The sequence below is a fragment of the Hyaena hyaena genome, unplaced genomic scaffold (genome assembly GCF_003009895.1).
Source record: "Hyaena hyaena isolate Hyena2069 unplaced genomic scaffold, ASM300989v1 scaffold_67, whole genome shotgun sequence".
In the NCBI taxonomy this organism is placed as follows: Eukaryota; Metazoa; Chordata; class Mammalia; order Carnivora; family Hyaenidae; genus Hyaena; species Hyaena hyaena.
The window spans coordinates 2,618,709-2,846,083 of NW_024080699.1; the positions used below are offsets into that span (position 1 = coordinate 2,618,709).

At 41.2% G+C, this 227,375-nt stretch overlaps 1 protein-coding gene across 2 annotated transcripts; it reads right to left on the reverse strand.

Annotated features, from left to right (window-relative positions):
• Window positions 1-2,697: 2,697 nt before the first annotated feature.
• On the reverse strand, window positions 2,698-182,311 carry RPS6KA5 (ribosomal protein S6 kinase A5). Of its 2 annotated transcripts, XM_039232507.1 has the most exons (17): window positions 181,945-182,311; window positions 131,972-132,043; window positions 109,282-109,500; window positions 78,752-78,867; window positions 75,768-75,875; window positions 52,284-52,367; window positions 49,809-49,912; window positions 31,098-31,248; window positions 27,866-28,027; window positions 26,481-26,606; window positions 25,514-25,647; window positions 24,723-24,816; window positions 20,698-20,868; window positions 16,798-16,989; window positions 7,730-7,889; window positions 6,238-6,401; window positions 2,698-4,721 (listed from the first exon to the last, which is right to left on the reverse strand). In XM_039232507.1, the coding sequence occupies exons 1-17, from the start codon at window positions 182,042-182,044 to the stop codon at window positions 4,482-4,484; spliced, it is 2,397 nt and encodes a 798-aa protein (XP_039088438.1). In that variant the 5' UTR covers window positions 182,045-182,311; the 3' UTR covers window positions 2,698-4,481. The 2 variants fall into 2 exon arrangements, with proteins under 2 accessions (XP_039088438.1, XP_039088439.1); XM_039232508.1 differs by lacking the exons at window positions 49,809-49,912; window positions 52,284-52,367; window positions 75,768-75,875; ... (2 more) ...; window positions 131,972-132,043; window positions 181,945-182,311 and adding an exon at window positions 48,880-49,803.
• Between the last annotated feature and the right edge of the window lie 45,064 nt (window positions 182,312-227,375).

Below are 227,375 nucleotides of genomic sequence, written 5' to 3' on the forward strand. Positions count from 1 at the left end.
TTCCCAAATTCATGAACTAAAAGGTGGACAACCTTGGGGAAGAGAGGCATCAATGACTAAGTTACGTGACAGAGAGCTGAGCAGCCAAAAAAACCAACCAACCAACCAACCAAACAAACAAACAAAAAGCCCCCAAAAACCCAAAAGACTCAGAAGCAATAACTCGGAAGATCAAAAGTAAGACACACCACAGATGGGAAGTGAAATGAGGCTAACCAAATGTTCCGGGGATGAAAAATACTGCCCCCTTGAAAATGCACTTTGCCCCCATAAAAACAAAATTCAAATAAATACTCTCAAGAAAAAGATTCTACCCAAAGAATATCACATTTTGGAGTGAAATTACTTAACCACACAGAGAATAAAACCTTTATGTTGCCATAGCAGCCATTTTCTTTGGGTAGATCATACTTAAAATATTATTTTATACATACTTTTCTGTTATCTTCTGATTACTTTTCCTTTCTTTGAGTTTTACAGTAACTCACACTTAAATTCAAACTTTCATTCGAGTCTGATACATTCTTTTCAGTGCCAGATAATGATATCAAATGAAGCTGGACACTCGCATAGGGGATATAATTAATTAAAGGACACAAATTGCGGTGTCATGGTGTGAAGACATTTGAGGGGCCAAAAGTCATATGCTCTTAAGATATTTCATTATGTTACAATAATTCATTTGTAAGATAATTATTTTGATACAGCGTTAGTGGTGTATCAGAATTTGACTTATTTATTTAGATCTTAAAGAATATTATGAGTGTGATAACATGAATACCCAAATCATGTTATTATTGGCCACTGGGCAAATAGTCAAAGTAATCAGGTGGTCAAAGACACATATAGGGCCAGGACTTTAGAAATTCTCACCATTCTGAGGTACCCTGATCTCAATAAATATGACAATGATAGTGTTGGAAAAGGTGGCAAGGAGCCTGATGCAGGGCTCGAACCCATGAACCTGAGATCATGGCCTGAGCCGAAGTCAGATGCTCAACCAACTGAGCCACCCACACATCCCAAACTTACCTTACATTTTCAATGTAGGCCTGTACATCGTTTTTTAAAAAAGAAATCGGTAGCAATGTAAAAAAATAAAAAAGCAGCTTTCACGGGTAGATGAATCTGCAACTCTAACACAAACAAGCATGTATGAAATTAAGTCAGGAGGCTTGATTTTTGTTCCAGTGATTGATTATTATTTTATAGAGGTTTGGAAGAATTAATGAATTTCAAAATAGCTAATTTAACTCAGTCAGCCATAGGATCTGACATAGTTATGAGAAGAAATGGGTCTCTTTTTTTTTTTTTAACTTTTAAAAAAAATTTTTTTAACGTTTTTTATTTATTTCTAGGAGAGAGAGAGAGAGAGACAACATGAGCAGGGGAGGGTCAGAGAGAGAGGGAGTCACAGACTCTGAAACAGGCTCCAGGCTCTGAGCAGGCAGTCAGCACAGAACCCGACGCGGGGCTCGAACCCACGAACCGTGAGATCACAACCTGAACGAAAGTCGGACGCTTAACCGACTAAGCCACCCGGGCGCCCCAGAAATGGGTCTTTTAAGATTTATTTCCTCTAATACCTTCCTTTTCTTATTCTTGACTCTCAATTAGCCATTTATAGTTAGAAAATATTTTTTTTTTAAAGTTTTTTAGTTTATTTTTGACACAGAGAGAGAGAGACAGTGTGAGCAGAGGAGGGTCAGAGAGAGAGGGAAATGCTCTGAAGCAGCTCCAGGCTCCGAGCGGTCAGCACAGAGCCCGACGCGGGGGCTTGAACCCACAAACCGTGAGATCATGACCTGAGCCGAAGTCGGACGCTTAACCGACTGAGCCACCCAGGTGCCCTATAGTTAGAAAATATTTGAATCAGGATCTATGATGGTATGAAAACTACGCGCAATAAAATCAATAAGGGAAAAAGGAAGGGGTGATTTGGCCTTATCTCCAAAGTTAATATTATAAAGAGAAGTTAATGTATATATTTGGGTTTTTTTCTTGGATCTACTTCTATTTTACTCCTAATAGTAAAATTGAGTTCATATGAAGTATTTTCATATGAAGTATTTCTGAGTTTACTTCTGATGTGACTAAGTAAAAGCCTGGTGAGTTTTAGAATACAGGTCATTGGACGGTAACAACTTGCACGCAGTGTAACCACTGCACACTTAGCATCAGATGCTGTCTTTCTGGAATTCATAAGCAGGGTGGGGATGAAGATATTTGACAAAGAGGCACAAATCTGAGTGTTCCTAGGTCTTTTCAAAAGCCCATTCTAGATTATTCCGAGAGCCTCACTGCGATAGATTAACCTCTCCTTCCTTCCACCTCTTACTCTGCCTGCCTTTTTACCCCTTTCGTTTTCTGTCAAGTCCCACAGAAGAGGCAATGAAAATGAACCCCCTCAACGGCAACATCCAGGAGTTAATTACATCTTCAATCATTAGGACATACTGACCATTTTTCTGGATCATTTTCCATTAGCAACAAAGTCCCTTTAGTTTATACATTGCAGCAGGATTTTCTACTAGGATGCACAGTTTAAAAAATGACCTGAAGAGCTCACTGAGACATTTGCAAATCTATTTAATATAACTATAGATATAAGCGGACATTTTCTTGGTTATTATAACTCTGTGCCTGATGAAATCACATTTTGTGAATTAGCTATATGTGGTAACAATTCACGTAAGATTTCCCGTCATTACCAGGAAGGACTGAAAGCTAAGGGCATAAAACTTTCATCATGAGAATTATATAGCCATCGGGGCCACTGAAAAGTATAAAAAGTCATTTCCAATAACCATTGTGGACAAAAATGTGAGCAGAATAATACAGTATTTTGAAAATATTTTAATATTTGTCATTTTTTTGCCTGTGCTATTAATATATACATTGATTTAGTAATAAATATACTACTATTACATAGAGTGCAATATTTTAGTATTCATAACTGTTTGAAATTAATGCTGCTATTATCTGAAGAAAGGAATAAATAAATATCATGCCCAAATTCCAAACCAATGCTCAAGAGATTATCATTAACAAAAATTATAAAATAAACATGTTGGGCATTATTTTTTAAGCATGATTCTTGTAAACACGGCCAAGATCACTTTTCTCAGTCCTGACATTTCCCGTGATGGCTTTCAAAGAAAATACAACACACAAATCCTATCACTTTTTTTTTTTTTTTTTTTTTGCATAGGGAATGCATTCATTGTATTTGAAAATGAAGCAATCCTTCGATGAAATGTCTTCATCACATAGCACTTGTTTTCTGTAGGAATTCAGAACTTTGGAGCAATAAAAGTGCTCTGCATACGTTTATAAAATATGCTCTCTGGATTTAAAATTTAACAGAAAAATTTCAAGACAAGTCATAGTCCTGATTCGAAAATAGTATGTACATGATATCCGCCCCCAGGAGGCCATACCTCGCTGTAGCACAACACAGTGTACAGATGTGAAGCACAGTGTTTCATAGAAGTTTCCCTCAGATTTTCTTCGCGTCGGTAGCTAAGTGGTTAATGATTATGCACATTCCGCTGGTTGGAGACAAGGTAGAAGGGGGAGGGAGAGTGTGTGGGGACAAATGTCAAGCGGATCATGGAAAAATTGGCAAAAATGCAGTACGTATGCTTTCAATGGTGCACTTTATAAAACAGTTTGCTTTATTCATATTCTTTTATAAAGTGCAATATTTCTTAAAACAGCGACATGTACCTTAATATTCTGCAATAACCATTAAAACAGGTTGCCAGGAAAGAGCAGTGCAAAATGAAAACATACGTCGCTTAGCATGCGTGTCAGATGGGTCCCATATACAGAGCATGGGACCATACGTTACTGTTTTTTGTTTTGTTTTTTTTTTTTACTTTTTAGAAAAAGATTAATAACAACAAGTTACCATCGTAGGTAACCATACAATAAAGACAATAAGTTAAAATCCTCTCTCAAGAAATTAAGTGTATGCCACACATAAGATTCGCTACACGATCTTCTTTGAAAACCGTCAGCCCTCTCTCTCTGATAAATCATCGTTCAAAGGGTGCCCAGCTCTTAAGGACCCACAATGTCCACGAGGCAAAGCAAAAGGCGTCATCATCACCGAACGAGTGACTCCTGCGGGCGCACATCTGGGACACCCGAGACTCGTTTTGCGAGCAGCTCAAACCTGACCCGCCCCTAAGGAGGTGTACGGTCGCCCCTGCTCTTTCAAGAAAAGTCCTGTCGGCCTCGCGCCAGGTTCCCCAAACAGTAAAACGTGTGCTCGATTCACAGTAACATTCTCTGTGCGGTGCTTTTGGACACGGACAGCCGATCGGGTTTTCCCGAACAGAATTCCCTAAGAGGCAGGTTCCACGAAGGCCAACGGGGCACATGTGGGAAAGTGCGCGACGTCACCCCAGGCCCGGGCCGAGGGCACGAAGGTGCGGTGGGTCGTCCTCGGGACCGGCCCGCCCTCCGCCTGCGCTTCAGTCCGAGAACTGGGAGAGGGTCTCGGGGTTACTGCCGTCGGCGGGGTGGCCGGGCTGCAGGGTCTTCGTCGGGGTGGTCTTCCCGTGCGACTGGGAGGAGGAGGAGTGGGAGCTTTCGCTCGAGCTGCTGCGCGTCTCTGTGCTGGTGCTGGTCTTCTTCATTTTCCTCCTCTTGGCCAGAGGGGCCTTGTCGACATTCTGAAGGCAAAAGCCCTCTCGCTTGTATTTGTTAAAGGCCTAGGGGAGAAAGAGAGGGAGCCTCTGTGAAGGCAAAGGGACTGACGCCTTCTTGGCAGGTCCGACTTCTAGAAGACAACTTTCGGTCGGCAACCACGGCTCCAAGTTGTTTTGGGAACAGAGTCCTTTCTTTTAGTATATGTGCTGCTGAAGCGAGCACTGGGAACAGAGTCCTTAAAACCATTCCTTGCAAACCTCCTGGTGGGACAGGGAAGCTCAGGGGAAGAGTCTCAAGGGCTCCGTGTGAACCAAACCGGCCAGGTTGCTCAGGAGTCCCGATTCTCCTCAACCTTTTGACGAAGTTAGTGCTACCTCTCAGTAAAAGTGCTAGCCACCCCCCTGCCCAGCCCCCATTACTTTGTGTCTGAAATTTAAATGCGACCACAGGGGCACCTGGGTGGCTCAGTTGGTTAAGCATCGGCTCAGGTCATGATCTCACGGTTAGTGGGTTCGAGCCCCGCAATGGGCTCTGTGCTGATAGAGCAGAGCCTGCTTGGGATTCTCTCTCTCTCTATCTCTCTCTCTCTCTCTTCCCCACTCCCCTCATGTCTTTCTGTCCCCCCCCCATTTCTCTCTCTCTTTCAAAATAAATAAATAAACTTATAAAATAAAATTCCGACCATAAAATCCCAATACAGAGCAGATCTGATCTGTTACAGCCCCTGCTCTCCACTTCCAGGTCGGGGTGATCTGGGTGGACGTTGGACACTTTATCTACACAGAGAGGCTTAGCTCCACACATCTCAGCCTGGTTTCTCACAGCAGCCTGTCCCTGCTTCTCTTAGTCTCCAGCTTGGGTGTCACTGGGGTTACTACTGACAGCTTTGCGTCAAATATCACTGGGAAGGTGGGGATCATCTGCTACAAACTCTTCCAGTTAATCTCTTCACACCTCAATGGTACCCTAGTTCATTAATTTTCATCCATTTCTGCAGCTGAAGGAGAAACTATCCTTTTTCCTCTCTCAAGATAATCCCTTCAGAGGTAATTTTATTTCTCCGGAACGGAACTCACCTATTCCTTATGCAATTATCTTAAAGTATTAGCATCTGCTTGGCACAAATGCGCACACTCTTACTCCACATCCCGCACGGCTCGAGGGTACGTTATGCATAAGTGGTTGTTAGGTGAACAGACTTTCACATGTGCCTTAGCTCCTAATGTTTACTTACAGCTTTTAAAGAAAAGGATTTAGCTTATTTGAGAGAGAAAAGTTCCAGTATATTGCCTATTGTTTTCATTATCTCCCGAAATTCTCCAACTATTCAAATATCACACTACTGCCTCAGCTCACAAACTCATTCTAAGTGTCTTATGAGTATTGGTGGGTCAGCAGGGACTCTGGTCCCCCCCGCCCCCCAATTCCTGCTAATCCGTGTGTTTATATCCTGAAGGGATTAATAAAAACATACCTAAAATTAAAAGAACATTGTTTTAAATGTACCACTCAGAGTGTGTCTTTGAGGTCATGATTCCTTTCAAACCCGCCCTATGTGTGTGGAGCCCAGGGCCTTACGTGGAAGGTGGCTTTCACGCAGGTTTGCACAGCAGCCCCCGAAGATCCTAGAATGTCTGGAGTCATCAGAGGATTTGAGGACAGCTGACTGCCATCTTGAAGCCACTCATTGTATCTCAAGCCTGACATTTTAAGCCTTTTATTTGGATCGACTGTGAGAAGTCCTATGGGAATAATGAAGATATTTTTATTTTATGATGCTTAACTGGCCAAGCCACCCAGACACCCCCTGTGTACAAACATCTTGTACAAGTCAGTAAGTGCGGGACGGCAGTAGAGATGTGGAGATGGAGACCCAAAGAGGAGATATGAGGGGACACACAGACAAAAACCAACTAGGACAGCATCAGGGGACAAGCACAACAGCATAATCCCCATGCACAGTGCGTGAGCGGCCCAGGAGAAGGGCTCTGGACAGACCGCGCGGGCACCCTGGCAGGCTTCCAGAAGAGGAGTCCTGGGAGGTGGGTGCAAGTGGGCTCGATGAAGAGGGGGGTGCCCCAGGGATTACAAAGCACCAGCGTAGTCACGCAGGAACCTGAGAGCTGGCACATTTGAAGAAGTCAAAGGCAGAGTAAGGGTAGCAGGAGGCACAGGCAGGCAGGGTGAGGTCATGAAGGGCTTTGAATTTCAAATGTCCCCATATAGGAGTCTGACCGGAAGCTAACAGGGACTCTGCAGAATTTTTAACAGAAGAGAGGCATGAGCACATCCGGATATGAAGAAGGTCGCCCTGCGGATGGCTCACGGACAGGTGAAGTCCGAGGAAGTGCGACAGGCTGAAGGGATGCTGTGGGATCTCAGGGGAGGGTGGAGGGCAGGAAGCGAGGGTGACTGTGTGAACAGGGAGAAGGAAGTGGTGAGGAGGGGCGCCGAACCCGCGGCACCGAATGGCTGCAGGAGGTAAGGAAGGTACGAGACATATGGTGACACCCAGGTTTCTGTCTTGGTGTTCCAGCTGCTTGGCAGTGCAAAAAGGGGATGGAAGAGGCATATTTTGGGGGAAAGGATAGTAATATAGTGTCAGTTCATTTAGGAGGTGTTAGACGGAGACACTATGGACCCAGTGTATGTGGATAAGACTATTAAAGGACACAGTTCTGGTAAGAAAAATAAATAAGGTCAGGGAGCCTGGGGGGCTCAGTCAGTTAACTGCTTGACTTCAGCTCAGGTCATGATCTCATGGTTCGTGAGTTCCAGCCCCGTGTCTGACTTTGTGCTGACAGCTCAGAGCCTGGAGCCTGCTTCAGATTCTGTGTCTCCCTCTCTCTGCCCCTCCCCTGCTCACGCTCTGTCTCTCTCTCAAAAATAAACATTTAAATAAAAAAAATTCAAAAAAAGAAAAAATAAGGTTCAGATGAGTAACCTGGAAACCTTTTAGAACACACATAAGCTCCATGACTAATTAACAAATAAATATATGCACAATGAGTATGATTCCATTTTACTCACTATGCATCATACAAAATGTAAAATCTCATCAGATTCTTACCTTGGATCAAATCTTTAGCTTCTTGGGATACATTCTTCCAGGCTTCTCCTTCAAAGGAGAAATCTCCCTTTTTAATCTTCTTCATGATTTCCACTGCACTGGTACATGTCAAACTTTTGTCATGAGACTGGAATGGAACTTGCCCTGACAACATTGTATACTATCAAGAAAAAAAGGGAACAAAACAGAATGTCTGCCAAAGTCATTGTCAAAGCTCCTCCAGTAATCTTATTACTAGCTTCATCAGCATAATTTACCAAATACCCTAACTACCATTACTAGGTTTAAAAGATTATGTAGACTTCTATTGCTGAAGCAACAAACACATTCAAAGCCTGGTAAATAAAGTGAGATAACTTATGATATCGAAATTTAAATACCAAGAAAAACAAAACAAGAATAATCCGGCTGCTTCTGAAAAGACAGAATTCATGTTAACAGAAAATTGAGAGGTAGCAGAATGCCTCCGTAACTATTTTTTGATGCAATTGTTTTTAGTTTATGCATTTATTTTGAGAGAGACAGAGAAGAAGAGAGAATGAGCGGGGGGGGGGGGGAGGTTAGAGAGAGAGAGGGAGAGAGAAAATCACAAGCAGGGTCCATGCTCAGTGCTGAGCCCAACGCAGGGCTTGATCTTGTGACTATGAGATCATGACTTCAGCCGAAATCAATCAAGAGTCGGGACCCTTAACCCACTGAGCCATGCAGGTGCCCCAACAGCTATTTTTTTTTCTATTTAATTCCACACATCCTTTCCCTAGGACATTACAGTTAAGAACTTTACACATTTTTAATTCAGGCCTTCCTATTTTGGTTGTAATTACCATCTTAATTTTATTTGTCTCATTGTTGGGCTAAATATAATGAGTTCTCTACAGCCACCTGTTTTCACTGTAGCCATGTGTTTGAAAATTTATGTTTAAGGTTTCTGCCCTTTAAAAAGCCAACAGAAAAACTGGAAAGCTAAGTAAGGCTGGCCTTTGCAGCACAGACTGGATTTCAACCTTAAACTTCTCGGACGGTTTTCTCTCTGCTCACGGAAAGACTTAAGGGCCTGCAGAGGTGGAAAGTGAGCCAACATGGTGGGGGGCTAGCGGGCATTAACGAACCCACAGTGTCTCAGCGCAGACCACAGAGAAGCACCCCCCAGCGAGGAGAGGGTGCTGGTTTCAGCAACAGCCGGCTCACCACGGCACTCAGTGAGGAAGGGACACGAAGAAGAGAGTCTCTGCTTCACCCCCAGCCCTAAGTAGGAGGTGTGGACCCGTCGAGAAGTTTCCAGAAGGACTATGCCATGTTTCTCTTCTGCCTATGTGTCTGATAAGCTGGCTCACCCTCAGGATGGCAAGATGGTGAAGCAGCTCTCAGGAAAGACGGAAGTTCTCAGACAGGATAATACAAATAACACTCAAAGGGGAAACCGGAAGATCTAACCAGGTGGGCAGCGCACAGACCCCGGGGTCGGAAGGATGGAGGATGGGGAGAAACGAGACGCAGACAGACAGGGCAAGAAACCTGACATCTCTGAGGTGACCAGAGACCATGAGGCTCCGGGCAAATTCGGACCTTCTGAAAAAGAAAATTGTGCCTGACAGAATAAAATCTCTACTTGTGAGGATGGAGAGTTTGAAAACAGAAGATGCTGAGGAGTAGAAACCTTGGTTACTAATCTGTAGCAGCTTGATGCCGAAGATCTTTGTTCTAAGAAGGGAAATGCTAGAACATCTATAGAACAATGCCAGAAGAGTCTAAGAAAACCAGAAGCCTCCCTAAGTCTTCTCTCCTTCATCCTTCATGCAGACACAGTAACATTCACACAGCCGACACCTTTTCCCGAAGTTTCCCTCTTCAGACTCCGGCACTGGCTTCCCGACACTCCTCCAGCACCTTTCAAGCTCCGGCCTCTCCTTCCCTCCCGGGCTCAGCCTCTGCGGCGCCATATTCCCACCCCCCATCCCAACCCACTTCCCGGCCTGTGCACAAACTACTTGGTCTCCTTAGAAGGGCCATTTTCTCTCCTGAGCCGGCAGAGGCCCACCCACCCTGTGGTGGAACTTTCCAGGATGTGTAACGAGGGCCTCCGCCATCTGCCATCGTTACTCCAGAGAGAAGATACACAGCAGGAAGGGAAAATGAGCTTCAGCATCAGACAGACCTGGTTTCCAACAATGGTTTTTTTACTTACGACCTTCTATTTTCTAGCTTTTTAGTTTACTAGCTTGGGTAAGTCAGTTAACCTCTCTTAGACCACGTCTTCATCTATACAATGAATGTAACAGGATCACGCAACCCACTGCACTTGGTAACAGCAGCAGCCTGCTCAGTAATATACCCAGCTTCACTCCGTTCTTCCTTTCTTCTCTTTCTCTGGTTGGAAGGAAGCAGGGCCCCCATTTTCCCGATGGAAAGTGGGGAATCAGAACAGTGAGTCAGGCAACTTTAAAGCCCCTTCCCAAAGGTCTGCTTTCTAGATCACTGGGAGCTCCAACTCTCTCAGCCTGAGTTCCCCGGAGAGCAGAGACTAATGCAAATTCCTGAGGCGGAAGACTTGAGAACAGGGAACAGTGTACACACCCAGGGAACTAGAGGCCCTGGTTAAGATGTACCAGCAGGATCAGCTGCGGTGCTGAATGTGGTACAAGTGAATATGGTGCTGCCATTGATAAGCACCTACTGATCTGGTCGATAGATTCTTCTTGATCTCTATCAATAGGAAGGATCAAAGCAGAAAGTCTTTACATACCAAGGATAGCATTCACTGTCTTGCCCAAGTGCTGTGCCAACTCTCCGGCTCTGTTATAATATAGTCTGTTAGGACCTTGATCATCTTGACATTCTCAAGAATCCCATGCTGACTCTCTGTCCTGATGTCTTCATTAAATGAGACCTGCTGAGCAGGAGCCAGCAGGTATCCTAAACGCCTTATAAGCACATGAATGTCAGAGGGAGGGTAATGAACTCTACAGACATGCAGGGGACTGTCGCTTTGGTAAAGACGTTAGAGCTCCAATGGTTAGGGGCGAAGAGACATTCCCCCTGAAAGACAAATTGCTGTACCTTGTCCCACTAAGAAAGAGGCACAGGACTTCGTGGGCTTCTTTGGACTTTGGTGACAGCATACACTGCACTTGAGAATCTTGCTCCAATCCGTTTATCAAGTGACTTGGAAGGCTACCAGTTCCAAGCGGGGCCCAGAGTCAAGAGGGCTCGGCAGCAAGTCCTAGCCATAACACAAGCCGTCCCGTTACCCTAGGCCATAGGATTTGGTTGACTCGACTGTGCTAGATGTATCTTTGAAAGGTAAGAATGCTGTGTGGAGGGTCTGGTAACTGCGAGGGAAGAGTTGCAGAGCAGAACTGCAGGATTCTGCGTGGGGTCATGCCTTCCGTGGCAGAGAACTGCTCTCTGAAGAACAGCTCCTGGATGCAACTGGTTCCTCGTAGGCTGTGAATGCCTCATATACGATGACCAGAACTGATTCATAAAGTCACAGCAGCGATCCAAAGTACTATGGACACAGCACACTTAGAACCAATCCTAGGAAGTCCAGAAGGCACGAGTAGGTTACATTCACAGGTGCGTGGCACCTATCTCCACTGCACCAACACTTCTTCAAGTCAAGCCAATGGCCTCCTTGTGGAGGGGTTCTCTATGACTTCCTTCCTCTCTGGAAGAAGAAAGGAAATTGAGACTGCTTGATAGATGGCCCGCTAGAGCATGAGAACCTCAGGGAAGGTGCCGGCTCAGGACAATACACCATGGGGTCGGGGCTCTGTCCTTGAGGACTGTGTTGAGCCACTGGCTGAACCACTGGTGCTGGGTCCCCCATATTTAGATTCTGTGGGTGCAGGGCCCACATAGAAAATCCATGTTTCTGTCCATGAAAACTTAGAGTTTGTGTAGTTCGAGTTCTTGTTCACGAACTCAAGCGACCAGTTGCACTTGGTAAGAGGTGGCAACTTAGGTGTGCACCCTCCTTCTTTCTCTGCTTCTCTCCTCATCCCTGGGATTATGCTCCTTAGGAACAGGATGAAACAAACTGTAGCTTCAGTTTCTGCCTTTTTGGGGAACCCAGGCTAGAATATCTGTCTACTGTGGATGAACATTTGATTTGTTTCCAGTTTGGGACATTTTTGAAACACGCTGCTATGTATTTTCGTATATACATCTTTTGGAACATAAAAATACAATTGCTGTTGGGTTTATTCCTGAGAATGAGCTGCTGGGTCATTCGGTCTGTGTGCGTTCAGTAGATCCTGCCAAATAGTTTTCCAAAATATGTTTCACTTCTTAATCCTACCCTACTTCCTAACAGATATATGAGTGCAGCTGACTATAAGAAAGTAACCTTTATAAATACAGTTTTCTTGCTTTCTGATGTGTAATAATGCAACAAGTTTTTGGGTAGAGAAATTAATTCTCCACCTTTAGGAGTGTTTCAAGGAGATTGGTGATCAGGGAGCTTGTAGAAAAGACCCCTGGCTCTGGAAGAGGTAGAAATAAACAAACGCTAGGCTCGTTTTAACGTCAAGATCTTACAATTGTGGTTGATTATCCAGGAATAGACTTGTGTTAAAAATAGTTTTGTGCTTGCAAATTGTTTGCAAATGGTGTGGCAAACAAGTATTTATATACATAAAGATATATATCTATATGTGCGTGTTCATAGATATGCATTACGTATATGCTTACGTATGCATGTATGTATACATACACACACACATATGGAGAATGTGCACACAAGAGGGAATTAAAGAGAAAGAAAAAAAAGGAATGTGGCAAAATGTTAGATGTTCACAGTATTATTCTCAGATTTTATTCTAGGTCTGAAGTGTCCAAAATATTTTTTAATGTTTTATTTATTTCTGAGAGAGAGAGAGAGACAGCGTGAGCAGGGGAAGGTCAGAGAGAGAGGGAGATACAGAATCTGAAGCAGGCTCCAGGCTCTGAGCTGGCAGTCAGCACAGAGCCCGACGTGGGGCTCGAACCCACGACCTGTGAGATCATGACCTGAGCTGAAGCCGGATGCTTAACTGACTGAGCCACCCAGGCACCCCCAAAATAAAATTTTAAGAGTAAAAAAATAAAGTCTCCTAAATGAAACACTTGGAAGAATCACATTTTCAATGGAATTAGATACCACCCCACAGGCATGTCATATGCTCCCGTGGGGCAGCATATGATCCTTTCCTATGTAAATACTTTGTGTCATGGACTGAATGTTTGTATGCTTGCAAAATTAATACGTTGAAGACCCACCCCCAACATGCCTATCTTTAGAGACAGGGCCTTTATGGAGGTAATGAAAGTTAAATGAAGTCATAGGGGTGGGGCCTTGATCCAACAGGATTAGTGTCCTTAGAAAAAGAAACACCAGGGAGCCTACTCCCGTTCTCTCTCCAAGCACACACGCCATGGAGAGGCAAAGTGAAGATACAGAAAGCAGGTGGCTGTTTAAGCTCAAGGGGAAACCCCTCACCAGACAACAGCACTGCTCACATCTTGGTATTGGACTTCCCAGCATCCAGTCTGTGAGAAAACATATTTCTGTTGTTTAAGCCACCTCACCCATGGTATCTGGTTATGGCAGCACCGAGCTAAGACACTGTGTAAGCTCTATTCTAATTAAAGTGCTGTATGTTTCTTTAAAAATTTTTTTAATATTTATTTTTGAGAGAGAGGAGAGAGAGAGAGAGAGAGGGAAAGAGAAAGAGAGAGCCGGGGAGGGGCAGAGAGAGAAGGAGACACAGAATCTGAAGCAGGCTCCAGGCTCTGAGCTGTCAGCACAGAGCCCAACGCGGGGCTCGAGCCCACAAAACCTGAGATTGTGACCTAAGTTGAAGTAGGACGCTTAACTGACTGAGCCAGCCAGGCATCCCAAGGGCCATCGATTTCTAAGGCAAATTGGGAGACTCCAGATAAGCTTTATGCTTGCAGTGGAATAACTGAGACTTTGTATCTAGAGCCTATGAAGATACGTATTTGTTCATGTAGAAGAGTTCACAAAGCACTCTGGGTTCTTTTTGAGAGTTTAACGCATGCGCTAACACTGTTCTGCATCTGTATTTCCTTGTTTCTAAAAGACAAAAGTCCTTTAAAAGCACAATAACACCATTTTCGCATCTAAAAAAATTAGTAGTAATTCCTTTACATCGTTCACTCTCCAATTAATATCCAGATTTCTCCAACTGTGTTATTGACATGTATATATCGATTATAATTACATCTGGATGACTTAGAGTTTGAACCTAATAAATAGCACTGAAATTAGAATTGGCTTGAATCAGAAATGAAGTTAAGTGTAAATGTTGTTTCCTAAGTGTCTTTTAATCTGTAGGGTTCTCGGGCTCTTTTCTTTCTTCTAGGAGAAACTGGGTTATTAGTCGTGTAGAACTGCCCATAGTCAGGATATTGTGACTATACGCCTGTAGTACTGTGTAAGGTGTTCTTCATCCTCTGCTTGTCTTAGAAACTTGAAGTAGATCTAGAGAGACACATGGCCTCCGTCTGTGCCACTACACACAGCGATTTCCATACATGTGGCATTCGGAAGCTCTAAAACACTCGTCTGCATTCATCTCTAAGACTTTTTTGTAAAACCTTAAGAAGCATGATGATTATAACTGACCTATATTTAAAGTAAAGGCTCTTTCACAAGGAGTACTTTTATATTATTACTAAAACTGGGGCGCTCTCTTTTAATGAGACTAAATTTTTGGGGGGAATGTTAATGAAAATGTAACCAGTTTAAGCTCTTAAAACTCTCAAATCTATAGTAGTCATTGTTTATTTTTATGAAAAGAATCTTATGCATAAATATTTTTGTTTGAAAATTATAACTTATGACTTAAAGTTGCTGAAATAAAAGCCATATAAAGCTTAAAAATAAAAGAGGAGCCATCCTGCATGGACGACTGGTTAGCCACTACAGGAGAATAAAATAAAATCCCAGATGGAGTGCAGATTTAAATGTAAAAATAAAATATAAATCCTGAGGAAAATTTAGGAGAATATTTTTATAATCTTGGGTTGGGGTAGGGGTGGTGTGACAATCTGACATCAAAATCACATGTCATAGGGGTGCCTGGGGGGCGCTCAGTCCGTTAAGTGTCTGACTTCCGCTTAGGTCATGATCTCAAGGTCTGTGAGCTCAAGCCCCGTGTCGGGCTCTGTGCTGACAGCTCGGAGCCTGGAGTCTGCTTTAGATCCTGTGTCTCTCTCTCTCTCTCTCTCTGACCCTTCCCCGCTCGTGCTATCTCTGTCTGTCTCTCTCTCGACAATAAACATTTAAAAAAAATTAAAAGAAACATATTATAAAGGAAAAGACTGACATCTTACTACATAGAAATAAAAAAAATTCTCCATTTACACCCTGAAACACAAATGAAAATCTCATGATACTATAAACAAAGTTTTCAAACAAATGACAAAATCAGAAAAAAAAACAACAACCCATCTCCACTATCAATGGCAAAGGATTAAAATCCTTCACAGAGCTTTAAAATAAGAAAAATTTCCCCACAGAAAATGGGCAAAGCTCATGAACAGCAATTCACAAAAAAGAAAATACAAGTGTCCAAATACATGAAAAGATGCTCAAAACTGAATATTCATCAAAGAAACGTATGCAAATCACAACAGCGGAAAATAATTTCAGATTGAAATTGATAGTATTTGATGTATTCACATACAGTTGATGAGAACATGATCTGGTAAACCTTCTAGAAGGTATTCAAGGGATAGGTGTCAAAATAAAGATGTGCATGCCCTTCTCATAGGCGTCTGTTCCAGGGAAATAATGAGACAAATGCAGACATGTCTATTAAAAAAATATTCAGTTGTGTAGTTTGTAATCAGTGAAAAACTGGAAAATGCTAACTGTTCATTAGTAAAGAAAAGGTTAACTGAAGTTTGGAGGCTCACACTACATGTGTAATATAAGCTCATTTGCTAAAAAACCCAAACAGCTGTACACGTACATAGAAGCAGCTGAAAGCCAGGAAGCACACAGAACATGGCGGCGGCAAGCTAGAATAGGGGGCGCTCGCGCACATCACCTCCACACAATGAATCATGAGTCAGTCCACTGGCTCCTCAACTCTTCCTGGATTGTCTGAAAATTTCTCCCTAAGATTACGCATTCCAAGTTACATGCAGAAAAAGTAAAGCTATTTTGAGAAGACACATGCCAAGGTTCTTCTGGTTTAATGTTCTGTTTCTGATCAGAGCAGCCCAGGACATTTCGTGAAAAGCATGCTTACCACGATTCCTCTAAGTTACTACAAATATTTCCCACTTTGTCTATTAATTTGTTAATTTATCCTAAATCATCTTATTTCATTACATTTTTAGTCTGAAAATCTCACAGTATATATATATGTGTATGTATATACATATATATACATACACATATATATGTATGTGTATGTGTGTATATCTATATTTAAGCTTATTTATTTATTTTGGAGGGGGAGCAAGCACGTGTGCAGGTGAGAGAGTGGGGAAGGGCAGAGAGGGAGAGAGAGAGAACCCTAAGCAGGTTCTGTGTCACCAGAGCAGAGCCAGATGGGGGGCTCGAACCCACAAACAATGAGCTCATGACCTGAGTCAAAACCAGGAATCAGACACTTAACCAACTGAGCCACCCAGGCATCCCTCAGAGAATATATGCTTTAATGTTTTTCTACAAATAAGTCACTTTGCCATTTTCACATTATATCTAATAAGCATTATCTTTTGAAAATATACTATTGCATCTCTAAAAAAAATCTATATAAACTATATAAATTCTTATGCATATAAAACACAGTACCTTAAATATTTCAAAATAAACCAAAATAAAAACTCCTACATTGTCTCCAATGTAAATTTCAAAAAAGGGAAATAGCCTTTGGTCAGACCTTTAATTGGTTGTAGAGAAAAGACACCAATTTGCCAATTTTCCCCACAACTTTAAGAAAAACATCAGAGAGAGAGAAAGAGAGAGAAAGAGAGAGAGACAGCGAGAGAGAGGTAAGAGGCCATCCAGGGACTGACTAGGTTTAACATCTTTAGTGAAATGAACTCACCAAAATGACACCCAGACTCCAGAGGTCACAGGACTCGTCATAGCCGTTATGATTCAAGAGCTCGGGGGCAGCATAGTGCAGGGTGAAGCAGGGGGTCTTCAGAGGCTGGTTATCAGGCGGCTTTAAGCGTGCAAACCCAAAATCGATCACTTTGATTTCCAAATTGTCATTTTCATCAGTAAACAATAAATTCTGCAAGATACAAGCACGTAAATGAGTCTCTTATGAGATTGTCCTGGGACTTGGTGATACCATTTATGTAACTTCGTCTGTGTCTGTGCTGATACCAGATTCAGACACGGAGAGAGGTCTGATGGGGAGGGTCCGGGGGCTGGATGCCAGTGTACTATTGTTCTGTCTTAGGCTTTTTTGTTTTATTTCAGTTTTCCAAAGTCTTGTCAAACATTTTCCGACTGCACCACACCACTTCGCATGTCAGAGCCTTGGTCTACATTTTTCTGATAGCGTTTGCCATCTACCTCCTCTGCCAGCCTTGCCAGTGACCGGACTCACGTGCACTTCCTGCTTGTTTAGAGATTTCCCCCCTAATGTGCCACCAAACCGAAGTTAGGGCTTTTTCTATTTTCTCCTAACGTATTTGCTTTTCCTTCCTGGCACTTATCATGTTGGCATTATTAATCCAACGTCTTCTTCCTCATCAGTCCCTGAGTTCCTAAGGGTAGGGACTGTGCGTCTACCTTATTTATAACTCTATTCCTCAAGCCTGGTGCACTCGTATAGTAGGCGCTTTCGTAAATATCTGTCCACTGAATAAAGTCATAAATAAAATAGCTGTATCCAGTACAGCTTATTCAAGAAGACATGAGATATTCTGGCTTCCAACTGGCTGGCTCAGTTGGAAGAGTGTGCGACTCTTGACCTTGGGGTTGCGAGTCCAAGCCCCACATTGCATGCAGAGATTACTTAAATAAATTTAAAAAAATTTAAGAGAAGACATGGTAAAGACATACATTTCAGAATCTTTTCTCCCAAACAGCTAATCCTTAAACATTTTTTGGATGCTTATGGATATTATTGCTCAGTTATCCAGACCACACTGTTCTCCCGAATCCCTCATCTGCCAAGCCTTCTCAGTCCCGAAGGTTTTACTGTAGCATTTTCGTGTTTCTCACATGTTTAATAAATGCTAGCTGTGCTGAGGCATGATCATCACTTTTATTAGTCTATCAAGCTAGTAGCCACGGGAAGTCAGTCTGATTATACTGTCTTCAGACATGCTGACGAAACCTATTATGTCTTTAAGTTCATTAAATTATTCCTCAGATCTGGAACATCATTTGCTTTGTTAACATTATTCCAGCTAAAATCAGAGACATCGCAGAAGTCTTCGTTCATACAAAGAAGAAAACATCTTCCACACCCTCCACTCAAAAGCTAAAAATGGATAAAGTGGGGGGGGGGGGGGAAGAAAAGCAAAACGATTAAAAAAACTTTTTTTTTTAAATTTTTTTTTTTATGTTTTATTTATTTCTAGGAGAGAGAGACAGCGTGAGCAGGGGAGGGTCAGAGAGAGAGGGAGTCACAGACCGAAAGAGGCTCCAGGCTCTGAGCTGGCAGTCAGCACAGAGCCCGACGTGGGGCTCGAACCCACGAACCGCGAGATCATGACCTGAGCGAAAGTCGGACGCTTAACCGACTAAGCCACCCAGGCGCCCCTAAAAAAACTTTTCTTAAGTTTTCTATCCTACAGTGCTTGATTCTGAATGCGTGGTGGAATTAAAATGTGGATAAAATTAAACGTAAGGCTTCACCACCACTGGAGCCCCAGCTGGGGTTCATGCGCTGGCCCCCGGGAGAAGTCTTTCAGCGAATGACTGGCGAGATCCTCTGTAGCGCAAGCACTGTCCTCTGTACAGAGGACTGTGGGGCACAGCTGGCCCCCCTCCGCAGGAGGCTGCTATGTCTTTGGAAATGGCTTCAGTTTATTCTCTGAGAAGAGGGGCGGAGGACTTCCCTGACTGCAGTTCTTGAAATGAAGGAGAGGCGGCGCTCTCCGCTCCGGCTCTCCGGGTGGGGCTGGGTGCGCATGGGCAGGAGCCGCAGGAAGAAGTGGCCTTTCAGCCTCCTCTCAAGCTCCACCTGAAACTAATCTGATGTCACTCGTCTTCATCTCTCAAGAAGATGTACAGTTTGAAAAGTACAGAGCAGCCCACTGAGAATGTCAGCCAGCTTCTAAGTTTATCTGCTTCTCACCTAGAATTCAGGATTCTGCCCACGCCGAAAGCAAATGCCACATTAATATTGACCAAAAGATATATAATCAGGCCTTAAAATATGACATCAGTGGGAAAGGGATTACACTTTTGGCCTGGGAATAATATACTCTGTCATCTAAAAGTCAAAGTGAAAGTTATTTTATTACAGAGATATTTTCATTTCTCCAGAATCTATGTTGATTTAGGACTATAATTGTAGTAGAATGTCCCAATTAATCGGACAATTCTTCATTTCAAATGGCTATTTGAAAGAAAAGGTTGGTAACAAGTGGAATGAAGCTACAGAAGTATCTTCGTATCGGTAAGATGGGAAGGCAAATTTAAATCTTGTTGGAAAGGACAGTTACATCATTTGAGACTCATTGGATGACAGATGGCCGGTTATCAAAGAATAAAACATGTGAAAATGAATTCTATACAGTCATGGAACAGATCTCTTCAATTAAAAAAATTACATGCTTGTTCCTTGTCTATCAAGAAAACATTTAAGTGGTGTGCTTTCGCATTTAAAAATAGATTGCTAATCTCCAATGTACAGAGCACCATATTGCCAGTGGGCGTGCTGCAGGAAAGTGAGAACGCGGATGAAGGAAAGGGGGGGGGGGGAAGCTACCAAAATTGCCAGTCCATAAAACACAATTCACTTTTGATTAATTACTAGTAATATGAATAACAATAAGAGGAAGTCCATAGACAGAAGTTCATGTGCTTTAGAATCAGTTGATTATATTTGGATGCACGGAATTCCATTTTTAAAACATCCTCTTCCTATCAATGATCCAAGATACTTAAAAGGGCAAAAAAATGGTGCTTTTAGAGACATAGTCTTTTGATAGGCTGCAAATAAATTATTATTTTAAAAATATTTGAACACGCTTTATTGTCACAGGGTAATTACACATGAAGTTCTATTTTAAAGAGGACATGTGTATAATTTTGCATACAGTAAAGGGTGAGTCACTGTTGTCCTTTTATAAATCATTGGGTTTTGTTTTTCAATTTTCATTATTATGTTGATGATTTCCTAAAAGGGGGATTTTCATATTTTTGATACTGAAAAGGGTCATTCTAGAGTTAGAACCTTCTTCATTAACCTTTTCAAAGAAGAAATACATAAAAAGCTACTTCTGCATTGCTACACAATTCTATAAATATAGTCCATGAGCAAAGACACACATATAAGGATGGTACAGCTAATTAGATCAAGACAATTCTTGATGCTAAATATTTAGAACAGAATTATATACATTCTGATTCATGAGCTAATCAATTTGATTACAAAAATGAAAAACAAGCTTTCAGAATACATCATTAAAGAAAAATAAACCTGTAAAAATCCATACACATATAGAAGGGATATTATTTTCTGCTACAAAAATTTCCATAGCTATTTTTAGCCCACAACTGTTGCATAAAGTATTTCTTCCATAAAAGGCTCTCACACTTACAAATATAACCTCGAAATGATCTGCTGGCAAAAAAAAAAAGAAAAAGAAAAAGAAAGAAATTTATTTTAGACTCAAATAGAAAAGAAAAAACAATCCAGGAAACAGGATATCTGCAAGTATCTATTTAGCAGGAAGCCCTAAAAAACAAAACAAGAAAAGCCCACACATACTCGGGGGCTAGGCTGAGTTACACGAGAGAGCACGTCACTGTGTACCTCGGGCTTCAGGTCTCTGTGCACCACGCCGACATCGTGCATGTGGCTTACGGCTGAAACGAGCTTCCGCATGATGTAGCTCGCTTCGGTCTCGCTGAAGTGCTTCTTTTTCTTAATGCGTTCAAACAGCTCTCCCCCGTTCAGAAGCTCCATCACCAGAAATGTGTGAAGCTAGATAAGAAAAAAGATTAACATGGAAGGCTATGTTCATGAAGGGGAGCGCATTTATGTGTCAAACATTCCTTGACTATTAACTATCGGCAATACATGTAGAGAATCCCTTGGAAAAATAATCAAGAGCAACCGTTAATATTTTAGAGGAAAGAACTGAAGGATAATGCGGCTTTTTTAGAATTCTATTTTGGTAATGGAAAATTTCAAGTACTGCAGTGAAATCTTTATATATCCTTTCCTTGACGAATTCTTTCATTTGAATTCCCTTCCAACCCTCTCGATCAAGTTTACGTAGCTATCTTTCTTGTTAAAGTGTGACCTGGTGCTGATAATAATGTGAAATTGTCTGCTTTAAATAAGACAGACGATTAACGACAGAGTATGGGCAACTGCCCATGGGAGGCCTGACATACCCAATGAATGGCAAATTTATCTTTTTAAAAAGGTGTTGTTTCATGATGTCACTTTGAACCTCCTGTTAGGGCTCCACAGATTAGTTTCAGGGTTCCTTGTTAATACCCATAACTCACTGTTTTGTTTTTTTTTAATAATTACTTTGGATACCAATGGCATTATCTTAATTAAATACATTAAAAAGTTATTTATTTACTATGCTTTGCATACATGTCCATAACGAAAATAACACAGGAGCAACTGAAAAGGAAAGGAACTGTATCAGCTCTCAAACGGACACAAATATGTCATTTAAAGAAAGACAGCCAATCACCAGATTCACGTGCTAAGTATTACAGAATCACCATCACTCAACAAATATGTTTCCTTTTGAATTAGCAAAATCCTCCCTGAAAGAAAAAGCTTCATAATTATCCTGTACAAACTGGGCAAATTTTAAAAGGTGCACCTTTTTAATAAGAGAATTGCTTCCAGGCTATCAGAGATCAAGCTAATGTGAGTTTCAACATATGACAAACAAGGTCAAAGTTGAAGGTCTGTTGCAAGCATATGCCAGTGACCAAAAAAAAAAAAAAAAAAAAAAAAGGGTAATACCTATAAATGGTTTAAAAGATAGGTTTTAGGGGCGCCTGGGTGGCTCAGTTAGTTAAGTGTCTGACTCTTGATTTCGGCTCAGGTCATGATCTCATGGTTCATGGGGTTGAGCCCCATGTGGGGCTCCGCACTGATGCTGTGGAGCCTGCTTCGGATTCTGCCTCCCTCTTTCTCTGCCCCTTCCCTGCTCTCTGTCTCTTCCTTTCAAAATAAATGAATAAACGTTAAGAAAATTTTTTTAAAGATAGGTTTTAGAATCAACCCTGGATCTGAATGCCACTTCTGCTACTTACTTATGACCTCGGGGATGCTACTTAACCTCTATAACTTTAGGACCCTTACCAATAAAATGTAGATAACAGTGAGAAAACATACGTGAGACAGTTCAATAATGGCCCTCAGAGATGTCCATGTCCTAGTCCCCAGAACCCGCGGATGTTAACTGACATGGTAAAGGGACTTTGCGGATGTGATTAAGGATCTTGAGATGGGAAGACTGTCTAAATTATCCATCAGAGCCAACAGTATGGGGTGGGTCTACAGAAATAGGAGATTGGAGAGATATACAGAGGGTCAGGGGCCAAGGAATGTGGACAGTCTCCAGAAGCTAAAAAAGGCAAGCAAATGGATTGTCTCTTGGAGCATCCAGAAAGGACTGGGCTGCCAACCCCCAGACGTGACACCAGTGAGACTGACTTTGAACTTCTGATCTCCAGACTGTGAGGTTATAAACTGGTGGCACGTAGGTTTGTGGTAATTCGGTACAGCAGTTATAGGAAACGAATACAGATCATCGTACACGAAGTGGACCATATGCTGCACAGGCAGAGGCTGAAGACCCTCACTAATCAATTTCGCCTGTTCGTTGAAGAGAAGACTGTGTGCACTTGGGGATGATCTTGGCAACCGTGTCACCAACACGGGAAAAAAATCATCCCAGGTGTCAACAAATGGACAGCAGAACGATTATGTATTTGTACGAGTATATACAGCATTACATCATGAGACAACTTACATTCGGCAACTCTTCAATATAAAAATGGCAAATGATCAAGTAATTAAAAAAAAAAAAAAGGGGGGCGCCTGGGTGGCTTAGTCGGTTAAGCGTCCGACTTTCGCTTAGGTCATGATCTCGCGGTTCGTGGGTTCGAGCCCCGCGTCGGGCTCTGTGCTGACTGCCAGCTCAGAGCCTGGAGCCTGTTTCAGAGTCTGTGACTCCCTCTCTCTCTGACCCTCCCCTGCTCACGCTGTCTCTCTCTCTCTCTCTCTCTCTCTCTCTCTCCTAGAAATAAATAAAACATTAAAAAAAAAAATTAAAAAAAAAAATGGCAAATGATCAATTTAACCTGTGGCATAAAAAAACGGGAGGGATGCAGTTCCTGAGCTCTGACACCCGCCTGAACATAAGAGCTGGGACGGGGCTGCAAACCCCAGAGCGGGGTGTCGAAGGTCAGCCACCAATCCCTCGACTGATTATGTGAATCACCTTCAGGAAGAGACTATCCAGGCTCCCTCTAAGCACCTCCACCTCCAGTGGACTGGAGACTCACTACCTCAACTGCAGTCAGGTAGCCCCGGGAGGTGGATGCAGTGGGAGCACAAAGAGCGGCTCTGCCAACTCCTCCCCTCAAAGACCTGACTTTTCTGACCATGAGAGCCAAAGGCCAAGTAGACGACAGTGTTAGTTTTGGGTGCTTGCTCCCCTGCTGTGCGAGCCGGGCCATGCTGCTGCCTCCCTTGAGGCAGCAGAGCAGAGCGATCAAAAGCTTGCTCTGCAGTCGGACTGCTGGGGTTCAGGGCCCAGCGTTACCACTTACAGGCTGTGAGATCCTGTTACTTAACTTCGGTGAGTTTCAGTTTTCCCATCTCGGGGAGTTACCTTATATAAGGCCTGAATCACGCACGCGGGGTCTGGTGCGGTACCTGGGCCGAGTGAGGTACGCAGCGCTAACGTGTGGCAGTCACTGTGGTTAAGCTGTCTCATTCCAGCGCTCTGGGAATGCTCGGTGCGGCGGAGCAGCGGGCCCCGGCCTAGCCAGGACACGCTGGTGTGGCAGCACCGTGGAGGAGGCCCAGGCTTTCCCCACTGGGTGCTCATGGCCCTGCCGTGTGACCACGGACAGGGCTCATGACCCTTCTGAGCCTGCTTCTACTTTGGTAAAGTTAGGGGCAGCCGCCTCCAGGACTGGCTTGGGCTTTTGTGCTTAGCACGTTGCCTCAAGTAGGACCGCGTCGTCCCACCCAGTCTCAGGGCGAGAGGTGTCAGTAACGGAACAGCTGTGGTCCCGGAGGGCGGCAGTGGCGGGGCTGAGGAGACACGGACTTGACGCGACGGCATTCCTCCCACATCCAGAGCTACGTGCTTCTGCAAAGCAGCGCCCGGCTGTGGTCTGAGTGGACTGCCATCCGGAGTGAGGGGAAACGGGGTGCCCTTGCCCGTTTGCTTCGTCTTTGCTCTGGAGCTTGCGTTAACTACGCCCAAGACTCTCTAAATCCTAATTCTAGGAGCGAAAAGAAAGTCGAAGGCTGACCGTTAACGGACTCCTGAGAAGCCCAGGGATTAAGGTGCGGTGGACAGTGGCAGAGCCGGTGGGGGGCCCAGCAGCTGTGACCCACCCAGCCCTCGGCCCTACGTCCTTGTCACATATGCCCATGACTGAGTGAGAAGAGCAGAAGTGAAAGGGAGCAGTGGTTTTGGGTGTGGGCGAGAAGTTTCTCTGCCCTCTCCGGTGGCCAGGTCGTATCCCGCATCTCTGACTCTGACCCCGGCGGTGCCAGCTAAACTGGTAAAGAGTAGAACCCTCTGTGTGAGTCAGTACGGACAGAAAAACAGCGTGACGTACCTGGTCATGGAAGACTTCGTGCAGTTTCACGATGTTGGGGTGCCCTTCACAGAGCTTCAGAGCTGTTATTTCTTTCTGAGTATTAGCTTCCAGCCTACAAGGATGAAAGTGGTCAGCCTCCACGTACATACCTGCTTCACCAAGTTTTCATGCCCATATTATCCCAAGCCTGGTCCCGTGTTTATTTACAGCGTATTCAGAATGTAAGTGTTCAGGTATCACAATGAGGTTTCCATGACACTAATGAGTCACACTGCCCACCAGAACAAGCAATGCGTTTTTCCTGAGAAAATGATTACTTCTGAGTCAGAAAAGAGCCCATCGTGAAGAAATGGGTGTCTTCCTTGCCTGACATTTTGGTAGTAAGAATGCATAATCATAGAGGTAATAATGAGTTCCCAAAACAACTAGCTGGCTCCCAAAAGCTGCCAGCAAATTGCTAAGTAATTTCAGAAAAAAACAAGTATTTCAGATACACAACTATTAGGAACGGCAACAGCTGCCGAAATGAATGGGCAAGTCTGATTATGACTGCCACAGAAACGCTCTCACGGTAGACTTGAAAGCCTGTCACGCCATGATTTATGTCTCCAATGGATTACTTTACCAGCAAACATCTATTAGAGTCAGAAGGATAATGGATCAGCTAATGAGCTGAATGGCTACACCCAGGGGTAAAAAGCCTTACAAGAAACCATTGATTTCAAAATAAAAATCTTAATTTACAGAATTCATTGACCAGGATGAATCCATACAAAAGAATGCCAAAGGATGCCAGAAACGGTCCCTACCTTTTGCTGATTATTTTGACTGCGAACGGTTGGTTACTTTTTTTGTGTACGCACTTTCGACATATTGAGAAACTTCCCTCTCCCAGCGGCTTGTCCTTCAGGTCTAGGTCATAGTGCTGATAGAATGGGGAGTCCTGATAAGAAACCAACATCATTTACCTAAAGAGAATACTAGGAACTGGGGCATCCGGGTGGCTCAGTCAGTTGGGCATCTGACTCTCGAAATGCGCGCAGGTCATGGTTTCACAGTTTGGGGGTTCAAGCCCCGCATCGAGCTCTGTGCTGACAGCATGGAGCCTGCTTGGGATTCCCTCTCTCTCGCCCTCTCTCTGCCCCCTCACCTGACTGTGAGCTCTCTCTCTCTCTCAAAATAAATAAATAAACTTAAAAAGAAAAAGGAAATACTAGGAACACAGAGGGATAAATAACATAGAGTAAAAGAACATTATTATTTTTTAAAATATTTATTTATTTTTGAGAGAGAGCGAGAGCACGCACATGAGTTGTGGAGGTGCAGGCAGGGGGACAGAGGATCTAAAGCGGTCGCAGTGCTGACAGCAGCGAGCCCAATGCAGGGCTCAAGAGCAAGAACCATGAGATCATGACCTGAGCGGAAGTCGGATGCTCCACCAACTGAGCCACCTGGGCGCCCCCTAAAGAACATTATTAATGTTAATAGATACGCGTGGAATATATTTATAAGCTTCTAAGGTCCGGCTTGCTTTAGATCATTTCTACTTTCATCTGTATCATTTTTTAAGATATGTAATTTGCTATACAGTAAAAAGGAGTTCACTGAAATGGATATGACCAATTCTCTAGGGCAAATATTCCTATTTTCATTTATTTGTTTCTTAAAATCGCACCTTAATCAAATGGTAAGCCTATTAAATTCATTGGCCTTACAATGTTAACTAGCGTTGGTATTTAAATCATAACCGTGTCATTTAATTAAGCACATCTATACCTTCATCATCGCGCTCCTGGCGACACTCGTCACTCCAGGGCGATCGACTCCTGAGTGGAACTGGAGAGGATCGATGACGGCCGCGTTCCGCGTGAACAGAATAGAAGGAGCAACAAAGGAATAGCCCTAACGAAGAAAAGGAAGAGTAAGGAACGAGGGTTTGCAATTTTCCAGTTTAGCAGAGGCCAGACTGTAATAATTTCTTTTTCTTAAATGAAGAAAAAATGAGTGAAAAACATTCAAATAGGTGTGGAGATGAAATCTAATTTTGTTTTCTTTGCAATCTAAACCACAAGGTTATTTCAAAGCAATGGAAACAGGCTTTTCCGAAGGAGATAATGCCATCTTCTGGTAGAATTAAACCAATTCAAAATTAGAGGCGGAAAAACCTTCCTTCCAATTCCACCCCCAATGGCTGACTCAGAGCCGGAGTTCTTTTGCCCTGCTGACAATGTTCGCTCAGGAACACAGGTAGCTTCTCAAAAAAGGTAGAGTTAAGGTATTTAAACAAAGTGGTCTAAGGGCTATTGTTTTCCAAGCTCGAAAAATAGCAAGTTTAACCACGGTGACTTTCTAATTTAGCAATTAATTTGACTCTCATTACATTTCCTTAGACTAAGAATTTCAAATGGAGTTTTAGAAAAGAGATGAAAATCAAATGGCAGAATGATACACCAGAATGAACCAAAAGTGGCATAATGACGGATGATAAATCTGTTCAAGCTAGAACACTGACTACTTTGAGAGCATTTTTTAAGCACCTACTATGTGCTCAGCCATGTGTGCTAGACGTTAGTGTCATTAAGGTCCAGAGACACAGCCCAGGTGACCAGATGACGTGACACTAGTGGTATACTTACGGGGGTCCAGAAGTGAAGCTCTGATAGCTCTCAATAGTTTTTAGTGGTTTTAATATTTTAATAGCTTTCTGATACCATTTAATAGTATTGTAAGTCTTAGAAAGACCCTTTTCTCAGTATAAAATCTTTCCTAAATCTTTTTTAGGAGTTGGGAAGCAATTAAGATTACTCACTGAAGATAAAGAATCAGATAATACTTTTTATGAACTGAAGACAGTTTTATTTGGATAGAGGTAAAATGAAGTAGTCTTGTATTCTTCTACAAAAGAGTCTGAAGAGGAATAAAACTTCAAGTAAAGAAAATCAACACTTCTTTACATAAAGAACAAACACTTAAGTGATAGCTACTATCAACAGACCATAAGCTTCAGTTAATAATTGGCAACATCTCCATATGTAATCATTTTGACGGGATTGGAGAGTCTTGTTTTTAAGATGCCAAGAATGCTTTTATGTGGGAAAACGAATCTTTTCTTTCACAGCCCGTGGGGCTGCCGCACAGGAGCGCCCCCTCTTGGAGATTACCTGAAACAGCCTCTCGGAGCTCTGGGGCAGCGCCGCAGGGGAGTAAGTGGGATCCATCTCCGTGAACTCTTCTGCAAAGTTACTCACATCTAATTCATCTCGGATGACTGGCTTAAATGGGGCGGGCACTTTTTTGGCGGCTAAATCGTCCCAATTAATTTTCTAAAACAGACAAAGAAAGTGGGTACAAAGTACAGACCAACGAAGTTGAAATATTTTCTGAGAATTTTTCTGAGACTAACACAGATGGACTTGGATTTTCTTTGGTTAATAGGGAAAGAGCACATATTTGAAACCAATGATTAAAAACATGTTTTTTTTTCCCCCAAGCATGAGCATATTTTCTGACTGCAGTTTATCACTCCATTCAACGCCATGCCTGAATGAGGAGACTGCCTTCCGTCACTGTGGGGTCTGCTGTGTCCTCTGGGAGACACCAGGATATCCTAATTCACCCAGAGGGATAAGACAAAACCTGAATTATAAGTAAGGGCTTTTCAATGCTCTGTGAATATGAACGCGGACTCTGAGGAATATTCCTATTTTCCAGAGGCAGTGTTAGGTAGTTCTCTTCCTATATCTGCTTTCCCTCCTGGTCATCTGGACAGACTAGAAAATAAACTCACTGTAAGTCACACACTTGTTTATGTCTGTAAGTTTAAGTGATCTTTATCATACTGATGTAATCACCCTTTTCTCATTTAACTCTGTATTCTAGCTTTTTAAATACTGCTTCTTCTCTCCCCCATGGGATAATCCGAGCCCCCGTTCCTTCCATGCCAGTCACTTACTGTCTGTAAACTGCTAAAATAGAGCAACTCTGTGCTCTATTTTCTTTGTGCTCCTTCTGTCTCTTAAAACAACCTCAGATAATCCTTATGGAATCAAATCCCACAGCTATTCTATTAACGTATTTCTTCAAATCTGATTTCAGAGAGTGTTGATGACTTTCGGGAATTTAATCAACTAACACAAAAATGTTTTTATTACGCCCTCTTGTGGAGGCAGTGGAGAAGAAACCATCGGATTACAGATCCTCCAGTTTTCCAGCTCCAGTGGGCTTTAGAGATCATTTAGCTCACATCTCTTTCAGATCCAGATGGAAAGTGAAGCCGGAAGTAAGAACTAACCTCTTCGCTTAAACATTAACTCATGGAAGGGTCAGTCTCTTGATTTTCTAGTTAGTGCTCTGTCCTCTGTGTGGCTGTAATGTTTTCCATTACAAGCATATGATTTGTGCTTGGCTATTTATACATACATTAAGAGAAACTTCTAGAGTAAAGGGGTAATTTAAAGAAATATATTGTTAGCAGGAGAACATTTAGTATGTAGAAAACTGCCGTTATGCTCCTCTCCACTGCCTCTCCATTTAGGTCTTTATAAGTTGGATTCTGGTCTTTCCTAAAGAGTCCTTGTCATTTAAAAAGCAAGGCCACTAAATAACCTAAAGTTACTATTTCAAGCTAATTTCTGTAATATGAAAGACATATTGTAATAGTCACAAATATAGTGGACCATGGTAAAAATAGATCCTATGTAAAAAAGAAAATATGATGGGGGTATTTTGCTTGAGCACGTTCTTGAATTTTGCCTTCTTGTTACATTTTAAGCAGAATTTCTCAACAAGGTATTTGAAATAGTTTGTTCAACTATTAATCTTTGTAAGCCAAGCTAATTTATGAAATGTACCTACTGAGAAGTTAATTTTATTCTAAATATATTTCTGTTACTGAACTTCTCTGTAAAGTGTGCAGTAGCATTTTTTAATGGGTTACAATGGAGACACTGGTGCTCTTTTTTTGAGTATAGAAATAAAGAGCGGATGGCTCAGTTGGGTAAGCATCTGACTCTTGATTTCGGCTCAGGTCATGATCCCAGGGTTGTGGGATTGAGCCCCATATCGGGTTCTGTGCTGAGCATGGAGCCTCTGAGATTTTCTCTCTCTCTCTCTGCCCCTCTCCCTCTTCCTCTGGCCCTCTCCCCCTCTCCCCCACTAGTGCTATGTCTTTCTTTCTAAAGTAAAATTTAAAAAATACTTCACACACAAAAAAGAAAAGAAACAAAAGAAGGTAATTCTTATTCTCAACCATTATTTGTTTTTCTGGATTTAAAAAAACAATAGACAACATAGAGGTTACAGTAGCAGAGATTTCCTCTGTGTTGTTGTGCTGTTTTTATTTGTCCTGGTGATGATACTGTAAAAGCTCAGTTTGCAGAATAAAAATAAAACTCAGATGGTCCCTTTAGACCGTAAATATTTAAGTCATGCTTACTGAGGTGATGAAATTATTTAAAAGTCATAAGCTCAGGGTTTTAAAATCCAAGGTCATGGTATCCCAGGCTGACCACTTAGACGTAACTAGCTAGCCAAGTCAACCATCATAATTCTTTTTCTCCAGTTAAAATTTTGGGGTTTTTTGGGTTCATTTTTCTAAATTGAGCAAACTAAGTTAAGCAGACGTATTGGTGCTTTCTAGAATGGTCTCATTAGGTCTCCTCAGAATAAGCAATAAATAAATAAATCTGTTACAGATATATAACTGAGAAATAGGTAGATTTTTAATTTTCTGAGATTGCTCCTGACAAAAGGAAAAAGCATAAAATCACTGTCTAAAGGGCAAAACACACTGGTGGGAACGGCTCATGAACTGGGGGAAAAGTAAAAAATAAAAGCTTCTTCAGCCCATATGCCTAAATTTCAAGATCACAAATAGAAACCAATATTCAAAACTCTAACCAATAACCATATGGAAGACTGAACGTCATTATAGTCCTCCCCACTCTCACTTCATTTAGGGAGAAAAAGACCTTTTAGGTGTCTCTAAGTAGAATTCTTTTTGTTTTTTTTAATGTTAATTTATTTTGAGAGAGCGAAAGTGAACGCGGGGGAGGAGCAGAGAGAGAAGGAGACAGAAGACCCCAAGCAGGTTCTGTGCTGACAGCAGAGAGCCTGATGTGGGGCTCAAACTCACAAAATATGAGATCATGTCCTGAGCCAAAGTCAAACGCTTAACTGACTGATCCACCCAGGCGCCCCTCCAAGGAGAATTCTGATCCTTGGATTCCTACAGGATCCCTGTCAAAAAAAAAAAAAAAAAAAAAAAAGGTGCAATGTATGTGAAAGTAGGGAGCAAATATCTCCAAAAGGGACCATGTTCACTCATTTCACCAAGAATGCCAAGCACCCTGTAAACGGCAGGCCATATAAAACCATTGGTTCAATAAATTTCACCTGAAAAAAGAGATGTTCTTTGATTTCATCCGCATCCCGTGGACCACATCCCAATCTTTTCTTGGGATCTTTCATCAAAAGTCGCTGAATCAGGTCTTTAGCTAAAGCGCTCATTTCTTGAGGATATGGAGGCTCACTTTTTAATATTCTCCTGTTGACAGATAAAACTTGCTATTAAAACAACCAGAGGATGAAGTTATAGTGACGATATTCTTAGCAAGACAAGTATCGTGCACCACACTTCGAAACTGAACTCTGTGTGAACAACGGAGCAAGAGTATTTAAAACGAGATACCATGGGATCGAATTTCTGAAACCAAATAAGCAGAAACAAAAAGTGTTGGATCATTTTTCAGTGTAAGTCACTCCTAATGGGAAACCGCCACCCCAAATATTTAATTGGGGAAAAAAATGAAGGCTTGGGACAGGTTAGGCCTCGACTGGACTCTCTGATGAAAGATTTTCCAGTAGAAACAACTCCTCATAAACTCAGAGAAGTCAGTCTGGCACTCAGATTTGAAAGGACAAAATCAGCTTCAACCATACCCTCCTCTCTTCTCCCTCCCTGTGTGCCAGGGAACAGTGGGGCCGGGCGGAAATGGGGAGGGAAGGGAGGCCAAGGCAGGTAGGGTCAGAGCCATTTGGACATGGCTCCACTCCTAATATCTGGAAATGAGCACCAGACCTGGGGCTTTTCATGGAATGAAAGCACCTGCTTCATTATCTGCTACCATCAAATAGTCAGGTAAGCCCTATAAGGAACTCAAAGGTAAAGTCTACTGTTTATTATGGAAGGTGAAGCATTAAGACCATCAAGTTTCTTGATGAAATATTTGAATTTATTCTAAGGTCACAGAAGAAATCAATACAAGCCAGATGTACCTTTGCCCCTGTGAAAAGGCAGATGAATAATGAGAAAGAATAATGAAAGGGACTGATTGAAATTAAGAAGCTTAACACAGTATACATGGAGATAGTTCCTCCTTTATTTGGGTTTGCAAAAAGATTCCCTGTTGTGCATCAAAATATTAGTGACCGTTATGCAACAAAACCAGGTAACATGTTTGTAAGAGACAGCGCAGGGTGGTAAGCACATGGCCTCTGGAGCCAGACCGAATTCAAACTCTGGCTTGTTGCTAACTGGCTGGGTGACTCTTGAGAGTTAATGAACCTCTTTATACCACGGATTCCTTAACCTAAAATGGGTATCATGACGCTTAAGTGAGCAAAGACATGACCTACAGTGGTTAGCGCTGTACGTAGCAAGCCCTTGACCCGTGTGCCCTGCTCCCTGTTACACTCCCTCTGGCTACATGAACCACAGAGAAAACCACAGCCAGAAGCCACTGAGAAACAGTGAAGTGATAGTGGAACTCTAAGTTTTCACTAAAAAATTCTAGCCGTGCTATTCTTTTCAAAGCTAACCCCGCTCTGGCACTCCATGCTGGGAGTGTAAGAAAATCTGGGCAGAACAAGGAAAAAATAAGCAGGACACTTTTTTCTTTAGGATTCTTTCGTGTTCACCCAGGGCTCACAGCGGGTCAGGGTTTTCTGCGTTAGAGAACATCTCCTGGGATCACCCTGTTTCTGAGGAAAAGCTCAACAGAAACTTTTCCATGTTCTCCACCTTTCGTGTGCTTTTTGCAGGCAGAGACTCTCTGTGTAAAAACGTCAGGCAATAGATAGCCTGTTGCTGACATTCACGTCCGCTGGGTCAGGGTGTAGAAATCAGCGTGTTGGCCGACACCATCGGGAGGCACTGATTCCGTAGGTCCATTACTTCTTACACCGGAGCCATCGGCAGTTGCTGGAAGTCTCCTCCGTACCAGGCACTTTGGCAGAGCGACGGTCACGTCAACCCTGGCGGTTCATCCACAAAAGGAGGGGCATCAAGAGAGCAGGGAGCACCCAAAAACGGGGATGGACCCACTGAGATGCCGAGCCGGGAAGAGGGGCAGAAGGAGACCCCGTGTACAACTTGGCGGGGGGGAGGCCTGGGCACGCAGACAGCACTGGTGGGCGACCGAGGGCAGCAGCAGGTGCCACACGCAGGGAACTTGTGTTTGAGGTTGGGAAGAGGCAGGGAGCACGTCAGGAAGGCACGGAGTGGAAACCTGGAGGGGTTCCTCGCAGCAGCGCTGTCGAGGGGACAAGAAGGGCCACCAGCGGTGGCCCCAAAGCTCCCCTTTCCTGGGCGAAGGACCACGGCCAGAAGCAGCCGTGGGAGGCCGGGCGGGCGATGGGGAGCAGCCACTCCGGCTTGCAGGCCTGAACGCAGGGGCCACGCAGGACAGGCCACAGCAGCAACGCTTCTTAGGCTCCTTGTTGTCCCGGTGAACGGAGTGGCACGGGTTTCCTCGTGCGTGGAGAGGTTCCGAAGCCGAATCCCGCGGAGAAGCGGAGGGCCAGGAAGAGGACCAGAAGTGGAGGTGGGCTGGTCAGGAGACAGAGCCGCCAGCAGGCTTAAACCTCTTCTCCAGGGGAAGATGATCGTGGATTTACCTTCCTCGTCTGCTTCCTCGAAACGCCCTGGGCCAGGCGCATGTGAAACGCCTGCTGTGCCTGGTTATTGTGAAGTCACCCCTGAGAGGTGTGAGCAGACGGGACTATTTAAAACTCAGAGAACACAAGCTTCTGGGTGTTGTCTCTTACCCCAAGGGTGTCCTTGCGGCGAGGGAGGGGGCGGTGGAAGCTGTGCACAGGGGAGTAAGAAGATGCGTCAGTGCTGACCATCCTATGCGGTGGTTCACACCCAGCCACCTGCTCTCGTCACTAATGGTCGGGTGCGCCCTCTGTGGGCTGGCCAGCCAGGCCAGGTGACTGCAAGGACCGCTGGTGAAGGGGTATTTGATGCTGTCAAGCTGATTCCCTGCGTTTCCTGACCTGTATCTTAGAAAGCTAAGAGAGCTGGTGCCAGATTCAGCCTATAGTGACCTGTGAGTATCAATGTCAGTCTGAAGCCCAGACCAGTGCTGTTACCCAGAATGCTCACTGCAGAAAGGGGATGCAGGTGGAGGATGCTCATGGACGTCTAGCCGCGACAGTACTAGAGCATCCTGCAACAAGGGCCGGGAACCATTTCTCAGGTGGTGTTGCCTCTTCACTGCTTCGAATGTGCTAGATTTCTGAATTGGTAATAAACCAGAGATCTTTCTTTCTAGCTTCAAAGGAAATCTGGGAGACTCCAGAAATAAACTGTAATGGGATGGGGCCCAAATAAATATATTTTTTAAATTAATCAATTAATCTATTTTAATAAATTTTTATTATTTATTTATTTATTTTGACACACACGCACACACACACACACACACAGCAGGGGAGGGGCAGAGAGAGAGAGAGAGAGAGAGAGAGAGAATCCCAAGCAGGCTCTGCACTGCCAACTCGGAGCCCTGTGCAGGACTTGAACTCACGAACTGCAAGATCATGACCTAAGCCAAAACTAAGAGTCAGAAGCTTAACTGACTGAGCAACCCAGGGGCCCCGGGCCCAAATAAAACTTAAAGCTTTCTGTAAAATCAGAACAGGCTCTGAGTTGATATATCACATTAAACACTTGTGTTTGTTATCATTTAATCCATACAACAGTCCTATCAATAGGCAGCCATTATTATCCCTGTTTTAAAGGTAAGGAAAAACTCCTTGCAAATCAAGAAATATACACACAAATTAAAATTTTAACTTGATATTCTAGAACATAGATGATTTTAATATTTTTTTGCAAGAATAAGCAAATGACAGAGCAAGGAAAATTTTGGAACATAAAATAATTGGGAAGGATTTGCCTAACTACATGTTAAAATGTATTACGAAACAAGATTGTAAAAGTGAGGTGCTAGCAAAGCAAATTAACAGAGAAATCACATGAACAGAAGAGACAAATTGAGAAACACCCAGGTGTATACACAAACCTACGTTGTTTTTGAAAAGGGACCAGCCAACATGGGTATTGCCACACTGTTTGACAAATATGTTGGGGAAACCAGCTATTTGGGAAATAAAGACACAAAGCAAGACCCTTGCCTTATACCACAACCTGAAATAAATTCCAGATGGATTAGGAATTACATGGAAAAAAGTCAAATAAAATTAAAATCTATAACATAAAATGAATATACAATTTCCTTCTCTTCATGAATATTGTTTCTGAAAACCTCTGTGGTCAAAGAAATTCACATCTGATTAGCTTCAGAATGTATGGATTGGGGTGCTTTGGTGGCTCAGTCAGTTGAGCATCCAACTGTCTATTTTAGCTAAGGATCCTAGAATTGTGGGATCAAGCCCCACATCATGCTCTGTGTTGAGTGTGAAGCCTGCTTAAGATTCTTCCTCTCTCTCTCTCTCTCTCTCTCTTCTGCCCCTCTACCCACCTCCTCACATACTCTCTTTCTAAAATGAAAACAATAACAACAAATGTATGGATTAAAGAGTACTAACACGAAGATTAAAATTAAAACTATGATGGGGGAGGGGCGCCTGGGTAGCTCAGTCAGTTAAGTGTCCAACTTTGGCTCAGGTCATGATCTCACAGTCCATGGGTTTGAGCCCCGTGTCAGGCTCTGTGCTGACAGCTCAGAGCCTGGAGCCTGCTTCAGATTCTGTGTCTCCCTCTCTCTCTGCCTTACTCACTCTCTGCCTCGGTCTCTCAAAATAAAATAAAGACATAAAAAAAAATTTTTTTTAAACTATGATGGGGAGCAAAATGGGCAGATGGGTAGATATAGAGCAAGCAAGAAGGGTAAAATAGTCACGGCAGAATCATGGCAGGGCATAGCCAGGTGTCCACTGTGACAGGTATTTGAACATTTTCATATAAAATGTGGTGGAAAAAGCAAGCTTATGAAAGTGTGCATGTGTTTCTTATGTTCACTAAAATAGAACAAATTGGAAGTATCTCAACAATGGTGTCAGTACAGTGGGCAAAGCTCACCTGTCACCCCACTTAGGTCTTTGCTCAAGTGTCCCCTTATCAGAGCAGCCTTCTCGAACCATCCTAAAAATACCTGTGTCCCCTCCTTCTCCATCCGTCTCCTTTCTTTTCTTTTTCTTCATGGCATTTGAAGACTATTTCTATATATTGGTTGATTACTCTTATCTCTCCCAGCTAAAATGGAAGCTCTAAGGAAGTAGAGATTCCTTTTTTTTTTTTAAAGACAATTTTGTTCTGTGCTTTTTTCCCTGGGGCCTAGACCATTGCTTAGCATACAACATGCCCTCAACATACATTTACTGAATAAACAAGCATCTGATTGTTTTCCATTGATGATACTTTGCTCACTCAAGATCTTTCTTCCTCAGTTGCAACAGATGCCTGTAGATAACATTTTTTCACCAATGGCATGCCTTAACTTGGGGTGTTCCTTTCTATTTGTCTTCCATTTCAAAGTTCACAATCTTTCCTATTTCATGACTTAACATTGTTGATTCTCCTTTCCTGGTTCCCATGTGGTCCCAGAATTACAGGATTACTTATATGCCTACCTGAGCTAGGTAAAGTTTCAGTAAATTTCACTTACTCTAACTAGATAAGAATATTATGGGGGCATCTGGGGGGATCCGTCTGTTAAGTATCAGACTTTGGCTCAGGGCATGATCTCACAATCAGTGTGTTCGAGCCCCACGTCGGGCTCTGTGCTGACAGCTCAGAGCCTGGAGTTTGCTTTGGATTCTGTGCCTGCTTCTCTCTCTGCCCCTCCCCCACTTGCATTCTGTCTCTCTCTCTAAAATAAATAATAAACATTAATAAAAAAAATTTTTAAGGATATTATGATGCATCTACTCAGTGGTATATTAAACAGTTGCCGCAAAATTATGTTTATAGAGTCTGTATACATGAGAGTGCATATAACTTCAAGTCAAAACTGGAAAATATAAAGTTATATTTCTACTATAAGTACAGCATTATACAGGTGTAAAAGACTAAAAGGAAATACATCAAGATATTGGCAGTGCTGGTCTCTGGGTGTTATTACTGGTTTCCCTTACGCACGTTTTAAACTATAATGAACATTACTTTTAGAACAGGAATGAGAATGAACTTGACTTACAAGATCACAGACCCACAGAGAACAGCACACATACATGGCAAAGGGGTCAGGAAGTCTTGACCCCTCTGTGGGTATTTCCCACTGCCTAAAAGGCCTTCTTTTCTACCTTCAGCCTCTGTGAACCTTGTGGGTCCTCCCAGCCCAGCCCATGCTGTCTCTCCATCATGAATGCTTCCCTGACGCTCTCAGCCCCCAGGGTCCCCGCTGCCTTTGTATTTTCATGGCAGTCATCTCACCACTCAAGTACTTCTCAAAACTCCCTGGTATTGGGAACTGTCGTCTATTTATTCACATCTTCCTAAATAGGAAGCAAGGTTTCTAAGGACAAGAACTCTGTCTCTATCTTTCTCTTCTGCCTTAGGAGGTAAAAATTACTCAGCAAATATTCCAGAGATTAATGAAATCAATCACCCCGCTGTCTGGGGCCAGTACTTCCCAATCCCTTGCCTGAAATAAGCATCCACCTCACTAGGAAAGAAACAAGCAGCACAGAACCAAGTGTGAGCCATGGGACAGCATGAAGAAACTTTCCAGGAATCACTCTGGACCTGACTCCAGTCTCAGTGCCCAGTAGCTCTGAGTTCTTAGGCAAGAGAAGCCTCAGTTTCCTTGTCTGTAAAACAGCACATACGGCTACCTGTTTCCCAGGGTTATAAGGATGCCAGGAAATGATATGTGGGACTGTTCCTGCTCTCAGACACTGGCTGCCCGGAGGGGACACTTCCATTTGGCTGTTACTGAATCCTTCCTTGATCCACCTACCCTGTGTTTCCTTAGACTTTGCCAGTAAGAATAATAAAATGAGATTCTTTACCTACTCCTGCAAAATCTGGGACTCTACTCAAAACCTCAGCCAGTAATTCCTGGGAGCCCCCAGGGCATGTCTTAAGTGAGCTATAAATACCCTTCTTCACTCTCACAAAAAGCATCTCCTTTCCTCCTCTTGCCTCACAAGCCACCTGGGAGGTGCTCAGTCTTGCCACGGCTTCTGGTGCAGAAGAGAGAACATTTCTGTTCCTTGTGAGGCTTAAGGAAGTAAAGATGTATGCACGATCTTGTAAAGATTTTGGCAAAAGGGCTTTCTTTTCAACATATAGCATCTTTTCCCTAAAAGTGATGGATACGACCTAGACTTGACCCCTCTCACCTCCCATGGCCAAGGCCTCTGAGGGCCGAGCTGATCTGCCTGGGTTCCTCCCCTTTGCACTCTTGTGTGCTTAGTGGGTCTACCAGATGGCTTTATCAGACATGCCTGAATGTGTCTTTTTTTTTTTTAATTTTAAGTTTTTAATTTTTATTTTTCTGAATGTGTCTTAATGTGGGTGCAGTTCAGGCTACAGCTGGACCCCACTACACTGACTACGGTTTTTGTTGGCAGACCTCATCCCTGTCCTTCTTCCTTTTCCACTCTTTTCTGTGACCCTGACGATGCTCACGAAGCTTTTACTTCACCCACTCTGTAATCCTGCTGGAGCGCCTTTCCTTAATGGGCAAGATGAAAGGGATGCGAGATGGGGGGAACTAGTCAAAACCACCTCAAGAAACACAGATGCTGCTACTGGGTACAAAAATACAGAAAATGAGGAAGAAAAGAAAAAAGTGAACGGTGCATTGAGAATCAAGAAGCCTTTATAAAATACGCTGATAAAGGATTTTATCATGAAAATGTAAGAAAGATACGAAAGCCAAGGGGGAAAATGATCTCTTAAAACAGGGCAAGAAATAATGATGCTTGTTCAAGTTATTCCATGCGTAACTCTAAAACTGAGACATCTGTAAACAGAACATTTTAAAAAATGCAAATGAGCTAATCTGAGGTCTTACTGACTAATCAGCAGGCATAAAAGAATACAAGAAAATTACTATCTTAATTTTGTTTTAGAAGACCATAAAGTCACACAAAATCAACGTAATTCCCTAAAGACAGACACTCTTTGGGAGGACAAATAAGAAATTAATCACCTAAGCCAGAGGTCGGCAAACACTTTGGACAGACCCATGGCAGGCGGATTTCTAAGATGATCTCCAAGGATCTCGGTCTCCTTATATTCAGTTATCACCCCCTGTAATCCCCTCCCTTCAGATGTGCACGGGACCTGAGGACTTGCTTTTAAACAATACTACCAGTAAAGGTGACAGGGGTTAGGTTACAAAACGGTCCAGTCCCTCGGAGACGGTTTCCATTCCTTCCCAGCTTACATGCTTTGAGGAAGCAAATGGTCAAGTTAGGCCCATGTGGTGAGGGACTGAGGGTGGTCTTTGGCCCACAGCCAGCCAGGAACGGAGGCCCTCGATCCAACAGCCGCGACGAACAGAGTCCTGCTGACAAACACACATGCTTGGAGCAGATCGTCTGTCTCCCAGGTGAGCTTGGGGACCACGACAGACCGCAGGTGACCTGGAAATGGAGGGTTCAGCTAAGCTGTGCCCAGATTCCTCTTTCCCCAGGAACTCTGAGAGAGTTAATGTATGTTGTTTTAAGCCACCGAGTTTTGAGGCAGTTTCTTACTGGACAATGGATAATGGATAACCAATGAAAGGCCAGACAATAAATACTTCAGGCTTTGTAAGCTGTGTAGTCTCTGGGCCAAACTATTCATCTCTGCTCCAATGGCCCCCAAAAAAGCCACGGGTAAGGCCCCAATGAAGAAGCCCAGCTGGGTTCCCATAAAATCTTACTGATGGACAGTGAACCTCAAATTTCATAGAATATTCACATGGTGCAAAATATAGTTCATCTTTTGACTTTTTCAAGCATTTAAGAAGGCAAAGCCAGCCCCCAGGCCACACAAGAAGGGGCAGCAGGGTGGACTTGGCCGGTGGGTTGTAGTTTGCTAACCCCTTGACCTAAAAAGTGCAGCAAGAGCTCTGTTTAGTATTACTTTGATAACACCTAGACCTGAATTTACAGAACACTATGCTTATGTACAATGAAACACACTAATAAAGCCTATTTTACTGACGGATAATGAAAGGCCAAATAAACATCTCATGGCAAATATTTTCTACATTTCAGAGTCAGAGAAAATGAGGCAAAGAAACACCCGTCAGAGATGATGGAAGAATGGCAAACAGAACCTGTATGTTCTGATTCTCAGGTGAGGACACAGGATTCAACTCTCATGGATTACAAAGCCCCAGGCAAGTAAAGGGGGGGCAGGCAGAAGAACTGGTGGGGAAGCTATGATCAGGTAGACCCGTCTCCACAGAGCCTAGGAGAAGTTCTACATGGAAAGGGAATAAAGGCTAGTGGGAGACACACAAGAAAAAGCACCCACCACATACATGAACTAAAAGTAAGACATGGACTCAGAAAAGCTAATGAAAGCTTTATCCTAGATAAAACTATCTTCAACTCCCTAAAGCGATGTCTGGAAGAAACAACAGAACAACTCTAGGTTCTTTACATGTTTTTAAAGCTTATTTATAAAGGACAATCCTTGGGACAAGGATTGATGGGCAGAGGTTAGAGGAAGCTGATTGCAACTTATGTTAAGGGGGCAGGATTTTATATAACTGAAGTTGTTCAGTGATGGAAGGGGATTCCTTGAAAATACCTTACATAACTGTGCCTAGCACACATTGATGGTAGTCAGACAGAAGACAGACGACTATCAGGACTCTGTTAAAGGGATTCTTACATCAGGGAGAAACTTTTCCTAACCTTCTTTTTTTTTTTAAGTTTATTTATTTTGAGAGAGAGAGAGAGAGAGAGAGAGAGCGAGCATACATGCATGTGCAAATGCATGCAGGGGAGGGGCAGAAAGTGAGGGAGAGAGAGAATCCCAAGCATGCTGTACATTGTCAGTGCAGAGCCAAACACAGGGCTCCATCCCACAAACCATGAGATGATGACCTTGAGCCAGTATCAAGAGTTGGACACTTAACCAACTTAAACCACCCAGGGGACCCTTCTCATTCTTATTACATTTTGAAATCTGATATACCAGGAAAACATTCTTGCTCTCATTTTAGGCTAGTCTAGACAACACAAGGTAGACAACTTTTGAAGCACCTCAAGTCAAAGCTCTAGAAAGCATGCAGCGTTCAAAGAAGATCAAAAAATTAAGGAAGGGAAGAATTCAATGATGAAAAAAGTCCTTGGCTAATGAAGACAGGCGACACGATAATGATATATTTATCTGAATGGTACATATTCCCCTCACTTTTTAAAATTATGGGTTTTTTCTAATTGAAATAGAGTTGACACCCAATGTTATGTTATTTCAGGGGTAAAGCATAGTGACGTAGCAAGTCTGTACTGTTATTCTCTGCTCACAAGTGTAGCTACCATCTGTCAGCATATGACACTATTACACTACCATTTACCTATTCCTTATGCTGTGCTTTTCATCCCCAGGATTTATTCATTCCATACTGGAAGTCTGTATCTCCTCCCCCTTTACCCATTTTGCCCCCCACTCCTCCAATCTCCTCCCTTCTGGCAACCATCAGTTTGTTTTCTGTATTTATGGGTCTGTTTCTGCATTTTTTGTTTGCTTGCTTGTTTAGCTTTTTAGATTCTACATATAAATGAAATAATATGGTAGTTGTCTTTCTTTCTTTGACTTATTTCACATAATACTCTCTAGGTCCATCCATGATGTTGCAAATGGCAAAAATCTCAATCTCTTTTATGGCTAAGTAATATCCCATTGTACGTATGTTGAATGGTGCATATTTTTAAAAGAACAGACTATGAAAGACTTTACACTGGGAAGACAATCCGAACGATTACTTTGAAAGGAAAAGGTAGTTTAGGATAACTGAATGATTACACGGTTTATAAATTTCAGTAAAAACAACAAAAACCCCCAAACCATGAAATCACAGGTCAACACTAAGCTTTAAACAAAATTATTAACATGACAAAATGGATAATTAATTGATTAAAGGAAACGAATCTTATTTAAGCTCTTGAAAAATAAGTTCTAATTTTAAGATTTTAGACACTTGGATTCAGGCTCTCTTTTTCTTTCTAAAACCAGAATGTCAAATGATTGACCTAAAGGCAATAAAAGCAATTTAAATTTGAACATCACATGGCTCAGAATATTCCTGCTATCCTAAGCAGCAATATATTACCTCTCTGCAGGCAGACCAGTAGAGGACAGGGAAACTATAAAAAGGTGACTTCTTGCAGATAAGGAATCAGAAAGTGGGGAATCAGTCAGAGGAAGCACTATTTAACATTGTCAGGTGAAGGCTAACCTTGTACCTGTCACCGTGACAGGTATGACCATGCAAAGAAATTCTCAAGCCCATGACCACGGTTTCCTATAATTCTGAAGCATTTTCAGACTGGCAAAAGGCTCATTTAAAATAAGCAAAGTCATAATTAAAAATTTTAATAACAGGCATGACTTTATAATTTTAATAAGAAATATTACTGATCACTTCACTTTGGTATTAAATAAACTGAAACAGTGAGAAATTATTTCCTTCCTAATCTGTACTATAATAGGCATGTTTAGAAAAATTTAAGTTAAGTTGTTTTAAACTAACAGTGATGTACAATAAGCTTCCAACATACAAAGTGTACCCTTTGGTAAGTTCTGACATCTGTATGCACCTGTGAAATCATAGCCATAAAGTAAGAAACATCGATACCCAACCACCCTCCAAAGTTTCCTAGTGTCCCTTTGTTGTCTCTACTGTCCTTCCCCAGTCAACTACCCCTGAATGAATTCCCACATTTGAGGCAGTTTGTATACCACAGAACTTCTTGAATAAAGGGGAAGATGAGTCACCCTGAAAATAAAACTGTTAATCTTTCTCTTGGCCTTCCCCAAAGGAGCCCAGAGCTTTTTAATGGAGGAACCATTCTCATTGGTGAGAAGGAAATAACCAGACTTCTGAGGCCTACTACTGGACTCTGGCTCTAATTCCAGGAGACCCCAAAAATCACTGTGGCCCACCAGTCAGAGTAGGGGCTTATGTGGTTGTGAGTTCAAGCCCTTATCAGGCTCTATAGTGGCATGAAGCCTACTTGGGGGAAAAAAAAGTTCCAGCAAAGCAAACTAAAACAAACAAACAACTTATGGGGTGCCTGGGTACCTCAGTCATTCTGGGTGTCTGACTCTTGATTCTTGCTCAGGTCATTACCCAAGGACCGTGGGATTGAGTCCCAATCGTGGGACTATGGGCTCAGCATAATGCTTGAGACTCTCTCTCCCTTTGCCCCTCCCCACCCTTCACACGTGTGTGTGCACTCTGTCTCTAAAATAAAACAAGATATTAATCTCTACCCAATGTACCATCCTAGTTTAAGTTGTTATCATTTCTTGCCTGAACAACATTGATAGCCGCTTTACTGATTAATATCTGTTATATAGATGAAGTCTAGGGATACTTTGGAGGTAAAATTCATTGTATTTGGTAATTAATTGGATGTTATATATTTCTGTATTAGAATTTTTTGGTGAGCATATAGTACTTTTGCAGACCAAAATAAAGTTACTAAGTGAATAAAAGAGGCCTATAACAAGAAAAAAAAATAAAATAAAACAAGAAAAATAAAAGAATAGGGACTTATGGAGATCAGGTGACCAATGGAGTTTCAGCTCCATCTCATGATGGCCTTAGTGGGTCCCTGACACCACCCTGTGGTTATTTCCCCAGTTCCAGAATGCATACCAGGAAGAGACATATTTAGCAGCCGGCACAATCCCATATTAGTTCCCTGACCTGTGGAGTGAAGGCAATTATAGTGGAAAAGGCAAAATGGGAGCCATCAGAACTGCCTCTACCTAGGAAAATAGTAAAACCAAAAGCAGTATCACATTCCTAGGGGATTGTAGAGATTAGAGCCAACATCAAAGACTTGAAAGATGTCGGAATGGTGATTCCCACATCTCCTCGCCTATTTGGCCTGTACAGAAGACAGATGGATCCTGGAGGTGACACTGGAGCACTGTAAATTGACTTCAACTGCGGTGCTGTGCCAGATGTGGTTCCGTTGCTTGAGCAAATTAACACACAGCCTGGTACACAGCTACGGATCTGGCATATGTCTTTTTCCCTACCACTGTCCATAAGGCCCAACAAAAGGCATTGCTTTCAGCTGGCAAGACCAGCAATGTACCCTCACTATCCTACCTCAGGTATATCAACTCTCCAGCCTGATGTCGTAACTTGGTTTGCAAGGCTCTTGATTGCCTTTCTCTTCTGGAAGACACATACTGATCTGTTACATTGATGACCTTATGCTGACTGAAGCTGTTGAGCAAGAAGTAGCCACTACTCTAGACTGATTGGGAAGATACTAGTATGTCAGAGGGCAAAAATAAATCTCACTAACATTCAGAGGCCTTCCACTTTCATGATTTCTAGGGGTCTAGTGGTGTGGGGCATGTCAGATACCATTTCAAAGGTGAAGGAGAAATTGTTGCATCTAACCCTTCCTACAACCAAAAAAGATGCACAATGCCTAGTGGGTCTCTTTAGATTTTGGAGGTAATGTATTCTTCATTTGGGAGTATGGCTCCAGCCTGTTTACCAAGTGACCTGAAAAGCTGCTGTTGAGGGGGGCCCAGAACAAAAGAAAGCTCTGCAACAGGTTCAAGCTGCTCTGCCACTTGGGCCACATGTTCCAGCAGATTCAGTAGTGCTTTGGTGTGTCAGTGGTAGATAGGGATGTGTTCGGAGTCCCTTGGCAGGCCCTGATAAGTGAACTGTAGCACAAAGTCTTAGATTTTGGAGCAAAACCCTGCCCTCTTCTGCAGATAACTACTCCCCTTTTGAGAAACAGCTCTTGGTCTGCTACTGGGCCTTAACAGAGACTGAACACTTAACTATGGGCTTCTAAGTTCCATTGCGACCTGAGATGGCCATCATAGATCAGGTGTTATTTGATCTGTCAAGCCATAGAGTTGGGTGTGCACTGCAGCACTCCATCATCAAATGGAAGTAGTATACACCAGATGGGGCCTAAGCAGGCCCCGAAGGCACAGGAAGTTTCATGAAAAAGTGGCCCAAATGCCCACAGTCCCCACTCCTGCTATAATGCTGAGCCTGCATCTCGGGCCTCATGGGTTGCTCCCAATGACAGCTGACAGAGGAAGAGAAGACTCAGACCTTGTTTACAGATAGTTCTGCATGATATGAAGACACCACCTGAGAGGGGACAGCTGTTTGACTACATGCCCCTGAAGGACGTGCTGAAGGGAAATCTTCCCAGTAGGAAGAGCGTGGGCAGTGTACCTGATGTTCATTGTGTGTGGGAGGAGAAATGGCCAGACATCCAATTTTATATTGATTGATGGGCAGTGGCCAATGGTTTGCCTGGATGGTCACGGACTTGGAAGAAACAAGATCTGAATACTGAAAACAAGGAAGTCTGGTTGACCAAGATATCTGCAGAAGAGGTATGTGGATAGACCTCTCTGAATGGGGAGAAAAATGTGATGATATCTGTGTCCCACGGAAGTGCTCACCAAAGGGTAGCCTCAGCAGGGAGGATTTTAATAATGAAGTGGATAGGATGATCTGTTCTGTAGACAGCAGTCAAGTCTCTTTCTCCAGTCAACCCCGTCAACATGCGGTGGGCCATGAACAAAGTGGCCATGGTGGTAGGGAAGGTTACGTGTGGGCCCAGCCACATGGACTTCTAGTCACCAAGGCTGACCTGGCTATGCTTACTAAGTGCCCAATCTGCACCAACACTCTGTGTCCAATATGGCAACAATCCCCAGGGTGATCAGCCAGTTACATGGTGGTAGGTTGATTACATGGGACTACTTCCATTACGGAAGGGGCAATGTTTCATTCTAACTAGAATAGACACTACGGATATGGATTTGCTTTCCCCGCACGAGCTGCTTCTGCCAAAACTACCATCTGTGGACTTACAAAATGCTTTATGCGCTGTCATGGCATTCTGCACAGCGTTGCTTCTAATCAAGTAACTCACTTCACAGCAAAAGAAGTACAGCAGTAGGCCCGTGCCCATGGAATTCACTGGTCTTACCAAGTCCTCCACTATCTTGGAGCAGCTGGCTTGACAGGACACTGGAAATGGCCTTTTGAAGACACAGTTACAGTGTGAGCTAGGCGGCAATATGTTGCAGGGCTCTAGCAAGGTTCTCCAGAAGATTGTCAGTGCTCGGAATCAACATCCAATATATGGTGCTTTTTGTCCCACACGAGGATTCATGGGTCCATAAATCATGGGGGTAGAGCTGGGAATGGCACCCCTCACTCTTACCCCCAAGTGACTCACTAGCAAAGTGTGTGCTTCCTGTTCCCATGACTTTATGCTCTTCTAGCCGAGAGGTCTTAGTTCTAGGAAAAGGAATGCTTCCGCCAAGAGACACACAATGATTCGATGGAGCTGGAAATTCAGACAGCCACCCAGCTACTTTGGGCCCCAAAAGCCTCGGAATCAATAGGCAAAAGAAGGGAGTTCTGTGCTGGCTTGGTGAATGATCCTTGCTACCAAGGAGGAAACTGTGGAGTCAACTCCATAGTGAAAGTAAGGAAGAGTGTCTGAAATACAGGCAATCCCTAAAGGCATCTGTTAGTATTACCATGCTTTGTGATGAAGGTCAACTGAAAACTACAATAACCCAACCTAGCTAGAACTACTAAAAGCCCAGGTTCTCCAGGAAAGACTGGGTCACCCACAAGGTGCTGAAGGCCAAGGGAATACAGAGCACGTAGTAGAAGCAGGTAGTTATAAATACCAGCTATGACCCCATAACCAGTTACAGGAATGAGGACTGTATTCGTTGCATTTCCTCATTTTGTTATGAATATAGCTGTGTGGCTGTATGTGTGCATAAATAACTTTAATATATATATTTGTTACAGATATGTCTTTGTTTTCTTCCCTTTCTTATTCCTTTATCATGTAAGATAAGATGCACTGACTTAATATCATGATATTTAAGTATTGCTAATTTTTTTTCATAGTATCTAAGTTTTGGGATTTCAAGGGTGAGTATTACTTAAGGATTTTATGTAAGGGGTGAGTGGGTTTTGGTTGTATACAGGATAGCTGTATCATGTTAGGTGGAATTAGAGCTGTTATTGTCTTTATGGAGATGAAGTTTGAGGAGATGTGCGTGGCTCCCAAACTGATGAGAGGTGGACATGTGATGGTTAATCTGAAGTGTCATTTGACTGGGCTACAGGTGGCCCAAATTAAACACTGTTTCTGGGTGTGTCTGTGAGGGTGTTTCTCAATGAGATCGTCAGCATCTGAACTGGGGAACTCAGGTAAAGCAGAATCCTTTCCCCAGTGTGGGTGGGCAGCAACGAATCCCTTGAGGCTCTGAGAAGAAACAAAAAGCAGAGGAAGGAAGGATTCAGTCCCTTACTGCCTGCCTGCTTGACACAGGACACTGATCTTCTGCCATTGGACTGGGTTTTACACCATGGGCTCTCTCGTTCTCAGGCCTGGCTCTCCTGGGTCCCGGCGCAGATGGCAGATTGTGAGACTTCTTAGCCTCCATAATCTTGTGAGCCGATTCCACAGAATACGTCTCCTTTTATACACATGTGTGCGTGTGCGTGTGTGTGCATGTGTGCGCGTGCGCGCGCGCACACACACAGCACACACACACTATTGGTTTTGTTCCTCTGGAGAACCCCGATACACTCTGGCTCTTTATTTGTAGCCATTCCAGTGACCACACAGAGGTATCTCACTGTGGTTTAGTTTGCATTTCCCTAAAGACTAATCATGTTGATCATCTTTCCACTTGTTCAGTCAACACTCATAGATCTTCTCTGGTGAACTGTTAAGGTCTTTTCCCCATTTTTCAAAACAGAAGCGCCTCCCCCCTACCTCTCCCCCTCCCACCCCCCCACCCCGCCTTGAGTTTTGAGAGTTCTTTATGCATTCTGGAAGCCAGTCCTTTATCAGATCCAGGATTTGTAATTTTCTCCCAGTCTGGGGGTTGTCTTTCTATTCTCTTAGTTTCTTTTGAAAAGTGCATGTATTTAATTTTGAGGAAGCCCAATTTATCAGTGTTTTCTTTGATTGATTGCAGTTTTTGTGTCCTAAGAAATCTTTGCCTAACCCAAAGTTACAAAGATTTTCCTTTAAGTTTTCTTCCAGAAATTTTACATTTAGGTCTGTGATCTACTTTTAATGAATTCTTCTATACAGTACAAAGTACTTAAGGAAGTTCATTTTTTCCCATATGATAGTCAATGGCTCTAGCATTTGTTGAAGAGACTATCTTTTCTCCACTAAACTGACATTGCACCTTTGTTAAAAAAAAAAAAAAATCAGTTGCCTGATTCCATTTCTGGACTTTCTATTTCCCTGATGATTTGTCTATATTGATATGAACACCACAGTCTCTTAATTACCGTAGCTTAAAAGCCTTGAAATCAACTTCGGTCTACTGTTTCAAAGGCGATGTGGCTATTCTAGGTCCTCTGCATATCTGTATGCATTTTAGGTTGTCAATTTCTATGAGAAAAAAAAAAGTCTGCTGGGATTGGGACTGTATTGAATCTATCGATCAGTTTAGAGAGAAATCACATCTGAACTACATGCTGAGTAGCTCCGCACACCTGTGTGCTTATCCATACTTCGCTGAATACTTGAGGGGTAGCTTCTGCAAACCTCAGGACTTCTCTCTGGACTCTGCCCTGCAAACTCTAGCTGCCTGGTCTCCCTGGACTCTCACTTCCGTCTCCTCTACTCTGCCTGGGTTTCCCCTCCCTGTGCGGCAGCCTGGACACTCTCTCAAGGCAGCAAACTGGGCAATCATAGAGCTCACCTCGTTTATTTTCCGTCTCTGTTCACTGTCCTTCACTGCTAGACGCTCAGTGTCTTCAATATTGCTGTTTCATACATTCTGCCCATTTTAAAAACTGTTTCAGGCAGGAAAGTAAATCCGGGTCCCTGTTATTCCATCTTGGTAAGGAGTGGAAGTCTCAATTTTTAATATTTAATGTCAAATCTGTTCTCAAAGTTATAAAATTCAAGTAAAAACAGGACAAAAACATAACTAGTAATTAGTATGAAGTTTTATCACTGTTCGTTTATTTGTTCATTAACTCATTTCATACCAAAAATATTTATTAAATTCTGCATAGTAAGCACTGTGCTGGCATGTGAGCATACAACGCTGAAGATCAAAGCCACGCATGCCCCTTGCTCTCACAGAGCTTACAATCTAGTGGCACGGACAGATGTTAATCAAGTAACTATGAACAAAAATGTAACACTCCAATTGTGATAACTGCTATGAAGGAAAAGAATAAAATAATGCTAGGATAACCCATAAGATGGTGGTTTTATGGTATTTGTTTCTATTGAGAGTACATAGCCAGGAGCTGAAGAGATCTCTGCTGTTTATTTGCAAAGACATTACATTCAGTATACAGTGGGAAAAAAGTATCCAACAAACACAGTTCTCAATATATGAGGTACTAGTTAAGACAATACGCTAAGTGCTTTGGAGCACGCAAAAATTTTGACACTGTCCTTATGAGACTTAAGATCTAATTGGACACATAAAATATAGAGAAATCTAAAGGTTATATATCTCCATTCTATGTGACTATAAATGGAAAATTACCACTTGAACATTATTTTTTTCTATCCTCATTAAAAAAATTATCTTTTCTGTCAGGCTATAATTGTGAAAGTTTGGTAAGTTCCTTTGAGAAAACAATACGTTTATTTTATTTTGTTAAGTCTTACCTAGATATCTCAGCTTGGGAATTCTTCTCTCCATCGACAGTGAAAGGAGATGCTCCAGTTAGTAATTCATACATTAGAACACCTAAACTCCACCAGTCAACTGCCTATAAAACAACAATGTCATTTTCTAGAATATGAATATATATTTTATCAGAAAAAAATGAACAAAATAAAGCTATATATTTGGAAAATATTTTAACACAAAGGTTTTGTATATATCTTTCTGTGTAAGGAGTATGAAATTATGCACATGCAAGAAAGGCATTTAGAGGACAAAAATCGAGGTATCGTCACAAAAGAACGTAAATATAGTAAAGTTAATCAAGGGGCTAAAAGTGTTTTCATTATTTCCTAAATCATTAAGTAATGGCTTTGTTTGGGTTAATTTTTAAAATTTTTATTTTTCATTTTTTTAGAAGTTTATTTATTTTGAGAGAGAGAGAGTGAGCGGAATGGAGCAGAGAGAGAGAGATGGAGAAAGAGAATCCCAAGCAGGCTCCGCACTGTCAGTACAGACCTCAAGGTAGGTCTTGAACTCATGAACTGTGAGATCATGACCTGAGCTGATGTCGGACACATTAAGTGAGCTACCCAGGCACCCTAACTTTAAAAAATTTTTAAATTTAAAATAAATTAAAAAAAATTTTAAGTAAAATCTTCAGACTTCAATGATGGAGGGGGAAGGGAGCATTCAGCATTATTTATTTGTTTGTTTTTGAGAGAGAGAGTATGCGAGTGAGAGAGGGGCAGAGAAAGAGACACAGAATCCCAAGAGGTAAAGAGAGAGAGGGAGACAGAGAGTGGAGCCCGGAGTGGGGCTCAGGCTCACCCGATACGGGGCTCGATCTCAGGAACCAAACCATGAGATCATGACCTGAGCCAAAGTCAGATGCTTAACCGACTGAGCCACCCAGGCGTCCTATTTAGCATTTTTATTGATCAGTCAGCTCCAATAAATATGAAATTCCTTGAATTTAAAGGGCAAAAATGAGAACAGCTGTTTTCATTAACCACATAAATCAATTCCTCTTATAGAACCTTTCACACACATCTTAATTTGTGTGAGCCATCCTTTTTTGGGAAGCATGAAGACAATTAATATAAAATAAAAGGAGATCTAAAAAATGAAAAAGCTATCTAAACTGGAAACCAATTTATAAATGTAGTTACCTGAACTGAAAGCATAGCAAATTATATATAATTTAAAGAATTCTGATATATTGCAAATTAGTTCTTTCATAATTAGGCAAATCAAGGTTTCAGTAACTCTTAAATACACAAGCTTCTACCGATGAGACATTAACTGGATGCTAAAATTTTAAACTCTGCTTCTCAACCTCAGGGCAAAGGTTTCAGAGACATGATGTGAAATTTAGGAACCTTAGAGCTATTTTAAAGAAAACGCATAACCATGCCATATAGAACATGCTCAGGCAGACTGCAATCATAAAAAGAACAGTGTGGAGCCAGTATGTTGATAAGCCCTTTGCGCATATTGTCACACTTAATTTAACTCAAAGTCATCAAGTTGTTCCATGCATGCGAAAGAGTATTTATTGACTAGCTCTATTCTGGACCTCAGTGATGCAGGAATTCTAGGAGATTCTAAAAGGTTTTCTTCCCTAAAAACTGGTTACATCAGGTCTTAGAAGGTAATTTTCAAATTTGAACAGTTATAAATTCCTATCAAATTTCCCAACAATTTCAAAGAATACCATAAAGCAAACGAAACCAGCAATTCAATGTTTGATTTATATAAGCAGTTTTCCTGCCACCTGAATCAGGACCCTCGGAATGTTTTGTTGTTGGGTTTGAAACCAGCTCTTAAAATGACAGAGATCAACAATCAGATTCCTAATCATATGGCCTGAAATCAATACCACACCAACTTGAAGAACAGGCTTTAAGTGCATGATTAGTCATTATAAGGAGACCAAGGGGATTCTCCACACTTCAGATATTTGGGCTGTATAGGTGGGAATTTGAAAGGGGATGAGGGAGAGGGGAAGATGAGGAAGGAAAAATAGTCAAAATTCCTTATTTGGAGAAAGCTATTAATAATGCAAAAGCATTAAAGTGGAATGAAACAAATCTGTACTCTTTAATACAGGAAGAAATCAATTTTATAACAAAATAACCCAGAATGTTTCTTCACAATCTTCCGTTTGCACATACAAAGGCGAGTGAGGTTTTTAGAGGGCTTAGGAAAACAGACTATCTTGAGTGCAGGGTTTTTTTCTTTCTCCAAAGATTGTTACTATGCTTATTTCTATTGAAGAGATAATCAACAAAGTCTACCTTTTTCCTCTAAAACACTAGATACCATAATGTGTTCACGTATACAAGACAAAGGAGAGAAAACAATGAAGGGAAGACAACACCAGAAAGATGGGCTCCGTTGAAGAGACTGTACTCAAGTTATTAACCAGGATTCTTACTATACATTTTATAGAGATATAAAAGTACAGAACATACCTTGTCATGTCCCGAATCTCCCCCTCTGACAATATCTGGTGCCATGTATTCAATAGTTCCACAAAAGGAATATGCTCTTTCAGCCTTAAATAATCAAACAAAAAGGCATTTGATTTCCAACTGGTCTGATAAGTGGCAAAAAAAGAAAGTTAATACTACAGGCTAGTGGTTGAGATAAACCACAGTAGCAAAGTAGTGGTAGAATCTACTTGACAGACTCCCCTTTTCTCACCAGGACAGATCATCACCTATATAGTGAGTCCTGGGTGAATGTCCTGTTGAAAGACTTTGATGCCTGAAACTGTACCATCATCCATCCATCCATCCATCCATCCGTCCGTCCGTCCGTCCATCCTTCCATCCACACACCCACCCACCCATCCATCCATCCCTACATCTATCCATCCATCCACCCACCCACCCATCCATCCATCCATCTATCTGTTCTTCTTCTTTGCTGTATGTGCATATATTTCAATTAGTGGTTTCTTGGACCATTTTTTAAATCAAGTTTTTGTAAAACTTCAAATAGTTCTGGTAGGGTAACAAGAACTGTCTGATACTTTAGTACTTTATTTCCAGATCAGCAACATTGAGAAAACACTAGGAAACCTTAAAGGAAAAAAAAAAGACCAAACGCTAAGATGGGTAAGCCCATCTCTGGGAGCCCAGAGATGAAAAATGATGAAAAAAATTTTTCCTACCTTATTTTGTCTAGATTTGGCACTGCCAATCCTATGTTTAAGAAGGATCAGCAGAGTGTTTTTATAAAAAGACTGTCCTTAAAGACAGTTATTTCTCTTTTGTAGAGCTTTAAAACGGTCTAGACTTGAAAACTAAATTTTTTAATGGATCAACTGTGTCATATGACTCATCCCAATGAAACAGAAGAGTAAATGTCTAAATTATTATACAGATATATAAAATAAAAAAATCCTCTTTAATAAGATCCATTCACACAGCTCTATCTGAAACTTGTAAAGGTACTTGGTACCATTAAAATATTTTACAAAACTAAAGGAAGCTTTTCAATTTGTGTTTTATTTTTTCTCCATCAGTAAGATTTTGAGATACAGGTATTCTTATTTACCAATTTCAAATGTAAAGAACATTACTCTAGCAGTGTTACAGAATCAGCACAAGTCCTCTATTTTATTTGTGGAAAGTTAAGTCCAAAGACAATAAATGTAATGAATTTATATAAACACTTTGATAACAAATATATTAAAACTACTTAATTGTAATTGTAAAACTACTATATATGTGTGTATATATATATATGTACATCATGTACACATATACATGCACATATGTGCCTACATATATATATGTATGTATATTAGATGGTTTAAGATTCACTTCTTTCTTTTTTATGTACTACATATGCTGAAAGATTACTATTCCCTATACAAAAAGAAATCATTTACTTATGCTTAGATCAGCAGAAAATTTTCTTTTTTGTTACCTGGCAGAATAATGTCATTGGGTAGCTAATACAGACCATATGTCAAATGCCATTATATCTCTGCTTCATCATTTCAGTACCAAATGCAAATTTTCTAAAAGCTTTTGTAAAAAAATAAAAATTAAAGCTAAATAAAATTGATTTCACTTAATTTATGTATAAAAAGTAATGGAATAATTTTTAACTTTGTTAGACATGCTTAGAAAAAATGTGTATATTAGGAAGCATTCATCTGTTCACTGAACTACTTAAAAAGAAACACTACAAAATTACTTTAAAAAAATCTAAACTTCATAAAACCTGTGTTTTTAGTTAATATGCTATTTATTATACAATAGTCTCTTTTTGGGTAAGCAAAAATCACTGTGTGACTTAAAGACAAAGAAACACAAAAATTACTGAGTCCTTGTATTTATCATTTGATCTCATCTAAATGATACTTTTAAAACCTAGCCTAAATTAAGTTTAGATATACTGAAGAAAATAAAAATAATACTCCAGGGGCGCCTGGGTGGCTTAGTCAGTTAAGCGTACGACTTTCGCTTAGGTCATGATCTCGCGGTTCGTGGGTTCGAGCCCCGCGTCGGCCTCTGTGCTGACTGCCAGCTCAGAGACTGGAGCCTGTTTCAGAGTCTGTGACTCCCTCTCTCTCTGACCCTCCCCTGCTCACGCTGTCTCTTTCTCTCTCCTAGAAATAAATAAAACATTAAAAAAAAATTTTTTTTTAAATAATACTCCAAACTGGTTTATGAGTAACAAGAATGGGTTTTGATTTATTGCTTCTCTAGATTTTATTTATTTAGAAAACTAGTCTTTTTAGCAAATATAAACTTTCACTTCCATTAATAGGCACCTCCACATCACACACCATTTTGAAATCATGCACATTTTCTTCTAAGTATGAGACAATGATTAAACTTTACAGGGTCGTGAAAATATACACTTTCTTCTTCAAAATACTAGATATTCATAAGTTTAGTGTAAAAAGGGCATGAGGCACATAGATCTTATTGATGAGTGCCAGAAAGGTCTGACATTCGCCCCTACATCTCATGTTTTACTTTCTCTGGCAATGAGAACTACGCAGCTCAGCTCTTGATTGTCTCAACAGAGAGGAAGCTCAAAACCACATTAAGTGCTCAAAGATATATCCTCCACCTTCACCATGTGATTTTTGAGCTCCTTTAGTCCACTTTAGTTTCTCTGTTTTGTGTTTATTTGCTTAGGGTGGGGTATTGGAGGGAGCAGACAGTATCTACATTAATAAATAATAATTACCTATTTGCTTGAAATTCCAGGAGACAGAAAATTTAAAGCTTAAGTTTTGGGAAGTTCTGGTTACTGAGAAATAATAGTGAACAAAGCAATTCTTAAGTTTCTCTGTTATTTTAAAACACTTCCATTTTAGCCTCCTGCAGCTCTGTATCTGCTTCCTCTTCCTCTGCCACAGTGGTAAGTGTTACTCCCTCTGGGATTTAAGTTTTAGTGTGCCAGCCTTGATTTCCTGAGAGTTTATCTGCTATTTGTAAAAATATCCCCACCTTACTTTTGAATTTGTGCTTATCTGCCTGGGAAGATGCATGTTATCTGGAATGTATACACAATGCCTTTCAAACAATTCTACCAAGGAGATAAACTGATGAGGTATGACAGAGGAAGGTCTGTTGTGGGGGCAGGAAAGATTCCTAGGTAGTATTTTATGCACTATGGCTTTATAAGGCTAGGATAACATAGCTAAAGTCTATTCTTTATTATTTGTTCAAAACATCTTTATAGTACTATTTTAACACTTTTAAAAATATCTTTACAAGGCAATCAACCTATTTAGTATTTAGGTCCACGCTATTTTATAAGTACTATTATTGGTTAAAGGTGACACAGAGTTAAAAGATTGTGAATGAGAATGTACTTAAATGTAAAAATGGTAAAAGCAGTGTGTGCACACCGTTCTGGCAGATAAGACAGAATGTTCTTGTGCACAAGTGACCAGCTGATCAAGGAGGTTTCACTGTCCCTTGGAGAAAAAGATCAGATAGCACTGGACAAAAAAAACCAGGTTTCCTAAGGAAGAATCCAAGTATAAACTTAAGTGCCCAATTCTTAGGCATTTCTCAATAAATACTAGATTAATTCATTCTTAGCTTTTATTTGCCAATGTTTTATCCTGATCTTCTTTGCTTATGATAAATTTATAAGTTAAATGTAAAATTACCAATGAAAGCTTTCCTCCCCATCTTGTATTTTTCCCATCCTATTTTTGACAAATCAGACAACAAAAATCTAGAAATATTTGATTTTTAAAAAGAAGTAAATATTGCATTGCTAATCATCTAAGGCTGACTGTGCTCATGAGAAAGAAAGGAGAATCCCTGGATGCCTGGATGAAGAGGGTGCAAAATCCAGTGAGGTGGACACATGACCTATGCTACAGCTGCAAAGGGAGGGCCTTTAGCTCATAAAACAAACAAATATTCCCCTTTTGAAATCAAATCCCAAGGCTTCTGCCTCTTGAAGACTTGCGGCCTGAATCTACTCTCTCCTCCTTGGTACGAGGAAGTGAGAAAATATGGTCCAACATGGTAATACTCTGGGACACAGGACAGACTCAGAAAATTCCCACAGATTAAGCCCTGGAGTCTCAAAATTATGAAATAAGTGAACTAGACTCCCCAAACCAAACAGAAGGATTACTTGAAATACTAGAACAACATTCTATAAAAGACTAGTACATTGTAAAAGATGAAAGACATAGAGGAAGGAAAATACCTATACAATGATGTAGCAGCATAGAAAAGATTAGAAAGATATGAAAAGGAAGCAAACTATATAAATGAAAAAATGTACTAATGAAGACAGGTTGATTAAACAAAGTAGACACAAATAAAGAGAGAATCTGAAAACTAGAAGATACACTTGAGAAAATATTGCAAAAGTCCCAAGCAGACTAAATAAAAATATATCCATGGTGGCAAATTCTTAACTTGAGTGATGGTTGTAAGTGTTTGCCTTATAAAACACTTCTTAACTTGAGTGATGGTTATAAGTGTTTGCCTTATAAAAATTTCTTAACCCATACATTTATTTTGCTTTTGTTTTTGCATATGTTTTATTTTAAAATAAAAAGATAAACTAGTCCATGAGTAGATATATCTATGACAGCTAAATTAACAACGAATATGCAGTGCAAAATAAAGGCATTTTATTTGTCTGGAAAACTCTTTTTCTCTTCAGTTCTGAATGACAGCCTTGCTGGATAAAGAATTCTTGGCTGCATGTTTCTCCCGTTTAGCACATTGACTATATCTTGCTACTCCTTGCCTGCCAAGTTTCTGGGGACAGATCTGCTGTAAACCTGATCTGTCTTTCCTTGTAGGTTAAGGACTTTTTTGCCCTTGCTGCTTTCAGTATTCTTTCTTTGTCTTTGTATTTTGTGAATTTGACTATGATATGCCTTGACCATGGTCAGCTTTGGTTGAATTTTAAGGGAGCTCTCTGTGCTTCTTGGATTTTGATGTCTGTGTCCTTCCCCAGATTAGGGAAGGTTTCAGCTATAACTTGTTTGAATAAATCTTCTGCTTCCCTTTCTCTCTCTTCATTTTCTGGGATTCCTATAATATGAATGTCATTCTGTCTTAGTAAGTCACTGAGTTCCCTAATACCTTCATGATCTATTACCTTTCTTTCCCTTTTATTTTCAGCTTCATTCTTTTCCATAATTTTTATCTTCTGTATCACTCACTTGCTCCTCTACTTTGTCCATCCTTGTTTTTATGGACTCCATTTGGGTTTGCATCTCACAGCATTTTTAATTTTGGCATAACTAGATTTTAGTTCTTTTATCTCTGCAGAAAAGGATTCTCTAGTCTTTTCTATGCTTTTTTTTTTAAGCCCAGCTAGTATGCTTATAATTGTTGTTTTAAATTCTAGTTCAGACATATTGTATCTATAGTGATTAAACCTCTAGTTGTGAGATCAACTTCCTCTTCTTTCTTTTTGAGTAAATTTCTCCATCTTGTCATTTTGTCCAGAAAAGAAAAGAAGAAAACATACACACATACACACAAAACAAAGAAAAAAACAAAAACAAAAAATTTAGGTACTGGGTGAGTTTTGGTTTGCTCGTTAAAAGAATCTAGATCCAAAAATAAATAAAATGAAATAAAGTTAAAAATGTATAAAAATATTTTTAAAATAATAACAAATTTAGAAAGGAATTGTAAAAAAGAAATAAAAAAAAGAATAAAAGTAAAAGGGAAACTAGATTCGATTTTGCCTAGAGCTGAAGCTTTGCACCATTCTACAATCAGAAGACTTGGTGCAAGCTAGTTGTTCGTGCTGGTCTTCTGGAGGAGGCAAGGCGCCTGTTGCACTCATTCCCAGGTGAACTTGCCCTAGTGGAGATGCACCTGCAAAGTGCAGGGGGGCGAGACTTGGTAGGAGTGGCTCTGGCTTCCACTGTGTGACACTGTTTTGCTGCCTGAAGGCTTTCAGTGCTGATGGGTGGGATGAATGTGGCAGCACCCTGGTCTCTAGCCTTGGAGCTGAAAGTTCACACTCCCGACTCCTCAGGTAACCATCACAGAAGAGGCAATCAATCACCGCTCTCCCATCCCCAATATCCATCAGAACCCTCGGTTCACCCGCCTGTGTCTGAGCTTTGTTGTCTCTGGTGCGCAACTGAGTTTCAAAACTCTAAACTTGGGGGATTTCCGAAGCACAGACCCACACTATTCCTCTGGGGGTTCCTCTTGCTGTGCTTTTCCCATTTGCTGGCTGTGCAAGGAAAGTGGCTGCACAACCGCAAAGGGCTTCAGAGTTTATGGCAAAACAGAGCAAAAACCAGCACCCCAGCTCCCTGCCCTCAACAGGAGCCCCGTGTTCCTGTGCCTGGGAACAGTGCAGCATGTTGGTGCCACCCTTTCTTCTTGAGACCCAGGGGATCCTTAGGACATGCTGTCACTCCTGGGACTCCACCCCAGTTTGCCACCTGAGCACCTTTAAGCCAGGCATGTCCCCCACAGTAGTAGAAGGTTCAGATTTTCCACTCCCTTGCTTATAATACTTTGTGGCAGCCTCCGTAAGCAGGCTCCTTCCCCACGGCCTTACCCATAGTTATATCTCCCCCAAGTCAACTCTCTGCACCTCCTACCTTCTAAAATGTGGTTGTTTCTCTACTTGTGGACTTGCAGTTTTTGTTCTCTCAGATCTCCAATTGACTTCTTGGATGTTTTAGAATGATTTGATAACTATCTAGTTGTGTTTGAGGGATGAGACAAGCTTAAGGTCCCCTTACTCCTCTACCATCTTAATTCTTCTCCATAAAGGCATTTTAAAACAGAGAATTTACTATTCATTAATCCTTGTTAAAAAAGACATCTAAAAGATGCTGTTCAGCAATAAACTGAACTCACAAGAAAAGAGTTAAGTTATAAGAAGCAATAATGAACAAAGAAAACAGGTAAACATGTGAGAAAATCTAAACAAGTAGTGAATTTATAAAATGAAAATTACACAATAATGATTAATTTGGGGAATATAATACAAGATGGGGCCAAATAATAAGTAACAATAATACAGAAAATGAGATGGATAATTAAAGTTAAAACATTCCATGTTCTTGTTGTGGTTATGACAATTATAGACATAACTGTTAAGTCAGTATATAAATTAAAAGAAATAGACTATATATAACTTCTAGACTGTTAGGGAGAAATGAAACAAAGAAATCCTAATAATCTAAATAGGAAAGGAAGGGGAGAGAGCAGAGAGAAATTGTGATAAAGAGAAACACATAGCAAGATAAGAGAAATAAGTAAAAATATATCAGTAATCATAATATACAGATTTAACTCACCAGTTAAAAGATAGAAACTCTCTGGATCAAAAACAAAATCCAGCTATATGTTATTTACAAAAGGCACACCTAAAACATAATGACAAAGAAATATTGAAAGTAAAGAGATGGAAAAAGATATATCAGACCAGCACTAACCAATAGAAAGCTGGAGTATTTTTATTAATAGCAAGAAAATAAATTTTAAGGCCAAAAGGATTATTAAAATTAGGTAGAATTATTACATAATAATAAAAGGAACATTTCACTAGGGAAATAATACTATTCCAAATCCGAATATACTCAATATTTGTTGAAACGCCTTAAAAAAGCAAAAATGGAGAGATGTTTAAGAAGAAGTGGACAAACCCACAACCATAGTAGGCATTTTAACATATCTCTTTTTATAACTGACTGATCAGGCAAGAAAGTAATTAGTGAAGCTATAGAAGATTTGGATGATGATCCTGAGAATACCCCAAAATTTATATATAATAGTTAGAGAATACACATTCTTTTCAGGCATATATGTCATATTTATAGAAAATAACCATGTAATAGAGCACAAAGAAAATCTCTAATTCTACAGAAATAAAATCATATATATTTTGTTGTCCAACCAGAAAGCAATAAAATTAGAAGTCACTTACAAAAAGATAACCAAAAATTCCTATATATTTGAAAACCTAAAAACCCATTTCAAAATAATTCATAGCCCAAAGGGGGAAAAAACCCACAATGAGTATTTGAATAACTATTTGAATAATAGATATATACAAATTGTTTCACTACAAAATGAAAATATTAAATGTTACTGAGCTGGAGGTCTGACTCAAAAGTTTTGAAAAAGAATATGAAAGAAAAACTTGAAAAGTAAAAGGAACAAAGGAACAAAGGAACATCATCAAAGAAACAGAAAAAAATGAGAAGCTTGATAGAAGCTGTTTTTTGGGAAAAGATTATAATGGACAAATTTCTAGCAAACTGATCAAGAAAAAAGAGGAAAGTTATAGATCAATAATATTATTATTTAAAAGGAAACTTTACTACCCTCATAACAGAGATTAAAAAATAAGTGAATCCTACAAACAACATGATGCCAAGGAATTTAAAAAGAAAAAAAAGTAACATTTTTCTATAAAAATATAACATACCAGAATTGACTGAAGAAGAAATTGAAAACCTAAATATAATTATAAATATATATATATATATATAAATATATTTTAAAAATAAGTATTTGAAAAGCTACTCACACTCACTTAGGAGGGGGGAAAGAAAAGAAAAAAATATACTCTGATAGCTATAGATGTGTATTAAGAGGAAATATTAAGAGGAATAGGATTTCTATCTATATACCTGATTCTAAGTTCATTTCATGATGTTAGTATAATCTTGATACCAAAATCAGACAAATATTAGAAAAGAAAATTATAGATCAACTGGACAATAAAGTCCTAAATAAAATATTAGCAAACAAGATCCAGCGAAGTATAAAAAAAAATAAGAAAATATAGAAAGTAAAGTTTGTTCCAAGAATTGAAAAATGGCTTAATGCTCAACAAAAAAATTATTACTATAACTCACAACACTAGGTGAGTAAAGAGAAAAACTATAAACATTTCTTTATATCAATAAACAATTAGAAACTAAGAATCCATCTATCAAAAAGCTAGAGTAAATACCATACTAAATTGTAAAACCCAAGACATATAGCCTTAAAAGTAAACAAGCAAGAGTACACATGAATAAAGTAGAGCAATAAAACCAAACTAACCCATCCATTCACAAGCATACAAAATAAAAATAATGAGAATCACAAAGATATAAAACCATCATTACTGACAAATAGTGGTTCTGATTTTTCTCTTAACATAGCCATCTACATAAAAAAAAATCCAAGTGAATCTTTAAATTACTGGAATATAAATTCAGGAACATTGCTATATGCAAGATCAACATTCCTGTGTTACCAGAAGCCCCATACTCTTATTTTTGTAAATAGGAATAAAAATTATAAAGTTAATACAAATGAATCTAATGATATAATGCATTACATAGAAAGTTATAAAGTATTATTAAAAGAAATAAAAGATATTAACTGGGAAGGTATGACTATTCATTTATGCTAATTAATTAATCAGAAGATTCACCATCCAAAGATCACAGTATTTCCAAATTAATTTATAAATTTAATTCCATTATTCACATGGAGGAACAAAAGAACAAGAAAAGAGAATCCAGGGAAGAGAATGGAGGAAGGTCAGAGAAAAGGAGGAGAGATCAGTAGGATAAAAGTGAAGAAGAGAAAGATCTCACTTTTCCAGATTGAAGACTTACTATAAAATCATGGTCTTTAAGATTTTTTATTTTGACTCAGAGAGAGAGGCAACCAGACAAATGAAACTGCATATAAAGAAAAACAGGACCAGAAACAGACTCACAGGCATGCATAGGAATTTGGCATATGGTAGAAGGTAACTTTCAAATCAGTAGGGAAAAGATTAACAGACTATTCAGTGATAGTTCAGTCAATTGGGTTATCTATAAAAAAAGAAAATAAGATCCCAACTTTGTTTTATATTTAAAAAGTAATTACTATTAAATTAAAAAAAATTTAATGTGCTCATTTTTAAAAGAAAATAAAAGCAAGTATCTTCATGCACTGAAATAAGAAGAGATTATGTTTTTAAAAATTCAAAGAAGGGCACCTGGGTGGCTCAGTCGGTTAAGCAGCTGACTTTGGCTCAGGTCATGATCCCAAGGTTTGTGAGTTTGAGCCCCGCATCATGCTCTGTGCTGACAGCTCAGAGCCTGAAGCCTGTTTCCAATTCGTGTCTCCCTCTCTCTCTGCCCCTTCCTCACTCATGCTGTTTCTCTCTCTGTTGCTCAAAAAATGAACAAATGTTAAAAAATTTAAAAAAATAAAAATAAAAATTCAAAGAAACCAACAACCCAATTTACACCTCAAGGAACTAAAAAAGAAGAACAAACTAACCTAAAAGTTAGCTGGAGAAAAGAAATAAGTAGAGCAGAAAGAAATGAAACTAAGAATAGAAAAACAACAGAAAAAAATTAACAAAACCAAGCATTGGTTTTTTGAAAATATCAACAAAACTGACAAACTCTTAGCTACATTTAAAAAAAGAGAGAAAATTCAAATACATAAAATTAGAAATGAGAGAGAAGACCTAAGAAAGTGAAAGAGAAGACATAAGAAGCTACTATTGGGGTGCCTAGGTGTCTCAGTCAGTTAAATATCTGACTCTTTAGTGTGGCTCATGGTTGTGGGATTGAGCCCCGAGTTGGACTCCATGTGAGGCATGGGGCCTGCTTGGGGTTCTCTCTCTCTTTCTCTCTCTCTCTCTCTCTCTCTCTGCGCCTCTCCCCAGCTCATGCTCTTTCTGTCTCTAAAATAAAAAAGGTAAAAATTAAAAAAAGAAACAACTATGAACAATTATACACCAACAAACTGGATACTCTAGAATGGATAAATTCCTAGAAACATATAGTTTTTCAAGACTGAATCATAAAGAAATAGAAAATTCTGAACAGAATCATGATCAGTAAGAGGATTAAATTAGCAATCAAACCCCCTCCCTCCATCTCCATCCCCGAATAAGCTCAGGACCAGATGACTTAAAGGAAAATTCTAAAAAACATTTAAAGAAGTAGTAGGACCAATACTCTTCACTTTTCCAGAAAACTGAAGAACACTTTTAAACTCATGAGATGAGGCGAGCATTACTCTAATACCAAAGCCAGCAAAAGATACTGCAAGAAAAGAAAACTACAGCCTTCTATTTCTGATGAAAAACCATACAAAAATCCCAACAAAATACCAGCAAACCAAATTCAACAGCACGCTATAAGGCTTACATAACATGATCAAGTGAGGTTTATTCCTGGAATGCAAGGATGGTTTAAGATTTGAAAGTCAATGGATGTAATACACCACATTAACAGAATGAAGAAGAAAAATTCAATTGATGCAGAAATAGCATTTGGTGGCTCAGTCAGTAGAGCATCCAACTCTTGACTTCAGCTCAGGTCATGATCTCATGGTTTCATGGTTTAAGCCTGTGTCAAGACTGTCAGCACAGAGTCTGCTTGAGATTTTCTCTCTCTCTCTGCGCCCCCCCAACTCTCTCTCAGAATAAATAAATAAATAAACTTAGAAAAATCACTCAGCCACAAAGTAGGAAGAGAAAGAAATTACCTTAACATAGTAAAGACCATATATGAAAAGCTCACAGCAAATATCCATACTCAATGGTGAGAAATGTTAATTTCTTCTAAGATCAGTAACAAAGTAAGGATGTTCCCTCTTACCACTTCTATTCCATATAGCACTGGAAGTCCTATCCAGAGCAATTAGGCAAAAAAAGAAATAAAAGACATCCAAATTGGAAAGGAGGAAGTAAAATTACTTCCGTTTGTAGATGATGTAATCTTATATGTAGACAACTCTAAAGATTACACACACACACACACACACACACACACAATTAGAATAAGTACACAGAGCAAAGTTAAAGGACAGAAGATCGACATACTAAAATCAGTTACATTTCTTCACACTAACAATGAACAATTCAGAAAAAAAATCCCATTTAAAATAGCATCAAAAATAACAAAATGCTTAGGAATTAATTTAACCAATAAGTCAAAAGACCTGACAATGAATATTACAAAATATTGTGAAAGGAATTAAAGAAGATAGAAATAAAAAGAAAGTCATCCCCTGCTTGTGGTTTGGAAGACATTCTACTGTGAAAATGTCCATACTACCCAGAGAAATCTAAGGATTCAATGTAACTCCTATCAAAATCCCAATGGTAGTTTTTTTGTTTGCAAAAGTTACAAAAAATCTTAACATTCATTTCAAGGAACCCTGAATAGCCAAAATAATCAAGAATAAGAAGAAAAGTTGGCAGTCTCACACTTCCTGATTTCAAAACATATTTCAAAGCTACAGTAAACAATACATCCTTGTAGTGGAATTAAGACAAACATATAGAGCAAAGGAACAAAATACAGAGCCCAGAAATAAGCCTTCCAGTGCATACAGTCAAAGGGTCTTCACCAAGGATGTCAAGACCACACATGTACAAAGGGCGGTCTCGTCAGCAAATGAGGCTGAGAAGGCCACATGGAAAAGGATGAAGTTGGGCCCTTGCTTTGCACCGAATACAAAAGTTAACTCAAAGAAGACTAAAGACCTAAATGTAAAATCTAAAACTATAAAACTCCTAGAAGAAAAAACATAGGGGGGAAGCTTCATGACATTGGACTTGGCCATGATTTCTTGGATATGATACCAAAAGGACAAGCACAAAAGCTGACATTTGGGACAATATCAAAACTAAAAACTTCCTTGCATCAAAGAAAACAAAGTGAAAAGACAACCTACGGAATGGAGAGAAAATCTGCAACTCACACTAGTAAGTGGTTAATACCCAGAATATATAAAGAACTACAACTCAACAACAACAAAAAGTGAGTAATCAGATTTTAAAAAGCAAAGAAGGGGGCCTGGGTGGCTCAGCCAGTTAACTGTCTAACTCTTGACTTTGGCTCAGGTCATGATCTTGTGGTTCAGGAGTTGAAGCCCCACATTAGGCTCTGTCTGCACTGACAGTGTGGAGCCTGCTTGGGATTCTCTCTCTCTTCTCTTTCTTTGCCCCTCCTCACTCCCCGCTCTCTCAAAAAAAAATAAACTTAAAAAAAAAAACAGGCAAAGAATTTCAGCAGACATTCTTCCCAAGATGATATACAAATGGCCGAAAAGCATATGAAAAGATGCTCAACATCACTCATCTTAGAGAAATGCAAATAAAAACTACAATGAACTATCACCTCATGCTCATTAGGAGGGCTGCTATCAAAAAAGCAGAAATAATAAATACAGGTGAGAATGTGGAGAAACTGGAACACTTGCACATAGTTATTAGGAATGTAAAATGGTGCAGCTGCATTGGGGCACATTATGGACATTCCTCAAAAAACATAATAATAAAATGTTATAATCATATGATCCAGCAATCCTACTTGTGGATATATATCTAAAAGAACTGGAAGCATGATCTCAAAGAGATATTTGTATACCTATGTTCACTGCAGCATTATTTACAATAGCCAGTAAGTGGAAACAACCCAAATGTCCATTAGTGGATGAATAGATTAAAAAAGGATGATATATATACATATATTATAATATTATTTAGCCTTAAAAAAGAAGGAAATTCCAGGGCACCTAGGTGGCTCAGTTGGTTAAACGTCTGACTTCGGCTCAGGTCATGATCTCATGGTCTGGAGTTTGAGCCCCATATCAGGCTCTGTGATGACACCTCAGAGCCTGGAGTCTGCTTCAGATTCTGTGTCTCCCTCTCTCTTTGCCCCTCCCCCACTTATGCTCTGTCTGCAAAATAAACATTAAAAAAAAAAGAAGGAAATCCTGTCACTTGCTACATGAACGAGCCTTGAGGACATTATGTTAACTGAAGTAAACAAGTCACAAAACAGATAAACACTGTATGATTCTACTTATATTAGGTCTCTAAAGTAGTCAAACTCATAGATATAGAGTGTACAATGGTGGTTTTCAGGGGCTAGGAGGGGGGAAATGGGGAGTAGCTGTTCAATGGGTACAGAGTTTAGTTTTGCAAGATAAAAAAAAAAAATTCTAGAGACCTGTTACCCAACAATGTGAATATAGTTAGTACTAATGAGCTACACTTAAAAATAGTTAAGATGATGGGGCTCCTGGATGGCTCAGCCGGTTAAGCATCTGACTCTTGATTTCAGCTCAGGTCATGATCTCACAGTTCATGGGATCGAGCCCTGCATCAGGCTTTGTGTTCACAGCACGGAACCAGCTTGGGATTCCCTCTCTCTCCCCACCTTGCTCTGCCCCTCCCCGACTTGTGCTCATTCTCTGTCTCATGAACATTTAAAAAATAGTGAAGATGTTAATTTTTTGTGTATTTTACTAAAATTAAAAATTTTAAGTCATCGAATATAAATATTAAAAGATTATAGTAAGTTTGATTTTATTAAAATGTTGAGTTTGATGATGGTAAAAATTTCATTAAAAACAAGTGAAAGACTTGGAAAAGAAACAAAATACATAATTACAAATGATAGGTATCTAGAATATTTAAAGAACTGCAGCAAACCAATAATATCAGAAAAAAACTTCAATACTGTGATAGAGAAAACACAGAAAGCTAAATGAATCTCAGTAGGAGAATGGATAAGTAAACTGGATAATTCACATAAAAGAACATTATACGGAGGGTAAACTGAATGAAACAGATCCATACTTACTAACTTGGATACATTTCAAAAATAAGTTAAATAAAACAATTTGCATATGGTATGCCATTTACGTCCATTTTAAGAACACAAGCAAATAGTATATATAGTCTATGGATATACACATGGAGAGGTACTAAAACAGCATTAAATTCAATCCACCATCTTCTCTTTGCCTGTGCTTGCCCTTGTTAAGCAAAATGTGGTTGGAGTAAAACAGAATGAGGTTGGCCAATTTCACTTTAAATTCATGACTGTGAACCTCGAGCAGGCCTTTGATGCTACCCAGCAAACACTCTTACTTCCTAATCCGTTCACTCTCCCATGGACATGGCTGCTTATTTTATATCTTCTCCTCTCTCCTCAAACTCCAGTGTCTCCATCTTTTCCCTCCTCACTTTTTTTTTTTTAATATTTTTATTTATTTCTAGGAGAGAGAGAGACAGCGTGAGCAGGGGAGGGTCAGAGAGAGAGGGAGACACAGACTGAAACAGGCTCCAGGCTCCGAGCTGGCAGTCAGCAGAGAGCCCGACGTGGGGCTCGAACCCACGAACCGCGAGATCATGACCTAAGCGAAAGTCGGACGCCTAACCGACTAAGCCACCCAGGCGCCCCTCAATCCCCACTTCCTTTACAGGAATGTGTCAACCAGCATATGACATCTGTCATTTCTCCCACCTTAAAATAAAAAGACCTCTTTTGACCCCACTTCATCCTCTGCTGCCCTCTCCACACAATTTCACTATTCCTTTTTATAGAAAACCCCACGAGTTGCCTTTATTGATAGAGGACAATATGTCTATTCCCATTCTCTCTCTCTTGAGGTTTAAAATGAGCCAATGATCAATCTCCTGTCCTCCCCTTACTTGACCTACCAACAGTATTTGACATACTTGATCTTGTTCATTCTTGAAACATTTCTTCACTTGGTTTCGAAGATAACGCGCTCGCCTATTTTCTTCCCAGCTTTCCCAGGCTCCTTTGCTGGCGCCTCCTACTCTCTTTACTCTCCGTGTTGGAGTAGCCAGGGTTCCGAGTTCTGTCCCTTTTTCTTTTCTATCTGTACTTACCCTGTTGATAATTTTTGTGATTTTAAATATACTGGCAAATTCCAAATCTGTATCTCTGGATGAGGCTTCTCCCCTAAACTCCAGACTCCTATCTCCTACTGCCTACTGGACACTTTTGTAAGTCTAACAGTCATCTCAAAACTCAAGCTGCTCAGATGAACTCCCCCACCTACCCCAACACTTCTTTCCATCTGAAGTCCACTAGTCAATGGCAACCTCATCCTTCCAGACTCTCTAACCAAAAGCTTAGGACTCCCCTGATTCCTCTTGGTCTCTCACACCCGACACCCAACCCATCAAGAAATTTCATTATCCTTAATGTCAAAATATATCTAAAATCTGACTACTTATACGACCTATTCTGCTAGGCCATGATCTGGACTTACTAACTGGTCTCCATGTTTCTAGACTTGTCTCACTATTAGAACAGCATGCTTGGGGGGAGGGAGGGAGGCAAACCATGAGAGGCTCTTGAATGCTGAGAATTGAGGGCTGATGGGAGGTGGGGGAGGGGGGAAGGGGGTGATGGGCACGGAGGAGGGCACTTGTTGGGATGAGCATTGGGTGTTGTATGTAAACCAACTTGACAATAAACTATATATATATATATATATATATATATATATATATATATATAAAGAATAGCATGCTTGGCAAACCAAATTCCTCTTCTAAAATGAGTCAGGTCATCTCTCTCCCGTATTCGAATCTCTCCAATGGCCCCCGCTTCACTTAAAAAAGCCACAGTCCTTACAACAATCTTCAGCACCCTACAGGATCTGTACAGTCCCTCCTCTGTAGGACTGAATGCACACCCCGACTTTCTGCTGCCCTAACCCTCAGTCATTTTATACACTTACATCGCAGTCCTCATTGTTCCGCAAACAGCCTAGACACAGTCCCACCTGGGATTTTCACACTGGCTGATCCCTCTACCTAAAAACCTCTTTCCCAAGATACGGACATGGCTCACACTCTCACTTCCTCCCTGTCTCTACTCAACTGTCACTTTCTCAGCCGAAACATTCCTGATTATCTGATCTAAAAGTGCAACCTTCCTCACCCTGATACCCCCATCCCGCTTTCCTAGTGTACGTGTCTTCTTGTAACTTACCATTGTCTATCACATTCCATACATATTTTACTTATTTTCTCATTACTGCTGCCCTCCCACCCCCCGGTTCCAGAGGAAAGATTTTTGTCCATTTTGCTCATTGCTAGCTTTCAATACTCTATAGAACTCTGCCTGGATAACAATACACATTCCACTGATATTTGCTGAGTGAATGGAAAGAAATACAAAATGTTTATAACTACATATGTGAACAGTGGACGCACAAATTCTGTCATGTCATTTTTTATATCGTTAGTATTTAAATATTGCACAATGTGAACATGTAAAAAGGAAACTTAGAAGAAATAAACATTTATTCATCACATTTATTCAGTGTTGGTTAGTATTTCGGAATATTTTTTGCTAAATTCCCCTTAAGGGCTTGAAAATCCCCGACACTCAGCATGGTTTTAAATAATTTTCCCTTTATTATCTACTTTCGGATGAATACATCCTATGTTAATACAGAATAATGTGACTGCTAAATATAATTTTCAAGTAAATAAAAAATTATATATATTTAACCTGATTTGAACAAATGGAATACATAATAGAAGTTTCTGTGAAAAGAATCTCCACTCAAAAGTTGTCCCTGTTTGCTCTGTGATGTCATTTACATTAAACTTGCCCACTGAACTTGTACATTGAACCTGCCTTATTATTTTTTTTTAATAAAAAAATTTTTTTAAGAGAGAGAGAGACAGAGCGTGAGCAGGGGAGGGGCAGAGAGAGACACAGAATCTGAAGAAGCAGAGCCAGTAATTTCTACTCTAAGAAAAGTTATAAAGGAGTCTGTGAGGCAGATGTCTGAGGGCAAAGCCTAATCTGTCTCCCTCCTCCTCCTCCTGTCCCAACACAGGGGATCAGCTCTGATATCCGGCAGAAACACATGGCAAACAATGGCTGAAACAAACGTGTTGGCTTCCGTATATTGTGTAATACTGTTTGAGTAGAAGAAAAATTGGGGCAACAGAAAAACGGGGAAATGCTCTTCCTGTTTTCCCAACACTTCCATCTCAGTATTGATCCTAAAATAACTAAAATTATCCTAAATTTTGGCGAGTGACTGGCAAGACTTGCTTACAGAGACTTAATGTGTTCTTCGGGAGCTCGTGCCAACGGGAAGAATCGTGAACATATGTCACTACAAATTAGGCAGGAAGGGGACAGAAGTAACTAGAAAGCTGCCTTAGAGAGGAAGGGTAACGGATTCCTAATGCAAACACGCTCTTTATGGATCCTGAACCTCACCCAGGCATCTTGAGATATATATGTCACAGTAGCAGAATGCTGCAAATGACATCATTAACTAGGCGTTCATTAAAGACATACTTTAAGACTTACAAATCAGAAAAGAGAGAACAATTTAAGATTCTCATTTGTCTATTTTAATTTTGCTCACAGTAATCTAAAATTTGAACAGTATGTCCTACAAGTAGAAACTGATATTTATTTACTGCTTCACACATTAGAACGTCCTTTCATAAGCACTAACTCACTTTGTCCATCTGATGATCCTATAATTTAGATATGACAGCTATTATTTTACAGATGAAGAAACTAAGACTCAGAGGGGCTACTGACTAAGTGGCTTGTCCAAGGTCACACAGTCACAAAGTGAGAACTGAGAATTCAATACATGTTCCATCCAGTATATACAAAGGCCTTTATATGTTCAAAAAAAATAATGAATAACATCATCTTATAAGCAAAGGTATATTTTTCTATTTTCTGGAAAGAGAAAATAGTCATTAATCCATAGGCTTGTCCCTTTAGAGGGTAAAGCTACCCTGGCAGTATAAGTTAGCTACTTCTATTTTAAGTGTTGGGGACATTATTTTTCTGTTAGTTTTATTTAGCTACCTGTAGGTTCATGTTAATAATCTGTTGTGATATTTATAAATGTTCAATGTGAAATGATAAAAACATAAAATGCAGACACCATATTTAAGTACAGGGTAACTAGGGCCTCCTGGGTGGCTCAGTCTGTTAAGTGTCCAACTTTGGCTCAGGTCATGATCTCATGGTTTGTGCATTTGAGCCCTGCATCAAGGCTCTGTGCTGACAGCTCAGAGCATGAAGCCTGCTTCAGATTCTGTGTCCCTCTCTCTCTCTACCTCTCCACCACTTGCGTGCGTATGCACTCTCTCTCTCAAAAATAAATAAACATCAAAAAAACATTTGGGGTGCCTGGGTGGCTTAGTCGGTTAAGCGTCCGACTTTCGCTTAGGTCATGATCTTGCGGTTCGTGGGTTCGGGCCCCGCGTCGGGCTCTGTGCTGACTGCCAGCTCAGAGCCTGGAGCCTGTTTCAGTCTGTGACTCCCTCTCTCTCTGACCCTCCCCTGATCATGCTGTCTCTCTCTCTCTCTCTCTCTCCTAGAAATAAATAAAAAAAAAAACATTAAAAAAATTTTAAGTATAGGGTAATTAATAATACATTAATGTATCATCTTGACATTGTTTATGAAGAGGTAAAAATAAACTCCCTTTAAAAATAAATATTTACAAAAAATGTTTATTTTTGAAAGAGAGAGAGAGAGAGAGACAGAGTGTGAGTGGGGGAGGAGCAAAGAGAGACAGAGACACAGAATTTGAAGCAAGGATCCAGGCTCTGAGCTGTCAGCACAGAGCCTGATGTGGGGCTTGAACCCACAGTGGTGAGATCATGGCCTGAGCCGAAGTTGGACACTCAACCTACTGAGCCACCTATGCAGCCCCCAAAATAAATGTTTTTGAAGTCTTCAATGTTAGAATCACATATCCAATACCTAGCAAATGTCTGACTTATAGGAAGAATTCAAGAAATGTTTGCTGAATTATACTCTCAAGAAATCCTCTGAAGGACATAGACTACTATGCAGATATTTAGAAATGTCTTCTTTTATCCTCAGAATCTCAAGGGATTTATCAAATTCTATGATCAAGAAAAGAACATACAAAAAATGTCAAATTTGTAAAGTAGCCATTATCATAAAAAAGATTTTAAAGGTTTCTAAAATGAATCAATTTTATCCTGTTTACAATCCAGTTTAGCAAACTATAATCTAGAAATAATTAATTACATGAATATTTGACAAATACCTCTGAAAATTGGCTCATTAGGGCAAAGAATGTGTTATGTTCACCACTATATTTCTAGGGTCTAGTACAATACCTGACACACACTACTCAATTAATATTTGCTCAATTGTTAAATTAACAAATACACAGAGATATGAATGTTACACCATGAACAGAAACTTTAAATGTTATTTTAAAAGTATATATTTTTAATACTAAGTAAATTCCTGAAAACTAAAAAAGAAATACATTTCCCAGACCAAGTGAGGACAGAATTTATTACGCAAAATTGCAACACGCTGAAAGAGAAGCAGATTTGGGTGGGGGGAAGACAAGCTCAGTTTCGGAAATGTTGAGCTTGAGCTTACGAGAGTGTCAAGTGGAAATACGGTAGAAGCATGTTTGGGTCTGGAGCCCAGAAGAGAGGTCAGGGTTGCCATACATATTTAAGAATCACCAGGATAAAAGGAGAGCATAAAGGCATAAAGAGAGAAGAGTACGTAGTATTTAACTGTGAGGAACACTTGGGTAGAAGAGGAAAAGCCTGCAAAAGATAGTGACAGAGAGAAGGGAAGCCAGGGAACCGTGGTGTCACAGGAGCCAAAGTAAGAGGCAAATTCCAGTTCAACATTACTAGGTAGTCAAGTAAGAAGAGGACTAAAAAGTATCTAAACCTGAGGTCAATAGTGACCTTGACAAGAAGACTTACAGTCAGCTGGTAGGTGTGCAAGCCAAAGCGGAGTAGACTAAGGAGTGACACGTGGTTAAGGAAAGAGAGTGTGTAGACAAATACTGACAGAGGAGAACAAGAACACAAGAGATGGCAGGAAATATCTAATTCTGAGATGGATTCATTTTATCTACTAGTCTATCCATCTGTCCATCCGTCCATCCATCCATCCACTCTCCATCTTTAAAATTTTAAGACAGGACAGACTAAGCATGGTTAAATGGTAACAAAAGAGTCCAAGAGGTAGAAGAGGAGAGAGATTAGTTGGAGCTACAGCCATAAAATCTCTCTATAGGCACTGGGAGCCCGCAAAGAGAGTCCTTAAACTAGAGTTTAAACTAAAAACCAATGAGGTAGACTAGGGATGGACAAAAAAGAAACTCACTGCAAAGAAAGATACTTCAATATAAGTGACCTAGGGTGACACGTGAAACCAAAGGGGAATGCTAGCTAATCAAAACAGAGATTGTTTGGTGGGAGTATTTTTAAGGAGGAAGGGGTCCAGGCAGGGAAATTGGCTGACTAGGTGCTAAGTGGAATTAGGGGAGCAAAGGACCACTAGATCCTGCTGTAGGGGGCTCAGAGAAGGGTCGTTCCCACCCCAGTCATTAGAGTTAATTCTGAAGCCTAGCGGGATGGTGTGTCCTCTAAAGAAAGAGGAAGAAAGAGCTGGTAGTCTGACAAGAAGAGATGGAACTAGAAAGCTTAATTATATAGACACTATCATGTAACTATATTAAATGCAGCTGGGTTATATTCAGTGAATAAGAAAATCTGTACATTATTTCTCCACTTCAGATAGAATCCCAGTATTTCATCTATGCACCTAAACAACTAAAGTGCCCCAAACTACAGCAGCCAACGAGAGCTCCCTTGTTGAGGAGCGGCTGACATGATTCACAGGACACACAAGTCTCCCTTGTGAGGAGGGACCTGACTGGTTCAGTCACATAGCCTTTCTGATTAATTTGTATGTCTATATTAGAACTCAACAACTCTGATCCATTTTTAGTTTTCATTTATTTTGGTTTAGTTTCTACCATGTTGCGGTTGCCCAGGGGCAAAGTCTGCCAAATGATCAGCCACATGTACCTGTAAATATGGGAGTCACTAAGTGATTCTTTTCCCTGGTGCCTTACCTAGTCCCATGTCTCCATGGAGAAGGCCCTCAACAAATACTGATAGAGGAAAGAAGCAAATGCATGAATGGTTCCATGGAGAGAGGAGATGACAGTCACCAAATCTCCCTCTGCAGGGGTCATTTATAAGCCAAGGGCCCTTTGGCTGTCTACTGAAGCCCACAGACCACTTCTCAGAATAATGTTTTTAAGTGCACAGTATGACACAGGAAGCCAATCATACTGAAATACAGACAAAAGGAATGGATTACGGTGAAATATACTGAAATCAAAATAGAAAAAGAAATAGTGACATAATCACAACTACAGTTCTGGGGCATGTGCAGGGTTCGTCAAGTCCCAGGCATCTCTGTAGAAAGATCTGGCTGGGCTACGTCACTGGCCACCAACTGACAGCATCTGCAGGTTTTGTTCTCAGTTTCTCAGAGAGGAATCCTCCAAACTCCTGTCTAGGAAGGTGTGTTCTCAGGATGAAGTGGCAGAACGAGGCCGTGGGAGCTCCATGGTTCCCTGTGTCATTTTTCACCCCACCCACTAGTTTTCTTGTTGTGTCCTCACTGTCAGCCCCTTGTCCCTGAATCCAGTCTTTCTATTTAACCCTTTCAGTCTTCCTTGAAGGTAAGGGAAACATGGCTGCCTGGGCGACCAGGGTAGACAGGAGACCTGGGGGCTATGTGCTTCTTCCAACCAACCCTCCTGTGTCCCATAGCACCTGCGCCCCTACTCTGAGGGAATCCTGAACCTTTCTGGGGGCCAGAAGTACAAATTAGTTTGCTCTGGGGCTTCTCACGTTGCTAGCTTAGGATTCAACTGTGACCAGGGATGCTAAGTTGGCCACAAGTAGTATTCCTGCTGTCCATCTTCCAAAATTCAGTTGCTATATTCTTTCCTCCTTTTTGAGTACATATCTATTTTACTCCTTTACTTTTGCTTTATGGGGTTTAACGAGAAAGCAATGGTAAATGTATTTAATCTGTCACATTTTACTGACATTGCCATTGAAAGTTTTACAAAGGAGAAAAAAATCTTAAAAATCAAACTTTGAAGTAAATGCCTCAAAAATTCATCTATTTTATAACTGATTTTTCTATCAAAGATAATCAATATAATCATAACCATAACTTCATCTCATTCACCACTGTATTATCCAGTACTTAGTATAGTAGAGGTGGTCAATACTTACTGAATACGTGAACTGAATGAATGAATGAATGAATGAATACGTGAACTGAATGAATACGTGAACTGATAAAAAAATGAGATCTTACTTTTTATGATTTCAGTGCTTATCAAATTCACCTAGGGCTACATGGGCAATATTCCAAAAAGCAAACATTCAGAAATAGATACACTTAATTTGGAATTCAAGACTGATGTATTTTACAAACACAAAGTCCTTCACTACAAAAAATTTCACTATGATTCTGTATTCTAATAATTTCTTAGATAAAATTATTCAAAATTTTCAGTTATATTTTATAGGGAAAGTTAAGTGCATAGTTTTGATTTGTTTTAAACTGGGGAATTCTGATATATTCATTAAAGATTTAATGCCATTCTAGCAAGATGGCTCCATGGAAATTTTAAGCTAAACATCTTTATAGTCATTCATGTCAAGATGTTCCTCTAGGCAAACCTGCCCCCAAATCCATAACCTGTATGGTACTATCCTGATAAATGTTTATTCTCCAGCTAATTTCTTATCATTGTGTGCATTCCATTGTTACTAACTTCAAATTAAAATATAATACTCACTTCTTCAGCCACAAACTCCTTACTCAGACCAAAATCTGTCAGCACCACGTGGCCATTAGAATCAAGTAGAATGTTCTCGAGCTTAATGTCACGGTATATAATCCCCAACTGTAAAAACAAACAAATATGCATTTTAAAATAACAGTTTCCAAAAAATAAATTAGGAAAGGCTTTGTCTACCTTAAAAACAAACCAAAAAAAAAAAAAAAAAAAGGATTCTCCTGCTCAGGATGCTATAATGGCTCTTAGTGGCTGGCCAGGGCAAATGTGAATTCTTCCATCTCAGGGCTCGTCTGCTGGGCTCCCTGGGCCTCTTCTACCATGTCTTCCTTCTCTGTGTAATGTTGCTAGACCAGCTTCTGTGGGATCTCTCTGTTGACTAGTGCTTCTTCCTGCTCTATCTTCTTCATGTATCTAACCCTCCCTGCACATGATCTTCTTCAGGTGCTTTTAGCCATTTCAAGTCCATCACTGCCTAATAGATTTGGAGGCTTTTCTGACTAACCAGATCCCACACTGGTCATGTCTTTTTTTTTTCTTCCTACAGCACCAACATTTACATTGTACTTATCTATGAATAACTGATATTTTCTAAGTAGTTCCTGCTTGTCTTGATATAACCATGCCCTACCTCTGTTTTTCACACTTATCTAGTATCTTGCAATGCATCAGATAGATAATTAGTAAAGGCCTGTTGAATAACAGGCTTCTAAACATAAAGCCTGAAGATCATAGGTTGCGTTTAGTTGATCACTAGTCCTAAATAAGCAAAATAAGTCAATTAGATAACATTTCTATATCCTTCTGTTTTGTTTTGCATCTAAGTTTTACAGTAAAACACTTCAGCTATTTCTTCAGCTAAATAAATCTACACAAGTCATGTAAGAAGTTCTTGATATATGTGCATTGCACATTTCATGTTATGTCAGCCTAAATTAAATGTTTTTAAACTTAGAAACCCTGCTTCTCCACAATGTTAAGTATATGAAAAAGCAGATTCATAATATTTCTTAAAATTGAAACAAAAAATTATAGAAGGAAAAACACTGAACTTCTAATAGCCAGTTTAATTTTTTTTAAATAAACTCTTTGGGAACAATTTTAGAAAGAAATCATTCACTATCGGCCTTACCCCATCATTTCCGAGGAAACTCTCATTTTTTCTTTTCTCGAGAAATTCAATGTTAAGCAGCTGTATCAAGGTTAATATTACTGGCTTCGTGTTGCATCTCTTTGTAATGCTCTTTTTAGGGTAGTAAGATTAAGAGAAACCTAGCTGAGATCTGATTTGCTATATTACGTTCACTCTGCATCAATTACATGTATATCCAGTATTCATTAGGTTCTCTACTTCTGGTTACCCTGTTTTAATAATAACAGATGTTCATGGATTTTTCTTTAGTAAACAGAATTAACAGAATTAAAGACTTCACACAAATTAAAAGCTGATTTACTAGCTTACCCATCAGAGCTTTGTATTTGTTTTGCTTGATTTTATTCTGGTTATTTATAGTGATTTCCACCATCGTTATTATATTATAAAAACTTACATCTAATATCCCTAAGCATAAAACTCCAAGATCTTTTCAACCCGTTCCTGGGCCCAATTTGGTTCATGGATGAAGATGTCCTAACTGCTTTATATCCCACAGAGATACTCAACTGGCAAAAGCTGGCCACCCCAGGACAAGTCCACCCAAAGGAATGTGGTGACTGTCCCCGCAGAGCCTCTCTGCTCCCTTCCTGCTCCTCTGTCCATCTTGTCTGCACACTGCAGCCCCACCCCCACCCATCTTTCCTTCCTGTTCTTATACATTTTCATCCATTTCCCTTAAGACTCCTGTTGTGACCCTCCCCCCACCCCACCCCCACCAAGTGCTGCACTAGCTCTCCCCTTTCCTTGACCCTCTCCTTCTGTGCTTGTGTCTTCTCACCATCTTTTCACACACTCTCTCCCATCCATCGCCTCCAGCTTGCAATTCTCCAGGGTCCCTGTACCTTTAACACTGTCCTTGCCTTTTTCCTTCATCTGTCTCCACTCCTGTCCATGCTCCATAGTCCCCACTTTAATCTCTGTTCATCTCTGATCCAGTGCAGGATCTGAATTCACAATAAGGAAGAGTAGCTTTATGACGTCCCTGTCTCATCCTAATGTAGGAACTCAAGTCCCGATGGTCTCATGATCTCACACACTTTGAGGAAAATGACTCGAGAACTTTCTATTTCTGAGGAGATACACATGCCTGGTCCACACAATTAACTGCTTCTGTAATAATGCTTCCTCATTAGGTAAAAAAATTTTGGTCAAAAATTTTTGGATCAAGATGAATAGTATCTGAAATAATGTATTTCTTTAAAAGTTCAAATGGATTTTATAAAGTTCAAACAGCAGCACAGGGATGAATTTCACTTAAAGTTTTTAGCAACCGAGCTGGGGCTATGGGGAGGCAAGGGAAGAGAGGGAACAAGTTGGGGGGGGGGCCCCAGGGGTAAAACAAACACAAAGGCAGATGGGAGTGGGACAGCGGAGGTAGCTGGCTAGCGTGGCAGGCGCTTCTTTCAAAAAACTCATATTCCCCAACTTAATCAGTAAATATACCCTGCAGACCTACAGGCAGAGTCTGCAACGGAGTAAGTCACAATTATGCAAATATAGGTGAGGACTTGTGGTTCCATTTTAAAGGCAATTTTAAGAATGAAAAGCTTTTATTCTAATGGCAGTTTGTAATAAGCATTAGGAGTTTTCATAAACAAAAACCAAAGAACTGCTCACATTCTACCTTTTTAATCCGTATCACAGGAATGACAAAAAAAGGTCGATTTTTGAAAAAAGGAACTGCAGAACTGAGAATATTGGCAAAGTGTGCTTTCACAATCTCCACGGAGATAATGACGTTAAAAACATTAGCTCTTTAGCTCCAGCATCACCTCAGTTACGACAGATTTTTTTCAAAAAAAGAACTCTCAAAGACTTAGCATCTTACCTTGTGGAGATGTTCGAGGGCAAGCACGATCTCTCCAACATAGATCCGCACCTCGTGCTCTGTGAAACGCTCTCTTTGAGAAAGATGAGTAAAAAGTTCTCCACCATTTATATAATCTAAAAATGAAATATATTTTTTTCTTTCTTGTATTCATAAATTTAAGGAAGTATTCCCTTTTAATCATTTTGGATTAATCACAAGGCACTGACTTTAATATATTATTTTTGTACAATTCTTTGTCTATAGTATATCGTTTCATCTAGAACATATTACTAAATCCATAAAGTAATACAGTTTCGTAAGATAACGACTACTCTAAGCCACAATCAAATGACTTTGGATAGACTATTGCCATTAAAACTATTACATGACATCTGCATATATTTAAATACGTCTTCCCAAATGTAGAAACCTTTTGGGAAGAAACCTCTGCCATCACCGCATAATACTTAATTCGCTGGGGAGTTCCAAAACATCAGCCATTGCAATAACTAAGATAAAAAATGAAGAGAACAAAACAGAACACTGACAAAAATCCCAGTCTTTCCTTTGTAATAGCTGGCTGCCAGTCACTATCTGAGCAGATTCCCTATTTTCTAGAATTTTCTATGTACTCTTTCAAAAATGTGTTTTAGGTAGCAGGTGGCCTTATTGCTCCACACAGCCCGAAAGTAAAAGTGGCACAATGTGGCCAAGTCAAACACCTGACACCGAAAGATTTCCATTTCCCTCTTAATTTGCCCCATTCATCCCAAGAATATTGAAATGAGAAACAAAAAAGCTACAGTGAGAGATTTAAGAGAGCTGAATAATAATTGTTATTATATAACATAATCGATATTACAATGCATTAATAATACATTATTATATGAATGCTATATTATAAATATTATGATAAATATTATAAATACAATTATATTTAATAATTATTAGTAGTAGTAAAACTATTTGTTTGTAATTAGCTCTAGTAAGACATTTCATCAGAAACTAACCACTGCTACCTTACCACACAATATTTATGTGTGAGAAACAATATATACCTAGAAAATAATCACAGATATAAAGTTTTCCTCTTAAAAATTTGAGAAGCATGCAACCCAAGTATATTCATTTGTCAAGTTCAGCACAATTTGAAAAAGGAACAAAGCAAAATCTTCATGAACTCGCAAATTTTTGTTTCATCTTGCCCAGTTAGCTTCATATTCCAAAAAGCAGATGCAACAGAATGAAAGCACTCGAATAGCTGGTTGTTTTGCAGTGTGTTTTACTAAGTGCATGCCAATAGAAAGCATTGCCCTTCTAAGGCTTCTGTATTTTGCTCAGAGGCTTTAATTATATCTTAACACAAAGCTAATTATTAAAAAGGTGTAAAGGAACACAGCATTCCTGCCAATTAACAATGAATTTTTTCTATCTTAAATAGTTATTTACTTAAATCGAATACTGATGTTTATGCATAAATGGTTTCCACACTTAGTCATGACACAGAAATAGACACCCACAGGTCAGCTGACCAACTGACAAACTCCTACCCATCCTTGTACGTCCTATGCAACTTTCTCATCTTCAATAACCACTCCAGCCGAGTTGATCACTTCCTTTTTTGTTAGCCACTGTAGTTACGAAAGACTTCTACCATTGCAGTTATCTTACTGTATTGAAATTGTTTATTTGCACACTTGCCTTCTCTGCTAAACTCTGAGCTTTCTAAAAGTCTGGACCAATGTTTTTATCTCTACAAACACAGTATCCACATACAGTAAGCACTCCATAGATGTATTAATTAAACACGGATTCTTTACAGTGGAATAAATATTAAATATACTCTGAAAAAAATCACTCTGAAACTCAAAGGCAAATGTGTTGTAAGAAGAATCCAATATATTATCTTTAAGGGACCTTGAGATAGTCCAAGGGACCTGGGCTCTGTAACTTTCAGACTGGGATCAAACAATGGTTTCACTGTGTCCCGCCTGCCTTGAGCAAATCAAGTTCTCTTTCTGCAGTTTATATCCATACAATGGGAATGGTAACTACTGTGGATTATTGTTGCTTGAAACAGAAAGTGGTTTACTTTCCATTTACTGGGGAGACTGAGAAAAAGTAACAATAAATCTGAGAAAATAAACCTAAAACAACATCAAGCAATCTACTCTCTACTTTTGGAAGAGACCAAAAGCCAAACGTGAAGACTTGATTTTCATAAAATCAACATGTTTTATTTGTAGGTATGTAGTTGCATACTTTACAAAGTGATCAGCCAGCTCTATGCAGTGGTCCAGGATTAACAGCACTGAAGTAGATACAAAAGCTGCCAAAGGGCTATAATAGCAGGGTCTGTGGTACAACTGAAGTGTCCTTATGGGGTAAGTACTCTTACTAATCAGTGGCTGGGATATGAGGTCAGTAGGAATTTCTATAAGGTAAGCACTTGGTACTCTCAGTCATTATTATTTTACTTTTCTGTTTAGTGTGTAGTGGTATCTTCATTATGGTTTTAATTTGCATTTTCCTAAATAATAATGATATTTAGCATCTTTCCATGGCTTATTGGACATTAAAAATAATTTATTTATTTCTGGGAGAGCACAAGTAGAGGAGGGGCAGAAAGCAGAAGACAGAGAATCTGAAGCCAGCTCTGTACTGATAGGCTGAAAACAAAGGGCCTAATGTGGGGCTGACTTACAAACCAGAAGATCATGACCTGAGCCAAAGTCAGACACTCAACCCCCTAAGCCACCCAGGTGCCCTGGTTTATTGGACATTTTTATATCTTCTTTGGTAATGTGTATTAAAGTGGGGATTTTTTTGCCTCTTGATTTTTAAAAATTATTTTAAGTTTATTTTTGAGAGAGAGCGAGTGAGCAGGGGAGGGTCAGAGAGAGAGAATTCCAAGCAGGCTCTACATTCTTAGCACAAAGCCCAACATGGGGCTCAATCCTGCAAACTGTGAGATCACGACCAGAGCTGAAATCAAGAGTCAGAACATAACTGACTGAGCTACCCAGGTGCCCCGATTTTTCTTCTTTATTTGAAATATATTTCACATTAAAAACATTTTTAACAACTGAAATATAATTCACATACCATGAAATTTGGTGGCTTTTAGTATATTCAGTTATGTAACCATCAACACCATTCCATTTTGAAACATTTTCATCACTCCATCTCAGAAATTCCAATTTATCTGTTTTTTTCTTTAGTGGCTTGTGCTTTTGATACCATATTTAAGAAACCATTGCCAAAACCAAGGTTGCAAAGATTCACCCATCTTCCACTAAGAAATTGATAGTTTTAGCTCTTAATTTTAATCTTTGATACATTTTGAGTTAATTCATTCATGTTGAATGAAGCCGTGAAAGGGGATATTCTTGCCTTGCTCCTGATTTTAGGGGGAAAGAATGGCTCTTGATTTTGAGGAAGTTCACTATTCCTACAAAAAAGTAGGAGCAGGAGTGTTTTTATCAGGAGGGAGGGCTGAATTTTGTCAAATGCTTTTTCTATGTCTACCATGATAATAACAGGGTTTCTGTCTTTTATTCGACTAATAAGGCATATATTAATTGATTTTCACTTGCCCTTGCATTCCTGGGATAAGTCCTACTTGGTCACAGTATACCTTCCTTTTAATTTGTTGCTGGATTCAGTTTGATAGTATTTTGTTGAGGATTTTTGTGTCTTTATTCATAAGAGATATTGGTCTATAGTTTTCTTGATTTATCTTGGTATTTTTGTCTGGTTTTGGTATTGAGGGAATCCTGGCCTCATAGAATTAGTTGAAGAGTGTTTCTTCCTCTTCTATATTTTGGACATGTGTGAAGACTGGCATTAATTCCTCTTTAAACGTTTGTCAGCATTCACTACGGAAGCTATCTGGGTCTGGGCTTTTCATTGTGGTTAGTTTATTACTTCTTCTCCTTCTTCAATTCCCTGACTTGTTACAGGTCTATTCAGATGTTATAGTTCCTCTAGTCAACTCTAATCATTTGTGCCTTTCTAGGAATTTCTTTATTTCCCCTAAGTTGTCTAATTGTTGGCAGACGGTTGTTCATAGTTTTCCCTTATGAACCTTTTTAATTCTGTAGTCAGCAGCCCCTTTTGCGTTCCTTATTTTGCTGATTTGAGTCTTCTTCCTTTTTTACTTGGCCAATCTCACTGCAGGTTTCTCAATGAATCATCTTTTGGTTTCACTCATTTGCTTTATTGCTTGCACATTCTCTATTGGATTGATTTCTGCTCTAATCTTTATTATTTCCCTGGTATCTACTTGCTTTTGGGGTGAGTTTGCTCTTCTTTTCCCAGCACCTTAAGGTGGAACATTAAGTTACTGATTTGAGATCTTCTTTTTAAAAATCTTTTCTTCTTTTTCAATTCAGGCAATTACAGCTATGAATTTCCCACTAAGTACTACTTTAACTCCATATCTTAAGATGCAGTATGTAGTGTCTTCATTTTCTCTCATCTCAAAGTATTTTCTGATTCTCTTTAGAGTTGTTCTTTGACACACTGGTTACATTAAGAGTATGTTGTTAAATTTCACAGTTGTAGATATCCCAAATTTCTTTTTGTTATTGATTTCTAATTTCATTCCATTGTGGTCAGAGAACATACGTTTTATAATTTTAATCTTTTTTAAATTTATTGAAGTGTTCTTAAAAAAAGTTTATTTAAGTCAAATCTACACCCAATGTGGGGCTCAATCTCACAACCCCAAGATCAAGAATCAATGCTGTTTCAACTGAGCCAGCCAAGCACCCAGAAGTGTATTTACTTTTTTAATGGCCTACCATATCACCTATCTTAAAGAATGTTCCTTGTGCACTTGAGAAAAATATGTACTCAGCTGCGCTGTTTAGAGAGCTCTACAAATGTCTGTTATATCTAGGTAGTTTATCTTCTATTTCCTTGCTGTTCTTTTGCTTAGTTAACCTAATGCATTATTGAAAGTGGAGTATTGTTGTTGAGTTGTTTATTTCTCTCTTCATTTCTATCAGTTTTACTCCAGGTATGTTGGGTCTACGTTGTTAGGCGCATATTTGTTTATAATTGTTATGTCTTCCTGATGATTTGGCCCTTTTATCATTATAAAGTGTCCCTTTTTAATCTCAAGTAACATTTTTTTGTTTTTGAGTCTATTTTGTTTGATATTAGTAAGCCACTCCTGCTTTCTTGTAGTTGCTGTTTTTCCATCTTTCTTCTTTAATCTATTTGTATCTTTGAATCTACACTGTATCTCCTATAAACAGCATAATGTTGGATCTTTTCTCCCCCTGACTGACAACTTCTGCCTTTTGATTACACAGCCTACTCCATTTACATTTAATGTTATTATTGATGTTGTTGATGTCTGCCTGCTGTCCTACTTTTTTTCTATATATTTTTTCTCTATTCCTCTTTTACTCCTTTCTGTTTCACTAAGTGAATATTTTCTAGTGTAACATTTTAATTCATTTAATGAATTTCACTTTTTATTACTGGCTATGCTATTGGCCTATTATATGTACATTAATATCAGAAAAGCTTCAAATTTATACCAACTTAATTTTAGTGACACAGAAAACAATACTCCTGCAGAGCTCACTACCTCCTCCTTTTAATGCTATATTGTTTATACACAGTACAACTACAAGTTACAAACGAACAGAATATAAAAATTAGTACTTTATACAATTTTATGTCTTTTAGAGAAACTGAGAGCAAGTATATATTTATAATTTAGCATGTTAGCCTTATTTTACATTTTTAGTTCTCTTCACTTTTTTTTCTTGTGGATTCAAGTTATGATCTGATTCCAACTCCTTACCCCCCACCAGAGGCTTGCTTTTATTTACTTTTTCTTTCTTTCTTTAATAACTCAGTATTCTAGTGAGGTCTGTTTTATCTGCAAGAAGTCTCTGCTCCTGGACCTTTGCGAACACAACCTTGGGCATTCACAGGATGGTTTAGCAGGGCTTTTTTTTTTTCTTTTTACTTTCTTTAAGAACCTGATCTGTTCAGCTGTCTGCCTCTGTTCATATTATACCCAGTTGTTGGGCTCCACTAATTGCTGGATGACTGATCTATTATTTTCAATTTATGCCCTGGGGTATAAATTACTCCACAGTCTGATCTAATAAATTCAGGCTCCTTTGTAGGGTTAATTTCTGAGGCCAGTGTTTGAGATTTGTTCTGGCTCCAAAAGTGCTCTTCATCCTTGACTATTTCCCTGGTAGTCTCATTCCAACAGTTTAGTTTGCTGCTCTAATGGAGCTACAAAGCCTCCTCTTAATTGCTTACCAACAAAGTCCCCATTTTCCCACCTCATACTTAGGTTTGATCTTTCACATACTCTGCTTCAAATAAGGTCTTTTGTGAAGAACTTCAGAGCTCAGTGCTTATGAACTACTTCTCCCTTTGGGGAAATATCTGATCCACTCCTCTGGGGCTGGGGGTGAGGACAGTGGCCCACTTCTCTCAGAGGGCCACCCCTGCTTTATTAATAAGGTGCTGCATGTAGGCACTAGCCTCTGGCCTTCTCGGCTTGCCTCTACCAGCACACAGCCATCACCCTACAAATGAAGTGGCACAAGGGCATCAGAGCTCCATATTCTCAACTTTCCAAGCTTGGAATAAAGCTGCTGCCCTATGAGTGGGGGCTGGGTGGAGGAAGGGCACTCCCAAACTCTCAGCCACATTTGCCAAGGACTTAGCGTCTGTAAGAAGGAGCTGGGCAAATGAGAAATGCTTGGTATCCTGCAACCTCCTGATGAGATACAGTATCGCTTAACTGGGAGCTGAGGGGAGGGGAACCCTGACTTCTTGGCGACACCCACCCAAATGGAGTTTCTGTCACGCAGTGTGAGAGAGAGCAGAGGGTCATGGCTCAAGTACCACCCACTTTTGATGTTCTGACATTTAGATTTCCTTGAATAAATGTTTCTTCAAAGCCCACCCACAAGCCAACCTCCAGAGATTTTAAATGATAACTTTTACTAGTCACAGGAAAGCAGGTCCACGTAACCCCTCATGTGGCCATTCTAGGCGCAAGCTCTCTTGTCTACTTTTTAAAATCATTTAAAATCTGGTAGATTTTAGGTACAAGTTCTTTGTCAAGTACATGTATGGCAAACATGATCTCTAAGTGAGTGGTCTGCCTTTAATTTTCTTAAAAGTGTCCCTTGAAGAGCAGAAAATGTTTAACTTTTATTAGTTCAGTTTTCTCCTCCTCCTCCTCCTCCTTCCTCCCCTTCTTCTCATACTGCTTCCGTCCTCCTTTGGTTACTGTTTTGAGGAGTCTTTGCCTACACTAGTTATAAAGATGTTCTCCTATGATTTCTTATAAATGCCTTACATACTTAACTTTTATGTTTAGGGTTTATCTGTTTCAAACTAATACTTCTGTATGGAGCAAAGTAAGGGTTGAGACTCACTTTTCTTCCATACAGATACCCAGTTGTTCTAGCACCATCTACTTTCCCCATTGAATTGCTTTGTCACATTTGTCAAAAATCAAAGGGCTGTTGAAATGTGGGTCTATTTCTGGAGTCCTGCTCTAGTCCACTGATCTATGTGTTTCATGCCACACTGCCTTAATTACTGTAACTTTATAGTCAGTTTCAAATCAGATCATTTAAGCCTTCCATATTTGTTCTTCCTTAAGACTGAATAAGCCATTCTAGTTCCTTTGTTTTTGCAGAGGAATTTGAGTCAGTTTGTCAGTCTCCAAGGAAAAAGCCTGCCTGGATTGTGACTTTGACAGTTTTGCCTCTATAGTTCAATTTAGGGAGAACTGGCATGTGAACAACTTTGAGTGTTCCTAACTCATAAACATGGTACATCTCACTATTAATCAGGTTTTCTTTAATGTCTCTCAGCAATGTAGAATTTACAGAGTAAATTTATTCCCGAGTATTTTATGTTTTAAAAAATTCCATTTTCCAGTGTTTGATCCTAGTATATAGAAATACACTTTTTTTCATTTGATTTTGAAACAATTATAAACTTACAGACAAGTTTTAAATATAGTACCTAAAACTTTTTTCATGAACCATCTAAGTGATTTGTCAACTTGACAACCCATCACCCAAGCACATTTTCATTTGTATGCCATACCACGACAGATCATTCACAAAATCAGGACATTAACACAAATACATTGTTACCATCTAATACTCAATCCTAATGTCAAGTTTCCTTAGTTGTTCTCAAAATATTATAGCAAAAGGTTCCAGTTTAGAATCAAATGTTCACTTTAGTCATCCAATTTCTTCAGTTCAGAATAGTTCCTGTCCTCCCTTGACTTTCATAACCTTGACACTTGATACGAAGATTACAGTCTTCGTATTTTGCACACTGTCCCACAATCTGAGTTCGTCTGATGTACGTGCATGATCATACTCAGGTGAGCATCACTGGAGGAAATCATGGAAGTCACACTGTTCTTGGTGCATCATCTCAGATGGGGCCTGCTTTCAATTCATCCTAATATCAATGACTGTCACTTTGATCTCTTGATTTAGGCAGTGTCTCCTTGGCTTCTCTACCATAAAGTTACCTGTTTCACTTTTGTAATTAGTAAGTAGTTTTGGAGAGGTACTTTGAAACCATGTAATTATCCCAACTCCCCTCTTTCAATTTATTTATTTACATCTGAAGGGATTCACAGGTTTATTTTATTCAATGAGTTAAAATTCACCACGACCACTTATTTTTGATTCTGCAAGTGTGGTTCTTACTCTTATGGCCTGGCTCTTCTTGAATTTTGATTAAAGTCTTATGGAGTTTACCAAGTCCCTATACCTTGGGAGGAATTTAACTCCTTGAAGGTAGGGAGCTGCTGAAATCTTTATTCAGCTCTTCCAACCTTTCCAGCTTTTTTTTTTTTTAACGTTTGTTTATTTTTGAAACAGAGGGAGACAGAGCTTGAGCAGGGCTGGGGCAGAGAGAGAAGGAGACACAGAATCCGAAGCAGGCTCCGGGCTCTGAGCTGTCAGCACAGAGCCCGATGCAGGGCTCAAACTCAACGACTGCGAGATCACGACATGAGCCAAAGTCGGAGGCTTAACTGACTGAGCCACCAAGGCGCCCCAAACTTTCCAGCTTTTGTCTGGGCCACTTAGACACTCTTCCCATGCACTCCTTGCTGAGAAGTCGGTCCACAGACAGAAATTTCTGAACCACCTCACCTGTGGTTCCCTTCTTGGCAGGGTCCTTCTCACAATTTGCTGCCACTGTGTTGGCCCCAAACTCCAACTTCTGACTCCTCAGCCTTGTAAGACTGCCACTTCTGGACTACATTTTGACCTCTTATTTTATATACCTTTGGAAAGAAGTATTTTTGGTATTTAAGAACATAGGTCTTTAGTGTCAGAAAATCCAAAAATCCCAGCGATACCATTCATTAGCTGTGTGACTTTCAGCAAGTTGCTTAATCTCTTTGAATCGAAAACCATATTTATAAAAGGAGAGCAATATATTTCCCTTGCACACGTTTTGAGCCCTTATTATATATCAGTTACTTTTCTAGGTACAGTACCCATGTACTGAACTAAACACACAATAATTTTCCATCCTAGTGAAGCCTGCATTCCAGTGGAAAGAGAGAAACATACGTAAACTAGATACTATAACTATGTTGGAAGATGATGGTTGCTATGGAAAAATTAGCACAGATAAAGGCAGATAGGGAATGTCAGGATAGAGCCGAAGACTGCATTTTAGTAAGGGTGGTTGGTGTATGCCTCACCAAGGTGACTCTTGAGCAAAGAATTTAAGAAAGTGAAGACATGAGCTAAACAGATGCTGAGGGGCCACTGCTCCTGGCAGACATAACAATGAGTGCAAAGCCTTCGCGCTGGTGAGCCTGGTGTACCCAATGATTAGGAAGGAAGCTAACATGGCTAGAACACAGTGAACGAAGGAAACATAGTAGGAGAGAGATGGTCACAGAAGTCACTGAGTTACGGGGGTGAGAGAGCTTGTGCAAAGTCTTACAGACCATCAGTGGGGCTCTCTGTATGCCTTGCATGGCACAATGTATTGTTATCCTCTGGATCTGAGATCACCACTGGAAGGATCTCCTCCTTGACTCTGAAAGAGATGCGAAGCCTGTAAAGGATTCTGAGTAGAACCGTGTAAGATAAGATTGTGCTTTACTAGGATCAATGATTCTGGCTGTGTTGAGAAGGTCAAGGGTAGAAACAAGGGGATCACTAGCAATAAAGCAGGGTGAGAGAATGGTGGCTAGGAGGAAGATGATAGCAGGGGTGGGGGCTACAGATCCAGCCTCACTGGAGCACCTGAAGCCATGGAGTTGGTGTTATCCGAGCTGAGGAAGGCTACTGAAAAACAGGTTTGGAAAGGATGACCCAGAGGTCACCTTTGGAGATAAGGAATACACAGTGTTTAACAAATACGAAAAGCTGAATAAATGGTAGTTACCATTATCCTCATCATCACCCTCAATTACATATTCTAAAACTGTTAAAGAGGTACACAAGAGCCCTTCTGGAATGCTCTGAGGGAGAGAAAGACATTTTTTATGACTGGTTTTGGCGCATGAAGAGGAGGTTCCATGAACCATCCTGAAAGTGCTTCATGTAAATTCCTTGAAATTATATGCAATTGTTTTCAAGCATATGTGAGCATCTGTGCATTCTTCTGAGAAGACAGGGACTACAGCTTTTATCAGATTCTCCAGGGAGTTGGAAGCCAAAAATAGTTTAAGGAACATGGCCCCTAAAAACAACACTGTAAATTTGAATGGAGAAGTTCCCATCAAGTTTTGGTTACAAACAAACCAATGAATGCTGGCTGCCAGCACATGAAAACATCTGAAAATAGTGTCCTACAGCTTGCCAGCACCGTAAACTTTATCATCAAGGCACACACACCCTGTTCTGGCTTCTCCAGGGCACTGAGCTCACTTCTCACTGACTTCTACCCTTGCTTGGCATAGCTGTCCTGGGGCTTATTTGTATTTAGAATTGGACCGGTGAGGTTCACAGCTTTGCAAAGTGAAATGGAGCAAGGGGTTTTCATTTCCAACAAGATCTCTGATTATTGAGGATGTGCTGGGACCGCATTCTGGTGTCTTTACAGCGGCGTGTTTATCAAGAGATCTAGCAAATCCATTAGGGTAAAGTTGGGGCTTGCTTGTCCTGAGTAAAAACAACTTAGCCAGGCAGTGGGACAATGATAACACAAAATTTAGAAAAGACCGTAGGGATAGTGTTAAATATGGGCTGAATTATAAGAACTTTACTCTCTTGAAAGAGAATACTGGAATTAGGAACACGCAGATTCTGGGACAGGGTTAGCAATGGCACAGATATGGTCAGTGACATCGTGAAAACCCAGATCCTTCTGGACATCTGGGAGGAAGATTCTTCTTAGCTTTATAACTCAAGAAGCCCACCCTCCACCCCATCCCTTTCCAAGTGAGCATAAATTACATTTCCTCACATCAAAGACTTACTAAAAAGCTCAGGTTGAATAAAGTCCCTGAGTGGAAACTGTCTATGACTAGAATTACTTCAGGTCCACTCTGCCTGGTTGGCTTTTGGTCCATGCAACGTTGTCTGCCCTGGGTAACAACTTTCCTGCACAAAATTATGGACTCATTAGATCTCTAGAAATTCGATTTCTCAGGCATCTGCCAATTTCTCTCACAACAAATTGCAAGCGTGAAGTTTGGGGTTGTTTTTGTTTGTTTGTAGCCAATGCTGACTGTCTTTATTCTGTTTATGATAAGGAAACTGTCAGAAACAGCATGAGAATGCTCCATTTTTACTAATATTCTTGAGTCTTCTTGCCTCTCTGGACATAGTAGAGCGAGTGGTATGGACTCAGTGAATTGTCCTGGCTACTCCTCTTTGTATGGAAGCCACATCACAATAGCCTGTAAGTCAGGGAAGCAGGAAAGAGCTGCTGACAGGTAGGAATTTGGGGACATAAAACAGGGTTTTCACTGTTCTCCTTTAAAATGGATTATCTCAACACAGCTCGCTGCATTTGAGACCAGACAAAGAAGTAGTAACAAGACACCTTCTATGTGCCTGTTCCACTTAGCTATGACAAAGAATCTGACCTTCATCAACAGTGCTCTTAGGTACTATTCTAATAGAATAATCCCCGGAGAAAAGAGGTACGCTCAAGAGAATAGTGAGGCTACACAAATTATACAAAGTTGTATATCCTGTGAGTGGGAGAATAGGGATTATGAATATGGGTAGTCTAACTTCAAAGAGTGATTTTTTATGCCATGTTAGAAATGCTCTTCACTTCCTCCTTCACTTACTGTTCTTACTAAGAGCAGCCTTGTCATGCAGCTGGTCTGGTTAATTACTGTCCAAAACACTGCCTTGAGATCAACTGTTTAAAAAAAACAAAACTGTCCTTCAAACATGTAAATGGCTTAGAGCCAAAAATTCTATAGATTTGGTCATAAAATTTTGCTACATTATATGCTTTTCACAATTAAGTCTGAAAAGTTTGAAGGGCTCATCTGAATGAATGTTACAGTGCTCAAAAGTAGACATTCTTGGGGAAGGGAGGGCTACACAGAGGGGTTTTTTTTAACGGCCACAGTAAACAATGAGTTTCAATCGTTTCTGAGAATGTGCCCAAGCTAAAATTATCACTGACCCATTTATAGCACATAATTTAAAAGAATCAATTTATATCTTGCAGGAATGGACCAGGCTGTTTTCTTAAAAAAAAAAAAAAAAAAAGTACTTGGCCTTGCCTTCAGGAACACTACCATCCTTGTGGAAGGCTCCTTAATTTTTCCTAAGAGGTGAACACCTTAGCTCACCTGCCTGTTAAAGCAGATAAATCTGAATTTGGCAACATAGAAGAGCTACAGTCTAGGAGTTCAGGTTTTTTTTTTTTTTTTTTTTTTTTTAAGGTAGGCTTTATACCCAACATGGGGCTTGAATTAACAACCCTGAGATCAAGAGTCAGATGCTCTACCCACAGAGCCAGCCAGGCGCCCCTATAGTCTAGGTCCTTGTCAGAGATTAGAACCTCAAATTGTCTGCAGTCCAAATCTCATCAAATATTTGCTTGTGAGAAATAATACATACAAAGGACAATACACGTTATCTATGCCTCTTTAGGGATATGCCATAATGGTCTGGCCAAAGTCAGAACAGAAGAGAGATATAAACTTGAATAACACCGTTTTGGACCAATTATAATCTGAACTTGTTCCACAGGCTTACATTATATGGAACAGCGACACAAAATGTGGCATTATCTTTAGTCAAGAAAGACTGCTGAAAATTGTCATTACATCTGGGCTCTGTTGGAAAAGTTTTTCTTAGGTCATAATGCCTTACCTGTGGGTTGTATTTATTTATGTTTAAACTTATCTTGCTATAATTTCAAACTTAACAAAAAAATATTTGCCGCAACAGTACAAGGAATCCCCACATAACCATGATGCAGATTCACCAATTACTTATATTTTGCTTCATTTGCTTTAGGATTCTCTCGTGTTTTTATATATGTGCCTAGTCTTCCTGAGAATCAGCCGGAGACCTCATGCTTCTACCCCTAAATCCTTTAGGGCACACCTGCTAAGGGGAATACCCACCCTTCTCTATAATCACAGTACAGTCATCAAGATCAGAAAGTTTATGATCAAAACACTATTATCTAACCTGTACTTTATTCAACTCTTGTCATCTGTCCCCCTAATATGCTCTCTAGCTACCTTTGTTTCCAGCCTAGGACCTAGTTTATTGTCACACAATGCTTTGGAGATCCTAGGTCTTTAGTCTGGACCCTCTGTCTTTTTTTCTTTCTTGATCTTGACATCTATGAAGAGGATAGTTGGGTTATCTCGTGGACTAACCCCAATTTCATTTTTTATTTTTTTCCGGGTGTTTTCTCATGATGAAATGCAGGTTATGCATTCTTGGAAGGAATAGCAATGAGATGACGTGACCTGTCTTAGAAAATCTCAGGAAGTACGTGATGCTAGTTCTCCCAACGTTGGTGTTAACTTTGATCACATCACTGTGGTGTTTGCCAGGTTTCTTCACAGTAGAGTTTTGTTTTCCAAGTTTCCTTTTGCAATCAACTGGTAAATTATGGGGAGATGAATTGGGACTATGTATAAATATCCTATTTCTCATCAAACCACTGCCTACCCACTTCGAATCCAATGATGATTTTCTAATTCCACTGCTCCTTCTCTATGTTGGTTGCACATATGCTTTGTCTGGCTGGGCAGGTATAGATTAGTAGGATTGATTCATAGAATTAGACTGCTGAGCTATAACATACTTACATCTTAAATTTTGATTGCTGACAATATTTTTTAAGCACTTTCCTCAGAAAGGCTTGGAGTCACTCATATTCCCCACCAACAGTGAATAAATGCCTTAAAAAACAAAGTTCTCACCAACTCTTGATATTATTCTTATGTTTACATTTTTACCGATCTGATAGGCATTTCCAAAAATTTCCAAGAAAGTATTAAGGTGCAAAAGAAAGAAGAGGGGAAGAGAATCTGAGAGTGCAGCAGCTGACCTATTTTATAGTCCACACAATGGAATACCTTAAATGATGCTTGCACAGGCTGCTGGTTCCTTGAGTAAACTGAAACAAACTTCCTATAGGCAAATGATGATATCTGAAGGGGTTAGTCTAAAAAATATATAAAGAACTTATATGACTCAACACCAAAAAAACCCTATCTGATTAAAAAATGGACAAAAGTCCAGATAAACGTTTTCCCAAAGACCTCCAGATGGCCAACAGACACATGAAAAGATGCTCAACATCACTGATCATCAGGGAAATGCAAATCAACACCATAGGTGAGATATCACCTCACATCTGTCAGAATGGCTAGAATCAGAAAGACAAGAAACAACAAGTGTTGGCAAGGAGGTGGAGGGAAAAATCCTCACGCACTGCTGGCAGGAACGCAAACTGGTGCAGCCACTCGGGAAAACAGCATGGAGCTTCCTCAAAGAACTAAAAAGAGAGGGTACTTGGTGGCTCAGTCAGTTAAGCATCTGATTCTTGATTTCTGCTTAGGTCATGATCATGAGATCAAGCCCCACATCAGGCTCCGCTCTGACAGTGCAGAACTTGCTTGGGATTCTCTCTCTACCTCCTCTGCACTCTTGCTCTCTCTCTTTCTCTCTCTCTCTTTCTCTCAATATAGATAAACATTAAAAAACATTAAAAACAGAAATACCAAGTGATCATGTAATTCTACTACTGGGTATTTACCCAAAGAAAATGAAAACACTAATTTGAAAAGATATATGTACCCCTATGTTTTTTTTTTTTAATGTTTCTTTATTTTTGAGAGAGAGAGACAGAATGTGAGAGGAGCTGAGAGAGAGAGGGAGACACAGAATCCGAAGTAGGCTCCAGGCTCTGAGCTGTCAGCACAGAGCCAAATGCTGGGCTCGAACCCACAAACAGCAAGATCATGACCTGAGCTGACATCAGACACTTAACCAAGCTGCCCAGGTGCCTCATGTAGCCCTATGTTTACTGGAACATTAATCACAATAGCCAAGATATGGAAGCAAGCAAACTAAATGTTCACTGATAGACAAATGAATAAGGAAGATGCACACACACGTACACACACACACACACACACACACACACACACACACAGGAATATAACACAGACATAAAAAGGAATGAGATTTTGCCATTTGCAACAAGAATGGACCGTGAGGGTATTATGGTAAGTGAAGGAAGTCGGAATGGGAAAAATACCACAAGATTTCACTCATATGTGGAACCTAAAAAAAACCAAAACAAATGAGCAAGCAAACAAAAGCAGAATCGGACTTACAAACACAGAGAACAAACTAATGGTTGCCAGTGGGAAGGGGGTGGGGAGATGGGCAAAATGGGTCAACAAGCTTCCAGTTATGGAATGAGTAAGTCACAGGAATAAAAAGCACTGCAGAGGGAAGAGAGTCCATGGTACTTTAATAGAGTTGCATGGGGACAGATGGTAGCTACACTTGGGGTGAAGTAGCATAAAATACAGAGAAGATGAAACACTGTCGTACACCTGAACCAATATAATACTGTGTGTCAATCACACACAAATTTAAAAAAAATATTTTAAAAATTAGAGATTTGTGGCAAAAAAATCAAAATAAAGCCAACTTAAAATGAAAAAGTAATTATATCTTAGGACCTTCTGTTAGGGTGGCTCAGCTGGTTAAGCGTCCAACTCTTGCTTTCTGCTCAGGTCATGATCTCCTGGTTTTGTCAGTTAGAGTCTCACATCCGGCTCTGCACTGACAGTTTGGAGTCTGCTTGGGATTCTCTCTCTCCTTCTCTTTCTGCCCCCCAACCCCACTTGTGCTGTCTCTGTCTCTCTCAAAATAAATAAATAAAAATTAAAAAAAAAATCGTATCTCAATTCTTCTGTATTTGCTAAATGGATCTTTTTATGTTTAGTGGCTCATATTCTCTATCTGAAAATGTGAATACAAATAATTCCAATTCCCACATAAGATTGTTATGAGGGTTCAATAAGCCACTGAGAGTTAAATGTGGGCCGGATACAATAAGAATGTATTACACAGTGGTTATTAACTACTGTTATTATTTATAAAGATTAATTACAATTTATAGGATTGAAAAATAATGCCAAGTTTACTTGTAATGATTTAGAAATAAAATTCAAATTCCTGGTGTCCTGGCATCTACTTTCTCAATGTAAGCATAATTTCAAGGCTTATAAATGTTTAACATATATTACCATAAAGTACTACTAGGGTGTAATTAGTTTTAGTCAGTATTAAGCTAAAGAGAAGTGTTCTTTTAGAATTGGTATTTTAGTACAATCAATAAGTTCTGAAGTTGCAGAGATATCTGATTTGTATTCAAGGGCAATGAACTTGCTTTTAAAGAGTTTTATGTAGTAATGGTAGGGAAGGTCAGATGAGCACTCTGATTGATGCTGTGTCTCTAAGAAGCATAAAAATAACCCAGGAATCACACAAATAATGTAAAAATTCAAAAACACAGAATCTCTCTCATTTTAAAACACACTACACGTCCTCCCTAAATCCTTCATGTCCCGTCTTCTCTTTCTTCTTCCTTTCACGGCAAACTTCTTTCTAGTATCCAGGTGGATATCTGACCCTCCTGACTCACCCTCTGTTCACTTCCTATTGTTGGTAATCAAATTACTACAAGACTTGGTGGCTTAAAACAAAACAAATTTATTGCTTTATGTTGTAGATTGTACGTCTGACATGCATGTCATTGGGCTAAAATCAAGGTGTCAGCAGAGCTGCATTTATTCTGGTGGTTCTAGGGGAAAGTCTTGTTTCCTGGTCTTCAAGAGGCTACCCACAGTGGGGTTCATGGGCCGTTCCATCTTCAAAGCCAGCAGTGACCGTCAAGTCAACTGCCCACACCACGTTACTCTAACTTCTTCTGTAGTCACATCTCCATTGGACTCTCCTCTTTTGCTTTCCTCTTCCACTTTTAAGCCTCCCACCCCCGTGATCACACTGGGCCCACCCAGATAATCTGGGAAAATCCCCTTATTTTAAGGTTAGCTAACAATTTTAATTCCATCTGCAACCTTAATTCTCATCTGTCATATAACCCAACATATTCACGGGTTCCGAGGATTAGGCTGTGAGCATTTCTGCGCTGGCCATCATTCAGCCCACCACAGCCTCTATTTACTGCTTAACGTGCTACAGAACAATGTCCACCTTCATAACAGCACCACAGACTAGGGTTAAAAACAACCTCGGGTTACTAGACAATGGATGCTTTTCAGACCTCACATTACTTGACTTTTCAGCTGTACACTGCAAACCAAGAGAAAGATTTCAAGGAAAGCAAAGTAAGACTAGAGAACCACTTCTGTCCAGCCCAAACTGCCTTGCCCCCAAATGGGATTTAAAGCCACTTCATTTGGGGTAGTCTGTTATGCAAAAAGGCTAATGAAGATATTGGTAAGTTGTAGATCATGCTTATAACCAAGGGAACTGCTCAAGGTGACACAAATCCATCCAACCCCAACATCTAAAAGCCCTGCCTGATCGGACTTCACAACCACACGATGCAGAACTGTTTCCATTGGGTTCACATTGACATTTTGGTAGCTTCCTACTGCTCCTGTCTTCAGGCTGTCACACACGCTGGGTAGAGCCCTGTGCCTGGAACATTCTTCCGTATCCCTTCCGGTTGCTCATCTAACTTCTATTCTTCCTCTTAAATTACTTTAAATGTCACTTCTCTAGGGAGGTCTTGCCTGACAACACAGACCAGACTTAGGTGTTTTCATTACATACTTTCATGAGTGCCCTCTGCATTCCCTTCCCACTCGTGCTTCAACTAATTACTCAACTGTGTGCTAATTTATTTAATGTCTGTCCCCATTTTAGATTACAAGGCCCTGAGGGTAGAGAATCTTGTCTAGGTTGTTTGCCACTATTTCCAAGCATTTGGCATGTGGTAAGCAGGCAACTATTTGTAGCATGCATGAAGAGTTTTACAATTGACAATATCTTGATGCAGTTCACCTCTTGTACCAAAGGGGTCAGTATCCCAAAGAGTCTCCAGGAAACCTACACGATGAACTTGAATTTGAAGCCACATACCATCTCTCCTATGACCTATCATTTATTCTTCTACTTTTGAGACCAGCAAGGGTCCCTATATTTCTAAACTGACTCAGTATCAGGCCCATGGACTGAGGAGGAAGTCTTCACCCAAAAGTCTAGGTGAAGTTTATGTCTAGAGAAGTTACAAGTTACAGTGTGCAAGACTTCTGCCAATGTACAATTCTAGTACTGTGGCACATTAATATGTCCTTGTAGAAAATAATTAAAAATAATTTTAAAATGCCAGTTCCTTTACAGTTTCTTTTAAAAGAATCTTTTCCTCTATTATACTAGAATGATATTCCTTTAATTTAGGTCAAAAATTTTTTTTCATACAAGGGATGCAATTTAGGCCTTATTTCAATGACACTTAATTGACACAGATATTTAACAATAGAAATTACATTTCATTTAGTTGTAGTAGGGTTACCCCATCCTCAATCATATTTCCTTCTTGGATTTAGGACGGGACACTCTGTGGGTCTGCCTCTATGTGTATAGGAAGGGGGGTGGAGATTGGAAGAGAGAGAAGTAGCCTTTAAGCTAGTACATTTCTTTTTGAAAAACAATGAACTAATCTTCAGAACTCGAACCGAAGATCCCCACAAAGTTCCCGGGATTCCAGCAACTTCCTATGACAAAATTATTCATATTTTCACACATTTTATGGGGTTCTCATTAACGATATTGTACTGTATATTTGAAAGTTGCTAAAAGAGTAGATCTTAAAAGTTCTCATCCGAAGAAAAGAGATTTATAACTATCTGAGGTGATGGATGTTAACTAACAGTGTGGGAATCATTTCACAACATATAAACATATCATTATGTTGTATATCTTTAATATAATGTTATATGTCAATTATATCTCAATAAGGCTGGGTAAATATGTTATGAGATTAACATTAAAGTAAATAGCATCTGCTCTTAATCACAATTATTACTTCCTACACATTAATTATTTTCATTTCAAGACAAAAAAAAAAGGTACTCAAAATCACTTCTAAGTATTTCCAACAACTTTTCCTAGTCACACTTTGCGCATCACCGTTGAGAAGTCATGTGACAAGAGCATTAAGAACATGGAACAAACTCACTTTGTTGAGAAGGAACGTACATTGCTAGTTGGTAGAAGACAGTTTCAGCTGCTCAAGACCTGTGCACATCTGATGGGACTTACTGTTGAACCCAGAAAAGTCTCCTATGTTCTTAGTTTATGTGCTTCTATTAATAGGTGGAAAAACTGAAATCCACTTGAGATACTAAGTTTGATGAGCCTTCAGATGTTATGGAAGGCTACAGAAATGCCCTACACAGCATTATTTTCCACTGAGGATGCACAAGGACAACACATGTGAAGAGTTGGGTCAACTTCTCAAGGCTCTGTTTGGTTTATGTAATCTCATGGAAATCAGCTGCCAGGAGGGGAAGCAGAGCTAACAGACAAGACAAAGGGTGAAACCCTACATCTCCTGCTTTCAAAGAGAGAGCCACTGATTATGCTTTTGCTCTCCAAAGACCTACTTATGTCTGGAAATACTCTGACCTCTAGTCATTTAACCTTTTTCATCTTGAATCCCTTTAATTAGCACTTCTCTCTCATGTTTCCTCTTACGGTGACACCTTCCAAAGAGCTATCTGCTTTTAGTCCCATGTTCTACCCTCCTCACTACTCCCACTGTGCACTATTGCTTGGCCTTTTATTTTTTTTCTCCTACAAATTTTTATCTTCCTTCGGATCGGCCTCAAATACAGTAACTCCTACACATTCTGGATCTCATTTCCACCTACTCTTCCTCCTCCAGACCACCCAGATCTTTCCTGATCACACCTCTTCTTGTCTTGCATTTCAAGTACAGTCTTAATATGAAACACCCCACATACCTGAAAATAATTTCCTTTTAGTGTCATGCCAAAGTCATCTTACTTTTTTTCTCTTTTGGTTTTAGCTCAACATTCTAAATAGCACTTCTTCGCAAATGCGTCCCAGCTGATCAAAATCATTCTAAAGTTCTGACTAAGACATCCCTATCAGTGTTGGAAATTAGTCATATTTACTTCAAAGCAAGGAAAAGGAAGTTCCTTCCATTACTGCCTGTTTTGCCAAGTACTACAGACTGCAATGTATCATGATCCACTGCAACTGTTACCACCTCAGCAATGTCCTCGCCCTGCAAAGTGTGAGATGATATTAATACTCAAAAGTGAAACTTTAATGCTTTAAATAACTTCAATTCATATTGAAAGGATGAGTCATGATACTGTCTACAAGGCCAGGGTGGCGTTCATTATTAACACGGCTCCTTGGCATCACCTTTATAAACCCCTTTGTGATTTGCTTCTTCACTCTCTTTAGTGTCTTAATTCTACTGATAAATCTGATAGTTTATATAGTAATAAATCAGCTGGTATTTGGATATAATTACCACTAACAGATCAGAGAATACTAAAAGAAAAATTGTTTCTATAGATTATTTTCCACATAGAATGCCCTCCCACTGTTAGTTCAAATGAACACAGTTTTATGAGACAAAGAGAAGGGCGCCTGGGTGGCTCAGTTGGTTGAGCGTCCGACTTCGGCTCAGGTCATGATCTCATCGTTCATGAGTTCGAGCCCCGTGTCAGGCTCGGATTCTGCATCTCTCTCTCTCTCTCTCTGCTCCTCCCCTGCTTATGCTCTGTGTCTCTCTCAAAAATAAGTAAACATTAAAAACTTTTTTAAAAAACAGAGACAGAGAGAGAGAAGGAGAATAAATTAAAATATTTATACATTTCTTGTTGTAACCATACAAAGAGAGGTAGTATGTATGGTTGGCATGTTATAAGATTTGGAAAGGCCAAATAATTACATACAGGAGAAAAACCCATTAAATCCATTGTGAATTACAACAGAGCCTAACAGGATATTCATGATGTAGAATTGTAAAAAAAACCCACAGAAATGTGACTTGTAACAGACGAGTTTACAGGAGTAGTCAACAGATTACAGCCCGGGAGACAAGTCTAGTCACTGCCACTGAGCCCTAAGGTAGAAGACAAGCAGAAACAACAGAAACGAATGGAAGACAATTACAACTAAACCAGGTGTATAGTAGGGAACAACTGCGCCTACACAGTTCTGCCAGAAACACTATGTCCCATATCTGGCAAGTGTCAAGGTTAAGCATCTGTCGAGGTGATACTAATGTTATACTAATCTTATTGTTTGGAGAAGCTTGTGCCAATCAGGCAAACTTTATCCCAAGGGAAGAAGACTGGTCAAGAAATCCCCAGGGAGCCATGAATCTGAGGAGGACTTGGCAGCAACCTAGTTATAAATATCCACGTCTGCTCTGTTCCCAACACGTTGTTGGGAGCTTGTTTGGTTGGAGGCTCTAAAAGGGGAGCGCAGTTACTCATGTACCCTTGACCGAAGAAGGGTCTTCCTCTATCGGGGAAGGTCGTCTTCTTCAACCAAGCGTCCAGCTTCGGGAGGGACGCACATGGAGCAGTGAGGGAGGAAGTGCACACCCGCCTAGCCAGCCAGGTCAGCCGAATCAACTCTGGCGATCAGTAAAGTGACAGGTGTCGCAGCCAGATCGCCCTCACATCCTGCTTCCAACACATCCTGAGGAACAGCAAGAATGCTAATAAACCTCATAACCTGTCCCTTCCGCAAAACTTAGAGACAAACCAAACTGCGCGATGGGCAAGCTGAGAAAGACCCGGACAGGACACAAGCACCGTGGAGAGGGTAAGAAAATGCAGTCAGACAGCAGGGTATAAAATTAATGTACAAAGACTGTCAGCTCTCAGCCAGAAGATACAGTAGAAGAAAAGACCCCATTTACAGCAGTGATACATGACAGATTATCCAAGATTAACTTAAGAATGTGAGCAGAAGGAAAATGAGAAACACGCCTTTAGGTCTCAGATTTCACCACATGAGAAAAGACATACCGTGTTCCTAACCAGGAACAATCATATCATAAAAATGCCAATTCTCCCCTAAATTTTTTTAATTAAAACAATCCCAATAAAAACACCCTGACAAGCTCGACACCCACACAGAACTCGACAATTTGATTCTAAAGTTCATGTTGAAAAATAAACATGATGGCCACCTCAAAAGGTCCTGAAAAAGAAGACCCATAAAAGATGAAGTGGACCAGCCTTGCCAGGTGCTAACGCACACTGTAGAGCTCTAATAAACTAAAATAGCATGATTATGGCAGGTGATTCAACAAACCAAACACAGCAGAGAATCAAGAAACAGACCCTGATGTATATGAGAATTTAAAATATGGAAAGGCATAGCCTCAAGTCAGTGGAAACTTGGACTTTCTTTACTAAATGGTATTGGAAAAACCAGTAGCCATATGAAAAAGATTAGGTTAGATGCTTATTTTATGTTACACCTAAAGAAAAATGCTCTGTGTATATTAAGTACTCAATCCAAAAATAAAACTATGCAAGCCCTGGAAAGAAACACTGGTGAGTTCCTTTAAAACCCTCAAATTTGAGGAGAACTTTTATGAGGATTTTATGACTGGAAAGCAGGGAAATTTTTACAATGCATCCTGCAAATGGTTCCTCTCTCTAAGAGCTCCTTGAAAATGAAGAAAAAAAATGAGGAAAGGGTACAAATAATTTTCAGAAGACAACCCAAATGACCTTTAAAACATAAGCAAAGACGTTCACTGTGACTAAGAAGAATGTATGTTATCTCTATACTGAGATGCCACTCCTCGCCTGTGAGACTGGGAAATACCCACAAGTACACACATGCTCCGTGGACAAGCAGGCACTCGAGCATAAGGGATGCGAGGATAAAACAGTGCAACTGCTATGGAAGGGTATATCCAAGATACAGAAGGGTATATGCAAGATATAGAAATCCTATAGTTTTTTCCTATGCAAGGGGGAAATTACATGTGCAAAGTTATATCTGAAGCATCAAAATAAGATTAGAACCAGCCCAAAGATCCAGTCATACAGAACTGGTTATATACACTATAGAACAGATCACTATGAAGGAAATGATAAAGAATGAGAAGATCTTCTTTTTTTTTTAAGATTTTCTTTTCCAGTAATCTCTACACCCAACGTGGGGCTCGAACCTCCAACCCCAAGATCAGGAGTCACATGCTCTACCAACTAAGCCAGCCAGGTGCCCTAAGAATGAGAAGAACTTATGTAGGGTGAGCTACAGGACACACTTTTAAGTGAAAAAAAGAATGGTCAGAACACTACCCAGAGCAAGCTACCTCTGGTTATGACCGTTGGTAGTTCATATCAGGGACCCTGAAATACAGCCCCACCAGAGTTCACTTTTTAACATCTTGCTTTGAATACAGACAGTTAAAGGAAATGATTCTTGCCTTTCCATTAGAAACTGTATCTCAGGTAACCAAAGAATTACAGTGGATGACAGAAAGCCCCACCTATTGAAAAAATGCCAGCCAATATATATAGAAGAAATTATGGATATAGAAAATCACCATTTTGCAACTCATAATTCACTGAATTAAGCAAGTAATTATCAAGTATTAATTGTTAAAACCATAAAGTGCCAAAAACTCACACAAATTATTTTCACTTTTTTTTTTTAATTATTTTCACTTATAAGGAAAAAACATAACTCTGTTATAAATGGAGCAGACTGTCATCTCTCTAATTTAGTCTTCGCATTACTAACAACCAGATAATGGGTTTCTCCCGATGTGATACAACAGGGAACATGCAACACCACCTACGATTTATTCCAGCTAAAATACTGAATGTCCATCTATCAATTCCAGATCTAACTTCCCAACTACTGAAATTCAGTAGAGAGATGGATAAGCTAAAAGATAGACTACAAGATAATTTCTCAGACCGATAAGCTGTGGATATATTAAAAAAAAGAAAAAAAAAAAAAAGGGCAGGTTCCAGATTAAGAGACTTCAAGGCCATAACAACCAAGTACATGTTCCCAGACTGGATCCTGGTTTGGATGAATCAGCTGAAAAGGATCTACGTGACAAGCAGTGAAATGTGAATATGGCCTCGTGTGGTAGATGGCCACCAATTATTTGTAGTCCCCTCATCAGGAAGTGAGGTCTTCGGCGAGCATGTGAACAGGGACCCTCGTACACTCTGGGTAGGAAGGCACCCTGATGCAATCCCTCTGGAAGACAGTATGGAGACTCCTCAAAAAATAAAAATAGAACTATCATATGATACAGCAACTCCACTTCTGGGTATTTTTCTGAAGAAAATGAAAATACTAACTTCAAAAGATATATGCCCCCTCCTCCCCAAGTTCACTGCAGCATTATAGTTATGAGAGCCAAGATACAGAAACAACTTAAGTGTCCATCAATGAATGAATAAAGAACATATGGTATGTATACACAGTGGAATATTATTCAGTCATAAGAAAGAATAAAATCATGTCATTTGTGACAACACAGATGGACCTTGAGGTCATTATGCAAAGTGAAATAAGTCAGAAAGACAAATATCATATGATCTAACTTATATGTGGAACTTCAAAAAAGAAACAAGACAAAAAATAAGCTTATAAACAGAACACTTAGGTGGCTGCCAGAGGCAGGGGTGGGGGGAGATAGGTGACATAAGTGATGAGAGTCAAAAGGTTCAAACTTTTGGGGGCACCTGGGTGGCTCAGTTGGTTAAGCGACCAACTCTTGATTTCAGCTCAGGTCATGATCTCACAGTTCGTGAGTTCGAGCCCCACATCAGACTCTGTGCTGATGGTGCAGAGGCTGCTTGGGAATCTCTCTCTCTCCCTCTCTTTCTGCCCCTTCAGAGCTCTCTCTCTCTCTCTCTCTCCCTCTTTCAAATTAAATAAATAAACATTTTTTAAAAAGGTACAAACTTTCAGTTATAAAACAGGTCATGGTGGGGCACCTAGGTGGCTCAGTCGGTTAAGCGTCTGACTTCGGCTCAGGTCATGATCTCATAGTTCGAGGGTTCAAGCCCCGCGTCAGGCCCTGTGCTGACAGCTAGCTCAGAACCTGGAGCCTGCTGCAGATTCTGTGTCTCCCTCTCTCTCTGACCCTCCCCTGCTCACGCTCTCTCTCTCTGTCAGAAATAAATAAAACATTAAAAAAAAAAAGGTCATGGAGAGGTCACGTACAGCAGGGCAACCATAGTTGATAATATTGTGCTGCATATCTGAGACATCTTGAGTTCTCATCACAACCAAATTCTGTCACTACGTGTGGTGAGGGACAGTAACTAGATTTACCGCGGTGACCATTATGCAATATACACCAATACCAAATCATTATGCTGTACACTTAAGAATAATATAATGCTGTCTATTAGATCTTAATTTAAAAAAACAAAAAAAAACAAAAACAAAAAACTGGGGCGCCTGGGTGGCTTAGTCGGTTGGGTGTCCGACTTTGGCTCAGGTCCTTATCTCACGGCTCGTGGGTTCAAGCCCCACCTCGGGCTCTGTGCTGACAGCCAGCTCAAAGCCTGCAGACTATTTTCAGATTCTGTGTCTCCCTCGCTCCCTGACCCTCCCCTGCTCACGCGTCTCTCTCTGTCTTTCAGATATAAATAAAACATTAAAAATAAAGTAAAATTAAAAAACTAAAAAAAAAGGGGGGAGGGGGGAGTCTATTTCTCCACCCATTGAACCCAGGCTGGTCTCATGTTAGAGGAGGCTGTGTGAGTCCCAGAGCCTGGCCTTGGGAGGCCTGGCAGCCTCTACCTCTGCCCTCTCCGCCGCCTTCCCAAGCAGCCCTGAAGCTGCCATGCTAGGGAGAAGCTAATCCACCACCCTGGAGGATGACAGGCCACGCAGAGAAGAGCGGTGCCTGAGACAATAGGTGGAACCCGCTTTCAGATATGAGAGTGTGAGGCCAGCCAATCCTGCAGCTCGCGGAGCACCCCATGAGCAGGCCTGGGCTACACCGGGGAACTCCGCCCACCGACCCACAAAAATATGAGAAAATAAGTCATTGTTGAAGCAACTAAATTGTAGAGTGGTCTCTTACGTGCACGATAAATCACAGGCACTGCTGGGTATTAAATAAAATGAGCTTATTCACCAGGAGAAGCAGACATCATCAGTTGAAAAACAGATGCCGGGGGGCGCCTGGGTGGCTTAGTCGGTTAAGCGTCCGACTTTCGCTTAGGTCATGATCTCGCGGTTCGTGGGTTCGAGCCCCACGTCGGGCTCTGTGCTGACTGCCAGCTCAGAGCCTGGAGCCTGTTTCAGTCTGTGACTCCCTCTCTCTCTGACCCTACCCTGCTCACGCTGTCTCTCTCTCTTTCTCTCCTAGAAATAAAATTTAAAAAAAAAAAAAAAAAAAGAAAAACAGATGCCGGTTACAAATTGTAGGTAGTACAGGACAGCCTCCTCTGATAGCACGTGCCTGCGTGCGGACACAGACAAAAAGATCTAGGACATACGTACGAAGTAATAACCAAGCCATCTATGAGGTAAACTCTCAGTAGTGAGAGTGTTTTCTCATTTTTGCTTTCTGACATCTTTTATTTTTCTTATTTTTGCTTTTCCATATTTTCATAAGCATATATGTGCTTTTATAGTAATAAATTGTTTAAAAATGTATTATGTTTTTAAAAAAGGTTTATAGTGTTTACCTATTCTTCAGACAAAAAGGTCACCTGGGTGGGCGCTTGGGTGGCTCAGTTCGTTAAGTGTCCAGCTTCGGCCCAGTCATGATCTCATGGTTCATGAGTTCGAGCCCTGCGTCAGGCTCTCTGATGTCAGCACAGAGCCCACTTTGGATCCTCTATCCGCCATCTCCACCCTCTCTGTCCCTTCCCTGCTCACGTGCTTTTTCTCTTTCTCAAAAATAATAAATTAAGAAAAAAAAAGGTCAGCTGGGTCCCTGAAGAGTTCAACATGAAAAGTCTTGCTATTAACCTCTAATCAATAGACTAAAGAGATAATTATGGGCTGAACTGGGTCCTCCTGGCCTGCCTCAAATTAATACAGTGAAGCCCTAACTCCCAGTGTCTCATAACATGCCTGTATTTGGAGACCATGTCTTCAAAGGCAATTAAGTCACTAAAAGGAGGCCATTGGGGGCGGGCCCTAACCAATCATGCTGGTATCTTTATTAGAGGCTACGGAACACATAAAGCTCCACCGGGTGTGAGGCAGAGGGAGCACTGTTGGAAGAGGCAGCAGGAGTGCGGCCACCTGCCAGCCACGGAGCGAGGCCTGGAGCAGACTTTCCTTGTGGCCCTCAGAGGAAACCAAGCCTACCGGCACCTTGACCTGAGACGTCCGGCCCCCAGAACAGTGAGGAAGCAGACTCCTGTTGTTTCAGCCCCTCTGTCTGTGGTATTTTGTTCTGGCAGCTCAAACGGGCTAAGACGAGGAATAAGTGTATAGCACAACATTTGGAAAGCTGACCCAGTGCGCGTTCTAAGCACTGCAAACAGAACCATAAAAACAGTTGATAATGAAGTCTTGCTCGAAGATGCTGAGAAGTTGTGACTTTAAAGTCCAAGAACAACTATTCACATCCATAACGAGAAATTATGTTAAATACATGTACGCAGAAAGGAAGTAGAGGGCATGCTTTCCAAAGGCACTGCGTCACTCGTGATGGAGCCAGCGTGCTATTCTAGTCCACATTCTAGTCCAAGTTCTAGTCCACGTTCTAGTCCACGTTCTAGTCCATGTCCTAGTCCACATTCTGGTCCACATTCTACGTGAGATGGCATGAGAAACGGGTTTTCTTGTTTCCTTCTGTATTTATTTATGGGCAACTAACAAAGAGCAAAATTAATGGAGAACCAACAACTAAAAAGCAACACTATTAAAGACTATTATTTTTGTCTTGTTTTGTTTTCAAACGTTTATTTATTTTTGAGGGAGAGAGTGAGAGTAGAGGAGAGGCGGAGACAGCAGGAGACACAGAATCCGAAGTAGCCTCCAGGCTCTGAGCTGTCAGCACAGAGCCTGACGCAGGGCTCAAACTCACGAACTGTGAGATCGTGACCTGAGTCGAAGTCAGACACTTAACCGAATGAGCCACCCAGGCACCCCAAGACTATTGTTTTCTAATCAAATACAAAATAGTTCATTCATCGACTTCTAAATTAAAAACATGATCTACAAAACTACATTATTTATGATAAGCAGCAAAAAGAAAAGACCAAGTCCAGTTAATGTGTGAGAACAGGAAGAAGAGGAGTGGGAGAGAAAAGCTGCCGTGCCTGCCACTTCCGGCTCACACCACTTGTAAATCTTAGGCACATTATTTCACTTTCATGAGCCAGTTCTTTGTACAGGGGGAAGCTTAAACAAGATCATTACTTCTCAAGCAGGGTTCAGGGACTTCCTAAGGCTTCCCTGGAGATTCTTGTAGGGTGGGTATAGAAATAAACTGGCAGGACTTAGTGCCCTTGGGCTCAGATTCAAGCAGGGGTACTCATTTCTATTTGTTTTCCATTTGAATGTTTGTGTTGTCACTCCAGGGAAGAGTTCTCCTTCCGGAAACGTTCAAAATCATTGAATTAAAGTGCTCTGTGCCGTACAACTGGGATACTCCAGGAATACCTACTTAAGAATCAGTAAATAACACAGCCAAGCAGATACATACAGGAGGCGGAAAGAAGAGCCAAATGATACTGACTTACAGGAACATGGGGTAGATGATGATGTTAATGGGGGACCCTGACAGGGCAGGGCAGAGTGTGACCTCCATGCTTAAGAGATTTAGGACTGTGAGTTGATCGTAAGCATTCCAAACTGAGCCTGAAGTGTAAGTTCATGACTCAAAACGTGAATGCAATTTTAGGCATCGTTAACAGAAGTATAATTTCCAAAACAAAGGCATTCAATAAAATTGCCAAATATATATTTAAGAATCTGTTTGTACTACCAATAATCAAAAAGTATAGGCAGCACTGTTTGAGGACTTTGAAATGAGTCAGACCTGAGTTCCAACCTTCATTCTCAAGTTTACACAAGACATGTAACTTCAGGAAATACAGCTTCTAGAATCTTCAACATCGCTAATGAGGGGACTCTGGCAGCACTGTTATGAGTGTTAGCGATCACTACGGATAATACTTAGCACGCAGCGTAGCGCGGGCACACCATACACACTCATAAAATAAGTGATGCTTACCGAGCACGATGCGAACTTCTAGCTCATCTAACCCTCAGAACAGTTCGATAACTAGGGGATCATAATACATAAATGCAAATTATCACAAGGGTGGTGCTAAAAGTGTACCACGTGATGTAGTCCCTGAGGACAGAGGGCAATCCTAGCAGTACCACCATTTACCATTAGGAGGAACACAAAACTGCGCAACTTTCCTGCAAGGCAACCTGGCAACATGTAACAGCGGCCATTTCCAAAGTTCATACGCGACGGTCCAACTCTGTCTGGGAGGGGAAAGGATTCAGAAAGTGTCTGTGGGTAGAAAGGGAAGTGCTCCACTGACTGGCTCCCTTTACATGCAGATTTTTTTTTTTACCAAAAAAGCAAAGCATATCCAAGAATAGAAGTCTCCCTTTTTTTCTTTTTCCCCAGTTACTGATTTCCACAAATAGTCCTTCGTCAGCCCGAACCTCGACGCTTCCGAGAACTCCTGAGGCAGACACTGTGGCCCGTGTCACCGTTTGGCTCCTCACATTTGAGTGGAAGTGCAATGCCCAGGGAAGCAGACCGCCCCTCCCCAATGATTCAAGGGTTCCTTAAGGTCAATAAAGGAATGCGGAATAGAAGTATATATATCCCTGCAGGGAAGGAGGTCCCAAATCCAGAACAATCAATGGTGTTCAAGGAACTGCCATCACAGAAAGAATGAAAGGCAAAACATTTCATTTCTTCTAAGTCTAAAGTATGCTTCCCTTTGAGTTCATTGCAACACAGGACCCAAGGGAAAAAGTGTTCCCGTGAAAAGAACAACTGACAACCAAGGGCCAACGGACACTTACCTAAAATGAGATGAAGTTTGGTTTCCGTCTGGAAAGCATAGTGCAATGTCACCAAAAACGCGGACTGCCTAATGTGCTCCAGGACTTGCCGCTCCGTCCTCGTGTGCTCTGTGGTTTTGGCCTTTTGAACTATTGTTGCCTTTTTCAATACTTTCATGGCATACAGCTTTCCCATATCGTGACCGCTGATTTTACGAACTAGAAATACTTTTCCATAAGCTGAAAATGAAAAAGCAAAAAGAAAAAGAATGAAAATACTACACAGAACGGTAACCTTATTGGCGGTTGAAAGTTAACAATGCGTGACAAACATTCCTTAATGAAAAAGTATCTTTATTGCCGTTTCAAATAAAATAGCTTTGAGAGATTTTCTTCAACTTTAGGCCAGATATATTTCTAGGTCTAAACCTTGGTATTTACATCTCTCACCACTGCTGACAGAGTTATGCTTTCACTCTTTTACTGGTATTCTCTCAATATTTTCAGCTGTAGGAAACTAGCTGCCATTATGGACAATTAACCACAGTCCGATTCTGGAACAACCTGCACATTTTAGACATCAGATAAAATCTTCAGGTTTTGCTGTTGTTGTAAACAAATGAAAATAGTTCTTAAGAATCTCATACACCTATAAATCCAGCACCTTGACTATCCCTCTATCCTTAATAAAAAAATCTAAAGGAACGTAAGCTGACATCATATAAACAAAAGAGATCTTGCAACTTAGAAAATATTAAGATACCCTAAATTTATCAGCAGTCCTGACAGAGAAGCCCCTTTACTCTCTGGGCAATAATTCGTGGCTCAGTAGGTCAACCTGGAAAAGTTTTCCCTAAGGACTCAGTTGGGCAAATACTGTGTGTGGTGTCCCTCACCCAGGTGCAGGGACTGGGGTCTTATGGGCAGGGCAGGTATCTGCATTTATTTACCTAGAGAAAGTTGGAGAGGGGAGGAGGAGGAGGAGGGTCGAGGAACTGTAGGCAAAGACACCAGTGAGAGGGAAGGGGTAGGTCCCCAATGCATCTCTACAAGTAGTATTAAAATTCTCTCCCTTTGAAAGACCTCCTGGGGTGGTAAGCCCAGGCCTGCTTTTGAAGTTCAACACTTTATTTATTTTGAGAGAGGAAGAGAGCACAAGTGGGGGAAGAGGGAGAGAGGGAGAAAGGGAGAGGGGGAGAGGGAGAGAGGGAGAGAAAGAATCCTAAGTAGGCTCCCACCATCATCGCAGAGCCCGATGTGGTGCTTGAACTCACTAACCATGAGATCATGACCTGAGCTGAGGTAAAGAGTCGGACACTTAACCCACAACACCACCCTGGCGCCCCAAGTTCCATACTTTCATTTGACCATTCTGGAGTTAGTCTGAGTTCTGGCCCAGACCTGGGCTTCCCTGCAACCTGTCCACACCTCTACGGTATTCAGCACATAATTCTGTTCTGATCCGCTCACTAGTGTGAGAGAGCTTTAAGGGAGGGGCTCTTGTATACTCTATGTTATTCAGGTCAGTCACTCAAGAAAGAACTTAGTACCAACACATGACAGACATACACATACAGATCGGGGAAAGGCTGGAATACTCCTGAGGAGGACACTTTCTAAGGAACTTGTCTCTGCCGGGCTCTGTGCTGAACATATTCCTCACACTGGTTCACTTAATCCTCAGAACAGCCAATGAAGGTGGTACTTTTAGTAATTCCATTTTACAGCGAAGAAAAGGGTTCAAGGACTGTAGGGAACTGGCCAAAAAGACGTGGGTAAGCAGTGGCAGAGCCGATGCAAACTTCAGGGACCACACTTTTGACTGAAAATGAACTTAAAAAATGACTCCACAAATACCAGAAATCGGATGCTCTGGTTTTAGTAAAATTGCTACCATACACATACTGAATACTTTCTGGAATACAGAGAAAGTTCATAAAGGGTTTGCCTTACTCCATTGTAAATAAAATAATTACAGACTGGGATTTTAGTGAGGTAGAAGTGAACCAAAAAAAAGAAAATGACAACTTTCAGAAGCTAACAAATTACCTAAAGTATAAAAATGAAAAAAGCTCATCTATTCCAGAAGCCCTGACATGAAGCTGGAAAATCTTGAGGAGGCGAGCTGTACCTCCACGGACTTGGCCATGATAGAAACTCGGGAGGAAGTCAAGTCCTCTGCAAGCACGAGGCCTTTGTGTTCCCTACACACATAGCACCTGCCCTGACTTCCTGTCCCCCAAGACTCCCATCTCCAGAGTGCTCCCGGCCTTAGAAGGGATGTGAGCCGTGTATGCTGCCCAACAAAGAAAATCTTCCCATGACATCACTGAAAGATGGCTTTCAGCTTATTGCCAGCTGGTCTCTCAGCCTAAGTGTTGACCATGCGGCAGACAGAGCGCAGGGTGTTAGCACTTAACATCTGAGTACTTGTCAGGCACTGCAGAGGTGTGTTAACTCATTCAATTCTTACAGCATCCCTGTAAGTAGGTGAGGAGGGTTGCCTCCCTTTCACAGACGGAGAAACTGAAGCCTAGAACACCATGCTTGCCCACCTGGCCCTGCGCCCCACATTCTTGGCTCTGCTGCATCTGCCTCCCTTCAGTGGATGACCTCACAGGCAAATGAATAAGGAGTGAGACATTAAACGGAAATCACAATAGAAGTAAGAGGTTTTCTCGGTGAGATGGACACAGTGCTGTTAGCTTTTATAAGGAGAAAGTGTTGCAAAGCAGCCCATGTTGTTGATGGTGAGAAGGGGTGGAAATATTAGAAAATGTTCCTTTTATCGAGTGGAAACAGGTCTTTTTATAATATTTATCTGCTGCTCCCTCTACACCCTCTGGACTTACAAAAAGAGTATTACCCTTCTGTTAAGATAACTTTTAAAATACTTAAAAACACTATCATGCCGTCTCACCTATGCACGATGTCCTTATTCCTTAAACCAATCTTAAAGTAAATGATTTTGAGACTTCTCACCACTAGGAGGTTCCACTGACGTACTCTGTGAATTACAAATATTTTTTCTTTGATTTCTTTCCTATTACTTTAACTGCTTAAAAAAATTTTTTTTAATGTTTATTTGTTTTAGAGAGAGAGAGAGAGAGCACAGGGAGGGGCAGAGAGAGAGGGAGACACAGAGCCTGAGGCAGGCTCCAGGCTCCAAGCTGTCAATGCAGAGCCCAACACAGAGTTCAAACTCATGAACTGTGAGATCACAACCTGAGCTGAAGTCGGATGCTTAACCGACTAAGTCACCCAGGTGCCCATCTTTCCTATTACTTTAAGAATACGTCCTATTATATTGGGGCGCCTGGGTGGCTCAGACAGTTGAGCGTCTGACTTCGGCTCAGGTCACAATCTCATGGTCTATGAATTTGAGCCCCGCATTTGGGCTCTGTGCTGACAGCACAGAGTCTGGAGTCTTCTTCAGATTCTCTGTCTCCCTCTCTCTCTGTCCCTCCCTCACTCCTGCTCTGTCTCTCTCTGTGCCTAAAAAAACGAATAGATGTTAAACAAATTTTAAAAATGTCCTGTTATGCTAAATATGAGGTAGCACAGAATGCTAATGTTTGTCAAACAATATAAAATCATCCTGCTGCTGCATTATATACTACTTGTCAAATAATAAACAGTCATCCACCTTGCTGTGCGATAAGATCCAGAAGCTCACCAATAACATAACATATAAAGACTACATATATCCTGCCAATACAATTATTTTCATCTATCAGAAAATGTCAGGGGAAAAAAAAAAGTAGGATAAAGCTTCCAATCTTCTGTGTTTACTTTTATAGTTGCCATGATTAACTCAAGCTACAGTACTCTTACCACATAGTAATTCAAGAAGTGCCTTTCGACATTCCAAATAACAAATATTTCAGACAAGCAGGATCCTAGGAGCACGATGCCCAACCAGAACATAGTTGCCTCCACACAGCCTATTTTCTTTCTTTCTTTTTTTTAATAGTTTATTGTCAAGTTGGTTTCCATATAAGACCCAGTGCTCATCCCCACAAGTGCCCTTCTCCATGCCCATCTCCCCCCTTCCCCTCTCCCCCCCTCCATCAGCCCTCAGTTTGTTCTCAGCATTCAAGCAGCCTTGTTTCTGAAGCACTTACCACACTGCAGAGGGGGAGAAAACCCAGTCACTACTGGAGAGACTTCAAGGAGCCGCCCTCCCTGGGTAAACCGGTTTGCAGATGAGTACGGAGGGAGAAAGTACAGCAGTCCTTCTGGAGAGCAATACCATCCACTCCACAAGCACCTACATGCAGTCCAGTATTTGAGGAGGGGACACTAAAACTGGAATTGATGGCAGTTATTAGATCCTTCCAGTTTGTAACCAGATGAATGGTTGCTTTGCCTTCTGGTGCAGCCAGCGCCTGGCTTTCTCATTGGTTAAGTGGCGTGCTGACCTCCTCAAAGAATTCCTATTTTGACAGCGTCGTTTGGAAACTGCAGAGGCCGATGCTGAAAACTCCTCTGGCCATAAAAACATAAACAGCAGTACTTCCTGCTCAGATGGAGCCCCTAAGTGGATGTTAGGCCACACATCTGGGTTTGCTGCTTAGGTGGAGACAAAGCTTCCTGCTTTAGCATGATTCTAATTTCCTCACCAACACGCAAAGGTTTCAAACGCTTTATGCACAACCCTCACTGGAGTCTTGTGTGCTGCTGTGAATCTTATCGATTTCATTAGCACCAGGGCCTTATCAAGATACTCTGTCAAGAAATGTTAGCAAAAGAGGGCATGGAATTCACTGGTTTTCCAGAGGACCAGGCTTGCAGCGCTTGACGGAGAGGTAGAAGCTCTACTTCTTTAGAGACTGAAGGAAAATCAACTCTATGAATACATGACACGAAGGATTAGCCCCGGACTTAGCTTGATAGACATCTGTGACCAAATGGAGGAAGTAAATCCTTCCATTCTAGGCCTTACAGGCGCCATTTTGGGTTCAGCGTAAGACCAGCGCGCTCTTCAAGCAGCCATTTCAGAGGTGGGAACTGGATCGAGACATGTAAGTAAACTCCAAAGCTGGAGAAAGACTCCAGAGCTCGGAGGAGACCAACAGCTATCTTATGAAGGTTACTTCTTTTCCAAGTGAAATGTGGATTCAGAAATCGATCCTAGCTGACACAGACAGCACAGTGTTGGCAAACCTTGTTGCGATGATCTCAATAGCTTGAGGATAAAGCAAATAATATAAAATGAACTAAACCCAAGGATCATGGGGAAATGTCTAGTTCCTTGGTGTACAACTCAGTTTGCTTTTCCAAGTGCGGGAATCTCATTCCACTTGCCACAATTACCATTATGAATCAGGCGTTCGGTGCTTGTTGTCGTAATAAAGCAAAGTTAAAACTGATAGTTTTAAAGCAAGAGGACATTGACGCTGCCATCTCAAATGACACCACACAATTGCAACAACATTTTCGAGCTAAATAAAAGCAGCCTTCTCGCTGAAGTTTATTTTGAGCATAACTGAACGGATCTTTTTGCTTTATTTGTAAGATGTGAATTCATTAAAAAGTTTTAGGAAGTAGCATCTAATCTTTGCATTAAAGTGATAATGAGATCACAATTAAAAAAATAATTTTACAGTTTGTAAGCGCAATCACTTTACAATGCCATACACTTAAACAGCGAGCAACATTTGCATATGTTTACATGCATTATTCTGGAGGAAGAGTTAGTGAAGAACCATTGTTCTAGAAGGTCTCTGGTTTATTTCCTTGATTACAGTCCTCACCCTAGGACATGCCGCTCTCCCTGGGATCCAAGTGGCTCAACCACTGTGAGACCACTGTTTCCCATCACTCACATTTTTTACTAATGCTATTTAAAACGGTGTACCTTGTACATGCTGCTTATCATCTAGAGCTACACTTTGGGTTCAGACCAAACTTCCAGCAGAAACTACTGTACTTGAACCATGGCTTTTAAAAATAATGCATGGCAGAAATTCTTAGTGACTTCCACTCCAACCGCAGACACTCCCCGCTTTCCCTCTGTACAGCACATTGCTCCACTCTGACGGCCCAGGACAGGGTCACACATGCGTTTCTGTGCCCATGTACTTGGCCGTCTGCTTCACACCACTAGTGGATACTCACTCGTGGCCTCACCCATTTACTCCTGTTATTGTGATTATATAATTTAACTATATGTTACATAAACCGCTGACATGTAAATGTGAAAGAAAAATGAGGTTGAATACTTTGGAAGAACTAGATAAAAGCAAGACACTTAAAAAAAAAAAAAGAACTGCTGAAAAGCTAGGTGTGGGTGGAGCACTATAAAAGGCTTGGGGGAAAACTGTGGAAATCTAGAAGGATTCTGTACTCAGAGTACTTCAAATGCTTCTGGTTCCCACTCTGCTTTAAAGAATCCGAAACTTAATTTTAGATGATGCACAAAATTTTGATTTCAGTGTGATTTATATGATATAAACTATTGTTTAAGAAATGATTCTCGGGGCGCCTGGGTGCCTTGGTCGGTTAAGCGTCTGACTCTTGGTTTCGGGTCAGGTCAGGATCTCACAGTTCCTGAGTTCAAGTCCCACACTGGACTCTGTGCTGACAGCACGGAGCCTGCTTGGGATTCTCTCTCTCCCTCTCCGCCCCGTCCCCGCTCGTGCTCTCTTTCTCTCTCTCAAAATAAAGAAATAAACTTTAGAAAAAAATTAAAAACAAAAAAGAAATTATTCCCAAAGAAAAGATCCCATGCCTACATCCAAAGACTAGCAAGTAGGGGTGCCTGCCTGGCTCAATCTGTAGAGCATCTGACTCTTGATCTCAGGGTGGTGAGTTCAAGCCCCACACTGGGTGCAGAGCCTACTTAAAAAACAACAACAAAGACTGGCAGATGAATATATATTTATCTGTTGTAAGTGAAGTTAATATGTTCAGAGTACATATTTATATATATCCTCTTAGAGAGATTTTCTTCTTTAACCAACTTTTTTTTTGATTAACCACAAGTACCAGTCATGTCATCTCGTTCCTCACTGCTGGGACCCATGCGTGTCTCCTCCTTCCAGCTACTGGAATCTTGTTAAAGGGGGACCTGGCCATCAATCACACTAACCATGGCCCCAGCGTGCTTTCACCCTCCACTGGCAAACCCAGCTTTTGTGCTGTCATCTAAAAATGATAAAAATACAACCCTTCTGGCTCAAATCAGTTGATGTCCAACTGCCCTTAAGATAAGGGGAATCCTTAATATAATTACATTATCTGGCCTCCAGCTCCCTCTTTCCCCCTTCTCACTGTCTCACTTAGCGGAGTCTTTCAGACCACCGGCCATTTCTGACTTCTACCACTACCACAGTGCCTCAAATTTTATGCTCTCATAACACCATGCATTCTTTGTCACAGAAATGATCAGAAACACGACTTTTCATTGGTCTGTGTGACCACTTCATTGTCTAACTTCCACAGGACTGGAAATTCCACAAAATCATAATCATACACTGTCTGCCTTAACTCCCTTTGTATCATTAGCAAGTAATTGGAGCCGGCACATCAGGGAGACTCAAACAATGCTGAGTACATGAAAAAAATGAACAAATAAGCTAGCAAACAGGAGCAGGCCAAAGAAAGCTCTGCAGTGTATAGCCAAATACCCTCTTCTCAGCAGATAATTTTGCTCTAAAATTGAAGCTGAGTCTCTAACAAAAGAAACCCGTAATGTAGACCCGTGGTATCGAGCTACACCCGGCCAACTCTTTTCCTTGGAGGAAGGAACAATCAGCTTCGTGAAGCCATCCCTTTTAATTTGGGTATTAAATTTGATTCCTGGCAACATTCTCCAGTGAAAATGAACTCAGGAAACTTAGATGCCACCATTCTAGAGCAGGAAAATGTCTTAACATGACATCCATATATAGGCCACGGCATTATAATCTGCCACAACCACTGAAGAGTGAATTACAATGCCTGGCCACATCTCTTTTTTGGATGTATTTAACCTGGGAAAATTTCTGTCTTTCCACATGTGATATGTCCTGGCACTGACCAGCAGGCCACCTGCCTCCCCCTCCTCCTTCCCCTGTACAGCTTCACTGACCCCAAGACCACATTGTCAGAAATGGAACCAAAGAAGAAATACACTCATGGAATTCTGAATTTCATTTGTCTTGCTCTTGGAAACTAGATCCTTGTCAACAGGCGAGCCGAACATACATGGTGAGTAATGCCAGAGTGTTGTGTATGCAGCCCCAGAGAAACCACCATCATCCATCTCAGAGAAATAGCTCCACTTCAGTATTCTTGTAGTACAATCAGCCACAAAAACACACACTCACGAGTCCAATGGTGAAACTGACTAACCGTAATTTGGTACTTCTTTTTTTTTTAATTTTTTTTTTAATGTTTTATTTATTTCTAGGAGAGAGAGAGACAGCGTGAGCAGGGGAGGGTCAGAGAGAGAGGGATTCACAGACTGAAACAGGCTCCAGGCTCTGAGCTGGCTGTCAGCACAGAGCCCGACGCGGGGCTCGAACCCACTAACCGTGAGACCATGACCTAAGCAAAAGTCGGACGCTTAACCGACTAAGCCACCCAGGCGCCCCATGCCTCCCTAACTTTTCTGATTCCATTTACTCATCTTGGTGTTATAGTAAGGATTAAATGAGATGATGCATTTAAAGCATTTTCTGTATTGCCTGGCACCTTGTAAACTTTCTTTTTTTAAGTTTATTTATTTTGAGAGAGAAAGAGGGAGAGAGAGCATGCCTGCAGAANGAGAGAGACAGCGTGAGCAGGGGAGGGTCAGAGAGAGAGGGATTCACAGACTGAAACAGGCTCCAGGCTCTGAGCTGGCAGTCAGCACAGAGCCCAACGCGGGGCTCGAAACCACGAACCGTGAGATCATGACCTAAGCGAAAGTCGGACGCTTAACCGACTAAGCCACCCAGGCGCCCCTTTAATTTGGTACTTCTAAAGATCCATCTGGGGACATCTGGGTGGCTCAGTCAGTTAAGCATCTGACTTCGGCTCAGGTCATGATCTCACGGTTCATGGGTTCAAACCCTGCATTGGGCTCTGTGCTGACAGCTGGAGCCTGTTTTCAGGTTTTGTGGCTCCATCTCTCTCTGCCCCTCCCCTGCTCATGCTGTCTCTATTTCTCTCTCAAAAATGAATAAAACATTAAAATAATTAAAAATAAAATATAAATAAAATAAAATAAAGATACATCTGAAATAGCTGACTAATTAGACCTTAGAATCAAAAAGAAACATTATTGTCCAAAAAGACAATAATGTCTTTTATGGGAGACTAATAAAATAATGTTTTTCCAATAATACCATCACATCTTTTGTCAAAGATGCTATTCTCATGATATTATTTAATGTTCATTACATAGGAACCATTTGATAACTTCAGCACTTGTTAAAAGTCTCTGTAGACTGGTTTTTGGGGGCACCTCATGGCTCAGTTGGTTAAGCATCCAACTCTTGATCTCACAGTTCATGGGATCAAGCCCTACAACGGGCTCTGCACTGACAGCATGGAACTTGCTTGGGATTCTCTCTCTCCCTCTCTGACCTTCCCCTGCTTGCTTGCTTGCTCTCCTTCTCTCTCAAAATAAATAAATAAACTTCCAAACAAAAAGTCTCTTTAGACTGTTTTTTTTCCCAAACAGTGGGCGATGGTATCAATTTAGTGAGTCTAAACAGCATTTTAAAAAATTAAGAGAACCAAATATACTAAAAGTGTCTCGTGAAACCTGTGCTTCCTCTTTATAAATGCATGCCCATGTGGAGGTGTACAGGAATGTAAACAAATCTGAACACATGGGAGGGGAAAAGAGTGGGGAGTACACAGCAGCCATTAACACAAAGACTGCCAGACTGCCTGAGGCTGAACCCTAGACATGTTATTTAGTAACTGTATGGCCTTGGGTAGAACAGTGAACAGTGTCTCAATTTCTGCATTAGGGATACTAACAGTTTATACATCTTACTTTCTGTTCCAGAGGTTAAATAAATTAATGCAAGCATCCTGGCAGATAACAAATGCTATAGAAGTGTTAGTGGAAGAAAAGTGTGTGTGTGTGTGTGTGTGTGTATGTGTATGTGTACACATAACATAAATACACACACTGAGTTGCAATATAAAAATATGCTTATTTCATCCTATGGGCAATAGTCAAAACAGCTTGAAAGCCACTGTTGTAAATGGATTTATATGCTTTCTTTTCCTTTAAAAAAAATTACATAAGCCACAGAATTTTCCCTTTTATTCCTACCCCTTAATAACCTCAGAGTTAAATTTAAGACTCAATTACAATGCCTACCTCACCCCAGATGTCTGTAACATCTATTTCACTTTCCTTGTATCTGGCTTTCACTATGTTTTCTTTTTTTTTTTTTTAAGGTTCTCTCTTTTTTATCTTGAAAATGCCTTTTATCTCTTTTTGAAAGTAGGCAAATTTTAAAACACAATTAAAATAAATGCACTTGACTTTATATAGTTATCAAACAAGCAGTGATTCCTAAATTCCTTTATATAACAGATAACTGTACACTAAATTCCAAATATTGAAAAAATACATACCTATAAAATGAAATATTTCAAAATTTAAAAGAAAAAGTGTCTGAAGAAAAAAAATTAAAGAAATAAAATTTTTAAAGAAAAAAGAAGAATCTGAGCCATTTAATAGAACTATTTTGTAAAAATTGTCCACTGTAAAATCAAAAACATCCCGATTTTCTAAAATTAATGAAGGCAGACTAAAATATTCTTCTAAGATATATAAGGAAAAGCTATGAACCCCAAACATGATTAAAGAAATAGATGTTGTAAGTAAACAAAAGAGATACGGTAAATGCATATGAAATTACAAGCAGTGATTTTTATAAAAGACACTGAGGTAAGCCATTTGCTTGGGCCATAAACACTTACATCGTCTAGAAGATATGTAATACAGAGGATCTGGATGAGACATAATAAACATGCCAGCATTCTAGATTTAATCCAACTTTAGGTTTGAAATTAAAAACACGGCCATTTGACCCATTTGCTTAACTACTTCAATAGTCAGAAACAGTTGTACATACAGCTGAATCAGGAACACAAGTCGGTACATTTTCTTATGGATGGCGACAGCGTCTAAAAAAGACTTAACATGTACAAAGGCTGAAAATAAAAACAGTCACAGGATTAACTATCTATGGGTATCATTTATGCATACTGCATTAGCTTGAGTATCTAGAGACTAATTGTATAATAATTTTCTAGATCAGCATTTTTTAAGTTTCAGAGAAAGTACCAAGACAATACATGCGTGAAGCCGGCTCATAACTGCATGTATGTAAGTGGCTGTGGCCAACTCTCGCCTGTCTCCATATGGGTGACCCATTACATCACAGCTCCTATCTTATTCCTCATGCCAAATGACTTGAGAACCAGAGATTCTGGTCCAGCAGGGAAGAAGAAAAAGCTACAAAGGAAATCATGTCCAACTGTGAGGTCTAGACTTAGAAATGATTACCCATGGATGCAATAATCAGCGAATCTTACTAAAAGACATATACACAAGAAATATACACAAGAACCAAGAAGCACATTCATAAACCATTCTCTTTATACCTCAGCAAACAAGCTGTCTGCCTAGCTACCCAGTCATGTCTTATTGGCCAGTGTTAATGACCATCTGTAGTAGAAGGGAATGGTGCTCTCCCAGATCTCACCTGTCCAGACTGGTGGACACACACCCCAGCTGCTGATAGCCCACAGCTGCCTCCTCAGGAGAAAGGCCTCAAGTAGACAGACCATTCTCTAACCTGTCCCAACCCAAGCAGCCTACAGGCTCAAAAGGCCTGCCTCCCTACTTTTGCTCCAAAACTTCTCATGAGTTCAGGCTGAATCTGGACTCGAGGTTAGACCACATGCTGCTTAGACTCTTCCCCTGCTCCTTCTGCTTCCCTCACTCTCTCCTGAGAGCATTTTTGCAATAAATTACATGCACCTAACTCCCTGCCCTGGGCTCTGCTTCTGGCAAACATGACCTACGACAGCATCAGTAATAAATTCAATTGTTTTTACATTAGGGAGACAAAGTCAACCAACATCTTCCTATAGGGTCATTTTATGATCATGGCATAAAACATTACAAACACCTAATCTCTAAGGCTTCCATAAACACTGTAGGTTTACATGGAAACTAAAGGTACAGTGGGTATATACAGATGCAGAATTATAAACTTTTTTGAATAACAATTTTGACAACTTCATGAATACATACTTGGAAAAGTACTATTTTAATAGGGATATTTTCCAAACACTTAAGAGAATAAAATGACAAATGATGACTAAGCCATCATACCTTATAAAACAGTCTTTTACATGATTCAACCCAAAGTTTTTTCCCCTTTATCATATCACCAAAAAGTAGATGCATTTTTAAGTCGCCTAGTGCAATTTCTAGCACCCTCTAGTGGCAAATTACCCAAGAGAAATAGAAATGTCTCATTTAATAAAGAAAATGGGTTTCTGAAAACTCTGCAGTATTAAAAAAAAAAAAAAAAGGCTGTCCCATCAGGGATGATTTTCAGAGAGTCTGGGAAAATGAGTAAAGAACTACCAGAGTCACCATTTCAAGGATGGCACTTAAGATTGGGGTAAGCAACCAAAAGCAGTCTCTCGACTGGATAAATAAGTATTTGCATGGAGCAGCTTACAAGATCTGCTGTTGATTAGATGCCCCCCCTCCTCCCCCAAAAACCCACATGACAAGGAAAAAGTGAGGGCACCAGAGACTGAGGTAGGCACAAATGATTGCTGCTCATTAGACATTCCTAAAGGTAAGGCAATTTGAATTTCTATACTCTGCCAGTACTCATTCTAAGGTTTCATAAACTCAGGAATAATTCTGTATTAAATGAAGACGAGATCCTTATGATTCAATTTGCAGGTATGTATGTAATCCATTTTTTTAATGCTCCCAACTCTGTCCCCAGGACCCAAAATAGTACCTGCTACTTGATAAATACATGTGAATGAGTGAATCCCAAAAGCAATGGGAATGAACTGAAAGTTTATTTTTAATATTTATTTTGAGAAAGAGGGAGATTGTGAGCACGAGCTGGGGAGGCGCAAAGAGAGCGAGAGAGAGAATCCCCAAGCAGGCCCCACACCATCAGCACAGAGCCCAATGCAGGGCTCTATTCCACAAACCGTGATATCATGACCTGAGTCAAAATCGAGTCAAACACTTATTAATCAACTGAGCTACCTAGGAGCCCCTGAACTGAACGTTTCAAATAGAGAAGTGACATGTCCAATTTTGCACTTAAGAAGGATCACTCAGGCTATAGTGTGGAGAATGGACCAGGAAGAACCAGACTGAAGCCTGGAAGATCTTTAGTGATTCTATTTCCCTCTTACTGGATATATTTTAGGCTGTGCCAGAAAATATTTTTTAAGAAATGACACATAGCAAGCTAATGTGAGACCTCGCTAATGCATTACATTAGCTCTTTTAGGAGCTGGGCTTCTTTCCCTTTTAATTACATAAATAGCTGAAGTTTATACAGCATTTACTATGTGTCAGGCAATCTAAATGTTTTATTATTCATTTTCTGTATATTTAAGCGTAAGATTGCCAACATAAAATACAAAAAGGGTGTTCAGAACCTAAGATGTTTGTATCGTTAAAAGAAGAAAACAAAGAATAAGAAAGACAATCCTTTCATTTGTCATGTTATTTTTAAGATAATAGACAAATCAACTTCTTAGAACTGTTCATCAAATTTCAACTACCGACATGTCAGCAGTTTTTCATTTGTTAGACTTTTCTTATTAGAAATATAACTTCAGTTGAATTACTCCCAGATACGCTAACAGTGAGTGGCTATATGAAAAAACTAATTATCCTTATGAAGAAGTCCTAAGTAATTTTGCTTTTTGAACTTAGGATATAGCTTTAGAGTAGAGTTTCCTACTCAATAAATAACCACAACTGATGGTTATCTAGCTACTGGCACTTTGTATCCATTATCTCATTAATCTTATAACAATACTGTGAGATCAGTAGTACTGACTTATGCCAATAGGGACTGAGGCTCTCAGAGTTCAAGTCATTTACCAAGGAACACAAGTAGGTAATGATAACATCAAGATTCAAGCCTGAATTTGCTACATCCCATCTTGGATACCCAAGTACTTCACAGTTGTGAATGCACCAAAACCGGAAGAGGAAATAAACTTGGGGGCACCCTTTGTGGTCATATGGCAAACTTTATTTATTATTATTTTTTGGCATAATAACAAAAGATCTTCAAAGTACAGGATCATGTATGATGAATAAAGAAAATTCAAGGAAAATACTAAAGTTTTTTTTTTTTTAAGCTAAAACCATCATGCTCCACTCCACTAAGTATTAGAAGTACGAAGAATGCATACAACAGATATGCGAAAGACTTTCTTCACATCTAGCTGGACACATGTCTCAGAGAAAGCAAATAGTTAAAAGTAAAGCATCACAAAAAGTAAGCAGAGAAATGAAAACAGAATCAGTATTCCCATGATCTAAAATTTCATCATGAAACAAAATACAGTTGATCCTTGAACATGGGTTTGAACTACACAGATCCACCTACACATGATTTTTTAAAAAATAAATACAGTATAGAGTGGCTAAAATGAACAAATCAGGAGACTATAGATGTTGGTGAGGATGTGGAGAAACGGGAGCCCTTCTATACTGTTGGTGGGAATGTAAACTGGTGCAGCCCCTCTGGAAAACAGTGTGGAGGTTCCTCAAAAAATTAAGAATAGAGCTTCCCTATGACCCAGCAACAGCACTGCTAGGAATTTACCCAAGGGACACAGGAGTGCTGAAGCATAGGGGCACATGGACCCCAATGTTCATAGCAGCACTCTCCACAATAGCCAAAACATGGAAAGAGCCTAAGTGTCCATTAACTGACAAATGGATAAGGAAGATGTGGTTTATATACACAATGGAATACTACTGGGCAATGAGAAAGAATGAAATCCTGCCATTTGCAGCAATGTGGATGGAACTGGATGGTATTATGCTAAATGAAATAAGTCAGTCAAAGAAAGATAGATACCATATGTTTTCACTCATATGTGGATCTTGAGAAACTTAACAGAAGACAATGGGGGAGGAGAAGGGGGGAAAAAAGTTACAGAGAGGGAGGGTGGCAAACCATAAGAAACTCTTAAATACTGAGAACAAACAGAGGGCTGATGGGGGGTGGGGAGAGGGGAAAGTGCATGATGGGCATTGAGGAGGACACTTCTTGGGATGAGCACGGGGTGTTGTATAGAAAACAATTTGACAATAAATTATATTTAAAAAAATTTTTCAGTAAAATAAAATAAATATAGTACAATACTGTAAAAGCATCTTCTCTTCCTTATGGTTTTCTTAATATTTTCTCTGGCTTTATTGTTAAATACACAGTATATAATACATATAACACACAAAATATGTGTTAATTGATTATTTATGTTATCAGTAAGGTTCCCAGTCAACAGGATGGTATTAGTAGTTAAATTTTTGGTGGGTCAAAAGTTGTGGATGGATTTTCAACTAGGCAGAGGGTTGATGCCCCTAACTCCCAAATTGGTCAAGAGTCAAGTGTAATTCTAAAAGATGAGCAAAAGCTATTTTCTGGACTGGAAGTATCAATCCGAAAAATCATGCTGGAGACAAGATCATGAATTATAAACTTGTTAGATCATTATCATCTCACACTGTTATGAGCTATAGAGATGGGACAGGGCTACAGAGTTGGACAAATCTGTAAGGATGATCTTAAGAGCTTACAATCTAGAAGAGAAATAGCAGATATGAAGGAAAATTCAGAAAACCACTCAGAACTATGTTCTCTGCAAAGGACTTTCAGTGCCCCAATTCAGAGAATGAAGCGATCTGGGCAGAATCTGGACAGGCAGAAGAGAAGAGGGGCACTAAGATTATGGGACTAAGACAAGACAGAGCATTAGAATATGGGAAAGGATGCCCAGATGGAGGGGGTAAAAGAAAACTAACCAGACTAGAAAAGTAGGTGGAATATCAGGGTTACTGGACAAAAAAGACAGGAGAAAACAAAGCTAAGTCTGAAAGCGAGGCAAAAGGATTTGTATTTGAAGTAATTAACTGGGGGGACGGGGCGGGGGGGAAGGCAGTATAAATTCTGAAATAGGAGAACAGCGAAGTAATGTTGAATTTTAATGAGGATGCATACCATTTATAACAGAATACAGGTAAAATGCATAACACAGAATAGAGAACTTGCAGAAAAGCAGACCAGTTAAGAAATAACTTCAAGATATTTTATATAGTTCAAAATACATAAAAATTAATTCATCAGAAGAATTTTCAGTTTCACTTCCAAAGAAAACCTGGCTTGACACATAAAGACATCTGATGAGGCTTTTCTATTATTCTAAGTAGTGCTGGAAAAACTTATCTTAAAAAGGTAATAAAAGTGAAAGATTAGTGGTGAAATTTCTGAATAAAAATTGAGATTTCATTATACTTATAAGAAAAGTTTCCACCTACTCCATTTAGTCATCAAAAATCTGATTTTAAATACAGAAATACCTATAATGACACCTTAGTTATTCCATCTTCTCCTCAGAGCAAGCATACTGTCAGCTGACAAAAAGGAAAAGCAGTATCCACAGCTAACAGACCAAGTATACAACAACGAAAAAGCATGAAATGAAAATGCCCAAGTAAAACATTACTGATAAACTCTTCCCTCACCTTTGCAGACCTATCTTAAGGACCTGTGATCACACGACTCAAAAAGTTGAAGTAGATAATAGGACAAAGTATTAACTGTGTTGAAAGAAAATATACACCAGGCTTGATTTTAATAAATTCAATATTAAAAATCTCACATGTATGAAGCTGGCTTTTCATTTTCCTTCCTCATATTCTCTTTGTGGTTTTTGAAATCAAAGCCATACCTCATACAATAAGCTGAAAAAAAATCCCACTTTTCTATCCTCTGAAAGAGTTTGTGAAAGACTGGAATGATCTATATCTTGAATATCTGGTAGAACTCATTCATTTTTTTTACATTTTTTTCACGTTTTTTTTTTTTAATTTTTTTAATGTTTTATTTATTTCTGAGAGAGAGAGGCAGCATGAGCAGGGGAGGGTCCAAGAGAGGGAGATACAGATTCCAAAGCAGGCTCCAGGCTCTGAGCCAGCTGTCAGCACAGAGTCCGAGGCAGGACTCAAACCCACGAACTGTGAGATCATGACCTGAGCCGAAGTCAGACGCTTAACTGACTGAGCCACCCAGGTAGCCTAATGTTTATTTATTTTTGAGAGACAAAGAGATAGAGCATGAGCAGGGGAGGGGCAGAGAGAAGAGACAAAGAATATGAAGCAGGCTCTAGGCTCTGAGTTGTCAGTACAGAGCCAGACGCGGGGCTCGAACTCAGGACCGTGAGATCATGACCCGAGTCGAAGTCCGACACTTAAACTATGAAGCCACTCAGGCGCCCCAGGCAGAACTCACTCTTAAAAAAGTATCAACTATTGTTCTAGCAGGAAGACTTTTGCTTACTAATTTCCTTAACAGTTAAAGAATATTAAGGTTGACTAGTCTTTTTTAAACAGCTTGGAAATTTACACATTGTAAGATTTATGAGCATGTTAAAGTTTGAGAAATACTACCTCAGAACACTAACTCCTATCACCTCCCAAACTGTATGCTATTTTTGTCCAGTGATTCAGTTTTCTTATTTTAACCCCACAATTTCAACACTATAGCTATGGTTGTTTAGATTTTCTTCAGATCCAATCCTTTGTGCATCTCAGAAACTCTCCTGAGATTCCTTTTTCCCTACAACTAGGGCTTTTAGAAATTCTTTTAATGAAGACGTGTTGGTGGAAAACACACTCAGCTTTTGTCTGTCTGAAAATGCCTATTTTGCTCTTGCTTCTGAAAAATAGTTTTGTTGGGTATACAATTCTAAACGGAGTTCTTTTCTCTGGGCATTCTGCAGATATTCTTCTATTCTCCCTTAGTTTTCATGGCAGCTGTTGAAAAGTCATCTGTTTATCTGATCATTATTCCTTCATAAATAAGTCTTTTCTCTCTGGCTGCTTTTAGGGTATTTCTCTGTCTCTGGTGCTTATCACTTTCTCTATGATGTATTCATGTGAGAATTTCTGTCTACTTGTCTGCTTGGAATATGTTTTGCTTCTTCAATCTGTGAATTCACATGTTTAATCAATCTTAGTAAATTCTCAACTAGGATTCTGATTAGACAAACCTGTACCTTCTGTCTGTTCTCTATGTCTTAATCTTTTAAAGTGTTTTTTTTTTAATATTTATTTATTTCTGAGGCAGCACAGCAGCGGAGGAGCAGAGAGAGGGTGAGAGAAGATCCAAAGCGGGCTCCGCACTGACAGCAGCAAGCCTGATGCAGGGTTCAGATCATGACCTGAGCTGAAGTCACACACTCAACCAACTGAGCCACCCAGGTGACCCTTAATCTCTCTTTTATAAATCCCATCTCATTTTTCTCCATTTTATATTCTGCATATTTTCCTCAAATCCATCTCTCAATTTGTTAATTCTCTTTAGCTACATCTCATCTGCTACTAAACCATCTACTGAGTTTATAATCTGAATTATTTTCTCACTTCTAGAACTACTATTGGCTCTCTTTCAAATCTGTCCCGTCATTTTGTAGCATACTTTTTTCCTTCACATCACCATCAAAGCCCTGTTTAATTTTAAAGACCATATAAACATTTACATCATATTTCAGACCTAATAATTCCAACAGACTCTACAGGTCTAATTTTGCTATTTGTTGTTTCCACTTCTTTCACTCATGGTGACTTGCTTCTTGGATGTTGTGATCATTGATATTAAGACCCTGTCTGTAAAACTTTCTTCAGTACTTCTTTATGGTCTCAGTAACAGCTTATTCTTTCAAAGAGGATTTATATTTGCTTTTCCTAGGCACCTGGCAATACTACCAACTCAGTAGTACTGTAAATGAAATTCCTACCTATTTTTTGTTCTTTGAGGTTACACAAATGTGTACAAATTCCAGCTGCAAACCTGAATACCTGATGGCTGGCTTATGTTGTGAATGCTCAGGGAATGCTATTATTTATTTATTTTTCCCCTTCACCCAGAGCCAATGCTGAGGCAGAAAAATTTCCTCTGCATCTCCCTTTGCAGACTGGATTTTTCTTCTTATTTAGTGGTTTGCTAAACAGTAGCCTTTTCTACCTCTCAGGAGCCTTAGACGATGTCTCTCATGCCAAGCATGGACATGATAAATCCAAGGAACCAGCTCACAATTTACTGGTACATTTCCCCAGAATGACATTTGCCTTCGACGGACTTATTTATTCTCTAGATTCCTGTTCTGTTTTCTTTTTGGATTCCAAGGATTTTTCTTCTTCTTAGAAGCTGACCTATACCATTTAGTAGACTTTCTTTAGAGGTTTTTTTTTATCCAGCACTTCAGGGGTTTAAAAATGAGGAAGATTTTCCAAGATATGCAAGCTGTCATCTTATCAGAAAGAGAACATAAACTGCCTTTCTATTTCTACTTATGTATTTGGAATATACTGCCAAATATAAAATTGACAGATCAAGGAACAGAATTAGTTTCATAGCTTTTGTTTCATAGCTATAAAATTCAGTGATGAAACTTAATTAATTAATATTACATTTTAATAGTGGCTTGAGGAGATCTGTAGACTCCATATCTATTTTGCTTGAGAGAGGTTATCTATTAATATTAAATAAAAGTTTTCTGGCTTTGACCATACCTGGAATAAAACATGATCTTAGTCTGATTTTCACAACTTATTTTCTAAAAGAACAGCTACAAGTGTTGATAAGGTGGTGGAGACATTGAAACCCTCATACACTGCTGGTGGGATGTAAAATGGTGGGAATGTACAATGATGCAGCCATTTTAGAAAACAGTCTGGTAGTTCCTCAAGAAATTAAACATAGAATTATCATGTGAAATAGCAATCCACTGCTAAGTATATGCCCAAGAGGATTTAAAACACATGTTCACACAAAAACGTATACATGAATGCTCACAGCAGCATTGTTCACAATAGCCAAAAGGCAGAAATGATCCACAAGTCCCACTGATGGATGAATGGATGGATAAACAAAATGTGGTATATTCTTAGAGTGGGATATTATAAAGCCATGAAAAGGAAAGAAATATAGGTGCATGCTACAACACAGATGAATCTAGAAAACAGTATGCTAACTGTAAGAAGCCAGACACGAAAGACTACAAATTATGTGATTCAATTACATGAAATGTCCAGAATAGGCAAATATAAAGGTACAGACAGTGGGTCACTGGCTGTTTAAGGCTGGGAGGATAGTGAGTCTGGGAAATAACAGACAAAGCGTTCAGAGTTTCTTTCTGAGGTAAAATATTCTAAGGTTGGCTGGGGTGGTGGATGCACAGCTCTGTAAATACACTAAAACCACTGATTTGTACCCTTTAAAAGGTGGACTGTAAGGCATGTGATTATATTACAATAAAGCTATTAGAATAAAAAACATGCAGATAAAACAAATTCTGTGGCTAGAACATAAATTGACCTGAAACAGCCTTTGACAAAATGGCACAAACACTATTTCGAAGGAAATTCAGTCGCCATACAGTTGTGACCCTCCTTCTCCTTCGAGGAGATACTGCCTTTGAAAGAGGAAATGAATGTAAGAATAAAAGACATTATTTTGATATTTTGAAGGCGTGATTTCTTAATGATATGGTAGGGTGAGGCTAGTTTGTTTTAAAAATACATCTTTACAACTGATTGGATGGAGAGAATGCACGGCACACTCTCCCAAGTTGACAGTTATACTATACTCTTCCTGACAATAAAAACACTTAGCTGATGAAAATAAATTATAGGGCTTCCTCGCTGGCAGCTGTAAAGGCAGGCTTTACACGATATGCTGAACTACTCAGGAAAATCATGAAGAGCTTATATGGCAAGGCCCTAGGCATGACGGCTCAACACCAAACGACCTACAGACAAATTACATACATGGTACGTGAGGGCAGTGGCTGGGACGGATCTGGAAGCCCAAGAGAAAAGACTTCTCTCCTGCTAAAAGGCTTGGCACTTGGGAAGCTATGGGCAGATGCTCTCCCACAGACAGCAACGACCTGTCCGGTCAGAGGCTGGGAATCTAGGAAGGCATACAGGCCACTGAGAGTGTGAAGCTAAACTTTAGTGGAGAAGAAAAATGGTCTGTTCTCTGAGGCTCTCCCTCCCCTTCCAGGAAAGAGACAATAGGGCCTGTTGAGACTGGAAAAATAATTAAAATCCTCCTTTTCACCCCGACCTTAAAGATGGAAAATGAGTTCTCACAGCGGCATACCTGTGGAGCAACACATCTCAGAGAGAGAGCTGAAGACATCAGCTGAGTAACTGGCAGGCCTATTGCAAAATGACAACGTGGGGTGCTCTGTTCATGAATTACTTAGAATCTCAAGACAGTGAAAGCAGAGCATTAAGCCTAACATGGGGCTCTTCTGAGTGTTGGGGTCTCTGCACCCACACAGGCTGTCCATCTAAGAGGCCCTGACTCTTGAGCATCAAACAGCAGCAGCAAAAATTCAGGAGGCACAGAAAAGTATAAAGCAGAAAACCAAGATCGTCTAAAATCCTACCATCTGGGACAACTACTGTTATTTTGGTGTATATTCCAGAGAATTTTCTATATGCATATATACTGTTGACCCTTGAACAACAGAGTTTTGAACTGCACGAGTCCACTTATACATGTAATTTTTGAGGGAATCATTACAGTACAGTACTACAGACATATTTTCTATTTCTTATGACTTTCTTAATAACATTTCCTTGTCTCTAGCTTTCTTTAGTGTAAGAATACAGTATGTAATACATGTAACATACAAACTATGTGTTAATCAACTGCTTATGCTATCAGTAAGGTTTCCAGTAAACAGTAGGCTGTATTAGTAGTTAAGTATTGGGGGAATCAGAAGTTACCCACAGATTTCCAACAGTGCAGGGGTTGGTGCCATAACCCCCTGCATTGTTCAGGGTCAAATGCGCGTGTAGACGTTGCTTCATACAGGAATGGTATATTGCACACTCTCTTCTGTAGCCTTTTCTTAAGCTTATTAAGCTCTTACATTATGGAGAATTTTCAAAAACGTTAAAAACAGATCATTTCAGTCCTATTATACAGAGTACAGAACATAAAGATTCATGTCCAATTTAACCAAACTCAAACCTGACTTTTGTTAGGTTTCTAAAGAGTCTTGAGGTTTTCATTACTAAAAATGGTGACCACTGGATATGAATAAAATGGAGTGAGGACTGAATGAGTTAATCAGCATGAAGTATTTCACAGAGTACTTGGCAAGTAACAAGCTCTCTATAAATGTTAGGGATTTTAGTATTGTATCCTATGTAAAGATTGAACTAATTTATATTCCCGACAGCATGGTAAAAGAAATTGGTTTTCCTAAATCCCTGCCAATTCTTCCAAATTTTCCCTTTTGTATTTTGTCTATGAATCATTTGTTTGTGTTCTTTGACAGTTTTCCCACTGGATTCCTTATGCTTTTAAATTTTTAACTGATTTCTATATTGAAGACACCAATCCTTTGTCATAGGAATAACAAATGCTTTTTTCAGCTAAAAAAAAATTTTAAGACTTACCTCCAGTTCCTAGGACCTTGAGGAGCTCAAAATTTTCAATTCCCACCTTCTCTGCATGTCCTGTTAAATTAGCTAAAAAAAAAAAAAGAAAGAGAAAAAAAATAATTAAGGGGATGAGCAACAGGAGGGGGTCCATGGAGGCTTCTGAAATACCAGCAGTATTTTATCACTTGACTTGAGTGGTTAAGCCAGGGTTCACTTTATAATTATATGTTAAACTATACAGCTATGTTTTGTGTACTTTTCTGTATGTTATATATTACAGGAAAACTTTTAACATGTATTTATTAGAGAGAGAGAGAGAGAGAGAGAGAGAGAGAGAGAGCACAGGTGGGGAAAGGGCAGAGGAAGGAATGCAGAGTATCCAAAGCAGGTTCTGCGTTATGAGCACCGAGCCCAGTGTGGAGCTTGAACTCATGAATCATGAGATCATGACCTGAGCCGAAATCAAGAGTCACCCACTTAACTGACTGAGCCAATCAGGCATCCCTACAAGAAAACTTTTTGAGAATTTAGTTAGCTATTTATCATTTGTACATAAAAATAAAGTGTTAATAGACTCTCTACTGATCAATATAATCTGAAAATAAACACAAAATCTACTATGTAGCTAGATATGCAGTGCAAAGAAAACTAGACAGATTTGGACAACGTACTCATTACTTTACTAAATATTTACTGACTATTGACTAAATGCCATCCATCTCCAGCTTCTACGCCAGCTTCTACTCCCATTTCTACCACTAGGCACCTGCCCAAGATTCCACCTGCATGATTTAGCCTGCATTAGTCACTTGATCACCCTGCGTCTCAGTTCCCTCATCTCTGAAAAGAAATCACTGGTTTGAATAAACTCTAAGATCTCTGCCAGCTCTAAAATTTGTGTATTAACTCTATATAAACATATTCTGGGGGTGCCTGGGTGGCCCAGTCAGTTAAGCATCCGACTTCAGCTCAGGTCATGATCTCACGGTTTGTGGGTTAAAATCCCACATCGGACTCTGTGCTGACAGCTCAGAGCCTGGAACCTGCTTCAGATTCTGTGTTCCCTCTCTCTCTGCCCTTCCTCTGCTCATGCTCTGTCTCTCTAAAATAAATACTTTTAAAATATTTTAAATGATTTAAATGATTTTAAATCATTAAAAATATTTAAAATATTTTTTAATGAAAGAATACCATATTCTGTCTAAACAAAAATAGGTTATCTTATAAATAAGCATTTTCCAAAATATATTCCACTGATTCTGGCCCTATCCTACAAGATGTTAATAGGTGTTACTTTGGGGGGTGGAGGAGGAGATGCTTTCAAGTCAAATAAACCTGAATGATCGGCTTAATCAGAGTTAATCAAGTTTCTTTACTACTGAATTTCATAGATTCTATACCATGGAAATTTGCATGTGAATCTAAAACTGAGATACTGTATTTGTCAAACTTATTGGATCACAAAATTATTTTTATGATAATACCTACTAATACCTATTAATATTATGTCAACCAGCATTCTGTAGATGTGGTTAAGGGGGGGTCTAAGCTAAATTCTATTTCTACCACTTAAAAGCCATGTGACCTTGAACAAATTAACTCCTCTGTGTCTCGGGTCCCTTCTAGTATAAAATGAAGATAATAAAAATACCTACCCTCAAAGCATACTGATGTCTGCAATTTGCTTTGAAATGCTTAAATAAGATGGATTAATGGGTGAATATAGGTATGGATAGATATGCAATAAAGCAAACATGATAAAATGTTAATTATAGAATCTAGACAGTGATGTAGTTCTTCCAAATTCTCTGTATATTTGAAAATGTCCATAATAAAATGGCAGAAAATAAAATAATACCTACCTCATAGGGATGTATTGTGATACAAGGAGTTAAAGTTATACAGAGCTTGTGGTATGCCACTGAGCATCATTATAAGTGTTTGCAAATAAGTAATGCTCTGGGCCTCCAACTTCTAGCAAATCAGACGCAACTACAAACCTCTAGAATCAAAAGTTTCAGGGGGAAAAGTGACTTCAATGTCCTTCCAAAGTTTAAATGCATAAATAAATATTTTAATTGTGGTCAAATCACATAAAATTTACCACCTTAACCATTTTTAGTGTACAATACAGTGGTGTTAATTACATGTATTGTGTTTGTTTTTTCTTTTTTTAATTTTTTTAATGTTTTATTTATTTCTTAGAGAGAGAGAGACAGCATAAGCAGGGGAGATACAGAATCTGAAACAGGCTCCAGGCTCTGAGCTAGCTGTCAGCACAGAGCCCGACGCGGGGCTTGAACCCACGAACCGTGAGATCATGACCTGAGCCGAAGCCGGATGATTAATTGACTGAGCCACCCAGGCACCCCCAGAATATGTTTATAAAGAGTTAATACTTTTAAACAAATTTTAGAGCTGGCAGAGATCTTAGAGTTTATACTGTGTTTGTAACAGATCTCTAGAACTTTTTAATTTTGCAAACCAAATCCTATACCCACTGAACTTAATCTACTAACAATTTAATGACATCGTTGAGATGGCTGGATTTGGGTGTACCGTTTTATTACTTGTTTTTAACTTGCTTTTTCCTTCTTTTATTTTTTAAGTTTTATTTATTTAAGTAATCTCTACACCTAACATGGGGCTCAAACTCACAACCCCAAGATCAAGAGTCACATGCTCTTCCAAATGAGCCAGCCAGGCACCCCTTAACTTGTTTTTTCTATTGTTTGTTCCTTTATTCCTACTTTCCTGACTTAAAAACAACAACAAAACATTTAAATCGTCTTTAGAATTTCATTTCAATTTTCACAGTGGCATATGAGCTTTACTTCTTTACATTATTAGCGTAGTTGTTGCCCTAAGGAATACAGTATATCTTTAATTACCCACAGTCTTCTTATAATTAATACTGTTCCATTTACCTAAAAATACAGAAACTTTATATCGTTCTTTATGGAATATTGATATATATTAAATGGAGTTAACATCTGCTATATATGCGATTATGCGCAAGACAATGCTATAAGTTTTCTTTATATAATTTATAAAGAAAGCAACAGGAAGGAGAAAGACGTCCATATTTCTATAGATATTTATCATTTTTGATGATCTTTCTTATCTTTTCCAAAGATCCAAAATTTCATCTGGTATTTTCTTCAGCCTTGAAGAACTTCCTTTGCCATTTCTTGTAGCGCAGAATTCTCCAAGTTTTCTTTTATCTGAAAGAGTCTTTCTTACCTACAATCAAATCTTTTTATTGAGATATTCACATTCCATAAAATTCACCCTTTTAAAGCATATACATCAGTGCTTTTCAGTCTATTCACAGGTTTTGTCACTGTCACCATTAACTAAATCTGGAATCCTCTTCAGTTTTGAAGGATATTTTCCTTTGATAAAGAATTCTGGGCTGACAGGCTTTCCCCCCACCCCCCCCTTCTTCCAGCACTTAATATAAACATGATCTTCCATTATCTTTTGGCCTCCACAGTTTCCCAGGTGAAGTCAGTAATTTCAGTGTATCCGGTTTCTCCTGCTTTCCACATTTGCTTTTGAAAGTTTTGCCATGATGTGTATTGATGTGGACTTCTTTGGGTTCAGTCAGCCTGGCATTCACTAAGCATCTTGTATCTCTAAGTTTTCGTTTTTCATCAAATGTGGGGAATTTCAGCTTTAGTTTTCCAAAAGATTTTTTTCTATCCCATTCTCTCTTTTCTGAAATTTCAATTACATCTATGTTAAATCATTTGATTCAACTTCAAAAATCCCTGAGACTCTGTTCATCCCCCCCCCCCAATGTTTTCTCTCTGTTCTTTAATTTCTATTGCTCTATCTTCAAAGTTCATGTACTTTTCATTCTGTACCTCTATTCAACGTGAAATCCAGCTCCTGAATTTTTAATTCAAATATTGTATTTTTCAACTCTAGAACTTCCATTTGGTTCTTTTTCATTGTTTCTTTTTTCCTGATAGGAGGTCTTGTTTTTTTACTCACAGAGAGTATGCCATTTTATTTCACTGAGGGTATTATAACAGCTGCTTTAAAACTCTTGTCCGGTACGGCCAATATCTCATTCATCTCAGGGTAGGACTCAACTGATTTTCTTCCTCTTCCAATATGTTCCATTTTCTTGATTCTCCACATATGGGGTAATTATGGACTGTAGAAATGTTAATGTGTGGAGACTAGAGACTGCTATTTTTTTTCTCCAGGGACAGTTGTCTTCTTTTGTTTAGCCAGCAAGTGTCTTGGGTTGGCTTTCTGAACTGTAAACTATTTTTCTTAGGAGGCAGCTTCAGTCCAGTTCAGATTTTTTGTCTTTACCTGAGCTGTTCTGAGCCCACTGCACTCACACATGGCTCAGAGGGGAGTCAGAGATGTGTGCTCACAAAATGTAAGGACTCCCCCTCCTCTGGCTCTTCTTTTTCTGGGATTTCTCCCCAATCTTCTGTGATCAAGGTTCTCTGGTTTCAGTTTTCTAGTCTCCCTGGCCAAAGAGACTACTGTTTTTCCATCGGAGTCCCCAGAGTACAGACTGTACTTAGCCTGAAGCTAAAATCAGTGAAAAGGCAAAGTTACTTCTTATAGCTCCCTTCCGTCCCTCCTCCAACTGTGTACTCCCCAGTAGAGTCTATCAGCTTCTGTTCGCTCTCCAGTGCCTGAAATAGTTGTTTTTTATATTAACTCTAGGTTTTACAGCTGTTTTCTGCAATGGAATTCTCCAGTAGAGGGTCTTTTCTGAAATTATGCGAAACAAAGGTCTTCCTTCATTACAGTCAACATCATGAAGGGGAGCAGAATACACCACCTCCAAATACGCCACTCTGGCACTCTGATTCTTTAGAATTAAAGTTCCTTAAGACACAGCCAGTGAAAGGACAGTGACCTGCTCAGTCTACTCTGAAAGCAGGAAATAAATCTCTCATTTCAAAGGTACCCACCGTGTACCAGGAGGGTAGAAGGCATCCTGATTACCAGAAATAGGGGATTTAGGGCCAAGAAAGCTGTATCAACAAACTTTGTTACTTCCTCACTAATTTGCTACCCCAAGCCTAAACCCTTTTGTCAATTCTTCACAAAGCTACCTGCTTGGGTCACTTCTCTGAGTCTCCTATTTCTATAGGCTCTGTTGTACATACAAAATTAAACGTTTTTTTTTCTCCTGTTAACTTGTGTTATATCAATTTAATTATTGGGCCTAGAAGAACCCAGAAGAACTTCTAAAGAACCTAGAAGAAAAGAAGGGAAGGTTCTCCTTCCCTACAATTGTAGTTTCTACTTTAACTACTCTCCTAGCAGGTTAACTTCAAAGAGTAAAATAAAATAAAAGAGGTGATTTGATATAAGCCCAACTCAGGGATCTTGAACTTAATATCTATATAATTCTTTTACATGACATCTGTTAGGCAAAGTAAGTAATCAGACATATGGAAGCAAATTAATAGGAAGCTCTATCAATATTTAGGCATGGGGGAGAATTTATCAGTTATAAAGACTTCTTTTCCTTGTGTTCACAATAAAACACATAAAAACAAATGGTAAATAATGATACTATATAGAATCCTAAGAACCGACAAACACATATCCGGGCATGTGAGTCTAGGTGTCTAAATCGTTCTCATTTCTACACTATTGTCATTATTTGGAAGCCTTTGAACATGAAAGTCTAAAAATAAACCATATTTCTCTTAATTAAATTGTTAACCTAAGATCAAGAGCTCCAACTTGCCAGCAACAATACCAACATTTATTAGAACAAGACTTCAAATATTTACACATTGTATTTCACCCTGGAGGTAAAGTAAACATCAGCCAGTTACAGAAATCTGCATTTCTGAGTCATTCCATGCCTTAGTAAAGTCCAAAATGTAGGCTGATCAGGAGCTACTCCATGCCTGGGGCCAGACTGTTCCAGAGATTAGCCTTTAGAAACTGAGAGACAGAACTGTCTGGTGTTTTTCCTACTTGAAAGTAAATGGCGCTTTACTGTTGCTGCAGCTCCTTTCCCCGGTGCCAGGCAAGCCTCTGGCCACCCCCTGTCTAGTCCTCCCCACAGGTAAGAGCAGTTACTAATCTGATTATTCAAGAATCCAAAATCCTGACTGAGCATAGTTAACAGTAGGTGGGGTCACTGTGTTAAAGCAACAGTCTCCGCACAAGGTCGGTTTTATTGCCTCGAACTCCTGGCCTGGCCTGGACTCCTGGGGCCCCCAGTGGCCATTCTCTTGCACTTCTCCGTCACTATGCAGCAGTCCCCTCATCCACAGTTTCACCTGCTGTGGTTTCAGTTACCCACAGTTTACCACGGGCCAGGAGCAGATGATCCTCCTTCTGACGTATCCTCAGAAGGTTGGCAGTAGCCTAACAGTGAACTACAATGCCTCCGTCATTCACCTCACTCAGCTCTTCATCTCAGGGCATTTTATGATCTCACATCATCACGAGAAGAAGGGTGGATACAGTTCAGTACGACAGTTTGAGAGAGTGACCATATTCACGCAACTTTTATTACAGTATATTAACTGTCCTGATTATTAAGTATTGTTGTTAATCTCTTACCGTGCTTCATTTATAAATTAAATTTTATTATAGGTAGGTATGTATGGGAGAATGCAGAGTATATAGAGGGTTTGGTACTCTCTGTGGCTTCAGGCATCCCCTGGGAGTCTTGGAATCTATCTCCCGTGGATAAGGGGAGGGACTACTGTATACAACAGTCAAATAAGCAGATTCAGAGGTTCTTTTGGGACTTGGTTCACTTACTAGTTTGTTCTCCCCTCCAATCTGTTTTTTTGTTTTTTTTTTTTTAGAGAGAGAGAGAAAGGGAAAGGGTGGGGAAAGAGAGAGAGAGAGAGAAAGAGAGAATCTTAAGCAGGCTCCACACTGTGTGGAGCCTTACATGGGACTCAATCACATGACCCTGGGATCATAACCTGAGCCAAAATCAAGAGTCCTATGCTCAAAGACTGAGCCACCTAGGTGCCCTTCCTCTGGAAACCTAACACTCACCTCAACATGCTGATTGGATGTAATTGGATAATTAGTGATTGGATGAGGTTGGGAGGGAAGCAGGAGTCCTGACATAGACCTTAAGCCCAAATTACTTGCACAAAGGCCACTTTTAAGGAGACTTCTACACTGATGTGCTGAAAGTTTACATAGCCTTCATTAATGTGGCACTCTGAGTCCCATTGGCTACTGTTCTTTGCAGACTGTCCCCTCATGACTCCCAAAGGGTAAGAGTAGATTGGCTGGGCAGAGGCTGGGCATTTCTGGATTTCTGGCTATAATAACTTACTGGAACCAAAACCTTACCCCTAGCTCCTAAATCCTAACTAAAAGGATTAACTCCTTCCCACAGAAAGAATGCCTTATGAAAACTCTTCACAAATATATAAAGTAACAAAGAATATCAACAAACTATTTAGTTGCTACATAAGCTACTAATTAGAACATAATAGTACAACCAGGTCAGTTATGTGCGTCTGGCAGCTATATGGATGCCTACCTCGTGAGCTGTTAAATATTAGTAAGTGTGTGGACTAAAACAAAGAAAATATTTTTAAACCTTTCACGTCTACTTTAGGCCTATCTCTACTGTTAATCAGCTTAGACAGTCTCTTCTCATAAAAAGGAATTTGGGTTGTTTTTTGTTTTTTTTTTTTTAGTTAATGCATTACTCAATTTATTCATTTAGAAAAGACAATGCTTTCATAAAGCAATTTTCACCAATGTTTTCTTATTAAAATATTAGAAACAACCCCACTGAAAATCTTTCACTTCTTCGTTAGTGTTATTATCCTCTAATGCATATTTTCTGGTTAGGAAATCACTTTTAAGGGCGAATTTCACGAGTTCCTTTACAAGAAGTCAAGGGATCTTTAAAAAAGGTTTGCCAGGGGCGCCTGGGTGGCTTAGTTGGTTAAGCGTCCGACTTTCGCTTAGGTCATGATCTCGCGGTTCGTGGGTTCGAGCCCTGCGTTGGGCTCTGTGCTGACTGCCAGCTCAGAGCCTGGAGCCTGTTTCAGTCTGTGACTCCTCTCTCTCTGACCCTCCCCTGCTCAGGCTGTCTCTCTCTCTCCTAGAAATAAATAAAAATATTAAAAAATTAAAATTAAAATTAAAAAAAATTAAAAATAAAAAAGGCTTGCCAAAAACTCAAACGAATTTCAGTTGTTTAATTAATTCCCTTTAGAAAACAGTCTAAATTATTAGTAGCTCTTAAAGGAAAAATCTTGTCTTACACAATGAATATAAAGCACTTGGTTTTTTACACTACAATTGAATTCCTTTGGTTCTTTGTATAATAATACGGTTATGTGCCTGGTGTAGGAAAGTACGACTGATGTAGTTTTTTAAATAATAAATTTAGACAAACCAGATAACTGTCTTTTCTCCCAAATTTAAACAGCTTTGTTGTTTGTTCTATTATAAAATAATCCTGCTTTGGGGCTTAAAAAAAAAAGACAATATAAATAGGCCTAAAGTAGACCTTGAAAATCTCCCATATTCCCAGCAAAGATTACCATTGTAATCCTTGGCACATTCTTCCAGGATTTGAGCCATAAACTTATGACTGATAAATGGCTTCTAAACCCAACTTTCTAGGCAATTCCACCAAAAGTAATTTGTAATGCATATTATCTATGACCATTTCTTTTAACTTGAGATGTTTAAGTTGGAACTTCCCAATCTCATGGAGGAAAACAATCAAGAAAAACACATTTTTCTCTCTGTTGCCATAGTTTCTGCTAAGCTGCACAAATGTAATTGCTCAGAGCATGTGCCGAAATCATTTGATTAGATCCAAGAATTCACTTGTGTTAAAGCTAAGAAAAGGCTTACTTTAAAGCACTTTTACAATTAAAGTAGAAGAAGAAGAATAATGCTTTTGAAGCCCTTTCAAGTACATGAGTAAGTTGTTAGTACATGAGTGAGGTACTCATATATCATTTTATTCAATGGATTAATCATTTATTAAATTTGCAGTAAGCCACAAGAAATGTAATTTATTAGAAAGGATTATGCAGTCTATGGACATTGGGGGGGTATCATTATCATGTAAAGCTACTTAAAAATGCTCATCGAGAATACAAGTTCTCATTTACTCATTTAACAAATATTCACTGAGTACCTACTGACACATGAACCAGCTGTTAGGTCTTTAGGAAGTACATGATTTGAAAATAAGAGATCAGCTAGGGAATTCTGGGCTAGAAGAATATCAGGAGGAAAAGCATGAGTAGGAATAGGTCTTTTCCTAGCACAGACTAAGAAGAGGATTGTTCTAAATAGCTATGAGGGGCTTCTGTGGGGGAAAAAAAAACAGTAAAAACATCACATCAAATAAGTGCTGGAAACTAGCGGATTCAAAACTTAGAAATGCCAGACTGGTTTCAATCAAATCCATAAACAATAATGGCTCTTGACAAGATGAAAGTAAGGTTTTAGAAAATTGCTTTGGCAGTAGTCTGACATGTGGAAAGAGGCAAGGAAAGACTAAAGCTAAAAGGTGGGGAGGTGACTCCAGTAAACCAGATGTGTGCCAACAGGATGCTGGTCTGAGCAGAAACCAGAGGAACGAGGAACGGATGAACCTAATGAACTGCTACATTAGGTTCAAGGAACATTTGAACACCTGACTGGGTGCTGAGACCACAAAAGCAGACGGGACAGGGTCCCCACTTTCAAAAATAAATAAATGGAACTTTGTTCCTTTTTCCTCCCCACACTGGCCCCATATCTAAAGTACAAGAAATGAAAGTCTGGTGAATGGTAGCGTTACTAACGAATTTTGCGGAAAGGGGAAGTTGAACGGGAAGGTTGAAAGGGGAAGTTCTGGGGTTTCAACACTGATTTTGGAGGGATGGCTAGGCATTCTGAAAAGGCTGCCGTGTAGACAGTTCTAGACAAGGAACTGAAGTTTGGCAGAGACAGCACGCTGACGGGATTCAGAGCATGCCGCTCACCCACCAAACACAACACCCTGGCATGGTGGCTATTTTAAATTGAAGCAATCTGAGAAAGCAACAGGTACAGGAAGGAGTTTCTGACCTTCTCCCGAAGCAAGTCCTAAAACTCTCTGTGAGATGCACCCTCCCTATACCTGGAGAAAGGAACATTTCTATCTCTTTTTTTATTGTTTTTTATAAAAAAACATGTTTTAGTTTATTTACTTATTTTGAGAGAGAGAGAGCACGTGCACACAGCGTGAAGAGGGGCAGAGAGAGAAGGAGAGAGAGAAGACTTCCAAGCAGGCTCCACGCCATCAGAGCAGAGCCCGTTGTAGGGCTTGAACTCATAAACAATGAGATCACGACCTGAGCCGAGATCAAGTGTCAGTGGCTTAACTGACTGCACCACCCAGGCACATCCCTATCTCTGTAGATAAGGGACACAGGGAGGAGTATGAACAAACAGGCCTTGCTAGGTTTCTCTTGTTACTACACTTGCCTCATACCTTTGTCCTCTCTTAACAGCTTTTCTACAACTTTCGACTCCATCACATCTAACACGATTATGCTCAGGTTTATGCCTCCTGCATCTTAACTTCTTTATGAAGGCTCCCATGTCACATAAAACTTTTTACATAAATTTGTATGCTCTTCTCTTATTAATCTGTCTTTTGTTCCAGAAGCCCCAGAGAACTTAGAAGGGTAGAGGGAAAACCAGTTACTAGGAGAGGAGCAAACACTTGAAGAAGAAAGTCCTCTGGAGACCACACAGAAAGTAGGGCGAGTTTTGCTGACAACCAGGAGTTAGGATGCAGGAAGAAGAAGAGCCAGACAAAAGGTGAAAAAATGAACAGTATACAGAATCCAAAGAAAGAATGCCAGGAAAAAGTAAAAACAAAAACAAAAACCCAACTCTTATTATCGAGGAAGTCAAAGGGTGGTACAATTGGAAATATAGATTTGGTCTTTGTCAAGGTTCCCAGCACACAGCTTCTAGAAGTTTAGGAATTTCTAGAGTGGTAAGAGTGTCTTTGTATGTTAAAATGACTCGGGGCCAAGGGCCCTAGAGAACTTCAGGTTGGGGGCTCATTTTGCGAAAGAACTAGGACTTTCAGCCCCACCCTCCTCTGCCTCCTCCAGGGAAGAGAGAAGGGCTAGGGACTAAGTTAATCACCTATGGCCAATGATTTGACCAGTCATCCCTACATTATGAAATCTCCAGAAAAACCCGTGAACACTGGTCTGAGAGCTTCAGGTCAGTGTGCACACAGAGGCTCTACGATGGCGGTGCTCCCTGACAGGGCATCGAAGTTCCACTTTCCCCTCCTGCTCCCCCACTATCAGTACCACACCCTGAGATCTCTTCCAGTTGGCTGTTCCTGAGTCGTAGTTTTATCCTCAAGTCTAGGCTGGGAGGTCAGGGTATATGGATGGGGATGGACAAATAAGACAACAACCTCAAAAACAACAGAAACAGAGAATTCGATTTAAGGATATGAAAGGAAGGAACAGAGTGAGAATGGGAAAGAATTACATGAAATATAGCAGTCAGATGAGAGAGAAGCCCCGTGGACAGAGAGCAGATCCTTCAGGAAGTGATAAATGATGGGATCTAGGACAAAAACAGTTAGAGAGAAGGATTAAAAGACAGAGGAAGAATAAGGCTGTTAAGGATGGAAAAAAAAGATTATACATGGCCTTTCTCATCCTGGAGAGAGTACCAGAGAAGCAGCCCATTGAAGCAAGAGTAAAATGCCTAAGAAATCAGCTTGGCCAACATGTACAGGGAGATGAAAAGAGATCTATGAAAAGTCACCTTATGAGACAAAAAGCACGATAAGCCTAGAATCGAACTGTTGAAACTATCAAAAGAACTAAAATATTTAAAGAATGGACAACAAGGGGCGCCTGGGTGGCTTAGTCGGTTAAGCGTCCGACTTTCGCTTGGGTCATGATCTCGCGGTTCGTGGGTTCGAGCCCCGCGTCGGGCTCTGTGCTGACTGCCAGCTCAGAGCCTGGAGCCTGTTTCAGTCTGTGACTCCCTCTCTCTCTGACCCTCCCCTGCTCACGCTGTCTCTCTCTCTCTCCTAGAAATAAATAAAAATATTAAAAAAAAAAAAAAAAGAATGGACAACAAAAGATAGATGGGAAAAAAAATGAAAACTAAAAAACAAAATGCCAAATGGGGTAATGCATTTCTAGCACTTTCCAGGGGACACCTGATCACTAGCTTCAAACACCAGGTCCCCTAGAAAGCAACACGCCTGTCCTGGAGATGGCCATATTATGCTCCTAAGCCTTTCACTGGTGGAGTACACAGCCAATTCCCTTCTTTCTAATTCCCTACTCCGCAAGCAGCCCGATTTTAACATGATACCCTTGCCCAAAAGGAAAACATGCACTAATCAAGCAAACACAAGTGTTTCATGTAGTTGTTTGTGTTTCCTGCTTTAAATTGGTAAAGTGTCATGTGGGTTGATATATCAGTCTTTTGAGATTATAATTATAGCTACATATGTGAAATCCAAGCACGAGGAGAAGACACAAATGACAGAATGATCCAGCCTCGAATCCTATTTGTCTCTATCAAGGAATACTTCAATAACAGCAGTAACTACAAGACAACACAGCAGTGTACCATGACCTTCTCAATGGTTTTGTGACTTTGTTCATCTTGGAAGAAAAGAAGAACAGTTACAGAAAGCAGCATTGTGAGATTAGCTGCAAATGCAACAGGAAGTAAGGAAACAGCCTGTCGCAGCTGAAACCGAAATAATTAAGCCGTAACTTATAAATCTGTGACCTACAGAACACCAACTTAGAAAGCTTAAACACTACTCTTGTCTACACAAGAGCTTATCCAACTTTCAGGCACTTAACAGGTTTGTTTTCCTCTTGGAGACACTATCTCATCAATCAAAAAAAAGGGGGGGGGTGTAGGGACAAACCCTAACAAGTTAATAAAAAAAAGTTCCTGTTTTTGGTAAAGAAAGGAGTTTCAGTCCTGGCTCAAATTCCCTATTCCTCAATAATTAGTTTCACCTTCCCCTTTCTAGCACCTTCGATGTTAAAGAACTCAACACTGACCTCCAATTTTCAAGTACTGGGGAGAATAAGATCACAGCACGATATTGTAGACATTTCCCTCTGTTTAGCACTTTTCTTTTATCATGAACTATAACAGAGAAAGTCTCAGAGGCAGCGGCGATTATAACCCCACCATCCTAATACTAGCTACTCTCATCTTATACATTTCATTTCCAGTTTCTTCTCACGTATGTATCCTAGTTACTGGCTGGGGCTTGCCAGCCCAATAATCTAGACCAAAGGGACTCACATCAGCAGAGCCTGGGCTAGTTCAAAGCCTCCCCCTCCCCCAAGACTTCTATCAATTCCCAGGAGAGCGGATTCCCGCAGCACCCTCCAAGGTGTTCGGGTATCTCTGCTCCGCACTGCACCCATCCCTACGTGACAGGGGCTCCTCCCCTGATTTCTATAAAAGACAGTAGCAAAACCCAAACACATCCTGAAAGCATCCCCTAGGATGAGAGGTTTCGGTGGAGGTTTCTGGAGAAAGGCAGAGAACTGGCACACAGGGCAGCAATGAGAGGGGAAGTGGAAGGAGGCACAGTCTTAATTTCTCACCCTCTTCCAGCCTTGGAGGGACGGGGTCTCTACCTCACCTACTCCCTGGCCTGCAAGGCTTTTCCGACTTTCCTCCTTTTCTCTCTCTTTCCCTCTGGGGAGCAAACCCAACAAATCTGTCCCCTTGTTTCCTGTCAAGCAGCTTCCTCTGCTTCTGACCTCTCAGCCCTAGCTAACACCCATACTACCCCCCAAGTGAGCTGGAGGTCAAGGCAAGGCCCGCCCGCAGGGCAGCTCCCTCCACACAACGAATCCTGGTGCCCACTGCCGTGGTAACACATTTCCCTCCTCCCCACCCACAGTGCAGGTTTTCTGGAGTCATCGTACCCTGCGTGTCACTACACAGTCCACTACGTGACCAACATCCTGCACGCTTACTTGTATCGAGTATCGCGCACACCGGAGGCAACCCGGAGCGGCCACCCTCCCTGATGCCGGGCAGCGCTGGGGCCAGCGGAGGCGCGCGGGCCGCGAGGAAGCCCCAGGCACACACGCTGCGACAGCGGCGCGAGGCCGCGGAACGCCGACAGGACATCTCAGCGCGTCTGAAGGTCTGGGGAAGGTAGGCACTGGTGCGAAAAAAGGCCTGTGCGGCCGAAGAAAACACACAGAGGCACCACGATGGCAGAGAACACGGGAATCAGCAGGTAGTGCGGACAGGCAAATGCAGAAGAAGGAAAGGGCAAGAAGGCACGGCCAGACTCAGGCAGGAACCGGCTGGTGAAAGACTCTGGTTGGAAAAGGTATGTATTTTGTTCTAAAGGCAACAGGAGCCAATAAGAGATTTTAGGCGGAAAATTAGGACAATCGATTCTGCGCCTTAGAAAGGCCAGCAGCAGGGGCAGCTGCTCAGTGGCAACTCAGTGGAAAATGAGTTAGAAAGGAATTCACACGGAAGACAGCAAAGCCCGCACAGGTTGATACCAGAAACGATAGAGGCTACACAAGGCGCGGAAATCAGGAAAAGAGAAGTAAATCCCTGAGTGTGGTATGTATTCATACTCCTAAGCACAAAATGAAACCACTGGAAATGACCAGAATTATGAAATTGTGAATAGCTATAGTACAATCCCTTCAATTCAAAAGGATAATCTGGGGCACTTGGGTGGCTCAGTCAGTTAAGCGTCCAACTTCGGCTCAGGTCAGGATCTCACGGTTCCTGGGTTCGAGCCCCACATCGGGTTCTGTGCTGACAGCCAGCTCAGAGACTGGAGTCTGTCTTCGGATTCTGTATCTGCCTCTCTCTCTGACCCTCCCCTGTTCACGCTGTCTCTGACTCTCAAAAATAAATTTAAAAATTAAAAAAATAGGATAATCGGTCAAAAACCATGAAATCACTAAGTACTCGAAATAAAAGATACAATTTCAAAATGCTGTACATGAACTGTATTCACTTGTTAAAACTCGGAACTGTAGGCCAGGAAGAGTGAATTCTAGTATGTAAGATACACCTCGATACAAAAATATGAGAGCTACAAATGTTTTTTGTTTTTTGGGGCTTTTCCCCTGAAAATATTTTTGAAACACGAATGTTATACAGATGAGATTTTCCAATTCAACAAGAATTTTCTTGACATGTACTTGGTAATTGTTTTGCACATGTATCTATTTATCAAAAGTAATGCCTCTTTTCAGAAAAGGCACATATTTCCCAGTAGCAATATAAAGCTTCTAAGGCTTATTTTTCAAAACACACACCTTTTTGGTACCTCTTACACTATACCATCCAAACAACTTGTTCATCAATTTTATAAAAATAGATTATTTATTAATGCATTATTCTTTTTTTTTTAAATGTTTTATCTATTTCTAGGAGAGAGAGAGAGAGAGAGACCGCGTGAGCATGGGAGGGTCAGAGAGAGAGGGAGTCACAGACTGAAACAGGCTCCAGGCTCTGAGCTGGCAGTCAGCACAGAGCCCGACGCGGGGCTCGAACCCACGAACCGCGAGATCATGACCTAAGCGAAAGTTGGACGCTTGACCGACTAAGCCACCCAGGTACCCCTTAATGCATTATTCTTAAATGTTACAAGCTTTTCTGCCCTTGCTATACTAGCATGTGATTTTAAACATTTTTAATAGGCAGATGTGGGGGGGTGTCTATAGGTTTGGTGAACATAAACTTTGTGAATTAGAAATAAGCATGTGAAATGTCTGTGGGATTTCCAAATGAAGATGACCAATAGACAGTCACGAATTTTACTGGAGTAAGAGGATTTGGAGATTCACAAATATTATAAAACATACAGCTTTAAAAGAACAGTCAACTTGAATACTTCATTTCCTGGCCATGTCACAGGACTGAATTTAATACATAGAAAAATGTGAAGAGAAAGATAATTTAGGGAATATAGCACATCAAAAGGATTGCATGAAGTTTTTAGAAGACTTATTTTTAAAGTTTTTTTAATGTTTATTTATATACAAGAGAGAAAGAGAGAGCATGAACAGGAGAGGGACAGAGAGAAAGGGAGACACAGAATCTGAAGCAGGCTTCAAGCTCTGAGCTGTCAGCACAGAGCCTGACGCAGGACTGGAACCCATGAACCATGAAATCATGACCTGAGCCAAAGTCAGACACTTAACTGACTGAGTCATCCAGGGGCCCCTAGAAGATTTATTTTCAAAAGTAAGCTCCCTCAGTGTTAGTTTATCACTTAGTGTTAATTTATCAATCATCAGCTATTTGACAATTTAAAAACAACTGTGCTTTAAACTTGAATCTGGATAGACAAACAACACAAGCACTTTACTGACATTCCACACAGCTTTCCTTATTTTTTTTTTTTTTATGTTTTATTTATTTCTGAGAGAGAGACAGCATGAGCAGGGAAGGGTCAGAGAGAGAGAGAGAGAGACACAGAATCTGAAACAGGCTCCAGGTTCTGAGCTAGCTTTCCTTATTCTTAAAGTACACCTTCATTTGCAATGGAAGTCATGTGGCAGTATTTGGGTAAGCAAAAAACTAGATAACTTACAAATGATAAAAATTTAAGCCATTATAGCAAGGTAAACACCCCAGATTCCAAAATGCTACCAAAATCATTTTGGCATTTGTTGACACATTTTAAAATGTACCTTCCACACAAGATATAAAGTAGTTTTCAAATAGTCCAAAGTAATATTCCCAAGAGTCAGATTTCAATTCGATGTAAGAAAATAGAGCAGCACTTTGTTCCTCCTAAGCCATAACCTCATTTTTCCACTGCAATTCTATTGTTGCCTCTACACTCGATTCTATTGTGAGAAAGTACTTTATCAACACCCTTTCCTTTTTCTATTTTCCAGAGGACATGCTGCTAATAGTGCCAATTTAGTTTCTATTAGCACTTAAATGTAGCAGCCTTGAATCAAATCAGTTTGCAGTAATATGTGCCTGTGGCTGTAAACTTCCAGAAGGGCTACTGCCAACTGGCTTTTCAAGAAAGGTTCTACTTTCAAAAAACGCCAACTTGGACTCATAGTGAATGAACTGCCTAACTTAATGCTTGTGAACACTGGGGACCAGACAAACAAAACTCATCCAGTCTTATCCGGTCCTTCTTCTCCTATCTCAGTTTTAACTGTCCTCTCTACAGCAACCATCCTCTGACATCAAGTCTTCAATTTACTTTATTATTTTTAGTTTTTATTTGTTAAAGTTTATTTATTTATTTTGAAAGAGGGAGGGAGCACTCCAGGCTCCCTATCATCAGCACAGTGACCAACGCGGGGCTCGAACTCATAAACTGTGAGATCACTACCAGAGCTGAAATCAAGAGTCAAAGCTTAACCAACTGAGTCTCCCCGGTACCCCACCAAGTCTTCAATTCAGAAGAAAAGGTCAAGGAGTGTTCTGGAAGGGCTTACGGGCAGGCACTAGAGCTCTAGAGGACCGTGTTCCCATGCTGTCCCCTCCTTTTATTTCACACATGAGGCATGTAACACATTCCCCTGAAACCAAGTCAAGCAATTAATGCTTCTGATTTTGTGACAAGGGTATCAGCACAGTGATGCCAGTTAAAACGTTACAGATCTTTTACGCCTCTTAAATGCTATTATAGTGCTCCCTGGTCATTTAAATTTATTTCGTTTTAAAATGATTTCAAAATCTAAAGCTGCAAAAATAAGGGACAACTCTCATATTCAGAATCACCAATGTTTAACATTCTGCCACACTTCTCTCCTATTCGTACACTCACATGTATGCACACACTTCCACACGTGACTTACTTCTTATCTATTCACAGTGGTTTGCATATAACATGCATCTTCACCCCTTAATATTTCAGTATGCATTTCCTAAAAATGCTTTTAAGTAACATCAGTGTAGTTATCAAATTCAGAGAATCTAATGCTGATTAAATACTTTAATCTGTGGTTCCCATTCTGATCTGTCAACTATCTGATGTTCCTTGTGATGGTTAATTTCATGTGTCAACTTGGCTGAACTACACAGTGCCCCGAAACGTGGCCAAACAGTATCCTGGGTGTTTCCATGAGGGTGTTTTGGATAAGACTAATATTCCATCGGCGGACTCGGAGTAAAGCAAACTGCTCTCCATAAAGTCAGGTGTTTACACCTCCTCGGACAGGAGCCTCCATCGTCAAATGGAAGCGGTAACATGAGCTTGGGGCTGAGCAGGCCCTGAGAGCAGACACGTTATGTGAACAAAAGGCCCAAATGCCCATGGTCCCCACTCTTGCCACACTACCTTCATTCTCTCAGCCTGTAGCTATGGCCTTATGTGGAATTCCCTAAGATCGATAGACGGAAGAGACAAGACCTAGGCCTAGTTACAGATGGGTTACAACATGCAGCCACACCTGGACACCTGAACAGTTACAATACCACAGCTCCTTTCTGGGACATTCCTGAAGGACTGTGAAAGCACCACGTGACCAGTTACAGAAATGAAGACTACAACTGTCATGGGTACTCTTTTCCTTACTTTGTTATTGATATGTTTCTCTGCGTGTGTGAGTGTGCGCATGCGTGTGTAAAATAAATACCTTTGTTCTCTTCCCTCTCTTGTTCCTTTATCATGTAACATATATGATGTATTGACTTTATATCGTAGTGTATAACTTACAAGGAGAAGAATACATATCACTCAAGGACCGTGAATCCTCTTCTGAGAAAACAGCATGTTTTCTGTGGTACACAGGTTGGTTGTATCATGTTGGCTGGACCTCTGACCTTGTTATTGTCTCTACTTGGAGATTAAGTATGATTTAAGGAGGTGTATATGGATATTTGGCCAAACAGTCAAACATTATTCTGGGTGTTTCTGTGACGGCATTTTTGATTAACATTTAAATCTACAGTCCTCCATAATGGGAGCGGGCCTCAACCAATCAGTTGAAAACCCGAACAGGACAGAGACCAGCCTTGCCTGAAGAAGAGAGAATTCTCTCGCAGACTACTCAGACTAGAACTGGAACGTCAGCTCTCCTCAGTCTGCAGCCTGCCAGCCTACCCTTGCAGATTTTGGATTTGCTACCCTCACGAGCCAATTACTTATAAATCTCTTCAAACACACGCGACACAGGCAGACACACACACACACTTTTGGTTCTATTTTTCTGGAGAACCTTGACAATACATTCTTTAATAACACTTTTTCCTTGAGTATGGAATCTAGTATATAAGCACACATTGCATTTATTTTGTCATGTTTCTTTAGTCTTGTTTAATCCTGGAAGACTTCCTCAAACTTGTTCTTTTATAACTGATGTTTCTGAAGAATATAGATCATTATTTTTTGTTTGTTTGTTTACTTAAACAGAATTTTGTTTGACTGAAGTCTGCTCATGATTCAGGTTGTGCACACCCAGCTGGAGTATGACTTAAGAGATGTGTGCTTCTCAGGGTGTCACAACCAGAAGCAGACAATGTCAGTCTGTTCTTCGTTGGTGGCATTAGTTTTATTTATTTTTAATTTATTTTTCTTTCTTTTTTATTTTTACATTTTTTATTTATTTTTGAGAAACCAAGTGTGAGCAGGGAAGGGGCAGAGAGACAGAGAGACACAGAATCTGAAGCAGGGTTCGGGTCCTGGGCTGTCAGCACAGAGCCTGATGTGGGGTTCAAACCCACAAACCATGAGATCATGACCTGAGCCAAAGTCAGACGCTAACTGATTGAGCCACCCAGGTGCTCCTATTTTATTTATTTTTATTTTAAAGGGGCTACATGCCCAACATGGGGCTCAAACTCAAGATCCTGAGATCAAGAGTCGCATGCTCTACATGCTGAGCGAGCCAACCAGGTGGCCCAGCAACGTTAGTTTTGATCACCAACTCAAGGTGCTATCCAGTTTCTCCATTATAAAGGTACTAATTTCCCCCTTGCAATAAGCAATCTGTGGAGAGACACTACAGGGCCGCTAAAATATCCTGTTCCTCATCAAACTCCCACACCTAGATTTAGCATCCATTGATGATTCTTGCCTAAACCAACCTTTACTATAATGGTTACAAAATAATACTTTTTTATAATAGTAAGTTTCCACCTCTTCCAAGTCACTCTATGTATATCAGTTAGCACTATACAGCAAGAAGAGTTCTCCCTTCTTCCTATCTATCTATCATCAGACAATTCATGATTACCATTTTTTTTTAGCACCTCAAAATTTACTCCTGTCCTTAATTATTTTGCTGCACAAATTGCCCCAGATTTGATCAGCAGAAGCATCTGCAAGCTGGCTTCTGTGTCCTGACATGATCCCTTATTTTCTTCCTTCCTTCTTAGCATTTCTTTGCCTTCTCTTACAAGTAGTCTTGATTCCTTTTCATGGTAAATGGCCTTAGAAACCAAGATCTGGTCCAGGTATGCTTACTACTACTAGATCTTGCATTCTAGGCCTTTCCACAAACAGAGCTGGGAAATGTATATCTATGCCATTTTATATAGATTAAGGTCTTCTTTTAATTTTTTTAATGTTTTATTTATTTTTGAGAGAGAGACAAAGACAGCATGAGCAGGGGAGGGTCAGAGAGACAAGGAGACACAGAATCTGAAGACAGACTCCAGGCTCTGAGCTATCTGTCAGCACAGAGCCCAATGCGGGGCTCAAACCCAAGAACCGTGAGATCATGAGCTGAGCTGAAGTCAGATGCTTAACTGACTGAGCCACCCAGGCCCCCCTATAGATTTAAGTCCTCTGCACATATACTTACGTACTTACGTTCTAGATGGACTTATGTTGTACATAGACATTCACTGTATACACGTCTGGTATGTCTTCCAAAATACTGTAAGAGATGCCTCATTCTGTTGCTTACACCTGAATAGTTTATAAATAGTGTAAACCATTTGCTTACAACTTGCTAATATAGAAAATTATTCTATAGGAAATTACTTGACCTTAAATTTATTTACTGGTTTAAGTCATCCCAAATGAACCAAAATGCATATGGCCAACTCACCCAGAAATAGAAGAACGTGATGAGTACAATAGTATTGAACTAACGCTGAATGGTGAAATCCAAACATTATACTGTTGAACCAATGGAATGTGAGGTACGCCAATAATGTCCATGTATCTAGATAGTCTGCCATATGCCATCACCAAGCCACTTCCCAGCATACAACCTGAGTGCTCAAGAAACGTCGGAATGTCGGCAACTAGAGGATACTTGGTGGGGAGGCTGAAGCAGAAAGAGGCTGAGCGATCTGAGGAGGCAGGTCCTATACCCCTTTCCCACCACCGTTTTAGCTTGGAAACAAATGCTTGAATTTGAGAACGTGTACCTGGCTTGCGTGCTTTCTTAGTTCTGCTTCTGTGTGTTTCACTGTGAAAAACTAGATTTTTGCTGCAACCTCAAGAAAAATTGAAATTGAATCTAAAATTGGGAACAAAGATGTACACATACTTATGCTCTAAATGTTCTTAAGCGATACAAATTACAAACAGTTATATACACAATAACAATGTAAGGTTCACATGCTTTTCTTCTATCTGTGGCCCCATCTTGTTTCAGTCTCAGCTCTATAAATAAATATTACAGGCTCACCATCAGTCCTTGTCTGTGTGGATGACACTCAATCCAGCAGATTCCTCAGGAAGACCACTTGCGTGGGTATTCTCTGAGTTCTTGCATATTCAAACCTTTTTCTATAGCCTCAATCCTGAAGGCAGCTGGATGTATATAATTCTTGGTTTGCGCTTCCTTTCCTTAAGTTGTTTTCTCTTATAAAAGTTGCTCCAGAGTTGCTTTGCCATGTGTGTTGCTTTTGAGAAGTCTGATGCCAGCTAATTATCCTACCATTGTATAAATTATTTGATCTTTTGGCCTGAAGCTCTGAGAATTTTTTTAATCTTTAAAGTCTAATGGTATTACTAGGCTATGTCTCAGAGCTGTTCACTATGGGAGCTGATCATCACATTATCAATTTTTCCCAGTACCCCAGTAGCCACTGCAATGTGCAGGCTCAAGACTTCTTTGATTTTTGGAACTACCTTTCTTAGATAATTTTTCTTCTCTCAGGACTCCAGTTGTTCCTGCTACATCTTCTTTGTTCTCTATTTCAACCACTTTATCTCGGACCTTTTTTCTTTCTTTCTGTATCTAACTTATAGCAATTTGTTTCCCTGCTTTCTCCACATGCCCCCTATTAATTTTCACGTGAATCTATTCTTCCGTGGGGTCTTTGTTATTTAGTCTTCATTTCCAAAATGACTGTCTTTTCCTTCCTTCTTTTTTTTTTCCTTCCCCACCCCCCCCAAGTTTGGTCAACTCTCACTGCAATGCAATGCATTTGGTTTTTTGCCCATTTCTTATTTAGTTTTTAAATATCTGATTTAAGGTGTTTTCCAGTATCACCTAGTGCTTTTCTATGGATATTTATTCAGTTGGGGGTACTGTATTCCTGTGTTTATTTTGCATAACAGCTGGATTTAGGGGAGACTGCATCAGCAGGAACGTTTTGATTTACATTTTCTATTTTCCTTTTATAGTTATTTTGTATTCTTTTTTCCCCCCCTATTTTTACATATTTGGTGTAGAAGGCTTCTGGTGATGTAAAAGATGTTATTAATTACTCACTTAACTTCAGTATATCTGACAGGATAGTAAAGGAAAGTATTTACTTAATTTTGGATTTATAGTTATTCTTATTTGGGGCTATACGTCAGGAAGATAAACAGCCAAATTCTAAAGTATCTAAGGTATCCAGACAATAGTAAGATGACAAGCATAAATCTTTTTTGTGTAAGTCAAGGACATCCATGGTGAAAGAAGTTTAACCACACATGAAGATTTTTTCTTTCTTTGCTGTGTGCCTGCAAAAGGGAACTTTAAAGGAATATTACAATAATTAAAAATTGAATGCCCATAGACTCCTTGTGAGAAGTGACAGAAAAAATGCTATTTTGCTTTCCTATTATTTGCCTTATTATAGCCTTACATTTCTACAGCTACTAAAATGAAGATGAAAAGCATACTAGCTTTTAAAAGGGGCTTTCTACTTTGCTAAGCTGCCCCTATTTATGATACTGAAATTGACTCCAAAAAAATGGAAAATAACAAGATTAAGATTTCACATAAAAAAGCATAGCAACTAGGCAATAGCTAAGCAAACACATACCTATAAAAATATCAACCTAATTAAAAAATTAAAACCCACTGTGTACTTTAAAACACTTATTCCACAAATATTTAACCACTCCTAATTACACGTAGCTATCCAGAACAATAGGAGCTTAGAGCCTCACTGTACAGGTTAGAATACAAGCCCCATTTGCTAGCAATGCATGCTCAGACAAGTTGCTTAACCCCTCTCTGTATCTCTGTATCTTCATCTGTAAAATGAGAATGCTAACAGTACCACCCTTGTAAAATTTGTCAAGGGACAGAAAGAGCTAGAATATTTAAAATTCTTAGTAAACTCCATGCCTGGCACAAACCACACATTGTACAGATTAAATAAGATGGTGCTGCCTATGCAGTAAGTGCACAATATAGGTTAACTGTTGCTACAGAATTCGCTGAAATGAAAGCATTTATTGACTTCCAATTTCAAGATGGTAAAGATCTTCCTATCTCCTAGTTTTTCCAAAAATATTGCTCCCAAACAAGGTAAACAAGAAACAGAAATACACTTTACAACTAATAATGACTAAAGAGATCTATAATCCTGAGCTGCAAGGCATGACAATAGAAAACATTTGAAAGAGTGGTAAGTGACGCAGCAGAGGGGAGAAAGCTTAAGTCAAAATGCCTGCAGAGAGAACTATTCAGGAGCAAGCCGGAGTACCCCAGGGGACCCCGACAAACCTCGGGATATGGAGGCTCAGATACCCATGGACAGCAGAGGGACTAGAAGGAGCAAAGTGAAACATAAAAACAGGGAAAATGTCTGAAAGCCCTTAAAGTTTTACTCCCCACATCCCCACACTCACACGACACAGGATTAATTTGAGGAGGAAAAGAACCAGATTTGGGGTTATCAGACATAACTAATGGGAAAGGATGAGATAGCAGACCGAAACAAAAAATTAAATAAAAGTCCACATATTCCCTGCTGGGTCCAAAAAGAGAGGGCCAGGCTAATGCTCCCCAAATAAGAGTCTGGAGGATCTCTCTCTGGAGAAATGGATAATCTTGAGTATAAAAGCCTTACTGATATTAACATATACAGTTCCCAATACAAAAAGCTCTACTGTATAAGCCTCCAACTAGCAAGCAAAGAATCCCTCACAAAGAGTTTCTCACCAGTGTTTCAGTGTCTTACTCAGGTTACCAGTCAAGGATCACAAGGTGATTGAGAAAAATCCCTAACAAACAAGACAGCAAAGTAAATAGGAAAAAGGGAAATCAGAAGAAGAAAGAGTGGTAATTCAAGGTATGAGAACAATGAAACTTTGTAGAAAGTATAATTCATATCCTTAAATATATTTTAACCATAAAACAGAAATGGGGTACAATTAAAAAGGAATACATTAATGGGGCACCTGGCTGACTCAGTCTGTGGAGCATGCAACTCTTGATCTTGGGGTTGTAAATTAGAGCCCGACACTAGATGTAGAGATTACTTTAAAAAAAAAATAAAATCTTTTTTAAAAAGGTTATAATAAGTTAAAAAGTAAGCTCTTAGAAATGTTTTAAATCTGGGGAAAATAACTGTCTTTTAAAGATATGGATGAAAAAGTTAAAGAAATAAACCAAAAGTAAAGGAAAAAATGGAAAGAGATGAACAATAGGAGAGAAAAATAAGAATGTTACAGAATAATTTTGGAAACCTAACATCTAACAGAATTCTAAAAAGTGTGTCTAAAAGAACCAAGAGGAGGAAATTATCAAAGCTATAATTCAAAAAATACTCCCAGAACTGAAAGTGTTTTTAAGGGGTGCACTCAATGCTTAGCATAATGAATAAATAAGTATCCACATGTAAATATGAAATTTCTATTTCCATGTAAATGTGAAAGTCCAAAATTCCAAACCGAGGATAAAGGGAAGATCATAAAACCTTCCTGAGGTTTAAAATAAAAAATTATATACAAAGCACTGGGAATCAGAATGCATCAAACCTCTCATCAGCATCCTTAGAAACTGGAAGACAATGCAACACACCTCAAAATCCTGAGTGAGGATTCAATCTAGAATTCTGTACCAAGCCAACCTATCACACACATAAGAATATAATGAAGACATTTTCCGATTTGAAAACCCTGTATGAAAGAGAAAGCCACAGGATCCAGGAAACAGGAATAAATAAGCACATCATTCCCAAGATGATAGTGAAGTAAAGTTCCATGGTTACAACTCTGCAGTCACAGAGAGGGCAACAAATCCCAATGGGAAAGGACAGAAGGCTCCAGAAGGAATGTCATCAAGAAAAAAGGAGTACTCATGGGTTATCTGATCTACAGAAAGTCATGTTGAAAAGCATTTTAAAGAGCTGTTAAAGCCATGTGGGGACACTCAAAGAAAATTAAATAAATGAAAAGACGGGTAATTTAACTCCAGGAAAAACAATTTATATAATGAAGAAAACAAAAATATGAGATGCTTAGCTCAGCAATGAATATTTATAGAGCTATTAAAGGTTGAATATGGACTCCACCAAAATTGTAAAGTAACGCCATTATTGCAGCCAGGCAAAGAAATAAAGGTCTAAAACTGATGACTCAAGAGCTCTTAAATGTCACTTACAATTGGTAGACAATATTCAAAGAGAGTAGACACTGGAAATGGAATATCAGGGACTCATTTTGTTTTGGTAAAAACCTTGTATTTTTGTGTCAGGGACTCATTTTGGTTTGGTAAAAACCTTGTAGAGCTGATTTTGGCTTGGTGAAAACCTTGTAGTGCTATTTGACTAAGTATCTACATGGAATAATTTGTTGAATACTTGTGATGGCAGACACTACATGTTGGTCCACGTAACCCAAGTCTCCACCACCTCCTTCCTTGTCAAGAGAGAGTGGGAAGCTAAATATTCGATTTCACAGCCTCCCTTGCAGAAGGATGGCCATATGACACCATGTGGCCCCAACACAGAGAAGTCTGTTGAACATAAAAACTCCACAAGCATTGTTAAGCAGAGAGGGGGTCCCAGCCAAAAGCATAAAATCAGAAAGATTTCTCTACTGATCCAGCAACATTCAGAAACCCAAAAGAAAAAAGTGACTTTGGAAAGTTGAAGTTTAGAAGTTTTAAAAATACCTTTTATGTTGGCATACCTTCCAGTCTCAAAAGCTTGTCATCACTACTGACAGGGGATAGCAAAGCTCACACTAATCCGGAGGTTCAGCAAATCCAACTCTCAGAGTTCAAATACGAACCCCCAACCGAGAAATATGGGCCTCCAAGAATTGAGAAAGTAGCTCATCACAGGACATTCACTTCACAAAAGACAATATTAATCCTTAGAGCCTCACCTAGATAATTTTATCTAAAACCAAACAAACAAGAGGCAGCAATGAAACACACGGCAAACATCAGGAATGGAAACAACAAAGGAGGAAGAATGAAATAATATAAAAAGTAAACAACACAGCTCTAAAAGGCACAGCAGTCCAGGACCATTGAGTACGGAACGCCAACAGTCTCATACATCTTCAGCACTGCTATCAAAACACAGCACAATAAATGTTGTTCACAGTGATGATTAAAAAAGAAAAGGTTAAATTATATCCAGAATACTCTGTAAACAAAGTTAGGGATATTAGTTTCAAGTGTAGGACTTAGTGATTCATCACTTACATACAACACTCAGTGCTCCTCAGAACTAATATTACAGAGTATGTTAACAAACTGGAATTTAAATAAAAACACGGAAGAAAAAAGAAAGTTAGGGATACAAGGCAGACAGCATAAAGAACTACGTTTACACAAAGAGAAACAATCTGACAGAAAACCCAGTTTTTAAGGGGGAAAGGGACAAGAAGGACAATTTCATGAAACAGAAAAAACAAACGGTCAATAAACCTGTAAAATGTATCCATTTTCAGGGAATTGCTAATTCAGAAGGAGAGAATACTTTACTCCCATCAAATTGATAAAAATTAAAAACCTGATAACACCAAGAGTTGGGAAATAAAGTAGAATTAATTCCTGTGTCATCCTGGTGGGGATATGGACGGGTACAATCCATTTCAAGAGCAATTTGGAGGGGCGCCTGGGTGGCTTAGTCGGTTAAGCGTCCAACTTTCGCTTAGGTCATGATCTCGCAGTTCGTGGGTTCGAGCCCCGCGTCGGGCTCTGTGCTGACTGCCAGCTCAGAGCCTGGAGCCTGTTTCAGTCTGTGACTCCCTCTCTCTCTGACTCACGCTGTCTCTCTCTCTCTCTCTCTCCCCTAGAAATAAATAAAAAACATTAAAAAAAAAAAAGATTTAAAAGAGCAATTTGGCAACATCGAGTGAAGATGAATGTGTGCGTACCCAGTGATCACCTGCAATCCAGGGATTCTATGCCTAGGTACATACCATAGATGAAGCCTTGCACATATGTGTGTGAAGACATATACACTGTCAGAGTCAACATTACTGCCTGAGAGCAAAAAATTAAAAAACTAAATGTCCATCAACAGGGCAACAGATAAATTAATATAGAGTCATACAGTGGAATACATACAGCATGAAAATCAATTTTAAAAAGCTATAGATGTCCATACAAACAACTCTCACAATGTTAGCAAGAAAAGATATAGATAATATGGGTAATAAAGATGTGTATAGAACAGAATGTCTTTTATGCAAAGAGAAAGACATGCAAAACATCATTCTGTACTGTAACTTATAGACATGTGCCTATATTGTAGAAGTCTTAAAGCATAATTAGGATGGCAAAAACTAAATTCAGGATAGTGGTTACTTCTGGAAAGGAAGACAAAGAGGAGAATGGGATCAAGGAGGGGTACAGAGGCATCAACTGAATTAGCAATACTTTGTTTCTTGAAAAACAGATATGAGCTCCACATCACAAAACGTTCAAATTGGCTTTTTTTAATGTTTATTTTTTGAGGGACAGACAGAATGCAAGCAGAGGAGAGGGAGACATGGAATCCAAACCAGGCTCCAGGCTCTGAGCTGTCAGCACAGAACCTGACGTGGGGCTCAAACCCTCGAACCATGAGACCATGACCTGAGCCGAAGTCAGACGCCTAACTGACTGAGCCACCCAGGTGCCCCAAACATCACAAAATATTAAAAATTACATAATGCTAGCTGGTGGGTTTATGGGTGTTCACTCTTCACAGCTATCAGAAAAGACCCATGCTTTTAAAAGTGACCTCTTAAAAAAAAATAAATAAAACTAAAGTAATGAGAATTGACCAGTTAGTTTCTAAAGATACAAAAACAGCTTCTCTTTCCTGGCTTGCCACATTCACCTCTCACCACCCTAACCTTGCACCACCCCAAATTTGAAAATAAATGAATACATCAAGGTATGTTCTTCTCAGGCAAGGTGAAAAATCAGTTGTGGAAAAAGCGTTAGGGAGAGCAGTTTCTGGAGTCCAAATATCTGTATTCATACACAGTTCTGCCACTTGCAATTAGGTGTAAACTTGAGCAAAGCCCTTAACCTTAGTCTCATTTTCTGTTCCACAAAGACCGTAACAGCACTTACTACACAGGGCACTTAATGATTTAATGAGAATGCATAGGTAGAGCACCTGACTGAATCATACTACTAATAACAGCCACCAAAACTGATTAATGGTATAGAAAATCTCATACACTACAGTGGTTTGGTCCAATCTTTTGAATGGCTCACAAGGGGCGCTGATAAAAATAGGGTCAAAGGTCTTCCTGTAATGCCCACCTGAAATTAAAGTGTTTCCAAAGAAATTACTCCACAAATCTAGCTTTCTGTGGCTTATTTTGTATTTCTTTTCAATAGAGCAAAAATAGTCAAAATACAAAATGGTACAGTTCAAGAATTATCTTACAAATAGTAAAACTAAAGAAAATGATCTTTTGATTTAAAAACATTGGAAAGAAGGCCTATTCTTAGGGCATATAAATATCGGATGACTATCCATTCTGTTCCTTTTTCTCTTTTTCCTTATTATTTTCAGAATATGGAAAACTAACAAATGTATTTTCTGAACAAACCCATTTACAGAAATAAATTTCCCTTCCGACCTGTACTTTAGTAAATCAATGCAGTACAATGTTGACTAACACCTCCTATTTATAACAATATCTTTCTACAAGGAATTCTGAATAAAGTCAATTTTTTTTTAATCCTATGAACTGCAATAAAGTTTTATATATCTCTTATTTAATCTTCCAAAATTTTGTCTAATTTTTGTGTCTAATAATCATGGCCCACAATACCAAATGAAATACTGTAGGTAACAAATGGATTAAATGGATCCCTTAGTTTGAGAAGAAATTGCTCCCTTTTAAAAAAAAATGTTTATATCATGAAAAGTTGGGTAGGAAAAAAAACAATTTCTATCAATAGAATATTTAATAATTAATATGTAAGGGACCTAAATTTGTCACATATCCAGTTTCCTTAAAGATATATATTCGTATTGTCAAATACTTTATTTCAAAACCAATTATAGAAAAAGCACAAGTCAGTTATCAGCAAGGTGCTAAAAAGTAGCAATAACTGACCAAAAGATGGGATTCTGGGACACCTACACCCAAAGTTAATCAGGCAAATTGATATCGCCTTGGATATTTAGGCACCCAAGTTTGTCTTTTCCGTAAGTATGGAATTTTACCCATGTAGCACATAAAATATTTCCTGTATACCAAAATGGTAAAAAGACACTTACACATTAAAATGATCCTTTAAAAACATTAATTTTCCTGAAACTTTTCATAGATGGTTTTTAAAAAAACAAAAGAAGAAACCATGAATAATTTCGTATTCTAGAGTTTTAACTAGTCAGCAATATTAAAGGTAAGGAACGGTATATATGAAATCATTGCAATTTCCTTAAATTCAGCACTTAACATAAGCTCACTGCGAAAGTGTTACTTTTACTATCTTAAATTTTAATAATATTATAATATAAACCTGATCATTATTCAAATTTTCTACTTATTTATCTTCTTCTAAAACTAAAGATCAAGGGTACCTGAGTGGCTCAGTTGGCTGGTCATCCAGCTCTTGATTTCTGCTCAGGTCATGATCCCAGGGTCTCTGTGCTGAGCGTGGAGCCTGCTTAAAAAAATTCTCTCTCTCTCCCCCTGCCCTTTTTCCCCCACTCACACACTCTCTCTCTAAAATAAAAAGTTTTAAACAATATGATTTAAAAATATTCACATTATTCATAGCTGATAGAGGTAACATTCATCGACTGACAGTTTCTATTCTGCTTTAAGGAAAGTAACCTATTTAGTAGATACCTACTATGGTAACACAACAAAGAAATGTGGTTTGCTGGTTTAGAGACAGTCACAATTTGATGGGGGGGGAGGGAAACACAAATATATAATTACACTGCAATATAAAATGTACCTCTTAGAAGTAAAAGTAGTTAGGAACACAAGCAGTAAATATCTGAGCATGGAAACTGGAAAACTATAAGGAAGTCTTCAAAGAAGAGAAGAATGTAAAGTCTAAGCTGAGTATTTCAAAGTTCAGAGAAACTTCGGGTTAGGAAGATGATAAAGGCTTCCTGTTCACCCCCCAAAAAAATAAAAACCACCATAAAACCAACAAAGAGAGGAAATAAAGCCACATATGACCCATGCCTTGGGCAGGACTAAGGAATACCACAACCTTCAAATGACCTGTACTAGAAAAACAGACCAAATGCCAGCCAAGCTCCCGCCACCCCTAAAGCCAAGTCTGCAGGTTTGGGGGCAGGGAGGGACACCTAAGAGACACTGAAAAGAGTAGAGGAGCACGGAGGTCTTAGACAAAGCAAGAAAAAAAATCCTGCCCAGAAAGGGTCGAAAATAAAAGCCCAAAGACCACACACACGCCAGCACTTGTACTTCAAAACCCCAGCTAGGAAAGAAGCTCAAGGGTCAGTGGGGTTGGACACAAGTGGTGGCCTTGGAGAAGCACAGCTTCTGTGGGCAAACCAGAGAAAGAGAGAGAGAAGGAGACGTATGCTGGGGAACACGGAAGTGAAGAGTAAGAAGGGAATAAGAAGAAAATGAAGGATCCCACAGAAACGAAAGACAAACAAGACACGCCCCTCCTCCCTACACCATCCATAAAAGTGCACAGAGGAGGGGGCTATAGAACTCTCCAAGTAGGGAATGAACAGATCACAGAAAGAGCAGGTCACAGACACAGAAAAACTACTGTGAAAATCAGAAAATGCTAATAAAAGCATTTCAGCTGATGATTCCCTCCCCCTCCTTTTGAAAAGCCACAAAGCTGAAGAAAATGGCAGCACAATAGTTCAAATGCAATTTAAAATCTTCAAACAAGCGTTTGGGATATGAAAAAAAGAAAAAAATCCTGAAACAGAAATACAAAAACTAAGAACAGAAATGAGCAAACAAACAACAACCGAAAAAAGAAACATAACAAGAGTTGAACTCAGAAAAGAAACAGAAAAAGGACACTTCTCCCAAATAGACTGTGAGGGGTGCATCTCCCTACAGTTAAACACAGGGAAAGGAAAGAAACTCATTGGCACAACTTGCCAACCAGTGAACTATGAACAACCCTATGGACTAGCAGATAGGGCCAGATGTCACTATCGGCATTGAAGGACCAGCTAAGGTTTACTGATTTCATCTTCAAATGTGAGGAGGCAGAATAATCAAGGAAGAAGAGCATGTGTTTTGGCTTCAGATAAACTCAGTCTCCACTAGTTACTAAAGCTGCACTGAGAAATTATTTCTATCACTCTAAGCCTCTTATTTGTAATTCGTGGTTGGCTGGTTGGTTGGGTGGATGGGTAGGTAGGGAGACACACACAAACGCGCGTGCACACACACACACACACACACACACACACAAATTGTACTTGTCTGAACCTGGGTTCCTCCCAAAAGCAGAGCATCACAGAGGGCTTGTATAGAGACAATTTAATTGGCAGGAGAAATAAAGGACCACAGAGGGTGAAACTGGAAAGAAGCATGAGCCAATACAAGGGTACCATATTGAGATGCTCATTGCTGTGGGCAACTGGAACTTAATCTTGCCAGACTCTCTGAAAATGATTAGAAAGCTTTTGGAATGGCCTCTGCAAAGACAACGAGAAGCATTTCTCCACTGGCTCCTACTCTCTCTAGTTAAGGGCTGTCCTAGAGGGTGCATTAACGTCCAGGCATTTCCAGACTGAATAAGCCTCTGAGCCCTCCCACCACTATCTCTTGCTGGGTGGGCCTTGGAAAAGCCCTGGAGCAGAAAGGAAAAGATGGGCGGTGAGCATACTTCAGAGAAGTCACTGTCAGGGCAAAATGAGACAAAGCCTGATTGAAAGAGTCTGAAAATGATGTGAGGCGCTGCTTCAGAGGCAACTGATAGAATATAGCTCAAATTTGCTCCCATCTCTGTTGCTGAACATGTGTACCAAACCATTCCATTGTACACCTTAAAATTACATGATGTTACATGTCAATTATATCTCAAATAAAGCTGGAAGAAAATAAATTAGTCTCTGAGTCTTTCAAGGAGGAGCTAGTTGCTACTATATAATGGTGACAGGGAGACCCTTATCTTCAACTGAAGGAATTTACTAGGAGGTTTGCTGCTGCTTCCGTGCCTGGTAAATAAGGCTGAAGAGGCATCTGGCCCAGTCCAAGGGCAAGGCAAGCAAGTGAAGGCTCAGATCCCTCCGAGATGCAGGGCTTAATCAAGTTAACAACCTGGTTGGTTGTCCATCTTTTTTGGTGCCATTGCCACAGGTCTCTGCGGGTCAAGGCCCCCTGAGTACTACTTCGCCCATTACGGCAATCACATCTACCTTGTCCCTGATGGTAAGTACCACCATCTGGCTTCCGTTATTCCAGAATCCTATCATTTCTAGGGGGCATGAGGGAACCCGGTTCCATGGTAGCACCTCCTATCAACCCCGGCCTCTTTCCCATCACCAGTGCATTCTGGACTACCTTGGTGAGTGACGTATTTTCTTTGGACCCTCCCAAGGAACATGGTCAGATAGGATGTTCTCTAGTCGCATATAATAAATCCATTCTAATATTCTTTCTTCTCCAAAACTTCTGGCTTTCATACTCTGCCAAAGCTGTTCTTGCATATTTCTCTAATTTACTGTAGGTCATATTCATGGCCAAGCTTCAAGAAACTATCCCTGCAGTATATTAGGACCAGGTTACTAAGATATTAAATCCTGACTTATGAATAGTGCTCCCATGTTAATAAATTCTCTCCCATCCACCCCTATTTTTCTGCCACTCCGGGCCCAATACCTTCAAACTCCACTCCCCCATATACTCCTCCAGTTCCTACGGGCACTTATTAACCAGGTCCTGGAATTATATGTCTGAGTATTTCCTCCCAGAACAAGTATATCCCCGATTAGGTTACACAAAGATTGCGTCTAGTTCTAGAGGCAATAGGGTAGAGGGTGGGGCAGATTCTAAAGAGGACAAGCATCCTTTTGGGAGGCACGAACCTCCATAAGATCCTTCCATGGTGTCCAAATGCGAGGGCTGTTCTGTTCTAACAAGGCACTGGTTCTGCCTGTCCAAAGGATCAGGGAAATTCAGGGGTCCAAAATCATCTGGCTTATCCACCCAGATGTTCCCATCAGGGATCTCAGGGTGCGATTCTTTCCATCTGAGGGTGCTGACTTTGACCCCAAATACCCAACAAGGGTATACAGGAGAAGCAAGGTGTATATATGAACAATATAGAATACAGGACTTCTATAGGGGTTTGATCGCACACAGGTATGAGAGTTAAACAGTCTATGTAATACTGCTGCTTGTGTCTTCTGCAGGGCCCAGTTGGGTCTGAACAGAGCAGGGCAAGCAAGTGGAAAGGAAAGGTGAATGTGAAGTGGGAAGGAGCAAGGAGCAAGGGTAGGCTGTAATCCCAAAGACAAGCTGGGACCCATGAAGTTAACAACCTGTCTGTCTCTCATACCTTCCATGCCTCCAACTTCGATGATGCAGGCAACCTGGGGAAAAGCTGCACACTGTGACCAAGGATTCTAAGAAGTTGACGGAGGTGAACCAGCAGGAGCTGATAGAGCTACAGGCCTGGTGGTGAAGGCTGCTGCATGCCAACAATATGACACAGCAGATTGGCAACGACGTGTGGGAGCCGCAGCAGTGCCTAGTACCAACCTTCACATGTAAAAGGAATACGGCTGCTGCTTCACTTCTGCCTTTAAATCTTGCCCAAAATATCTCTGTGGCCAGTGCTAACCCAGAAGCCGGAGGGGAGTTCTGGGAAACGTCATTCTCAAGTTAGCTCACCTGCCACAGTACAAACCCACCCAAAAAGATATACCGCTCTACCGCCCTTAGGATTAAATCCGGGGCCTGCTTCCTTAGCATCAGCTGTCCTCAGGCTGCAGGCAATGACAATCTTTTCAAATGCTGCCATGGAGGCTGTCTTTTCACAGTGTGTCCTGCAATGATAGCTGGCGGGCCTACGTCTGTCAGTCCCTCATTTTCAGTTTCCAATGGTAAAAGAGGTCAGTCAACTCCAGAGTCCTTTTATAATTACCACTGTCCCCATACCACTCAAGTCACAGAGCTGTGGCATGACCCAACGCTTCACCTTCCATTCAATGCCAGGCCCAATGCCTTGCAGGCCGGAGTCTCAGTAATTGTTCTGTCACACATACTCGGCTCCAAGACCCCATCTGAAGTATGCTTCCTAGAGCCAGTGAGGTACTGGCTTAGCTGGGGCTCATGTGCACATGGTTTGTTTGGAACGTAATCCCAGTAAGAAAGAATGAGGAAGAACTCAAGAGAGTGAATGGGAAGAAGGAAAAGCCAATACAAAGATGCGTTATCAACTCAATCTAATCTAAACTTTTTTTTTCAATCTGGACCTTTTGAGGAATGTATGGCATGCCCCTCAGATTTTCCACTCTCGGATCAATACAGAGAAGCATTTATTATCAGCTTCCGTCATCCCCCATTAAGTGAGGGTGGTGTCAGTGGGACATTCACTCCGTACATTTCTGGGATGTGCACTTGCGCCTGCCAAGCCAGCTCCCACTAGGGTGCTAAACCTTAGAGTTAAGAGTCAAAGTCCTGGGGCAGAAAGTGAAAATGTACAGCACGTGTAACTGAAATTAGACACCATCAAATGGTAGCGAGTCGAAGCCCACACACAACCGTTTGCTATGACTGGACTCTAGAGTGAGGCAGGTAGAAAATGGGCTTGTGGGGCGCCTGGGTGGCTCAGTTGGTTGAGAGCCCGACTTCGGCTCAGGTTGTGTCCCACAGCTCAAAGGCTCGTGAGTTCGAGCCCCACCTCAGGCTCTGTGCTGACAGCACAGAGCCTGGAGCCTGCTTCCGACTCTGTGTCTCCCTCTCTGTCTGCTCCACCCCTGCTCATGCTCTGTCTCCGCCTCTCTGTTTCTGTCTCTCAAAAATAAACATTAATTTTTTTTTAAATAATGGACTTGGGCAATACGGGTGTCAGGGAAAATACTAAGCACATGTGTACGTTTTCAGAATTCAACGAGACACAAAATGCTTGGCAGATTTCCTAACGCTCAAAGCTCAACAAATGATAAGTATTGCCATCAGGTTAGACACTGACCTAAGACTGTGGTAGTGGCAATGGCTGAGCAAGAAACAGATAAATGAGGCACTTCAGAGTTAAAAGCACACAACAGGGAGAGCAAATGGGTGGGCAGGAAGAACGTAAGGTAAAGGAGGAAGTCCAGGATGGTTCTAGTTAGGGTCCTGGAGGGATGGAGAATGACAGCCCCATGAAAAAAAACAGGGAAAGCTGGAGGAAGAAGCGTTATTCAACTTGAGAGTGCAAGGTACCTGTGGGCTTCCCGCCTGTTTTATGTTCAGTAGGCATCTGGGAATGACTGATCAGAAACTCACTGATGACAGCTAAGCTGAAACTAGACTTGGATAGTAGTTCAAGCCATGATGATGACTGATTTCCCAGGAACAATATGTACCTTTACAAGAAAAGAGGGCTGATGATAGACTACCAATATCTACAAGACACGCAGAGAGATGGAGGCTAGAGACAAGGAATCAGGAGGAAGGGCACAGAGTCCCTGGGTAAAGGGAAGACAGTGCCAGCACTTGGGCACCAACTGCTCTGAAAGAGGTTAAGTAAAACAGAGACGTTTCCACTGGATCAGGAAAACAAGGCAACCTTAGTGACTTCAGAGGGGACCCTCATGCTGGAAGGTGATTGGGACGGAAGCCCTCTGCACATCAAAGAATGAATGGGAGATAAAGAAGTAGAAACAGCTGTATAAACTACTCTTTCAAAACCGGGTGGAAAAGAGAACGATAGATAGCAAAAACTCGAGGGCCACAGAAGATGTGGAGGTTTTTTTTGGGGGGTTGTTTTTTTTTTTTTAACAAGACGATTCAAATGTGTTCGTAGGAAGCAGAGTTTGAGGATGAGGGAAAGGGGCGGGAGAGAATGGGAGTAAGTTCTCTGAGGAAGTGGAAGATTTCAAAAAGAGGTGTGAGAGCACATTCTGACTCAAACATCTTCATTTAATATGCTTGGATTTATTTTTAATATACCAACTAGGAAATGTGTATTTAGCATCTAATTGCTGAGACCAACCTAATAAAGTTATAAAACAACTTTTCTTATGAAATCTTGCCTTTTCTTGTTCGACACTACAAAAACATAAGCTTCTTGGATTAATTTTAGTTTCAGTCAAAAGGTGACAATTGTATGCAGTGAGAAACAAATTTTCCTCTGCTATTTCAGTTCTTTTTTTCTTTTTGTCAGGGGGAACTAAACTATTTCTAAAACAATTTATTAGATAAGCTCTAACTTTGGGGGGTGTCCAGTGCGGAATTCGCGGCACATACATAACTCTGAAATCAAACATCTTTAACCTCTGTCCACAGGCTCCAATTAGCCTAGTGCTAGGGAGCATATGAGAGCTGGAAAACACGCTAAATAGTTAGCACATCAGGTTCCTTTTAACTGCCAGGAGGTAAGCTATTCTGAAGCTGTTTAGATTTGTGGTTGGGCCTCAAACCATGTCTCTGGACAGCATTTTGCTGGAGGCAGAACAAAGTTATATTTAATATCTGTGTACTTTAAAACAATGCTGCCCACTTTTCTCTTACTGCCAGGGTCACTTACCTTGAAAACTCACTGTACTTTCGGTGTATAAAACAGTCATGTTTACTTAGCCAACTGATTTCGGAATGACACGATTGGGCCAGCATGAAAATGGAGTCAATAAGAAAACAAAATGCTTATAAAGCAGCAACAAACAGCCTTTTTTCCAATACGCATACCAAATAAATTTAACTTAGAAGAACTGAACTAAATATAAAACACTTCAAAAAGAAGAAAAAGAACATTATGCTTACTAAGAATTTTTGGCATGATTCAGGGAACATGTTCAGAGAACTGACCTCTGGGAGAGCACACAGAAGCATTTCAATGGCTAGGCCTGAAAACCTCTTTTCCGCAAGCGGTTCTCCATTCTGTAAACTCTCATCTTATAGCAGGCACATTCTGTGTCAACCTTCTGCGTGTTTTTCTAGATCTAAGAAGTTTTAAAGGACGAGACTAACAATTTTTTTAAACAATGGAATTCTTTTTCTCTTCTTGAATAAAGAATTGGCTTTGCTTCACAATTCATAGCGAAGGAAAAAAAAAATATATGCCTGAGCTCAAAACTCCCATATCTTCCTGCCACCAAATCAACAAAGGCACCTGTATCCTCTCCCTTTTCCCTTTGATTATCCTAGAAGTGGTGGCATTCTCTTATCAGAGGCTAATCTCTGCTCCCCCTTCGTGTCCCCTTCCTCTCAGGGACCCTGCTGCCGTCAGATATCTGCTTGCGTTTGTGGAGTTTTCGATCTCAATCTCTCTCTCTGTAATGGATTCAGACTAGTGTTATCTAGCATGTTCTAACACTATTCACATTAAAAGAACCAAAGATACCCACCTCGAACCCCCCGTTCCTGTCTAAGTCTGTCTCTCTAATCTCCAGAACCAAATCTCTCAAAGTTGTTTCCCCTTGCATCCATTCCTCAGCCCATCCGCTCTGGCTGCTCCTGCCAACTCGCAGCCACAGCCACTCTAGATAAGGTGGTGAGCTGGCGGTCGGACCAGACACGTGCCCATGAGGCACCACTCCCCCTGGGCTTCCACAAGGTTCTCTCCTGGCTTTTCTTCTGGCTGTTCCCTCTCTGTGTCCCTTTGCAGCACCTCCTTTCCTACACATCCTCCGAACTGTCGAGTTGTCCAAGGCTCACTTCTGAATCCTCTTCCTCTCTCCATTCTATAGTCTCTCCTAAAATGACCTCACCTCCACCTAGGCCTGCAATGTCACCTAAATCCCAGCAATGCTAGGATCGTCACCTGCAGCCCAGACATCTTTTCCAAGCTTCAGACCCACACCTTACTAATGAACGAAAGCACGGAGACTTAGAATGGGACTTGGGCCACACTGCCTGGGTTTCAAAACCAGTTCTACTTACTTCCTGGGTAACCCTGAACAGGCCAGAGAACCTCTCTAAGCCTCAGCCTCCCAATCTGGAGAACTGGCATAGTAATAATACTTGCTTCATAAGGTTATTGTGTGGATTAAATGAGTCGATGCAAGTACCTACTAGGTGGCACACAGAATATGTCAAACGTATCTCAAACTTGCTTTGATCCACATAAAACTGGATCCTATCTTTTCTGCCCACCCCCACATATATCATGCCTGGTTTACCATCTGTGAGTTCTAAGATGAGCCCCCCCATGATGCTCTGCATGATCTCCTGCCCTTTGAGTGAATGAATGATAACACCCTTGCAATAAGGGATGTTGCAGATGTAACTAAGGTCCCAAATCAGTTGGCCTTATGATCAGCAGAGTACCTAGGTAGGTCTGCCTGATCACATAGGCCTAGAGATTACAGAAGAAGATCTAAAAGTCAGAGAGTCAAAGCACGCAAAGCGCTTGACGTTCCGTTGCCTGAAGAGAGAGGGGCCAAATGAGAAAGAATGCAGATGGCTTCTACCAGCTGACAGAGGCCCCCGGCTCACAGCCAACAAGGAAACCAGGACCTCAGGCCAATAACTACAGGAACCAAAATCTGCCAACTACAAGAATGAGCTTGGAAGTGGATGTTTACCCAGAGTCTCCAGACAAGAGTAGTATGGGTACCACCTTGATTTCAGCCATGCTGGGTGGACTTTTAACCCACCAAACTGTGAGCTAATAAACAGATGTTATTACAATCCATAAATTTGTGGTAATTTGTTCACAGCAATGGAAAATTAACATACCATCTGAACAAAGAGCACCTTCAAACACACATTTGTTCCAGCCAGAAAGCCCCCTATGAATACAACACTAAGTTCTGCTGAGATTCTGTCTCCTAAATACATCACAAACATATTCACAGTTCTTAACCTGTTACCTAATCCAAACTGTACCTTCCATCTGAACTTCTGCCACAGCTCTTAACTGGTTTCCCTTCGCACAGTCTTCCTGCCTATTCTCCTCACGAGACTGGGAGCCATTTTTTATAGTGCAAAACTCATCTCGGAAAAATCCTTCACGGCCTCACACTGCACTCAGGATAACACCTGAGCACTCATCACAACTTACAAATCCCTGCAAAAAATGGCTCTGGCTACCTTTTCAGCCTCATTTCCTGTGACTCACCTGCTTGGATGTAATGTCCAAGGCACAGAGGCCTGTCTTCCAGTAACCCTGGTGTGCCAAGCGATTTCCCACATTAGGGCCATCTGTGTCACTTCCCCTGACTCACCACCCTGTGATAGCCAGGGCCTCAGCTTCAATGTTACTACTTCACAGAAGCCTTCTCTCACCCCTAACGTGATGCCAGGCCACCCTGTTAGACTCTCTCACAGAACCCTGTGTCTGTTTTTTTTTTTTATGTTTATTTACCTATTTTGAGAGAGAGAGGGAGAGAGAGAGCAGGAGAGGGACAGAGAGAGAGAGAGAGAGAGAGAGAGAGAGAGAATCCCAAGCAGGCTCTGCACCATCTGCACAGAGCCCAATGCAGAGCTCAATCCCAAAACCACGAGATCATGACCTGAGCTGGAATCAAGAGTCAGATGCCTAACCGACTGAGCCACCCAGGCACCCCAGAACCCTGTATTTCTTCCCAGAGTTATCACAATTGCAATCATATGGCTGTTTGTATGATTATGTATTTAAGGTCTTTCTCTCAGATTTAGCTCAGTGAGGGCAGGAGCCATACAGTTTGTTCCTTGCTAAAACCCAGCCTCTGGTACGGTGCCAGACACAAAGGAGGAATTCAACAGTCCTTAATGGATGAATAAAACTGTGGCTGTTTTGCCCAACTTACACATGGCAAAATTAGGCGATGATTTGATTTGGACGTGCACCATTAGATTTGTCCTAACCCAGCCATATCTATAATGTACATATGATGGACATACAAAGGACATATGGGGCAAGTTCACGGGAAGGTGTTTCTGCAAATCTGCTAGAATTCAGTGTCCATGCCCTCTTAAGGCAGCATCATATTTAGATCTGAGGTGCAACATTGTCCTTATTACATATTTTGAATAGTTTTTCCCTGAGGAAAAACATACAATTCCACTCCGGTATTGATGTGGTCAGAGGACAGAGTGCTTCAGTTGACTGAATTTTCCAGTTGATGAAGGGATATTCCACTAATGTAGAAAACTGCCTGGTACAAAGACAGCCCTGTGTATGCCCTCCACTCTCTGCCAACAGAATTCGCTTCTGAAAGTATGCCTCTATTTTATTAATTTCTCATTATTTCTCTCATTTTTATCATTTCTTTAAAAAAATCAAGTGCTATTAGTTAATAAAGACCTCACTTTTTTTTCTTTTAAGAGAAATATAAAAATAGCACGAGCACCATATGACAGGGATTTTATTTAAGAAGCAAAACACTGAAGAGAAAGTCCAATATCTTCCCATATTGCCCATATTATTTATGCTTTGTATATATGTGTTTGAATATAAATGCATTTAATTATATATTTACCTAAATCCTCTCCTGATCCAGAAAAGATTCGAGGCAAATTACTTGGATGAACTAAAGCGTAAGAACGAAAACAGAAAGAGAAGGCAGACTAGAGACAAAAAATGATACTAGAAAGAGACTCAAGATGCACGCCAGACCACAATTTCATGTGATACAGGCTTGAGTCGTGAAGCTTTCTAGCGCTAACTTGATAAAAGAGGGAACCATTTCACAGCGTTCCTCTGGAAAACAGAACAGCTGGTCAGAAGCAGCTCAGCTAGGGTCGGTACTAAGATCAGAAAGGAATGTCTTCTTGGGGATTCCTTAGAGAGGACACCATTCTGCTTCTACTAAGAAAAACACTTGTTACCATCTTCTACTAAAACAGTTGCTTAAATAACTGCCTGCTTCACATTGTTATCCTACCCAATTATCCAGGCTTGGGGCAAAATTATCTCTTGGCTCACCCAATCTTAAGCAAGATGTAATAGTTTCCTATTATTGCTGTAAAAAGAGAAAGAAAAAAAAAAACCCATAAACTTCATAGCTTATTAACAACCCAAATTTGTCTTCTTACAGTTCTGGAGATCAGAAGCCTGAAACTGGATCTTACCAAGCTAAAAGCAAGGTGATAACTGAGCTCTCCACATTCCTTGGATCATGGACCCCTTTCAGCAATGCTGTCACTTCAAGCTCTGTTTCCTCGGTCACATCCCCTTCTCTGACTCTGACCTTTCTGTCTCCCTCTTATAAGGACCCTGTGATTGCATGAGGCCCCCTAGGATAATCTCACCTGCAAGGTCTCTTGGCCTTGTAAGAAAATATATTCACAGGTTGCAGGTTAGGGCATGGATATCGTGGGAGACTTGGGGTGGCTTTATTCAGCCTGCCACAAGGCCCCATCATTTATCTATTTGCAGCTACCGAAATTGTAAGGATAGTGTCAGAAAACACCAATGTAAGGTCAAATCTACAAAGTAATGACAAAGCTTACCAATGGATAACTTAATCAAAAGGGTTTTTTTTTTTTTAATAATGTTTATTTATTTTTGAGACAGAAAGAGCACAAGCAGGAAAGGGGCAAAGAGAGAGGGGGACAGAGGATCCGAAGCAGGCTCTGCACTGACAGTGGAGAGCCTGTGGTGGGACTCAAACTCACAAACTGTGAGATCATGCTCTGAGCCAAAGTCGGACGCTCAACCGACTGAGCCTCTCAGGCGCTCCAATCAAACTAAGTTTTAATTCAAGAATTAACCTCAGACTTCTTTTAAGGAGCAAGTTCACCTTCTATATTCCAAATAGTTTGATACAGAAAAATATTATTTACACAATTTTTTTTGTCAGGAACACACCGGTTATAAAAAGAAGCACACCTACACAAAAACTTGAGTGTGAAATAAAGTAACTGCAATACCAAGTACTGTACTAAACACTGTGAACTTTACCTCCCTATTCTGTCTGCAGTCACAGGGGAGAATGCCTACATTTTTACAAAAAAAAAAAAAAAAGTGAGATCATCAGCTCACTCAATACTTTAGGAAGGTATTAAGTCCAGAGAACTCACTTGATATTTGGAGGGACAACAACAACTGAACCCAAAGGGACATGATTAGGGACAAACGTAATTAGGGCAAGATTCTATTTTAGACCCTATTCATCTTCTTTCACAAACCAGAGGAATGTAGGAGCGCTCTCACCTTGGAGGTGCATAAAGAGATCTGTAAATCATTATGGGAGCTCAGAGGAAAAAACTGTGACAACCTCTCCCTCCCACTGCATTCTGGGACCGACATCTCTCCATGATGGATTGAACTGTAAAGTTTCAATCAACACATGATGTTATAATGTTAGAGTTTTCCCTGAGAGGGGTTTTCACCAAACATCAGCTTCTTTTTCACAGGAAGAATTCAATCCTGCCTACCAAACCACTTATGTCTCCAGGAAGCTAAGGTTTCAAGATTCTTTCTTGCCCGGGAGTAGAGATTAATGGTGGGTCTGATACAACAGGCTACTTGCCACCAAGAAGGCTATTCTCCCCAAATACACTTGAATCCCTCTTGACTTAAGGACTGAAGACCAAGTGAGACTTATCCCAGGAATGCAGGATTGGCTTAACACCTCTGAATTAATTAATGTAAAATACCACACCAATAAAACAAAAAACAAACACCACATGATCATCTGCATAGATGCAAAATAAGTATCTCACAAAATCCAATGCCTTTTCATGATTTAAAAAAACAAACAACAAACAAACAAAAAACATTGAAACAGGCTAGGAAAAGAAGGGAACTTCCTCAACTTCATACAGGGCATCTACGAAAAACCCAAGGCTAACCTCATACATAATGGCGAAAGATGGAAAAAGACTAAACCTTCTACCCCTAAGATCAGGAACCAGACAAGGATGCGTGCTCTCACCAATTCTACTGATCATATTATACTAAAGGTTCTAGCCTGGGCAAGTAAGCAAAATAAATAAATAAATAAACAAATGGCATGCACATTGAAAAGGAAGAAGTAAAACCATCTCTACTTGCAGATAACACAATCTTATACATAGAAAATCCTAAAACATCCACTAAAAAACTATGAGAACTAATCAACTAGTTCAGCAAGTTTGCAGGATACTAGATCAACATGCAGAAATAAATTAGATCTCTATATACTTACAATGAACAGAAACTAAAATCATCAAGAAAATAATTCCTATTACAATAACATCAAAAAGAATAAAATATTTAGGAACAAAATGAACAAAAAAATACAAACTTTTACTCTGAAAATTACAAAATGTTGTTAAAAGAAATGAAAGAAGATCTAAATGAATGGAAAAACTTTCCATGTTCATGGATCAGAAGACTTACTATGCTAAGATGGCAATACTCCTGAAACTGACCTTCAGGCTCAGTGTGATCCCTAACAGAATGCCAGTGGACTTCTTTGCAAAAATTGACAAGATAATCCTAAAATTCTTACTGTTATTCAAGGGACGCAGAATAGCCAAAAAACATTCGGAAAACAGAAAAACAAGACTGGGGGACTCATACTTCCCAAGAGCAAAACTCACTCAAAAGTTACAGTAGTCAGCACAATGTGGTACTGGCATAAGGAAAGAGAATCTAGAAATAAATCCATACATCTATGGCCAATTGATTTTCCACAAGGATGGAAAGACAGTAAAATGGGAAAGAATAGTCTTTCAACAAATGGGTCAAAAACCCAAATATAACAGCTAAGACCATAAAACTCTTAGAAGAAAACAGGTATAAATCTTCTTGAATGTTGGGTTAGTCAATGGTTTCTTAGATACAACACCCAAAAGCCAAGAGACAAAAGAAAAGAGATAAATTGGACTTCATCAAAATTAAAGGCTTTTGTGCCTCTTAAGGATGCCATCAAAAATAAAAACAGAAAGTCAGGCAGAGAAGGGCAGATACCATGTTTGCACATATAGGTAGATTAGAAGGAACTTAACAGAGGACCATGGCGGAGAAGAAGGGGAAAAATAGTTGGGGAGAGGGAGGGAGGCAAATCATGAGAGACTCTTGAATGCTGAGAACAAACTAAGGGCTGATGGGGGTGGGGAAGAGGGGAAGGGGGGTGACGGGCATGGGGGAGAGCACTTGTTGGGATGAGCACTGGGTGTTATATGGAAACCAACTTGACAATAAACTATTTAAGAAAAAATAAATTAATTAAAAAAAAAGAAGAAAAAAATAAAAAAAATAAAAACAAAAAGACACCCACTTTATGGGAGAACATATCAGGTAAGAGACTTGTATTGAGAATACATAAAGATTCACATTTCAATAATAAAAAGACAACCAGTTAAAAACTGGGCGAAGGATCTGAAGAGACATTTCTCTAAACATATGCAACTGGCCCATAATCACATGAAAAGACGCTTAACATTATTAATCATTAAGGGAACACGAATCAAAACCACAATGAGATACCACCTCTTCTCACTAGAATGGCTACAAGCAAAACCATAATCACAAGTGTTAACAAGGATGTGGAGAAACCGGAGCCCTGTACATTGCTACTGGGACCATAAAGTGGTAAAGCCACTTTGGAAAACTTACAAAGTTAAACACAGACCTACCATGTGATCCAGTAACTTTGCTCTTGGAATGTACCCAAAAGAAACAAAAACATGGATCCACACAAAAAAAGGTTGTATGCAAATGTACATAGCACCATTATGCACAATAGCCAAAAGGTGAAAACAATCCAAATGTCAGTCAACTAATGAACAGATAAATATGGCTTATCCATATAATGGGAAGGTATCTGTCAATTAAAAAAACGAAGGGCAGATACATGTTGTAACATGGATGAAGCACTAAGTTCTGTGAAAGAAGCCAGTAATTAAAGGCTACTTATTGTAAAATTCTATTACTTGAAATGTCCCTAGGCAAAGGTACAGAGGCAGAAAGTAGAATTAGCAGTTGCCTCAGGCTGGGGAGGGGTGGTGATAATGTGGAGTGGCTGATAGCAAAGGGCAAGACATTTCTTTTCAGGGTGATGGAAATGTTCTAAAATTAGATTGTGATGATGGTTGCAGAACTCTATAAAGATACTAAAATTCACTAAATTGCACAACTAAAACAAGTGTATTTTATGATATGTAAATTGTATTTCAAAAACTCTATTTAATAAATACCGCTGCCTCCACCTTGCTCTTTTTCTCCGACTGCCTGTTCTACAGGAGCCTGCTGTCATATCATGAGGACATTCAAACAGCAGTGTGGAGAGGTCCCCGTGGCAAGGAAGTGAGGCTTCCTGCCAACAACATGAGGGAGAGAGAGGTCTTAGAAGGGGACTCCCCAGCCCCAGACAAGTCTTCAGGTGACTACAGTCCTAGCCAACATCTTGACTACAAACTCATGAGACCCTGTGTCAGAACCATCAAGCTAAGCAACTCCTGGATCTCTGACTCACTGAAAGCATGTTGTTTTAAGCCACTAAGTTTTGGGGTAATTTGTTACACAGCAATAGGTAGGTAACACTCCTTCCCTGACTGTCTCCTTAGTGTTAGGCTCTCTCTCTTAATGAAGGACATCTAAGGAAATGTCTTCCCAGCAACCCTTCCTCTTCTAAGAGTTTGGTTTCACTCCCATCCACATGTTCTCTACAGTAGCTGTCACGTTAGTAAATCATGATTCCATTCTCTGGCCTTCACTGAATGATCTGAAAGTGAGCATCTGACCAAAGCCAGGTCAATAAGATCCTTCCCTGAAATGTTTATACTCAAAATTGTGAAAAAGGCAGTATTTCTCCAAAACCTACAGCTGTAAGATGTTAACACTTGGGGTCTGTCAGCAAGTATGATTTTTCCCATGTGGGAGAAGGTAGACAGCAATGGATAAGCATGAAGCCTTCACATAAAAATAAGCAAAGATTTGGGGTGCCTGGGTGATTCAGTCGGTTAAGTGTCCAACTTCAGCTCTGGTCGTGGTCTCACAGTTTGTAAGTTTGAGCCCCCACGTGGGGCTCTGTGCAGTCAGCTCAGAGCCTGGAGCCTGCTTCGGATTCTGTATCTCCCTCTCTCTCTCTGCCTCCTCCCCCACTCATGCTCTGTCTCCCTCTCCCTCTCTTCTCTCTCAAATATATATAAACATTAAAAGAAATTTTTTTAAGAAACAAGCAAATATTTAAGATGGAGGGAGTACAAACAATATATGTCTCTGTGTAAATGGATTTTTGATGCAACTCTGCCCTTCCAATGAATAAATGAGTTAATAAAATAATCCAATATCTTTCCGATAATACCTCCCTCTTTTTTTGTTCTTGTTGCTGTTTAACAGAGAGATTTGATTATTTGAAACCTAAGAGTCCTAACCTCTTCTTTGCTACTTTTATACTCTGTATATCCCTCTGTTGTTATAATTATGACAATATATCCTAATTACTGGTTCCCATGGCCTCCTCCCCTAATATCAGAAGGAAAGACTTCTGCTTAGTCATTTTTGGTATCATCAGTGCCATTTCGCCTAGAAAACAGAAAGTGTCAGGAAATGTATGTGTAACTGATTTAATCAATCCTTGACTCCTCATTCTTCGCGTTTACAATTAATGTCATCAATTTATCAGCCAGTTAACATCTGCAAGGTACTAGGAAATACAATAAACTGTTGGTTGTTGCTTGGTCCTGGAGTTTCATCTATTCAATGACTTCATTCAACAAATATTTGAGTCCATACTATATGCCGAGGGCTGAAAGTAGACAAGGGACATGGTGTCTGCCTCCAAGAACACTACAGTCTAGCACAGACAAGTAAATCCATTATTACACTACTGTATGTTAAATGTTACTGAAGTGATATACACAGGCTGCTAAGCAGTAGCAAGGATCATGCAGAGTTTACACTCCACTTCAGAAGGCAAGATATACACAGAAAAAGATGAGAGCCAGCAATGTGATGTAGGCTAAGCACCAAATAAGTGATTTCTTTTCTTAGTTACATGGGATCAATCTGCACACTTTCAGAAAAGATACCATCATTAACTGATTTTCAGGTTTACATCCAATCAACACCTCCTGAGGACCTCACATGTGCCAAGCAAACTGCTTAGCACTTTTCCAGCAGGGTCTCATTCAATTCTCCCATTTCATTGATGAGAGAAGTGAGTCTAAAAGAGTTGAAGTGCCTTGCCCAAGTCTACACCATGAGTAAGTGGCAGAGCTAGAATGTAGAATTGTCTTCCAATTCCATGTCCAGGTATACCATGCTACTCAGTCTACACAACTGGAACACTTTCCATGTGACACTCATTGCCTTTTCATTCATTCTACAGCGTACAACATGGTGTTGGACACAAATGGGCACTCACCAGCTGCTGACGTGACACAGCTACAATGCTTGTCCACATTGTGAGAAGCAAAGGACCACCTCAGATCAAATTACTTTGATGCCTATTATAGCATCATGTGCAGTTGGCTAAAGATGAACAAACCCTTCAAGTTATGTTTTAACAGTATTTCTGACCACTGTATCCGGTCAGTTGTCCCAGTGTTCAGCAATAAATCAAAATGACTCTTCATTTCCTTTGACAGTTAGCAGTACTAATGAACTCAGTATAATCTCATGATCTATCACCAAAATTTCTAAAATGCAAACTTGAAGGTGATGATTCACAGGGTTAGCAGAGAAGGAGAAGTAAAGCAGTACTCACTGTTTTCTCCAAAACTAGTATTGTTTGCAAAACCCAGAAACTGACCAGTGTTCTACCGCTAATAACAAATATGGTGCTCTTTGGTCACTTAGCAAAAAGCTGCTTGTTGCATGGCCAATAGCTGAGGAGTGTATGTAGCTTTTGTGATACAGCACAATTCTACACATATAAATCAGTGAATTGTTACATAAGATTTAAAAAAGAAAAAGAAAGAAAGAAAAGAAAAGAAATTCAAAATCTGCACACCAGAGAGCACCTGACACCGAGCCTGCCTGGCACAAATCAGATTCTAATACTGAATAAATGTTTACTGAAAAAACTCACTTCATGGCTCTTTCAAAACATAAGCTGTCTATTAAATTGAGAGAGAAAAAAAATCAAACCAACCAAACCCACACAGGTTATGTTAGGAATTCAAAAAGATTATAGGTTAACTAGCTCAGGATACAGAAGAAATTCACAACGACCAAAAAAAAAAAAAAAAAAGTTTAAAAATGTTGAAGTAAGTAAACATGCATTTGACACCCCTCTTAAATTAAGTCACCACACTGGCACTCAGTGGAATGCTAACCAGCAATCTCCTTAGAAATAACAAAAACGAAAAGAACAGGTGACAGACCTAACTCCACAATCTGTTCAAAAGGGTAACAAGGTGTACTAGGTGTGCCCCTGATATCTGCTGTATAAGCTCTGTATCTACATCTTTATATGCCAGAGAAGCTGAATCATAAACCCTAAGAGATGCGCAGGAGAACATTTGATAGTAATCACGAACTTGTTAAATGTATTAAAAGGTATTGTCCAGGAATGAAAAAGTCTCTCCAATACGAGACTGGGCTCCACAAATCTAAGCCCAAACCGTACTGAAAACGGCCAAGATAACCGTTTTCCAAAATGAACAACTCGGACCCACACACCGAATAAAGTAATCTCACAAGTGTGAAGCTTGGGACAACTCAAGTGATCTCAAACGTCACAACATTAGAACGTGAGCGCTTCACCGGGCTGGTTAGTCGCTTTCACTTAGAGCTTTAAATCTACAGAACCTTCTTCTCAAGAGACCTTTGAAAGAATTCAAGGCCAAGTGTAGTATTTCATGATAATTGCAAATAGAAGCCCTCAGACAGATCCTGGAGCCCGCGATCCCTATCTACCTCACAAGACTCTGCACTCACGAAATTCCCCGGGGAACAGCCACCCTTTTATCTCTACAGGACCCCGGCACCTGAGGGGATGGTTCCACAAACCCCCACCGGCACCACCTCTAGGGAAGGACAGGAGGGGAGGAGAAGCAAGTCAGGCTCCCAAACAAAACGTCCTTCGCCCTACACTGAGGAAGGCGCAGCTTTCGCCCGGGTCAGGATGCAGTGACAGAGCTGTCACCTGTGCGGGAAGGGGGCGCGGAGACATCCTCCGAAATGAGTGCCAACAGGCAGCGGTCCGCCGCTCCGCCGGCCACAACGCCCCGCGCCCGCCGCTCATTCCCGGGCTCGGGAAAACTTTCGGCCCGCGCCCCCCTCCGAGCCCCCCCACCCCCCAACCTTCAAGGACCCCGGGCTCCCGCCCCTCCCGCGAGGCCCCGCCCCGGGCCCGCCCCCCGCGCCCACTGCCCGGCCCCGCGCCCCCGGCCCGCGCGGGCACCCGCATGCCCTCGGGGCGCGCCCCCGCGCCGGGCCCGGCCGCCAGAGGGCGGGGTCGCTCACCCGTCCGCAGCTCGTGCGTGACAGTGAGGAGCTGCTCTCCCCCGGCGCCGCCGTCCTCGCTGGTCCCCGCGGCGCCGCCGGCGCTGCCGCCCTCCTCCATCTTCTCCCTTTTCCGATCCCGCGGGGTCCTACGCGGGAACCCGGGAGACAACGGACGCCCGGCCCCTCGCCGCTCGCGCTGCAGCCCCAGGAGCCAGGATGCGGTGGCTCCAGAACTCGGACGCAGCGACGAGTCTCTTTCCCGCTCTGGCCGCACGGCTGGCTCCTCCGCCTCCTCCCCCTTCGGCGGGCACCGCTAGTACCGCGCAACCAAACCGCCCCCTGCTCTGCCGCCTCCTCCTCCTGGCCGCTCCGCCCACAGTCAGCAAGGTAGAGGAGCCATTCTAGCCGCCATCGCTTATTGGGCACAGGGCGCGCGCATCTGTGGACGGCGGCTCTCATTGGGCAATCCTCTCTGATGCCTCAGGGGCCGCCCCGCCCCGCTCCTCGAATTGTTGTTGCTTGGCTGGGAGGCAGGAGAAGGAGAAACGCGACCGCTCTGATTGGTGAGACCTGATATTCTGCCCCGCCCATTTCTGCTGGTGCGCACGCGCAGTCAGGACCTTCCCTTCCCTGACCTCCCCAGAACGGTCACACCCCTTATTCCCCAGCTTCGATCTGTTAGTAAACAGTGTCTAGTAGTCAGGAGGCGCTCGGAGCCTGTGATTGGCTATTGCTGAAAGAGGCGGGGAGGGCTGATTGGAACGTTTGGTCCGCCAATCACAATGGACAGAGGAGGGGCCTAGAGAGAAGAGCTTCTCACACACGTGTTTGCGGACACACCTGAGGGTCCCAGCAGCGGTCCACGGATGTGTGCCCAGCTAGAAGACAGCGTGTCTTAAAACAGATGTTACTTGCCCTAATATGCTTTATACAAGTTAAGTGGAATTTGTGCGTAAAAGCAGGTAGTTCTTAGATATTGCCAAAACTCACAAGCCCAGCTTTCGGTGAGGACTTTTGCAAAGGGTAGACATTTACATTTTGTCATCAAAAGGATACAGAGATTAATAAAACAGAATACAGTCCCTTCCCCTAAGCAGCGTTCAATAGAATGTGAGAAACAATCTGTATATACACAGGAAATATAAAGCAGAGTTTGAAACAAAACAGTGGTACAAACTGTTAGAGAATTGCACAGATGGTAATAATTATTCTCAGTAGGGGAGCGGGGAAAGCTCTTAAGGCAAGGAGAAATTTGAGATAACCAACTTAAAGGATGGGTTAGATAGATATACCAGCAGCAGACATTTCATGCAGAAATGAGCTGTGAGCTTCAGCCTGGCGGTAGAGAAGGCAAGGATGGGTTAAGTGATTGATACGGCTGGGTGGAAATATGACCTAAGAGAAACAGCTAAAAAGTCAAGGTGCTGAAAGACAATGGAGAGCCTTGACTACCATGCTAAGCAGTGCAGATTTTGTACTGTGCTCTAGTCCAGGCTGGCGAGTCTCAAAGAGTAGCTATAATACCAAAGCTGTTCTCTTGGAAGTTAGCTTCAGTTATAGTGAGAAGGATGGACTGAAGAAGGAGAAAAATAACAGGACAAGAATACTGTTGCAAATATAGAACTGTTAACCTAGAAAAAAATAGCCATTTATTTTACCAGCAAAATGGGTTTATTTAAGAATATCAAAGAATTGCAACTTGGGAGGTGCAAGCTACGAAAAAATCATGGACAAGTCCACTAAACAAAGGAGAGGAATTTTTTAGTGGAAAAGGAAGAGGTTGGCAGGGGTTGTTTTTGAAGGGAAGTCCACTGGAGAAAAGCAAGAGTTCAAGGTGACGATGGTTTCTCATTGGCTGAGTTGTAGGGATAGTTGATTTCTTGTAGGAGATGCAATGTACATCTTTCCCTGTTGGACCCTGTAATTGATCATTCTTTCCTCTTGACTATTCTTCTATTGGAATCTATAATTGCCAATCTCTTCCTGTAATTGCTGTGGAGTGATACACTCCCCCTTTTTGCCTCCTGACTCCAGTTTAGTGAGGTTCCCCTTTTGTAATTTTCACAGAATTTATGGGGGCCTAATTTCTGCCAGTAGACCTGAGAATGGGAAAGGGAGGATTAACGATGGCCACTTGGATGTAACTCACAAAGAAGTGACCTTTTATTTTTTTTTTAATTTTTTTAATGTTTTATTTCTAGGAGAGAGAGAGACAGCGTGAGCAGGGGAGGGTCAGAGAGAGAGGGAGACACAGACTGAAACAGGCTCCAGGCTCTGAGCTGGCAGTCAGCACAGAGCCCGATGCGGGGATCGAACCCACGGAACCGTGAGATCATGACCTAAGCGAAAGTCGGATGCTTAACCGACTAAGCCACCCAGGCGCCCCAAGAAGTGACCTTTTAAACTCAGCATGGATTAGATCCGAGGTTAGCAAACATTTTCTGTAAAGGGCCAAGTGGTCTCTTTCACAGCTACTCAACTTTGCTGTTGTAGTGCGAAAGCAGCCGTAGACAATAAGTAAACTAAGCACTATGGTCATGTTCCAATAAAGCTGTATTTATGGATATTGCAATTAAATTTCACATAATTTTCATGTGACACAATGTATTCTTCTTCTTTTAATTCTTTTCAACCATTTAAAAGTGTAAAAACCATTCTTAGCTCTTGGGCTATAAAAAGCAGTCAGTAAACTAGATTTGGCCTGCAGGCCATAGTTTGCAGACTCCTGGATTAGACTGTCAGAAAAGAGAAAGCAGAGAAGGCTTGACAGCCCCTTCAGGTTGCCTCAGCCACCTGGGCTTACCGGCCTGGAACATTTATCCCACTAAACCATGACTGCCTACTTACCTGACTTTCTCCTCCACAAGTACTGTGCTAGCTGGAGCCAGGGAATGACAGTGTGTAATTGTTCATTTGTTCACTCAACAATATTTACACCAATTATGTAACAAGTAATGCGCTAGATGCTAGAAACAGTGGAAGCCAAACAGATGTAATCCTTCTTGCTCTCATAGAGCCTACAGTCTAGAAATGGAAGTAAATATTAAATAATCACATAACAAAATGCAAACTTTCCATTGTGATCATGCTGTAAAGGAAAATTATAGGCTGTTACAATAAAATATATCAACCTACTTTAGGTTGGAGGAAATTGAAGCCCTTAATAAAGAAGTATTATTTTAGCTGATTCTTTAAAGATGAGTAGGTTTTAACCAGGATGTGGCAGAAACTGGCCTGGTGCTCACCAATCTCATTTCCTCTTCCTGGACACACAGGAAGACTACTTATTTTTCCCCTTGCAGTTAGGCTAGGGTCATGTGACTGTGATCTGGCCAGTGAGGTGTGGGCAAACACGATATGTGCCATTTCCAGGCCTGGCCAGAGACCCCCTACATAATCCTCACACTTTCTTCTTTTTCCACAGCAGCTACAAAGGCTGACTTTCAAATATGGGGCACCACAATTTATAAGAACCTTGAACCCTTGAGTCTCCTCTTGAAGAAGAGCCTTCCTGACCTACATCACACTGTGATGTGAGCAATAAATACATCTTCTTAGGCATAAGCTACCAAGATGTTGGGAGTATTTGCTACCAAAGCAAAATCTAGCCTGCCCTGACTATTTCACAAGTGAATTTCGGTGGGGGGGGGGGGGGCGCGGGGAATTTTAGGAAGATGTAGATACCAAGTCCTGAGCCAGGCAAAGAGTCTATATACGTTAGGGATTGAGAGAAAGCCAGGGGGCTAGAACACAGTGAGTAAGAGATTAGGCCAGAGAGGGAGGCAGAGACCCAGTCATGAAGCATGTGGTAGGCCTTATTAATATTTTTGGAGTTTTTCCCGTGTGAAGTTCAAAGCCATGGAAGGAATATAAACAGGAGAATGATATAACGGAATATTATTTTCAAAAGGTCACTGTGATTAGGGTTTGTAGCCTGGGCTGGAGGAAGCAAAAGGGGATACAGGGGGAGATTATCACTCTAGTTTGGGCAGAAGATGACAGTGCGTGCAGGAGACATAGGAAGACATGGAATGTTTCTGGATACGTATTTTGGATTTCATAAAGGATTGGACTTGCTGGGTGAGGGAAATGGGGTGCTTGAATTGACATCAAAGTTTTTAACATGAGCAACTAGATGGATGGGAGGCGATGGTGGTATCATTTAACAAGAGGGGTTATTTAAAGGAAGAGCACATATCAGAGTGAAGATCAGAAGTTTTATTTTGAGATATCCAAGTCCAATATGAAGTAGCTATGTGGATATATGAGTCTGGAGTTCTGCAGAGAGGCCTAGGATAGAGATATAAATTTGGGAATCACTGGTGGATAGATGGTATTTGAGGCCAGAGGTATGAATAAGATCGCCTGGGGCAAATATGTGCAGAAGGAAGAACAGAGCCCAGGACTAAAGTCTAAGGAATTTCAACATTGAGATGTTGAAATGAGAAGGTAGAGCTGAAAGTGTAGAAGGAAAACCCACAGCTTTGTGTCTTGGAAGCCAGTGTTTCAAGAAGAAGGGAGAGGTCAGATGAGTCACATGCCCTGAGGGGTCATATAAGATGAGGTCCGGAAAGATCCCATGAATTTGTCAACTTAGGTGCCATTGGTGACAATATCCAGAGTAGTTTTGGTAGAGCAAATGGGAGGTGAAGGGGTAAAAACAGCGTGTGAGGACATATTTTTCAAGGAGTTTGCCCATGAAAGAAAATACAGAAGGGAAGGCCCTTGCTGGAGGGACCCAGGGAGGTTTTTTTGTTTTGTTCGTTACTTTTTATTTTCAATAAACTTTTAAAATTGCAGAAAAGCTGCAAAAGCAGTACAGAGTTTCCACATACCCTTCACTCAGCTTCCTCTAATGTTAATATGTTACATACCATAGTTTAATCATTAACACTGAGAAATTAACATTGCTGCAATATTACTACGTTACAGACTTAACTGATTTCACCACTTTTTCCATAAAAATGATTTAATTTTTAATGGTTGAAAAAGAATTAAAAGAAGAGTATTCCATGACACATGAAAATTATGTGAAATATAAATTTCAATGTCCATAAATAAAGTTTTATTGGAACACAACCATGCCCTTTTCATAGGGAAAATCTGTTGTAAGATGGCCGACAGGACTAGTAAGCAAACACCTGTCCCTGATAAATGAGGAATGTGGAAGTAACAGGCTATAAATTGTTCCCTCTGCTAATGCTCCAGGGTCAGACCTCTGGAGAATCATCTCGTCTGAGCCCACCGGTGTAAAACAAACCTCCCGCTTCCAAGATCTCTGAATGCTGCTTGGTTCTTCCGCCGGGTGATCCAGACCAGATTCCGTAACACTTTCTCTGTGCCAGTAACCAATTTAGGATCCTACGTTATATGTAGTTGTCGTGGTTTCTTAGTTTCCTCCAGTCTGCAGCAGTTCCTTAGTCTTCCCTTGCCTTTAATGACCCTTAACTCTTTGAAAAGCACTGGTAAGTATTTTGAAGAATGCCCTTGAATTTGGGTTTGTCTGATGTTTTATTATGATTAAATTGAAGTTATGCATTTTTTGGCAAGAGTAACACAGACGTGATGTGCTCTTTGTCAATTCTCTATATCAGAGGTACAGGAAGTTCATATTCATATTACTTGTGGTGTTAACCTTGAACACTGGTTAAGGCAGCACTTGCCAGATCTCTCTACTCTAATGGTGTTACTTTTCCTATTGCAATTAATAAGTATAGGGAGGGTGTGTGAGGTGCTTGTAGACTACGCAAATACCTGGCTTCTCCTTAAACTTTCTCCCACTAATTTTAGCATCCATTGGTGGGTCTTGCCTATTGCAGTTATGACTGTGATAGTCTAATGGTAATTTCCTATTTGCCTGTCTTTTAAGATGAGACATCCTGGGACATGTTTGAGTGGTTATGAGATAGGTGGATGGGGCAGAGGTTGGAGAACCAATGAATAGAATCTCCAAAAAAGTGATGGGGCTAGGAACCTGAGCTCACTGAGACGTTTACCTTTAGGTGGACGAGGTCCTTCATTGTAGAACCTAGTCCATCCCTGTGGCTGGAGAGAGTGGGGAGGGACTGAAAGCAGGCATGGATTCACTTGTAGGCTTGGGGGGTTCTTGGTCATCTCGTCTCAGTATCCCTCGCACCTAGAATGGGGCTTGAACTTTGGGATGTTTGGGGGTTTTTTTAGTTTTTTTAATGGTTTTTATTTCTTTCTGAGAGAGAGAGAGACCATGTGAGCAGGGGAAGGTCAGAGAGAGAGGGAGATACAGAATCTGAAACAGGCTCCAGGCTCTGAGCTGCCAGCACAGAACCTGATGTGGGGCTCGAACCCACGAATCGCAAGATCATGGCATGAGCTGAAGTCGGACACTTAACCGACTGAGCCACCCAGGTGCCCCATGGGATGTTTTTTTTAATGGTCCTCAAGGGATAGAACCAGTTTTGGAATGTACAACCGTAATGTGCAACCATTAGAGCAGAAGAAGAGAAATAAGAGCACCCTGGAGTTTTGAAACAACAGCAACTTCTCATAGGTAATGATGATGCTAGGTATGGTGGGAAGAAAAATTATAAATCAGTGGCCGAAAACACCAAATAAAATGGGTGGGAGGGGCGTAACTAACGAGACAGTGATATGAGAAGATGGCTTGGAATCCACGGAGGAAAAGTTGTTGAAGCGCATGAGACAATGTTTAATGGTCTGGATGTAGCTGCTGGAATTAAAGAAAATACCCCCGTCCCTTCTGGCCCTGATAAATAAGCAAGTAGCCGGGGCAAGTCTGCCTGGGAAAGGGAAGGTGTCCAGGAGAATGTCAGGGTTCTGCTAAGGCCCAGAAGAGTAATAGAGAAAAAGCTTGAAAATGTGTTTGTTGGGGCACCTGGGTGGCTTAGTCGGTTAAGCGTCCGACTTTCGCTTAGGTCGTGATCTCGCGGTTCGTGGGTTCGAGCCCCGCGTCGGGCTCTGTGCTGACTGCCAGCTCAGAGCCTGGAGCCTATTTCAGTCTGTGACTCCTCCTCTCTCTGACCCTCCCCTGCTCACGCTGTCTCTCTCTCTCTCTCTCTCTCTCCTAGAAATAAATAAAAATATTTTAAAAAAGAAAAGAAAAGAAAATGTGTTTGTTCCCCTTAGAAACTGCCTTTCACAAGCCTTGCTGGCTTCGGGTGCCAGAATGGGGGGCATCCAAAGGCATGCACATCACCCCTTTATCTTGTGGGCCTGTGTCTATGGCTCCATGCTGTGGCCTCACTTATCCTTAGCATGAGCGGAAGGGTGGAAGCAAAATGAAGGGGGACCTCACCTGGTGTGAGCCCTTAGGGTTTAATGATCTCATTTCTCCTGCAGGAAGCTCCTCACCTTTGAATTTATAAGACTTGGGGAACACCAGAGACTTAACCACATCTTGCCCCGCTCTAACGGACTCTATCAAAACACTCAGGTAAATGCTCAGAGAAGAAAGAACTTCTTTGAAAAGGTCAAAAGTGACATCATCAATATCTTGATTCTGTCTTTGACCTGATCAGAACCTCCTCTGTGTGATGTAAATGTAGCAAATTTAAGAGATTGGCTGCAGGATACAGAGACCAACAGTTAGGGGGTGTAAGGCTCATACTCTTGGAAGACACCCATCCGCTGCTAAAGTTGACATATGGCCACTGTTCTCAGAAAGGATGCTGGGAAGGCACACACACCTTGAGTCCACAAACGGGAAGGAAGTTCTGTGAGGGGGCGGCGGCATTAAGGCAATTTCGCACTCTACCTTCTGGTATCCCAGATAAGTACCTACAGGCTTAGAAATCCTTGAGTGTGGCAGACGTGGAGTGCTGGGCTGAGTTGGCCTGAGCTCTGGCAGTGTGGAGCTGTGCCAGCTAGTGCACAGTGGGAGAGAGGCATGCACATCGCATACAGATCCAGTGAAAGAGAGTGAAGGTATTTCTACCTCCGACCTCCCCAGCCTCCCCACACCCCCAAATCTGCTGGAAGCAATGAAAAACAAAGCAAAAACACAGAAAAAGCCCCGTTTTTAATGAAACAAGGAAACTCTCAAAACCTCAAACCACAAACCATGAAGTTTGCCTGCCAAATACTGTAAAAACTGCACTGAAATTGGTAAAATGCTGAGAGCCAATATACACTGCCTCCAGCCTTAAGCAGGAAACACCTTTTCTTAGATGTTAGTGTCAAAGTCCCCAGGGAGCAAATCACTGATCCTTGAATGAGAGCGGGGTTTCTCAAAGGCAAGGAGGCCTTGTATTACTTGGGGAACAGGAAATAAGTTTAGGTGGTACATGGACAATCATTTGATTATATCAAATAACAGAACAAAAAGTGATTCATTTAGAATTCTTTCACTTGTGATTACATCAGGAAGAAAGTCTTGGTTTGGGGCCAATGGTCTTTAACTTATTTCTAATTTGTAATAATTTCTTTCTAACCAGGAATGCATAGTCCTCAGACTCCACTTCCAGCAGACAACTGTGTCTAGGTAGAACATACTATCATCATTTTGTTTCAGTGCATTTGCTTTAATAGTTACTTCCTATTTATCACAAATGATCCTGGCTTTTCATTTTTGATACCGATATGCCTCCTTTTTAAATAAGTAAAAATTGGGAATTGATTCAAGGAAGAACATTGATTATAATAGAGGTGATATGCAGATGAAACAAAAATTGTAGAAGTGATATCCACGTAATTGAAATGTACTTTTTTTAAATATAATTTATTGTCAGATTGGCCTACATATAACACCCAGTGCTCATCCCAACAAGTACCCTCCTCAGTCCCCATCACCCACTTTCACCCCTCCCCCACCCCCATCAATCCTCTGTTTGTTCTCAATATTTAAGAGTCTCTTATGGTTTGCTTCCCTCCCTCTCTGTAACTATTTCCCCCCTTCCCTTCCTACCATGGTCTTCTGTTAAGTTTCTCAAGATCCACATATGAATGAAACCATATGGTATCTCTTTCTCTGCCTGACTTATTTCACTTAACATTATACCTTCCAGTTCCATCCACATTGCTGCAGATGGCAGGATTTCATTCTTTCTCATTGCCCAGTAGTATTCCATTGTATGTATAAACCACATCTTCTTTATCCATTCATCGGTTGATTTATATTTAGGATCAAATAACTGAAATTTAGACTTGAGTAGCAAGATCCAAGGACCTCACAGGAGAAATAGGTAATGTTGTTGCAAAGAACCAGGATGATAGGAGGGAGGGTCAAAGCCAAGGAGAAATCAGGTGGATGCTCATTTCTTTCTATTTCTGTGACCTGACCTCTATGCCAAGGGAGTCTCCTGCAGATGAGAGGGTAAGGGATGGAGAGGTGATTGCTGGATTATAATCCAGAGAGTTTTAGACCAAGAGGGTCTTGCTGGGGGCCTCAGTAACCACCCTCAGTGCCCAAACCTGAGAATCTAAGAGACATTCCCTCATGGAGAGGAAATTAACAGATTTGGAAACACACCAAAGAAAGCTGCCAAGTGCCTCAGTATTCTTCTTCCCCCCCTTCCATGTTATTCTTCAACAAAGAAAATTTACAAAATAAAATTACAAAAATTATAAAATTAGAGGAAAAATCTCAAAGAGGAGGTTCAGGGGTACAAATAAAGAATTATATAGCAATAAAAGACAATGAAACCAAGTGGCAGAGCTCAAGAAAGGAAAGAGAGGAAAGCAATTTTGGGACCATCCCAAACTTGGGGCACCTGGGTGGCTTAGTCAGTTAAGTATCTGACTTTGGCTCAGGTCATGATCTCATGTTTGCTGAGTTCAAGCCCCACATCAGGCTCTGTGATCACAGTGTGGAGCCTGCTTGGGGTTCTTTCTCTCCCTCTCTCTGTCCCTCCCCTGCTTGCTCTCTCTCTCAAAATAAATAAACATTTCAAAATCTATTAAAACATAGACTAAGCCAAAAATAGAATGAACACAAGTAAAAACATAATAGAATAATATGGAAAACAACAAAGAATATTAAAAATTATAAAATGTGATAGTTATGGAAAATAAATAATGGAGATCCAGTTTATGAGTAATTGGCATGCCTGAAGAAGTGCTCAGAACAAATGGAACAATAGAAGGAACTTAATTGGGATGAAAATTGAGTCAGCAGATAGAAAGCACACACTGTCAAGGTAAAATTTCTTCAGAGTCATCAATAATAAAATATAGCAGATAAAAATAAGCAGAAGCCACACCTAATATTAAATGACAATAAAGCAAGGTCTACAAATGTTAGGAGCATGATGGTATGATTCATAAATTTTATAACCTGCCAAATTGTCCATTAAGCATAAAGGCTATTGCCAGTCATTCTCGAACATGAAAGAACTCAGGGTTTCCACGTTCTTGAAAAAAAGTCCTTTATACTGAAATACAGTCAACCAAGGAGAATTAAGGATTTAAAAAAAAAAAAAAATACTGAAGATTAGTTTTGAACATTTTAAATACATAATTAAGGCTAAACAGCTGTGGAATTTATGGTTGAGGAGCAAAATGATGTAAACACTGCAAAGTCTTTTCCTATAGAAGTAATTATATACCTAACAAAAATGAGGGAAAAGTTGAAGCAGAAGGACCTGGAAGGAAGTACATTTACTCATCTTTAATGGCAGGGAAACAATCATTCTAAGAAAATGCATGGATTGCAGCTTTTTAAGCAAGCAGAATTGCAATTTCTTGATGATTATTATGTTCAGTTTTTCTCATCTTTAAAGAGGATATCGTAAGAATTTTTGTGCTATTGAAACATTTAGTTCAAGTTCAACAATTTCTATTTTCTTCCACTTCTTTTTCTATAAGATTAATTTTTAAAATTTTTTAATGTTCATTCATTTTTGAGAGAGAGAGGGAGAGACAGAGCAGCAGTGGGGGAAGTGGGCAGAGAGAGAGGGAGAATCTGAAGCAGGCTCCAGGCTCTGAGCTGTCAGCACAGAGCCCAGTGCAGGGCTTGAATCCACAAACCATGAGATCGTGACCTGAGCCAAAGTTGGATGCTTAACTAAGTCACCCAGGCGCCTCTAGATTAATTTTAATCATTTTACTTAAAAGTAATCTGCAGGGGTGCCTGGCTGCCTCAGTTGGTGGAGCGGCGACTCTGGATCTCAGGGTTGTGGGTTCGAGCCCTGCAATGGGTGTAGAGATTACTTAAAAATATTTCCAAAAATAAAAAATAAAAGTAATTTGCAAAGTAAAACCCCACTATTGTCTATCAATCTGGCTGCTCGGGTTCTATGCACAAGGACCTGTTGAGATGATACATTCCAAATGTCGTTTCTGGTGAGATTTGGGGTGGGTATTTTGAAACTTCCTCTTTGTAATTTTCTATGTTATTTTTATCATAAAACACATCGTATATAAAAAAAAAACAGTCATTTTCTGAGTAGTGTGGTAGAACGATAAAATGGCCCTGTGATCTTTTTCCTTGGGTGTTGCTTCTGTGATTTTATGTCATCTGAGACACCAAAAGGATTTTACAGATGTCATTAAAGTTACTAATTAGTTGACTTCAAGATTAGGATGATCTGGGTGGGCCCAACCTAATCAAATGAGCCCTTGAAAAGCTGTGGGTTTTCTCTAGTTGGTAGCAGAAGTCGCAGAGACTTGAAGCGTACAGAGACGTCCATGCAAGAGAGAGATCCCGATGCTGGCTTTGAGATGGAGGACACTCTACGGGAAGGAGCTGAGAGCAGCCGCATGGAGCTAAGAGCAACCCTCTGCCAAAAACCAATGAGAAAACAAGGCCCTCAGCCCTTCTACTGCAAGGACCAGTGAACAGGAAGGAGATTCTTTGCCAGAGCCCTCAAATAGGAGCCCCACCTGGCCTGCACCTCAGTTTCAATTTTGTGAGACCTTAAACAGGTAACCCATTTGATCTGGCAAGTTCTGACCTACAGAACTGTGAAATACTAAATGGATGTCGTTTTAAGCTGCTTAAGTTTGTGGTCAGTTGTTACACAGGAATAAAAACTAAAAAAAAAAAAAAAAAACTAAAGAGGGAGTACACATTTTTTTCTCTGTGCCAGATTTACAGAATCAGAATCATCATTATCAACGTCATCATCCTGCCCATGCCATTCTCAGCCTGTTGCACGTCCTCGTTACTCTATCTGCAAAGCTCAGAACACCTCCAGAAGCTCCCACAGACTCTGTGAGAAAATGGGGACTATTTTATGTAACGGCCGGAAGACTCTAGTTTGGGATCAGATAGTCATGGAGACTTTGAGTCAGATTATGCCTTTGTACTAGTTGACTTTTTAAACCAACCAATCAAACAACCAAACAGCTAACCAACAAATAAACAAACAAAGGTTTTAAATGAATAAATAGACAAGATGGGGCCAGAGGGCTAGAGACAAAGGAGAGAAGGAGGCGATGGGTGGGGAGTGGGTAAAAAAGCAACATGGCAGGGGGCTGAGACAAGCATGGTGAAAATATCTCTGTCCCACCTCATCTTTTTCCCAGTCCTCAGAAATAATCATTTTATCTCTTTCTGATATATCTTCTGGTGTCATCTCTATACCTTTAAGTAATTTACTTTTATCACTATTGATTGTTTTATGCCTCAGTATTTTTCTCCTCACGTGATAAATGAGGATTGAACCCATTTTCACCCACACCCACATTCCTCTTTATATAGTCACATAACTTTGTTTTTCTATAGGTTTCTTGTGTTACATTAATATATCTTTATTTCTTATTCCATCAGCTAAGGGCAGTGATCTCCTGACTGCTCAGAAAAAAAGATGAATGTAGTAGGATGCCTACACTTCTCTTTCGTGTCTCCCTCCCAATCTCTGCCATATACAGTTTGAAGAATGAGAATATTTGCAATCTCTTCTTGGTAACTAATTCTCCCACAGACTGATCATAAAACATGAAAAGCATTTAAACAGCATTTACATTGTTGTGACTCTATAAATATTGTTTTCTGAAGAGGAAAAATGTTTATGAAGATTGTTCTTTATTTTGTAGTACAACATTTTTTTCCTCTTGGATTTTCTCTTTGTCTTTCTTTTCTCTTGTTGCATTTTTCTTTATTATTGCTCTTTTTCAACAGCTTCTTCATCCAGTCAGGTATTCTGTTGAGTTTTTAAGCCTTTCCTTCTGAGGTCCACCAACCTCCTGCTGCATTGCTCACATGACAGGATTTCCTGTAATGGTTTTCCTGGGTCAATTCTAGATTTTCCAAGATACCGTATCTTCTTACTTCTTAGATTATGCTTTTGTTTTGCTGTAGCATATTTTCAAGTATCCTCCTAAGAAATGGTGTGTGAGACATCAATTTTCTGAGCACTGTTTGTCCCAGATCTTTATTCCGCACCTACAGTAGGATGATAGTTTGTCTGAGTATAACATCATAGATTGAAGATCATTTTCCTACAGAATACTGAAGGCATTACACTATTGCCTTCCAGTACCCATAGATGCCCGTGAGAACTCTGTTTTATTTTCATTCCTTTATAGATGACGTTTTTTTATACTGGAAGTTTTCCAATTGTTCTCTTTAACTTTGATGTTTAAAATCAGATTATGTGACTAAGAAGATCTTTTTTTCAAACTCTGTATTTACCACTCAGTGGGCCCTTTCTATCTAAAGATGTGTGGTGTTCAGTGCTGGAAAATTCCCTGATACTGTTCTCCTCCTTGGTTGTCTTTGCTCTCTTTCTCTCAATCTACTATTAATTGGATATTGAACATCCTGTATTTATTTTCTATGTCCTTTCTCTTAACTTTTTAAAAATCTCTCTCTTTTCGTTCTACTTTCAGAGAGTACCATAATTTAACTCTCACATTTTCTATTGATTCTTTCATAACTTTATCAGGCATATTTTAAATTTGTAACAGCTCATCTTGTTTGTTCTTTGTCATAGCATTCTGTTCTTCTTTTGTGGATGAAACAGCTTCACGAATCTTTCTGAATATATTAACTGGAGCTTTTTAGTTCAATTTGCTTTGATTTGGGTTCTCTTCTTCAAATAATTGTTTCCTCCAGGCTTCTTGTGTTTTTCTTGTTTACTTTCATTTTTTCCCCAGTTTTATTGAGAAATAATTTATGTACATCACTATATAAGTTTAAGGCATATAGTGATATACACATATCACATATAGTGATGGTCTGATTTACATATACGTGACATGATTACCACAACACATTCTGCTAACATCTATTTTTTCAGCTAACAGACATTAGTTTCTCTCTCTCATTATAAAGCCTTTTCCTGAAGTGTCTGGAGATTCTTCATTGTCTATTCTTAATTAATTATGACGCTCCATTGGGGCACCTGGGTGGCTCAGTTGGTTAAGCATCTGACTCTTGATCTCAGCTCCTCATAATCTCACAGGGTCCTGAATTCGAGCCCTCATCAGGCCACACGCTGTCAGTGCAGAGCCTGCTTGGCATTCTCTCTTTTCCTCTCTCTCTCTGTCTCTCTCTCTCTCTCAGAATTAATTAACTAATTAATTTTTTTAAGAAAGGAGTGACACTCCAAAAATATTATTCGTTCTGTGTGCATGGGCTTGTAAGGCTTCAAATGCCCAGCAGTCCTTAATATTACAGTGTGCTGACTTCCTCCTTCCAGAGATACTGAATTTTTTTTTAAGAGTGGAATCTGGGGGCTCCTGGGTGGCTCGGTGGGTTAAGCGTCCAATTTCAGCTCAAGTTGTAATCTCCCAGCTGGTGAATTCGAGCCCCACATTGGGCTCTGTGCTGACAGCGCAGAGCCTGGAGCCTGCTTCAGATTCTGTCTCCCTCTCTCTCTGCCCCTCCCCTGCTCATGCTCTGTCTCTCTCTCTCTCTCTCTCTCTTTCTCTCTCTCTCTCAAAAATAAATAAACATTAAAAAAAAAAAAAAAGAGTGGAATCTGATAGTACTTTTCCTGGGTGATAGAGACCTTGCTTTAGGGATGGGGTGAAATAGGAAGGCCCAATTTTTCCATATTCAGACTTTGAATTAATTCCCTTGTCTTCAGCCCTGTTTCTCACATCCTCTGCGGCATTTGATGTTTTCACATCCTGAGCTTCTCTGAGATTCAGCTAGGAAGCTCAGCCTCCTCCCACCTTCTGTTCCTCCATGTGTACCCCAAAGATCGGTTCCCTGCTATTCCCTGGATTATTGCATACCACTTGGGGAACCATTCTATGTAAACCATGCCTCCCCGCCTCCCCCAGCATCACAAAGCTCATGAATGCTGGAGCTAGGGCTCAAACCCACTCTCTGATTCCAAAGCTGAGGTGCCTGCCACTAACCACAGCATTCTAGGAATGCACGTTTAAGAACTGATAAAGAAGGAATAGAAATTTGGGCCTCTTTTTCAATAGATATCATGAATTTATTCACTATTAAGTGCTTATAGTGCCTTAGGATCATATTCTTTCCTTCAAAGATTTCAGACTCTAATATTTACATAGGCCAGAGAGGTAAAATGAAGCAGCCACTGGGCATGGGGAGTACGTGGGGGTGGTGGTGGTGGCAGTACACACACCTCATTCAAAGTGGCAGTCAGTCACTCGTCAGCTGCTGCCACGCAGGAATGCTGGCCAACCATAGCCCAGTCTTCTAATTTTTTAGGAAATATCAAAATCCAAATTATTATTATCTTTTAAAGTTTCTTTATTTTGAGAGAGCAGTGGAGGGGCAGAGAGAGAGGGAGACAGAGAATCCCAAACAGGCTCCACGCCGTCAGCACAGTGCCTGATGCAGGGGTCCATCCCACACATCGTAAGATCATGACCTTAGCCGAAACCGAGAGTCAAACTCTTAACTGAGCCACCCAGGCACTCCCAAAATCCAGATTACTAAGTAATATTAAGTAATGATTTTAAAGGTTGGCAATATTTCAAGTTCAACTGTGACTGTAGGCCAGCTGCAGCCACTAGTTTGCTGCCTCTAGACATTGTCTGTGGGACTGAAAACCTGAAATAAGATTTGTAGAGGGAATTAAAGTAAAAGCCATCCCAGGACCCACCCCCCCACCCCCGCCTATCCCAGAAGCCTGTTTTAAACAAACCCAGCCAACATGTCTTCGTGTCTTCCGTTGAGCCAGACACTCTCTAGAGTGGGTCTGGTGATCATTTCCTAATTCTTGTAACATTCACAACTCCACTGCCTCTCTTCGATCCTAAACCAGCTGGTCTCTCTCCTTTTCATCTTGCTCAAAGAAATCTTCCTCCTTTTGGATGACAGAGCCAACAGTACATCCAAAGGACTCATGAAGACTATATCCAGGTATCAAAGAGAGCAGGGAGGGAGGCTAAGGCCAGAACCCCCATGAGTGAACCCGTGCTTGAGTAGCTGATCTGCTAGGTTTGCATACTTTGACAACAGGGGCCGTTTTTAGCCAGAGGCCTGCCTGGAAACTGGGAAATCGACCAGAAACCATTTAAATATCATTGAGCCTGAGCCTCTTGCCTCTAATAAACTGAGATAATAAAAATAGCTGTTTGTACTTGAGAGTATTGTTCCGAGAATCAAATGAGATAATGTGCAAAGTGGTGGTATTGTGATTGCAAACAAACTATCACCTCTGTTGGAGAAGTTAAGAATGCATTTGGATTGTACAACATGGGGGCAGGAAACAAACCTCAGAAATATCCCAAGGTTACTCTGTGACGAAATTTCCAGTCATTTTGGGGTTGATGTCATCCGCACCCCCCCCCCATGAAATGGGCTGCAGTTTATTTTATTTAATTAAACTTATTTAAATAACAAGACACCTGAAAGAAGAAAATACATTAGAAAAGAAAGTGAGCCTCTCATCAGAAGTCCTTGGACTATGCTGACTCCTATCCAATGATGACCTGCAAAGAGCATTTCGGGAACACAGATATCCTCCTTAAGTTTTCAAGAACTCTGCTTATGTGCTGGTCTCCTCCCAAAGAATCCCTTTTACGCCTTGCAGTCTTTTGGAAAACTGACAGAGAATTGTGGTGTCATGGCCACACTGAGTTTTAAGTCAACTCAGCTACCAGAAGAAGAGCAGGGCCTTCTAAATTTCTTTTGGTTGGGAGATTATGGCCAAGACTCAAACAGTGCCTGCTTTGTCATTCAGTTTCATCATTATTGTGTACCTTTCATACTGAATGACACAAAGGTTCATGTACGAATATATTCACTGAAGCAATCTTTACAAAAGCAAACAATTTGAAAATGACATATTTGCTTAAGAATAAGAGAATGGTTAAATAAAACGTATTTTGTTGATGAAGGATCCGGCAGCTATTAAAAGTATATTTGCACACTTGGTTCCTATGAGGGAATGGTAGTGACACAGATGTGGCCTGTTGGACTGGACCACGGCAGGTTGGGAACATCTGCTTCTGCCCAATACAGGCCAGACCACACGGAACCATGGCTTGAAATAACACAGCACAGCTGTGCAGTGCGGGAAAGCATCTGAGGCTACGGACAGGTGAGGTCTGCAGCTGTCAGAGGTGATGCTGTTCACACCAGGCAGACACATCTGGAGCCTTCAGGGGAAATGGGCGCTACAGACTCGGTATACTCTGCTCACACTTGCATCTGCGAAACCCCCCAGTGAACGTTTTCTGAGAAGGCTGCATATGGGGACACTGCCCCCATCAGCCATGTCATCTGCAGTGAGAGGAGCCAGGTCACCAGGACATGAGACGAAAGAACATAAGAGGAACTCAGCAGTGTGTATCGGCAGACGGCAAGCTCTGTATGCTTATTCTAAGCTGTTATTTAATGCACAAGAAAGCTGCAATTAAATCTTTGCTTTTATTCTTGACCCTGGGACATGTACTAGTTGGAAGGATGTTATGTCAAGTCCAAGTGAAAGGGTGGAATAAGTTCAACAGAGGACTGTTTTCAGAGGAGCTCTAAAGACTTCCAGAGTGAACATCCCAGGAGAAAAAGCAGCCCAGCCAGGCACTAAGAAATTTCTCTGATAAGAAAGTCAGGGTCGTTGGAGAAGCAGGGCAGCTCTAAAGTTAGTCTCCAGGCGGGGCCTTCGAGGCTTCTCCTGGCTGGGGCTCCAGTGCTCTCCTCTTTTAATTCTGTAGCATGGATGCTAATATGGAAGGATTATCTTACCGGGACCTCCTAACCATTGGGCCCTAAGTAGATTGCTCTAGCGCCCCTCTAATGTGAACAGTAGACAGGACAAGGCAACCACCTTCCCAAGTCACCCCAGATGACTGACCAAACCACTCTGACATCATGGGAAGGGTCTGGACCCAGGGCACCAGCAGAGTTTACGGTGCCTGGCTGGACAATGGTGGTGCCCAGCAGGCATGGGCTTCTAGAAGTAGGATCCCTAGCAGTCATGAGGGAAGCTTTGACAAGGACAAAACTGCTCTAAATGAGAAGATGGGGATGAATACCAGGAAAATTGATGACTCCGTCTCTGCCCACAATATGTTGAGGCTTAAAAACCAGGTTACATACAGAGAGAAACTGAGGCACAAAGAGGCCTGCTTGCTCAAAGGCATAGAGTTGTAAAGTGACAGAATCCAGATTTGAACCCAGATCTTCTTAATTTCTGCTTGTTCTGCTAGACCACGAGCACTTGCAGGAGAAACCAGAAAATGCCCCAGGAATACCAGCAATCCAGCTGGATGGGGAAAAAAATCATAAGAGGAGCAGCAATGATCAAAGCTGGAAAGATAATTGGGCCTGTGTTACGGAAAAATTTGCACTAATTTGGGCAACAGTGGCACCAAATATCAGCAAACTATGGCCTGCAGGCAGAATCTGCTGTCTGTTTGAGGGCCACAAGTTAAGAATTGTTTTTATAGACCTGATGATGGGCAATACCAACTTGAGTGAAATATTATCCCATAGAAAAAAATTCCAATCTTCTCATTAGTAGACTGTTGAAATATTCAATTATTATTATATTTTGACTTCAATAAAAACGTGTGAAAATTTGTTATATGCTTCTCTATATAATCTTGATTTTGCCTCTTGGCCTACAAAGCCTAAAATTCTTACTCTCTGGCCTTTGACATAAAAATGTCACCAACCTCTGGCATAACCAGTGATTGAAAAAAGTTACAGAATATAATTATTTTCATTGTATACTCTCACCAATAAAAAGTTTGGGCAAGTACATCCTTTATATACATATTATTTAATATGTATAATACGTAGTTATATACTACATTGCTAATGTATACAAGCAGCATAATCAGGGGTTTGAATATAGTTAGAGCTATCAAGTCAAACTGCCTGAGTTCAAATCCCAGACCTTCCACTTACCAGCTCTATGACATGAAACAAATTTATTAGCCTTATGCTTCAGTTTCCTCCTCTGAAAATTGGGGATAAAAATAGTATCTCTTTTATTGTATTGTTCTGAGAATTAAATTAGTGACTATACGTAAAGGGCTTAGAACAGCCCCTGAAACACAGTATAAGTGCTAAGTACGAGTTATTAATAATGGTACAAACATTCTATTATCATCTGACAGGACAAATCAGAATTTAAAATAATGAGATGATAAAAAAAGTCCTACACTTTTCTCCTGGCACGCTCAGGTGATCTGTCTCCTACCCCCTGGGGCAGGCACGGGGCAGAGCCTGGGTGATGAGGGGTGACTTGTCAAGGCACAGAGGGACTCATCAGGAGACAATTCATTGAGTCTGAGAGATAGGACGGCCTGACTTTGGAGCTGCCTGACGTGGGAACAGAGAAATGGGAGTGGAGTGAGGGCTGCCCCTTACTCCCGACCAAATACATCTTGTAATTTCCCCTTTTAAGTCAATTCTTGCCACCACCAAAGAAGTAACCCACATTCGCTTGGTGGATGGTTTTCTCATTCACTCAACAGTCTTTCCTGAGTCCTTCTTTCCTGAGCCTGTGTGCCTGGGGTTACTTACAGGGGTTATAAACATGAATCCCAAACAGGCTTACACTCAGGAAGCTCAGGACCCAAAAAGAGGGGACAGACATGGGAACAAGAGTGTGCAATAGTGTCTGGGGGGTTCTGATAGGAACTTAGTGGAGGGGAAAACGGGCAAGTGGTTCAAGCCCACTAGGACCGAGGGAGGGGAGTGGTGGAGGGGAGGAAGCTTTACAGGGATGGCCATACGAGGGTTAAGTACTGAAAGACGTGTGAGCAGGGGCAAGGGCTGGAGAAGGCATTCCAGGCAGACCGAGCAGTAAGAACAAAAACAAAAAGGCACAATGCGGCCCCGAAAATTCTGGGGACTGCAAATGCCCAGTGTCGTGAGGCTACACGTGGCAAGGGTATCATATGCCAGGCCACAGGGCCACAGCAGGAGCTGGGGAATCACAGATGGCAGAGTAAATAGAATAAAAATATACAAATTTCTTTTTAATGATTTCCTACAGTACAGACCCTGCTTATAGGGTCTGTCTGGTGCAATAAACACTGGCAGGCTTTTAAAAACTATTTCGTTTTATTTTTAAAGGCAACATCAATGTCCACCAAAAAGTAGGTCCACCAAACCTACTTTGGATGGTAGGCTAGTGAGCAGTGGAACTCAAAACTGAATTTAATAACCTTGACCTTACATTTACTTTCAAGCAGACTTGTCGTCTGCTTTTATACTGAAAACAGAAACTTCTGGTGGTTTTAGAACCTAATTTCATGGTGAGGTTACAGTGGCGGAGAATGAAACGCTTTCCTTCTCCTCCCCCCTCCCCCCAGTGGGTCTTCTCCTTGGAGCCCTTTATTTTCTCTGTCTTTTGACTCATTCAGTCACTAACGGGTATGTATGCATTTCTGCGGAGGAGCCTAGGCCTCTTTTCGAAAACACTAAATTGACCTCAACAACTAAGAGATTAAAGTAGCAGCTGTTAGAAAAGAAGAGAGCCTTGTACCAGGGAGGATGTGGCAGACCCCCAAATAAGCAAGGACTATGCCACACTGAAGTTTGGGGGTTTCGGACATTTTTGGGTTTTGGTTTCTGGTCTTTAAAGTAAAACATGCTCTCTGAAAAAACTGGAAAGTACAGAGAAGTAATGAAGAAATGGGGGAAAGTAATCTTTTCAACCATGTAGGGGCAACCTCTGTTACTTTTTTGGAGTACTTTCTCCTAGTAGTTTTCTTATATAGGTTTTTAATTTTTTTTAAGATTTTTTTTTTTTAAGTGATCTCTACCCCCTATATAGGGCTGGAACTCACAACTCTGAGATCAAAAGTCACGTGCTCCACTGACTGAGCCAGCCAGGTGTCCTGGGGGCTTTTTATTTTGAACGTACCTGGGAATCATACTAAGCACAATAGTATAGTCTGACTTTTAAAAAAAATTTTTTTTTTTAATGTTTATTTATTTGTTTGGAGAGAGAGAGAGAGAGAGAGCAAGAGCATGTGTGTGATGGGGCAAGGGCAGAAAGAGAGAGGGAGACAGAATCCCAACCAGGCTTTATGCACCAGAGCAGAGCCCAGTGCAGGGCCTGATCTCAAAAACCATGAGATCCTGGGGCGCCTGGGTGGCTTAGTCGGTTAAGCGTCCGACTTTCGCTTAGGTCATGATCTCGCGGTTCGTGGGTTCGAGCCCCGCGTCGGGCTCTGTGCTGACTGCCAGCTCAGAGCCTGGAGCCTGTTTCAGAGTCTGTGTCTCCCTCTCTCTCTGACGCACCCCTGTTCACGCTGTCTGTCTCTCTCTCTCTCCTAGAAATAAATAAAAATTAAAAAAAAAAAAAAAAACAAACAAACAAAAAAACCCATGAGATCATGACCTGATCTGAAAACAAGAGCCTGACGCTGAACCAGCTGAGCCACCCAGGCGCCCCTACTCTCCCTTGTTTATCGTAATATTATATTATAAGCATTCCTTCGTGTCAGCAAACTCTCTTCATAAACCTGACTTCTAATGTCTGTCCATACTTTGGATACATATTAGTTTTCTAACAAATCACCTGCTAATAAACTTTTAAGGTCTTTAGAATATTTTATAATTAGAAACAATGATGTACTAAAGAGCCTTCTGCAAAAACAAAGGGGGGGGGGAATGCTTGCATTTCATATTACTACACTAGAATAGTTTTAGAGAAAAAATTTGAATGTTTTTTTATGACTTTTAAGAAAATTTTAATGTTAGTTTTTGAGAGAGAGAGAGAACAAGTCGGGGAAGGACAGAGAGAAAGGGGGACGCCGAATCTGAAACAGGCTCCAGGTTCTGAACTGTCAGCACAGAGCCCAATGCGGGGCTTGAACCCACGAACCGTGAGATCATGACCTGAACTGAAGTTGGACACATAACCAAATGAGCCGCCCAGGTGCCCCTGTTTTTATGACTTTTAAAAGTTGTGATATGGGGCGCCTGGGTGGCTCAGTAGGTTAAGCGTCTGACTTCAGCTCAGGTCATGATCTTGTGGTTTGTGGGTTCGAGCCCCATGTCGGGCTCTGTGCTGACAGCTAGCTCAGAGCCTGGAGCCTCCCTCTCTCTCTGACCCTCCCCTGCTCATGCTAGGTCTCTCTCTCTCTCAGAAAAAAAAAAAATTTAAAAAGTTGTGATAAAATATATAAAACATAATATTTATCGTTTTAACCATTTGTAAATGTGCTGTTCAGTGGCTTAAATCCATTCACCATATTATAATAACCATCACCGCTATCTGTGCCCAAAACATTCCATCATCTCCAACACAAACTCTGTACTCATTCTACAGTAACCCCCTGTGACCTCCTCCTCCATCCCCTGGTAACCTCTGCTCCACTTTCTGTCTTTATCAATTTGTCCCTTCCAGGCACTTATCATATAAGTGGAATCATATGATATTCTTCCTTCTATGACTGGCTCATCTCACTTTGCATGATGTTTTCAAGGGCCATCCAACAAATGTTCATTCCGCTTTTATAGCCGAGTGGTGCTCATTGCATGTGTATATCACACATTTTGTTTATCCATTTATCCATTGGTAAACATTTAGGTTGTTTCCACCTTTTGACTATCGTGAACAATGCTCTTATGCACATTGGTGTGCAGATACCTTAGTCCCTGCTTTCAACCCTTTTATATACCTGGAAATATGTGATTCTATGTTTAACTTTTTGAGGAACCTCATTTTATAGAGACCCAACCTGGAAATTACAGATGAGGTTTATATGATATTTGGGCAAGTGTGACTAGCAGAAACTCCTCTGAGCACACACACCAAGTCCTTGGCCCTCCATCAAAATCTGGTGAATGATTACACATTGATATGTTTTAAAAGAAATGTTTATAGAGAAGGTGTTGCCATTTTTAATGGCTTCCCCTGTTTTAGCCAACCAGTCCCAAACTCCTACAAAAGGTCTTCAACTCTAAGGGCACCTGGGTGACTCGGTCCGTTAAGTGCACAACTCTTGGTTTCGTCTTAGGTCATGATCTCATGGCTTCATGGGTTCGAGCCCTGCATTGGGCTCTGTGCTGATGGCATGGGACCTGCTTGGGATTCTCTCCTCTCTCTCTCTGCCCCTCCTCCACTCATGCTATCTCTGTCTCTCTCAAAATAAATAAATTAATTTTTTAAAAATGCCCTCAACTATAAATGTGAAACCAAATACCAAAGGAAGGGTCCCACTGAAAATGCTTTAAACATTAGGAAAATGGTCAACAAATATATGAGTACCTTTTGTGTGCTTCATGTAGTGTTCATTCTCTTGAGAAATACAAAGAAGTCCAGGGGAAAAATAGTTTATTTTTCGCTCACCATGATAGGTAAAGCCCTACTCTGTGTTCTAGAAATACCATGTCAACTAACCCAAGGGACATGCTCGAGAAGAAAATGGTAGCCCTATCCCACAGTAGCATGGCTTTGACTTTCGAATGCCTAAATAGCAAAATAATAGGCATTCATAAACTAACACAGTCCTTGAAGACCTCAGATTTGGGCCTACAGAGACTTTCCAAAGGTTGGAGGATTTTAGCTGTGTGTTAGTTTCCTTTTCCTGTTGTAACATATTGCCACAGATTCTGTGACTTAAAACGACACACATTTATTACAGTCCCGAAAATCAGAAGTCTGAGATGGGTCTTATGGACTAAAATCAAGATGTTGGCAAAGCTGTGTTCCTTCTGGAGGCTCTAGCGGCGAATGTGTTTCCTTGTCCTTTACAGATTCTGGAAATCTGATTCTACGTGCTCTTTCAGAGTCCAGAATGTGCATTCCTTGGCTTGTGGACCCTTCCTGTGTCTTCAAAGACCATCTGTCCAAACTTGATTCCCATTGTTGCATCTCCTCTCTTCTCTCTGACCGACCTGTCTCCTTCTTATAGGGACCCTGTGATTACATTGTACCTGCATGGAAAATCCAGAAAAATCTCCCCATCTCAAGATCCCTAAATTAATCTCATCTTCAAAGTCCCCTTTCTGTGAGGGAATGACATATTCACAGGTTACAGCAATCAAATCATGGACATCTTTGGGGGCCATTTTCAGACTACCACAGCTGACTAGGATCTAGAAAAGCAGAGAAGAGGTAAGCCATGCTAGAAAGAGCATGTGAAGGGTATTTGTCAGTTGGACCACCAGCATGCAAAAATCCTTTCATATTTGGGAGGAATTCCAAAATAAAGTGTGAGACAGGCAACCCTCTTCCCATGAAAGAGGTACATGACCGAGGTGTGGCCCATGTGACATTCCCCCCTACTATTCTGACCAAATCACTTTGCTTTTACTCAGTTGCTCTTGGCCTTGCATTTGCGGGCCTTCTAAGAAGCAGCCACATGGAGCTTGACATTGTGGTCACTTCAGGGACACCATTGAGAACCAAGTGCACCTCATCACACCCTTTGTGAAGGGAAAGGTTTCTTAGGTCCCAGGGCCAGGGAGGCCAGCAATTTTTGTGAGCGTACGGCCTACATTTGACCTATTGAGGTTGTGACTCCTGTAATTCAACATTTCCCAGCCCTCAGTGTGAAACTCTGGTATTCTGTAAGATTGGGACCAGCTCCTAGAGGTTTGAGGGTGCCAATTAATCACCCCTCTTCCCCTCAGTGTTGGAAACCAGTTTAAGGAAGACTTAAGGATCCCAGTGAAGCTCATGCTCGATGTAGGCTCCATTGTCCCCAACACGGGCTTTTGGTCAACTTTGCTGGAACTACAGGTGGGCATCCTTCATTCCGAAAGAGGGCGGGCATCATGTGCCCCACCCCCACTTTCCACCCTAAATCTGCACAGGGGGAACAGTATAAAGGAGTCTTGTCTGTGAGCCTGCTCTAAGCACATTTACACCTCTACCACACTGAGCGTTGTGGTCTGCCTCGCTCTTATAGAACAAAGAGAGAAAGACCCAGAAAAGACTGGGCCTCCATATGTCCGACTTTGGACAAGAAAGAACAGGAGAAAGGAGACTATGCTTCTTGAAGCTCCTTCCTGGGGAATGGCGATGTCTCCTTGCTTCTGTGTCAACTTAAGAACGCGCATACCAGCAATGCTTATTCTTAAATAATTTTTTGTTAATATGTAAGAAACACTTATTCCTATCTTAGAGCTCTAGATGCTCTGCCTCAGATCTTTCCATAGCTCACTGCTAAAGCATTGCTCAGGACCCAGCTCAGCAGTCTCATCTTAGAGTGATTTCCATGACCCCCTTCCACCCTGTCTCTTCACCCCTCCTTATTTCCTTCCCAGCATTGACCACTAAGTGGATGATCTTGTTCATGCATTCATTCGCTTGCTTGCTCCCCATCTTCCCCCTTCTCAAATGCAAGTTCCATGCAGTTAGGAGGATTCCTTATGCTGGTCTTTGCTGTAAGCGCAGTGCTCAGCTCAGTCTCTGGCATACAGTCGCACTAGTAGTACATATTGTCAGATGAGTGAGGGGTGCTGCCTGGACCAAGTCCCTGAGCTCCGGCTTGCCCCCCATCCACTCAACTCCATGCTTTAACAATCCTCTCCTCCATCACCTATCTCAAGCCCCTCTCTTCCTCTCCACCCCCCTAGCCCCCAGCGCTAACGGTCAGCGCTTAAGGCCATGGCAGTGGTCCTCACTGCTCTGTCTGCGGCAGTCGCTATCCTGCCCTGCCACCAAGCATTCCTTGCATTTCCCCATTTACAAGGCTCACCTTCGCTGCTGCCCCGTGCAAACATATGTGCTGTACACTGGAGTTGCAGGTGGGATTGAAGATGTGGATGTTCACATTGAACACAAAGCTGTGCTTCCTTTCCCGTAGCCTTGCTTTATTCTATACTCACAGTATTTCATTTTCTGTATCAAATGTTAGGGACGGGTCTATGATTTTGTGTTTCTCAAGGCAGCTGGGGTGTGGTTTTTAAAGTTAAGGGAGCAGTTGATTGCCCTGCCTCCTAAATAGGTTGGGAAATCTCACCCCTTCACCCTGCCCTCACCCAGGTGGGTCTTCCCTCTCTATCTGTGCTTAGGAAACTCTTGCATCTGTCCATGGGCCAGTCCCAAGGGCTCTTCTGCAATGCCTGCCCACATAGTTTCCTTCTTCCTCTGCCGGGTAGACTGCCTTCTCCCTCAGCTCCAGAGCGCTGTATCCACAGCTCTGCCGGGTAATTATTTTGTACTTGCTCAGATTCCCCATCACCCAATATCTTACTGAGCCAGCCCAGGCTACCATAACAAAATACCGTGAACTGAGTGGCAGAATTTGATTTTCTCACAGTTCTAGAGGCTGGAAGTCTGAGATCAGGGAGTCAGCATGTTTGGGTTTGGGTAAGAACTCTCTTCCTGGCTTGTGGCATCCACCTTCTTGCTGTGTCCCCACATGGTAGAGAAAGAGAAAAAGAGACCAGGCTCTCTGGTGTCTCTTTTTTTTTTTTTTAATGTTTTATTTATTTCTGAGAGAGAGAGAGAGGCAGCGTGAGCAGGGAAGGGTCGGAGAGAGAAGGAGACACAGAATCTGAAGCAGGCTCCAGGCTCTGAGCTAGCTGTCAGCACAGAGCCCGATGCTGGGCTTGAACCCACGAATCACGGGATCATGACCTGAGCTGAAGTCGGACGCCCAACCTACTGAGCTACCCAGGCGCCCCTGGTGTCTCTTTTTTTAACATTTTATTTATTTTTGAGAGAGTGAGCATGAGCAGGGGAGAGACAGAGGGAGAGGGGGACAAGAATATGAAGCAGGCTCTGAGCTGACAGCAGTGAGCCTGATGTGGGACTTGAGCCCATGAACCACGAGACCATGACCTGAGCTGAAGTTGGGCACTCAACTGACTGAGTCACCCAGGCGTCCCTCTGGTGTCTCTGATAAGGACACTAATCCCCTAGGCCCAGGGTTCTACCCACATGAACTCATCTAAATTTAATTACTTCCCCAAAGCGCCATTTTCAATGTATGAATGAGGGGCGGGACAGGGGAGTTTGTGCAAACATTCTGTCCATAACATTCAGTTAGCATTTTTAAAAATATTTATTTGTTTTTTGGGAGAGCGCAAGCAGGGGAGAGGTTGAGAGATGGGGACAGAGGATCCAGAGTGGGCTCTGCACTGAGCTTGAACCCACGAACAGCGAGATCATGACCTGAGCCAAAGTCAGACACTCAACCGACTGAGTCACTCAGGCAGTCCAGCATTTTTAAATAAAGAAAGAACCTATCCTTAAATTCCCCCTGACTAAGGACAGGACTGATCCCAGGGTCCAAAGCAGGTGCAGTTCACAGGACCCACCTTTGAAAGTCAGAGTCACAGAAGGAGTCTAGCAATTTGCTACAATGTTGACATAAACAGATCTTGTCACTTGATCTCCTTGTCACAGATTGAGAAAGTCAATCCCCGAGGAAGTTCAAGGGACTTGACCAATGTCTTAGTCCTCTGATCTGTGCCTAGAATCAAACATTGTTTGCAAAATCATTTTTATCCATTCAGAAAAGATGTATTGGTCACCTACTGTGTGCCAGGAATTGTGTTGCCATCCGGAAGTCCCTGCCCAGTGGGGGAGACAGACCCACAAGCAACCACAATAGCGCAGTATGGTCTGGGCCTTGAGCCAGCCCAGGGGAGGAGCCGCTAGCGCAGCCTGGGAATTGGAGGAGGTGTCCTAGAGAGGGGACGTCTGAACTGGATCTCCCAGGACAAGGACGGGGTAGGCAGGCAAAGGGCCAGAAGAAAATGTTCTAAGCAGAGAAGGCAAGCCGGAAGGCAGGCAGAACAGGGCCCCATTGGGAACGGCAAGTAATTACCGAAATTACCGAGAATTCAGTGTCCGTTCCAAATGCTGTTCCCAGCTCTGGGGTTACCACAATGTAGAAAACAGAGACCCTGCCCTCAAGGAATTTACAGTAAAAGATACATGAAAAGTGAAATAAACAACAATTTGGAGCATTACCCTCAGCTTCACCTCTCCAGGGTTACTTAATAAAATGACAATTTGCGCTCTTTTCTTTTTTCTTTGAAAGTAAGCTCTACACCCAACATGAGGCTTGAACTTAAGACCCTGAGATCAAGAGTCACAGGCTCTACCTGTGAGCCAGCCAGGTGCCCCGATAAAATGACAGTCTGAATGTGCTGCTGAGCCCCCACACCCATGGAGAACGCATTTCCTCCCTTCTTGGGGGCACCTCGCTAGATCCGGACATTCCAGGGTCTTCCTCCATCCACAAGGGCATGCTAGGGGCTCTGCCTCTGGGAGAGAGAGTCGAAAAGCCAAGGAGCCCCCTGGGGGGTCGTGTTCTACACTGTTATTGTTGTTGCTGCTGTTACATGGGGACCTGGGGCAGAGCTCATCAAGGGCAGAGATGTGGCCTATAGTCAGGGTGAGAGGAGGGGAGAGGCCTCTTTTCCAGAGGGTCACCCTCAAGGAGCGATGCTACATGACACAGTGGACTTCAACCCCCAGTGCCTAAGGTGGGGACAGACACACAGACAGACAGACAGACACACACACACACACACACACACACACACACACAGGCACAGCCTCAGGGGCAGGGGACTTCCAAACCAGAGCCGCATGCATTCTGGGAACCAGCGTCTTTCCCCAGGAATCCCTCCCTTGAGCAAGGAAGCCCCTCCCCCTCCTGCTCCAGGATGAATGACATCTCTTTGGGGGACTGAGAAGGAATAGGACTCGTCTCTGCTACATAAATTATGGCCAAGTAATCACTTGGGTCACTCAATAACTACTTGATGTTGTCTGTGTTGGACACTGAAGAGATTATATATTCTACACCCTTCTCTCCTCTAAAAACCGCCTCTTCCTCCGTTCTCTCTCTGGTTCCCCAGAGAGTTAGAACATTCTGAAGCCTCCTGGCCCTCCTGCCCACAATGTGGCCCTAAGTCCCTTCTTTGGGATAGTTGCGCACTTACACCTGAGATCGTCGGTGACCCTTTGATGATGGAAGCTGTCAAATGTACAACTCGGGAGCTGGTGGCAGCTGTGTCACGAAGACCAGGATGGTAGTGCAGAGAGAAAAGGCAACAGAAGCCGCAGAGCCGGGGGAAAGCAGAAAGGACAGATAGTGAAGGGTCACATTGAGTGCAAGTCTCTGGTTCCCATTGTACCTGACCGCCACGTGGACGTGACTACAGAACCTCACTTTGCTTAAGCTACCTTGCATGCTTTATGTAAACCTGTCCCTCATAACTAGGATGACCAAGGAGTGCATTGTCCAATGCAGGACATTTTAAAAATGAAAGACATCGCTAGTAATAATACTCTGGGACAGCAGATATAACCTGGGACAGTCCCGAGCTGATGCTCCCTATAACCCCACCAATACAATGATGGGGTAAATCGGTCCGTCCATCATGGACGTGTCGTGGGTAGGGCCGAGAAGATGGAGGGACATCTGATTGGGTAGGTATGGAGTCGGCAGCTGCAGAACCCTGTGCCCAGGGAGCCCTTCCTCCCTGCCCACTGCCTGGCCGCACAGAGAGGAAAACGTCTTATCCCAGGCTTGTTCCAAACAGCATGGGGTTCTTGTGGGGAGAACCCCACAGATTAGGAACTAATCTGGTCCCGGTCCTGTGGTAGATCTTAGGAAGGATCACTTATTCTCCATGCACCCCAGTTTTCTCAACCCAGAAAAGAAGAGGGGAAGGGAGGCCGTTGAATGGTAGTGATGTCCCCACATGCTACCCTCTCCTGTTTCAGATGTCTCTGCCTCCTGAGCTGCTGCCTGCCTGTGTTTTTTTTTTAAAACTTCACCAAGTGACTTTGACCATGAGCATCTCTCCTCATCTAAGCTAAGGACAACAAGATGTTCCTGAGAGTTGGGTAGTATCTCCTGCCTAGGCTCTGGGGTTGTGGGGGGCAGCCTCGTTAGGAAACTAGGAGCCACTGGTAGGAGATTGTTGGTGTTAAGAAAGAGAGTCCACTGATGGCCATGGAGTGCATGACCAGTGCCCCAGCCCTCCAACCTGGTGCCATTAGAGGAATCACACAGGTCAGCTCTAAAGACAAGTAGGAAGAGGGAGATGCCCACGGCTTCTCGTGGAGACACGCTGTCTGCTCTGTGCTATTCTGGCCAGAATCCCAGGAAATATACATGCTGAGGGTGGTAATGGCCCCATCCTCCAAGGTCACTTAGGGTGAGCTGTCAAGGACTATCAAGGGTTAGCCCCAGAGGCTGGATCCTTGGGTGTAAATCCGCCAAGTAAACATTTCTCCCTCTCAGCCTTCCACCTTTGCACCCAACGAGAGGGGGAGAAAGGTGTGGCCAGTGTGGACTTTGTCATTTGAAGGGCTATTGTTCTAAGGAGCGTCCAGTATGGGAAGATATCTATAAAACCAGCTTAGCGAATTTCCCGTTCATTTATCCATTCCCAGGGGGCATAGGTCTTTCCCTGAACCTTGAAATAATGCAAAAAGTTCTGGCAACTAAGCAAAAGTCCATAGCCTGTCTGGGCAATTCAAATTTGCATGTCCAGGGCAGAAGGTGGTTGGTAGAGAGGGCAAGCACATTCACTTCCTGTCAGAAGAGACCACCATGAGGACCACTATGACTGGGTGGCTCGGTCAGTTAGACATCTGATACTTGGTTTCGGATCAGGTTATGATCTCCTGGTTTGTGAAACCAAGCCCAGAGTTGGGCTTTGCACTGACAGCTTAGAGCCTGCTTGGGATTCTCTCTCTCCCTCTCTGCCTCTGTCTCTGTCTCTGTCTCTCTCTCAATAGATAAATCAACATTAAAAAGAGAGAGAAAGGGGTGCCTGGGTGGCTCAGTCGGTTAAGCGTCCGACTTTTGCTTAGGTCATGATCTCGTGGTTCGTGGGTTCGAGCCCCGCGTCAGGCTCTGTGCTGACTGCCAGCTCAGAGCCTGGAGCCTGTTTCAGATTCTGTGTCTCCCTCTCTCTCTGACCCTCCCCTGCTCAAGCTGTCTCTCTCTCTCTCTCCTAGAAATAAATAAAAATATTAAAAAAATAAAAATAAAAAAATAAAAAATAAAAAGAGAGAGAAAGAGACCACTATGAGTAGACTCCTGTTTCATCCCTGGTGGAATCTCTGTGATGAAACTGCGGTCTGGAATAACTGTTCCTGGCCCCAGGCTTTCCCGCCCTAGCCAGCCTGAGCTGCCTGGGACACCCCTTTCGTTCAACCGTCTACAGCACTAGAACTTCATGCTTTCGGTTGCCCATCAGTCACCCTTGCAACTCTGGTGCTCTATTCTCTGACCTCCTCATCGTAGGAATTGACCATGTCTGCCAAATCAGACCCTGGACTCCAGGCAAGCCAATACCTACCCTCCCGTACCCCTGGCTCCTTCCTGTCTCTACCTGCTTGGAGCTCCCCCCCGCCCCCCCCTTAAGCCAGACTCTTCCCTGAATCCTTTCCTGAGGATTTCAGCCCCCGCTGAGTCTATTTAGTATCCATCTGGCTAATTTAACGGCTCATCTTGAAGGGGTTCAGGGCCAGCTGCCCCAAAGGGGCGCCATTCCAGCATATTGATTATTTTGAATTAAAGTTACTGAGGAAACAGCCAGTGTAAGGACACTCTGAACTTTCTCTGTCCCCCTGAAAGCAGTAAATCAGTTCCCCATGCAAAGGGTACTCTCCCTGCACCCGGAGAGAGCATCCTCCTTACCAGCAGAGATAGGGAATTCAGGGCTGAGAAGGCTGTGTGAACAAACCTCTTACTTCTTCACTCAGATTCTGCCCCCAAACCCAAACCTGTTCATCCTGTCAACTCTTCACAAAGGTATTGTTTCTTTATCTAAAACATATGAAAGCTGCCCACTGCCCACTTTGGTCACTTCTTTGAGTCATATCTTTGGGGCCCCAGTACACACAAATTATATATATATGTATATAAATTTCTCTTTCATTGCAGGGGGTATCTCAGTCAAGAACCTGGAAGGGTAGAGGAAAATGTCTTTTTCCTTCCCTATAATCTTTTTTTTTTATATAGTTTTTATTTATTTTTGAGACAGAGAGAGACAGAGCATGAGTGAGGGACGGGCAGAGAGAGAGGGACACACAAAATCTGTAACAGGCTTCAGGCTCTGAGCTGCCAGCACAGAACCCGATGCGGGGCTCAAACCCACGAACTGGGAGATCATGACCTGAGCCAAAGTCAGACGCTTAACCGACTGAGCCACCCAGGCGCCCCTCCTTCCCTACAATCTTGTGCAGACATTCTCCACTGTTGCACTGGCCCCTGGATCTGGTCTTCAGGGTGTGCAGGACAGAAACTACCTTCTGTGTATTCATATTCCCACCCACCCCGCCCCCCATCGTGCTGCTTGGGATAGTACCGAACTCACAGTAGACGTTCAATCAACTCCTGTTAATGGCTTGATATTCAGACTGAGAGGATTCAGTTCCATTTGGTTTCATTGTGTGCTGGTAGCTTCTGACCTTTCCAAAGTTGAGGACCTCCACCTGAGACGAATGGTTTTGTGTGTTTTGCTAGATGAGGAAGCACATGATGACAAATGCTTTGGATGCGTTACCTTGCATTCATCCCAACAGCGACTGCACACATTTGAGAAACAGTCATGCCAGCGGGAGGGGAAGGGTGGCCACTCAGCACTGGAGAATGTTTGCCATAGATGTGGTTCAGGAATTTGCTGCTGACACTGTGTAGCAGAGACCCTCTGGCTTCGTGGCCTACAGATGGGGAACCTCTGGGGGGGGTGTTCAACACCATGCTTGTTAAGTACCAAATCCAGGCACCTTCTTTCTCTGCTATCAGCCCCTCATTGTATTTAAGATATTTTATAAAGCAGAGGCTCCCAGTGACTGAGTCGGTTCAGTATCCGACTCTTGGTTTCATTTTAGGTCATGATCTCATGGTTCGAACCCTTGGTGGGATCAAGCCCTGCATCGGACTCTGTGCTGACAGCATGGAGCCTACTTTGGATTCTTTCTCTCTCTCTGCACCCCCCAAAATAAATAAATAAACTTTTTAAAAAAGGTATCTTGTAAAACATATGGATGGATACAACTGAAAAAGGGGTTAGGAGGAATTCATATATTCATATTGAAAGCATTAGTAACATATTACTGAAAACTAATTGTTGGGTGCTTTGGGTCATTTTTAAAAATATTTTATTTATTCTGGAGAAAGAGAGAGAGAAACAGAGCATGACAGGGGAGGGGCAGAGCAAGAGAGGGACACAGAATCCAAAGCAGGTTCCAGGCTCTGAGCCGTTAGCATAGAGCCCGATGTGGGGCTCGAACTCACAAGCTGCGAGATTGTGACCTGAGCTGAAGTCGGACACTCAAACGACTGAGCCTCCCAGGCGCCCCGGGTCATTTTATTTGATACGTGTGATTTAACTCTCATAGAATTCTACGAAGTCTCATCCTTCCCAGGAGCAAACTGTGAGTGGGGGTCATTGAGGAAACGGAGGAAGGGGCCAAGGTTTGCATGTGGGTAGATGAGATACAGAGCAGCAACCACAGAAATGCGAAGTGTGGTCAATCCATGCAATAGAATATTGTTTAGCCATAAAAAAGGAACAAGGGGCTGATTCACACTACAATGTGGACAAACTTTGAAGTGTTCTCTACAAGAAGGAAGCCAGACACAGAAGGCCATACACTGTATGACTCTATTTATATGGAATGTCCAGAAAAGGTAATGTCCATAGAGAGAAAAAGCAGATTAGTGGTTGCCAGGAGCTGGGAGAGGGGTGGGGAAGGGGAGAGGAACTGTTTAATAGATATGAGGTTTCCGTTTAGAGTGATGAAACATTCTGGAAGTAGATAGTGCTAGTGTTTGCACAACACTGTGTATACACTTAATGCCACTGAAGTGTACACTTCAAAAGCGGTAAATTTGGGGACGCCTGGGTGGTCCAGTCGGTTAAGCGTCTGACTTTGGCTCAGGTCATGATCACACAGTTGATGGGTTCGAGCCCTGCGTCGGGCTCTGTGCTGACAGCTCCGAGCCTGGAGCCTGCTTCAGATTCTGGGTCTCCTCTCTCTCTGCCCCTCCACCTATTAACACTCTGTCTCTTTCACTCTCAAAAATAAATAAACATTAAAATTTTTTTTAAAAAGTGGTAAATTTTATGTTATGTGCCTTTTACCACAGTTTACAGCAGCAACTACAACAGACACAAAAATAGCAACAGCAGCCCACGTGGAGACAGGTCCCAGAGACAGCGTGACCATTCAGAAGGAGCACTTTAGGAGCCTGTAGACGCAGGTGGGAGCACTTTAAGATCACAAAAACAGTGATGATTGCTAAGAAATTAATAAGCTGCTGCCCGGAGAATCTGCAAGAGTCCTGGCTGGGAAATGCGGTCCCCTGGAGGGCACAGGAGGGAGAGGGAGCTGGTTCTCAAGATCCCCTACTTCCAGCTTACAGTTCTTTATCTCACCTCCCACCACAAGGCAAGTGGCCAGTAAGAGCGTGCTCACCACATCTTTGTGCATGAAGGAAAGTGAACATTCAATGCACTCCATGTTATTTTTTTCCCAAGGGAGTGTTTTTCTCCTAATAGAGCCCAGCCTCCTTAAAAAAATATTAAGGAAACACAGTTCAATCAATTTCTTTTGTGGATTTCAAAAGAGATGCTTTATTCAGTTGAGCTATGTGGCAACAGCTGGAGATCAAAGGCAGAGAATACAGACTTGCAATTATTTGTCATATGGATGGGAGGAGAGGAAGAAGATTGAAGAGAGAAAACGGTGGCTGAAGGAACCAGATGGGATGGAGCAAATGCCCCATATTTTTCCTTAAATGTCAAGACCTTTTCCTTTCTACGTCTCTTCAGTGGTACTCTCCATTGGCCCATTCCGCCCTCCTCAGTTTCTCATCTGGACCCATCTTTCCCCAAAATATACTCTTACCTTTATAATCTAGAATGATCACTATTGCTCACCACCTCAATCCATACATCACATCTCAACATCCCACTGCACACCTGTGTGCAATCCCTGCCCCCCAATGTAACATCTTGCTGGCTTGAGCCACCTGACCCAAGTGCACATCACAAGAATCTTTCTTACCTGTAGCCTCTGGGGATGACGGTGTAACTCAGGAATGACAGGGATGCCAGACACTATTGTAGGCTGGAGATGGGCATTTCTTTTAAGAGAGGTGATGTCTTCATCATGCCCTCAAGTTATACTGCACAAATGGCCACCTGAACCAATGAAGTGATGCACTGTTGGAAATAGGAAGTAAGACCTTCTTTCCACTCCTCCTGGGGCCACCAAGTCATCGATAGAACAGTTTGTACAGCTGTACAGGCTTTGGGCTTTCTCAGAAATGTCTGGAGACTGACCACAGCACAGTTCTCCAAAGAGGCTTGTCTGTCCTTAGAATGTTTTGGGTGTACAGTTACATCAGGTCACAGCTAATGTGAGCAGCACCCTGGCTTGCTACTCTGAATTCCTCAGCTATCAAGATCACAGCTTGTACCTTCAGCCCGGAGCTATCTTTAATGACAACTCAGCTTACCTGTATGAATTGTTTCTCCTTGCCCCTTCCCAGGGAAAACAGTTGGCCCGCTGTGAAGGGGTGAGTCAGCAACAGTCAAGAGGCCATTTTATCAAGCTCACACTGGGAAAATGGGGTAAATTACTGGCACGGGGCATGCAACCCACGAAATGCTCTCCAAGATTAACTCATAGTTTCTGGTTTCTGTGTCAGCTTACAAAACACCAACACCATAAATCTATAAAGGCAGAAAGTAGATTAGTGGTTGCCTAAAATTGTGGGTGGGGGAGGGAGATGGGGGGAGATGGGGAGAGTCCCCTAATAGGTACCAGGGTTTCTTTTCAGGGTGATGAAAATGCTCTAAAGTGAATTGTGATGGTTGCACGAGTCTGTGAATATACTAAAAATCATTGAGTTGTGCCCTTTAAAGAGGCAACGTATGTGAGTTACATCTCGATAAACCTGTTATTGAAACAAACAGCTGCATCGTTCCCTCCGAAGACAATATTGACAATCCCCTCAAGACAGGTGTGTAGACAGATTTACCCACCATCACCCCTCGTCCCATCTGTCTCCACTTAGCATTCAAGGACCAATCGGAGCCACCTCCTCCAAATGTTCTACGTTACTCATTTGGTTCTTCTACCTTATACTATGTCACTTTTATGCAGCGGTGTGCTACTACAGAGTAAACAACCAGCTCTTAAGGGGGTGGGGAACACACCCTAGTTTGTAGCATTTGATGATTTGGGGGATGTAAATACTACTACCATACAGACCTGAGGGCTGAAGCAGAGTTGGGAAGTGCCCAGTGGGACATCATTAGGTAGCATTTCTACCATACAGATGTAAATTACCTCAGGACCAAGGTAAAACACCCTAAAATGGTTGGGAAATGATAACTTTTTTTGAGTGTGTTCCTATCATCTTTGTGATGAGGTTTGAGGGTGTACCTTTGTCTTCAATTTAGTTGATTATAAGTTTATACAACTTAATTTGGAATAATGGCAGAGTTTAACCACCAGCTCACAAAATCCCTGAGAAGTTAACGATCAGCTTCTCCAAGCTTGTTTGAGCCAGTTCGAGCATCCCACCTGCCTATGCCTGCCCTTTTGCCAGAAAGACATCATTTCCCAGAAAGCAGCCCGGACACTATCAAGAGCAGGGACAGGGCCCATTCTTGTCGATCATCGAATTATCCGTGGGGTTCGGTGGCCAATAGTTACAAGGCATGCTCAACACACGCTTGCTGACTGACAGCAAGGGGCTATCTTTGAACCACCACAGCAGTTAAGGAGTGTTTGGCAAATAAGAGAGGCTTCTGAACAGCAGAAAACAATGGAACAAGAGAAAACTGAAGGCAAATTGGTCTTCAGCTTATTCATTTCTATGAGGTCAATAAAAGTGAAGGATGTCTGTTCTGGGCTGGGCACAGAGCAAGATCTCTCTGCATGTGGGGCGTAATGTTAGAGGAAGATAGCAGAAGCTGAAGAGCAAAAGGAATCTGCTTACAGGAAGTAAGTAGTTTTAGAAGCATTAAGGCAAAGAAACTGGCTTACCTTCTGATCTACTAAATGAAAAATTAAGTAGGGAGGAGACGTGGCATAAGGTCAGTGTTTCCAAACTCTTTTGAACACAAGCAAGGGCTTGATGCTGATAAGCGTTAAAAAATGCCCCTTTTCCCTCAGAGATTGTGATCTGTCCCCATAGGGAATATAACTATTGCCTTTGGACAACAATCTCTCATACTCAGAATTCCTGGGTCTCCCTACCTGCCCAGGGCATTTGCAATTTTATTCATGAAAGCATCACATTTTGGGTCAGTTGGGCTGTTTTTGTCAATGACCTCTCTCCATGCTCCCCCCATGGGCTGAGAATTAGGAGGTGATAGCCCAGGGCTGGCAGTCAGCACACCTGCCATTTGACTTGCGGTGCCACCTTCACAGGTCACTGCCCCTCTCTGGGTCTCAGTTTCCTCGCCTTTAACTCTCTCATCTTTAACAAGAAAATTAGATGGTTTTAAAGTTTCTTCCCAGCTCTAACATTTCATGAGCCCAAGTTCATTTTTCATCCTGACCTAGATTTTAAAGATAATGTACTTAAAATATTACAAAATGTGAAAGTGATCAGTTATCTCCTCCGCTTGCCAATGTCATCACTGGAAGTGCATTGGTGGGCGTTGGCGGGGGGGGGGGGGGGCTATTTCGGTGCCTGGATGCTCAGAAGAGGAGGAAGAGAGGGTGGAGAGATTACCAATTCAGTAACCTCCTCACGACTTCTGAGGCCAAGTCGATGCTTGTCTTGAATGCCTGATGCAAATAACTATGAGTTGTGCAGGTGTGTTAGAATAGTGATTAAAAATAGCTGCCACTTTCTTTTACTGCCTGCCTACTAAGGGCCTTGGACTTGACATGACTTCTCTCTGATTTTCAAAACAAGTGCACAGTATGATCCCAATTTCATAAGTGAGCAGTGAAGTAACTTGCCCAGGCTTCCATAGCTCAATGGAACCAGGATTCAAACTTGAATCTAATGCCAACCAACGGCTATCTTCTTCCATTATGCCAGTGGCTATAAAGTATGGTTTCCAGAGCAGCGGCATCTGCAAGGAGCTTAGGAATGCAAATGCCCTAGGTCTACTGAATCGAGAAGTCTGGGGGTGGGGCCCAGAAAGCCCTCCAGGGGATTCTGATGTGTGTTCACATTTGACAACCCCTGCATGAAGTTAGGCTCTCCCTTGCCAGTAGCTTGGTCAACAGTCACACTGTGGAGATCTTCAGAAAGCCAGTGTTTCCAATGCCCTTATAATGATATGACCAGGACATCGAACACCATCCACTCCCCGGTGTGGGGGTAATAGCCTGACATCACAGGTGTTCCAAATGTCACAGAAACCATAAAGTCGGCTTCTTGAATCATTCGTGAATCAAGTCAAAACAAGCTGCCAGAGATCATTTTTCAAAGTTGACTTCCTGGCTCCAAAAAAAAAGTGATCAGCATTCCAGAATGCTCTCTAGGGGAAGATGGATGGATTCCAGAAGGAGGTGTTGGGGTGAATTGAAATTTCTCTCATTGGAATTTCCTTTTGTCTCGTGTCTACTGGGAGACTTGCCTCATTTTTCAGACGAGCTGATCATAAGGTATAGAATTTTGCATGTTGATCCTACACAGGATCATTGCTCAAATTTGCTGTCCCTCTCACTGGGACTGGGAACAGTAGCCAAAGTTGTGTCTTGGAAGTGGTGTCCTTGGAAGTGGTGTCCAAAGGTGTCCTTGGAAGTGGTGGGGGGGGGGCGGGCATGACTTGCAGAGGAGGAGGGCATCACTGGCAGGATGTGGAGGGTCAGGGGCTTTGGCTACAGCTTAGTGGAGCAGAGTCAGGGCTCACAGGTGCATGTACGGAGCGGGGGCTTGGAGGCTGGGGGACGGGCTGGGAGATTTGTGCACCTGCTCCTGGGGATTAAAGGGTGATATGCAACCCCACCCTGGTTCTTGATCTTGAAGGTGCACGTTTCCCTCTGGCTAATGGAAGAACAACCAAGCATTGAGACTTGGCTCCTGATCGCTGCCTAAGGGAGCTACTGCCGGTCCCCGGAGGCCTCATCCACCTGCTCCATGCTGACACCAGCATGGATGAGGTTCCTGGAGTGAATCCTCACACCACATGGACTGGCTTCAGTTCAAATCCCTGGGCTCAGACTGCAAATGGGCTATCAGCACTGCCTCTTCTCCTTTTGGCTTGTTTTGCTCCAATACAAGTATTGAACCTTTCCCTCCCTCCTCCTCCCTGCTCTCCATCCCACCTCTGCTGCTGACCGAGCTGCATGTTTGGTTGGGAAAATAGAAGCCAACAGATGGGAACTCCCTCCTTTTGCTGCCGCCAAATACACACACCTTCCTACATCTACTTCTGCAACAGGCTTCTCTTTCTTCTCTTACACTGGAGCAAGTGTACACTCCTTTCAAAGCCCTCAACTCGTGGACTGGATCCTACTCCTTGCCTGTCCCAGAAAATTACATCTACTTTCTCTCTCTCTCTCTCTCTTTCTCCTTCAACTGCAAAATTTCACTCTCCCCTGGATCATTGCCATCAACCTATAGACTTTCTCTGCTGTCTCTTATATGTACATATAGAGTTTTAAAACTTCAACATATAATAATAATATAAAATACACATGCATATGTTAGAGTAACTTAATATACATGTGAAAATAACTCATACCTGTATATGTATGTGAGTGTACATATATGTATACACATATACATGTATACATACATACACATCTATATAAAACTCTTAGGTATATATTGGTTTTAAAGACAACAACAGATGACCCCTTGACCCTGCCTCCCCCCTCATTTCCGGCTCTCCCCTTGTACCTCCCATTCTCTCCTCTCCTCACTCCAACCTAGCTTCTGTCTCCAAAGACATTTGGCAATGTCTGGAAACATTTTGGGTCATCATGACTCAGAGGAGGGGTCCACTGGCATCTAGCAGGTGGAGTCCAGAGATGCTGCTTAATGACCTATGGTGCACAGGACAGCCCCCTCAGCACACAGGTATTTAGCCATAGGGGCACCCAGGTGGCTCAGTTGGTTGAGCATTCGACTTTAGCTCAGGTCATGATCTCAGGGTTCATGGGTTCAAGCCCCGCGTCGGGCTCTTGTTAAGATTCCCAAGAGTTCCCATGACGCCTAAGTCTGAGAAACTATTTTCCATGCTCAACACACCCAGTCATTTCCCCCTGAACTCTGTGATGCTTCTCTTTCTTGGTTTTCTGCCTATATTTTGGGCCATTCCTTTGCACTTTCCTCCTCTACCTGACTCAGTTCTGGGCTTTCTTCTCGTATTTCTCTTTCCATTGTCTTCTCATTGGCCCATTCAGTGGCTTTCTATCATCCGCATGCTGACTCTGGAGCCGGCCTGTCTGGTTTGAGTGCCAGCTCTCAGCTTCCCAGCTGTGTGACCGTAGTAACAATTTCTTCTCAGAAACTTGGCAGCCTTAGTTTCTTCTTCAGTAAAATGGGGATAAGGATAGCACTTGTTGCACAGAGTTGTAATCATTGAATGAAGGAAACCAGGTAAGGTCTCATGACAGAGAGTTTAAACGCATGTTAATTGTTATCATTGGTGTTTATGACTCTGTGACATAAAAACTGCATGTCTTTTTATTTTTACCAGAGAGCTCAACAGCAGATAGACACTGAGGACTCACCAGATCAAATCAAGACAGGGGTCAAGCCAATGAAAAACAAAACGAAACCAAAACACTGCTTGAGCATGAGCTGTGTGCCAGGCACAGCGCTTGGGCTGGGAATTTCTGCCCCAGAGACCTATTTGCAGGGAATAAGCAGGACAAAAACACTATTCAGAACAGAAACCTGTTCATCAGAAACACTTCAAGTAGGTGGTCCTCAGTTCTGCGAAGCCAAGTCTCCATTTTTCTATTGAGGTATAATTGACACATTGTATTAGTTTTAGGTGCACAGCTAAAACTAGTGATTCAATATTCAAATTTCTATCTTGAGATATATTTTAAACTATTTTATTTTATTAATTATAACATTTTATTAAAGTCTATTAAATTTTTTAAAAGTCTTAGGTTTTTTATGAATTTATTTTTAAGTAATTTCTACACCCAACGTGGGGCTTGAACTCATAACCCCGAGATCAAGAGTCACATGTTCTACTGATGGAGGCAGCCAGATACCCTTATTTTAAACTATTTTAAAATTGTAATGGGGTGCTTGGGTGGCTCAGTCAGTTAAGCGTCTGACTTCAGCACAGGTCATGATATCACGGTTCATGAGTTCAAGCCCCGCGTCAGGCTCTGTGCTAACAGCTTGGAGCCTGGAACCTTCCTCAGATTCTGTGTCTCCTTTTCTCTTTCTGCCCCTCCCCTGCTTGCACTCTCTCCCTCTCAAAAATAAACACTAAAAAAATTGTTTTGATTGTAATAAATAAGAACATACTTATGACAGATTATAAGCTAAATTTCAAGATGGTAGAGAGCATTGACACATTAAGCTTTTTTTCAGCCTGATAGCTTTTCATTCAGACTGTGGGGAAGTGTCTCCTCCCATCTCTATTTCATAAAAGAAAATCTTCATTTATCTAGAGATTTGCAAGGGGAACAATTTTGTTTTGTTTAACAGCTTTATTGGAGATATAATTCACACACCACACAACTCACCCATTTAAAGTTTGTTGTTGTTGTTTTTGTTTTTAATTTAAAACAATTTTTTAATGTCTTTATTTTATTTTGAGAGACAGAGGCAGAGAGTGAGCAGGGGAAGGGCAGAGAGAGAGGGAGACACAGAATCTAAAGCAGGCTCCAGGCTCTGAGCTGCCAGCACAGAACCTGACGCGGGGCTCGAACCCACGGACTGTGAGATCATGACCTGAGCCTAAGTCAGACGCTTAACCGACTGAGCCACCCAGGCGTCCCAGTTTTTAATTTTTTTAAACATATATTTATTATTGAGAGACAAAGAGAGACAGAGCATGAGCTGGGGAGGGGTAGAGAGAGAGAGGGAGACACAGAATCCGAAGCAGGCTCCAGGCTCCAAGCTGTCAGCACAGAGCCTGATGCGGGGCTCAAACTCACAAACTGCAAGATCATGACCTGAGCCAAAGTCAGATGCTTAACAGACTGAGCCCCCCAGGCAACCCTGTTGTTTTTTTTAATAGTTACAATTTCAACAGCTTATCTTGGTCAGTCAAGATTCTCTTGAGATTGTGCAAAGAAAATGCACAAGAGTAGTGTCCTACTTTTGATCTCAGGTCAGGTCATGGTCTCATGGTTCAATGGATCAAGCCGCATGCCAGGCTTTCCACTGAAAGCACAAAGTCTGCTTTGGATTCTCTCTCTCTCTCTTCTTCTCTATCTCCCTTCTTCCCCACTCATGCTTCCTCATGCATTCTCACTTTCTCTCTCAAAATAATTACACAGTAAAAACAAAATAAAATAAAATGAGGATGCTGTGTGATGATGCCCACATGTGTCCATAATATCAATTCTCAAATTTTTATGTTCAAGTGAACATAAAACATTTCCTTCAGCTGCCTAAGTAATTAATATGAATTTCAAGGCAGTTTCATACTAACTAAAATCTTCATTTATCTGCTTTATGTGCTGAGGCTGCACATAGGAGTTAGACTGAAGACATTTAATTTGACAAATATAATTGAGTATGTGCCGCACACCGGGCCCGGTTCCAGACTCTGGGAGTCGGCCACAGGTCACCAGGCCCTGCTCTCGTGGAGCTTAGAGTCTAGTACAGCAGCTGGCGAGAAGTACACAGAATGATGCATCAGAGGGTGAGAAATGCTATGAAAAACTAAAGCAGACCGAGAGGGGTCAGGAACCGGGTTCGGGAGGGTGGGGGACAGGGAACAGGCCCTTGACGGGCTGGGACAAGTGCAGGGTCAGACCCTGTCTTCATGTGAAATTTTGGTGTTTTGTTCATCGCGGGGTTTTTTTCTCATTCATTTTGATTTTTTAAAATCAGTACTTTTGGTTACTGAGTTCTTTGGTGGCCTCTTAAATTGTACCCCGCTTCCACTCTGGTTTCTGCCCCGGAAGCAGGGTCTGTGTAAATGTGGTCACAGTCACTAGAGAAGGGCTTCAGATGCTCTGCTAAGTCTTCAGACGTTGCTCTGTGGTCTTTGGAAAGGCCACTAGAGGGTCTTGGGCAAACAGATGATGTGACCAACAATACCACCTGGGGACTATTGGTCTGGAAGCCGTGTGGAGACTATGGGGGAATGAGCAGAGCACGGGGGCCAGTCAGGAAATGTATTGTGATGGTCAGGCCCCGGGCTGCTGGAAGAGTCAGCAGCAGAAAGGAAGGTTGGTGGCGCTGCGCCCCCCATGTTTCTTCGCCTCTAAACCACCCCAGAAGTCAACATGCCCCAAACCACCGGGCAGACACAATGAATACCAGCCTCTTGCCTCTTTCTGTTTTTAATATGGTCGATTTGTGCAAAACAGGAAGTTCTGCTGTGACAATGGCGTTATTTGTGGCTGAGCAGCGTACTTTTGAGAACTCTAAATACCATGGGTGCCTTGTGCTGCATCTGAGCCGTGCTTATGAAATCTCCCTTCGGGTGGGCCCCTTTCCAGCAGGGGCCGTGATTTCCCTCTGCTCTGCCAGCAGAATGAACTCAAGAGCCGCTCTGTTCCTAAGACAGGGGACAAGGTTGCTTAGACTTTCGGGAACTCCCAGCTGCGTGGGACCCTGGCACTCCAGAAGAGAGAGGCTGGCTGAGTACCAGCCAGGCGCTGCGAAGCCAAGGAGATTTACTGGGAGGTCACAGGAAACCCTCCCCGGCCCCCAGGCTTTGGTCCTAGATAAAGAGTTCAATCTGAGTTAGTGGCTGCAGGCTGGGGGGACTCAGAGGAAAGGTATTTCCCGGAGACAGAGGCAGACAGGAATGTGCAGTGGGTAGCAAACTGGAATTGGGAGACCAGACCGTTCAGCAAGAACTTCCAGTCTTCTGTTCTGTGGAAATGGACTTGCTGGGTGCCATTCGCCCTGGTGGCCTCACTTGCTCAGACATCTCTAGCCATTTTCTAAAATGACATTTTTCAGGGCGCCTGGGTGGCTTAGTCGGTTAAGCATCCGACTTTCGCTTAGGTCATGATCTCGCGGTTCGTGGGTTCGAGCCCCGCGTCGGGCTCTGTGCTGACTGCCAGCTCGGAGCCTGGAGCCTGTTTCAGTCTGTGACTCCCTCTCTCTCTCTGACCCTCCCCTGCTCACGCTCTCTCTCTCTCTCTCTCTCTCTCCTAGAAATAAATAAAACATTTTAAAAAAATAAATAAAATAAAATGACATTTTTCGCAGGGCCACGAAGACATTCTTTTGGAGAGCGAGCTTTTGGACCTGGTTTGAGGTTTGAAACCTGACTCTGTGACTTCCTACCTGTGTAACCTCATGCAGGTGGCTTAACCCCTTTGAGCTCCAGATCCTTCATGGAGTTTATGAGCCAAAACCCAGCAACAGTCAAATCCCTGCTCTGCCACTCGATGTCCATATGACCATGGGCAAGACACTTAGCCACTTTCTCAGAGCTTCGGTGTTTTCATCTTTGGTATGGGAGTAACAATAGTGCCGACTCCAGAGCCTCGTTGTCAAGCTCCAATGAGACAAGCCCCTAAATGAGATAAAACATGAACGTGGCATACAGTAAGAACTCAATAAATGGTTACTATAATTGTTGGCACAGTTGGAAATGGGAGTTGTTCTAGTATCATTTTGGAATAAAGTAAAATAACATAGGTGCAAGTTGAATTTCAGGACCCCAGTGAAATATCGCAGAACTCCCTTTCCTTCTCCTCTGGCTCCTTTTGACCGACTCAGTCAACAAGCATTTACTGAACATCTACTATGCACCAGTCCCTGTTTGGACTGTTAAGAATAGGAGACACGGCAACCGGCAAAACAGGCATCCTTCCTGCTCCAGCGCAGCTTAAGATCTAGTGGGAGAATCAGACGATCAAATAATTTTACGACTTTAGAGCTCCCTAAAGTCATGAGTGCTTTGAAGGAAAAGTTTGGCAGTTATGAGAACTTATAACAGGAAGTGCCGGCTTGGTCTAGGGGGCCAAGGAGACTTCTGGAGGAAATAAAGTTTGATTTGAGATCTGCAGATGAGGGAAGTGATGAAGCCCACCCCCGTGTCCCTCCCTGGACCTGTAGGGGGTCAGACACCGGGAGGTCTTCACACCTCAGCCCTG

Bases quoted from the DNA above. Each gene is read 5' to 3' on its own strand.
- RPS6KA5 (XM_039232507.1), bottom strand. From the start codon at position 182,044: ATGGAGGAGGGCGGCAGCGCCGGCGGCGCCGCGGGGACCAGCGAGGAC. The intron at 52,368-75,767 runs GTGAGTATTATA...TGATTATTTAAG, and splicing joins AGGAGTTTGTGGCTGAAGAA to GCTGAAAGAGCATATTCCTT. The intron at 4,722-6,237 runs GTAAGGCCCTGG...TTTCTCCCCTAG, and splicing joins GCGTGAAAGCCACCTTCCAC to GCCTTTAACAAATACAAGCG.